This window comes from Acomys russatus, chromosome 9 (genome assembly GCF_903995435.1).
Source record: "Acomys russatus chromosome 9, mAcoRus1.1, whole genome shotgun sequence".
Classification (NCBI taxonomy): Eukaryota; Metazoa; Chordata; class Mammalia; order Rodentia; family Muridae; genus Acomys; species Acomys russatus.
Window position 1 is genome coordinate 53909776 of NC_067145.1, and position 288358 is coordinate 54198133.

At 43.8% G+C, this 288358-nt stretch overlaps 1 protein-coding gene and 1 non-coding gene across 3 annotated transcripts; one reads left to right on the forward strand and one right to left on the reverse strand.

The window, feature by feature from the left end:
- The first annotated feature begins 107087 nt into the window (after positions 1-107087).
- Positions 107088-233190, forward strand: Usp6nl (USP6 N-terminal like). 2 transcript variants are annotated; one of them, XM_051151356.1, is made up of 15 exons: positions 107088-107308; positions 121549-121640; positions 180623-180690; positions 184452-184534; positions 190298-190337; positions 198724-198804; positions 203286-203393; positions 209408-209517; positions 211924-211972; positions 212719-212839; positions 215963-216057; positions 216620-216685; positions 216781-216880; positions 219844-219996; positions 231597-233190. In XM_051151356.1, the coding sequence occupies exons 2-15, from the start codon at positions 121637-121639 to the stop codon at positions 232943-232945; spliced, it is 2427 nt and encodes an 808-aa protein (XP_051007313.1). In that variant the 5' UTR covers positions 107088-107308; positions 121549-121636; the 3' UTR covers positions 232946-233190. The 2 variants fall into 2 exon arrangements, with proteins under 2 accessions (XP_051007313.1, XP_051007314.1); XM_051151357.1 differs by lacking the exons at positions 107088-107308; positions 121549-121640 and adding an exon at positions 138514-138586.
- On the reverse strand, positions 148999-149103 carry LOC127194078 (U6 spliceosomal RNA). The gene has a single exon (XR_007831217.1). It is a non-coding gene; the product is annotated as a U6 spliceosomal RNA (small nuclear RNA).
- Positions 233191-288358: the final 55168 nt, after the last annotated feature.

A 288358-nucleotide genomic window follows, 5' to 3' on the forward strand; every position in this document is an offset into this window, starting at 1 on the left:
TCCCATTTTTCTGAGAAAGCACCAGATAGCTTTCCAAAGTGGGTGTACTAGTTTGCATTCCCACCAGCAATTAAGGAGTGTTCCTCTCTCTCCACATGAGCATGGTAAAACATCTTAAGCAAGCATTCTACCACTGAGCTATGGCCCCAGCTTTGGATGGTTCTTGTGCTGTAGCGGAGGCTGGCCTTGAACTCTGTGTCACTCCATTGCTTCTGCATCCTGACTGCTGGCATTACCAGTGTGTACTGCCACACCTCCCCCTTTACCTTTTCAGTCTTTTCTAGCTCCCATAGATGCAGGCTTTGGTAACACACGGCCAGCTCTTCTTTCTCTGATCCTGTGTTTTTCTTCCTTGATGACATTGGTTCCTGGGTGAGGGAACAAACCGGCGCTGTACCACGTCCACTCTTTAAAGCAGGTATTAAATGTCACATCCTGAAGCTGTTCAGATGTCCTCAGCTGAAATTCACCCTCTGTTCTTCTAGCCTTCTCATCATTTTTATTTGCAGCAATTAAAAGCATCTCCCCACTTTTCTCTTCTGGCTGAGTCTAGCCTTGAACTTACTAAATAGTCAAAGATGACTTTGAACTCCTGATCCTCCTTTGTGTGCCATCGCGCCTGGCTCTATCATTTTTTGCAGTTTCTTCCTCCATATATGCTCTTTCCCGTGACAAGGACATACAAAGGCAAGCTCTGCACACTAACCATTCCTGTATCTGCTACCCAGATGCTTTAGGGGTCGCAAGTGTTCAGACAGAAAAAGAGCATCAACAATTGACTCAAAGGGCTTCTGGGTTTCCAACTGAAATGACAGTTCCTTCCAGAGACACATGGTGGCGATCTAACCAAGCAGAGTTGCACAGATCATACCAGACACACTTAGTTTCTTGGCAATTTTAAAGATAATGGTGACTTTTTTTTGAATGTTGTCTCACTGGTCATATCAAGCAGCTATGGGTGGTGGGAGAAGAAATATGAAAGCCAACTTGATGAGAAAAACAAGACAAGAAAAATCAGATGCAGAAACGCTATCTGTGGAGAGACAAGCACTTGCTCTTTCTGAACAGGGCCCCTAGCTAAGACTGTGTGGGCCTCCGGTGAAGCAAGGCGGTGGCCCATGTGCCAGGGAGAAGCTGCCTTTCAATTTTTCCCTCTTTCACCGGGAAATTATTGTTTGTTTATATGACAGTTCTCAAGTACCCAGGCTGGCCCAGGCCTCCCTATGTAGTTGAGGACAACCTTGATGGTCTGATGCTTCAGCGCCTCCACCAGGAAGTGCTGAGATGCCATGTACCACCACAGCCAGGGAGCAAAGCCAGAGTCTCATGAATGTTAGGCACATGCTCTACCATGGAGCTCCACCCTACCTGGGAGTCCCTTCCTTTGTTAACGGTGGGGCATTGTGCAGAAAAGGAGCTATAATGGCTTTGTTGCCTAGGCTAGCTAAATTGAGTATTTTTCCTTATTTTTCTAAATGTGCACAGCATGACATATAATAGACACAAGAGTGTGTGTCCTGAAGTTGCCACCTGTCCCCTGCAAGCCTTATTATGTCCCATCCTGGCTTCCTTGAATTTTACATTTTTTTCCCCATGATGCTACTTCAAGACTTTTTGTTTGTTTGTTTGTTCTTAAATGGGGTCTCAGGTATTCCAGACTTGCTTTGAACTTGGGGTGTTGCAGAGTTGGCCTTGAATGTCTCATCCTTCTATCTGTACTTCCTAGGTGCTGGGTTTATAGCCCTGATCTATATAGAGTTGCGGGGATTAGAACCCAGGGCTTTGTGAATGCTAAGTGAGTACTCTACCAATTGAGCCACAATCCCTGGCTCCACTATTAGACTTTTATAGTTTGCCTTTTTATTTGGATAAACTAGGTCACATATTGAATAAACTGAAATGTAAGAGGCTGAAGAAGAACCCGGCAGATTTTAAAGCTGTGTCAGAAACTAGAAGTTAAAGTGTGATTAAAGTGGCTTTCAAGTGTAAGCCATCCTTGGCAGCAGGTGAGACACTGTCTCCAGATTATTGAGTGAATAAAACAATCAACATGTCAACTCCTGCTTGCCTTTCTCTATCCCTCCACCACCCAAATGCTTTGTTAGTGTACATGTCTCTTGGTCTTCCCTCCTGCTCTTCTCTGTGTGCCTGCTTATATAGATGTATAAAGTTGAGTGCTGGGCTCTTGTTTGTTTGTTTGTTTGTGTTTTGTTTGGTTGGCTTTAGTTTTTTGTTTTTGGGGACATTGTTTCTCTGGGTAGCCTTGACTGTCCTGGACTTGCTTTGTAGACCAGGCTGATCTTGAACTCACAAAGATCCACCTGCTTCTGCCTCCCCATGTGCTAGGATTACAGGTGTGGGCCATGGTACCCAGCTGAGTGGTGGGCTCTTAGGACTCGACAGCATTGGCGTGGAGTGGTAGCCGGGTGACTGCGGTGAAGTCAGAGAAGAGGTTGCAGAAAAGCCTCACTCTGAGGACAGCCTCAGAGAGGATGACGGGGCGAGAACCCTCGAAAATGAGATGACTAATGTAGAAAAGTCATCAAAACAGAAGGCCTTTGTCAACTCTTGCCTACCTGGATCAGGCAGCTGTGCCTGTCTTATTACAGGGACTTGCTGTGTTTGCAAAGGAAACAATCACCAAGTCCCACTGGGTTTCCAGCATCTTATCTTTTAAGAAACAAGGCATAGTTTGAAGATCAAAACTGATTCCCTGGGAAGAAAAGAAACCTTTGGTTGCTACTGGAGATTTACATGATTATGAGGCAGCTTTAATTGCCCCGACTCTGCTCCCCAGCTGGAAGACGATAGAGTTGTGGAGGAGAACATATCCCCCTTGTCTGATTGAATCACCATTCTTATTTAATGAGCTAGCGTCTATGCAATCTTTTTCCTCAGATTATCTCTTACTTTGCTTTTTAAAACTAGCTTCAAAATAAACTGTGAAAACAGCAAGAAATGTAAATAAACTGCAACCGAGGGGGCTGCTGAGATGACCTAGCAGGTGAAAGCACTTCCCTCTAAAGCCTGAGGCCCAGAGTTCAATTTCCAGGCTCCGCATGGTGGAAGAAGAAAATCAACTCTTGTATGGGGTGTGTGCATGCATGTGTGTGCGTGCATGTGTGCACGTGCACACGCGTGCAAAGCACTAAATAAATAAAAAGTAATTAAAAATAAAAAAGGAAAGCAGGGATGAGTTTCACATCTAGAGCAACCTGGTGCCTCCCTAGTCTCCGTCCCAGAAAGTCAGAGGCATCCTAGGAAAGCCTGTAGGCTGCCATAGTTCATGGAACTGGAGACCCAGTCAAAGTGATGATCAACTCAATTATAACTCAATTTTGAGAAATAGACCTTTTTTATATTCAAGTTACCTATGCTTTTTAAAAATGTACTTTTTGGATGGTGAGCTGACTGAGAGGGGAAGAGTTCCTGTTGTCAACTCCGGTTAACCGAGTTTCGTCCCTTGGAATCCCTTGGTGGAAAGGGGAAAGTATTCTGTCCTCGGTATATGTGCCGTGGTGTATGTATCTCCCCAATACATATATAGGTGTAATAAAAATATATTCTATACTATGTAACATAACCTTGGAATAACATAGCATGTTGTTTTATAGCCTTTTCTTTTCCCCTAATAAAACATAAATACTTCCATGATGTAAGTCTTTGCTTACAAGTGGACATAATGGCGCCATGCTATTTTATTATATAGCTTTACCATAGTTGGTTTAACCCATGTCTCTTGACAGATACTTAAGGTTTAAATCCTATAAATACTACCATACCAAAAAACCTCTTGCACAAATCTGCTTGCACACCTCTGACACTTCTCTGAGGTTAAGTTCCAAGGTCCCAGGCAATATCCTCCATGATTTCTGATATTTGTTGCCCAATTGTTTCCAGAAGCTTTGCACCTCCAGCACTTAAGAAATTTTAAAACTTGTGACCTTGAGTTTGGTCTTAGCAATGACCTCTTGGTGTAGATGACATTGCTCCACAGATGAGGAAATGCTTGCTGGATACTTGCTGGGGACATGAACACCCAGCCTTGTAGATTGATCCATTTCTCAGATATTTTGAAGACTTCCTCTCTATATTCAGTAACTGGAGAAAATGAACATTAATCAGAGTTCTCTAGAGAAATAGACTAATCAGAGGTGCATGCAGTAAAATGTATTAAAATAGACAAGGAGATTTATTATGAACACTGGCTCGTGTAACTAGCAGGCTGAGAAGTCCCACAGTCTACAAGCTGGGATCCAGGGCACGATGTAATTTGCCCCAGTCTGAACAAAGTTCATGCAATGGAGTCTGAGGGTCTAAGAAGGTGAACAGAGATGTTCCAGGTCAAGCAAAGAGACAGGAAGAAAGAACAACGTTCTCTTCTGTTCTAACCAGGCCTTCAGTGGCTTGGATGATGCTCAACCGTTCTGAGAAGGGAAATCTTTACTGAGATCACAGATTCAAGTGCGAATGCCTTCCAGAAACACCCTCATAGACACACGCAGAGATGATATTTAACCTGGATACCCATCAGCCCAGTCAAGTGGACATGCATTAACCACCACCACAGTGGCAGACATAGACATGAGCGAAAGGGGGAAAACATTGATCTCCACAACTTTACCATATTGATTATCCATGCCAGGAACCACAAAGATTGATTAGCACAAACTCTATAGATAGACCCACACTTTGGAATGCTGTGGTTAGACCGCCAGCGAGTTAAGAAATGACATTTTACAGAATGCCCATGTTAGTATTAGGCTATCTCATTTTTAACATGAGAGATGCGGTGGTCTTATCCTAAGAATGCATGTAGAACAGTCTCCTCTTGGCTACTCCTTCCCAGCTCATGGAACAGTTCTCTTCCATGTTTCTCTCCCCTCTTGTTTTCATCATCATACTTTATTGGATTATTTCCTGTGTGTGCATATTTGCCTGCCCACATGTCTGTATATGATGTGCATGGCTGGTGCCCGAAGAGGCCAGAAGATGACACTGGATCCTTGGAACTATAGTTACAGATGGTTGTGAGCCACCATGGGGGTGCTGGGAATCGAACCCGGGTCCTCTGGAAGAACGTTCAGTGTTCTGTTAACCACTGAGCCATCTCTTCAGCCCCACTTTGCATTGTCTTTTACACGTGAACAAACTGTATTTAACTACCTCCTGTCAGGAATGCTTTGCTCTAGTTTGTAGCTGACCCATCCCTCACAGGCTCATTTTGAACTCTTGTCCTTAGTGGTTGCTGCTAGGAGTCTGTGGAAGTTTTACGAGTTTGGGGCTTAGCTAGTAGAAGTAATATAGCGGTGCAGGCCCTGGTTCCAAGCGCTTACTGCTTCCTGGTCTTCCATGGTATAAGAAACCTCCACCATGAGCCCCCTGCTATATACTCAACCATGAGTTGATGGACTGAGGTCCTCTGCAACCATAAGCCAAGATAAAGCTTTCTTTCCTAACATACTTTTTGTCAGTATTTTGTCACAATACTAAAAATAACCAATATGCACTTGATTCTTTTTTTCCCGAAACATGTTGCTTCTATCCACCTTCTATATTCTATCTGCTTGCTCCCTGCCTACTGCCTTGACTCTTCGCCTCCTTGTGCCATTATATCACTGTCTTAGTGACTGTTCTGTTGCTGAGATGAGACGCAATGAGCAAGGTAATGTGAAATCGTGCATTTGATTGGGGGCTGGCTTATAGCTTCACGGGGTCAGTCCATTAACATCCTGGTGGGGAACATGGTGGCATGCAGGCAGACATGGTGCTGGAGAGAGAGGAGAGAGAGAGAGAGAGAGAGAGAGAGAGAGAGAGAGAGAGAGAGAGAGAGAGAGAGAGAGAGAAGGAGAGAGAGAGGAAACTAAGCCTGGCATGGGCTTTTGAAGCCTCAAAACCCACTCCCAGTGATACATCTCCTACAACAAGGCCACACTTCCTCCAATAAGGCTACACCTTCTACCTTCCCAAACAGCTCCAACTGGGAGCCAAGCATTCAAACATATGAGCCTATGGAATCATTCTAATTAAAGCACCACAATTTCTGTCAATGATACTGAGGCCCAGGCAGCCCTGACCCAACCACACCGTACCCTGAACAGTTCGACTCTTATTTGTGTTATGGACTGAGTTCTAATAAAAAAATTAAACTAATCCTGTGGATTTGATACAAGCCAACTTTGAAGACTGTTAAGCTCAAAGATATGTGAGGGTTTCTCAACATCATGTACTTTATTATTTTGAGTCAGCCAAAAAAATACAAAGGAAGCCTAGCGTGGTGGTACATGCCTATAATCACAGCACTCTAGGAGGCAGAGGCAGGCAGATTTCTGTGAGTTCGAGGCCAGCCTGGTCTACAAAGTGAGTCCAGGACAGCCAAGGCTACAGAGAGGAACCCTGTCTCGAAAAACCAAAAGGGGGGAAAAAACACGGAGGGAGATAATTTTCTTCCTCATAGACACTCCAGGGAGGGCTTGGGTTTTTGGTTTTGGTTTTAGTTTGTAGACAGGGTCACACCATGTAGCCTAGGCTAACCTTGAACTAGCTTTGTAACTCAGGTTCTCTGTCTTTCTACCTTAATCTTTTGTGTGTTCTGGCATGCACTACCACACCCAGAGAGAGGCTTTCTGTCAATGGCATAAACTGACTATGATCTCTTCTTTTCCTTGGAAGCAGCTTCTTCTGCGATGTGCACACAAGCACCCCTGAAGCTCCTGTCCTAACGCACCTGCTCCACTTCTCAGCCGTTGTCCTGACTTGGCATTCTGGGGCGTTTGTTTTCTGTGGGAAGCCCTGCTTTGTGGAAGAGGAAACTGGGACAGAGAGGACGTGCCACACTGACCTCAAATGGCCCGTGCCATCTGTCAGGAGGACAGCTTCTTCAGGCAGGTCCTTTCCCCCTGGTGCTACCTTGCCTGAGAGAAACCTCATTCTCCTTTCTGATCTCTTGATGGCACGCAGCGAGCTTTTCTCACTTTATATTTTCTTCTTAGAGGAAGCCAGTCTGCCATTGTTTGGCTCCTGGGCCTTGCAAAGGAGAGGCCACAGAGTGAAAGGACGTATCTGCTCAGTCCAAGTGGCAAGGCCAGCCTTCCTGTGTGGCTGGAGAGCATGAGTGTCAGGCTCTGAGGCTTGCTCTTGTGGTTCCAACCCTGTCTCGTTAGCTCTATTGCCCTATGTTGCCTGGGGGATATGCATATGTCATGCAAAGAGCAGCCCAGAATAACCCAGATGGAACAAAGCAATTGGTTGTGTTTCAGCGGAACACAGGAATTTATAGCAGAGTCCATGGTTACAGAGGCCAGGCCCATTTCACTTAGGAGAACTGAGCTGTTTTGAAAGGGAAAGGATTTGAATGTTTCAGTAGCTTCACTTTGAAGGCTGAGAGGAAAGGCCAAAGAAATCAACCCACTTGCCTTCCTCACCTCTTCCTTTTAGTGGCCCACATAGGAAATGATGACACTCTATTCACAGAACATGCTAATTGGCTACTGATCCAGGAGGATCGTTGGCTCTAAGTCCTAATTGGCCACCTGAGGATTGTGGGGCCGGGTATCTTAATCCATTCATTCTTGTTGATGCCTAGCATGGAAGCTGCCAAATAAACAACAGAAACAGACGAACCAGTGACATGCTTTCAGGGAAGGTGACATAAAAGGAGCACAGAGTGGCACTTTGAAGTGGGAATCCTGAAAGGGCCATTTCTCTGGGCCAGATTTGGGACAGACAAAAAGTCAATTAAAATTAATTAAAAAAAAAAATTGGTGTGTCTATGCATCTCTGTGCTGGCATGTGCATATGCATGCAGGTGCCAGTGGAGACCAGAAGGGGGTGCCAGACCACCTGGAGCTCGTGTTACAGATGGCTGTGAACTGAAATGGGTGTTGGGAATTGAACTTGGCCTTCTGCAAGAGCCCTATGCATTATTAACGACTAAGCCAATCCCTCCAGTCCATGCTTAATTTTATTTTAATTGTGTGTATGCGTGTGTGACTGTAGGTGTCAAAGGCTGAAGGTGTCGGATCTCCCTGGAGCTGGAGTTTTAGGTGGCTGGGAGACACTGTGATGTGAGTGCCGGGAACTGAGCTCAGATCTTCTGCAAGATCAGTACATTTTCTTAAGTGCAGAGCCTTCCCTCCAGCACTTCCCCCTTTGAGTTTAGACAGAAGCTAAAAATAGCCCAGGTTGGCCTGGAACTTCCTGCATGGCTGACAGATGATTTTGAACTTCTAATGATCCCACCTCTACCCTCTAAGTCACTAAGATTACAAGTGCATACCCATAAGCCTGGTTCACACTCAGTGCTGGCAATCAGTTTCAGGACTTCTGTATGTCAAGCAAACACTTCATCAACTGAGCTATATCTCTTGTGCCCAGAAGTCAACTTTTTAAGATTCAAGAGTGAACCACAAAGAGAACACATTAGAATGATCACCATTAAAACAAGCAAGCAAGCCAGGTGTGGTAGCACACACCTTTAATCCCAGCACTTGGGAGGCAGAGGCAGATGGATCTCTGTGAGTTCGAGGCTAGCCTGGTCTACAAAATGAGTCCAGGACAGCCAGGGTTATTACACAGAGAAACCCTGTCTCAGAAAACCCACCAGTCAACCAACCAACCAAACAAACAAACAAAAACAAGCAAGCAAACAAATAAAAACCCCAAATATAGAAAATAAAAAATGGAACACTTGTCTACTCCTAGTGGGAATATGCAATGAGTGACTTGTTCTTGAAAAGTTAAGCATACAACTACCAGAAGACTCAACAATTCTGCTTCTGTATATATGGCCCCTCAAAATAGCAAGAACTCGAAGAGACGTCTGCACTCTAGATAGCAGCATGGCTTCCAGTAGCTCAGAGTAGAAGCAAGGGGGAAATGTGGTATAAATACTCAGTAGAATATTAGTCAGACTAAAGAAGGCACTCTTTCAGGGGCTGCAGCATAGAGGAAGCCTGGTATGGTGATTTGAATGGCCCTGCAGGCTCGCTTATTTGCATACTCAGTCCCCAGTTGAACTGTTTGGAAAGGACTAGGAGGTGTGGCCTTGTTGGGGGAGGTGTGTCACTGGGAGTGGGCCCAGTGTCTTTCTCTTTGCTGCCTGTGGATCGGGTTGTATAGCAGGCGCTCTCTCTCTGCCTCCCTCCCTCCCTCCCTCCCTCCCTCTCTCTCTCTCTCTCCCTTCCCCCCTCCCTTCCTCCCTCTCTCTCTCCCTCCCTCCCTCCCTTCACCCTCCCCCTTCCCCCATCTCTCTCCCGCCTGTATCAGGATGCTCTCAGCTACTGTTCCCACTCCATACCTATTTGCTTCCTGCCAGGATGATAATGGACTGATTGTCTGAAACTGTAAGCAAGTCAAAATTAAGAGGTGCCTTGGTCATGGTGTCTCCTCACAGCAATAGAACTAAGACGTCTGAGGACATTATGATCCTCAATATAAGCCAGACACAAGTGAGTAGAATACGGCTTCACTTACTGATCCCTCTTGTTGCCTTGCCCAGAACTGTCAGATGCAGAAAGAAAGAGAGAAAAGGCAGAATGTGGCTGCCAGGAGCTGTGGGAGGAGGAGCTGGGAAGTCAAGTTTAGTGGGGAGCACTTCTGGTTCGCTCATGGAGTTGATGGTGGCGATGGATGTGCCGCAGTGCAGGTGTGATCACGGGCCACTTAAATGTGCATTTACACACACACACACACACACACACACACACACACACACACACACACACGTAAAGAATCCAGGGCTGAGTTCAGCCTCTGTGGAACTTTCAGACCGTGTCCTCTGACACCCTTTCCTGCTTTCATGGGTTCCCTTTCTTGGCTAAGGGGTGAGCAGTTACCCCCTTTTCCGGTCCCCATGCCCCATTTTTGGCTCCAACCAATCCTCTTCAAGACCAGTTGCAAAGCCTCTCTCCTCCCATCTCCCCCACCTCTTGGGACACCCCGCTGTTTCCGGCGGTTCTGACAGGTCTGGGGCCCTCAGTGAACAGAGTAGTTACCACTATGGGTTTGGCGTCATCAAGAACCACAAGTCTCGCCCTTCTGGCTCCTGCTGGTCTCTGACTGTTGGTCAGTTTGTTGTGAGGCAGGGAGGGGAGTAGGGCACAGCAGCGAAGCCCAACATAGACACCTCCTCTGTTCCCCTAGCACTCTTGGATGCTTGGGGCTTGGCTCCTGGCCACAACCATTCCTCCTCCTTCCACCGTGCCAGCTGGCCCTTCGTCCCCTCCTGTCCTGTAGTGCCAACTCCGAGCATGAAAGGACGCATGAAAGGACGCATGAAAGGACACATGAAAGGACGGTTCTTCACTGAGGGCCAAGTGGAGCCTCCACTCCACCCATCCTCAGAGAACCTTCTTCGTCTAGGGCATGTCTGTAGTGCCAAGGGATTATCTCTGTGGCTTGGGGTGAATTTTAAAGTAAATCGACATGGGAGATGAGCAGGAGAGCCTGGCTTTCTCCTTGGCTTATGCTCTCTGCCTGAGAGCGTTTCCTTGAGCCCCGGGCTTAGTGCTGGGCTGAGACCTACCTTGCCAGGTCCTCTGTTTGGGATCCCTGAGAAGATTTCCTAGTTTTCCCAGGCTATCCTTGCCAGGGGAAAGATTTAGTAGCAGCCCGTTCAGATACTGGGACACAGAGACCCTGCCATATCAGGCTCTTTGTTTTCTAAACCCCACTGGACTGTACCCTACTGTTGGGTCTCAGTTTTGGGTGATGGTGGGTAGTGCTATAGCCAAGTTGATAGAGTTCTTGCCCGGTGTGCTTGAAGACCTACTTCAGTCTTCAGGACCATGTAAACTGGTAGCACATACCTGCAAGGTCAGCAATGGCGAGATACAGGCAGGTGGCTGGGAAACTCTAAGTTATTCTTGGCTCCATAGTGAGTGTGAGGCCACCTAGGGCCGTGTGAGAGCTTGAAAAGAAAGAGAAAGACCAAGTAGGGATTTTTCTAGAACTCAGACCTTAAACCCTTTCAAAGATCTGCAGGTCCTTTCACCTTTACAGCCAATAGCATCTCTCACCACATTCCGTGACTTTCTCAAAAGATCCTAACGAGTCTCAAAGAGGTTTAGGAAGTGAAGGAGAGGCCTTCGCCTGGGTGTGGCTGGAGTCAAGTAGATTCTTGGCAGCACATGTGTGGATGCTGGCATGCGAGCCTCCCCATACCTGGATTACAATGACTTCACACACAGACTCCTTTCAGCGGTATTTGTATGTTCATAGGGGTCAGAGTTCATTCCCACAATGCTCCTCATGCAAGTTTCCCATCTCCTTGCAAATTGTGGCTTGCAGATTCAAGCTACCACAACTGGCTTTAAAAAAGCATGTGGGTTCCAGGGATCAAGCTTGGGTTGCGTTGTTAGGCTTGCAAGGCAAAAGCTTTTATGCCCTGATGCATCTCACTGGCCTTTATTTTCTTTTGAGATGTGGTCTCAATCTGTAGGTCAAGCTGGCCTTGAACCCAGAATGCTCCCGTCTCAGCCTCCTGAGTGTTAAGATGACAGGAACTGGCCACGTTCCCAGCCCACGTTCTACTTATGTTCAGGATGATTTCACAGCACGGTGGCTTAGGGAATGTCAGGCACCTCGCCATAAAAGAGTTCTTGGGGGTTGGGGTGGGAGTATAATCTAGGGGAAGAATTTCTTTGGCCAGAAGCTTGAACATGCCCCAAGGAGCAGACGTTTCTCCAGGTCAGAATAGGATTTGAACAGAATTTGGGGGGACTTAAGGCACTTTTATGTGAGAAGCAAAACCAAATGTAAGTTGATGTTAATGGTGATTCAATGCCGGAGATGCCTCTGTGCAAAATGAAAACAAGCGATAAACAAAAGCAGAGAAGTAAACGTGTCTTGTGCATCCTTGGAGGGGATGTGGATGTGAAAGCCGGTCACTGAGGGAGGCCTGGGTGGTGCTGCAGTTGTCTGGCTGGAGATCTATGATATTCCTGCCGCTCTCTCTGGATATGGCTAGTGTATACCCTGGAGACCCACAGGCGGCCTCTGACTTCCTGAGATCTCAAAACCCTTCCTCCTGCTCCCTTCTCCCTGCCAAGATGGGCTGGTGGGCCACAGAACTTCAAAGGATTTCTGCTCAGGTGTCCCACGGCTCTGTCACACTTCCTACCTAATGCCACATCATCAACAACTTTTGTTGTTCTAGACAGAGTTGTGTGACCAAGTCCTACCCGCAGGTCACGTCAGCCTTCTTTACTGTCTTCTGCTCCCCAGGCAAGGTCCCTACCTATTGATATGGCCCCAGCATGTCACCTTTTCACTTCAGAATAACCAGGATGATGGTAAAGCTGACTCACTGTATTAGTGAACACACACTGAACACTTGTGATGTACCAGACACTGTTCTGCGTCTGGGGCTATGGCAGGCACAAAGCCTGCTATATGCAGAACATTTTGTTGTTTCCAAAGTACCTTCAGATCAATTGCTAGAACTTAGATTCTTTCTCCATTTTCTATTATGCTAAAAAGTAAATATGGGGGTTGGGAACATGGCTCAGAGGGTAAGAGCACAGATTGCTCTCACAGAAGACAGGAGCTCAGTTCCCAGGGTTCACCTCTGGTGGCTCACAACCTCCAGTAGCTCCGGCTCCAGGAGTCCGATGCCCTCCACAGCGACCTCACAAGTTGGCTTTGAGTCACAGTTTCCAGGTAGAAAACTGAGACTCACAAGCATAAAACAATTGCCCAAGACTATGTAATGGGTTGAACTGTGGGCCCTCAGATATACAGCTTGAGTGTCCATCATCCCCCATCTCCCTGTGCCCCGTTATCTATAAATATGACCTTTATTCGGCCACGCGGGTCTTTGTGGATCAAATTAAGTTATGGACATGGGCATGAGGTCAGCCTATGTTTGAAGTTCTACATGCAGTGACTGGTGTCTCTTCCTTTGGCATCTGGGTTAGGATAGCAGAACTCACAAGAACCAAGTAGCTCTATACTTATTTTCCTAGAGGGCGTTGAGGTTCCCCCACAGTATCGCAGCAACATGAACTTGCCCTGAGCACCTTTGGCTTCTATATTTGACTCTTTCTCTGACAGACTCAGACTGAGAGGTCAGCATCGATCATGTTTCCCCTTCCCTCACTGTGCCTCCAAGCATTGCTCCTGTCTGCCTCCACACTCCGCGGCGGCATAGCCAATGACCTCCAGAGGTCAAGCAGCATCTTTATTTGCTGAAATGAAGGGCTGTTTTCTTCCCGTTCCCTGGATCTTCCCGGACCCCTGCCTTTGTGGGCTTCTTTGGATCTGTTGTTCATTTGGTTTCAGAGTCACGTCTGCCTTGTCTCCGGCTGCTACTCCTGGTACAGGCAAAGTCACGTGTGGTTGGCAGAGACGGCACAGCCCCACACTGCTGCCCGCAGCAGCCTGACAAGTTTCCTTAATCTTTTAGGGCCCTCAACTCAGATAAAACTAGATTCTTGGCCTTGACACAGAAAACTATTTTAGAGTGAGCCAATAATAAGCAGAGTTGGCTTATTAAAAATAGACTGGAGAGGTGCCTGGGGAAAGAACAAGGCATACCTGAGGCCGTGGGTGTGGCCTTCTCAAGTGAGAGCTGCTTCTAAGTGTCCTTCTGGTGTCTGTATATAGGATTTTGGAAGCTTCTGGAACTTCACTTGTGTAACAGGTTTTTGTTTTTGTTTGGTTGGTTTTTGTTTGTTTGTTTCTGGTTTTTCGAGAGAGGGTTTCTCTGTGTAGCCTTTGACTGTCCTGGACTCACTGTATAGCTGAGGCTGGCCTTGAACTCGCAGTGATCCACCTGCCTCTGCCTCCATGTGCTGGGATTAAAGGTGTGCACCACCACACCTGGCTATATAACAGGTTTCTAAGGGACCCTCTCCTCCTCTATCTCTAGTCACCTCTCTCCTACTTGAGATCACAGGGTGGCCCTGGAGATGCCCTGGGTGGCATTACAGTGACAAGGTGAAGCCAGGAGTCACTGGGGTTGCACAAGGGGTTTCTGGGGTGGTTCCTAGAGAGTCGCAGATGCACAGCTGGGAAGGAAGAACAGCCTTAGGCAGGTGCTCCTTGTTGATTCTCCAATTCTTGGTTCTCATCTAGAAAGAGACTTCACCTGCTACTTCTCCGTCTCATGTCCAGAATATTCTTTCTATTCTGCCTTCACAGTGACAAGCTACATGCAGGCCAGGACGCAGCTGGTGTGCCCTTGGCAAACCCACAGCCCTTTAGCTGCCCCTAATCTCCCAGGAGGAACCTGGGAACCTTTTTTTTTTTTACCCTACCTGGTCCCTGCCTTGTTCCTCTTGGGTGCAGGCTGGCCCAGCACTGGCCTTACTGCTCCACTCCACTCAGCTCCTGTGCGTGAAGGACTCCCCTCTGGCGATGACTAGTGTCCTTTACGCTGTCTCTTCACGGTCCCTTTTATTTCCTCAAGGGGCTGCTGTCATTTGAAATGTCTGCCCTTCTCCCCTGTGTTGATTGGAGGTCAGGCTCTCCATTGGCCTTGAACAATTCAGGGTCAAAGCTAATTTCACTTGATGGAGAAAAAAAAAAAAAAAAAAAAACCCAAACCAAACCAAACTAAAAGCCCTGCCCTCCTTGGACGAGTGGTGGAGAGAGAGGCACTTGCAGCCCCTCTCTTCTTGGCCCTAAGAACCCAGTGATGACACTTCTGACTTTGAGCCCAAGATTCCGCAGATCTGAGGGAAGAAGAGGATGTCAGTGGCTGTGAGCTTTATTTTCTTGCATGGCTGCAGGAACAGCGCTGGTTTCTAACTAATTCAGAGCTGGTGTCTGAGACAGGGAACAGGAAGCATACTTAGTGTTGTTTTTCAGACTGCTTTATTTGGGGTTTAGCAGCATGTGACCAGGCCATGCAGCAGTTCTCAAAGTGTGACCTTAGGGTATGGGCCAACCTTAGGTTGTTACTGTTTCTCAATAAAAGTGTTTCTAGAGTTGAGAAGTCTGAGAAGTGTTTCAGGGCTGCTGAGGTGGCTCAGTGGGTGGAGGTACCATCAAGTTTGAGGACCTGAGTGTGATTCCCTGGGGCCCACATGGTGGAAGGAGAAAGCCTTCTCTTGCAGTTTGTTCTCTGTCATCCACAAACATGTACACAACACACACACGCATGTATATGCACAGAAGATGAATAACTGAATTCAAATTTTAAAATTAAAAAACAAAACAGTATCCAGCCCTGTGCGGTGGTGTTTCTAATAATTGGGAGGTGGAGGCAGAGATGGTTCAAGATCATCCTCAACCACATAGGGAGTTCAAGACCAGCCTGGGCTACATGAGACCCTGCCGCAAAAGAAAACATCAAACCCAAACTCCAAGACAAAATCAACCAACCAACGAACCAAGTCAAAACAGCATTGATGAGGTTCTTTGTTGCAGAGCGTTCTGGATAGTGGATTCATCAAATTAGCATATGTTAACTCTAGGTATGTGTCACATGAGGTGCTGGGAACAGAAGCCTTATCTACAAGTGTTTTACTAGTCTCTAGCAGACAGGTTTACACAGGGGCTGCCACTAATTATACCTGCCCAGTGCCACAAGGAGAGAGGTGGGGTCCAGGGATGGTGGGTTTGCTGCAATGGCTTTCTGGGCAACTGATGTCCATATTTAGACTTGGAGGAGTTGCTTTCCAGAGCATGGAAGCCCCCAGAGGGAAAGTGCTCCAGCCCCCTTCCTACACTCCTCCCTGACTCTGGCTGGTGGTGTAGGAACTAGTGTTGGTTTTAGTGCAGAGAGAGCTCCTCAGCAGAGATTCTAGAGACCAGGGCTGTGGTGGCAACACCATTGTTAATCGTCTATCGTCTGAGGACCAGACTCATTCTGTTCAGCCTTATTTTTGTTGTCAGTAAAATCCAGAATAAAGACCATGATCATGTAGATTCTTTCCAGCTATACTTATTTTATTCTGCTTTATCAACAAGAGCTCATGTGTCCCAGGCTGGCCTCAAACTCATTATATAGCCAAGGATGACCTTGAGCTGTTCCTCTTGCCTCAACCTCTGAGAGCTAGGATTGCAGACTCTACCATACATGCACACATGCATATATATGTCTATGCATGTATGTTATAATTTGCATATATGTATGTATACATATGTATATATGTTATAATTTGGGTAGCTTTTCTATTTCTTTCTTTTTGTTTTTTTTGTTTTTTGTTTTTTTTTGTTTTTGTTTTTTTGAGACATGGTTTCTCTGTCTGGGACTTTCATTGTAGACCAGGTTGGCCTCGAATTCACAGAGATCTGCCTGCCTCTGTCTTCCAAGTGCTGGGATTAAAGGTGTGTGCCATCACATGGGGCTGCTTTTCTATTTCTTAACATACACAAAGGAGGGAAGCAGCGATAACCATCAGTGAGAACATTTCTAAGCATGAAGGGAAATTAATAAAATAAAAATAGAATGCAACAAATATATTATTAATTATAAGTAAACAATAAGGTGCTAACTCAGCTCTGTGGAGGGTGGTGTGGAAAGGCACAGTATAATTGCCCCCACAAAGCTTCAGGAGACTGATATGGCTTGGATATGGCTTGAGTGTGTTCTACAAAGCCACGTGTGTTGAATTTAATCCCTGTTGTAGGGTATTAGGGTGAAATTTAATTCCAGTGTAGTGTTCAGATCAGAGTTGGAGTCCATGGATGATGATCAATCAGAGTGGTGCTCACGGGGTTAATGACAGTGGCTTCATAAGGAGACAGACCAGAAGGGATGGACACACATGTACATGCATGTCTTTATCTAATGCCCTTGCCCATCCTGGGACACTGTCATCAAGGCTGTCTTAGTCACTGTTCTATTGCTGTGAGGAGACATTCTGATCCACAGCTGGGGGTGGGGGGAGAGGGCAGGGGGAGAAAGAGACAGAGATGGGCAGAGAGAGGGAGAGGGAGGAAGAGAGAGAGAAAGATAGAGACAGAGAAGGGGTGAGAAGGGGGAAGAGAGAGAAAGGCAGAGACAGAGGAGGGAGAGAGCAGGAGAGAGAGACAGAGAGGGGAAGAAAGAGGGAAAGGGAGGAAGAGAGAGGGAGAGAGAGAGAGAAACAGAGAGGGGGAGAGAGAAGGGGGGAAGAGAGACAGAGACAGAGAGGGGGAGAGAGAGAGAGAGAGAGAGAGAGAGAGAGAGAGAGAGAGAGAGAGAGAGAGAGGATTTTGAAACCTCAAAGCCACCCCCTACCCCCGCACTCCAACACATCCCCACCCCTGTGACACACTTCCTCCCACAAGGCCACACCGGCTACTCCTTTTCAAATAGCACCACTCTCTAATGACTAAGAATTCAAGTATATGAGCCTGTGGGGGCCATTCTCTTTCAGACATCCCAAAGGCCAATCAGATCCAGTTTCAGCCCTGAAGCAGAATCATTAACTGAAATAAACAACTTAGAAAGAAAGAAAGACAGAAAGAAAGAAAGAAAGAAAGAAAGAAAGAAAGAAAGAAAGAAAGAAAGTCAACCAGACTTGTCTATGCCTTCAATCTCAGCAGGAGGCAGAGACAGGGGGATCTCTGTGAGTTTCAGGCCAGCCTGGTCCACATAACAGCTTTCAGGGCAGCTAAGGTTATAAAGCTAGATCCTACCCCAAACAAACAAACAAACAGTTACCTCCCCTCAGATATTTTGCTACAGCAACCAGAAAATAAAACTAAACTATCGTAGTGACCTAGGTAAGAGACATGAACTCCCTGGGGCTTCATGTCAGTCCACATTTATTGGTAGCTTTATCAAGGGCTTAGTAAAGAAGCCGCTGAAATGACTGCTCCAGGATTAGGAGGGGAAGTTTTTATTGTGCATAAGAAAGGGAGGACCTCCAGAGGCACCCTGAAGAGTCTGGAATAGGGAGAAAATGAAGCAGACTGGACATGGCCACCACTAGGGAAGTGGGGCATAAAAAAATCTTGGGGGGCGGGTGAGTAGCTGGGCGAAGGGAAGCCTGTGCACTGGGGAAGGAGGGGAGAACATAAGTAGAGTCAGGATGCTGGAGTGGGGGCTTTGAAATGTATAACAGATACTTGTGACCAGGGACTGTAGGAGCCTGGAGGCCAATAAGGGTTTTGATATACAACCAGGTATAGAGGGATGTTAATTTAGAACATGGCTGCTCTGGCAAAAGATCACATCCAAAGACCTTCTAGGTCTGTGTGATCCAACTGGAATACAAACACGCCTTTAGTCCAGGAGACAGAGGCAAGCAGATCAGAGTTCAAGGCCAGTCTGGTATAGAACAAGTTTCAGGTAAAGAAAGACTTAGGTCTTTGTGGTGGTGCACACCTCTAATCCCAAACAATGAAGGTAAAGTTAGTTTGTAAGCACCCATGTTTGAAAGTAATGTCTAATGGGTGGCAGGAAAAGTGACGAATCTGAGAAAGATTTGACAGAATAGAAAACACCCAGTTCTCTAGAGAAGAGAGAGGGAAAGGAAGCTACTTAAGGGGCAATGGAGAGAGAGAGAGAGAGAGAGAGAGAGAGAGAGAGAGAGAGAGAGAGAGAGAGAGAGAGAAAAGAAGAAGAAGAAGGAGGAGGAGGAAGAAGAGGAGGAAGAGGAGGAGGAGGAGGAGGAGGAGGAGGAGGAGGAATAGGCAGTGCTTTGTTTTGTTTTGTTTTTGTTTTTGTTTGAGACAGGGTTTCTCTGTGTAACCTTGGCTGTCCTGGACTCACTTTGTAGATGAGACTGGCCTTGAACTCAAACTCACAGAGATCTGTCTGGCTCTGTCTCCTGAGTGCTGGGATTAAAAGCGTGTGCCACCACATCAGGCTGGTTGCAGAGAGAGAGAGAGAGAACTCAAGTGAAGACAGAATGACTCAGAGAACGAGAAGGAGCCAGGAGATTAGAGCAGATTGCTGATTTAGTTTGAGGCCAAACAGAGCAACTCAGGGGCTGAGAGAGAAGCCAGAGTGAGTAAGTCAGCTGGGAGAGAAGTTTGAGCCAGAACAGCTGAGTTGAATCAGCAGCTCAGAGCTCAGTAAAAACAAGAAAGGGTGAGCTTATTCAGCAGTAAGTCTCAGAGGCTGAAAACATTCTAGGCTAAGGTTAGATTGTACGGAGGCTAGAAGCTTTCAGGACTAGACCTAGGTTAGCAGACAGAGGCATTAAACCTCTGAGACAACAACTGAAACAGGCGAATAAAAGTTGCTTTTAAAACCAGGGGTGTATGTCAACGGTGAGCTATTGTCTCTCTGCCAGAGGCAAGGGAAATGATTTCTTTTGGAGGAACCTGTTCCACAAGTTCCTGAGAAATGCTGGCTTTTATCTCCCTGCCAGAAATCCCTCTATAGTCCATCTTGAACTAAGCCAAGGCTGTAGTTTCTGGACATATGCACTTCCTGAGACCTAACAACAGCCATTATTTGTTAAGACGTATGGGGGAAACAGACCTCTAAATACAGTACCCCACATTTCCGTCCTCTTCTTCCTGTCTGCCTGCCTTCCCTCTTCCTTCCTCTTCTCATTTTTTTCTTTCTTTCTTCCTTTCTCTCTCTCTCTTCCTTCCTTCCTTTCTGTCTTTCTTTCTTTCTGAGAGGGTTTGACTGTGTGACAGGCACAGTCCTAGGAGCTCATTGTGTAGACCAGGCTGGCTTTAATTTCACAGACACTTGCCTCTGCCTCCCAACTGCTGGGATTAAAGATAGGTGTGTGTCACTGGTCTTTTCTTCAGGGCAGTGGCAAAGATGAGGGTTCTCACAGTCACTGTGGAGGCTAGAGAGCTATGAGGAGTCAATTGCCACTGCTTCTCATCCTACCCGTTTCCTGGTGAGATGGGAAACTGACAGCAGTGGTGTGGAGCAGCCTTGCGTCTCGGGAATCCAGCAGACCCTCACTGAAACACAGGAACATTTATTGTATAAGGCAACACAGTTTTTCACTGTGCCAACAAAGAGGCCTGGATTTTAATCTTCTGTCATAGAGAAAAGATGCTCTGTGGTATCAGCTGATAAATTAGGACGAATGACAAGTGACACTGTTGTGTCCTAGGATCCTGGTTTTCCTTTTTTTCTCATTTTCTTCTTCCTTTTTTGAGACTTAAATCCCACTTTTTCAAGCCCTTGGGCCAGATCCTTTTTCCCATTCCTCCTTCTCTGTGATAGAAAACAGACACTGTGTCACCTTTGCTAGGTTTTCACTGTTATTCTTCTCAGATATGTCACCTGAGGAATTTAGCATTTGAAAAGCAGAGGCAAGAAAATTGCCACAAGTTCAAAGCCAGCCTGATGTACATGGTAAGTTGTAACACAGCCCTAGTAAGACTATGTCATACGCAAACAAATAAAGAAGCAAACCATAACAATAAAAAAGAACTCAGCAGGAGTCACTGAGTGCCCACGTGCCCTGGTCCTGCCGTGGATGCATACACGGTGAACATGTTCTCACCTAGGCCGCTGTGTCAGTCAATACAATGCTGCTGCAAAGCACCACCAATGAAGCTGCTTACACAGTGGGAATTCATCACCGCCAGTCTAGAGACCTAAAGGCCAAGCTGAAGATTGTCAGCACTGACTGAGGGGAAGACTCTATTCCAAGCCTTCCTCCCTGGCTTGTACATCTTGTCCTTATGTCCCCTCCCCCATCTTTCCTCCATACCTGTTTCTGTGTCTCAATCCCCACTACTTCCCCCTCCTTTTATTTTTTTAAATTTTTGTTTTGTTTTGTTTTTTGTTTTGGTTTTTAGAGACAGATTTTCTCTGTGTAGCCCTGACTGTCCTGGACTTGCTTTGTAGACCAGGCTGGCCACAAACTCACAAAAATCTGCCTGCCTCTGCCTCCTGAGTGTTGGGATTAAAGTCATGCACCATTATGCCCTGCTCAACTCCCCCTTTTTATAAGGGCGTCCTCAAATGACTTCATATTGCTTTCATTTGTCCTCTGCAAACATGGGCACATTCTGAGACACTGGGATAGGATTTTGGCGTGTAGATTTGTGGAAAGGCACAGCTCAAGCTGTCACAGTATAATGTGAGCTTGATAAGAAATGAAGGTATGGGCTGGAGAGATGGGTGGCTCAGCAGGTAGGAGCACTGATTGTTATTCCAGAGGTCCTGAGTTCAACTCCCAGCAACCACATGGTGGCTCACAACCATCTATAATGTGGCCTAATGCACACTGTATACTAAATAAATAAAAAATAAATTAATTAAAAAAAAAAAAGAAATGGAGATATTTAGTCTACCTGAGTGTTTCTGGGTGGACACAGGACTCTTTTTTTTTTTTTCTTTAGGACTTGGTATTCAACCCAGAGCCTTACATGTGCTAAGCCAATGATCTATGCCCCAAATCCTTTGTTCTTACTTTTGTATATATATGTACATGTTCATAGTATGTATATGTGACAAGGCAAGATAGTGCAGAGGTTTCTCCATTTTGTATTCTTGCTGAGGCCATTTTAAGTTTAACTAGAATTTTATATTTTTGGTGAGAAATCCTGTGGAAAATTACCCAACTCTATTCTAGGAAGCCAAGGTCAAAATGCCCCAGCTACCATATCTTAGCTTCTGTTAAACTACTTGCTTATGCGAACCTCCATCTCCAGCTAACTGCTTCTCTCAGCTTCTGTTAAACTGCTTGCTTACAAAAAAATCTCCCCTTGCAACTGCCAAGCAAGGTACTAGAATGTAGTTTTTGCTTTTAACAACCCCTTACCCTAAATACTCAGTACTACTCTTACGTCCTGAGTCTCTGAATGTAATCTCAGAAGGCTAGAATAAAGGCTTTCAATTGGCTATAGACTGTGAGTGGTCTTCTGGGATCTCTGATGGGATCCCTGTAACATTTTGGAGGCTCTACTGATATTCCCGGAGACTGGAAACTCCTGACCCTGAAAAGCAAGGCGGAGTGCATGGCTGGAAAGGACTCTTAGGGGGAACACAATTGGAGGCATTTCAGGATTCTAGAAAAATTCTCTTTGATCAAATGCTCCAGGGGCACCCCAACTCCACAACCCTGCCCCAACAAAAGGTAAATTAAAAGACATCTGGTCTGAACACCTCTGGAAGTCAGTGGAAGTTTGGTCTGTAGGAGGGGCCATCTGGTTAGGAGACAAGAGGAGAGGTTGGAGTGACCATAGATTCTATGTTTGGGACATTACAAGACTCCCCTGGTCTATTCAGATGTATGAATGTGGTGGCCACCCCTGTTTGTCTTAACTATGTGTCTCTCTGTATGACTGCATCGCACGATTTGTCTCTCTGTGTTTCTGTCAGTTCTGTTGGTTGTACAAACACATCTAAAATAGAAGTGAGAAGTGATTCCTCCAGTTTGTGCTATGCTTGGGCCCCAAATACCTGAGTATAGTCCCAGCTGGATGGAATAAAGATTTTTCAGTTGGCTATAAACCATGTCTGAGTGGTCATCTCTCGTGGGCTTCCCATAATATGGATGAGTTGGAGAGAGTACATGTATGTGGATGTGCATGCACATGTGTATGTGGAGGCCAGAGGTCAAGATTGGATGTTTTATTCAATCTCTTCATACCTTGGTGTTTTCTGGTTTTTTTTTTTTTTTTTTTTTTTTTTTTTTTTTTTTTTTGAGGCAGGGTCTCTTGCTTTACCTGGGTCTTGTCATTTTGGTTGAACTAGCTGGCCAGAGAGCAAGAGGGATTCCTCCTGTCCCTGCCTCCCCAGTGCTGGGATTATAAATACCACCACACATGGGCTTGTTTGTTTGTTTGTGTGTTTTGTTTTAAATGTGAGTTATTGGGATTGGGTTTAGACTACAGACTGACAAGCACTTTATCAACGGAGCTGTCTTTCTAGCCCCTGTATTTTTTATTTTGGTATAGGTTGTCAAGTTCAAGGGTGCTTTTGTAGCCTAAGCTATATAAACCTCAAATGTGTACTCTTCTTGCCCTAGCCTCTTGAGTTGTGTGGGATTGTGTCATAAGGCCCAGCTAAGACTCTGTGCCTTTAAATCACCCTGGGGTGAGGGTGAAGTGGCAATTCCAGTACCATGAATCCTCCTTGGGAGTTGATCCTGTGGCCTACCTCTTATTTGTGGAACGCAATGTTGCTGTAAGTCTGTGCTGCAGAGAGAGCAAGTTTTTCTGTGTCTAACTTTCTCTTAGGACTGCTTCATACAGAGGCCATGTGCACACCTCCAGGAAATTAGCCTTCCTAGTTTACCCTGCTTCCCTGCCTCTGTCTCCCTGACTGACATGTGATGATGCGATAGGTTGGAGGGCCGGCTCTGTCACGTCATGGCTGGTCTCTCTCTGAGACTGAGTTTTGTCATCCTTGGAAGGAGAGGCTTTCTTGTCCAGTCAGAGAGCCCTTTAAGGCCAGAATGAGCCAGGGTTGGTACTTGGTACATAGATAGGGCACAGTAGCTAGTAGTTCCTATGGTGATCACCCTACCCCACCATCCCAAGGCAAACCCAGGTTTCATTAATTTATGTTACCTAAATAGCTTTTTTCTTTTTCCTAAAGATAAAAAAAGGATGGGGAGAAAGCTCAATGGTCCTTATCTATCAATCATGAAAAACCGAGTTTGGATTCCCAGCAGCCATGTAAATCCTGGGTAGTGACGGTGATCTGCCTATGATCCCGGACTCACAGGGCTGGGGACAGAGTATCCTGAGAACAATCTGGCAAACTAGACCAGTTGAACTGAGTGGCAACGGGTTCAGGGCTGAGACCCTGCCTCAGTATACAAGGTGGAGAGTGATTGAGGAAAACACGTGACATCAACCTTTGGCCTCTACATTCACACACACACACACACACACACACACACACACACACACACACACACACACAACTGTACACATATAGTTATACACAACTGAACACATACATGTGTGCATACACACGTACACACATATAAAAATAGGAGATTCTGTTTTTAAAGCTTCCAGGAGCTGTCTGTCCTAAAACTGAAGGGAATAGGCTTTGCCTTTGAACTCAGTGTCTTGGCGCTGCTTAGGGAGATCTGCCAGGCCTGTTGTAAAGGCCTGGGTCAGAGTCCCTTTAGTGACTTCCTGCTTCAAAGAAACCAGTGCGCTGTGCTTGCAAACTAGGAAAAGGGTGTGTTGCCCATGAATTCATTCCTACCTAGGCTGTTATGGCCTCAGGCATACAGTCTGGAGCCAGAGTGCCTGGCCCCACTCTGGGAACATACGACATGATGTCCCACACCAGGAACACCCACCATGACCTCCCACTGTGCTATTTTGGGGGGAGTTGTTTAGCTGTACTGTGCCTCTGTTTCTTTCTCCTCCTCCTCTTCTTAGAAAAGAGGGATATACCATAGTTCATACTGCATAGAATTAAATGACTTTACAAAAGCACCTCAGAGCAGTGCCCAACATGGAGCCTCCTGCCTCCACGTGTTAGTTACCCGTTGCCATAGCTGTCAGGTCACCCTGTTTCAACTTTATTGTCTTTCTCCTTTATTTGTTCTCTTCTTCTCTGCACTGACTATTCTTGCACTCCTAGCCCATGCTCATCCATTTTCAGACATATGTGTGTGCAGATGGTGCCCGACTAACACTGGCCCAACTTCTTTTAATTTTTCAACCTTATGGGATGGGAAAGCCCCCTCATGCAAACATTTGGGTTGCATTTTCAATATAGTAATAAGTATGTTGCTTGGGATAGCCAGGCGTGGTGGCACACACCTTTAGTCCCAGCACTAGGGAAGCAGAGGAGGGTGGATTTCTGTGAGTTCAAGGTTAGATTGGTCTATATAGTGAGACTCTATCTAAAAGAAGAAAAAAAAAAAAAAAAGAAGAAGAAGAAAAAAAGGGGAGAGGGGGAGGGAGGGAGAAAGGGGGGAAGAGGGAGAGAGAGAGAGAGGGAGAGTTGGAGGAGATAATCAACACTTTAGTGTGAAATAGGCTTATGAGCAGTGATTTTGCCATGCTGGGAGCCAGCATAAGAGTTCTGAGTGCAGTTAATGTGTGTGAGGCTTAGGCTATGATGTTCTGTAGACAGCTGCACGTCACATGATTTTTACTTAAAATATTTTCAGTCTGCAACTTGTTTTTGCTGTTTTGCTGTGTGTGTGTGTGTGCGCATGGGAGGGGTTAGAGTTAATGTCTTCTTAGGCAGAAGAGCATCTGTATATTGCTTCCATTGTTTTGTGTTTGCTGAAATTTTACAAAATTACACTGTTACATGTCTTGTATCTATGTTTGTTACCATTGGCTTTTGTCACTAAGCCTCTGTGTTTAGTTTAGTCCATTCTACTGTGTGTCAATGCCACACTTTAATGATCTAGTCCCCTGTTGATGGGTGCTCAGGTGACTCTGAATTATTTGGTACCCAACACTGAACTACAGCAAGTATCCTTTACCGGCCCTCTGATACAGGCATGAAGTTTTTCTGGAGATAGGACTCTTTTTGTCATCTTGGTGTTCAGCAGTCAGCTATTTACCTCTCCCTTTGTCCTGAAACACTCGGTGACTAAGTCAGTGCTGTCACAGCAGCTAGCTGTGGAGGTAAAATCTAAAGCCAGAGCTCGATGATTCCATAAAGCATCACCTTATTACATGCCTGCTGCTTCAGCTAATGGAATGGGAGTAGCTCTGTGGAATACGTGGTTAGCCCTTAATCCACTAACTCCCACATGGGTGCAGGGATCAGGGACATGTGTGTTAAGAAGAGCCTTCTGGATCCACCCCAGCGGCATCAATTGCACTTCAGCAGTCAACCCTGCAAGCATGTCATCATTCAACACAAGCAAACATTGTGTAATGGCCATAAAATAAAGACATGGAGCAGATGCTCTGCGCCTCCTGGTAGAGAAGGCTGTGTGGTGCCTTATGTGGCAAGGGGGAGTTTAGGTCACTATGGTGGCTTCAGAAGACCTCCTGTGGTCCAGAGGAATTCAAGTCTCGAAGGAGCCAGCTGACACCAAACCCAGAAGTGCCAACTAGTGTGCTGTTTACTGATAGCTTAGGAAGGGGTAGGGGGTCAGACGGTCTGGAGTTTAAGAAAACCCTGATTTAAATGTAGAGCTGTGAGAGCCATTGCTCAGATCAAACAGAGCTTCATTATTCCTGTAATTGGAAAAGAAACCGAAGGCAAGAGGACGGGCTCACATTGGCTATAGACTTTTTGAACTACAAAGAGGACCGAGACAGTTTACACACGAGCCAAGTCTAGGGTAGAGACCAGCAGGCTGAAGGGGGATGAGAGTGATGGTGGAGCCTGTGCAAAGGCTTGGTTTTGGCTGAATCATTGTGCAACTCACCAGGGTTGGGGTGGGGCAGTGCCATCCATTCAGAATCCGTAATACCACCCAGGGACCTGGGTCACGCATGAAGCCTGTCCCCAGTGAGCTAAGAACTGAGGACAATGAGCCTGCAGAGCTCTTGCTTGTGGCATTAGCTCTGGGGTGTGTGAAATTTAAAGCATTAGGCTGTGTCTGCAGTTGATGAAAAATGAGACAGAAGTCTAGGATCTAGGACCACAGTCTTTAGGAGAAGACATGTCAAAAGCCAGCTTCAACAAGTCAGGCTGAACTGAGGTGGGGCGTAGAGTCAATGATTGGTCACTCAGCATACTATTCTTTGAGGGAACAAAGATTGATTCACTGGAGCATATGAAACATTCCCTGGCCAGTGAGAAACTCTTTAGGGACCGGAAAGAAAAGGGCAGAAAGAATCACACACACACACACACACACACACACACACACACACACACACACACCATACACACACAATACACATACACAATACACATACACACACACATTCATACACCTTGGGTGGATGGAGCAAAGTTTCAACAACTTCATTTTCTCTCCCACATCTTATATATCCCAGCAAAATCTTTCATGCAGTACAAAAGTCACAATGTGGTTTCATTCTATTTTTTTAAGTGAATGATTACAATGAGTATATGTAGAAAAATGCTTCCCAATACCCTCATATGATCAAATGCTTTATATATTATGGATGAAAAACAAATATTCTCAAGAACCCACATGCATTCATAACTAAACTTGTTATGGATTAACAAAGTCCAAGCAAGCAAGGTAATTTTCTTGGCCATTTTCTCTTACTGGCAGGCTGAAATTTGTGGATACAAAGAAAGGATCAATTATTTTATTATTTAATCTTTAAAAATGACCTCATAAAAATCTTAAAAGAATCACAAATCTAAACTTCTATATAAAAAACAATCAGTCATTTCTACTTTAAATTCTCAGGGTACATATCTACTCATCAGCAAATTTTTAATTAAATCAGATGAAGAAGCTGAGGGCAAAAATGGGTACAAGAAACAGAGTAGTGGTGATGCATATCCTTAATGCCAGCACTCGGGTGGCAGAGGCAGGCAGATCTCTGAGTTCAAGGCCAGCCTGGTCTACAAAGTGAGTTCCAGGACAGCCAAGGCTACACAGAGGAACCCTGTTTCAAAAAAAAAAAATGAATATAAGAAAGTAGTCATCACCGCGATCACCAGCTCAGCTTTGGCAAGAGAGAGGCATGTCAGTTAGCACCAGTCAGGCTCCTGTTATTCTTGTTTTCTGACCTCAGAAAATCCCTAGTTCAGCTATTCAAGAGTGTGCCTTTCTGAGCTTCAAATTGTTCCCTAAGAATTTGTACATCAAAGCCATTAGTAAAAATATTTTAACCTAACTTTACTAGCAATCTACATCTGGAGATTCTTTCTATGGGTGGTGGACATTGCTAAGGATCTACATCTCTAAATTCTTTCAAAAATATCAATTACTATTATTGTAGGTGCCAGTGACACTGCCCAGTGAGGGACTGGAAGGCTCCTTAGAGTTTTCATGCAAACCATAGATTGGGAGGGATGTGACGGCAACACACAAAGCAAAACTCCACAGCAGAGTGAGGTCCTAAGGACACATAGACCTCGGGGCTCTGCCTCACCAAGTCACACAGATCATGGATGTGCTAACTGAAATGTGGGTTGCATTTCAGGAGTGCTAAAGCTGTCCTGCCGTTCCTCTGGCAAGGCCCCCAACAAAGCCACCAGCCTTTCATTTCCTGTTTGATGCCAGAAAGCAACCTCCAGGAAGTAGTACTAAGGGTCAGTCTGGAACTTCCTGTTTCCTCCAACCCCCCCACCCCCCGGCCGTGCCTCATTCCAGCCTGGGCTTTTCACATGGATGGGCCTGTTGTCTATGGGCTAGAAATGAGCTCAGGCTCTGGCAGCTTGTGATCAGATACCTGACAAGAAGCAGGTGGCTCACACTTGTAAGAGAGAACAGACTCCATCACGGTAGGAAAGGCCTGGTGACAAGAACAGAAGGCAGTTGGTCACATCACCAACTGACCGGTGAACACTGGTACTTAGCTTGCCCAGGACCCCAGCTCACGGGGTGATGTCACCCACATTTAGGCTAGGTTTTCCCGTCTCAATCAACTCCTCCAGAAAGTCTTTGACAGACACGCCCAGAGGATTGTCTCCTAGGTGACTGGTTACAGATCCTGTCAAGCTGACAGTCAACACTAACCATCATAGTCGCCATAATAAATACCAGAAACAGTTGTCTTCGACAACAGAAACACTTCTCAAGGTTCTGGAGCCAGGAAGTCCCAGTGCTAATCATCAGCAGGCCTGATCTCTGAGGCTCTGTCCTCAGTTTGCAGGTGACCTCCTTCTCACTGTGCCCTCACACAGTCTTTCCTATGTGGGCATCCCCTACTCATAAAAACACCATTCCCATTTTATCTTTTTTATTTTCTTAATTTTTAATTGTATGTGCGTTGGTGTTTTGCCTGCATGTATATCTGTGTGAGAGTATCAGATCTTGGAGTTACAGACAGCTGTGAGCTGCCATATGGGTGCTGGGAATTGAACTCAGGTCCTTTGGAAGAGCAGTCAGTGCTCTTAACTACTGAGCCCTCCCTCCAGTCCCCCTCCCTGCGCCCCCACCATTTTATCATTTTTAAATATACAGTTTTAATATTTTAAATATGCTGGAAACTTTACGTTAACTTCAGGGAGACCCAATTCTGGCCATAGTAGTGTTTGCTCTCTTTAGCCCTCCTCCTCCGCTCCTACTTTGCATTTATGTGGCTTCTGGCCATTTCAGACTGAACTCCTTCTTGCAGCTTAGACTTGAGGCTGAAGCCCCATCTGCTGCTTTGGCTCCATGTCTTCTGGGACACAGCTGGCACTTCTCCACAAGCAAGGGTATCCAGGAGGTGAGGGATGAAGCCACATGGTTCATCCTGCATACAGCCCCTCCCCTGGCGGTGTTTATGGCAACCAGCTTGGCTCCTGGTCACCCAATCCCCTATCAACTGCTTGTCAGAGTTCTGAGGGTCAAGGACATGTGTGATTAAAATGTAACAAGTCCTGCAGGTCAATAGTCAGCGTCAGCAGTCTGGCCCCCAGCTCACTTGTGACCTTACTGAGTTCACCTCTCTGAGCTTGTCCCTCATCATCAAGTTGGGACAATTTATCTATTTTGGTGAGTTGTTTTAAGGATTAAGTTAAATATTGTATGAAATGAACCGGTATGAATAGTGACGCACACGCGTCCCCTGGGAGCTGCCGGCTACCCAGGAAGCTGAGGCAAAAAGATTGTGAGTCTGAGCCTGCTGGCAGGTCCTTCTCAAAACAGACAAGACCTCACTATGTAGCTCTAGCTGTCCTAGAACTCACGATGTAGACCAAGCTGGCCTCGAACTAATAGAGATCTGCCTGCCTCTGCCTCCCAAATGCTGAGACTAAAGGCATATGCCAATAAACCTGGCTTCAAAAGGAAAAAATGTGAAGGGCTGGAAAAAGCCAGACACTGGGACTCATATCTACAGATGTTCAGAAGTTCAAGGTCATTCTTGTCTATATAGTAAATTCTAGGCCAGTCTGGGCTATGTGAGAGTCAATCTGAAAACAACAATAACAACAATGATTGAAGATGTAACTTAGAAGTGAAGTGCTTGCATAGCATAAGACCCTCCCACAAAAATATATCCATACATACACCACACATAGAGATACACACAGGCACACAAACATGGACAGATAGACAAAGACAGACAGACAGACACACACACACACACACACACACACACACCACGAGAACCATTTCTTTGCTCAATTCCCTTTCTGGACAGAGGCCTGGATGGAAGATGACCATTGGCCACCACATCAATCTGACTCACACAGACAAATATTTTTTAAGATTTCAGAAGAATACCCAAGTCTGGCTAAATTCAGTACAGTTATTTTTATGGGACAGAAGAATCTTGGTTGAGATAGGAGTTTGGAGGAATGAGCAACATCCCCTGCTCCCAGCAAGATGTAATGTAAACTCCAACTCCATCAGGAGAGGCCATATTGGAAATTCTGGGATTGACTAGAAAAAAGGTAACCCTTGCTCCTTGTGTAACTATTTCTGAAGATTAGTAGTTGTCTTTGGGGAATGTGTTTGTGTCAACTACTGGGCACTGTGCACTGGGAAAACCTAAGAGGTTGAAAAGAAAAGAAGGAGAAGGAGGAGGAGGGGGAGGAGAAGAAGGAGAAGAAGAAGAAGATGATGAAGAAGAAGAAGAAGAAGAAGAAGAAGAAGAAGAAGAAGAAGAAGAAGAAGAAGAAAAGATTGTGTCCATGGGATAGTCTTTCTTTCTGTTTTGGAGGGAGATCTGGAAATCAAGTTTCAGAATACCCTGGGTAATTGCATCTCATTCCTAGGGTGGTACTGTCCAGTTTGTGGCTCATGCCAACCATTTCTCATGCAGTTAATAAGACATCCAGCAAACACTTACTAAGTGCCTGCTTCATGTTAGGCACAGGTAGTTCTCGGCTTTTAAATTAGAGCAGAGAATGTAGCAGATAAAGTCCCTGTCTTTATGGAGCCTCCACTAAAGTACACTGTGAGAAACTCAATAAACAAAAATACCCAGTACACTATATACCCTGTTATGTGCTTTCCAAATGATGAGTGCTCAGGAAGAGGTAAATGGGAGCAGTTGTGGCGTCGGGTGGAGGTGTGGCCTTAGGAGTTTACAGAGAGGAGTCAGGAGAAACTTTATTACTAGGACACTTGAGCAGACTTTAGGAGGTGAGGGCCAAACGTCATAGTTATCTGGACGAATAGTGCTTCAGGGAGAGGAAATAGCCAGTGCAAAGGCCCTGAGGTGACCATACGTGTCACATGTTTGAGCATGACAAGGAGAGTACTGTAGATAAAGGAACATGAGCTGGGAAAGTGGTGGAAGGTGAAGCCAATCAGAGCTGTAAGAGGGCTGATTGCATAAGGCCTCATAGGCAAAGACTAAATTTTATATTTATACCGAGTTGAGAATCCATGGGAGGGTATGAGACGTGAGAAGATTCAATCTACATTTTCAGTAGGTTATTTTTTTTGTTGAGTGTGGGAGTATGAGGCCAGAGGCCAAGAGACTGGTCAAATCATCTTGCACATTGCGTCAAGTGACAAAAGCCAGACACAAAAGGACATAGGATACTGGACAGTTCCACCCATACAAATGTCCCCAGGTCAGGTAAATTCATAGGGACGGAATGTAGAAGGGGAGTTAACTGGGTGCTAGGAGAGGGGAGGATGGGAGGTAATGTTCAATGAACATGTTTGGGAAGATGGGAGAGGCTCTGGGAATCACTGTGTGCAACACTGTGAATGCTCCTAAAGCGAATGGTTAAAGTAGAGCCAGCAAGATGGCTCCAGGGCCTGAGCTCAGATCATCAGAACCCACATAAAGCCAGATGTGGTAGCAACCCTAGTGCTTCTATTGTGAGATAGAAGGCAGAGATGTGAGAAAAAGCTCATGGTCCAACATGAGGTTATCTATTTTCTAACCTCCACAGGTACACTGTGGCTTGTACATACCTGCACTCACAAACAAAGACTTTTTAAAAATAGAATGGTAAATTCTATTATTTACATTTTCCACAACTAAAAAAATTTAAATAAACAAGAGGCCATTACAATGCTCCGGGTAAGGGATAATGAAGGCTTGGACCATGATGTTGACCAGAAGCTGCTGGCGGTAGAGGTGGTAGACATGGTCAGGTGACATCTAATGGAACAGAAAGAATTTGCCAGAGTTGGAGGTAGAGTTTGAAAGCAAAGAACCATCAAGTCTGGCCCTGATGTGTTGGTTCTGAAAAAGTAGAAGGATGAAGGATCCTTCTCTGAGAAAAGTAAGATTGAGAGGAGAACAGGTTTTATGGCAAGAGGTAAGGGTACTAAGCTTTTGACATCTGTTAGACACCAGAATGGACAGGTCAAGTTCAGGTTAGATGACTGAAGCTAACGTGGAGACTGAGTGGAGATGTTGGAAAATACCCATGACACAGCCCTTGTTGTCAGCATGAGAGGAACTCAAGCCAAGACCCCAGGAACCTCAGAGGAAGGCATCAGCAAGGGCAGAAGGATTAGCTGAGCTAGGAAGGGAGACCCAGAGAGCATGGAGAATGGAAGTCAGGCTTCAAAAGAGCTTCTGGAGCCAGAAGCAACACACATGATATGTCTCCACTATGGAGAAATGCAAACAGAGTGTTCAGTGGGTGGAGTTACGTGTTGATTTTGAGAAGAGTAAGACTGGAATGCTTTACTTCTCTTCACCATCCAAGGCCACTGTTCCCCATAGCCATCCTCCCAACAGGAGCAGGGACATTTTTAAAGAAGAAAGATGTGGCCGGGTGCAGTGGTACACGCCCATCATCCCAGCAGTTGGGGAGGCAGAGGCAGGAATATCTCTGTGAGTTTGAGGCTGGCCTGGTCTACAGAGTGAGTCCAGGACAGCCAAGGCTACAGAGAGAAACCCTGTCTTGAGGGGGGGGGGAGGAGAGGAGAGAGGGAGGGAGAAAATAAGTGTTTTTGGTAGACCAGAAGGTTGGAAAATGATGACCACTGCTTAGCAGGCAGCGGGTGGTTGTAAGAATGACTGAGGAACAGCCTCAAAGCATAGTAGGTTAGTGTGCTCAAATCTGTTCTGGGCAGCTTTTTTGACCTTGGAGTAGGGGATGACTCAGCAGAGAATAAATATGCGTCTTTTCTGAAAATGACTGTACTTTAAACCTATCTTCAACCATTAGTTTTTACATAAAAAATATTTTCCTTCTAGTAGAATTTGAACTCAGCAAAACTTTCAAAAGTTTTTTATCCATAATATATGTGCACGTGTGTCAGTGTGAGTATATGGCAAGTGTGTGTAGGTGCCCATAGAACTAAAAGAGAGTATCAGATCCCCTGGAGCTGGAGTTTGAGTGGTTGTGAGCCAACCCGACGTGGCCACTAAGACCTGAGCTTGGGTCCTCCTGAAGAGCAGGAAGTGATCTTCACTGCTGAGTCATCTAGTCGTCTCTCTAGCTCAACCCCCGCCCCCCCCTTGTGTTTCTTCCTACTTTGTTATTGTTGTTTATTTGAGATATGGTCTCACTGCAGAGCCCAGGCTGGCCTGGAAGTCTCCATCCTCCTCCTTCAACCTTCCAGAGTCTGAGCTACAGGTGTCTGTCTGCGTCGTCATCGTTGCACTAAGAGTAGTGACCCTCCAATGCTGTTTGTGGGGGTACTACAGAAGCTGACTGTCTAGGGAGACAGGGCCTTTAAAGGGGGTGTTTAGTGAAAACAAAGAGATGGTACAATAATGCTTTGGACTTCCTCCTGGCCACATGCTGTGGGACGTGCGGGTTGGTGTCATCTGGGGAACTGCCTTTGAGAGCGGAGATCCTGTGCATCCTTGCTGTGATCAGCCCCCATACAAAACCCGCAGTGCTCAAAGGTAAAAGTCATTACTATTTAAAGCAGAGCTGAGGTGATGGGGTGAGTGGCATGTGGCATGCGTCTCTCTCTCCCCCCATTAGGATGTGGGGGATCCAGGCTGAATTCCCTCTCTGCAGTGCCAGGCACCCATCCTCTCCTCTTCTCCTTCCCACTGTTACCCAAGGAGAGCAGATGACTCCCAGCTGCTGAAAGGTGGAGACGTCACCGCTTGTTATAGCAGCATCAGCAACTGTGAATCAGGTGAGGGATTCTTCCCATGGTAGACACAGCAGGAGTGTGTGTGTGTGTGTGTGTGAGTGTGTGTGTGTGTGTGTGTTGTGCCAAAGTTCTACCCTTCCATACTCCCACCAGTTTCCTGTTCCAGATGACAAAGCTCTCGGCTGTGTTGCAGATTTTTCCTCGACTTTTCATGTTCGCCCTAGTAAGGGGTGTGGGAGCCTGTGCCCTAGTGTGCTTTGAATCATTCAAAGGCATCTAGTGTAGCAGGGGCCATCTCTAGAAAGTGTGAAACTCACATCAAAGCAGGCTCTGCTGAAGGACCCAAGGTCTCACAGATAACAATTTTTTTTTTTAAGATAGTGTAAAACTGACAAGCAGGGGACCTTGTACAGCCTCCCTTCCTCCCAGAGGATGTTAGCAATCACCAGGGGACGGTGGAGAGACTTTTTTCAGTCATTTAGTCATTTGTAAGTTGCTCACACTTTGACAAATAACCCCTGACCCATTCTCATGGAAGTAACCACAATTAAACTCACTAGTTTACCAAGCTAGACTTGGGTAGAAGAATTATTTATTTATTTGTCTGTCGTCGGTGCCCTCTCTGAAGTCAATAGGCATTTGTTCACCTTTCTCTGGGAAAAGTATATGACACCATGCTAGACATGTGTGTCCATAGACTCTGGGGATAATTTTCAGACTTTTAGTCCTAAATGTCCTAGTAGCTACTATGCTGAGAAAACATGTTTTTCAGGGAACAAGTGCAAAAGGGAGTGGTCACCATCCATCATGAAGAGAAGTCAGGAGGGACACATGGAGGCAGAAGCCATGGAGGAATGCTGCTTACTGGCTTGCTTTTTCACACACCACCTGTGTAGGGGTGACACCACCCACAGTGGGCAGGCTTTTCCCACACCAATCATTAAACAAGAAAATGCCCCAACAGGCTTGCCTACAGGCCAAGCCTGATGGAGGCATTTTTTAAATTGAGGCTCTCTCTTCCCAAATTACCCTAGTTTGTCAACAGAAGACTAACCAGTAAAGCCTGCCACCTGAGCCCGAATCTAGCCAGGCTATGAGTGGAGGCAGTGGGCAGGTGAAACTGGTTCTTCAGGCAAGCGTGGAAATGGCATCATCAACAAGACATTCCTCATGGGTCTTAATACGACGAAGACTTGCAAGATGGCGAGGAACAAAGATATACATGGTCCATTCTGACTCCTGCAGAGGAATTTTCTGTCTACGTGTTTCTCTCAGACCTGTATTTAGATCTTCTGTGGGGCAAAAACTCTCTACTGGGCATTAGGGTCCCCTGTTACCCAATCTAGGGCATTATCAAGGTTATGTTACAGGAACTAGCTATCCCTGGGTTAAAGCCGAGCCAAAGAGGCTGAAAAGAAGGCTTGCAACTGCAACAGTGGGCAGTGATTTACCTTGAACAACTGGTCTACCCCAAAGCACATGATTTAGCCCAGGTTGCTGACAACCCCTCTCTAGTTGGAGCCCATTCCTTTTACCGAAGGCTTCGCCACAGCACAGGGACACAGGAACACTCAGAGAGGAGCCAACACACCCAGCCACGATCAATTCCTGTCTCAGCCCATGGTGACCATATGCTCCCTTAGGTCAAAGCTTTAGGAGCTTGCAGGCTAGGCTGGGGCCGGTGGAGGAGGAACAGGGTGAACTAGAACCCAGGGAAAGGACATCAGAGAAACTGAATTATTGGGCATGTCCAATATTGACCAGGCATGGAAAAGAAGGTGACCAAACAAGAACTCATGACGATTCTATGTGCTGATACTGGACCTATGCCAAACTCAAACTCTGTCTTAAATGGAAGATTGCAAAAAGGGTCTTATTGGCATGTGGAATCACAGACGCTCAAATCTACAGAACTAAAGAGTGGAATGGTGGTCACAGAGGCTTTGGGGAGGTCATGGATAAATGGCGTAAAGTTTCTGCTGTGTAACAAAAATAGCCTCTAGAGATTTACCTCACAGTCCAGTGCTTGGAGCTAACCATGTACTGGTCTCCTCATGTCTGCAAGACATACCTTCCAAGGCCCCCCAGTGGATATGTGAAACCCCACTTAGTCTCAGAGCCTATGAAAGCTCTCTCATATACACACAAACCTCTGAAAAAGTTTTGTTTATAAACTAGCCACAGTAAGATTCTATAACAGCACAATAGATCAATTGTGACAGTATACTATAAAATGGTGATTTAAAGTTTATGAATTATTTCTTTCTAGAATTTTCCATTTAATATTCTCAGACTATAGTTTGCTACAGGCAACTAAAACCTGGGAAAGAAACCAAAACTGTAGGTGGAGCAAAGAACTGTGTGCTCTGTTGTATTTTTACATTTTTCTAAAGTGGAGCTGTTAAGTACTCTTACACACACACACACACACACACACACACACACACCTGTAAGTACACATCTGTAAATCATAATAAAGGGTTGGGAGAAAACTTTAGCAGGTGTCAGATATATTTATGGACTTGGTGGTGATGCAGTCATGGGTGCACACTTATCTCTACGTGTGTTGTGCAATAGTGATCAAAGCATCGAATATGTAGGTTTTAAAAAAGGATATGTTTACTTTTCATTTTCTGTGTATATGTGAGTGCTCACATTTATGTGCACACCACAGTGCATGCCTGGTACCTGCAGAGGTCAGAAGATGGTGTCTGCCCCTGAAACTGGAGTTACAGTTCCTTGTGAGCCACCCAGTGTAGGTGCTGGGAACTGAACCCAGGTCCTCTGCAGGAGTGGCAAGTGCTCTCCAGCCCCAAATATGCAGTTTTTAAAAATGACAACCATTCCTCAATAATGTGCCTTAAAATCTAAGATGGGAAGTCATGGTGACCCCCCCCCCAACTTCTTCTTTTCAACTTGTTTTATGACCAAAGAAGAGGGAGCCAGGAACAACCCCCCACCCCCCAACACTGGCTTTGTGCTCTGTAGAAGATGCTTGGTGACCAAAATGTGGAGTCAGGCTTGTTATCACGTTGTCTCCTGGACTGTATTGTTTATTATTTTTTTAAACCATGTTTGAAGTCCTTTACTGAGTAGCTGTTTATATTTCAAGCCAAATGAGCACTTACTATTATCTTCAGCTATGAAAGCATTTGGTGTTTTCTGTGCTTAGGCAGCTAGTTTCAGAATCCAATAATAGCCTGTTTTACACCAGACAAGAAACGAAAAAGTTGTATTTAAATCAGGTTTCTGACAACTTAGTCCTATTTCAAAAATCACTGGAGGAGAGAGCAAACGGAAAGAAATTTCTGGTGAGTTTTCTTTTTTGTTGTTTTTGTTTTTTGTTTTTGTGTGTGTGTGTGTGTGTGTGTGTGTGTGTGTGTGTGTGTAATGAAACCATTCATGTACCACAATGAATAGAATTGCCTCCCTTTTAAACCACTCACATTTTATAAATTGAGATTTTGTGTTGCCATCTTTTTAGAGTCGAGGTGTTTAAATGCTTGCCTGCCTGGCATCCTTCCACGGCCTTTTCCGTCTCTTCCTTTCATTCTTTCCCTTGGCCACTTTTAATTGGACCGTGACTCACACCAGCCTCATCAAGCGCTTTAGAAGCAGCCCAAGATGTTCAGGGTCGGTCCCAAGAAACTTAGGCCTGGCAGCCATCCCGGCTCGAGGGCGGGGGGGGGGGGGGGTATGGGGGAGGAAGCCACACGTTTCTTCAACCATCTCAACTGGCAGAGATAATTACAGTCACAGGTGCTTGTTCAGTGCCAAAGGTGGGAGCAGTGAGAACAGGTCCAGCTGCACTTTTGTTTCCAGCCCAGAACACGTGTAATGACTTCTGTTCACAGCCCGCCCTATAGAGCGCTCACAAACCACTTCCCTAGAGGTCTTTAAAAATAGCGCTGGTAAACACATACCCACTGCCCTGGAGGTTTCTGAATGGGTTGTGTCCAGATGAAGAAGTACAGAAGAAACAGACTTCCTCCACTCCTGGAGCCTCCCAGAGAGATTCTATGAGGGTTCCAGGCAACCAGGGGCCTCGAGGTCCGTTCTGGACTTCACTTGGCAGGGAAGGAGCAGTGAGGATTGGGTAGCGTTTTGAGGAGTGAGGCGCTGTCGGAGCTTGGGTTTGACAGGAGCCTCTGGTACCCAGAAGAACAAAGGGATGTTGGCCTACATGTTTACCTCGAGGCTCCTTGTGTAAGGCTGGGGGCGTGAGGCGGGAGCGGGAGCGCTCCTTGAGGTCTCCCAGCCTAGCTTTCTTATGGACAGAGTTGATCAACAGGAGAGTGGTTGGCAGCCCTGCTATCTAAATGGTAAATTATTTTCCATTTGGTATGGGGGTTGGGGTGGGGTGTCCTTTAGAAGGAAGGTTCTTCATCTGGGTTCCTCCAGATGAAGAAGTTTCTAGATTTTTACAGAAAAAGGGTAACGTGCAGGAGGACTTGACAGGAAACACTCTTGTATTCTAGAACAGAGGACGATCAGATTCTGGACATCTTGCACTGCCTATCTGCAGCTCCCTATCCCCTACCCCCATACCCCAACACTCCGTTTTAGGCATTGTCTCCTTACTTTCCAAGTTCTTGCCTCCATGTTTCCAGGGCCCAGTGAGAAAGGCAGGGACCCATCAGGCAGCAGAAAATTCACAGTTGGAGGACCGAGGCTCATATTCCCTTCTGGAGGCGGATGCCATTTCTGCTTTCCTGTACATTGCCATCTGCTTATTCATTTACCAAACAGACACCTACTAAAATGACAGCTATGCACAACACAGACTGTGCCTGGGAGGGGTGACAGCCACATCCTTGCGTGTGTGTGCGTGTGTGTGTGTGTGTGTGTGTGTGTGTGTGTGCGTGTGTGCAAGAGGAAGAGGGAGAGAATAAGCATATCATTTTAGAGGCAGGGTTCCGTGGCATGATCTCAGATAATCATACCAACACACACACACACACACACACCCATACACCCTCTATTGGACAGTTAGGTAAAGTGGTAGGTCATCACTAATATCAAGTTCTCATTCAAAGGTGGTAGATGCTAAAGGACACTAGGTAATTAGAGCGCTAGGTGGAGCATGGTGGGCCAATGGTGGCTCTTTGAGGATTTATTTTCAAATATACTATCATACATCCATTTTTGCACCTAGGCCCTGCACTTGGAGGTGCTTTGGGATTTCTCAGTAGCAGAGACTGGGGACACTTCCCAGATCATTCTCAGTGGGGAGCAGCTCAGAGCCTGGCAGTGGTTGGCTCTGTCCTGGGAATGACACTGGTTTCATTTGAGCTGTGTGACTCACATATTAATAACACTGTTTCCTGCTGTCCTCAATCGGGGTAGGTTAGACATCCCCTGCGGGCTGCCTGCCCTACATGAAAGTGCTTCCTTCCTCTTTCTCTGCAGCATTTTAAGCTTAAATATCACCCTTTGTGACGAAGGAAGAAGGTAGGGTGAGACTCTACACAGCTAGACAGTGGACCATAGGTAACGGCCACATTATACCCTGAGAAAAGCCTGTGCAAGGATTTGTGTCACATGTGTACCATGTGGGGTTTGCTTTACTCTCTTTGGAAGAGCCACCCTTTAAGTGAAGCTGTGAGGCTTTTAAAAACAAGATCCAACTTACTGTCCAAATATTCTTTCTGTCACCAAGGTGCCATGAAGTAAACCATTTCACCCAGAAGTCATGGAGAGTCTTTAAAATGTTAAAAAGCAGAAAAGCCACCCTCATCTGGGTGACTTTCCTGTGAGGACAGTTTTGTGAGGATGGGGAAAGGCAGAACTCTCTGGGACTGGGTCTCCTGTTGTGTGGCGTCTCCGTTCAGGTCCTCTGCTTTGGTTTTCATGGTGTTGAACTCCCACTGTAGCTACTGACTCATGTCCAACACATGCCGTCCTCAGCCAGTAGAATGTGGTCACAAAACGTCTCAAAGTTCTACACCATGGTTGTTCTCATTGGCTAATGTGCCGTCCTCAGCCAGTGGGATGTGGTCACAAAAGCATCTCAAAGTCATACATGGTGATTTTCCCATGATGCCTCACCTCTCCACATTTTACTCTCCCTACTGTCTATCTTTAGGGAAAGAAGACTTGTAAGGATGACAGACCTATAAATAGGTAACTATAGAACAGCAGAGATAGAGAACACAGGGCGACTGAGGACCTACAAGAAGGGACTGAGGACCCTTCGCATGGGCTGTCGCCTCAACACATCAATGCCTGTGGCTGGGCATGAGTGTCTTTGAGTCTAGGCTTAATATTCAGAAGATGCTTGTTTTCAGTAAATATGTCAGATGTAGGCTGATATTAATTTTGTCAATTATAGAGGTGAGACCTCATTAGTCTTCTCTGGACTTAGAACTATGGTAGAGAAGGAGGGTGCTATTTGGAATCCATGCTGGACTCCAATGTGGACAGGTCACTTACCCCTCAACCTGAGAGTGAAGCGATGGTGGGCTTGTGCTATGTATTGGAAATGATGGGCTGTGAAGCTGGGGTGGGACAGGTGAACTTCACTGGCACAGGGAACTGAAAATGTAGAGGGTAGAAGTGGGAAGGGATAAGAACGTTTGAAGACTATGTTAGTGCAGTTTCTATTGCTGCAGTGAAACACCATGACCAAAAAGCAAGGTAGGGAGAAATATTTATTTGGCTTACACTTCCGTATCACTGATCATCACTGGAGGAAGCCAGGACAGGAACTGAAACAGGGCAGGAATCTGGAAGCAGGAGCTGATGCAGAGCCATGGAGGACTGCTGCTTGCTGACTTGCTCCCTGTGTCTTGCTCAGCCTACTTTCTTATAGAACCCAGGACCAGCAGCACAGAGATAAAACCACTCCCAATGAGCTGGGCCTTTCTGTAGACCAGGCTGGCTTTGAATTCACAGAGATCCCCTTGCCTCTACCTCCGGAGTCCTGGGATTAAAGGTGTATGCCACCACTGTCTGGTAGGCTGGACCTTTCTCTATCAATCACTATTTTAGAAAATGCCCTACAAGTGGATTTTTAAAAATAATGTATTTAATTTTATTTTATGTGCATTGGTGTGAGGGTATAAGATCTCTTGGAACTGGAATTACAAACAGGTGTAAACTGCCATGTGGGTGCTGGGAATTGAGTGCGGGGTCCTTTGGAAGAGCAGACAATTCTCTTAACCACTGTGCCATCTCTCCAGTCCTCACTTTTAAAAAAGATTTGTTTATTATGTATACAGTGTTCTGCCTGCTTAACCACTGTGCCATCTCTCCAGTCCCCACTTTTAAAAAAGATTTGTTTATTATGTATACAGTGTTCTGCCTGCATGTGTATCTGCCCACCAGAAGAGGGCACCAGATTTCACTATAGATGGTTGTGACCCACCAAGTAGTTGCTGGAAACTGAACTCAGGACCTTTGGAAGAGCAGCCAGGGCTCTTAACCTCTAAGCCATTTATCCAGCCCTACAGTGGAATCTTACAGGGGCATTTTCTCAAATAAAGTTTGGTCCTTTCAGGTAACTCTATCTAGCACAAAGACTATTAACATAGATGCTTCTAGAACACTGACTAAGGAAACCTGTACTTAGAAGAGGCTAGAGAAATGACCGGATTAGTTGATGCAGGGTTTGTATGTTGTGGCAAAGAGCTTGACACTGATGCTAAAGGCTGTGGGAGGTCGGGAGGCTCTTAAGTAGAGCAATAGTGAACTTACCCTCCTAGGAGGCATTTCTGTTCACACAACAGAGATGACTCTAGAGGTAGATCAGAAGAGCAGAAGAAGGGAAGTCACATAAGAGACATTTCCTTAGTCCAGACGGGAGATCAGGGTCCCTTGGCCTGGCATATAACAATGACCATACAAAGAAATAGCATGATAGGACGTATCAGTGGGAGATCCAATCCTCAAAATTTACTGGTAAATTGGATATAAGAGCTGGGAGAAAGGGCAGAGCTACAGAGGGATCCCAAGCTCTGGCTTGATGAGTAGATGCTCAGAGTACTATTTGCAGAAATGTCAGAGTGGGAACAAGGAGTAAGGGAAATTGAGGTGTCGTGTGACTTCATTACAGCAGTGTCAGCTAAGGAGCTATATAAGGGATCTGGGACTCGGAGGGTGTTGAACAACCCACGTGACCAAACCCACTTGCCCATCTCATCCACCTGGACAAGTTATTTAGCTAGTGTTTCAGTTATTTTTGGGTTGCCATGATGAGACTACCTAATGTAAACAGGGAAGGAAAACCTTATTTTGGCTCATGGTTTCAGAGAGATTTCAGTTGACGATAGAAGAAGAAGCATTGGGATGTGACAGAAATTCATGAGGCTGTGGCAGACCAGGAGGCACTGCAGACATAGTAAAGCCAGAGGCAGATCCCCTTCAAAGACCTTAATCTAGTGACCTCCTTCTGCCAGGTATGCCTCTTGTCCCCAGAGTTCCACAGTGTCCTCACCCGGCACCACCTGCTGGAGACCAGGTGTTCAACCACACTTGCAGGGGACATTTCAGCCTCAAACTATGAAACTAGAGACCATTAGTGAGGCTTCCTTATTACTGCTATTCTTTTTGTTGCTGGTGTTTTTCAGAGTCTGATATTAAATGATACAGTTTATACCCTGCGGAAAGCTCTGCACACATGGGTTAGAGGGATGGCCCGGTGGCAAAGAACACTTGCTGCTCTTTGCAGCAGACCTGAGTACAGTTCCTAGCCACCATGTTAAGTGGCTCACAATGCCCTGTAACTTCAACCCGAGGCACTCTAACTCCCTCTTCTGGCCTCAATGGGCACCTGTACTCATGTTCACAGACACACACACAGACACACAAGCATACCTATAATTTAAACCACAATAATTTTAAAAATTCTGCCTAGAAACAAATCATAAAGTATTATTGCATGACCTTATTTTGAGGAAATTGTCAGCATTTCCAGGGTGATTTTCCCTCTCTGTACAGTGGCTGGCTGTCAATCATTTTCTCGTTGGGGCATAGAATGCGAAAGACTTTTTTTTATTCGCTTCAATGAATGTCTTTTGGAAAATAAAAGACTCTTTAATTAATGTGTTTATGGGGCACAATAGCTTTTTTCTTAAAGACACCAGTCCCTTCCTAACACACACAGCTGTGTTTCAGAGCTTGATTCTTCACCCAGCCAAAAGGCCTCCCAGGGATCCACTATTCATCCAAGCTCGGCCTCTCAGACTCTGCACAATGGAGCTGCTTCCCTGCAATGCTCCTGCCTGCAGAATCTCATTCATGCGCCTGAAAGGGGCCAAGATATTTAAAGCTCATTTCAGGAATGTTTTATAATAAGAACTGGGGGAAAGAACATAATCTCATTTTAAAAGATTTCCTTCCTCTGCTCTGCTGATAGAATCAAACAATCGGGTAACCCATCTGTCTGCAACCCTGGCCAGATTGTGTGATATGGTTTTGAAGTTATTTGAGTTCCTTTGTTCCAAGGCACCTCTGGGGGGATGCTGTCCCCTCTATGGTATCCACACATTCAGCCATTTGATCATTGGGTTTGCAAATCCAGGAGCAAAATAATGAGGCGGCACGATGGGGAATGTCACTCGTCTTCAGTGATCAGGACCCAGGAGTACAGAGTGAAGGTGACTGCTAAATGGAAAAATGGATTTAAAGAGATATTTTCAAGAGCTGGCAAGATGGCTCAGTCAGTAAAGTGTTTGCCATGCAAGCAAGAGGACCCCTGAGTTCAATCCCCAGAACTCACATAAAAAGTGAGGAGTGGTGGCATGTGCTTGTATCCCTAATGATGGGCAGGATGAGACAGGAAGATCCTGCTTGAGGTGATGCACACCTTTAATCTCAGCACTCAGGAGGCAGAAGCAGGAAGATCTCTGTGAGTTTGAGGCCAACCTCATCTTCATAGCGAATTCCAGGTCAGCCAGGGCTACATAGTTTGACTTTGTCTCAAGAAAACATCATCATCATCATCAACAACAACAACAATAAAAGACAGGCAAACACACACAAACAAAACAAAATCAAGGCAGAGAACACCTAAAGAAGACATCCATGTTGATCTTTAGTCTCTGCATACATACATATTCACATATACTTGGACATACATACACCCTTCTCTCTCTCTCTCTCTCTCTCTCTCTCTCTCTCTCTCTCTCTCTCTCTCTCTTTCTCTCTTTCTCTCTCTCTCTCCCTCCCCCCTCAAGTTAATAGGAAAACACACAATTAAAAAAAAAATTAACAGCACTACTAAATGCTAAATAGAGATGGCTCTCTGTGCAATGTGCTGACATACCCTTATTTGCCAGCTTCCGAGTTGTCCCCTCTGGGCCTCTGAATAGCATATGCCAGTCTGCTTGCAAGACTGCTTCCCTGGTGCTATGTCAGTTGCAGATGGAGGGGACAGCAGGCCTCTCCCAGATCACCCTGGCTGGCCTTTTCCTGCTTTCTATTGTGCCCAGCACTTCTCTCTACTCTGCAGTTTAAGGATCAGCAAAATGTTTAGAAATGGCCAAAGAGTCAATATTTTAGGTTTTAGAACTGGGGTGGAGCTCAGTGATAGAGCCTTGCCTTCTGTGAGTATGTAGTGCCCAAGTCGTGAAACTTCCAAAGACCACCAGGAATCAATTGGATGCAAATCACACAGGGTCTCTTTTATTAGTCAAACTCAGAGCCTGGGCCATCAGGCCACTCATGAGGAGGGAAGATGGCAGTCCCTAGTGCTAGGGAAACAGGGTTTTTAAATGAAAAAACTGTAGGTGGAGTGTTGGTGGAGTGTTGTTGTTGTTGGTAGTGATGGTGTTTCCAAGCCTTGTTGATAGGTCAGTGGATTATAGGAATGTGGTCCTTTAAGCTGATTGGCTGGGGGACCAGTGCTAAGTGAGGGGACCAGGGCCAGACTGCAGGGGGGAATTTTTCATTTGTTCTGGTCACTGTGACCTGTAGCTCTGATTGTTTGGCCCTGGATGTAAGCTCCTAGGAATTGTTGCTAGCTTTATGTTTGTGGCTCTCCCTGGAAACTCCCGGGGTGGGGGGTGGGGGCACAGGAGTCAAGTTCTCAGGCCCCGAACACAAAATGGCATTAGTTTGGCCTCTACAAATAAAACACCAGTTTGAACTTCAGCACCTCAAAAAATAAAGTAAATATAATATGCTTAATTGTGAGCCTATGGCACCTAATGAAATTAAGATCAAGATAGACAGACTATGATAATGGGTAAGAAGCCTGGCCCGCTAGAGTGGACCCCAGCTCACTGGCATGGAACTGGGCATGGAATGAAAGTACCTAAGTGTCTAGTTTATGTGTGGGCTCATAAAGATCTAATTGTACCTTGATAAACAGAAAGGAGGAATACGATTAGTTAAAAGACACTGGATTGTAAACTGAGCAGTGGTGGCACATGCCTTAATCCCAGCACTCAGGAGGCAGAGGCAGGCAGATCTCTGTGAATTTGAAGCCATCCTGGTCTACAAAATGAATTTAGGACAGCCAGTGTTACACAAAGAAACCCTGTCTGGGGGTGGGGTAGGGACTGGGGAGTGACGGACACAGTAGATTGTAGAAAAACCTACTGAATTAGATCAACTTGTACACTTTAAAGATGTTTTAACATCAGAATGGAACTCAGGGAGTATGTTATATTGGGGAAGAGTGTTTGCCTATATTTCCATAGGTGATGAAAGACTGTTGGTTGCATCAAAATTAATAAAGAAGCTTCCAAACAAAAGGCACAGCTCAAGGAAGAGATGCAGAAAGAAAATATAGATGGCACCAAAAGCAGATCGCCCTGCATGCAGACAGCTCAACAAACCAGCTGAAGAGGGACAGATAGGTCCTCAGACTGGCAGACTGGAAAACCTTGATGCTGAAATGGACTGTTGCTGAAGGACAGATGATCAGGACTGCAGTTATGGAGGATCATCGATCACATCAGTGGCTGAGTGGATCTTCATTAAGTTTGTGGGATTGATAATGGCTTCTATAGTAAAATGTAAACTGGGTACAACTCTTAGATTAAACAGAAAGGGGGAAGTTGTAGAGGAATTTTAATTCATAACATGGCTGCTCTGGCAAGAGATCACATCCGAAGACCTTTTAGGCCTGTGAGATCCAGCTGGAATACAAACACACTTTTAATTCAGGAGACAGAGGCAGGCAGATTTTAATTCAAGGCCAGCCTGGTGTAGAATAAGTTTCACGTAAAGAAAAGCTTAGGTCCAGGCATAGTGGTACACACCTTTAATTCCAAACAAGGAAGGTAAGGTTAATTTGTAGAAGGAAGTACTCATGTTCGAAAATGTTGTCTAATTGGGTGCCAGAAAAAGTGATGCATCAGAGAAAGATTTGACAGAGGGATACGCCTAACTCTCAGAAGAGAGAGAAAAAAGTAGCTGCTTAAAGGGCAATGCAGGGGGTGGAGAGAGAGAGAGAGAGAGAGAGAGAGAGAGAGAGAGAGAGAGAGAGAGAGAGAGAGATGGGGGAGGGAGGAGAGAGGGAGAGAAAGAGAGTGGGAGTGAGAGAGGGAGTGAGGGAGGGGAAAGAGGGAGGGAGAGGAGAGGAGAGGAGAGGAGAGGAGAGGAGAGGAGAGAGGCAGTTTTACCAGGACAGTAATCGAGAGACAGGTTGCAGAGAGAGAAGATCAAATGATCCAGAGAATGAGAAGAAACCAGAAGATTAGAGCAGTTTGCTGGAGTTAGTTTGAGGCCAAGCAGAGCAATTCAGGGCCTGAGAGAAAAGCAAGATTGAATAAGTCAGCTGGGAGAGGAGTTTGAGCCAGAGCAATTGAGTTGAACCAGCCAGCCCAGAGCTCAGTAAGAACAAGAAAGGGGCTCGGCATGCTGGTGCACACCTTTAACCCCAGCACTTAGAAGGCAGAGGCATGCAAATCACTATGAGTTCAAGGCCAGCCTGGTCCACAACGTGAGTCTAGGGTAGCTAAGGTCTCGAAAAACAAAACAAATCAGGACCAAGAAAAGGTGAGCTTATTAAGCGGTAAGCCTCAGAGGATGAAAACTTTCTCGGCCTAGGTTAGATTGTATGGAGGCTAGAAGCTTCCAGGAATAGGCCTAGGTTAGCAGACAGAGGCAGTGAGCCTCCCAGGCAACAATCGAAACATGTGAATAAAAGATCCTTTAATATATGTGTTGTTGTTTTTTAATTTAGATTTTTTTTCTTCCTTTGGGTTCTGGGATTAAACCCAGAGTTTTGAGCATGCTAGGTAACTGCTAGGATTTGTTGCCAACAGCCCTAGAATTTGTTGACCACACAGACTTATATTAACAACTAGATTCTGCCATATAGTATAAAAGCTTCCAACAACAACATGTAAGCAAGTGGAATGACTATGGCCCAGCCAAAGTGTTTATGGACATTGAAATTTGAATTGCAAAAAACAAAACAAAACAACAACAACAAAAAAAAACCTCACCAATTTCTTACTTTTAGAAAGTCATTGGAAAAAAAAGTATTCTTCTCACATGTGTTACATATGACAACTTGCAGGTCAGGTGTTTGCAATCCTCTTCTAGTTCCTGGGGTTTGTATGAATCTTGCCCCTGGTGACTAGGGTCATGTATGTGGCTTCCTCTCTGTTGTGTTGGTCAAAATCCCTCGTCAATCATCCTTGCCACCATCACTGACAAAGCATACAAGAGAAGGCCACAAGTGGATGGGTTTCTGTGCTTGTGGCTTGTCATACTCAAGTATGTCCTACAGAAGATGACAACACATTTTCAGGACGAAACACAGAAATAAGTCACATGCCTGTCAAGAAAGCCAAATCCTGAAGAAAAAGCTGAGGTTCCCTATATCAGTTATCAGAACCACAATTTCATCTCACATGGTTAAGATAAGGTTTGATCAAATCAAAGCGGCAAGGTGACTCTGGTTGGGTAAACTTGCCTGCCGGGGTCTTTGCAGGCCTATACACAGCTGGATGGTGGCAGCTGACTAAAAACTAGGGCAGACAAAACCGTAATGTGTCATCTTGCTTTTATCCATCTTCCACTTTCTGAACATCTTCCATATGAAGAGAGACAAGACATTCAGCTTTATTTGTAAGTTAGAGTGCAGTAATGCTAGCCCTTTGGTGCACCTGGCATCTTTCCCTCTGCAGACTTCACGTAAAGGTTGACTTTGAACACTGAGCCTTCCTGAGCCCTCAGCAAAATGAAGCAGGATTCACTGGAGTCCCAGAGGCACCTCCTGGTGCTAAGTCTGTAGGCTTCTCAGCAGCCCCCCCCCCCTTTTCTCCCCTGGCTACCTGTCTTCCCCACACTCATTAGACTTAGCCAGTTTCTTAGACTGAATGGATATTTCTTGCCTTTCTGTGTGTAGTATACTCAGTTCTGTTTATAAGAATCTTGTGACATAGTTAGCCACCGCTGCCAACTTGGTGTATCTGGAGTCACCTAGGACACACCTTTGGCTGTGTCTGTGAGAGAAGTCATCTGAAGACACACTGCATGTGGGTGACACCTTCCCAACAGCCAAGGTTGAGACTGCGTAAAAGACGGAGAAAGCCAATTGAGCACCAGCACCCATCTCTCTCTGCTTCCTGGTCTTTGACAAAATGTGACAACACGCTCCTGCCATCAGTGCCTTTCTACTGGGTTGGATTGCATCCTTGGAACCATGAGCCAGAAGAAATCTTTCTTTATTGAGGTTGAAGCGTCTCAGGTATCTGGACACAACAACAGATACTGATATCCTATTAAACCAACTGGGGAAAATGGTTCCAAAATGGAACCGAAGACTTTGATCACAAAGATCATCAATAACTTAACAAATGTCTCGTTTTCTCTCCAGCACAGGGGATAGAATCCAGGGTCTTGTATGTGATTACCATTTGCTTTACTACTGAGCTGAATATTCAACCTTGAAAGAGGTGTCGAAGAGTCTCCAGGGAGATGGCTGTAGAGCAGATGTTAGAGATCTGCATGTTGTTTTGTTTTTCCTCCTGGCTTCCTGTCATTTTCACTTCAGGGTACCGTGTAGTAAATGGAAAGTCAGAACTGCCAATAAGAGGCGCATCAGGAAGAGAGGAAGGAAGAAAATCACTTGGAAGCCTTGATGGCCTCTGCTGAGGCATGAGAGGAATGAAGGGTCCACAATGAGATTGCAGAAGAGAACAGGACAGACCGGGCTCATCTTCACGTAAGTTCTCTCTCCACAGCTACCTGGAATGCTGCTCCCCCACATACCAAGGCCACCTCCCTCACCCCCAGCCACCACCTCTGCAGTGAAACCTCCATGACTGGGTTCTTTAAAATTGCAGTCGCCTCCCACCCCCACCTCCCAGCACTTCCGGCTTCGCTCCTTTGAACTCTTTCCATTCCTCCTTTTTCTTTTGCAAATAGATTTTCCATCGTCCAGTAAATACTTATTTTGTATAAATACAATAAATAAATAAATGTTTACTTACTTTACATATGCATTGTTTGCTATCTCTGGCAAAGCACTAGAATGGAAATTCTGAGATGGCTTATGTCTTTATTCACTGAAAGACAGGAGATGCTCGCTAGGAGCATGTCCTGTGAATGTGTGACTTGCTCAGGTATTTCTGGTGAATTTACCATCATTGTTCACTATTAAGCTTGAATGTGAAATGTCTCTCACAGGTCTAAGTATTTAAGCACTTGGTCCCAGGCTTATGACGATGCTGTCTGGGGAGGTTTTGGAACCTTGGGAACATGGTGTTAGTTGTCAGATGTAGACCAGTAGAGATAAGCCTCTGTGGATTCTAGCACAGGCCTGCTTTCACTCCTGTTCTCTGCTTCCTGATCTGCCAAGATAGGGAAGCCTCCAGCCATGGTCTGCCACTGTGAACGCTGCCCTGATATCAAGGACTAAAATCCCCAGAAACCATGAACTACCAAGGTTTTTGGACCCAAAAGTGGAGGGTGGGGGTGTGCCTTATGGTCCAATTGCTGTTTTTACCGTTTAACTTGTTTTACTGCTCTAAAAACTGAGTGTCTCTTGTGGTTGGGTGCGTCTTATAGTCTGAAAAATACAGTAACACCCCTCCTCTCTTTGAGGCTTCTATCAGGCATTGGTCACAGCAGTGAAAAAAGTAACCAGTACAAGTACAGTCAGAAGCGTCATCCCACCCAAAGAGAGTCTCTACCAGTTTAACACAGGCAGGTTTTTTTGTTCCTGGTTCTTAAGTAGTTGACCTCAATCATTGAGGGGGTTCTTTGTCATTTCCCCCGCTTCTCCCCCCAGACATTCCACTGCATGTGAGATCAGGAGTTTGGGTGGATGTGTTTCTGACTTCAGGTGCTGAAGTCGGAATGAATGGATCAAAGCAAGATTTGGGATGGGACTTGAGTTGGTCAAGTTAGAGAAGTGAAAATGACAAGGAGTGTCCTTCCTAGGATGCTCCATAGGTAGAGGAATTAAGGAGGAAACAAAATGCTGGAGACAAGGCCAGCCCATGTGTCGGGCAGAGCAAAGGTGGAACAGGCAGGAGGGGCTAGATCCTGCAAACCAGGAAAGCCAGACAGAGGAGTCTTGGTTTCTGTGGTAAGGCATGGCAGGGGAGAGGCTCGGTCAAAGCTTTGTTGTGAGAGAGTTTCCCATTGCTCCGAACAGACCTCACTGCACAGTGGATCCTGAATATCTCAAAGAATATCTTGAAAGAATCAATGGAAGTTTCCCCAAATTTTCATTAGGAAAAACTGCAAGCAGAGAGAAATATGTAACAGTATACTGTTATCTCTGTGTGTGACCTGGAATCATCAACAGAAACAACAGAATTTTACTTTGGGGTTGTTTTGCTTCCAAGAACTTCAGTGATTGATCATAATAGATAAAACACAGACACACAGACACACACACACACGTGCACATACACACTCACACACACACTCACACATACACAGACACACACATACTCACACATATACAGACACACACACACTTACACATACATACACACACACACACACACACTTCTGATTGCTACAATGGGATTAAGTATTTGATCACATTTTTTATAGTTTCAGAAAGCCAGGTCTGTATTGTCATGTGACGTTTCTGTGGAAATCATCATCCATTAAATTAATGACGAAAGGAACGTACTGCCTGCCTCAGAGCATCTGTGACCATAACCATGGCCTGCAAATTATTTTAAACATTCATGTTAGTTGGGTTGAGGTGGGAAAAAAGGTCGTTTTATCTCTCTCCAAAGAAAATAAAAGCTTAGCACGTGGTTAATATTTGATGCCGGACACGCTCTGTGGAACAAGGGCCTGTCTAGGCTTTCCCCCTGTTAACCTCTCAGCTAGAAAAACAAAAAGGGCAGAAGATGCAGCAGGAAGAAAAATCCGACAGTCGCCTGACATCTAGTCCTTTCAGGTTTCCAACATTTCTTCCTGTTTCCAGACATCAGCTTTGGTTTTGTTTATTTGTTTTTTCCATCTGACCTGGTGTTACTTTCTATGTCTGTCACTTCTCAGGTCCAGGGTGATGATAGATTCTCACTGTCCTTGTCACTCACAGAGTCTCTCACAGGGGACTTGTTAAAATTCCAGTTTAGAAATTCAAACCATCCCAGTTGCCGGGGACTCACGGAAGGGAAGCTGTGTAGAAATGAAGTGCCTTGTACTTGCACCTCCACACTGGACAGAGGCCAAGACAGACCTGACATTGAGTCACTGCTGTAGTGGAGCTGATCATATGCCAGCGAGATTCCACTCACTCAGAGAAATGTGTCATTTTCCAAATGTACTTACATAAAAGACACACCACCTCCAGAATGTGTTCCTGTGCTGTTCACTCAGAGGCTGTGGCTGGAAGGGGTGAGATGTCACACAGATTTGGAGCAGATCTAAGCCTCCCAGTTAGCAGAGATGGGACCCAAGCGCTTTCATCCAGTTCCTTGGCAAAGAACTTTTATCTTCCCCAACATGCAATTCTTCAGTCAGTCCCATCTGTAGTATTTATCTGGCTTATGAAGACAGATGTCATGTTCCTATTTTCTCCATTCTCTTCAGATCCAGTTTTAATTGCACAAGAAAAACACGAATGTGTTCTCATCGTGAAAGTAAGTCTATGGATGAAGAAAAAAAAAAACCACATTAATTCTAGCTATAGTATTTAGAAATGGGCCTCTAGGAGGTTCAGCCATGACAGCAGGTTCCTGGTGGGTTGGTTTAGGGACCTTATAAAAGGGCATGAGGCCTCATTTCTCGTTTCTATTTCCTTTTCTTCCACTGTGTGAAGACCTGGGCTTTATCCCTTTGGAAACACAGAGTGGAAAGTGCCGTCTTTGAAAGCGTAGACTGAAGTTCTTACTAGACATCATCGCTGGCATTTTCAGCTTGAACTTCCCAGTCTTAAGAGAAATGTCTTCTGAGAAATACAGCTCCACTGTTTATGAATTCTTAGCCTATGAGGTTCTGCAGATGGATGGGAGTAAGATGATTCTGCAATTACTAAACTGTTACCCTCCCCACCGGGTAACCCTGTGACTGCGCGGCAGCAGCTCCGAATCTGCACAGGTTTTCTCAGAAGCATCTGCGATCGTTGTTGAGCAGTTAAATCAACAGCAATGCTTTTCCAGGCGTTCTGCAGGTTGCAGCTTCCAATTAACTGTCTTTGCAACCCCCCCCATAAAAACATTTGAGAGGTCTTTCCCACACAAATCTTTACATTCCTCCCCCCAGCCCCTTTGTTACATTCTTTTTCAGATATTCCAGGATTTTTATCATTACTCTTTTTTTAAAAAAATGTAAAGGTGTACTTATTTTTATTTTACGTATATTGGTGTTTTGCCTGCGTGTATGTCTGTCTACTACACACATGCCTGGTGCCAACAGAAGCCACAGAAGGGTTCAGGTCCCCTGAGACTGGAGTCACTGAGGATTGTTAGTGACTATGGAGTGCTGGGAATCAAAAGCACTGTCTTCAAAAGCAGTGAGTGCTCTTAACGGCTGAGCCGTCTCGCCACTCCTCCTCCTCTCTGTTAAATTTTTAAAAATTTTATTTTAATTTATTTTGTTGTTTTTTCAAGACAGGGTTTCTTGTGTAGACTAGGCTGTCCTGGAACTCACAGAGATCCACCTGCTTCTGCCTTCTGAGTGCTGGGATTAAAGGCGTGGGGCACCACACCTGGCTTATTTTTAATTTATATATTCACTTTACATCTTGATCGTAGCCCCTCCCTCCTCTCCTCCACTGAAAGAGGGTGCACACATGTGTGTGTGTGTGTGTGTGTGTGTGTGTGTGTGTGTGTGTACATGTACAAGTGTGGACACATGATCTTTTAGTATGCCCTCTAATTTTTGGTTAAAAGATGGACATGCTAGGCCTTTAACAATGTGGCAGTGAGAGATGTGTGGGTAGGGGAAACACTTTATAGCTCTGTGATTGCATCATTCGTTGCCTTTTAGGGAGACTCTGTCCCCAGATTGTGACCTTTATAAGTATTTTTCAGCTTGGGCACCTTGAGAAGCTCAGGAACAGCAAAAGAGGATTGAAGTGAGGGTATTTGTTGTCCCTCGGCCTCTGAGAAAACTCAGGCAGGTTAGACAGTGGTCAAATAGTTTTTCCTCAGGAAGCTGAGGTAGGAACATTACTCCAAGTTGAAGACTAGCCTGAACCACATGAGGAGACCCTGTCTTCAAAAACAAAACAAAACCCTCTCCTCAGGATGGACCTTGTTAGGAAACAGAATGTTCTAGTATATTTGTAAATGGGTCCTTCCCCTTCTTGCCAAAAGCAGCACAGATATTTCTCTCATGCTCACTGTGAGGTCCTGATGGCCAGGCTCCAGAAAATAACTCACAAAAGTGCGGACCCCGTGTGACTTGGTCCTCTGGAGATTTTAACTGGTCCGCCTCCAGTTGAGTGCCACTCAGCTACTCCTGGCTCCTGGGTGTCTGGAAGTCTCTGTAACTCTCCAATTTGTGGTAGTGATTTTTCTCTGTGCTTCGTCTTCTCTTCCATTATGGAAGAGGGTTGTCACCTTTGTGATCCTGTGTAATGACAGGTTGTTCTCTGCCTCGAAGGCTGGATGACACTGGGTTAGGTTTAATGACTCATTAATCCCTTATGAGGTGTGATTCTAAACACAAGCCATCAGAGAGCAAGGACTCCAGAGCCCCTGGGTACATCGCTTCTTGGGTGTTTTTATTCATCAGCAAAAAGATACCACTGGCCCTACCAAGGCCTCCATCACCAATGTAGATCTAAGTGTATGTTAGTTCCCATGATGCTCTCTGCTCTCCCCCACCAAGCACACATTTCTTCTTGTGTGTGTGCCACATGTGCACACACAGGGCCTAGAAGACCTCTATCACTCTTGGCATTATTTCTTTGAGATAAAATCTGTCTAGACTGGCTAGCCAGCAACTTCTTAGGATGTGCTTGTTTCTACCCCCTAGGCCACGGTTACAGGCCTGTATGACCACTTTTTAAAACACGGGTACTTGAGACTTTTAACTCAGCTTGCACTGCACGTGCTCGTACCTACCCACTGAGCAACAACCCCTGAGCGCGTTTCTTTAATCTTTCTCCAGATCTTTTGCTCCCCTGCTCTCTCCAACCCGAGCCTTGTAGGTCAGCTAGGACTCTGAGCACTGTAGAAGGCTACAGAAATCCCTTGAGCCTGGAGGCAGAGATGGGGGTGGTTGTGTATGTGGTAACCGTAGCTGCTCTCTGTCCTGTTCCCCTTGTCTGTCTCCTTCCAGAAAAGCCACCTCTGTTTCACTGTTCTCAGTGGGACACACCCTAGCCATTTCTCCACTGCCTCCCACTCCAACCTCCCTGTTAATCCCCACACATCCTCACCTCTGCCTGTCTGCTTAGTCACGCACACGAGCTCTAACTGCCAGAAGACTGGGCCGATATCTTCTAAGAGGCTTGTGGTGGTGGTAGGGGTATCTCTGCAATCCAGCCTGAGCATCGCTAGGGAAGCCAATGGCCACAACGCCAGCTGTGACCTCTTCTGGCTCCTACCACTAGGATGTCCTGACTCAGTCTGGACGTTCCACTGTCGAGTCATTAGGATGTTTATGTTCCCATAACTGGCTTTCCTTCTGAACCTGTTTGGCCAGGTGATTGCTACCTACCTTACAGGGTAAGGTCTGTGATGCCAGAGAGAAAGGGGGCATGGGCACCCCAGCTCTATGGAGCTCTCATTGTGCAGTGATTTCCTATGACCATAAGCAATGCGATACCTAATAGATGTACAGACAGTGAAATGCTATAGGAAATTATTCTAATTTCGCATTTCTTGGACTTTCTTGGATTTGGTGGAAAGTGAGTAGGACCAGGGTGGAACTGGTTCTTTGCATTTCCTCCAGTGATCTGATTTCTTATGTTCACCCACCCAGTTCCTTAGAGGGCCTGATCTGAAGTTCAGTTCTGAAACTGAGACTCATAGTTATAATAGCAAGTGAATCCCCATGCTCACAGCTGAGCGAATGGGAGTGAGGTCGCCTCATACCTGGCTCTGAGACATCACAGGACTACTTGGGAGCTTTGTCATCCTACACCAGGAAGAACATTAAGGGTAGGGACTTATTCTCCAGCCTGGGCACTCCCAGGCCCTTGAAATATAATGAAGGCACATTGCTTTCTGCCAGGCCCTCCCTCCTGCCCACTCACCTGCCCTCTTACCTTCCCTACCTTTCCTCTCTTTCTCTCATTCTTTTAATCCTTCTTTTTATTCTCTCTTGGCCTTCTCTTCCCTCCCTCTCTCCTTCCTTCCTTCCTTTCTTTGTCCCTTCCTTCCTCCCTTTCTTTCTTTCACGTGTGTGGTTTTGTATATATGTATGTTATATGTACACATGTGTGTGCATCGATGCACATCTGTGCAGAAACCACAGAGGAGGAGAAGGTATCTTCTTCTAGTGTGTTCCACCTTACTTCTGAGGCAAACTCTTCCACTGAGCCTGAAGCTGGCCATGTGGGCTAGGGTGTCCTGTCTCCACCCCACAATGTTGGGGTACAGGCATTCGCAGCCAGGCCTGGCTTTTACGTAGATGCTGGGGACTTGAACTTGACTCCTTTTTTTTTTTTTTTTTTTTCCCACAGCAAATACCTTTACCACTAAGCCATGTCTCTAGCCCAGGCTTTTCTTTTAGACAGTTATATAGTTTAGAGTCCCCCCCCCTTTTTTTTAAATTTCTTTTCTTTTTAAATGTTCAAGTAGAAAAATAAGCTATTTGTAGCCTTGTGCTCTTCTTCATAGCCATTAAAAGACATTATCAGAAAGAGTCACCCTAATAATTACCTTGGTTATTTGAAAAGAATTGAGTTAGAGACAGAAGCATAGGCTGGAATTCTGGCCTGGCCCAGGGCCTCATTGTGTGACTCTCAGACAGTGGAAAAGGTCAAACTCTGTGGTTTCCTTGTTTAAGATTAAGAATTCTGAGATAGGAATCACAAGGATAGCGGTGACCCTCAGCAACCCGGAAGAAAAACTGTGCAGAATGGGGAAGTGAGTTTAAAGGGTTTGCCCCGGGCCACATAGCTCAGCTTAGGAGGACTCCCTGCCTCATTGGCGGAGGCCCAGACAGGGAGGAAGTTGAAGGAGCCAGCTCCCACCAAGTGTTCCTGCAAGCTGCCCAGCAGTCTCCCATAAGGAGCTTTTTCCTTGTGCTTGGCGAATTCAATTTCTTCCTGATTCTGTCCAGGAATAAGGCTTTATTTAGTATGAGCGTCTGTCAGGGCCACCGACGGTCCAGCTGCTCAGAGGCTGGGTGTTGATGGACGCCTGCCCAGCTGGCCTCCTGTGTGTGTGTTCCTGTGGCTGTGACCATCAAAGCAAGAAGGAAGAACACCTTAGTGGACAGAAGATCCTGTTTGAACTTACGGGAACAAAACCGGAACAGAAACTGTGGCATTTGGGGAGGACAGGACAGGGAGGTAGAGACATGAGGGGATGCATGTGTGTATGCTAAGGAAATGAGACCAGGGACAAGTGGGTGCTTTGTCCCATTTAACCTTCATTTTCCTGTGGCTTTGTCAGCCCCCACCCTTACCCCACCCCACCCCATGTCTTCCGCTCTGTTTCCTAGTGTTCCAACTCTTGTGTTTGGTGCATCTGAGTTCCCGGATGGCTTTGCCTTTTGTCTGTTTTCCATCTTACCAGCTTTTTCCCCCTCCCCACAGCTGGTTCCTGCAGACTCTAGAACATGCTTTAGCCAAGGTACACTTCTTAGGACTTGAGTAAAAAGCTTTGTTTTTACAAGAACATTCCTTCCACTTTCTCTCAAATGAAACTTCTTCTCTGATTTTATTGATCCTTTTTGCTTGGTGCTCATTTCTTTCTGCTATGCCCACCTACACAGTTGGTCTGTGTGTAAGTGACAGTTTTATTGAGATATAAACTCAGACACTGTGCAACTCGCCCATTTAAAGTGTACAAGTCAGTAGGGTTTTGCTATCTTCCCTGGGTTGTGCAACTGTCACACAAAGTTAGGACATCTTCACGTCCTCCTAGAGCATTCCTGTACCCAGTAGCAACCATCTCCATCCCTTCCCAACCCTGGCAAGTGCCTAACGCATTTTCTCTGTGTGGACCAGGTCTATGGATATATTTTGAACAAATGAAGTCAGATAAGGTAGTCTTTGCTTCTGGCTTCTTTCGCTCAGTCTAATGTGTTGTTTGTTTGTTTGTTTTTTCCTGTTCCTTGGTGTGATAGCAACCTTTGATGAAAAGAATGTTAAAATCACATTGATTTTTCTCTTGGAAGAGACGAGATAAACACATGCATTCAGGAGGAGTCCAGCCTAGAAATTCCCACCCCCCAAAATCTCAGTGCTCCCAGCACCCTCCCTCTCCCTATTTCTTTCCCCATGTAGTCTTTCTGTGGAAAGAGCAGACTGGCCCTGCTTGGACACTATGCTCATTAGGTTGTTTCTATGCTTGAATATTTCAGTTCTTATTCGTGACGGAGAAAGGAAGACAGGGGGAAATGATTTCGTTATTGCAATTTGAATGAGTTCAAATGAAAAAATCAAGAGGCAAGAGCTAGACTGAATTGGCTTTTTCAAGTAGAAAAGATGTTATCAAGTCAGAAGATGAAAAAGGCCCAAGACATTGATAGGAGAAAGTTTGAAGCTAATTGACATTGAAGCCGGATGCCCTAACAAGATTAAAGAAGAGCCTGCACGCACAGAAGCTGGGAGTCAATTTTGGTAGCGTTTGCATGGTGAACGAATCAAAGGAATTTTGGATTGCCTTTATTATCTAGACAGCAGTCAAAAACCTCTGGAATACCTATGATACGGTGCTCTACTGCAAGCCTGATTATGATGTAGCAACAGAAACAGCTTTCCAGGTTGAAAGTCAAGGATTATGTGCCCCCTGGCAATAATAGGAAGCTGGAGCCAAGAAACGAATATATGAGCAGAGTGGGAAAATTTGTCCATTGCAAAATTAGCTCTAGAAGTACATTAATAGTTACAAAATTGACTAAAATTAAATATGAGTTATGTGATTAATGTATGTCATTAACATAGAGCCAAAGAGAAAGGCCACCTCAAAGCTCTGGCGTAGCTGACATTGGGGCGGGGGGGGGGGAAGGGGGCAGAGCAGGTAGATCTCTCTGTGAGTTCGAGGTCAGCCTGGTCTACAAAGAGAGTCCAGGACAACCAAGGCTATACAGAGAAACCCTGTCTCAACCCCCCCCCCCAAAAAAAAAAGAAAGAAAGAAAAGAAAAAAAGGTTGTATAGACAGGCTGGCTGTTGCTGTGAATTCTGAGCTCTCCAGATATAAAAGCTCACACCAGACAGCTCTCAACTGCACGAGCCTCTGTGTGTTGAGAGGTGGTATTAGTTGTGCCCTGGAGGTTTTATTGGAGTCTTGCCAACTGCCGTTTCTTTACCATCTTTGTAACTGCTAAGATCTGAACCTCCTTTCTACGTGGCTGTCTAGAACCAGGTGGAGCAGTCAACCAGAGTGTTTCACTTAAGAATCTATTTACTTAAATACTGAGTGCGCCAGAGGGACTGAGCTGGGTCAAAGTGACGACTATAACTGTCATGGTCCTGCTCTTGGGAACAGGCATGGTGTATATTTATTTATAATCGAGGAAGTATCTGTGACACCTTCAAAGGTGTTTAGGAGTCTTCATTTCTTTTCTCATTGCTGTGAGGAAAAAAAAAAAGACACAGCAGCTTAAGGAAGAGTTTATTTTTGGCCTGTGATTTCAGAGGCTCATAGTTCAGCATTGGGGTGGGGGCACAAGGCAAAGCAGAGTAGCTCTGTCCCATGGCTGGGAGCACGAGGCAGCAGCTTACCTAGGTGGCCACAGACTGGAAGTAGAGAAAACAGATTGGACCCAGGCGCAGGTGTAACCTTTCAAGGCCTGCTTCTAGCAACTTATATCTGACAGCCAAGGCCCACCTCCTAAAGACTCCAGGGCCTTTAAAATAGTGCTGCAAGCTGAGGACCACATGTTGAAGACCCAAGTTGAGTCTGTATGGGCTATTTCGAACCCTAACACCCTGCAGGGATTGGCAATTTGTGAATGAAACTGTTCTTGATTTTTTTTTTTTTTTGTAATTTTTAAAAATGAATCTTCAGCCTTCTTTATTACAAAGTGCTTTCAGCCACTTACTTCATCATTTTTCTGGACCTGACCAGAAGGTCTCATAGGATATAGCCACAGTCTGTATTCAGACTGAGAATGTGTGACAACTATCTGAAAGGGTTTTTTTTTCTCTTGTTTTTATTCTGGCAAAATAGACATAATGTGAATTTACTATTGCAATCACTTTTAAGTTTACAGTTTGGTGTCAACAAGAATATTTATGCTATTGGGCGAGCATCAGCACCATCTAGCTCCAGAGCACTCTCCTTCCCTCAGACTGAACTGTGGGCCCATCACACTAGACCCCATGTTTCCTGCCCCTCCCCGAGCCCCCTTCATCCCTGACAACTATATTCTTCTGTCTGTACTGATGGCTTCATTCTGAGTATTTCATGTAAGTGGGATTTGCTAAAGTAACTTTTATTCTCCTGAGGTAAATGTTTCAGAGGCTTACTGCCTCCATCTGCCAACCTAGGCCCAGTCCTGGAAGATTCCAGCCTCCATACAATGGCATCTAGACCTAGGGTGTTTTCATCCTCTGAGACCTACTGCAGAATCAGCTCACCCTTTCTAGTTATTTCTGAACTCTGGTTGGCTGGTTCAACTCAGCTGTTCTGGCTCAAATTCCTCTCCAAGGCTGACTGATTCAATCTGGCCTATCTCAGTTTCTCACTGAATTGCTCTGCTTTGGCCTCAAACCAATGCTAACAGTCTGTTCTAATCTTCTGGCTCCTTCTCATTCTCTGGCTCCTTCTGTCTTCACCTGTATCTAGACTGTTCTCTCTTTAATCTCTCTGTGTAAAAGTCTCCTGGTAAAACCTGCCTCATAAACTGAACTGCCTCAAACTCAAGTCCATCACACTGCCTCTCAACTCACTGACTCAACTGAACCAATTAGAACTCAGAGATCTTCATGTCTCTGTCTCCTGAGTGCTGGGATTAAAGGTTTGTACCACCATGCCTGGACCTAAGCTTTTCTTAACCTGAAACTTGCTCTATACTAGGCTGGCCTTGAACTCAGAGATCTGCTTGCCTCTGCTTCCTGGGATTAAAGGTCTCTCTGTACTCCAACCAGATCACACAGACTAGGAGGTGTTTGGATGTAATCTCTTGCTAGAGCAGCCATGTTCTGAATTAAAATTCTACACTATTTGTCTGTTGTGATTGGTGTATTGGACTTAACATAATTCTTTTTTTATTTTTGTTTTTGTTATTGTTTTTTAGAGATAGGGTTTCTTTGTGTAGTCTTGGTTGTCCTGGACTCACTTTGTAGATCAGGCTGACCTTGAACTCACAGAGATCTGCCTGCCTCTGCCTCCCAGAGTGCTGGGATTACAGGTGTGCACCACCACCCTGACCAAAGTATATCTTGGTCACATTTATCTCCCACTCCTTGCTACAACAGCGACTGGGCCTCCCAAAACATCTTCTTCCCAATGTTACTTTTTTTTTCTGTTTTATGATTTCTTTGTTTTTTAAATTGTTACATGTATTCACATGGGTGTGGGGCTATCTACTGTGGCATAGGCAACCTACCAGTAGCCACGCCCCCTAACATGATTTTCTTTCCCCCAGGCAGGGGTAGAGCCTTGGGATCCTCCCCCCACTTTTTTCTTCTTCCTTTTTAACAGATTTATTTATTACTATGTGTACAGTGCTCTGGCTGCACATACACCTGCAGGCCAGAAGAGGGCATCAGATCCCAGTATAGATGGTTGTGAGCCACCATGTAGTTGCTGGGACTAGAACAGTCAGTGCTCTTAATCACTGAGCCATCTCTCCTCCTCCTTCTCCTCTTTCTCTTCCTGATGGCATTCTAAATAGCTTTATGTGTGCAGGCCTTACACAGGTTAGTCACAGTGCTGAGTTCTGGTGTGCAACTGTCACGCCATGTCCACAGACATCAGTTCACCCATCCTCTAGCTCATACATTCTTTCCACTTCTCTTCCACGGTTTCCTGAGCTTTTTGGGGGGAACAGGGACTAATATAGATGTCCTATCTATGGATGAGCATTCAGAGTCACTATTTTCAGCCCTTTGAACAGCTATGAGTTTCTCTGTTAACCACTGCCCACTGCAAAAGGAAGCGTCTCTGACCACGACTGACTGACAGCAAAACAAAATCTGGTGTTTGAGGTCTTGAGGGTTGGGCCCTGGAGTGAGGTTTTCATGGCTGTGTGTGGACTCTGTTTTTTGTTTTGTTTTTAATTTAAGTACTCCCACTGTCCTTACTCTGTTGTCATGGTCCCTTGCAGAAAAATGCATGGTACACTCAACACTTAGGTTGGGCATAACTTAGTGAAGAGACCATTTGCAAAGATATGGACAAAGAAGGGAGGAAGGAAGAAGAACTAGAGAGGAGAAGTGAGTGGGTTGTAGCATCATTGGCCAGTCTTTGGTTGAAATATATGTGGTGAACCACAAGTAGGACTTAGGCTGGAATCTGGTCTTCATGTTAGATGATGTCATCATGTCAATGTTGAGTTTCTCAGGTACCATGCTGGTATTCGTTATGGTTTGGGCTGTGAATGGAGGAAATCTTTTTCTTTTCTTTAAGATTTTATTTATTTATTATTAAGAATACAGTGCTCTGCCTGCACGTATACCTGCATGCCAGAAGAGAGCATCAGATCACATTACAGATGGTTGTGAGCCACCATGTAGTTGCTGGGAATTGAACTCAGGACCTCTGAAAAAGCAGACAGTGCTCTTAACCTCTGAACCATCTCTCCAGCCTGGAAATCTTTTTCTTAGACAGTCCTGCATGCACACTTGAGAGTAAAATATCCTGTTTGAAACCTCATGAATGGAGGCAGGAAAAGGAGGCAGGGTGGGAGACCCCCTGTTGAGGTAGAGCAGCTCAAGTGGTGGACCATGAGCCATGATGGCAGGGCCGCTCCATTCTGTAGCTTTTTTAGTGGAACTTTCCTGTTTTAGTGAAAAGCTAGAGGAAAAAAAGTGTTCTGAGGTACTGTCTTTTTACATCAAAGAGGAATACCAGGCTCCCTGAAGCTGCAGGAGTGCCACCTGGCACCCCAGGATCCTTAGCGGTGTGGCCCTGTCGCTGACAGAACAGAACATATGTTGCTAGATCAAAGCCTGTTCCTGATGGGGTTTAACAAGATCTGTGACTATGGTTTATGACTCCACTAGCCCTGATAGGCAGGTCAAGCCTGGATGACGCCAAGGTCTCCTTTGAAAAAAAAATGGAGACAACACAACCATTTCTATGATACAATGGGCAAGAGTCAAGGCATTGTTTTAGCGCTGCCTCTAATTATTTTATAGGCTATCTCTCTATAGTCTGTTTTATAGGTCAATCTGAAAATACGTTCTTTTTTTTTTTTTTTTTTTTTTCCCCTCACATGAGGGCTGTTACAAATGTACCTGGTGTTTGCAGTTCTGTTACAGGGTGTGATGTGAACCCAGAGGCTCCTGTTTTGCACACTACGGGAAAGATGGGAGGAAACTTTGGGAGTTTGTTTGCTTTCATAACAATTTATCTCTTGGCTAGAAGAAGAATGAAGGGAGGAAGGAGGAAAGAGTCAGAGGAAGGGAGGGAAGGGGAGACAGTCTCCGCTGTGCTGAGTCCTGATAGGAGGAGGCTGTAACGGATTGCATATCTCAAAGTTGTTGCAATTGTATCTTTTAGGTTTGAGTGCAGGAGGTCTCATTGTCATCATAGTGTGCTTTGGGGCACAGCACATTGATGGCATACAGTGAAAAGATACCAGCCTGATACAAGAGCATTCCTAGAAGCCATTCTTAATTCAGGACAGCTAGCAGCGGGCACACACAGGAAGGAGGGAAAGCCGCAATGTGCAGCCCGCTCAGGCCGTGAGGAGGCATCTCTAACTCAATTCTCTCTTTGTCAAAACCTGGTGTGCCACAGCCATTGCGGTGGTTCATATGCACAGCCAAGTGGGATGGGGACAAAACTGGAGCAGAAAGGGAGTCAACTTTAGTGGAAATATCTAATTCCAAAAAGTGCGAGAGTAGGTAGCGGAGGCTCAGGCTGGGATCTCTGCCTGGGGAAGCAGCGATGGAAGTACTTCTATAAATCTGAGGCTATCCTGATTTACACAGCAGGATGCACGCCAGCCAGAGCAACATAGTGAGAAAACCTTGCTGGAAAAAAAGGGGTGGGGGGGGAAAGGGGAGGGAGGGAGGCGAGAGTTGGGGAAAAGGCAGATGACCACCCTCAGGGCTTTGTTTCCAGGCAGCTCAGGTAGGGGAGAAGCAGGCTTGGACTCTTCATGCTCCAGGGAACTGTGGCCCTTGGGTATGTAAGGCAAGGATGACCATTGGGTAGTTGGAAACATGGTCATCAAGAGATGGTCATGTGCCGGGCGCAGTGGCTCATGCCTTTAATTCCAGCACTCGGGAGGCAGAGGCAGAGGCAGGCGGATAGCTGTGAGTTTGGGAGCAGCCTGGTCTACAAAGTGAGTCCAGGACAGCCAAGGCTACACAGAGAAACCCTCTCTTGAGCCTCCCCACTCCCCCACCAAAGAGAGAGCCAGTCATGTACAGGTGAGTGGGGGAGCATTTAAATACAGGGCCTTTGAAGTTGCCTTTGCGTAAACACACTGACTCCTCTCTTAGCTCACAGGTAAGTCCAAGTAGGTTGGAAGCATAGCATCCTGTGTTTATATCTGTCCATTTCCTTTAGTTTGCCTGGAGGCACAGAGATAGGGGATTGCCCTAAACCAGGAGACACCTTGGAATTCAGAACAGTAATGCCTTTCTGGAGAGCCTCTTCAGCCCGATGAGGAAGGTTATCATTCAGGTGAGACTATGGGGGTGGAACAGACGCAGCTCTCCTGTAGGGATCTAGATCTTTCCCCCTAAGCACCTCTCAGGTCAGCTTGCAGAAACAGGACCAGGTGGAGGAGAAGGGCCACACTTTGGCCAGGGTTTCTTAATTATGCAGCCCGCGTGCCCCTTTTTCTATTTAAACCTAAAGCTCATATTGGTATCCTGAAATCGGCTCAGGGTCACTAGATCCCTTCCCTTATTCCTTCTCTACATGTGGCCACATTGAATAACTCTCATCTCTCTACTTTTCGCCATCACTTATCTCTTAATTGGTGTGTTGGGGATGGGCAGCTGAGCCTCGCTTTTAGGGACTGCCAAAGGTCCAGTGTCAAACAAAACAAAACAAAACAAAACAAAACAAAACAAAAACCTCAGTTACTATTTCATAGTAACCACATCTGGGTAGATAGATGAATTCTCCCTAAGTGAAAGTGTCCAAAGGAAGACGAAGGAAAAGGACTGACTGAGGTCAGAACACTGGGCAGTGTGGGTATTTAATTGTGAGGTGTAGAAGAAGAGATGTGTTCCAAGCGTTGACACAAGAAATTGATTAGAGCTAGGGAGTGAGGCCTGTGAGGTGAAAATAAGTATGGATTGCTATGGGCTCTTGCCATTTAAAACAAAGATTTCTATTTACTTTTGTGTATGTCGGAGAGCATCTGTGAGTACATGTCACGGTGCCCTTGTAGAGGTCAGAGGACAACCTTGCCTATTTCTCCTCCTCTTCCCCTTATTTTCAGCAGGCATCTTTATTGTCAGGCGCTGAACACACCAGGCTAGCTGGCCTGTGAAATCACTAGATTCTTCCTGTCTTTGCCTCCCATTTTGCTAAGAGTATTGGGACAGGCCAGGGAGTGGTGGTGTACATCCTTGATTCCAGCGTTCAGGAGGCAAAGGCAGACAGATATCTGTAAGTTTAGTGTCAGCCTGGTTCATAGAATGAGTTCCAGGACAGCCAGAGCTATACAGAGAAACTCTGTCACGAAAAATCAACAACAACAACAAAAAAAAAAGAGTGCTGGGACTACAGACACACTTGACTGACAGGGTCCCCTGAGGTGCCATACAGGGAAGAGAACCCTGCAAAGAGATAAGAAGGAAAATCCCGTGTTGATTGACCTGTCAACCTGGATCAGACTTTGGGGAGTCTAATCACAGGTTTGTTGGTTTGTTCCCAAGGTATTTAAGCCCAGCATAATTTGGAAAAAGTGTTTTCTGGTGTGATACAATCCCTGTTGTACAAGGAAGCATAATTACATTGAAACTCAACTCAGGGTAGTGTCATTTCTTCCCAGAAGATGGGTTCTACAGATAGGCTACCTGTATAGGTTAAGAGCCTAAGGCTCTGGCCTGGTCTTGTTCATACAGATGAGGTAATTTGGGCTAATAGACACCTCTGGTCCAGGTTGAGGGAGCTTGATAGGGCCTCGCCCAACAGATAACACAGGTCACCAGATTGTCAGAAACATCCAATTCCCAGCTTCCTGGATGGAAGAACAGGTTTTTCATCTTTCCCATTGGAAAGACAATCCTGTGAGCTTAACAGTCCTGGTTTCTATGGAGACCTGTGCAACAGGGATCTTTGTGCTGTGCTCCCAACACTTGACTATGCCCAGTTTTATGTGGCCGTTTCCCCACCGAGCCATCTACGCAGCCCTCAACAGGGAGATTCTGATAATGCATGTATTTAAATATTTAAAACCAGACACAAAGTTATTGCCACTTTATACAATTATAAAATGAAAACATCTCATCTTCAGTACTAGCAGAAACCTCAACACTCATAAAATTAAAATTAGCATTCAGTGCAACAGATGGTATTGTTTTGCTGAGATGAAATCATTACTGTGGGAGTTAACGGTAGAAAAACCCATTTATACGCTTAGCTCTCACATCTTGGTTTGGTTATGTTGATTTCACGCATAATGTCCATCTTAATCTCTGTTGATATATAATGTATATTTTTGGCAGAGTTGATTTTATCGTTCCCGTCTGTCATTTAGCAAGAAGGAATCTAATGTGCATCCCAAATATGTTGGCAAGACATTTGGAAATATCCTTTAAGAAAGTTCATTTACCATGGTTTGCTGTGCCACCGTTAACAACTTGTGGGAAGCCGGTGTGTGTCCACACCACAGGAATCTTGTACTACATTTACTTGCTTTATAAATACAAAACCGAATACTAAGACATACTCTTTTGAGATCCCTGTGTTGTAGCACCTGGTGTATTTGCATGTCTCATTTCTCTCACCATTGTTTCCAAAGCTTTGCAAGACCTGCATTTTCATGTAAAGTTTCAAATCCTCTATAAATTCTCCATCCTCCCCCCCCCCCATCTGGTTTTTTGAGACAGGGTTTCTCTGTGTAGCCTTGGCTATCCTGGACTCTCTCTGTGGACCAGGCTGGCCTCAAACTCACAAAGATCCATTTGCCTCTGCCTCCCTGAGTGCTGGGATTAAAGGCATGGGTCATGGGGCCAGGCTGGACCATAAATTCTTAAGAACATTTAAGGCTAGATAGCGGAGGAAGGATAGCAGGCTACCAAGAAGAGACTTGATACCCTATGAACATATACAGCGAGAGGAGGTCCCCCTCAGTCACAGACATAGGGGAGGGGAGTAGGGGGAAAGCGGGAGGGAGGGAGGGAGGAATGGGAGGATACAAGGGATAGGCTAACTATTGAAACGTAATATGAATAAATTAATAAATATTTTTTAAAATTACTGAAATACAAAATGAATAAAATTGTGTGCCAGAGGGCAGAGGAGATAAAGGTGAGATAGACTCTCTCACTTTTGTTCAAAACAAGGTGTCAGAGCTCTGTAAAGAATGTGCTTTCCCTACTGGGAAGATGGATGGGTGAATAAGAGTGCAAGCAGGAGGACCTGAGATCAAATATCCAGCACTTGAGTAAAAAGGCAGGTGTGGTCGGTCCTGCACTGTTCTAACCCCAGCCGTGGAGGAAACAGATCACTGGGGCCTAACTAGTTCCAGCCTCATTCTTGTACCAGGTTCAGTGAAAGACCCTGAGTCTAGGGGATAAGGTAGCGGTTTATAGAAGACACTTAATGTCTTCATCTGGCCCCCACATGCAGGCACGAGCACATATCTACACACATTCATACACTGCACACACACACACATCTACTTTTCTAACTATTCACTTCAAACTCCTTATCTGAGGAAGGGTGGGTGATAAGGAAGAGAGAGCACTGGTTTGGAGTCAACCCAACTCTGAGTTTGATGCTTTTATCAGCCTCGACACTGGAATTTTGCTTTATCAGTTAGTTTTCTCGTCTGTCTCACACAGACAGATGTGTGACAGTGATGAAATGAGGCCACGTAGCAAAAATGCCCATGCCTGCTCCTGGTAAGAGAGTTGGTGACAGTAAGAGCAGCTGAGTTCAGTTGTAGAAGGTCGGCAGCACTGCAGCTAAAGCCCCTGGAGTGGTTCTCAGAGACTTGAAGTGGGTAGGAGTGGGCTGAACCGGACCCACACAACAGAGGGTGGGAATTCCCTGTCACAGCATGTCACTTACTGTTGACTAAATAGTTGGCATACAGTTTGACCCTAAACAGTATGTGTGTTAAGTTCACTTGCCTGTCCTCAACTGGCCAAACAAAACATCCTCCGCAGTTGTTACTCATAAACACATCTCTTTCTGTGAGTTTACGATCAGTTTGGAGGGGCTTTGGTCCAGTCAGTGGAGGCTAAACAAAGTCGATATTCCCTCCCCTTCCTCCTTTTCCTGAAGACTCTGGACATTTTGGTCTTATTTTAACAGTTTTAATTTCAGCCGGGCATGGTGGTGCACACCTGTAATCCCAGCACTAGGAGAGGCAGAGGCAGGGGGACTACAGTGAGTTCGAGGTCAGCCTGATCTTACGAAGTAAGTTCAGGACAGCCAGGGCTACACAGAGAAACCCTGTCTCAAAAACCCAAAACCCACCCACCCCTCCAAAAAAAAGAAAAGAAAAAAATTTAATTTCTTCATTTAGTAAAAGAATTGATCATCACTCTTTTGCATTTGCTTGTTGTTAGCTGCAGAATTCAGGCCTAACCACGTAGGACTTGATTGTCTAAGCATATACAAGCAAGTATAGATAATTAATTAAATGATTTTAAACTTTGGAGAATAGGAATAGTAGTAGCACCGGGCTGAGTCCTAACCACATTGGAAAAAAAAAACTTTTATTGAGGCATTTTTAAGCTTCAAGCTTGTCTTATTCAGCATGAGCAAATGCTAACATTCTTTGGTATGTGCCAAAAATAAACAAACAAACAAACAAACAAACAAGCAATGTGTGTTAACTGAAATAGGCGGTTGTTATACCGTTTGCTTCTTCCTGAGGAGCCCAGACAAAGGCTGTTCTCTGAAGATCATCTATGAATGCATTCGCTGAGGTGAGATGGCAAAGGCATGCGCCTGTTAAGGGGGCTTCTGACCAAACCCCCTCCTCATTTGGTATGGCTTGATTCTTCTTGCTCAAAGAGGAGAGCAGTAGCTAACTGTATGTGTGGGATATTGTTGCTGTCATGGTGTTTGTGGGGGCCCTGGTAGCTGCTTCCAAGATGGCCATCAATGAGAGTTGCCTGGCAGTGTTTCATCTCAAGCAACCCCTCCCATGGTATACCAAGGTTGGCCCATGTGACCAGTAGGAAACAACAGAAGCCAAAGCATGCCATCCTGAGATAAGATTCCAAACGGCAGTGCAGCGTCTATCCCTCTCCGTCAGCCTACTTCTTTGTGAAAAGCCTTATCAGGAGGAGATATGAGGCTTGAGTGGTGAAAACTGTAGCTTCCAGCACCTCACAGGTCACAGTCAGCAAACGAGCTTGGAAGAACCTCCTTCCAACCCAGCTGGTACCCTGGGTGCAGGCTCTTGAGAGCCCCTGAGCCTGATCCACCAGCTACGCCATGTCCAGATTTCTGAACAACAGACACTGAAGCTTAAAAAAAAAAAATTCTTGTTTTATGATGCTTAATCTGTAGTGATGGTTTGTTTTTCTATAGCAATAGAAAACCAGTACAGAGTACACATGGGTTTTCAATGCAGAGTCAAAGATGCCGTGTACTACAGAGTGAAGACAGCTCAGCTCAGCAAGGACTGGGGTCCTTCTTTAAGGCCAAAGGCCTCTTCTAGCACTTCCGTAAACTCTCCCAGTTTGAAACACCTTTTTACTTTCTTGGGTTAAAAGCAAAAGAGGCTGGGCAGAGGGATGCATGCCTTTACTCCCAGCACTCAGGAGGCAGGAGCAGCCAAATCTCTGAGTTCCAGGTCAGCTCAGGCTATACAGAAAGATTGTCTCTTGGGTAGGTGGGGATCAAAACTGTAGGGAGATAGCTCAGAGGATAAAGTACTTGTATGGGGACCAGAGTTGGATCCCTAGCAGTTCCCCAATAAAATCTTGGTGGCTGTGTTAGCCACCCACTACTCGAGTGGCCAGCTGGCTAGCCAGACTAACTTTGGCTTCAGTAAGAGACCCTGAGTCAGTAAAACAAAGCAGGGAGCACAGGCGGGATATACCTCATGTCAACCTTCATTTTCTACATGCATGTGCACATACAGAACATGTACTTTTTACACACATGAAACACATATTGTCTTAGTTACTTTTGTATTGCTGTGAAGAGACACTATGACCAAGGTGCATTACAGAGGGAAGAGATTATTGGGGATTACAGTTCAGGGGGTGAGCCCATGACCACCACAGTGGGGAGCATGGCAGCGGGTAGGTGGGCATGGTGGTGGAGCAGCAGTTGGGAGCTTACATGTCTGATCCACAAGCATGCAGCACAGAGAGAGTTCACCGGGAATGGCTTAGGCATTTGACCCACTTCCAGGACACACCTCCTACAACAAGGCCACACCTCCTAATCCCTCCCAGTTCCCCAAATGGGAATCAGAATTCAAATGTATGAGCCAGTGCAGACTCTCCTTATTCAAACCACCACAAGCACGGCACATGATAATATACCACAAATATGTACAAGTATAAAAAAAAAGCTAAGAGTGGTGACCCATGCCTTTAATCCCAGCACTTAGGAGGTGGATCTCTATGAGTTCCACCCAATGGTGAGTTCTTGCCAGGCAAGGCTACATAGTGAGTCCTTGTCTCAAAAATCTAACAAACAAAAAACAAAGTCAGAAATAAAAACAAGGCAAAGAGCTCAAAAAGCAGAGGTACTCAGCGCTGTGTGAGTCCTCGCTGATTTAAGGGCAGGTATTTAATGACCAGTGATTCTTCCTTGAATGTTTCCTGAAGAAATTCCAACAGATATGCAGAAACATAAATACAATGAGGCCTGTCTCTTGTTTGTTTGAATTGTCAACATACTGTTAAATGACCCAAATATGGAAATTAAGTATGGTATATTTGGAAATGATGACGCTCCTAAAAATGGAGTTAGTATCTATTTAGTGAACAAAATGAACTCTAAAGGATCCTACCTAAATCACGGAATAGTGTAATTGGTAGCCCCCAAATTAGGGCTTTGAAATCAGCATAGATTTGCAGTGTAGGGAGGTATATGTTTATAAATGCATAGAGATATTATAAAACGATACACCTCTAGCCTTTTTGTTTGTTTGTTTGTTGTTTTTTGATACAGGGTTTCTCTGTGTAGCTTTGGCTGTCCTGGAGTCACTTTGTAGACCAGGCTGGCCTGGAACTCACAAAATTCACTTGCCTCTACTTCCTGAGTTCTGGGATTAAAGGCGTACGCCCCACCCTGGCTCCTCTAACTATTTTTTGTTTGTTTATTTCTTCTGTTTTATTGAGGGTCTCACTACAAAGTCTTGGCTGGCCTAGAACTTACCATGTAAACCAGGCTTGGCGTCCAGCTCAGAGGAATCCACCTGCCTCTGTCTCCTGAGTGCTGGGATTAAAGACTTGTGTCATCATGCCCGGATTATCTCTAATTCTTTTTTTTAAAGATTTATTTATTTTATTTATTGCATATGAGTGCTTTACAGAAGAGGGTAGCAGATCTCATTATAGATGGTTGTGAGCCACCATGTGGTTGCTGGGAATTGAACTCAGGACATCTTGAAGAGCAGGTGGTGCTCTTAACCTCTGAGCCATCTCTCAAGCCCCTATGTCTAATTCTTAACAATGGATTCCTTTTTTCCCCCCATAAATTTGAGAGAGAGCGTGTGCATGTGTATGTGTCCATGTGTAAGTGAAGGCTCATTAGTGCCAAAGTGATAATGTGGAGGTGAGAGGACAACTTTTGGGAGTTAGTTTTCTCCTTTCACTGTGTTTTGTGTCAGGGTCTGTCTTGTTTCCACTACACTGTGTTCTCTATGGCAGCTGGCATGTGGGCTTCTAGGCAGTTCTGCTATATCTGCACCTCGCTGGGCTGCAGGAGAACTGAAAGTACAGATGGCCAACTCTGCATCTGGAGTCTATTAATTAATTAATTAATCTATTAATTAATTAATTAATTTCAGTATGAGTTCTAGGGCTTGGACTCAGGCCATCAAACTTATGCCACACGTGTTTTTACCCTCCGACCTATCTCACCACCGCAACAGTGGATGCTTATGGGGCAGTAGCTACGTTAACTGAAACTTAGCTTCTCTTTCTCCATACCACTGTATTGCTTGAATTTTTATCCAATAAGTATTGCTTACAGTATTATAAATTATTACATTCAGCAATATTGATAATACCTATGTCCTTTTGGTACCACTGAAGGTGCCCTGGTCTTACCTAACATCAAAGGCATAAGGGACACTTGGCTTCTGTTGCTGGTTTGAGTAAAATATGGTTAAAAAGTGAAGCCAGGACACTGTGATCAGGTGACAATGTGACAGAAATGGAGTGGGCATGGAAGCCCTTGGCTTCTTCATTAAAATTGAACTTGGGCTTCAACCTGTTGACAACCACCATTCTTGGTGTAAAAGCTGGAGTCAAATTTCAAGGATGAAACACATTTTCTAATCAGTTCTCTTAGAACACACCCATGCCCTCACTCAAAGCCTGTGGCTCCTCAGTCATTGGTTGCACTTTTACGTGTGTACACTTCGTCAGATAAGATGTGTGGCAGCATAGTTGTTACTGGCCAACAAAGCCTGGAACCATGATTTCCCACTTCTGAGAGTATCCAAGCAACAGAACTGGAATAGAGAGTAATAAACACAGTAAAGGCATCGGAAGGCTTTGCTTTCTGTGTGGAGTAAAACAAGATAAACAGTGCAGACACCTCAGCAAAGCGATAAGTCAGATCCAAAGACTCGATGTCGGAGGGGGCGTGTTAAAAGACTTGCTTCATCACCGTCTTGTGCTCTATGGAAAATAATAAATAAAGTTGTGTATTTGGGTTTGCACTGGACCTCAACATTTACCAACATGCCTTTTGCTTTGAGTTTGTTACAAACAACACTTATTTAAGCTTGGTAGAGGCCAAGAGCCTGGTATCCCACCATACCCCACAGGCGTCTCACTTAGGGCAGGAAATGGACATTCTGTGGACGGCTGTAAAGCCACAATCCAACCAAGGACGCGGGAACCTTCCTGCTCTTTTCTTTTGTGTGGAATTAAATGGCTGGAAAGAAGCCGAGGAAACTACGTGCCTAACCTCCCATTTCTGGATGAATAATCCTTACATCATTGATAGCCATTAATCAAATTGTTTTGGATCTGAGATACCATGGATTGATTTATTTATTCCTCAGGCAACTAATTTTAATGCCTTTACATTTCCATTAGGAGTGGGATATGGTGCCTTTCCACGAATTACAAATGTGTTATACTTTTTATTATAATTATTGAGGAAATACCCTTTGTGTTATTTAGCTGACAGTCACTTTGGCTTGTGTGATATAAATACTTCTGTTAATCTTTATCTTATTTTAACACTTATCATTTTATGGTGCTGGAGATCAAATCCAAGAGCTCCTTATGAATGCTAGGCAAGTTTTGTACCACCTAGCTATATTATGCCTGGCCCTTTCTGTTCATACTTTATTAAGAAATTTGTGTTCAAGCAAACAAGGCCCAGAATCCATCTTTCATTTTCCTCATGTTTTGAGGGGGATATAGTTGAACTTTCATTTACTTCACTGAGTCTTAGTTCTCATCTGAAGGATAAAAGAATTTATCAAAAGTGTTGTATATTTAAAGTATACACTTACAAGCTCAGCATGGTGGCACACGCCTGTAATCCCAGCTCTCAGGAGGCAGAGGCAGGCGGATCTCTGTGAGTTCGAAGCCAGCCTGGTCTACGAAGTGAGTCTAGAAGACAGATGATGACGATGACTTGGGTTGAACCCAAACTAATCCTAGTGCAGAGGCCTTTAAAGTAGGGGAAGTGACCTAGTGGGACTTCAGATTCTCCAAGGGATTTTAGCAAACCCATATCTAGGTCCTCAGCTTCCATTTCCTTCCTTCCTTCCTTCTGTCCTTTCTTCCTTTGGTTATTCAAGACAGGGTTTCTCTGTGCATAGCCTGGAACTCGCTCTGTAGACTAGGCTGGCCTTAAATTTAGAGATCTACCTGCTTGTGCTGAGATTAAAGGTCTGTCCCACTATGCTGGGCCTTATTTTTGTCATTTTCCTTTTCTTTCTTTCTTTCTTTCTTTCTCTCTTTCCTCTACCTCTGCTTCCCACAGTGCTGGGATTATAGGCATATGCCACCGCACTTGGTGTTATTTTTTTTTCTTTCTTTCTTTCTTTCTTTTTTTTTTTTTTTTTTTTTTTTTTTTGAGACAGGGTTTCTCTATGTAACAGACCTGGCTGTCCTGGACTCACTTTGTAGACCAGGCTGGTGTCGAACTCACAGCCATCCACCTGCCTCTGCCTCCTAGGTGCTGGGATTAAAGGTATGTACCATGACACCCGGCTATTTTTGTTTTATTCCAAGACAGGGTTTCTCTGTGTAGCTCTGGCTGTCCTGGAACATCTCTGGTCACCACCACCTGGCTTTTCCTTCCTTCTTTAAAAAATTTAGTTGTTTTTTTTTTTTTTCCAGTCAAGGTCTTAAGTAGCTAAGGCTAGCCTTGAACTCACTATATAGTAGCAAGAATGACCTTGAACCTCTGATTCACTTACATTCCTTCCACATGCTAGGATGATTGGTGCGAGTCACCACGCACTATTTTTGCAGTACTAGGGGTAGAAGCCATGGCTCTTGTTTCTAGGCAAGCATGCTACCAATGGAGCTACACCCTCCGCCCCGGCTTCCATTTCTTATTCCGTGCCAGTTGCCTTTCTCTCCGAAAGAAAGCTACACCTTGCAGTGCTGAATCACATTATTCTGAAGGGGGGAAACCCTTCCAGGCTTCCAAGAGGCAATTGGTAATATACAGATTCATCGTAAGAAGTTGCCCCTTCCCAGGACCAAATAGCAGACCCTTGGCTAGCCAATCAGTTTCCACCTTTGCATGCCCAACAAAACCAAAGTGGGCCTTCCCAGATTGTCAGCTGCTAAGTCTTTCAAACAGTGTATATGACTCTAACTCACCATGTGAGTTTTAACACGACTCACAAAGAAGTTTTAAAAAATTAGAGTCATTTCCATAAAAGAAACAAACAACCCCCCTTTGTTTTCCCATCCATTTATCTATATGAATAAAGTTTCTCAGAATTCACAGATATGCACATAAAAAATAGGACCGAAACTGGTGGTGACTCCTTTTTCATTCTAGCAACAAGCATGTGTTTATCAGCAAGTAACTAAACCACAGGAGGGAGAATGTGAATGAATGTACACAGACATACACACAGACAGACATACACACAGACATACACACAGACATACACACAGACATACACACAGACATATACACAGACATACACACAGACATATACATGTCCATCTATCTGTGTTAATATAGCTCTGTCAATTGGAGGTACATCTCCCACAGAATTTTTGTTTTAAACTCTTTAAACTTTTTATTTTATCATATTATGTGTATGTGTGTATCTCTGTGTTTGCATGTTTGCATGTTGGCATGTTTGCCGGTACCTATGGAGACCAGAAGAGGTTGTCACATTCCTTGGAGCTGTCTGATGTGGAACCCAACCTGGGTCCTCTACAAGAGCAATACTCTTAACCTGTGTGCCATTTTTCTAGCCTCCAAATTTTATTCTTAATGACAAAGATATAGTGATAGAAAACACATTTCTGACCAGGCTTAGGAATTTCCTGCAGAGATAAGGACATTGATCTTGTTTGTGGTTCTGGTTCCATAATTAAGTGTAATTACCCAAATTTACTAACATGCACAATTAAAATGAATCATTTTCTTGAATATGAATTATACTATATAAAGCTGAAGGGAAGTTCTGTTGTTATGTTTAATATTTATGCAACAGATTTATAATATTTGCACACCAGACATTCAGTCCATTGTATATTAATAATTATTTCAATATAACACAATCCAGAAAAAAATTCTTGAATACTTAGAAGATTTAGATACAAGAACAAATTTTGTTTCGTTTTGGTTTGGTTTTCTGAGACAGGGTTTCTCTGTGTAATAGCCCGGGCTGTCCTGGAACTCTCTTTGTAGACCAGGCTGACCTCAAACTCACAGAGATCCACCTGCCTTTGCCTCCTGAGTGCTGGGATTAAAGACATGCACCATCACGCCTGGCTGAAAACAATTTTTATGTATGTTCATGTGTATCTGTGTGTGTGCTCAACTGTGTGTACAGCCATATGTGTGTGCATGGGACACATCTGTATACACGTGAGGCCAAAGGACAACTTCAGGTGTTGTCCTTCAAGCACCATCCATTTTTCCCCCTTTGAGGTAAGGTATCTCTTTGGTCTGATGGTGGCCAAGTAGGCTAGGCAGGCTGGCCAGCCATCCTGAGGGACTCCACCTGTCTTAGCCTCCCTGGTGACGTATAATGCTGGTTTTATAAGCAAACATCCCTGTACCCAGGTATTTTGTATGGCTCTGTAGAGTAAACTCAAGTCCTCCTGCTTACAGGGCAAGGACTTTACTAACTGAGCTATTTCTCCAGCTCTGGCAAGAGAAAAATTTAATGAATACTTTACCCCTCCCCAGAGAAGCTAATGATCAATAAAAGACTGTAAAGTATAATATAGGTAACACAGGTACATTCTATCTGGAAGGAAATACAATATGAAAGTGGCAAGAAGCCATTTGCAACTCCAGGTGTCAAACAAGAGCTGTTGAAATTTTTGTTGTTGTTATTGTTGAAATATTTTTAAACACAGGAGTGGGCTATGACAGATCACTATTTTAAAAGAATTGTATTATAATGGCTGTACTTAAAGATATTGATACTTCCAGCCTGGTCTACTAAGTGAGTCCAGGGCAGCAGCCAAGGCTACACAGAGAAACCCTGTCTTGAAAAACCAATACCAAAAAAAAAAAAAAAAAAAGATATTGATACTTGTTATAGGCTAAAAAGTTCCTTCTTTGAAACTGTTTAGTCTTAGGAGAAAGGTTTTAAGGTTTCACTTAAATGTGTCCAAAATGTATCAAAAATTCCTTTAGAAACAAAAAAGATGGCTGGCGAGAGAGCCCTGTTGGAAAATTGCTTGCTCCCTATGAGTTCAAACCCCTGAAGCCCATGGAAAATAGTTGACTGGCAGCACCTGTAACTCTAGCCTTGGAATGGTGAAGAAGAGGATCTCCAGACCTCAGTGGTCAGCCAGTCTACTCAATCAATGAACCCTAGGTTTAGTTAGAGGTTGCGATGGCACACACCTTTAATCCTAGCACTTGGGGAGGCAGAGGCAGGCAGGATCTCTTAGTTCAAGGCCAACCTGGTCTACAAAGAGAGTCGAGTCCAGGACAGCTAAGGCTACACAGAGAAACTGTCTTAGGGGTGAAAAAGACGTAGAGTGGTTGAGGGAAACACTGAGCATTGACCTCTGACCTCCACATGCACACATACATGCATGTACACATATTCACACACATGGGGAGAGAGTGGGAGGAGAAAAGAAAAGAAAGGCAGTTAAGGGTTATGAAGACCATAGAGTATGGAGAAAGGGTGATTAGCAGCTTGTAAGCAAACTAACTGAAACTCAGAGGAGAGTCTTGCAAGGAGGGGAATCTGTAGCGCACAGAGCGTTCCCGAAAGAGAAAGTACTGCCCAGGCTTATACTCAGGAGTGGAATGCCTTGGAGGGAGAAGTTAGCGTATTTCCCCAGGCCTGGCACAGAATTCTTGTTCTTAAAGTCTAGAGAACAAGAATTTCCTTGCCTCTCAGGCTAAAAAAAGAGAAAAAAAAGAAAAGAAAAAAAAAAAAAAAGACCTAGTTGTTTGTGAGCAGAGAAGGACCCTCCCCCCGAAATGAGCTTGTAAAATTGGGTGTGCAATAGTTAGGAAGAAGCGAGTGGACAGGACACGTGAACCGAGGCTGATGGCAGGTGAGCATCTATTCAGGGAAGCGATGTGTTTTCTGGTCCAGGAAGTGCCAGGCTTACTGCAAGGCTGGGAACCTACCTGCTTCCAAGGGAAGACCTTGGCTTGACCAGAGGCACACGTCATTCCAGGCCTCATGAGCCTGAGCCCATACATACAGTATTTGTGAAGTCTAAAATCATCTTGACCTCTGTGAAGGGGACTCTCCTCCGCTTTCCCAACGGCTGAGATTGGATTCTTCTCTATTCAGCAGGGTCTGGGTCCCCAGGAAGGTATTCAACACCAGATGATTTTTTTCCAGGAAAAATAAAAATGTAGGATTTCTTAAGATCTCTATGTCACTGCTGGATAAAAGACGCTTTGTGGGAGGAAGAGTATTGGGTTGAGCATGCCAGGTCAGGAGTCGTTGGTGGTTTCAGCAGGGTGCGGAGCGTGATGCGGATCATAGGGAATGAGGAACCAGTGGGAGACGAGGAAGTGGGGGAAAGAGATGTAGGTTGCTGCTCCAAGAAGCCAGGCTATAAATAGCACAAGGTGTGTAAAGCGGAGCCTTCAGCATGTGTCATTGATGGCTGTTAGCCTGGCTTCTCTGAGCATCTTTTTTAATATTGCTTCTGTATGTACGTGTGCATGTATGTATACATGTATTGCTTGTGTGCATCTATATGCATCTTTGTGTATGTGTGCTTACAGGTGTGTAGAGGCCAGAGGGCATCTGTGGGTATCATTCCTCAGGCGCTATACACCTTGTTTTCGGAGGCAGCATGTCTCATTGGCCCAGGGCTCAGTGACTAGGCTAGCTGACTGACAAGCTCCAGAGATCCTCCAGTATCCCCCAAGCACTGAGCTCACCAGCAATGGACTCTGGGGATCAACTCAGGTCCTCACGTCTGCATATCTGCATAGTATGTAATCTAGGGACTGAACTATGGTCCCTGAGACCCCTGTCTTCATATTTATAAAAGTAATCAGTCATGAGGTAGAAAAAGCTGCTGCCACAAAGCCCCAAATCTCTCACTTAACATGAGAAAGCTTTACTTTTTTCATGATGTAAAGTCTAGGTGGGTTAATAGCCACCTATAGCCATGTCCTTAAGTTCTTCTATACTGAACTTCCAACATTGCTCCAGACAGGCAAAGAAAGAACACATAGAACTTTCTGTGGGGAGTTTGCCCAGGTTGAGACTGGATACAGTAACCATCTCTCCTCTTCCCAGTGTGAGCAGAATTCATTTCTGCTCTATGTGTAACTGCGAGAGGCCCGATGAGTGGCTCAGATGTGTGTCCAAGGTGGGCAGGGGATGGGTATGACAAGTGTGTAACTAGGCTGTGCCACGTCATTCTACCTGTTTGTCCCCGTGACTCGGTTACCGTATACCCGTTACTCCTAGGACCACACCATTGATTCGGACTGGACGGTGTTTCTGCTCAACTTCCTGCTCTAATCTCCTTCCTTCCTGAAATGTTCACATCTCAGCTTCCTGTCGACACAGCAGGGAATTGTTCCTGTTTGTACAACAAGCACACCGCCGTCCTGCTACCTGACCCCACCCCACACCCCATATCCCCTGTTTGGAAAATATCAGAGAGGAGAGCTGAAGGATTGGTGGCGTTCCAGACAGCAGGGTTAGTCTCCTATGAGACAACTTCCTTTTTGACTCTCCCTTTGGGTTCTCCGCTGTGATGACCGATGACCGTTGTTACCACCCTGGCCTGTGGGATTTTCCCCATTGGTAATCCACAGCAAGTGTAAACAAAACACCTTTTCACACAGCAAGATAAAAGGTAGTCTTTATTAGATTCAAAGGGAGAGCAAATGGAAATTAACAGTGGTTTTATGTCAAAGCCAGAGGCCACAGGATGTTGGGTTTGGCCCGGCTTAAGAAGCTTCTCAACTCTGAGATCTGACTCTTGGTTCCAGTGTCAGATCAGCTGAGCTTGCTCTTGAATCGTCACACTGGCTTTGGTGCCCTAAGTTCTAGAGTGTGCATACTGCTCCAGGCCGTGGAGTGCCCCTCCAGGTGTATGTGTGCCTACATCTGTTTGGTTGGTTTAGTATTCGAGATAGGGTTTCCTGTAGCCCAGGCTAGCCTTGAACTTGCTATGTAGTTAAAGAGGACTCTGAACTTCGAATCCTCCTGCCTCTGCCTCCAGGCTTGCATCACCATATCTAGTTTATGCAGTGCTAGGAATTGAACCCGGTGCCTTATGAATGCTAGACAAGTACCGGGAAGTCAGGCAGTAGTACAGGAACACACGTGATCTCTCAATGTTGGTCCAGGGAAGGACCCAGAGAGAGGATGCTACCTACTAGACTAGAGTTCAAAGATGAAAGCACACGGAAGGGGGTGGAAACTTTGAGAGAGGGCTGTTAGTTGTGCAATTCTGAATGACGCAGCAGGCCGGAAGATAGGTTGTACATGTACTGGTATATGCATGTGCACACACGCACATTTTTACATACATGTGCTTTTTAAAAATAAGGCAATAAAAATGTTATTATAGAAGCCAATCTCTCTCTCTCTCTCTCTCTCTCTCTCTCCCTCCCTCTCTCCTCTCTCTCTCTTTCTTTCTTTGTGTGTGTATGTGTGTGTGTGTGTCTGTCTGTCTGTCTCTCTCTCTCTGTCTGTGTGTCTGTCTGTCTGTCTGTCTCTCTGTCTCTGTCCTCCCTCCCTCCCTCTCTCCCTCCCTCCCTCCCTCCCTCCCTCCCTCTCTCTCTCTCTCTCTCTCTCTCTCTCTCTCTCTCTCTCTCTCTCTCTCTCTCTCTTCTCAGCATTACTAAAGCCTAAACAGAATTCTGGAGTCTCATTGAGAGAGTTGATTTTAGTTAAAGCGAGACAACAATACTACCAGTAACTTGAATTAGAAAATGATCAAGATGTGAGGTTTTCCTGAAAGAAACAAACTAAAAAAACCTTTTAATTACATACCTAATCTAAACATAAACAGGCCTTAATCTGTGAATATATGTAAAAAACATTTCCACGAAAGAGTCCCCAACCAATATGGAAGGATCAAGGAAGTACTATGTGAACTTTAGACGTGTGTGTGTGTGTGTGTGTGTGTGTGTGTGTGTAAGAGTTGACAATGGAAACAAACTCTCTAAGCCATCCCTCCCATCCATGCATTTGCTCTTGGCAGGGTAGAGGGAGTCAGCCGTCTTATATATTTCTTCCTTTCTGTTTGTTTTTGATTTCCCTCATGAATAACTCTGATTAGGCTCTGAGCTCTGGACACCATGCATCGGCTGCTTTACATATTAGCTAAGTGTTCTCCCTCCCTCTTCTAACACAGTTACAGAAACTCTTCAGTCTTCTCTTCATTGCCCTCTCCCACTGAAAAAAGAAAACCGCTGAAGTCTCCATTTATAGAGGCGTAGAGAGACTCCTAGGTTGTTCCTGCTGGACGGACATGCCGCCCTTCGTTCTTTTATCTTTATTACCCATTTCCCTTTCTTCGAGCCTCTCTCCACTGCATTCTTCTGTTTCCGTTAGGAGTGTTCGTGTTTACATTCCGTTTAAATTCACAAGAGTTATATTGTTTATACTTTACCTATACGTTGATCAAAACAGATGAAAAATCATTATGAATCTTCCTCCCCTCCCTTTCCTCCTCCCCCCCCCTCCATCTGCTGCCCCCCCCCCCCCGGCCCCCTTCCCCCGCCGCCTTTCTGTGGCGTTATCCACCTGGTTGTTCTTGAGGGAAGCTGAGCTGGTGCACTGTGACAGAAAGTGGATTCCATGATGTTGAGTAAGCGTTTAACCTGGGTGGTGCCAACCTCATCATGATGCTTTAAATTGGGTACAACTAATGAAAGAATCAGGTCATTATTTCACTATGTACTTTTCCTTTTATTAAATTTTTAACATCACTCACAAAACAGAAAATCCACTCTTTTAAACAAACAGCTCAGTGGTTGTTAGTGTATTCACAAATGTGCAACCATTGTCATTGTTAATGCCTCACTATTTCCTTACTTTGAAAAGAAACCTCATATAACTAGGACACATTCTCCTTTCCCCTTTCCCTCATGCCTTTTATTCATTTTTACTTGATAGCCCTATGATTTGTGTACTCTGGATATTTCATACAAAGCCATACAATTGAGGCCTTTGGGTTTGGCTGTTTTAGTAGCATAGCATTTTAGGTTCATCCACGTCATAGCAAGAATCGTAACTCCATTCCCTGTTGTTATAAAGAAAGAAAATCTCAGTCATTCAATTTTACCAATGAAGATCCAGGAGCTTGCTAGCTCAGAGAGGCAGAGAAAGCACCCGGCTGACCTTCCTACTCAGCTCTCTTCCCAGAAGGAAAAGGCTCTTCCTCCTTCTCCACGCTGACTTAACTCCTCAATTGTCCCTCTTTTCTGTTCACTCCCTGTCAACTAGTTTCTTGCTCTGCCTCTTGACCCAGGGTTAATTTTATTTAATCCTGTTTACAAAACTTTATCGGGTTAAAGGTGTGTGCTAGAGCTGAGCGACACCATCACTACTTATTTACAGTACATAGATAGCTCTAGGATCAAAGACTGAACCATACCACAATTAGAAACAGGTGTTTACAATTCACAATCCTGGGGTTCATAAAGGGATCAAATATCCTACAACCACTCCCCTCTATGGCTGAACAATATTCCACTGTATGGACATGCCAGCTTTTGTTACTGGTCCATTATTCAGGTTGCTTCCAGCTTTGGGACATAGAGGACACTGCTGCAATAATATTAATTATGTGAAAATGTCTTTCATTTCTCTTGCGTGTATATCCAAGGTCTAGAACAGCTGGGTCAGAAGACAGCTCTGTGCTGAACTTTCTGAGAATATGCCAGGCTGTTTTCCAACGCAATGGTGCTATTTTACTCCCCCCACCAATAATGCACGAAGGGCTCATTTCTTCTATATCCTTGCTAACACTGATTATTTTCTTTGTTTTTTTTTTTTTTTTAATGTTTTATTATTTCGGGTTTTGTGAAATAGATCAGTAGGTAAAGGCACTTCCTGCCAAGCCTAATGGCCTAAGTCCAATCCTGAGGCATAGGATGGAAGAAGAAAGCTGACTCCTCTCACAGCCTGATTCCTGATCTCTACATGTGTACTATGGTGTGTGTTTGTGGGTGTGTGGGTATGCATAACAAACACATTTTAAAAATTTGGGGGTTTGATTGTAGTTTTTTTTTTCATTTGCAGTTTCATTGTATTTATTGGCCATTTTCCATATTCTTGGAGAAATCTCCATTTTAGTCCTTGGATCATTTTTAGTGGTATTCGAATTTTATAGTAATGAATTGCAAGAATTTTTTTTTTTTTTTTTTTGAGATACAGTCTTTTGTGTAGCTCAGATGGTCCTCAAGTTCACTATGTGGCCGAGGATGAACTTGAACTCTCGATCCTCCTGCTGCATTTGTTTATAATGTTGGTCTGTTTTTACTTGCTGATTTTCTGTCTATTGAAAATAGAGTAGTGATGTCACCAACTACTGTTGAATCAGTCTGTTTCTCCTCTCATGTTCTTTGGGGTCTGTTTTTAGGTGCAAATTACATTTATAGTTGCTGTATTTTATTAAAATGTAAAAATTATGAAAATTTTCTTATTATCGTCACAAAATGTTTTCCTTTGTTTCTTCTAATGATTTTGTATGAAAGTCCATTTTTTTTTCTCTTTTTAAAGATTTATTTATTTATTATGTGTACAGCATTCTGCCCGCATGTGTCCCTGGACACCAAAGAGGGCACAGGATCTCATGATAGATGGTCGTGAGCCACCATGCGGTTGCTGGGAACTGAACTCAGTACCTTTGGAAGAACAGCCAGTGCTCTTAACCTCTGAGCCATCTCTCCAGCCCTGAAAGTCCATTTTGTAACATATTAAGTATAGTTACTCAAGGTTTCACTTTATTTTTTTTTTTTCTTCCTTTCTCTGTCAACCTAGTCGTTTTTGTTTTTCGAGTCAGAGTTTCTCTGTAGCCTTGGCTGTCCTGGGATTTGCTCTGTAGACCAGGCTGGCCTCAAACTCACAGAAATCTACCTGCTTCTGCCTTCCAACTTCTAGGATTAAAGATGTGTGCACCACTGCCTGACTTGTTTGAGGGTTTTTATTTGTCTATTTGATCCGTCTTGAACCTGGGCAGGCCCTGTTCGTGCTGCCACAGTCTCCGTGAGTGCACATGTGCATCAGTGCCATTGTGTTTGGAGGACACTGCTTCCTTGGTGTCTTCCATCCCTCTTGCTCCTATGCTCTTTCCACTTCCTCTTCCACATCCTCCCTTGGTCCGTGAGGGGAAGAGTTTGATGGAGACACCCCATTTAGGACTGACTGTTCCAAGGTCTCTGGCTGTCGTCTGTACATTTGTTTCCATCTACTTCAAGAAGCAGTTTTTTAGATGGTGGCTGAGTGAGACACTGATCCGTGAGCATAGCAGAATGCTGAATGTCATCGTGAGCCATTCTACTGCTGTGTTCCTTTAGCAAAACAATAGTGTTTGTTTGTCCTCTAGGTCCCTGGCCTGTCCAGTCTTAGTTCCTGGCCATCTGGGCAGAGGCAGGCATGGTTCCATCTCATGGGGTGGCCTAGCATTGTCTCTGTCTTCTGTTGTGTTAAGTCACTGTTCTCTAGTGTATAATTTTATTTTCCCTGTTACTGCTTAGCTAACATTTTTAGTTAGTTCCTTACTACTTTCTTTGTAGAGTAAAATTGCATTTTAATCTATAACAATGTAGTTAATATTAACAACAAATTAAAATTTAATAGTATACAAACCCTTCTCTTTTTTGTATGTATACACTTTTCCCCTTCCTTTGTGCTATTATAATCAGATAAAGTACATTTTTTATGCATTACATCCATGTATCAACACAGACTCAAATTGTTGTTTATGCAGTTGAATTTAAAACTAGAGAGAGAGAGAGAGAGAGAGAGAGAATTAGAAACAAAAGTACATTTGTGCCATCTGTATATTTACCTACCTAATGCTTTTGAGTTAGCTTTACTTCTTCATGGGGGTTTAAATTACTATCTAGAATCCTTTCATTTCAGCTTTTTTCTTTTTTGTTGGCGTGTGTGTGATATGCATGTGTGTATTGCACATTCATGTGTGTGTACATGTATGCACATGAAAGTGGAGGCAGGATCGATGCAGGTGTGGCCCTCAACCGTTACTCACTCTATTTACCAAGTTTTTCACTGAACCTAGAGCTTGCAGGTGTAATTAACCTAACTCGCTAATTTGCCCAGGAATCTCTGTCTCCACCTAAGGCTGCCATGTCTGTCAGGTTTTTATATGGGTGCTGGAGGCCTAAACGTCAGGCCTCATGTTTGGGTGGCAAGCATTTTAGCCACTGAACCATCTCCTCAGCCCTACTTCAGGCTTTATTCAGTGTTGCTTTCAGCTCAGGTCAATTTTAGACAAATTCATCTTTTATCTAGCCATCTTTTGATTTCAGTTAGATTTTGAAGTGTTGGTTTCTGGGTATAGCCCTCTGACCTCATGGTTCTGGATGAGAAGCTGTTTAATGGTCTGTTGAGGTAGACTCTTTTCGAACTCACAGAGATCCACCTGCCTCTGCCTCCCAGAGTGCCAGGATGACAGACGTGAGCCAGCATGCCCGGCTTTAGGTGTGGAACTCAGAACTCATCCTAGCCAGGGTTCTGGGTGACTAATGTCAATGTGTAGACAAGTGTTTTTCATTCCATTTGGGGATTTGGGGGCCATTATGTCTTTAAAAAATTTGTGTTTTCCAAGTTCTGTGTTTTATTGAGGTTTTCAAATCTTTTCCCCCCTTGTGTCTTGCGTGGTCCAAGGCTGGGCATGACTGCCCGGAGCAGCTGAGTTCCAGGTGGGCATAGCTCTGGGGAATAAGGTTTTCAAATCTTATGCATTGCTTGGTAGAGTGGCACCCAGCAAACGGTAATACTGTCTAAGAGGAGGTCAGCAACATGGCCAATTCCTGCCTCTGAGCAGTTTGAGATGCTCCTTTAGGTGAAGACCTTTGGTTTTTTGATTGGCGGAAGGAACCCATTTGGCGATAATTATATTGCTATTCTTCCTAGGTTTTCTGAGTGAAGGGATGTGGCTGATTTCTTCAGTGCACAAAGAAATGTCCTGGAAACCGGTCAGGCAAACCCGCAGTGTATTTTCTTGATTGATGGTTGATAAGGGCAGGCTAGCTCACTGTGGGCAGTACCACCCCTGAACTGGTGGTCCTGGGTGCTGTAAGAAACCAGCTGAGAAAGCCACAAGGAGCAAGCTAGTGAGTAGCGTTCCTCTGTGGCCTCTGCATCAGCTCTTGCCTCTGGGTTCTTGTCCTGTTTGAGTTCTTGACCTGACTTCCCACAGCTATAGACTAATGCAGAACTGCAAACTGAGATAAACCTTTTTCTCCCCAAGTTGCTTTTGGTCACAATGTTTTATCACAGCAATAGAAACCCTAAGACAGCAAGCAAAGTGAAAGTAAATGTTTACAGATAAAGAAAGATATTTATTGAAAAATAATTATTTGATATACATACAGTTTTAGTATTTATTGAAAAACAAACACAGTATTACACACTAGTGACCGGATGGGTTTGTTTATGTTTATATAAGGAATTAAGTCTTTTGGGGCATGGGAGAACATGTCTCTAACTAGAATAGTTCAAGGTAGAGGCAGGTGGATCTCTCTGAGTTTGAGGCCAGCCTGGTTTACATGGTGAGTTCCAGGGCAGCAGAGACCTACAGAAGAGGAAGGGAGGGAGGGAGGGAGGGAGAAAGGAAGGTAGGCAAGTAAGAAGGAAAGAAGGAAGGGAGGAAGAGAGGAAGGAAAAAGCAAGCATCAGATCTTGAGTATATATTTGTACTGCAGGTCTGCTGGATAGTTTTAATGTCAACTTAACACAAGTAAAGTCATTTGAAAGGAGGAAACCTCAATTAAGAAAATGCTTCCTGTTCTTCATTAGTGATTGATGGAGGAATTGTGGGTAGTGCTATCCCTGGGCTCATAGTCCTTGTTTCTATAAGAGCAGTCTGAGCAAGCCATGATGAGCAAGTCAGTAACTCCATGGCCTCTTCATCAACTCCTGCCTCCAGGTTCCTGCTCTGTTTGAGTTCCTGTCTTGACTTCCTTTGATGATGATATGGAAGTGTAAACCGAATAAATCTTTCCTCCATAACTTGCTTTTTGGTCACGGCGTCTCATCACAGCAATAAGTGACCTTCACAGGGCCTGGAGAGATGGCTCAGCAGTTAAGAGCACTGCCTGCTCTTCCAGAGGTCCTGAGTTCAATTCCCAGCAACCACATGGTGGCTCACAACCATCTATAACGTGATCTGATGCATACTGTATACGTAATAAATACATCTTTAAAAAAAAAAAAAAATAAGTGACCTTCACGAAGGCAGCAGGGTCATAGAGCATCTTCAACTTTTTCAGAGTTGATTGACATTGCTGTCTTTATAAGCATCAATCCTGAGAATGCTGCTTTACATAAATATTGCAACTGTTGGAAATTCTATGCTAATTCCATGTCAAAGTTCATTGAATTATTTTCTTTAAGTGAAAGCTAAGCCAGCAACTGAAACAGTTTAAAAAGCAAAGCTTTTCACAATACAACCCTAAGATATATTATTTGATACTTAATAGACTTTGTATGGTAAAAATCAGTGTAATTCATAACTACATTCATAACTGAATTGGGGCTGAGGTATTTCAGAAAGCATTGTTAATGGGGTGTTGGGTGAGGGGGTACAGCACAAAGTGTGCCTATGATGTGTTCAGAGAACAACGAAGTCACAGGACACAGTGATGACACACAGTGCCACAAACATCTCACAATCATTTTGTGTTCGACTGTTAATTAAATCTTGGTTATTGAGCATCCAAAAACCTACCTCTTACTGCTGCCAATTTTTGGCAACCTGCACATTCAGGTACAGTGTGCCAGGTGGGTCACAATCCACAGTATGTGAAGCTGGGACCTAAAGGACTGTAAAGGGTTCCGGAGTCCTTGGTTCCTAAATCAGCCATTCTTGGGACCTAGGACAAGCCTGAAGAGCATAGTGTTTAACGTGCGGGGCAGGAGATTAAAACCCACCATGGAAATGGAGAAGAGAGAGAAGAGAGAGAGAGAGAGAGAGAGAGAGAGAGAGAGAGAGAGAGAGAGAGAGAGAAGAAGAAGAAGAAGAAGAAGGAGGAGGAGGAGGAGGAGGAGGAGGAGGAGGAGGAGGAGGAGAAGCAGGAGAATGAGCATCTTTGCCCCAGGACATTGATTCAAAAAAAATCTAAGGTCTACCTTGCTCCTTTGTAAGCAGATAGCTCAGCAGTGATAAATGTAATCATATTGTCATGTTAGCAATCTTTAGAGCTTTTTCACTAAGCCAAAACCACACCTCTAGTCCCCAGGACTCATCTACTTTCTGTTTCTACTAATTTGATAACTCTGGGCACCTCACCTAACAGGATTTTGGAGTATTTGTCCTTGACCGGCTTCTTTCACTGAGCTTGTATACTGAAAAGATTAACCCTGATGTAGCATGCCCAACATATTGCTTTCACAATCAGTACAAGCAACAAATACTTTTAGGAATGAAAAGTATGGGATTTTTTGTTTGGTTGGTTGGTTGGTTTGGCTTTTGGCTTTCCAAGACAAGGCTTCTCTGTGTGGCCTTGGCTGTCCTAGAAACTAGCTCTGTAGATCAGGCTGGCCTCGAACTCACAGAACAGCACCTGCTCTGCCTCTCAAATGCTGGGATTAAAGGCATGTGGCACCGCCACCTGACTTGCTTTGTGTTTTAATGTAGAACTGGGAGTATTGCTTGATGGTGAAATTTTTGCCTAGCAAAGCACTGCAAAAGTAAGTAAATAAATAAAAATATATCTATGAAAAAGTTAGAGTCACTAAGAAACTTGGTGATTCATTAATAAAACATAAAATCAAGCACAAGGTCTTATTGTAACATCTTTGATTGCTTTAGTTTTCCTACATGTTTGTTGAGTTTCAAAAAAAAAAAAACAACCCAAAAACCAAAACAAAATGAAACAAAAAGCCCCCCCTCCACACACAATGTCCCTCATGTTCCCATAAACATTCAGATTTATGAGAAAGACACATCCAAGTTATATAATCAACTATTCTATCAGTCAAGATTTGGCTAAAAACCCCAACCAACATTCATTTAACACAAGATAAAATGGTATTTTTTCAGGGGGTTACAGAAATGAAAGGTAAGCCATCTGGTACCATGGGGTGCCACACTGTTGTAACGTCCCACCTTCCTGTGTCTCTGCTTTCAATATACTGAGGGCTCCTGCAGAGGCAGGGTGCTTGCTGACTTGGCGCCTTAGAGGGTCTGCATTTCTGGTTCAACGAGAGAGAAAGGTCAGAGCAAAGAAGAAGCTGGTGTCAGTGTTTCCTTGTATGCCGTTGGCCATTTCTCTGTGAGGAAGGCTGGGAACTGCTTTATTTTACCTGGACGTGATGCTGATGTCACCGTAACATCCCAGGAAGGAGGAAGAGAATGAACAATGAAGGCGATTCACAGTCTTTGACTCAGACCACTGAGTTCTCAACTAATAGCCAATGAAAACTGCGTTTGCTTTTACTGAAGAACCAGACTGTCTCTACCTTAAGCTTAAAAGCCATTTTATTGTAAGGACAAACCGGGCTCATTCCTGTTTATGATTAAGCCTCCGTTTCTCAGGAAATGGGCTGTGCCTCACCTGTAACCTTCAGTACAAACGGTTCTGTACTGTGTGTTCCAGGACTGGCAATCATGACTTTGTTTCAGAAAGTTGTTCATAGCCATCTCCCAGCTGTACCTTTGCTTCAGAAGGTTATATGGCCACCTCTATGGCTGCCTTGGATGACTGTCTGTTGCTATGACACCTTGTTCCGCCCACCCATGTCATGCACCCATGTCATTGTCTCAGGAGGGACCGACTTGTGAGGCTCCTATTCTGTTGCAGTAACCCCGTCTATTTTGCCCAAATCTCCCACTTGGGAACCCCCTACCTCAACTAGAGAAGCCTTGTCATCCTTACTTTCTTTTTTTTCTTTTCTTTTCTTTCTCTCTCTCTCTCTTTTTTTTTTTTTTTTTTTTGGTTTTTCAAGACAGGGCTTCTCTGCGTAGCCTTGGTTGTCCTAGACTCGCTTTGTAGACCAGGCTGGCCTCGAACTCACAGAGATACCCCTGCCTCTGCCTCCCGAGTGCTGGGATTAAAGTCGTGCGCCACCATGCCCAGCATCATCCTTACTTTCAAAGCTGACCTAGCGAACCCCGCCTTAGAGGGAGGCAGCTGGTGTACATGAGTAAAAACTAAAAGCTTGCTTTAATAAACTGCTGGCTTTAATTGATTTGGCCATAAGGCTTTGGGTCAGTGGTCTCTCTCCTCCCATCTTTGGGAATAACGTTACCTGTGGACGTATTTTACCTATGGATAGCTCTCTAATTGATGTGAAAAGAGTGAACTTTATTTATCACTGACCATAGACATAACACCCCGACATTTTGAACTTTCTGCTTTTGCCCCCAAAGAAAGTGGTTATGTTTAATTTTTTTCTGCTTTTTAAAAACAATTCATTATATTCACACAATAAAAATATAATAGTATTTACCTTCTGTTTTCCTCCCCAACTCACTAGCATGTCTCTCCCAGCTTCACATCTACCCATGAAGTCCAGTTAGCGTTGCCTGTATGTGCACAGGTGTGGGGCCATCCACTGGAACATGGAAACCTCCAAGTGGCCACACCCTCAGTAGAATGATTCCCCCCCCCCCCAGAATCGGCTGCTCTCAATCGTAAGGAGCGGCCTCCATCCATGCTGGCATGTTGGCTGCCTGGTTTTGTGCAGGCCTCATGGCGGCCCCTACAGCTGCTGTGTGTGTGTGATGGCAGTAGCCACGTCAGGCTAGAAGACAGCGGTTCACAGCACTCCTCTCCATCCTTTGGCTCTGCCATTTTCCCCCTGCCTCCCCCTGTGCGGTATTCCCTGAGTCCCAGTGTGGATGGGGTTATGTTGTGTTTAGGGCTGAACATTCTGCGTCTTATTCTTAGCATCTTGACTGGCTGTGCATTGCTCCATTGACTGCTGTCCACAGCAGAGAGAGACTGTTGAGAGCAGCCAGGTCTTCTTTTGGATAGTGGAAAACTCTGATTAGTATTTCACTAAGGATCTTTCTTTGTCTTCTGGGAATTAGAAGTTGTCTCTGGTCTCTGTCACTGAATGGGTCATGCCACTGTGATTGTGCAGTCATGTGGTGAGAGTGATGAGCAGTCCAGGAGGAAGACTCACCATGTGTGACAACTTCTGGCTCTCCCCCTGAAATAGGAAACTGTCTTCCAGTCCTTTAAGAATTAAGAGCTGGCCTTCAGGCCAGGCGTGGTGGCACACGCCTTTAATCCCAGTACTCAGGAAGCAGAGGCAGGCAGACCTCTGTGAGTCCTAGGTCAGCCTTGGCTACAGGAGAAAGTCCAGGACAGCCAAGGCTACACAGAGGAAACCCCCCCATCTCGAAAAAACAAAAACAAGAACAAATGAAAAGAGAGCTGTCTTTCAGGAAGCCGGAAGAGTGGGATTTGTTGACTCTGTTTCTTAGCAATTAAACTTTATTATACAACCCAACTAGCTTATACAAGAAGGAAAAAGGTTAAAGGGACAAAAGAGTGAACCTTTCGGTAGCCGTTCCACGGGACGGATCCTTAGGTGTCTCTCTAGCCGGCGTGCTGATCCAGCTTGTCTGCTGCTCCTGCAGGCTCTCTCTGCCCCCTACTTTGTTATTCTCTCTTCCCCAACTCCTTCAGTCACGTGGGAAGGACCGGCTCCTTCTCCCGGTGAGGGTCCATTAGAAAGACAATAGTCCAGGTGGGGTTCCCAGGTCTGCTTCCTGAATTCCAGACCCAGGATGGCTCCACTCAGTCTGTCACAAGGTATTCATGGGGTGCCCCAAGGGTAAAGCCCGCCAAGACTGCTCCCACCTGTGACAAAGCTTACTCCTTCCCACAGGGATTTCTTTCTCAGTTTTCTCACATGAGTATGAATTGTCTAGGGACAAGCTCCTGGGTAATAGAGAAAAATAGACATGGCCTTTTGTGTGGCTCTCAGGGTGAATGTGAGAAGGAAGGAGCTTGGATGCTGCCAGGAATCCCTCAGCATGAGACTTTTGACATAGAAGTGAGAGGATGGAGGGGGCTGTGAGTTCTGAGAGCAGCTTCTTATCATAATGATCACAGCAGTGTGCTTAGAAAACCACGACTGATAGCAATCTGTTCCTGAGTTCTTTATCACATGAATCTGACAACGATGAATCATCAAACAAATCTAAACTGACAGGCTTTTCTAAAATGCAATAAGCTCGCCTTCTCCAAGAATCAATGCCATAGGAGAAAGGCTAAGGAACCATTCCAGGCTGAAGAAACATAACCACTAAATACATTGCGCTGTTCTGTGTTGACTCCTGGAGGGAGAGTGTGTTTAACAAGGCTCGATAAAAGCCAAGCACAGTGATGCATGCTTGCAATCCTAGCTGCTGGGAAGCTGAGGCAGGATGACTGTGAGATGGAGGCCAATCTGGGCTTCATAGCAAGACCCTGTCTCAAAACAGAGCAATACACTTACTGGGACAAGTGACGAGATTTGAATATGAGCTGTTTACTGAATTGCATATTAAGCCTCTTGATTTTGATATTGTCTTGTGGCTATGTTCAAGCACGTGCAAATATTCGTGTGCAGTTCGTTCAATGCCCCTGTAAGGTTAACCTTTGACCAGTGAGAGGGTCTGGATCTGATAGATACAAGCTTTCTCCTTTTACCTTCCACCTGCCGGTGTCTGGGGGAGGATGCTGAAAGTTCTCGCAGTGTTGGCTTTCCCATCATCCCTACTCATCTCCTCTGCCTTGCCTCTTGTGAGTCCCAGCAATGTTCTCACACAGGATAGATTCTTCCTTCTGGACAAATCTAAGCCGAGAGAGTGGCCAGTCCTGAGATCATTGGGATCTTCGAGTAGAAATTCATCTGGTGGGTTAGTTCAGTTATTACCACCTTGTTTGTTGTTGTTGAAGAAACACGGTTCCTGAAGAGATGATGGACCTTGTCCAAGGTGGTCATCACTAAAATAACGCTTTTGGCCTTGCTCTAGTTTATTCTCTGCATCTTTAGATTCCCTACCTGTTCTTGCCTATTGCATCTATTGATACTATTTTTAATATATATATTTATTTGTTTGTTCATTTATTTACTATGTGTATGGACATAGGACAGTGTCTGTACGTGTCAAGATTGGAGGACAACTTGTGGAAGTTGGTTCTCGTCCTTCACCACATGGGTTTCTGAGGTTACTCAGGATGCCAGGCTTGGCCTTTACTCACTGAGCCATCTTGTTGGCCTCACTGTCATTTTGAGACAAGATTTTTGCTCTATAGCTTAGGCTGGCCTCAAACCCACAATCCTCTTCCTCTCTCTGAATGCTTGGATTATAGGTAGGCACCACCATGCTAGGCTATTAATGTCATTACATTTTCTCGGGTTATTTTATTTTATGTGCATAAAGGTCTTGCCTGCCTGTATGTCTGTGTACCATGTGTATGCCTGGTGCCCATAGAGGTCAGAAGAAGGTGTCAGATCCCCTGGAATTGGAGTTGTGGAGAGGTGTGAGCTACCATGTGTATGCTGGAAACCCAACCCAGGTCCTCTGTAAGAGCACTGTTGCCAGGAAGAAGGTAGATACTCACAGTCAGGGTATCAAAAGTCATAGTGGATTATGCTGCAGAACATCACACAACGTTCACACTAAATCTCTAACTGTAATCGTAAGCCTATCTCCCCAAGGCTGCTCACCTGTGAGAAACAGCTTAGCTGATGGTCAGGCCCAGTCTCTAACAGAAATCTCAGGATCCTGGGGGAGACTGTGCAGCCACAGGACAGGTCAAGGTGGCGACTCTCCAGGTGTGCAGAACAGAGCATCGCTCTTGCCCTCTGCTTATATGCTGTCCAGTGGGCATCATGGGGTTCTAGGAGTGTGTCTGGTTATCTTAAGTGAGTGATATCACTGGGTTCTAATCATCAGATGCAGCCGTGGGTGTAGTGGGGCTCCTGACCAAACTATCTTAACATGTCTAAAAGGCATTTTTAACATGCTCATTACAAGAATCGAGTGCTTTTAGCTCTTCAGCCTCCTAAATGTCATTTTTAAAGTATCAGTGACTATCAAGTATGTCAACAGAACTTTAGAATATTTATTTTTGTCAACTTTGAGACATCAGCTTAGGGAAAATTAATAATTACGATCATGATTTTATAAAAACGCTGTTGTGTCAGTCAGGAGAGGCTAAGTTCTGCTGCACTAACAATCACCAAATTTTAGTGGCAAGAAAGGGTTAGGCTTCTTTGTTATACTTTAGAATAGTCATTGCAGGACAACTGGAGTTTTCCACTCTGCACTTGTTTTGTAATTGATGCTGGGGAGCTGCCACCACAGGGAGCATGACTGGCTATTGTGAAAGAGAGAAACAACAACAAAACAACAACAACAACAACAAATTCACTGTGGATAGTCTCACACTGCCGCCGCTCAATGTTCTTTCATAAGAAGTCACATATGTCATGTTCTGTTCACAGCAGAGCAGACAGGGTAACATCCCAACCCGAGGTGGCTAGCAAGCAGTCCCACCGCCTGTGAACAAGGCAGAAAGAAGTATTCGCAGGGCAGTACTGACAACCACAGAAAACCCCCACGGGGAAGTGAAACTCAGATGATGGAAGTGAGTTCTCCATGCCCAGCACCTTGTCCTCCACCAGTGCCTTCTCTTAGACACGAGGAGAACAGGAACCCTCAGGTTTGAATTTAATTTGAATCTTCTGCTTATTTAAAAGCAAATGCAGTTCAGCTGGTTGGTCACCATATAAACCAGGCAGGGAACACATGCCTGGAATCCCAAGCACTTGGGAGGTGGATGCAGGTGGATGCAGAAATTAAAGGTAATCCTTGGCTACATGGTGAGTTTAAGGCCAGACTGGAATATACAAAAGGCCATCTATATCTATATCTATATATGCACTATAATATACGTAATATATATGGTTAATATTGTGTATTATATTACAGCACAAAAATTTTTCTGAAGATGATTTCAGAAATATAATTCTTCAGATTATATCATTTTAAAAGGAAAGCTATCAATAATGCCAAAATAAAAACACAGGATTCAACACTGTTGGAATAAATGTTATTTTTAACCCTCAACATAGTTAGGTTTCTTTTTTATAAATCCTCTTTAACACAGAGTTCATGCATTATCTATATTATGTACGTGAAGGGTTACCACTAGTCTTAGCTGTACCAGTAGGCGTTTTAAGTTGTCCAAGCAGGCAGATTTTGTTACATTTCACAATCTTGATGCAATAGAAGCAAAAAGAGAGGTTTTATGCTCCTTGGTTCCTTTGCTCTAGATTGTGCAGCATTTGAAAAGCTGATCTTGAACCTTCTTCAGCAAGGGTATTTATGCTATTCCTCGGGAAGTGGCTTGACACAGGGGTCACACGTGTATCTGACATCAGCCACTCTTCGCCTGGATGGCATCTTCTCAGCTTATTGGCAGTAATGTCATATTGGAATCTATTGACGAGAGTTGATGACAGCTATTTCTCCTTCCTTGCCAGCAGAAAATTAAATTGCTCTTGCACAGCACGCTCAGATCTGCATCACTGCCCCTCAGCACTTCTTCTTTTCTCCTCTGGATATTTAGAAATGAATTATCTCAAAGATTATCTTGGTATTTCCCAGGTAGCAAAGTTAAACAGATGATATATAATTACCCCGCTGTCTTCTATTTTTCTACCTTGAAAATGTTCCTTCCTCGTCTTGGGCACTGTCGGTCCCCATAAATTCCACAGACTAAGACTAGTGACACATCACACACACCAGTGGTTCTCCTGGGGTGTCTTCTTGACAGATGGCAAAAATATGAACTTGTAATGTGTCACAAAACCTGGAAAGGACACACGGAGCGAAAGACACTTGTTCTGAGTGTTAGACTAGCTTATTGTAATAAAGGATGATCATCCAAAGTTCTTCAAGACTCGCTCTGAATTTAATTGTTGCTTACTCAGCCCACCAGGCACTTTTTGACAGCTTTCCGTGGGCTTTATTTTGAACCTCCAAGTGGGCAGGTAAAAGACATGATCAGATGTAAACATTAGGAAATACCTTGTTGACAGGCAGAAATGCAGCTTTAAACTTTATGTACTGGTGATTTTCTTGTGGTTAGAATCTTTAACATTAAATATGTCCTCAGTATGTTTTGCTTATTTCTGTTGCTGTCTTTTTGTTTGTTTTGGGATAGGGTTTCACTATGTAGCCCAGGCTAGCCTTGAATTTGAGCATCTTTTGCTTCAAGCCTCCCAAGCGCTGGGATCCTGAGCTCTGGCTAGAAGATATGCTACGTCCTGTTTGCTGTGTACACGATAGGGTCTGGTTGAAGGTCGAAAAGGAAGGGAGGGAGGGAACGATTTTAAATTACATTTATGTAGTGTGTGTGTGTGTGTGTGTGTGTGTGTGTGTGTGTGTGTGTGTGAAAGGACAATTTGCAGGAGTCCCTTCTTTCCAACTATCATGTGTCTGGAAGATCAAACTCAAGTCTTTAGGCTTAGCAGCCTGAACAGGCACACGGGCGTCTGACTAGCCCAGCTCCTCCACCCTGCCCCTCTCCACCCCTGCCCCCCCACCCGTGTGTGTGTGTGTGTGTGTGTGTGTGTGTGTGTGTGTGTGTGTGTGTGTGTAGGAAATTAGGCATGAACAATTCAGGCCGTAGGATTGCCAGGATGTCCCTTTATGGGCAAAGCCATTTCACCAGCTGCTGCTTTACCTTTTTTTTTTTTAATATGAAAATATTTATGTCTAGCATTGAGATAAGGGCCATCTATTTTTAAATGGCTGTGCTGAGACTGAGGTCAAGAAGACCTGTAGCTTTGTCTCCCTGTGTCAGCCAGGCAAGGCTAAAGAGCAACTTCTCCTGCAGCGCTTGGTCTCTGAGCTGGCAGAGGTGAGGGCTGTGGGCTGTGGTTTTTACAGCACTTCCCACTGACAAGCTCAAGGCAGAACTTAATGCCTTCCAAAGCAGATAAGACATCAGACTCTGTATGTCACAGTTCTCCATCTTTCTACAAGATCCTCAAGAGTGACAGCTTTACTGCTTTATTCTCCACTGAATGACCAGCTACTGCCAATATAGTACCATACAGATGTGTGCTCAGTCAGTATTCAGTAAATGTTTGTTGATTGAATAAGTGATGCAAATAGCTTATTATTAAATATCAAGACCTAGCATTTAGTGAACTAAAAATAATACCTCACCAGCTTTAGAGCAATTATTTTTCCCCGAGGGTAAGTCATATTCTTTTTCTATCTCTTGCCTGGTGAACTAAATGTAAACTCCTTACTCAGGCACTCGAAGTGTTCCATGATGTGTGCTCAAGTTACCCTCCTAGGATACTAATTTTCACCTGACACCAGTGGTCTGGCTAAAATGGGTGATCAATCTCTATTTTTATAAAAATGGGTCTTAATACTCTTCTGCTAAGTGACCAGACAATCCCATCTCTTCTGTTAAGACCTTTTCAGTGACCTTGGGGGAACATTATGCTGGATCCTTTTCTTTCTTTCTCTCTTTCTTTTTTTTTTTTTTTTTTTTTTTTTTTTTTGATCCTTGCCCAGTTTACCATTTGAGAAACATACAGTTCCCATGAGGAAGAAGTCCACCTCGAACTGGCAGTGTGTGAAGAGGAGAGCAGTTAACACAAATGTACATTGTGCCCGTTGATATTCCTACAGGGATGGAGTCTACATCATCCCAGCGTACAGAAGCAGGGAAGCCTTTGCTGGGGGTTGCTTGCCTTCTCTGAACGGGGCCAAGGAAGCCTGGGACTCTGCACATAGTTAGCAGCCACTAGCAATGGCGGAGAAAGAAACAGGTACACTGTCAGAATCCATGAAGCTCACTGGTGTTGGGCACCCATCATCTTTGTTACTTGATGAGATTGAGGTGTTGAGTTATTGTTCATGATTCAACTGCCTTTCATCTCATAAACTGATGGTTTGGTGTCTGGCCTCAGTGCTTTCTCACAGCTCTTTCAGTATTCTTCCTGCTTGTACACAGGAATAATATATATGATGTGAATAAATATAACTATGGATTGCTGTTGAATCTACTATAGTGATTTGTTCATATTTTTGGCTAACCAAACTTAACAGTGTCAAAAGTGGGTAAAGTCCTGTGGCTACAAAATTAATCTGGGTCAATAGATTTAGCTTATTTCAATGGAAATTATATAGCTTTAAAATCTTATATTAATATAACCTAAAATGTTATAAATGTATTACTTTGGATTTAGCACTAGACAGATAAAAGTGATGCTAAAAATACAAGATAAAAATGAGATAAATTGAATGTCAGAAAAAAATGTTCATCAAAGGACATTATCAATAAGATGAAATAGTAAACCGTTGAATGGGAGAAATTATTTGCAAATCATATATGTGATGAGAGGATCTATAAAGAATGTTTATAACTCAATAAAACATTTAAACAACCAAATTAAAAAATGATCAAGTGACCCGAATAGAGAATTTTCCAAGGAAGTTACATAGAGCAGTAATATGCACATGAAAGATACTCAACACTATTTGTTATTAGGGAAATGCAAATCAAGCCACAAGATACCACTTTGTGCTCACTGGGATGGCTGTAATTGTGAAAACAGAAAATAACAAGTGTTTATGGAGGATGTGGAGAAATTAGAACCCTTGTGCACAGTTGGTGGAATTATAAGCCATTGTAACAACAGTTTGGTGCCTCCTTTAAAAGTATCTCCTTAAACATAGAATTATACTAGGACACAGCAACTCCACTGCTAAGCACATTCCTTAATAATGAAAAAATAATTACTCAAGCAAATACATATATGCTTATGATAGCCCAAAGGTGGGAAAGCCCAAATGGTCAGCCATATGCGTATTAATCAATTGTGATATGTATAATTCTCCATGTAAAGGAAATATCAATACATGCTACAATGTGCATGATCCCCAAGGACATGTTAGTGAAAGAAACAGTAGACACCAGTTCCCATACCACACGGCTCCATTTATATAGAATACCCTGAGTCAGTCTAAAGACATACAGTAGACTAATGATTGCCAGGGCCTATGTCTGAGTAGAAAATGAGAGTACAGGTTTAGTGTGCACAGAGTACAGGGCTTCTTTTGGCGGTAATGAAAGCATTTGGGAATTAGAGGAAATAACCACATAATAACACGAGTGCACTAAACGCCACTGAAAAGTTCACTTGAAATGATTTTATGCTCCATGAATTTTAGCTCAACTACAGTAGCAATGTTGTTCATGACTGAATTAGCACAAGGGGAGCATATTGACATAACTCAACGCTCAGCTTCCAAGTAGTTTCCGAAATTTGCATCACTAAGTATCCTGACCTTCAGCTAAACTAATAAACCAGAAGTGGCAGAAAGTGTGTTACCTGAAACTTAGGGTATGGTCTACTGCGGTAGGGAAGGCTTCAAGCGCCGGTACCTCTCATAGTGACAAGTTGGTTTGTCATGATCATGGTTTCATTTCAGTCCTGAGGTACGTATGTATCAGTTGGTGAGTCTTGATTGGCGATAGGATATTTTCTGTTTGGTACAACTGTGGTGATTTGAATAAAGATGGCCCCCATAGATCCATAGAAAGTGACACTATTAGAAGGTGTGGCCTTGGAGTAGGTGTGGCCTTGTTGGAGGAAGTGCGTCACTGGGGGTGGGCTTTGAGGTTTCAGAAGCTCAGGTCAGGCCTAGTGGCTCACTGATTGTTCCTGCTGCATGCTCTCAGCTACCTCTCCCCAGAGCCATATCGGCCTGCACACCGTCAGGCTGTGAGCCGGCCTCAATTAAATGCTTTCTGTAATAAGTGTTGCTGTGGTCATGGTGTCTCTTCACAGCAATAGAACACCTAACTAAGACAACAACCAGCCTCTCTAAGACACAGTAGTCTCCCTCTTCAATAATGAAAGTAGGCACAGGACTCAGAGCTCTGACTAACTAGTTTTAATGTTTTATTTTCAGTGTGTTCATTTTTATCTTTATCTTCTGTTTATGTGACATGACACTTGTGTTCTACTGTTGTGATTTGGATTTTACCTTGGATATTTATTCAAAAATTTTCTCTTATAAATGTATTTACACAGGGATGAATCAACTTAAAGGAGAGCAATGAGGAAGTGATAACATAAATAGAATGAGGATTTGGGGATGTTAAATGGAATATTTAATAGCAAAACATTTTTTTTTTCACTTGACACATGAACTCACTGGATGGCAACTGAACTTCCCTTTAGCCGTCCACTCTAGGTGTGGGACACAGAGCCTCGAGTCTCTGGCCACCCATGCAACAGTACACACATCAGGAAGCCCCTCACCCCCAGAGCTTTTGTGGAAAGTTCTATGGCAGGGCTGAGGATTGGAGACGGGCTTGCCTCACACATGTGAGGGCCCAGGTGTGAACCTCAGCACTAGAAGAAAGAAACAAGCCACCACAATAAATTGTTTGACTGATGTATGCTGGTGTTGGGTGTATCAGAAAGACAGGGCCCCCAGGAGCTGTGATTTCCCCCTGTTCCTTGGCAGTACAGTTCTGATAAGGTATATCCCCCCACCCCATGTGATCTGGAAGGCACATGGACACACCGTTGCTTTTGAAGCAGCTGGCATGAGGGGTTTGGCAATGTACATTTTTGAACTGAAGCTAGGTAGGCCTCAGCACACAAACATATATCCCTGACAGTGACCAGCTGCTAAGTTGCAGCGTAGACATGGCATGGGTGGTGATGCTCTGGCGCTTACTGTGACTTGTGATCGGGTGCAGCAGCTTCCTAGCATAGGGTCCACTGGTGACGTGGAATTACTGGACGTTTTTGGCTTTTCTTACCCTTCACCCTTTCACATATTCCAGAGACTTCAAACACTTCCTCTGATTTCTTAGGATAAATGCCATTCTGCTGTTAATAACCTTGATTCATTTTTTTTTCTAACTAAATTCTTGTTGAAATAGTATTTCCCTTGAAGTTAGAAAGAAAACCCCCAAACAACTTGTATTTGAATAGTCTTAGGACACTTGAAGATGTTTGTTGAGTCTTTACTACCATCCACTGGGCTAAGCAGTATGCTTGTATGATCTTACTCAGTCCTGTAAAGAGCCTATGAGGCAACTGGCTTCTACCACTCACTTGTCTTGCAGAGGTGTGAGATGAGGCCCAGGACCACACAGCCACACCAATGCTCAGAGCTGGCAAGCAGGAGAGATTCAGGCCTTGTTTCCGGGGTTCTGATTCCAACAATTGGCTGAGTACTTTAGAAAGTACTCTCATCTCCACAGTGACATTGATGTAAGTCTATTACACAGTCCTGTTATGTCTGAGCCCAGGGCTGGCTCAGAATTCAAAAGCTCTCATTTTTAGAAGGATGACATGGGATATGAACTGCTTCCGGAGTGCCGTACATTGGACGCAGGATAATATCTTGTGATTAAACTCACAAAAACTTTGAAGTGTGACTAGCCAGGCATGGTGGTGCATGGTTGCAATCCCAGCACTGAGGAGGCTGAGGCAGAAGAATAGCTTGGAGTGTGAGGTCAAGCTGGGCTACAGAAGGAGTTCAAGGCCAGCCTGGCTTCTGACTTGAAGAAACCAAAACCAAAGTTCCAACCAATACCATCCTCCACTCCACCACCACCCCAGCACAACCCCCTCCTCCACAAAAAACCATAATAAACAGTCTAAGGAAAGTTCAGTTTCCAAACATATATAAAAAGATGTTTTGATTTAAAGAGCTTTGTGGATTTTAAAATTACAGATTAAGAATTATGAACCTGTAATTTTTAGTGTGTATTATTCAATAGAAAGAACAAGCTAGGCAGATTAAAACATCTTTGTTTTTTTTTGTTTTTGTTTTTGTTTTTTTCATCTCTAGCCTCATTTTCAAGAGTCTTGAGTCTGGCTGATTGAGACCCTTACATCTTTTCCTTTTCCCTCAGAGTGGCTTGTCAAGGACTTATTTCATGTTTGAGTCAAATGTAATCAAAAGTACTATGTATTTACTCTGATCAAGGTCATCCTGTTGCTTCAGAGTCCAATCATGTATCATCCTTCCTCAAAGACAGTCCCAGACAGAATTAGAAGCTTCTCAGGAAAAGAAGGTGCCCTTGGCTTCTCTAGAATCTGCTACTATTTATCCAGTTTTCATAGTGTGACCTACGTCCATGGCACTTCTGCTAATTTTGAAGATACCAATTTTGTTTTTAACACTCTTTAGGTGAAATATAGCTAAATATAGCTTTAGAACTTTACTCGTGTGTGTGTGTGTGTGTGTGTGTGTGTGTGTGTGTGTGTGTGTGTGTGTGTATGTGTGTATGTGTGTGTATGTGTGTGTATGTGTGTATGTGTGTGTGTGTATGTGTGTGTGTATATGTGTATGTGTGTCTGTGTATGTGTGTGTATGTGTGTGTTCACATACGCTTGTAGGTACATGTGTGTACGGGCACTCATGTACCATATGTGAGTGTGTGTATAAGTGTGTGTGTGCTTGTTGGTGCATGTGTGTGTGGGGGGGACTCATGCACAGTGTGTGAGTGTGTGGAGGCCAGAGGTTAATCTTGGATGTCACTTAGCAGCTGTTCCCCTTGTTTTGTTGAAGACAGGGTTTCAGATTGTCCAGGAGTCCCTGAGTGGGATAGGCTGGCTCACCAGAAAGCCCCAGGCATCTGCCCATCTCCACCTCCCAGTACTGGGATTTTAAGTGTTTAATACCCTGCCTGGATTTTCTTTTCTTTTTTTTCCTTTTTTTGGTTTTTCGAGACAAGGTCTGTCTGTGTTAGCCTTGGCTGTCCTAGAGTCACTTTGTAGACCAGGCTGGCCTCAAACTCACAGTGATCCGCCTGCCTCTGCCTCCCGAGTGCTGGGATTACAGGTGTGCGCCACCACACCCGGCTACCTTCTCAAATCGCTTCTAGGACTTGAACCTGGGTTTTCACACTTGTGTGGCAAGCACTTAGCTGAGTAAGCATCTCCCCAGCCCAGAACTTCATTCTTAATAAATGTATTACTTTTCCTACAGATTTATGACAAAAGACACTAAACTCCATTGCTAAAGACAACCCTTTATTACTGTTCTATGGCTTCCTGGGCTGCCGGGGCTCAGCTCAGAGGCCACCACTTTGGGCTTCTCTGGGTGTTGTTCCCTTGGGACTCCAGGCATGTGATGGCCAGTTGCCTTGCCCATATGGCCAGCAGTTGCGGTTGACTGCTGCTGTAATGGGCTCAGGTGAGGTTGGCCATCTGGCCTCTGCGAGCTGCCTGGGTTTCTTCTGTAACAGTATGTGAATACTAAGAGAAAGTGTACAAGAATTTCAGAGACTGGGGCAGAAACTTTGAGACTTCTTCCATTCTCACCTTAGGAATCACTCTGCCTCATTTCTGCCCTATTCTTTTGGGGGATGGAAGTGAGTCACAGCACCATCATAGATATAACAGGAGGATGACTAATAGTATGTGAATATTGGTAGGCATGGGTCACGGGGAGATTTCCTGGGAAAACTATCATACAACATACATAGAGTTTAAAAGCTAATTTAAAAAAATCATGTACTTGAAGGCCAATGTTTCATCCCTCTAAAATGGAGACAAAGTGCCATTAGATCCTGTTTTAATTTTTCAATATATTGTATACATGTGCATCTTTAGTATTTAAATTTTTATCTGCTTGATGAAACAAACAAAACAAAAACAAAAAAACCGTGGGGGCCACTGAGATGGCTTCAGAGGTTAAGGCGCTTGCTGTCAATCCTTGGGACCTCCATGTAGAGGGAAACAACCGACCCCTGAAAGCTGTCCTCTGAGTGCCACACTTGTGCGTCAATAACACGTGCTCAACCCCCATCCCAGGATGGATGAATACGCATAACAAAAGTAATGGCACGGCATCTGAGGGGTGACCAGAGGGAAGCTGAAGTATGGCAGAGGAAAGCTTGTCAGACAGGAAGTTCTCTGGAGCTAGGAAGACAAAATGACCCATCTGAACAATGACCTGGCCTCATTATAGATTTCTGGCAGACCGTGATAACTGTTTTACTATGTAATCAGGAACAAGCTGTGAGCAAAGGGCAGAGGAGATAGTGAGATGCAACTTCTGTAATTGGAAACGGTCATTCCTAAACCTTCTTCTTGAGTCACAGATGTGTTTGAGCATGTCAAAAATTAGAGACTTCCCCCTCCCTCTGTGTGTGTGTGTGTGTGTGTGTGTGTGTATGTGTGTGTGTATGTGTATGTGTGTGTGTATGTGTGTGTGTATGTGTGTATGTGTGTGTATGTGTGTGTATGTGTGTGTGTATGTGTGTGTGTATGTGTGTGTGTATGTGTGTGTGTATGTGTGTGTGTATGTGTGTGTATGTGTGTGTGTATGTGTGTGTGTGTATGGGGTATGATACACCTTGTGGCCTTTGCTCCTAACTGTCTTTCCCTACTCTCTCTTCTTCTTTCATTCTTTCTATATGGATTCAGAGGGAGCTGCCTCTGGCCAGACGGAAGACAGACAAGTTCCCCAATCTCACGGCGTGTATGCTCTTAAGATAGGGAGATGTCTCAAGTCCCCTAGAACAACAATACGCAAGACCACCCCAGATCTTTGTAACGAGCTGTATGCAATATCTTATGTGCAATTTTATTATTCACAATCCATGCATGGAATTTTACTTCTGGCTCTGTCACCAAGACTTTTTTTTTTTTTTTTTAGGAAAAAAAAAAAAGAGCCACGTGAGCTCAAAATATGAGCTTTTTCATTGACATGGTGGGTGACATGGACATATCACACTGGATGCTGACTGATCTTTTTATTTTTTTCCACCATGATGAATTACATACAGTAGTATTGGAACTGACTTTTCTAGTCAATAGAACATTCCTAGGGCGAATCCTGTGAGGCTTTCCAGAGCCTTCACCCCAGCTCCTGCCTAATGAGCTGTTTACTTATCTCCCTGCACCTAAGTGCACCACACAGCTGTGGATCACAGTCTCAGGTTACAGGAGACACGAAGAACAGCCCCCTTCATCCATAGTTTTGAAGATGAAATTGAAGGATGGATAATTTACTCTTGACATTTTCCCCATGTTCTATATTTTCATGTTCTCACCACAAATTGTATTCTTGACCCTAGTTATTATGGTATCTTTGTGGGAAACATGTACTTTTACCTCTGGCAATATTGTACAAGTATTGTCACTAGTATTATATAAGTTGTAAAAATGAAATGCAATCTTTTCTGTTATGTGATAGGAGACAGAGTTCTTAATGTTTGGCACTTGCGAAATAGTTTCATTGGCAAATACAAACTATGTTTTTTTACTTTCTGTGGTATTTTATTGTCAGTAAACTTTTATCCTTTTCCCCCTAGTTGAAAGGCATCTTGGTGCCTAGCATGTCATGTTAGAACATAATCATGGAGTGAATATAACCTAAAATGCATCCTTTTTAGGATGGGTTGGTAAACTACTATTCCAAGAGTCAAGTGCTCCTATTTATAAAAGTTTTCAGTGAAATTCAGCCACCTCATCCTTGAATATATTTTTGAATATTCATAATAGTATGGAGTGTGAAGTCTGAAGTTGGACCAATAGTGCCGACAATTAGATCCAGAAGGCAGTATTATTAGGCTGTGTCCAGGGTTGTCCCTCCAACTCATTGCAGTTTTTGTATTCGCAGTGATATATCTGAATGAATTATCTTGAGCCTCTTGGGGCTCCCAAGGTATCTTAAAGAGATGGTAGCTCAGGCATTGCAAGTTAATTCAGTAAGCATCATTTGGAGGACTTCTGCAATCTTCAGATTACAGTGTCATGTACACGCACGCGTGCACATGCTGTCTGCAAAGACATGGAAGCAGTGGGTCTTCTCACAGACCCACTTGTTAATTTAGGAGTTCTACACCTTTTGGAGAAATATTTGGGTGTTGAAAAAAAATTTCCCATGTGCTTCTTACTTTTGACCTAATTTTAATCAAATCAGTTGTGCCATTTTGAACACACAAAACCGTAAAAACAAACAAACAAACAAACAACAAATCCAAAAGTAGTGTTTCAAAACCAGGTTTAAAAGAACCGAATGAAAGAATACATTTTTATTATCTTATTGCCTTTTAACTGTGGATGATGCTCAATGGAAGTGTGTGTGTGTGTGTGTGTGTGTGTGTATGTGTGTGTGTGTGTGTATGTGTATGTGTGTGTATGTGTGTATGTGTGTGTGTGTATGTGTATGTGTGTGTATGTGTGTATGTGTGTGTGTATGTGTGTATGTGTGTATGTGTGTGTATGTGTGTATGTGTGTGTATGTGTGTGTGTATGTGTGTGTATGTGTGTGTGTATGTGTGTGTGTATGTGTGTGTATGTGTGTGTGTGTGTATGTGTGCGAACACTGGGTTCCATTGGAAGCCCCCACCTCACTAACACTGTAAAGTGGTTAATATGACAGCATTTGAGAAATAGAAGTGGCCTTAGAGGCCATCTAAGACCCAGCCCTTCACAGGTGTTAAAGCCTGCTTGCTGAGGGACTGGACTCCGCCTCCCCTTTGCGCGTCAGGTTTCACCAGTTTAGGAGAGAGAGTACTAACAGCACAGTTGCCAGCTTTAGTAATTCTAGTTCCTGGAAACAAGGAAAGAAGCCTTTTAGTTATTCGCACACCCAAACTTTTGCAGCTTCTGTTGAATAAATCATTTAACTGTCAGCAAATTATAGTGTCGGGAAGTTTACATCATCCCTTTTTACAGCAGCTTTTAATGGAAGGCTGTGGAGATTAAAACTCTTTTGACAATCTCCCCGACACACACACAAAGAACGCTAACCTAGGCAAAGATGGGGCAGAGATGACACTGAACACGTTTCAGGGGGCAAAAGGCCCCACTTAAAAGTCGTGCTGATCTGAACACTTGGCATAATGCCTGAAGACTGACTGTGTGACCTTGTGTCAGTAAGAGCGCCTCTCTATTGACAGATCATCACTGGGTACACACTACCAAGCATTCGCTTGTGCAGGGAACAACTCCGTGAAGCAGGCACGGTCACGATCCCACTTCACGGATGAAGACACCGAGCCGAAGAGAAAACCAAGTGCAGTGGGCAAGGGTTGAAGGCTGGCAAGCATTTGGGCTCGAGATGCAAAATGCGCCCCTTGCTTCGTTGCCCGCCCCTAGGTGTCAGACACCGCCTCGGTCCTTGCCCATCTGTAGTTCTAGAGCAATCCCGGGGCGCTGCGGGATCCGCGGACCCGAATCCCCGCAGGGGGGTCGGGGGGCTCGGCCTCTGCCTGCAGCCCGGCGGGAGCGCGCCCGGCGGGAGCGCGGGAGCAGCGCACGTGCCGCCGGGAAGGCAGGGGCTGCCCGCCCGCGCCAAGATGGCGGCGGCCGCGGCCGCAGCGGCGACTGTTGGCGGCCGGTGAGGCGGGCGGGGCCGGCGGCGCGGAGGCGGGGTCCCGGGCGAGCCGCCCTGGGGAAGGCGGGGGCCGTTTCCATAGCGGCGGCGGCAGGAGGTGTCGCGCCGGGGAACTTCCTGGTTCCCGGGCTCGGCTTTGCCGGGAGCCTCCTGGAAGGGAAACAATGGGGCGGAGGGCACTGCGGTAGCCGCCGCCGCCGCCGCCACTGCCGCCACCGCCGCACCGGACCCGCTCGGCCTCCCGCGACTGGCCGCCGCCGGGACTGCCTTGAGGTAACTTCTTTTTCTCCTCAGCCGCTGCTAGCGGGGTTGGCGGGGTCTAAGGCGAGGGGGTTCCGGACGCAATTGGCCCCGGGCAGCCGGACGCCGCCATTCCCGGCCCGGGGCAGAAGGCACGCGGCGGCGGCGGCGCGGCCTGAACGGAGCCAGCTCACGGGGAGCCCCCGCGCCGTGTCGCGCGCGTTGCGGGGGGGGGGGGTCCGCGGTGTGATTGGCAGGCGGGTGGGCGCGGGCGGGGGACCGTGAAGGGCCCTGCGCGGCGTGCAGACCCCCGGGGAGGAGGAACCCTTTGGCCACCTTCCTCCCCCCTCCACCCCCTGTGCAAGTTTCGGTCCCCGGGGAGACGTGTCTCCCTCGCAAGTTTCAGTTGCGTCCTGCCGGAGCGCCGAGTGGGCAGGACCCAGGCAAACTTCGTCTGCTGCAAAGATTGCCTGGATGCCCGCAAGAACTTTGTTTGGAGCAGCCTCGGGGAGGATGGGCGTGAGGGAGGGATCTGGGAAGCCTGGAAATCCGTGCACCCTTGCAAAAAAAAAAAAAAAAAAAAAAAAAAAAAAAGTTTTGCCGGATAGTTTGGGGCTCCGGGGCGCGGCGTTTGCGGAGGGGTGGTGGTGGTGGTAGTGAGCACAGCAGCTCGCAGGTGTTTTAATGCCAAGCAAATGAGAGAAGTCTGACTCCATGGTGGGACGTTCATATAAGATGAGCATTGGACTTCCTAGCCACCCTCTGTTTAATCAGCAGATACTTTTTATTTTATTTTTTAAAAGTAGCACCTCATGACATAGTTTTTTTAAAAGCCTATTTCTTTCTAAAATTAGGATATTTGAGGGCGAGGAAAGAGTGTGTACATAGTACGGAGCACACAAGTTGTTACCTAACATCAGGGAATTTTCGAATAAAGACCGCGTTAAGTAGAGTCTTCTTTCACTCATCTGCCTTACCCCAGGCGCGTTTTTGGAAAACTTTAATATGCGTTGTGCCTTATGGATCAGAAAGGCTTGGTGAATAGGGGACATACTCACCCTTTAGGAATAATGAGGCACGGATGAAAAGATAGGGACACTGTCCTAAGTATTCTTGTTAGAATAATTTAGTCGAGGACCCGTTTTCTCTCTCTCTCTCTCTCTCTCTCTCTCTCTTTCTTTCTTTCTATCATATCTATCTATCTATCATCTCTCTAATTATATCTACGAGACAATTAATGTTTCATAGCTCAGAAAAGTTTCGCAGTACGGTTGAGATCACCCCTGGCCAGTTCCCTCCCATACTGAGTCTCTGGAAAGTTTCGCCCGGGGTGGTGGTGGTGGTCGTGGTCGTGGAGGAAACTAGGGCTTTTCCTTTCTTTAAGTCATCTTAGTAATCAGCAAACTGGCATAGGACAGTGTCTCATTGCTTTTCTCAGTAAGACTCCACAATTAATAGTCGTAATTTTATAGGAGAAAATTTAAGCGTGGTGTCGTTCACTCCTTAAGGTATAGACTGACTGATCCTAGTTTGTACTCTCCATAGGCCATAAGTCAAAATGGAAAAGGAAATTATACTAATAACTGTAAATTAACCTCTAAAGAAAATACACAGCCCTGATCACAAGGACAGGGGTCCTGAGTTAAAGAATCAGCAAGTTCTCACAAAGGTACTTAAGAAGCATCCTTTGTCAACTTTCAGAGTTTGGGTCCTGAGCCTTAGTGCTGGTTGCTGAGTACTTTTTAAGTAGACTGTACAGCTCTGGGTTGTGCTTGGTTCTGGTGTGTATAATCTATTAGCACCCCTTCCCCTTGAAAATATTTTTAAAGATTTATTATTTGCCGTATATGAGTATTTTGCCTGCATTTATGTTTGAGCACTATGAGTGTGCCTGCTGCCCTCGCAGGTCAGAAGAAGATTTCAGCTCCCCTGGGACTGGAGTTATGGATAGTTGTGAGTCATCTTGTGGGTGCTGGGAGTCAAACCTGGATCCTCTGGAAGAGTATCTAACCACTGAACCATCTCTCCAGCCCTCCATTACTCCCTGTAACAGTGTTTTGCTACGCAGGTAACTCTCAGTGAGGACAGCTGATCTGGTCAAACAAGTCAGTGAGGAGAAGTGTCAGACTTGGTGTTGGGTGTAAACTGACTGATCATCCTCAAGCATTGTACAGGAACCAGCAGCTCCAGTGTGGGTCTCTAGCGCCAGGCAGTTTACACCCACCCATCTCTACTCTCATGTCAAATTACTTCGACACTTTGTAGCCAGGAAAGATGGATTTAAACAGCCAATGAGTTCAACCTTGTAGCAAACTGAGAACAAAATATTGTTGGTGAAAGACTGAGAAAGTTGTGGAAGTTCGGAAGTCAGCTAAAGAACTTAAAGTACTAAAACTTCAGGAATTGCTACTTTAGGTAGAGAGAAGGGGACATTTTCTGGATGTGAGTTTAATTCTTTTACCATCCTTGTTTTGTAACTCGTGTAATTCAGACTAATTACTGAAGCCTTACAGTTTGTCCTTTCAGTGCAATTTGTGAGAAGTGTTTTCTATTTACAGATGGGATCTAAGTATATACTAGAGAATCATTTCCCCTCTAAAAGGTTTCTACCATTTTTACAGTTAACATAAGACTCACAGTTTGAAGAGAGTCTTTCATATCGCATACAGGGATTAGAGGGTGTGGGAACTGGAGCCACAGAGACAGTTCCCGGCTGGCTAGTGTCATCTGCAGGCTCTCCCACCTCATGACATAGTTTTTTTAAAAAAGTTTATTTTTTTTGTAAAATTAAGATATTTGAGGGTGAGGAAAGAGTGTGTACATAGTACAAGTCAGGGAGACTGATGTGGAGGTCACATGATGTTTGCTGCCTATTGGCTAGTTCCCTTCATCGCCTATTGGCTAGTTCCCTTCATCGCCTGTGTCCGGTCGTTGGCTCAGAGAGAAGCTCCTGAACTCCTGTCATCTGTTTCATAGTCACCGCAGAAAGTGAGTCAGTTTGCTTCATCTCATGGCCACACAGGACCTGGGAAAGACTGTCCACTGCAGTGCCTGCTTTCAGAGCGCTTGGGTTACATGGTAGTTTCCATAGAGGAAAAACTTGAATTAAATTCTATATAAATTATTCATCGATTCCTCCCAGAACGGTGTTGTAAGGATTTGTTGATTTCATTGTGAGGCTCCTCTCACCAGCTTAGACTGCCTTATTTAAACACACCTACTCTTTACAGAACTTCCGGAGCAGTCGACCCTAAGGTAAACTGGTAAGGATTCAGGTTGTTTCATATGCTTGCAGCAAGATCAAGTTGACTCTGGAATTCTGTGTCTACTTGAAGTGGTTTTGGTTCTAGAGAGACGATTTAGTTATCTAGTGGCAGAGGTACACATTGCACCCGTGTCTTCCTCATGTAAGTGTAGCAGAAGTTACATGCTCCCCACTCCCCACCCCTGGAATTTTCCTTCCACTGCATCAGCAAGTGAATAAAAAAAAAATGCTAGAGTGCTATGGTAGACTGCCATTTAAAAGCAGCTCTGTATATTAATTTTACATTTAGCCACATTATCAGGGGTTGCAAATTCATGGTCCATTATGACACAAATGCAGTGGTCATACATCCATTTGCTCTTGAGGCTCTTTACTCTGGTTTTATTTTGTTTGGTTTTAGGGCAATTTAACTTATTACTATACATGTAGTAAGATAAGACAGGGTGAAATAAAAATCACAAAAGAAAAAAGTTGAATAGATGTGGAAGATAGTTTTAGAAGTCTGTCTTGGGCTGGAGAGATGGCTCAGCCATTAAAGGCTAGGCTCACAACCAAAATAGAAATCTGTCTTACCTGGGCAACATATTTTAAAAATTATTTCTAGGTTTGCTTTGCTTTTTAAAAAAAAAATGACATTTCTGTTGTGTGTGTGTGTGTGTGTGTGTGTGTGTGTGTGTGTGTGGTGGGGGGGGTCGGGTTCAGTTTGGAGTTGTAAATTTTACTGCTCTCTGTTTACCTAAATTTTGTTATTATTGTTTTGTATGTGGTTGTGCACGCACGTGCAGGAGGTATGGCACATGATCAAATGTGGCGCATGTGCATGCCAGAGGTCAGCCTTCCGCATTGTTCCTTGGAAGCACCTAACTTGTTTTTTGACAGTGACCCGCACCTTAGTGAGCATCAGTACCCTTCTGTCTCCCCGCCCCCCAGTGAGCATCAGCACCCTCCTGTCTCTCCGCCCTGGTGAGCATCAGCACCCTCCTGTCTCCCCGCCCCTGGTGAGCATCAGCACCCTCCTGTCTCTCTGCCCATGGTGAGCATCAGCACCCTCCTGTCTCTCCGCCCCTGGTGAGCATCAGTACCCTCCTGTCTCCCTGCCCCTGGTGAGCATCAGCACCCTCCTGTCTCTCTGCCCCTGGTGAGCATCAGCACCCTCCTGTCTCCCCGCCCCTGGTGAGCATCAGCACCCTCCTGTCTCTCTGCCCATGGTGAGCATCAGCACCCTCCTGTCTCTCCGCCCTGGTGAGCATCAGCACCCTCCTGTCTCTCCGCCTCTGGTGAGCATCAGTACCCTCCTGTCTCTCCGCCCCTGGTGAGCATCAGCACCCTCCTGTCTCCCCGCCCCTGGTGAGCATCAGCACCCTCCTGTCTCCCCGCCCCGGTTAGCATCAGCACCCTCCTGTCTCTCTGCCCCTGGTTAGCACCAGCACCCTCCTCTCTCCTCACCCCTGGTGAGCGTCAGTACCCTCCTGTCTCTCTGCCCCTGGTGAGCATCAGCACCCTCCTGTCTCTCTGCCCCTGGTGAACATCAGCACCCTCCTCTCTCCCCGTCCCTAGTTTATACTTGGGTCTAGTTTACTTCCAAGTTGTCCTTTCTTTTGGGATATATTTTTTGAGGCCTTGTTGACACGAAGGGGATGATTCATTTGGTATTTCTGACGCTATGACACTTTGTGTTCAGAGCTGCCTCAGTACAGTGTTTTGACCAGCCATTGGTTTTCTGGGCTAAAGAATCCCTGGGGTACTATGTTCTCCATTTTGGATTCTTAATCTCTTTTGGACTGTGATTGCTCATTCCTGAGTGTTTTGTGAGTTCTTGGATATACCCTTTACAAAAGTTATATAGTTTATGCACAACAGTGTGTACTAGTCTTAGATGTATATGGGGAAGACTTTTGATAATGTAATTACTTTGTATTAACTCAGTTCAATTACTTTGTATTAACTCAGTATCTCCTGTGCCCCAGAGGTTTATTACGGTTGTTTTCAATCAATGCCCTCTTCCTGTCTTGAATTTAGCCAGGACTTAATTTTCTATCACCTTAGGTTAATTAGTTTTCATAGAAATAATGCCACGCATCATATACTGTTTTGTGTTTAGTTTCTTTCATTCAACATTGTATTGTACAAATGAATTTCATTTATGTTGTATGTATCTGTTTCTTTTTATTGCTCAGTACTTGTTTTTGTTACTCCGGCTGCCTAAAAAACTGTTCCAGAATGTAGCTTAAAACAATGGCAATATTTGCTTTTTTCACAGATCCTCAGTTTGGGTGACGCTTTTGTCAGTTTCAGGTTGGGTTGCTTTATGAGGGCTTGGTGCTGTGTCTGAGGACGCTTAGACGGCAGCCCTGCAGTATGGCTGGAGGTTGCTCACACTAGCTATGTGGCTGGATTCGAGGGGAAAAGACAGAAGAATAGAGAGGTTGGGAGGGTGGTGAGAAACATAGAAGCTGTATTGTCCTTGCCACTTAGACTTGGCACTCCTGTGGCGTTAATGCCCATTGTATTTTAATTACTACTTGAAGCAGTTGTAAAATGCCCGCCCTATAAGAAATAGCCCTGTTTCTTGACTGGGAGATTCTAAAAAATCATGCTGGATCATACTCCAGTAACTTTTATTGCCACAATGGTGGCCTGGTCCATGACTAGTTCTCAGTTTGCGCATTCTACGTTTAATGTGCCTTTTTGGGTTGTTCTTAGTCACTGGCTGCTGTACTACTGCTGCTGTGGACATTCTTACTTGTGTGTTTTGTTGAACATATGAATGCCTTCCTTTTGAATAGCCATAGGGATGGAAATGGTCACCAATAGGTAGACATGCAGATAGCTTTAGTAGTTACTTAGCAAACATTTGTTCAGAGTGTTGTTACCACTTTTATTTTTTATATCTGTCTGTCTGTCTGTCTATCTGTCTTCAAGACAAGGTTTCTCTGTGTAGCCTTGGCTGTCCTGGATTCACTTTATAGACTAGGCTGGCCACCAACTCACAGGGATCCACCTGCCTCTGCCTCCCTGAGTGTGGTACCCCTTTATACCTTTGGTATTTTTAATATCTTAAAACTATACATGGTGTATATTGTTTGGCCAGTTACTTGTCTTAGGGGGACAGGCGGTCTGGATCTACTTTTGTGGAAATGCAGGTGTTTGTGTGTATGGTGTGCATGTGTATTCTGATATGGGCACACATGTGTCAAGGCCCAAGGCAGTATCAGGAAAGAGTCTTATATCACTCTCTACCTTATTCATTGAGATGGTGTCTCAGTTGCCTCAGAGTTTGCTATTTCTGCAGGTTTCAAGCTGGCCAGTGTGCCTCAGGGATCCCTTGCCATTACAGCTAGCATTTATATAGGTTCTGAGAATCCCAACTTCAGTCCTCTTGCTTGACCGACAGGCACAGTTTTTAACCCCTTGAGCAGTCTCCTCAGCCCGTAAAGCTTTCATGTGTTGCACCCAGCTAGTGAAAAATAGAGATGATGTGGAAGGGCATGATTGTGAAGTACTAGGGCAGTTTTCAAAACAGCCCTAGTATTCATGTATGTATTCAAAGATTATATACATTAATTACTGAAGAGAGCTTTTCGGATTTTTCTTTTTTAGGAATTTCTTTTTAAAGACTTTGAACACTGCCCCTTAACAGTGTATATTATTTTTTTTGTTGATGACCAGCACTTTAGTATCCCTTTGAATTCTAAGCTCATTCTGAAGACTTGCTTGGGCTTCATTTTCCTGACTAGTAACAAGAAAGCCTTCTGTCCAGGTTGAATAACTTGTCATCATTGAGGACTGCCAGAAGAATGTTGCCTAGACTCTCACACTCAGGGCTGCATTTGACCACACCACCATTAACGCCACTCTGACTTTTTCCCTCAGGGGTCAGTTCAGTCTTCCCCCATGCCCAGAGTGGACCGGTTTAGACTGGTTTGTTTTCGCTCATACTTCATTTACTCTGATAATTGATTTGTTGGTCCTGCTTATGCTAAGGAAACTAGAATCTTTCTCCGCCTCTCGTTTAATTAGAGTTAGTTTTAAAGTCATAAATAACACAAGTTAGAACTTCAGTATTGTGTTTCAACTTCCTTATTTTATGAGCCCAAAAATGTATCAGGACTATTAGTGTGCACAACAACTTTATATTTAGTTTGCCAGGGCATCTTTTACACAGGATCCCGTGATTCTCCTGGGCGCTGGGCAGCCTGACTTTGCGCTTACAGGCCCAGGGAGGCCACATGGGCCTTGTTGTTGCAGCATTTTCTGTGTGAGGCCTTACAGGTGACCACCATCTTGGTGACTTGTAATTTCATCCACAGTGCCCTGCAGATCTCTGTATCTGCATCCTTTGGCTTGTAGGTTTACCCACTCTCACTTAACACAGTGCCTAGAGCATGGACGCCCTGACCGCCACTTTTGCCAGCTGGTTTCTGTTGGCTTCAGGGTGGCTGCGATCAAGTTGGTCTTGTGTCCTAAGCTAGTTGGGAAGTTTTTGTATGTTGTAGAGTTGAATTAATATTTACTGAAGGAGCAGATAAGTGTATTCTGTTGTTTAGATTTTAGTTGATCACAAATTCCTTGGATATAGGTCTTAGATACCTCTAAGACATAATTGTCTCCTTTTAAATCTCTCCCATCATGGTGTCTGCTTTGGTGCTCATTATAGATGGCAGCCTGGAATTTATCTTGAAAAGAAAGGATACTGTGTTCTTCATTTTAGGTTTTATCTGTGCAGCTTAGCCACTTTGCACTGATAAGATAGAAATATCAAAATGTGTATGGCAAATGTAATATTATAAGCCACCCTTGCTCCTCTGGACCTGACAGAATAAGGAAGATTTGGAAGTGACACTTGCTTTCCGTACGCCTGGTGACCAGTGTGAACAGCCACTAGAATTTGATAAGGCCGCCTGGAAACCTCCCTTAAATTCTACCCAGGAAAGGAAATTTAACCTTACTCTTATCTCATGCATCATTAACATACACATGTAACCAAACTGCAGAAAACTCCGGTTTACTATTAGGCCTATCTCATTCTTTGATCTCATTAGCAGGAAGTATTTTGTTGACTTAGCAAAATAAACAAACCTCTTTTCACATCAGTGACAGATTCACTGTACTTTTCTTGTGCTGGGAAAAGATTCCAGGCTGTGGGAATTTAGCATTGTGTTTTATGGGTATGTGATGCTCTAGAGTATTGTTTATAGAAAGCCCAAGAATTATGTACCCACAGGGATAAGATATGTCTCAATGAATAAAGTCGGTAATAGTAACGAGTTATTTCTTTAACTAGAGCAAGAAGACATTACCTGGGAATCCGCGCTGGCATATGTAGTAGGACTAATGAGCTGTAACTGAATTAAGGAAGGAAGGTGCAAGAGCTATTATAATGTATACTTTGTTCATGGCCTTGTTGGCTATGCCTAGGTAACTGTCTGGCTTCTGGGAGTTGCTCAGGAGGGCTCATTGCATGCCTAGTAACTTTATATGTTGTGTTTTTTAAAATTAAAAAATTGTATTATTATTAAAAAAATTATTTTGAGACAGTGTCTTAGTAACCTTGGCTGGCTTGAAACTTGATCTGTAGACCAGGCTGGCCTCAAATTAAGAGATCTTCCTGCCTCTGCCTCTTGAGAGCTGGCTTAAAGGCATGTGCCACCATGCCTGCTTATGTTCTGAAGTCACAAGTCTGGGCTTGTGAGCCTTTGAGGAGATAAATGTGTGAGCTGGAGGAAACTTAAGTTTTGATACTGCTTTCTTGATGATTCTGTGATAAAGGTGTGTAAAGGCCATTGCAGGGTTCATTCACTTCTTTAAATTATCATAAATTATAAGGCAGTTTTAATGGACACGAGAGACTACTAATAATGAACAATCCTATCAGTTATTATTGGATATTTAAATTTTAAAATTTGATGTTATAATTAATGCTGTGATGAGGGAAATTTCCGTAAGCATTTTATGGGAGGGGAAAGACAAGAGACTTTTCAGCAAATAATAATTTAGAAAAACTAGCTATTGGGAAAGGGTTATACAGGATGCCACAGCTGTGAAGGTGAGATGGGGAGCTCCAGTGGTGGACAGCACAACTGATACAGGTCTCTGGGTAGCCAGATGTTCTGTACGTGGGCGGTGTCTAATCAGAGCCTTCTACATAAACAATGCATCACAGAAGACTACCTCACAGTTTGTAGTAGAGCTGCCCATCACTTGTGTTTGTCTTTTACTCCTAAGGATGAGTGTGACTCTGCTTCTCTTAATTACTGTTTAGAGATTGTAACTGCAATTGACACCTTTACACACGAAGCTACATTTGTTTATATTACTTGTATTTAAACTTTCTATACTTTTGGGAAATTTCGCTTTTGTTTTTAAATTAGAATACTGTAGCATAGAAGATTCATACAAGACACTACGTATTGCATAAAGACTAACATAGTGACATCCATTCAGTTTCCTCCCTCACCTTAAGTGATAGAACGTTACCAGTCTCCTCCTGAATGACTGTCCTGCCCCAGCCCACTGCTGGCTCGAGGAACCATCAGCCTCAAAAGCCTTCACTCTCTTTATAGTATATTCGATATGTGAATATCTCTAAATAATGCGTTGTTAACTTTGTGTATTAAGTAACATTGTACAAATGAGCTCATGTATCCTTGGTGTCATTGTGTATGTACTTTTATAATATAGTGGACATGAGTACATATCAGTAGTTCTTCTGAGATTTTTTTTTTTTAGTTGATAGATGTACTTTTGGTTCATTTTACTGCTTCATACTGCTTAGTGATGTAGTTAATTCTTCTGTAGAAGTTTTGTGTTTTGTTTCTTTTGCTATGACAAACAGCATTGTTACAAGTTCCTCTTCTCCTTCTTTTTCTTACAGACAAAATTGCTAGGCATTTCTCTTTTTTCCTTTTATGGTATGACCCTGGGAATTGAACCCTGGCCTTGTATATGCCAGGCAGTGTTCTACTGCTGAGCTTTGCCCCCAGCTCCACAGTCATTTCTGGTTACATCCAAGCACAAACACGACATAGATTCTATAGCTGTCAGTATTCTGCTTTAGTCTGCCTACCTGTGATGTCACTGCTTACCTGCCACGGGGTGGGGTGGGGTGGCAGGGGTGTGGCCCTGCCCATATAAAAGACAGACCGCCCACGTGGCTCGCTCTCTCACCTCTCCTCTCCCGCTCTCTCACTCCACTCTTTCCCTCTATCTCCCTCTTTACTTTCTCTGTCTCTCTCTTCTCTCTTTCTCTGGGGTACCCCTTCCCTCTTGCCTTCTCCCCCCATGCTCACTTAATAAACTCCATATAACATAATATCTGCTGCCTGGTACCTTGTATTCTATCATTATTTAATTTTTAAATTTTATATATAACAATACCCACATCTACGTTTTTGCCAACTCTATGTTTTTGGTGCCTTAATTTCAAACTTCTGTGTGCTTTACTTGTTTAGTAGACTTGCTTCCTATAATTAGTATGTGCCTAGATTTTTGAATGCAGTCTTTTTAACTTGATTTTTTTTTTTTTTTTTTTTTTGAGACGGGGTTTCTCTGTGTAGCCTTGGCTGTCCTGGACTCACTTTGTAGACTAGGCTGGCCTCGAATTCACAGAGATCCACCTGCCTCTGCCTCTCAAGTGGTAGGATTAACAGTGTGCTCTACCACTGCCTGACTTTTAACTTGAAATTTTATTAGTTATTTATTCTTATTTTTCAAGACAGTGTTTCTCTGTGCAGCTCTGACTGTCCTGGAACTCTGTAGACAAGGCTGGCCTTGAACTCAGAGATTTGCCTGCCATTGCCTCTGCCTCTTGAGTGCTGGGATTAAAGGCATGAGTCACCTTTGCTGGTCCCACAGAGGCCAGAGGTGTTGGATCCTCTTGGATCTGGAGTTACAGGAGGTTGTGAACCACCTGACATGAGTTCTGGGATTCAAACCTCTACCTTCTGCAAAAGCAAAGGCAGTACATGCTCTTAACTGCTGAGCTGTCCCTGCTGCCCCTAAAGTCAGTGTCTTTATCCTCCGGCTTAGTCATCTTTGCCTGGAATAATGTAATTACCACAAAATTTCTATGGCTGACAGCAGACATTTCTAGCCCATAGATGTGCATCCTTGGCTGAGTTAGACTGAGTTGGTCGTAAGCCATGGGCTACCTTCAGTTATATGTCGTTTTGGCACCAGCAGCCTCCTTGGGTGTACATTTCTAGTGCCTCTATGCAGCCCAAGACAATGCAGGCACATTTGGTCCTCTTACAGCCCCGAGTTAGGTGTGGTCAGTTCTGCCTCATTCCTGGAATGAGTATTGCCACACGCAATATATGAAAAGTAAGATAGGTGCTGAACTTTGCAGAAATTCTACAAAATACCCAGTATGTGAAATTGAGTATTTAAGAGATTACTCTTTTCTAGGGACGGGTAACTAGGTGAGGAGAAAAGGAGCCTTAATATTTTATCTTGCGTGCTAGCGCTACTAAGCCACTTAGTTGCTGAAAAAATTTGATAGACTTACTATTTTGAAAGTAAATGGGAGCCACCCTTCATCCCAGCACTCAGCAGGCAGGGGCAGGCAGATCTATGTGAATTCGAGGCCAGCCTGGTCTACAGAGTGAGTCCAGGACAGCCAAGGCTACACAGAAAGCCTCAGAAAACAAACCAACCCAATCCCCCCCCCCCCCAATGGAGGCAAGGCTGGGGAGCAGACTCTGTTTTGAAGCTGTGTATGAAGAACCTTGACCAGAGACTTCACTGGTCATTCATAAGGACGTTTTTAAGAGTTGCTCCATGGGCTGGCCACTGGGAGTCTGACCATGCTGCAGTGAGTGTACACACAATTCAAAACACACTTGATCTTTCTCCCCCTGCCCTCCTTTCTTCTTCTTCTTCCCCCCGCCCCCATGAAGTCACAAGAGTGGGAGGTGGACCTGGGGGGACTAGGAAATGAGTGTGATCAGGTTTCATTATGTGAAATTCCCAAATAATCAATAAAAATAACAAGTTGGAAAAAGAGTTGCTCCATGGGTCCGTACATTAAATTCCCATGCATGCTTTGCGTGTTTGTAAACTATAAGACTTGTGTGCATTTGTTGCCTTATATAGTAAGTCTGTATATCCATAGTTTGTATGTTTTGTTATCCTGACTTATATTTTAATTATGTGTAAATGTATTTGTTTGCATGTGGGTATGTGCAACGTGTGTGTAGGTGGCCGAGGAGGCCTGACAGAGCAATCACGTATCCCTTAGAGCTGGAGTTAGGACAACTGTGAGCCACCTGACATGGACCATGGGAATGAACTTGGTTCCTCTGGAAGAACAGCAGTTTCCCTTAACCGCTGAGCCATCCTTCCAGCCCTGTCCTAGTGTTTTTGAACATAGTATTTTTAGTGCTGAGAAAATTCTTTATGTCTTAAATAGTAGCGATTTGTTTGGCTTTTTGTGGTGTGGCAGGAAGGAGGCATTACTCCTATAAGGTACTTTGATATCATTTAGAAAATTTAACATTAAAAATGTATATAAACATAAGCCCCTGGGCAAAGGGTAGTTGCTCTAAGTATAAATGGGTGTGGACTTTTGGGGGCCTTTATAGAAGTTTTATCTGCGTTGTGTTTTTGTGACCTTTGCCTGCCTTGCCCAGTTGTCAATTTAGCATGTTCCTGCTCTTAGTTTCCAAGAGGGAACATCGAACCCACTAACCCTAATGCAACACCATCAAGAAGTGTACTTACTGTGAGAAGCTTTCAATGTGTATCTGAATGTGGGATTATGTCCGGTCGTAGATTTGCCACACTACTTTTTTCTGTGGGATAATTGGGTTATCTGGAAATGGTAATCACTGGCTAATGCACGTATGAAGAAGAAAGCCTGTGGGCTGGGGTCAGGTGACGGATGGCAGAGCTGTAATTATACACCACTGCTAACTGCAGTGTCGGCAGCATGTGGTACCTGTGCATGCTGATGCAGTGCTTACATTGTGCAAATGTGTGCTGCTCATGTGTCTTATGTAATCTGAATACAGTGTATGAGACAGTAAGCTGAATCCTTAAAAGCGGTACCCCAACTTTGATTCATAGCTGAGGGCCTTACTTTACTGCTTGGCTGTTTCCTTGGGTTATTTAGCAAGTAAAATGTTACTTTCCATGATTGTAGGGCATAGCTTACTGGTTTATGAAGAAAGTTATGAAAGTGTGCATTTTGTGTTGAATTGCAGAGCTGTACAATCATGAATTAGAGCCGAGAAGGCGTTTATGCATCCACAGTAAACACTAGTACTTCTGTCTCGTCTAAATATGTGCTACTCAAAAGAGGATTTATCATGCAAATCTTAGTCCAAGTTCAAGTGTGTTTTAGTACTGATACTCGAACTAATACAAAACAATGCTTATGTTACACTTGAGAGAAAAAAGCTACATCTAAAATTTCAACTTATTTACCAAATGTACTTTTAAAATTCTTAGAAAGAATGCATGCCAGGATATGTGCTGCATATAACGATGCATATGAACATGTGTTTATAATGAGGACATGGTATCATTAGAGGACGTTCTTAGCAATAACTTTTGTTTGAAACTTATTTGTATTTGTATTTGAAACTTACACAAATAATCGTATGCAATCAACATAGATTTAGTAGGAATGAGTTGCTTTATTTATCCAGGGCAGAGCACTTTTCTTTTTCTTGACTTTACTAGTTGGGAATGGGGAAGGAATAAGTTTAGTACTAAAGCCTTAAGTTAACAAGCTTTATATGACAGTTCCCTTTCTACAGAGTAAACATCTGGCAGTTGTCTCCTACATACTAAAGTCCTGTATGGCAGTTGCTTTGTGTGTGTGTGTGTGTGTGTGTGTGTGTGTTGTGTGAATCAGATGGTGATTAGTAGTGATCCTTTATATGATGGCTAGGGCCTCTAGAGGTAATAGAAAAAAAAAACTGAATTAAAGTTATTTTCATTTCCTTTTAGGAAACTCTAAATATTGGCCTTTAGAAAATCTGATTTCTTTCTCTTCTTTTTCCAGAACAGGATATGTATTCCTCTGAGAAACCCTGGATAGTAGATTTCGGCTTAATACTGGATTGGGACCACACACAGAGACTTCTCCAGTCATGAGTAAGTGTCCTACTTGGTTTAATTTCTGCTGCCTCGTAAAGAAGAAACATGTTACTGTTATGGCACTTCCTGAATGAGTAATTGGATTCTCCTAGTGCCACTCTCGTGTCTCTCTTAAGGCAAGGAGAGGTGCCTTTTGGTGCCTGCTTTATGCTAAGAAGGTAGACGTGGTAAGAGAACGCAGTGCCGGCTTATGAGCTGACTGAGTGCATCAGTTAAGAGCTTCTGTTGACTTGTGTTTTCTACTGGGAAAGGATTCTAAAAGTACGAGAGGGAATATTGTAGCTGACTGTAATTAAGAGGTTTTATTGTGTAAATTTTCATCACTGGGCAACATGGGCTAGTATATTTATGTAAAACCACACAGTCCTATCAGTGCTCTTAACAGAGCAGGAAAATGAGGCTGTTTTGGACTTAGCAATTTTGATAAAGGTTTTATCTTCTCGGTTTTAATTTTCTGTTCATTTTTGTCCATGAGAGAAACTGTATTTTACTGTCATGTCAACTATTTGCTTTGAGAGTAGAAACAAAGAATTGGGGTCCTAATTGGCTGTTGGAAGTACAGACTGTCTGAATATGTAAGTCTGGGATAGTGTGAACATTCCCATATTACAATGTTAGTTTACACTTTTTTGTATATTGTTGTGTTTACCTTAATATGAATTAAGGCAGCCTTTTCATGCTCTTTAGTTAGTTTTTATAGTGAAATGTTTGAGTCTTTCTACCAAAGTCACTTTTGATTTTTAAAATATCTACTGTCTTTTGTTTTCTTTCTTTTTTTGGTTGGTGTACTTTGAATAAACACAGTCAGTTGCTAGAGGCATTCAGACCCAGATTTGGAAGAGGCTGAGTGTTCTGTTTCAGTTCCATTCACGAACTTTTGTACGAGGTTACTTCATAGAAACCCTAACTCCAGCTAGGATGGTCATGAGTTCACAAAATTAAGATGGAAGTTGAAAAGTTTCTTGAACCTACAACCCTTGTGAAAGTTCAGTGGAGCTGTGTCTGGGGTTCCCGGGTTCTTTGAGCATCGCTGCTGCGTGAGTTCCCGAGGTCACGCAGCTTCTGTTCTTACTGTCTTGTTCCTGCAGGAACCAGGTCTTTGTGAGATTGAGGTGGACATGGGATGGGACCTGTCAGGCGGCAGTGTGACGTGTCGTGTTTTAACACTTCCATGGCTAATGTTTTATTTGGCATATTTAAAGTTGGTTCTTTTTTAAATGTCCACTAGCTTTTCTCATTTTTGCTTTATTCTACAGTTTTCCCCTCTAACGTCTCTGAATTTGAACTCTTTTTTTTTTTTTTTTTAATTAAGATCATTCAATACTTTTTCAAGTTTGTCTACAGTGAGTTTGTGATTGTTGATGTTGCTGATGTGGCCGACGCTCTCTGTAACTTAGCAGGCATAACTCTAATGGACTTTATGTTTCCCTTGATGTCCCTGCTGTCTAGCACATACGCCACTGTCTCTGCCTTGCTTTAGAATTCACAGATCAAAATTGACCTGTGTCAGTGGACCAGAGCAGCCCCACGGACATGAGAGACATCACGGATTTAGTCTCAAGTCAGCTAGCATTAGGTGAGCGTCATCTTCTCTGCTGTGGCTTCCACACAGTTGGCCAAGTTTTTTCAGTGTTGTACAGTGAGGAAGAGCGCCGCACTGTTCCAGGTCCGGCATGAAGAGCCTGGATGCTGCCCCTGTTGTGTTTGCAGTTGCCCTAAGATACAGCTTCTTGTTCCTTTCCTGCCCTGGAGCAGAGCAGCTTCATGTGTCTCGTGTGATTTTGGATCCATAGAAATGTGTTAACATGCTTTGGGGCACAGCTGTGTCATTTTAGTTGCTTCGTCATATTTCATTTGCTGAAATATTTGTTCCTGTGTGTCTCTTTGAGAAGCAGAGCCTCAAAGATGGAGGATGGCACTGAGGCTTTGCTGTTAGTGTAGGAAAGTCAGACTCCACATTTCACATTTGAGGTTATTTTAAAAGTCAGCCTTTGCTTATTATCCTAGTTCCAAGTGTCCCTCCCTGTCATTCCCTGTCCCCTTCACTTGCCAGGCAAGCCGGTTGCTCTTGTAGCGTGATCAGTGCACTGTAAGGTCTGTTGCCTGTTGGCCTCTCTCTGATCTATATGTGCTTTGAGAGCAAGCACTATTTTTGGCACGTAGATCTTCTCTCTGTGTATTAATATTTTTAGATTTTTTGTTTGTTTGTTCTTTTTTTGAGATAGGCTTTCTCTGTGTAGCATTGTCTGTCCTGGACTCACTTTGTAGACCAGGCTGGCCTCGAACTCATAGCGGTCCATCTGCCTCTGCCTCCCAAGTGCTGGGATTAAAGGCGTGCGCCACCATGTCTGGCTTTAGATGAATCTTGAGGTGCTCTTCTGAGAAGATTGTGTAGAGAATTGCAGAGGAGAATGCTCCTGTAGGTGGAACGGTGTGAGAGGGAAGGCGGACTCCACGGGGGCTCACTGAGTACTTGAGTGTCCTAGCATGGAGGCAGGAAGGGCATTGTGAGAGGCAAGTCTGGAGGATGGGAGGTCAGGCTCCTGGTCCTTCACAGTAGGGCTCACAGTGTTAAAGGTTCAGTTATGGGAATGACTTTAAGATTTCATTCTGGAGAAACGGCTCAGAAAAACACATGCCTTTCCTGCAAAGTTAAAAGTTGGTTACCTAGGCAGTGTTTGCGTTTGCTAACTTGCCCTTAGGCTTTGGTTCTTCTCAATCTTTCTTTGAATAAGACTGGGTTACATTTCCTTTTCTTGACAGCTTGATGATAGAATGTAGAAAAAGAGGTTGTTCTGGAATAGACCATCATAATAAAGGTAGTCCAAGGAGTGCTGTAGTGGTCATCATGGGCTGTGTTTTTAGGGACTTCTTAATCTCAGAAAGTGGGGATTGAGTGTAACAGAATTCTTGTTTTGAAAAAAGAATCCACATGGAAGTGTAGCTAAGGTTAAAAGGTACTTCCTTAAAGATACTGAGATGAAAAGATATTGAAATCTAGATGAGATTTCTAACCTAGATGGTGTTATTGGTTATTAATGGTTATTTTCTTTAGTATTTATGTAGGTATCAGAGGAAAGATCGGATATTCAGATATGTGAGTAGATTTACCCTGGCAGGTTCCCCAGCCCTTTCCATATATTGAAAAACATAGAACCCAGCATGTTTTGGACAGCAATGCGATAAATGGATGAAGGTGGAGGCAGCCCATCTTGATACTGGCTTGGCCATCATGGTTTCTCTGCAAGGGCTGGTTTCTTCCACCTCCCCTGGCAGTCCTGAAATAGTAGTTGGGATGGCCCAGCCCTCAGGACTTGAGAATTTGTTGAATGCTTTGTTTTTCAGCTCTCCGTTTTGCCAGTATGTATTCTAGCAAATTCTGAGCTGAATACTTGTGATGCCATTATGACAGTTGTGAATGTCATGGTGAACTGTTGAGTACAGCCAACAAAAGGCTTTGATTTCTAGCACTTACATTGTTATTGCGTTTTTGTATTTGCATAGTTTGCATTTGTTCAGTTTGTTTATTTGATCATGTAAAGCCAAAGATGAAATAAAGGATGTGGGTATCTTAGATTATTAATAGACATAGCAAGAAAAGTTCTAGTACATGGCAGTAACAGTGTTTATTGATTATTATGGTAGGTATGTTTAAAGTAAAAAAAGCACAAAAATAAAAGCAATTAAATTATACTTATTTTTCCTTTTCAAAGCTTCATGTTGAAACTGTTTTCCCTATTTTAAAATTTTACTTTCTACTGTATCTTACTTCACTTTCATGAGAAAAGTTTTACTTTGAAATTAATGACATGTTTTGTAAGTTGTTTGGATGTCAGGTCTCTTCTGACTGGGTTGCATGTTGCACGTTGGTGTGTTTAATTCTGCCCTTTGGCCCAGATAAGGGGATGAGGGTTTTTGTTTTTGGGTCACTTTTGCATAGGAAACCTCTCTCATTCAGCTGAGGAAAAGAAATGGGCCTGATATCTGGTGTAGTGTTTTAATGGTTTTCTGTTGGAGTGGGAACAGTTGGCTTTGACGTATGTTCTAGCGGATACTGTTCTAAGTTGAGTAGATGACTGAGCCCCTCCGTGACGGCTTGGGGCTTCTGCTAGTGTGGGTCATGGAAAAATTGGCAGTAATAGAGACTTTCTCCAAATATTGGTTAGCAATTCTGCCTAGAACAATAGTCTACCTAGAAATAGAATAACTGCATCCTTCAGAAGTAGGCTGGAAGTGAAAAGTTAAGTAGAATAGCATTTTAAATACTGGTGTATCTGTTCTACCACTGAGCCAATACCTTCATGTTGCTGCAGTGATTCTAATGTAAGAGATGAATTTGTAGATGGCAGTTAACAGGGGGCGCCTCCAGGCCTTTTGTGGGCAGGCTAGGCCTCACAGCAGCTCCTCTTGAGAACGCTGCTCTCCTATTCAGATGGACTGTAGGAAGCCAAGGTGGGGAGCTGAGGAGTGCCAGCAAGCCCTGCTGCTCAGCAAGTGTGCTGCTAGCGGCTTCCTAACTGCACTTCATTGTTTGATTTCTACCATTGAAGGTGATGATTCCTTTTTTGTTTTGTTTTGTTAGAGCTCATTTATTTTCTTGCAGTAGGAAAGGGAATAACTTTTAATTTGATATTGTCACGGACTAAATAGAGCCAAATGCAGTTTTATGCAGTAATTCAGCTATGATTTTTTTTAAAAAAATTAAAATTTAGGAGATAGCTTAATTTTTTGTTTCTGCTTTTGATACTTTTACCAAACTTAAAAAAGTAAATTCCCACAGACATCTGATTCAGATTTACTAGGTGCTTATATTCCTCCCTCTCCCTCTTTTCCTCTTCTCTCCTTCATACACTTCTATATGAAAGACATTATTTATAATTAAAACATTTTGGTGAATTCTGGTTTCCTTTGATTAAAAGTCATTTAGAGTTTTAGCATAAACAATTTACTAAAGTAGTAGTAGTGTTTCCAGCTTCTAAACTTACTTTTATTAGTTAAAATTGCAAATCATTAGCATATTTCTTCTCCAAAGCTAAATTATTTACCAGCTTTCGTAGGGCAGTCATTTAAAAATTTTTAGACATACAATATATTGCAAAATATATACAAATTTGATATATGAATCACCTTCAGTAAATTTTTTTTGTAGTAACAGAGATTAGTGACTTCTTTATAATAATTTTAAGATGCTCCATTCTTTCTTATTGTTTCTTTATTGAGATTTGTATACATTGATCAGGTCACTCTGATCCTTCCTCCGGCTCCTCCCTACATCCCTCCCTACCACTTTTTACTCTCAGCTTCATCTTCTCTCTGTTTTCTTAAACTCGCAGAGTCCACCTAGTGCTGCCTGTGTGCACAGAGGTGTAGGACCACCTCCTGGAGCGTGGGTAGCCTCTCGGGCTGCATCAGTGACGAGAACTGCACCCCCACCCCGCCCCTCACCCCCCAGCCAGCTGTCGCTTGCCAGTAACTCCTCAAATACAGATGGGGCTTCGTGAGCCCCTCTTTGACCCATGCTGGGATACCAGGCTGGCTGATCTCGTGCAGGCCTTGTGCGTGTAGTCACTCTCCATGTGTTCATGTGTACAGTGGCCCTGCAGAAGACAGTTCATTCTTAAGGAGAATCTTAACATCTATTGAGAGAACAGTTTCACAAAGGCAGTCTTTTTCAAGTTCCCAAAAGCCCAGAGGCCTGGGATAGAACACTTTGCTGCTGACTAGCCTTGTTGGGTGGAGCAAATGGCTTGCTGGCTTTAATTGCCAGTCCACTGCGACCTACTAACCCATCCACCAGCCTGCAGCTTTAGTTATTTGTAACTGTTGATTGGACTGCGTCATTTGGAAGCCTTGTATCATGGATGTTTATGACTAGGCTGGTGAGGTTTTTATTCCATCATGTCTTAGAGGAGCATGCCTGGATAGACTTTGCTGTATTATGTAAGGAAACACAGTGTCAGGGCTTCAGGGCCAGCGTGTGTTGCTCCACACGTGTCCTGGCCACTTCAGACGTCCCATTGTTCTAGATGCAGCTGCATCTTCCCTGGTCTGTTTTATTGGTCCTCTTGCAGTCAGATTTCAGAGGCATGGATATTTCAAATTAATACTCTTTATTTTATCTTTTATGATTTCATAAAAGTTTGATTTTTATGAAATCATAATGGAAAGGACATTCTCCACAGTTGAGTGGAGAGTGGGGTATGACTTTCACACGAACTGGTGCCTCATATTTGACCATGTCCCCTGGAGGGGGAGGCCTGGTGGCACTCAGAGGAAGGATAGCAGGTTACCAAGAAGAGACTTGATACCCTTTGAGCATATACAAGGGGAGGTGATCCCTCTCAGGAACAGTCATAGGGGAGGGGAGTAAGGGGAAAATGGGAGGGAGGGAAGAATGGGAGGATACAAGGGATGGGATAACCATTGAGCTGTAACAAGAATAAATTAATAAAAAATTTTAAAAAAAGTTTGATTTTTGTGGCTCTTTTCTTGAGTCTGTGATTAGAAATGATGTAACATATAGAACAGTCCACATCTTTTTAAATTAGCTTTTCTAAAACTGGATTTCTATCTGAAAACATTATTTATTTATCAAAAGACAATGGGTAGCATAGCTGAGGAAGTGGCATCTGTTATATGGTCTGTAATGAGCAAATCTATATTGAGGTCCAGTTTTCCCTTTTTTTTTTTTTTTACACAGCAGCTGGATAGCTGTGCTTTCACTTGCTTCATTTTATATAAGTAGACATTTCTTGTTAAGGGGTCCCCCACCTACCATTAGTATGTATGAAGTAGAGCTGTGAAGTTGATTTCCTAGCCTGTGTCCGTCTTCTCCAAACTGATGTAAAATGGCATTCTGGTATTAACTTTTTTTTTTTTTTTTTCCTTTTTGGAGAGTCAAGGGGTGAATACATTTCCTGGGAGGGAAATTCTTTGTGGCCTGTGTGTAAGCTGGAGGTCAAAACAGGTCAGAAGTAGACTGAGCGGATCTTTTCGTTCTTGTTCCACAGTTGTACTCCCACTCGGGCACTGAGCTGCAAGTTAGTGTTTTTTGTTTTTTTTGAGTGTATGTCATCTGCCTGCCTGTCTTTCTGTCTGTCTGCTGTGTGTGTGTGTGTGTGTGCATGCCGTATCAAGTGTGTCAAAGTCAGAGGACAACTTGCAGGAGTCTGCTCTCTTCTTCTTTCACGTCAGTCCTGGGGGTTGAACTCCGAGCTTCAGGCTTGCCAGTAGCTTTAACCCACTGAGCCATATTGCTGGTCTACGTTTGCTTGCATATTTGTTTTTGTTTTTTAATGTTTACTTTTATGAGTGCTCTGTCTGTATGTACACCTGCCATCCAGAAAAGGGCATCAGATCACATTATAGATGGTTGTGAGCCACCATGTGATTGCTGGGAATTGAACTTAGAACCTCTGGAAGAACAGATACTGCTCTTAACCATTGAGCCATCTCTCCAGCCCCTGGATATTTGTTTTTAAATGGAAACATGATGTCCTTGTATTATCACTATGGCCCAGAAACTAGGAAGTCAAGTGAAGACAAAACCTCTAATGCAGTGGTTTTCAACCTGTGGGCTGCAACCTCTTTTTTGGGGGGCGGGGTCGAACAACCCTTTCTCAGGGGTTGCTTATCAAATAGCCTACCTATCATAACATAATATTACAATTACGAAGTAGTAATGAAAATAATTTTACAGTTGGGGCTCACACAACATATTAAAGGGCTACAGCATTAATGTTAAGAACCACTGCTCTAATGAGTTACCTTTTGTTCATGAAGTCTGCAGTTGTACTGGGTTATTTCCTTTTCATAGGAAGAAAACATTTAGACATTATATGTTAAGAAAATGTAAAAGGCCGGGCATGGTGGCGCACACCTTTAATCCCAGCACTTGGGAGGCAGAGGCAGGCAGATCTCTGTGAATTTGAGGCCAGCCTGGTCTGAAAGGCAAGTCCAGATCAGCTAGGGCTATTAATTACACAGAGAAACCTGTCTAGAAAAACAAAAAAAAAAAAAAAAAAAAAAAAAAAAAAAAAAAAAAGGAAAAAAGGAAAAAAGAAAAAAGTCAGATACTTAATACTTGGTAAGATTTACATCAAATTATGGGACAGTTGGAGTCATGGTGTCTTTAAAAATATTCATGCTTCAGAGTATGAAAGAATGGAATGGAAGTGGAACTGATGTTAATGTAATGTTGCTACCGTACCCTCTGCCTTGTTTGAGGTCTTCCCTGGTTATGGTATAGTTAACACAAGATGAGGGGATACTTGCTTGTGTATGGCTGGTAAAAGTCAAGTACATGTGTACTGATGAAGTTTCTATGTAAACTCACAGTAGTAGATCCTGTATATTATCCTTAGTGATAGCTTTACGTTGTCTCTCTGTGATGTGTGACGTCGTCTTCTGGATTTGGTTTAGACATTTCTCTAATTCCCCTGTCTTGGGGCATCTGTCAGGAAGCAGAGGCAGGGGCTGCTTGGTGGTCTCTAGATTGCCTCCTCACCTAGCTCTTCAACAGTAACGTCTGTCATTTCTTCTTTAACTGATTAAATAGGATTCACATTTCTTGTATAAGGAAATAATTTATTCTGCTTTACTAAGTGTCTATTTTGTATTTATTACAAAGTTAGGAAAACTGTAACGAAATATTCCTAGGACATGAGGTGACCTTGTAAATAACCTCAGATTAAAAAAAATCTTTATAGAAGGACTCTCAGAAGAACCTGAACTTTCTGGTACCATTCAGCTAGAGTTTATTCCTTAGGCTAGACTGTACTGAAAGCTTTCAGCAGTGCTTTTTGCCTTCTGAAAAAAATCTTTCCTTTTGAAGTGACTATTGAAAAATCGTGGATTTAAACCTTGGACATTACCTTTTGCACTTCTAAGATTGATTATGAATCATACTTTTATTTATAGAGATTTTATTTTATTTTTGGTTTTTCAAGACAGAGTTTTTCTGTGTAGTCATGGCAGTCCTGCACTCTAGACCAAGTTGGCTTCGAACTCATAAAGATCCATCTGCCTTTGCCTCCCTGAGTGCTGGGATTACAGGTGTGTGCCACTGCATCCAACTCAAGAGTGCATGTTTTTATGGGCCATGGGCCATCTCGCTGTGATCAGAGAAGTAATGTATACTGCAAAGAAAAGGCAGAGGTGACACAGGTCTCAGAAGGGAGGAGGACTGGAGAATACACAGTAGCCTCTGGCTGATGTGTCGTCTGTGCAGGATGCCATGGGTTGTCTCCGTCCTCTGTTGTCTTAGTGTGCGAGAGTGAGTAGATTTCACATTAGGAAAGTGACAGAGATGCCTTTGACTGTTAGAGATAGTCTGCGCCATGTATATTCACACACTCATAGTTTTATTAAAGCAGTGGTTACGTGTGTGAATATTTGATTTGAACTGTGATGTTACGTTGAATTATTTACTCTAAGGCTATAAACATGCACCTAAATGCTTTTTGAAAAATATATTTTTCTGTGGAAATGAACTACAAAGAAATGCTATGTTAATTTGATAGCTTTGATTGACTCTATAATAGTGTCATATTGCCTGAATGAGATTTTGAGTTGTTGGTTTTGAAAATGGATTTGTATTTAAATTTTCTTACTATGGCTAGAAAATGTCTTTTTCTTCTATATTTGAGTGGTGATTATTTGAATTTAGTTTAGAAAACTCAAAAGAAAAGCTCATTTCTATGCAAGGGAGACCTTCAGAAACTCAAAGCATAATAATCTGGAAATTAGATTTTGTCCAGCTATAATGCACTATGTATGCCCTAATGTGGCTCACAGCGCTTTTCCACAGGGGTAGTACAGTCTCCTGCTGTCCTCTGCTTGCCCGGGTCATCTTCATGGTAGTTCAGCAAACACTTTCACAGGTAGGCATTTCATGCCAGTTTGTGCTGGCCAAATAGGACGAGGCTGAGCATTCCTGTGACAGTGCATGCTCACTTACATGTCAGGGTACACACCGTGTACAAACAAGTTCAGTGTCTCCTTCAACATTAGCTGGTTCTGTGTAGTCAGTGTTGCAAAGATAAGTTGGGAAATATTTGTATTTCCTGTTTGTGAAGTTGCATGTATTTATGACCATTTCCACTGAGCCACAGATTTGATAAGTTTTTTGCTTTTTATAAGCAAAATTATTTTTTCTCTCCATTCCCTGTTTTTTGTTTTTGTTTTTATTTATGTATTTATTTGAGACAAAGACAAACTAATTCAAACTGGCCCTGAACCTCTGTGTTCAGCACGTCAGGCTCCTGCATTACAGATGTGTCCTGCCATGTCTGGCCATGCATGGCCTTTTGATAAAATATTTTTAAAAACTGGTTTAAGCTTCTAACTAAACCAACTTTATAAACAGTTGGTATTGCCTGCTCTGCGCTTATGTGAGAAGAAGATATTATTGTCATCTTTAAACATGTATTTTGTGGCTCCTTTCATATCCAACAATTTCAACATTTTTTTTTTTTAACTTTGGTTTTCTCTCATGAATGAAATCCTCTAAAGATTGTTGGCAAACTTTTTCTGTGGCTTGTTTGTTTGTTTTTTGTACTTCTGAGATTAAGCTAGGCTCTGTTTAACACTAAGCAAGCGTGCTACCACTGAGCACCAATGTCCTCAGGTTGAGCACGTGCGTGTGTGTGTGTGTGTGTGTGTGTGTGTGTGTGTGTGTGTGTATGAAGACATGGGGTCCCCTGGAGATAGGGTTACAGGTGCCTGTGAGTCACATGGTATGTCCACCAAGAACAGAACTCTGGTCCTCTGCAAGACTAGTGTACACACTTAACCACTGAGCCATCATGTCAGTTCCCAGTGTTCATTTTTAAGTAAATTAAAACACTATTTGGAGCATATAGTGTTACAGATTTTAGGTGCAAAAAGGATGTAGAGAAAACAGTCCACAAATTTTATTATTTTTTATAACTACCATGTTTACTTCATATGTCAAGCTTCTAGAGATTGATTTTTGAAATTCTAGGACAGAATGACATGTTTTTCCTCTAAAAATTCAATGGAATGATAAAGTATACAAACTAATTTGTTAACTCAAAAGAATGTATTACTTAGAAATAGGTTTATAATTTGATTTTCTGTAGTCTTTTTTTTATTTGTGGGCCATTTGTCATCTTGAGTACTTACAGATTATTTTTGTCACAAGAAATGTGGCCTCTCACATTTTTTTCCCTGGGAGAAAAATGACACTAGCTTAATTTTAACATGCATTTCCAGGAAAGTAAAAATATTATCTTGAAAATGGGTTAAAAGAAAACAACTGTCTGAACTGTCGCCAAGACTGAAAGATGCTGGGTTGTGATTCATAAGATTAAAAGAGTTTAATGTGGAGCACAGTGCCAGCATCTGTGTCCATGATTATTACCTAGAGACAAGGTTGATGAAAAGTTTACAAGGAGTACGTGTGCACTGCCACAGTTTACAAGGAGTACGTGTGCACTGCCCCAGTTTATAAGGAGTACGTGTGCACTGCCACAGTTTACAAGGAGCACGTGTGCACTGCCACAGTTTACAAGGAGTACGTGTGCACTGCCACAGTTTACAAGGAGTACGTGTGCACTGCCACAGTTTATAAGGAGTACGTGTACACTGTCACAGTTTATAAGGAGTATGTGTGCACTGCCACAGTTTACAAGGAGTACGTGTACACTGCCACAGTTTACAAGGAGTACGTGTGCACTGCCACAGTTTACAAGGAGTACGTGTGCACTGCCACAGTTTATAAGGAGTACGTGTGCACTGCCACAGTTTATAAGGAGTACGTGTGCACTGCCACAGTTTACAAGGAGTACGTGTGCACTGCCACAGTTTATAAGGAGTACGTGTGCACTGCCACAGTTTATAAGGAGTACGTGTGCACTGCCACAGTTTACAAGGAGTACGTGTGCACTGCCACAGTTTGTAAGGAGTATATGTACACTGTCACAGTTTATAAGGAGTACGTGTGCACTGTCACAGTTTACAAGGAGTACGTGTGCACTGTCACAGTTTACAAGGAGTACGTGTGCACTGCCACAGTTTACAAGGAGTACGTGTGCACTGCCACAGTTTATAAGGAGTACGTGTGCACTGCCACAGTTTATAAGGAGTACGTGTGCACTGCCACAGTTTATAAGGAGTACGTGTGCACTGCCACAGTTTTGGAAGATCAATAGCAAGGAGTACCTGGGTCAATTGTTAAATAATGCTAATTCTATATGGCAGGCATGAGGGGTTGTTTTTTGATTTTGTTTTTATTTTTATTTTTCTGCACTGGATTATGGCATTATTTTTATTAATAGATAAAATCTCTTAAAGGTACATATCGATAAAAAGAAGAGTAGAAGGATCTATAAAGTTAGTTTATAATTCCTTAAGATTCTGTGCTGTTGGTTTGACTTTTTTACAATACTGTTTGCTGGGCATACAGAATTATTGTTTCTCCTTAGACGTACACTGAATTTCTTTACTTCTTCATGCTTAGGGTCAAACTAGATGTCCCAGTCCAAACTTGTAAATGACTTTACTAAATAAATGAGAAGAAAAATGCAGAAGAGACGAGAACCAGTCTTGTCCTTTCTCTGGCTTGATTTTCTCTTGATGCATGAAAAGTGTTAGGAAAATATTTCTTTCCTTTGTATAGCTATTTTTCTACCATTAACTATTAATCACTTTCTGATATCTGTCCTTTCACTTGAAATGTTTTTGCCCAGTATTTTCATCTAGAAAAAGTAGACGGATGAAGTCGGGCAGAGTAGATAGTGATTTTGTTTCCAGTCACTGCACCTCTCTCTTGCTGTCTCATTATTGATGTTTGGATAATGATGGGGAGAAGTAAGCTAATACTTTGGGGGTTACCAAAAGTTATTGGTTTGGGAGATGAGAATACATAACCAAACTGCAAACGTAGGAAGCAGGATCAGAGTATCTGGGTAGCAGGTAAGAGTTTCTCTGCAGAAGCCAGCAGCTCACAGCTTCTGCATGTAGCCTATTGCAAAGGCAACTATAATATGTTTTCTGTTTTCAAGCTCCAGATTTTTAACATAGAGAGAGAATTATACTACCCATCCCTCCCAGCTCCTACCATGTCTCCACCCCCAACATATTTCTTCTCGACTTCATCATCATCTTTTTTTTGTTTTTGTTTTTGTTTTGTTTTGCTTTTTTCGAGACAGGGTTTCTCTGTGGGTCCTGGACTCACTTTGTAGACCAGGCTGGTCTTGAACTCACAGCGATCCACCGGCCTCTGCTTCCCAAGTGCTGGGATTAAAGGCGTGCACTACCATGCCTGGCTCATCTTCTTTTTTAATCATGTAGTCCAGTTAGTGCTTCTTTCCTTATGTGTGTGGGTGTGAAGTCATGCACAGAAACATCCTCCAAAAAGAATGCTCCCCCTTCCCCAGCAGCTATTAACTGCCATTAATTAGCTTTCAGTGAGGCATGATGTCCAGAGACCATCTATCCATCTGTACTGGGATTTTGGCAGACTTGCCCTTGTACAGGTCTTCCACAGATAAACCATAGCTACTGTGAGTTCATGAGTGTGATAGCCATGTCATGCCCAGAAGACAGCATTTTAGAGCACTCCTCCCTGTCCCCCACCTTTTCAGTTCTTTCTTCTTCCTCTTCTATGATGTTACCTGACCCTTGAGTTGGGGAGCATAACATAAATGCTCCATTTAGGGGTAAGCACTCATTCGCTTATTCTCAGCACTTTGATCAGTTACCTGTCTCTCCACTGACAGCTGCCCACAACAGAAAGAAGCTTCTCTACCAAGGTTCAGTGCAGCCCACATCTATGGGTATAGACAAGTATTTAGGAGGCAATTTGACAGCTTGACCATTCAACAAACTTAACAACAGCAAGTTTTATCTTGGGGTCTATGGCCACTCAATCATGTCACCAGGGTTACAGTACCAGGCATGAAATTTATTCCTGTGTAACAGGCCCCAACTCCAAAACAAACAAGTAAACAAACAAAGAAGCAAATGGCACTGTTAGTTACCGTGTGACAGTAATGTCGATATTGTGGCAGTGGGAGGGGAGTATTACAGCGTGCAGAGTCTAGTGCTGGGTGAGACTGTGCGTATATATTTCTTAAAACAAAGATGAAAATTTAAAAACCAAAGGTATTTCTCTCTTTTAAAAAATAACAGTGAAAAAGTTGATTATATTTATTGTAAAATATAGCAAAAAGAATAATGTAAGTATTTTTTTATAATGCTACCCTTCACAGCTCTGGTTCTCTACCTTTCTAATGCTGTGACCCTTTAATACAGTTCCTTATTGTCTTAGTTTGGGTCTTGTTGCTGTGAAGATACACTGACCATGGCAACTCTTATAAAGGATAAAATTTAATGGGGGCTGGCTTACTCATTCAGAGGTTCAGTCCGTTATCGTGGCGAGAAGCATGGTGGGATGCAGGGAGACATGGCGCTAGAACGGTAGCGGACAGTTCTACATCTGAGCATCTGCGGACAGCAGGAAGGGACCATGAGCCACTAGGCCTGTCTTGAGCTTCTGAAACCCCAAAGCCCTCCTCCTCTTTCCTCCAACAAGGCCACACCTCCTAATAGTGCCACTACCTGTGAGCCTGTGGGGGCCCGCCCATAAAATTAATTTTGTTGCTACTTTATAACTGTAATTTTGCTTCTTTTATGAATCACAGTGTAAATATGTGTTTCCTGATGGTCTTAGGCAAGCCATGTGAAAAAGTTGTTTGACTCCCAAAGGGTCTAGACCTGCAAGTTGAGACCCACTGATTTAGTAGAGAAAACGTTATTGGTACCATTTTGATATTTTTCCTTTTTGGCCGTGTGTGTGTGTGTGTGTGTGTGTGTGTGTGTTGGAATCCTTGTGTTTTGTACCTTCTGTGCTTACTTATCCTTAAACTGACAGCGTTTCCCATGGCATTCCTATAGAGCAGGCCCTTCGTCTTTACCACGTGTTAGGATCATTTGACGGAGAGTTTTCAAATGCTCTGCAAGTGTGTTGTGGTGGTGATTGTCATTTTGAGTCACACTAATGCAGTGGGGCGGGATAATGCAACTGAACTTTATGGAGAAATGAATTCTCTTTTCTTTTCATCAAACATACGTTTATTGAGAGGATGGTGTGAATATTGGAAGAGAGCAAGTGTTTCAGGGCTGGGCATGTTGCTCAGGAGGTAAGTTTCTGCTTAATAAAATCTTGGCCCTGGGTTTGATCTCCAAGAGGGAGAAAGATAGTTGGTTACTGTTCAACTTCATTTCCAGAAGAGAGGTGCTTGGTACTTAATACCTATTATTACCTATTTAAAACTGCCCCAGGAGATGGAGAAAGGCAGAGAAGGGATGAAGTTTGGTTGTTTCTATCCAGTTTTCAAAGAGATTTACTAAAAAGGCCACAGTTTTGGTTTGAGGTGCTTTGACCTCTCTGAATGTGTCAGCTCCCGCTCACTCCCACTTCCTTAGCTAGGCAACAGCCTCCCACGGGGTGTGTCTGCAGCCCTTGGACTTGAACGTGCTCATATGAACTTGTGCACTGAAGCTGGCAAGTAGTTGCCTTGTTCAGTCCTTTGTTACAGTCTTTCCTGCTGTCATAGGTTTGCACTGCTGTTCTCCCAAAGTTAACGCCAGATGGTGACGGTGGTTTGAATGGATATGTATGCACACGCTGGGGCTTTTTCTCAGAGGAGCTGAAAACTTTGCCCTAAATCCTAAAGCTGTACGTTTTTACCGAGGAGCCATGGTGGCAGAGAATGCAAGGCTTTATTTTATTTTTTAGTTTGTGGATTCATCATGTACCTCAGGTGAAAACTGGGAAGACAAATAAGTCATTAGCTGTCTTTCTGAAAGCAAAGGTGCTGCCTCTGGTTCTCTCTGGGGTCCATTATTTCATGATGTTTAAAATAACATAATAAATATGAAAGAAGGAGAAATAGCAAAGTCGGTGATACAGCAAAAGGGAATGGATTGCTGGTGGGGGAATCCTTTTAATCACTGTAACAGTTAGCAGTGTTAACCCGACGCCTCCTTCTCTTCTCAGTTACTGTAGGTTCACTTTGAGAAGGGCCGCTGTGTGGTGAATGGAATATGAAGCACAGGTGTTAAATATTCATTGGGCAGTTTTGCTGTTGAAGCCATTATGTGGCAGAAGCAGTGATTTTGCTTGTTTTGAATTCTCTGGTCCATGTCTCTGTGGTTGAGACCAGTGAATTTGTAGACTCCTTGGGGGGAATTTCTGTATGCTATGTGAACTTAGACTTATATTCATGTACTGAGAATTCAGAGGTGTGTGAGGAGGAGGGGGAGAGGAGGGAGGGAGAGGAATTTATAGGATATTTTTGAGGCACTGTGTCTTTTATGCAAATCTGGGAGGTTGGAGTTAGCAAGATAGCTTTTTATTTTTATCTGCATTTTCTGATTCAAGTATCAGATTTTTGAGAAATTGGAAGAAAGTATTAAAGCTTTGACAGTACAGGGTATTTTGGTTTTACTTAAAAATTTGCACATAGCATCTGTGATACCATTTGAGAATTTATAACATAGACTTGGTTTTTCTTATCGTGGTTTTTGTGCGAGAGTGTTCTTTGCTGTGCTTAGTTATTTACAGATTACTCAGTTTGGTGTGAAGGAGGTGTGCTTTGCTCAGGAATACAGTTTGGGCTCCCAGGATGGCCTTCTCACCTGTTGTGAAATTCCTCTCAGGAAGATAGATCTCGTTCTTTCGTTCTTTTCTGTTAACCGCTCCCGAGCTTCACTGTAGCTGGGCAAAGCAGTCGTGGCTCTGAAGTTGGGTTGTTCAGACAGCAGAAATGCATTAAGCTCCTGATGATGAAACCTGTTGGAGCTCTAGTGGAAGCAGCTGGCGCCTGTGGCTTGTTACCTAGCCATGATTCAAGTCTTGCAGCTTGTAAAGGAGCTGGTGACACCGTCAAGGCAAAAGGCAGCTACAGCCAAGGAAGGTAGGAGCATCCGCAGAGAGAACAGCCGGAGCACTTTAAGGCACTTAGAGGCTTTGCTAAGTATTGATCTGAAGAACAGCTATAAGCATTCTGTTTTCACGTGTGCGTTTACCTTCCTGCATTGTGACAGTGCCTGAAAAGGACCAGGTAGTATGGCATAATTGTTAATATGCTCATTATTCTGTTTTAAGCATAAACTTAGAAGCATCTTATTTTATTAAAAGGCACAGAGACCAAGAGGAAGTTATTATGCTCTGCTATGACCGTGTTTTCACATTGCAGAGATCCTCTTTATTAGGGATTTTGGTAGTAGACAAATAATTACTATAATCCTCTTAATCTTAAAATGTAAGCATGACAGAATTAGAAGGGCCAAGCTGGAAGTCTGCTTGTAATAGGGCAGAAGTAGGTGGCTCTTATTTCTGTGAATAGCTGATAAGCTAAAAGCAATAAGTAAGAACTTGACCAGTGCATGGTGAGTTAGTCTTTCCTAGTGAACAGTCACTTTGTCACTTTGTCTGTTTAAGATGACGTGCTTCTTCAGCACTGTTTATGTTTAAACCAGTCATGTACTTAGAGCATATGCTTGAGATATATTGGGGTACCAAAAACATACTTTGTTGTACTTAGAAGAGGCACATGCCTGTTTTTGCTTTTTGAATGTTTGAAGTCGTACCCCTCTAAAATGATAACTAGGGGTGGATTTTCGAGTCTGCAGGCCATCAGCCAAGGTGACAACTGGCACACACATTTAATCTGTGGGTAAAAGGTGGCAGTTGATAAGAATGCACGTGCCAGCTGACTCTCATGTGAGCCTGCTGTGCTTCATGAGTGTGTTCTGTATCAGAGCATGCTAGTTTATAGACTTGGGTATTGGGTAATGAAGGTATATCGCAGATGATGCTAAATGCAGACTTGAAAAATATTTGGTTTTAACATGGTATAAATAGCATTTGAAAATAAAGGCTATGCGATTCCAAATAGCCTGAGTAAACCGATTTGAATCAGTGGTATAAAGTGATACTATGATAGGCAGTTCTGTCATGCACAAAACAGTAGACCTGGAAAAAAAAAAACCATGCATGGACATTGTCTTACTAGCTATTTTACTGTAGAACATGATATCTAAGTGATCAAACAAGATCACATCTCAGAAAGCAGAGGAGCAGTCCCTGTTTGCCTTTGGAATGTGGTGGTGTACTTATTTAGAGTACTTTGTAATTATTTACTTCCCATTTTCTGTTTTTTTCCCCTCTTCCCTTCTGAAGTAGACCATTTTCCTCTCTAAATGGTAGGATTTTAGTAATTAACCACTAAAAAATTCTTACTACGTTTACTGTTTCAGGAGAATATAATTAATGTACTCTCAATCTGTTTGAAAATGTCAGATTCATAATTTGACCTTTACAGTCAGAATTTTTTTTATTGGAATGCTTCTTCTAGTTTTTAATTATAGCTACTTGGGATGTACCTAGGGCAGAAGATAATACTGTTTATTTATTTATTTATTTTTTTACATTTTATAAAGATTTATTTTATTATTTTGGTATATAAGTATGTGCCTGCATGTATCTCTCTGTGTACCACATGTCTACCTGGTGCCTGAAGAGGTGGTGATCCCCAGTGTGGGCGCTGGAAATCAAGTGCAGGTCCTTGCAAGAACAAATGCTTTTAACCACTGGGTCAACTCTCTGCCCCGATAACTGTTTTTCTTGACTTTGAAAGTATGTCTGTGTGTCTCCTAAGTGCCAGGAAATACCATAAGAATATAAAAAGAATATTGCAAGAATATATGTCATATTAACGTGACAGTGTGGCTTTTGCTCTCAGATTTTAAATTTGGATGAGGTAGAATTTCCTCTCACTGGGAAATGAAAGACGTTTACAAAGAGATTTTTTCCGAAAAGCTTTTTGAAACATTTTCTAATTGTGTTGGTTGTATCATTAACGTTTATTACTTTTATTCCTTTGCTTTTGTTTTCTCATTTTAAAGACTTACTTTGATTCTTTTTAAACTATGTGTCTATGTGTGTCTTTGTGTGGGTAGGTGCACATGAATAAGTGCAGATGCTTTTGGAGTCAAGAAGAGGGCATCGCATTACCTAGAACTGGAGTTTCAGCATTGTGAGCTGCCAGACATGCGTGCTGGGATCTGAACTTGGGTCCTCTACAAGAGCAGGATGCTGCCACTAGGCAGCTCTCTAGCCAACCATTTTTTAAACAATGGCACCCCTTTAAGAAAAGCAGCATCGCGTATGTAGCTCAGTGGTTCTCACCCTTCCTAATTCTATGACCTTTAATACGGTTCATCATGTTGTGCTACTTTTAGGCATCATAATGTAAATATCTGAATAGCAGGATCTCTGATATGTGACCCCTGAGAAAGGGTCACTTGATCCCCAAAGGGGCCTTGACCCAAGGTTGGGAACCACTGATACAGATAAGTATAACTCTGGCAGTAAGAGTTCAAAGTACTGTGGAGAGATGCGTACACCACACAACTAAAAATAATAAAATAAGTATTTTAAGAAAGTTTAAAATGACACTTAAAAATGTAACATGGATGTGGTGATATAGAACAAATGCAGTATTTTAAAATACTGTGTTCACATTAGCAGTAAATAGGGTGTGCAAGTGGGTATATGAAGACATTGTACTAGATTATCAAAGTTGAGAATGAAGTAATTGTGATAAATGATTGGGGAAGTTTGGTACAGGGATATAAACGGACTTGTAGGATCCCTGGGAGTGGCTTAGAGTGTCTTGGGCAAGAAGAAGAGTTTTGCAGTTCAGTGACTAGTGAGCTAACAGCCCTTAGGAGCCTTGACTGACAGGTCTTTCTAGTCGGAATGACCTAATGGGCCTTCAGGGACGGAGTAGAACAGTATAGAGCCTTGTGAAACATGGAGTGGAAGGGATAAGTGATACTTATGGAAGGGACAAGTGATACTTTGTTCAACGGCAAATAAACCATCCCAGTTTCTGAGTGCTGCCTTAGCCCGCATCTGTCTGGGACTGCCCAGCAAAGCTAGTAGTGAGCCTGCGCAGCCTGAGCAGTCAAACCTGCGTGCTCTTCACGTGGACATTAAAGATTGAGTGTTGGGGCTGTGGTGTCCAGGGGGCTGCTTTCCCTTTAAAAATCTCCTGTTTATTTGATTAAACTCTTTGAGAATAGTACATCTTTCTCTAGCTTGTCAAACAGAGAGATGCTAAATGTGGTTGAGTCTGAATAATGCAGACTTGTCATTCCTCCTCCCCCAGAACACGTTTGTTAAAAATTTTTTTTTAAAAAGATTTATTTGTTTATTACATATACAGTGTTTGCCTGCATCCCAGAAGAGGGCACCAGATCACATTATGGTTGGTTGTGAGCCACCATGTTGGTACTTGGAATTGAACTCAGGACCTCTGGAAGAACAGACAGTGTTCTTAACCTCTGAGCCATCTCTCCAGCCCGTTTGTAAAATTTTAACATAAAAATTTATAAACATTTTATAAAGAAGTCAGGCAGTAAATAGCGTTTTTCCATGATCTCTGCTTCAGTTTCTACCTTGAGTTCCTGCACTTAATGATGGACCATTAAGCCAAATAAACCCTTTCCTAACTGAGCTGCATTTGGTTATTGTTTTAGTCCAGCAATGGAAAGCAAAGTAGGACACAGGTTATATATCTATTTCTGCAAACATCAGTTCTTTGTGATGAAAACTTTTGTTGACGCAAAAACCCCTCAGCTTCTGGGCCCAGGGGTCCTGCTCAAACTATGGCACCAGCCAAGGACAATACATGCAGTAAACTTTGAACCCCTACCCAGATCTACCCAATGGACAGGACATTCTCCACAGTTGTGTGGTGAGTGGGGTCTGACTTTCACACGAACTCTGGTCCTCATTTTTGACCACATCCCCTGGATGGGGAGGCCTAGTGGCACTCAGAGGAAGGATAGCAGGTTACCAAGAAGAGACTTGATACCCTATGAGCATATACAGGGGGAGGTAATCCCCCTCAGGAACAGTCATAGGGGAGGGGAAGAATGGGAAAATGGGGGGGAGGGAAGAATGGGAGGATACAAGGGATGGGATAACTATTGAGATGTAACAAGAATAAATTAATAAAAAAATTTTTTTAAAAAAGTCATAAATCAAGGCAAGTTTAAAATCCTTGGTGGATATATCAAAGAGGGGAGAAGTATTTCTGTAAGTCTCAGATGCTATCTGATGATAGTCTTAGCTTCTGTAAGCCAGTCTCAGCTAGAGATTTCTGGGAGAGTCTGCCTTTTGAGATGTTTTGCACTGCTTTGTCATAGCCTTCTTGTACCTGGAGTGCGAGTGCAATTCTTGCTGTTGCAGCAGTCATAGTGTGACCCATGAGGGTGAGAGCAATGCAACAGACGGGAAATACAGAGAGAGCCTGGGCTTCTGTGGCACCAGGGACACCAAGACATTTATTGTCAAATAATTCTAAAAGTGATAAAGATTAAGACAATAAGTAAAAGTGTCACTTAAATATTTTAAGTCTTTTAATTATACAGCCTTGTTTTGTGTTGAAACTGACATTTTTAAAAGGATAAACACAAATGGGACCATTGCAATGTGGTGGTGGGGATATTGATGACCTCTGATCATGTTTTGCCGTCGTGTGACTTCATGCAAGTCCATGAATATTTGTTTTCCAAGATCTCACACAGCTCTTAACAGAGTTCACACAGCTTTCACTCTGCTTTGCTTCTTGTGTGTTTTGGCAGTAACCTTTTAAGCAACATTAGCAATTCCTAATGCTTATTTGACTCTTTACTTTTTGCATACACACAGATGCAGAACAGTGAACAAGTATTTCTTAGTAGTCTCAGAAAATTAGGTATTTGGTGTAAATATGAATCACATCTAACAGTTTGCTGTTGAGTTGATGCACAGTTATGTGGTTGCAAAACAGGAAAGGGAGTATAGGAGGGTGTTTAAGAGCACAAACTCCACAAACAGATGGATGAGGCCTCTCAGTCTAGATTTTGTGTGCACCAAATTCTGAGCAGTAGGGTTTGCACTGGTGACTACTTGACAAGAATGTCATGATCCCCAAATGGGATATGATACTGGAAGGACTGGTTGGGGTCAGGCTTGAGACCCTGTGAGGATGGTGACATGTGACCTGCTGCTAGCGTTGTGTTGAGCTTGTTACTATTGCTTCACTGATGTGTATGATGTGCCCGGTCTCTTAGGTAGCTGATTGTTTATGATGTGGACAGTAGGTAGGGCCTTGTAGTCAGCAGTTAGATGAATTTCTGTCACAGTGCCTTTGGGAATTTGATTAAGAGTGGCCTCCATAGACTCATGTGAATGCTTATGGAGTGGCATTAGGGAACATGGCCTTGTTGAGTAGGTGTGGTCTTATTGGGGGGACTATGTCTCTGGGGGTGCTCTTTGGGATTTCAAATGCCCAAGCTAGGCTCAGTCTCCGCCACCCCCCGCCCCTTTCCATGCTTTCTGCCAATCAGGCTGTAGAACTCCCATGCTTCCCACTATGATGACAATGGACTCAACCTGTGAACCTGTAAGGCAGCCCCAATTAAATGTTTTTCTTTGTAAGTGTTGCCCTGGGCATGGTGTCTCTTCAAGCATAGAAACCCTAAACCAGCACCCATTTACTTGTATTTTGAAAACCCAAGGCAAAGGGGGTTGTCTTTAAATGTAACATTTAAGTCAGAATTCTGTGTGTATTTTTAGGTAAAGTTAATTGATAAAAAGGGTTTTTGTTTTTTCCCCCTCCAGATTGCTGGAATTAAAGGCATGCGCCACCACTGCCCAGCTAATAAAAAGTTTTGTCAAGGCCATATTCAGGAAATATGTTTAGTGCAGATCATATGGCCTTTTATTTTTCTAGGAAAATATTATCTCAGGGTAAGTGAGCCCGTTTATTAGCTCACTGGCTCATGTGTCATTGTGTTGACTGTGGTAGAGAGCTTTTGAAGGAGGGCAGTGCTTGAAATAAGGCAGTAGGTATTCAGCCAGGCATAGCTTGAAATGCGTAACTTTTTGAAAGGTTACCTTCGAATTGATTCCATGCCTAAAATTGAGTGTGATGGACTACCTGAAAGGCTTCCTCTCTAGAGATCAGTTAGGCACTGCTGGATAGTGATGAGAATTCTTCATGTGGCAGCTACTAGCCACATGTGGTTATTTGAATAATTAAAATTAAATTAGACAAAAATCTGTCAACTCCTCAGTTACGGCTGCATGCTGGACGCATCAGTAGCCACAGTGTAGTCAGATGGCAGTGCATAGACCTGTTTTCAACTCCCTGTCTGGGTTTGCCTTTTGAGTTTTTCCTGATTGTACTCAAACACTTATCCCACAGATGTACGCAGGAAACATAGACAGCAATAAAATGAAAGAATGGCACTTAACGTAGCAAGAAGGTCTGATTTAGGGTTATGGAATCCATGTGGAAAAATGCACAAAACTAACCTGGGGGCTGATGTTTGCCTGTGGCGTGTACTACAGCACATCCGTTTACTAGCACAGCAGTACATGACAGCTCGTATGAGCAGGTACACGGTGTATGTGCTGCCCTACATTCTGTTGGCGAAGAATGGATTACTACAACACGGCAAATACATATCAGGTGTGTGGTTTAGCTCATGGAGTCCGTGGACCTCAGACCTCGGAGACCTGAGATGCTGATGGTCGCTGTACTTTCTTGGGTTTTGTAAGGGTGGATGGAGCAGGAAGTAACTGGGCATGGAGGTAACAGGTTCCATTTGAAATGATTTAGAGTAGCTTTTTGAGCATGTGCCCACACACTACCTTATAGTATGTAAATCCATCCATCCATCTATCTTTTGTTTTTGTTTTTCGAGACAGGATTTGTTTCTTTCTGTAGCCCTGGCTGTCCTGGACTCCCTTTGTAGAGGCCCCAGGCTGGCCTCAAACTCACAGAGATCTGTCTCCTCCCCAGTGCTAGGATTACAGGTGTGCACCACCACTCCCTGCTGTTTTTTAAAAAAAAAGTACTGTTTTGTTTTGTTTTTTAAGCCACGGCCTTGAGTTTTAGAGAAAGTTAATTTGAAAAATGCAGTGCTCCATACAGAGCTTGCCTGGTGTTCCCGTTACTGTAGCTTACACCAGGGATAAATACACACACAAATAGCCGATCACTGGTAAGTGTAATCAGTTGCCTCAGCGCTGAGAGCCGTCAGTTCTTAGCATTGCGTTAGTACCGAAGCAGAATGGCCACTAGACATTATGAACATTCTCCAGAGAGTAATTTGGGTTGCAGTGAGTTATTTTATTTAGATTGGTGCTTGGAACTAAATGTTTGTTTATACCACTATCATAATATAATTTAAATGCCATTTAAATGTGCTGAAGCATCTTCATTCAAGTAACTTGTTACCCTTTGAAAATAGGCTGCCTAAGTATTGCTTCTCTCCCACTTGGCAGACACCAGATGCAGTGATTAATAAAGGTCATTATGCTGCTTAGCCATGGAGAGCTTTTAGTGACAGTACCTGACCGTCTGCTGCTTTCCTCACTGCAGTTCCCAGGAACACTGCAAATTGTAGATGCTGGGTCTTAAAGACCTGGCTTAGACTAGTGTAAAGTATTTCTCAAGAATGTTTGACTATTCCTTCAAGTTTTAAATAATTTTGGGAAGGCCTTTATTTTTCTGTAAAGTGGATAATCAAAATGTCAATGCAGCAGTGTTTTGGAGTAGTGGCTCTCACAGCCCCACTTCCTGTTGCTGCTTTCTCTCTCAGGGGTTGGTCTGTCTGTGAACACACCTGGTGGGCAGCATTGTTCTCGTGGATGTTGGTTACCATGAGAAACCTGAATTTGTAAATAGGAAGTTTGGAGTACAACTGACAGAAAGGAGAGGCAGATTGTAGCCAATCGTGTGCACTGCAGAGCTCTCTTTACAGACTGAGACAACCAAGTACAAATTGGACAGAGAAGCAGACGGGCTGAAGCAGTGCACATGCTGTTAACACCTGAGAAAATGCTTAGTGCTCTAAGTATGAGAATGCTGTGTAGTGTTAGAATTGCATGTGGATGCAGGAAACCTAAAATCTTGGTGAATAGCTCAAACTGTACAGGTCGTTGGCCTCAGTAGGACAATTACAGTGGCTTTGAGTACCCAACTCTTTTCACATGCAGTCCTTGCCTACTTTGCCCACTGGGTGTGGGTGCTACTTGTATAAGGAAAGCAAGTGCTTTCTTTTAAACCACCAACCCCCACCACGTGCAGAGGTGCTGTTAGGGTAACTGCCTTTTTTTTTTTTTTTTTTAAAACCTTGGAGCATTTTTGTTAAAAAGTTTACACACTAATGAAATGTCATTTGCCTACACCAGCCACAGTTTAAAAAATGATATTCTGTGTTACTGTGTGTTATGGGTAAGTGAATAGATTAATAAACTTTAATTTTTTAATTTAAGCGTATTTATTGTGTGTGTCTCAGTGTCTATGTGCGAGTGCAGGTGTGCATCTGCCGTAGTGAGTGTGTGAAGATTGGAGAATATTTTTTCAGGAGTTGGCTGTTTCTTTCCATCTTGCTCAGTCAGGACCCTCTTGTATTTGTAGTCACGCTGGGAACTCTAGGCTAGCTGGTCTTTGAGTTTCTGGCCAGTTGTCCAGCCTCTGCCTCCATTTCTCCATAGGACTGCTGGACTGACAGATGCGTGCCACTGCATCTGGCTTTGCATATGGGCTCTAGGGGTCAAACTCACAGGTCACTGGGCTTGTGAGGCAAGCACCTTTGCCTACTGAGCCACCTCATTGGCTCCTGGTGAGTTTTGTTTGTTTTTGCATTTATTTATTTCATCTGGATTATGAATTCCAGTCCGTGATTGTAAAGAAGTAATATTCCTTTTTGCGTGCATACAGCACACACTAAGACCCTCACTGTAACGCTGTGTTACTCACCGCACTCTGCCAGAGACTGCCAGCAGAAGAGATACGTATGCTCTATAGTGTACCCCGCAGGGAGTAAAGTGCAGTGCAGAGGAGCAGACCTGAAGGAGTGAATGTGGATTGCCATGAGAAACTGAAAAGTTGCAAAATAATATGGACACTATGACTCTTGTCATGCCTTCTTAAGTGTGTGTCTCTGTGTCATTGAGGTGTGGTTATGAATGGTAATATATCTGTTTGGAATGGACAGAGGGGAAAGAAGTTTTGAAAATAGCATTAATATTGGGGAGTAGAATTGAGAAGGGGAGAAAAGGAGAAGAGAGAAAATTAAAATTTTATTTTAAAAAATTTTGAGATTATAATCTGATTACAACATTTCTCCCTCTTTCTTTTTTTTTTTTTTTTTTTTTTTTTTCTCTCTCCTTTTTCTTTGGTCCAAGTCCTTCCCTATACCTCTCCTCCGTGCTGTCCTTCAAATATATGGCTTCTTTTAAAAAAAAAACCCTGTTATTACATAGCTGTATGCATGTAATAATATAGCTATGTGAATATATATATTCCCCCCAAATATAACTTGTTCAGTTTATATAATGCTACCGGTATGCATGTTTTCAGGGTTAGCCATTGGCATGCTCTTCCCTGGGAAGGACCACCTCTCCTGTTCCCAGCTTTCCTCAGTTGCCTAGAGTTCTTTGTTTATGGTTGAGGCCTCATGGGCTTTTCTCCGTCCGGTCATCAATGTCATTTTTTGCTCAGCTCACAGTCATGTTGGTAAGGCTTTATGGATGTAGCTTTTGACATTACTATGAGACACAGTCTCCCAGCAACTCCCTGACCTTCTGGCTCTTACAGTCATTTTACCCACACCCCAACTGCCCCCCCCCCTTTGCAATGTTCCTTGAGTCTTAGAAAAGGGGGTGTTTTGTAGCTGTATCTATTGGGCCTGAACTCTGCAACTCTGCATATTGAGTGGCTGTGGTTTTCTGTAGTGGTCTCCCATCTCTTGGAAAGAGAAGTTTCTTTGATGGGCAGGGGTGGCAAAGACTGCACTTAGCTGTGGGTATAAGGACAAATGTTTGCCTTTTGTTGTTGAGGTAAACTAGTGGTTGTAGTTTCTCCTTCAGTAACAAGACGTCACTAGCAGTGAGTAGTTAGCTAGTACCAGACGTGGGCTCCCTCTGGTTGAGCCAGTTTTAAGTCTAATTAGAGCGCTGTTGGTTACCACCAAGGCATGCTGCCACCTCTGCTTCCTCAGGGCTATCAGAAATTGCACTTTTCTTGATAAATCTCTGTATGACTTGACTATCTTATAAGCATGTATTAGCTGTTGGATTAGAAAACTAAGTGTTCTGCAGTGTGCATTTTAGAAACATTTACTCCTTGTATAAGGAGGTCAGACAGCAACTTGCCCAAGTATTCTGGAGATTAAACTCAGGTCTTAGGCTTGGTGACATTTACTTGATGGGCCGTTTCTCCGGCTCCAATGTGGGTTTGTTTGTTTGTCTGCTTGTTTTAATATCCAAGTTTTCATGAACTTTCATGTCATCCTTAGGCAGGGGCCATGCTAATCTCTGTGTTGTTCCAATTTTTAGTATGTGTGCTTTCAAAATGACCACCACTGTGACTTTAAAAATATTTTTATCATTTTTAATTATGTATGGGTATGTGTCATCAAGTAGGTCTGTGCCTGTGAGTTGAGTGCACATGCCTGAAGAGGCCAGAGGCGTCAGACACCTGGAGTGGAATGATAGCCAGTTGTGAGCTGCACGCTGTGGTGCTGGGGCCCAGACTTGGTCCTTGGGAAGATCAGCATGTGCTCTTAACTGCTAGACCATCTCGCCGACCTTGTGGGCTTTTTTTTTTTTTTTTTTAAATACACGAAGTGCAATCATTCTTCTTTAAGAAGTATTTTTATCTTATGTGTATGAGAGTTTTGTCTGTATGTCTTTCTGTTCACCACGTGCATACTTAGTGCCTGAAGAGCTCAGAAGAGGGTTCTAGATCCCAGGACCAGTTAAGAATGGTTGTGAGCTCCTGTGCAGAGGCTGGGACTTGAACTTGGGTTTTCTGGAAGAACAGCCAGTGTTCTTCTTACCCACTGAGCCATCTCTCCAGCCTCTATTTTAAGAATTCTTGACAAAATTGCTGGAAATTTTATTTTAGCATCTTACCACATAGAGTATAATATTTTTTCCTAGTAACTCAATCAAGAATTTTAAGAATTCTTGATGAAATTACTGGAAAATTTATTTTAGCATCTTACCACATAGAGTATAATATTTTTCCTAGTTACTCCATGCTCAGAAAATATCCAGGCTCCTACACTATGATCAAAGTAGATCAACTGCCTTTTATTTCTTTTTATAGTTAAATTTTTCTGACTTAGAAAAAAAGATTTCTTCTTTCGCTTTTAATGCTGTGTTTGCATGTATGTCTCTGTGTGGGTATGTACACTTAGTGCATGTATGCAAGGAGGCCAAAGCTATCAGATCCCTGGAGAGCTGGAGTTGCTCGTGAGCATGAGCTGCCCATGGTAGTGTGATTGCTGGGAACAGAACTCTGCCCCTGGAAGAACAGCAAGGCTGAGCCATCTCTCTAGTCCCTTGTTTTTGACTTGTTTAGGCAGACAGTTTTTTTTCTATCCTTTTTTTTTTTGGTGTATTTTCCCCATGTCTAATTTTTTTGTCTAGTCTTTAACTTAGAATGAAAGAAACTATCAACTTGCTTTTATTTATAAACGTCGTTCTGAATGAAATGGGTAAGTTAGGTTTGAGTGACTTGATTTTGGAAAACGAACTTTGTTATAATTTGAAAATCTACTTTTTACTTTTTAGAAGTCCTTCTGCTATGGGGAAGGAGCAGGTGTTTTAGGGCCATGTTATACATGAAGAAAGCCCCTATACATTACGTATCTATTTCTTTTCTCTTTTCCTTAATGGTAAGACGATTCTTGCTTTTGCTGAGAAGGTGTTAACACATTTTGCGTTATGTTCTACCTGGAATATACAAGGCCGACTAGCTTTGAATGAAAGTTTCTGTTACTGAATTTAAAATGCCCTTAGGCTATATATACTTATTTGAAGTGTTTTTGAAATTTGAATTCCTTTTTGTTTTGCCCTGTTTGTTTAGAGACAGGGTCTTGCTCTGTAGACCAGGCTGGCCGTGCATGAAGAAGAGATCTGCCTACTCCTGCCTCGTGAGCACTGGCTCAGGGGTTCAGGCTGAGGCTGACTCTTTTACTTCAGAGTGAGAAGCAGAAATTATTTGGATCACTAAGTAAGGCCTTTAACTTAAATACTCTGAAGCATTAACATTGTTAATCTGTAATTTCTAGAAACTCCTGTAACCCAGTTTGTGTGGTACAGTGTGTGTATTGTAAAAATAGTGCAGCTATATAGGCATAAGTATGCGCACATGAGATTTTAAAATAAGTGTAAGTATGATACTGTCAGTTTGGCCATCATTACATAACAGGATTTATTTGTAACAAGTTAGCTGAAGTAAAATCGTGCGACAATCCATAGGAGCGTGGGGCTACTGGAGTAAGAAGCACGGTGGAGCCTGATTGTGAGACCCAGGCTGGGAGAGGGGCGGCCAGGCAGCACAGGCCTGTTGGAGATTGCTTTTGCCACGTGAGAGTTGTATTACAAGTGTCCAGATACAAATACTCCGAAAACTACAAGGAATGAGCTCAATTTTTAGGGTGTGCCCTTCCATTTCTTTTTATCTGTGTGTTTCCCTTCAATTTTGAGGAATTTTCTCAAAATTAATTGAAATTTTAAGTTGCTGGTAATTTTCAGTATTTTAAGGCTGTTGTTTCACTGTCTTTTTTCACAGTTTTGTTTAGGAATTTTATTCCCACGTATCAAAAGCTCATCTGGCCTTTTCTCTGGCTGTGTTTACGATTTCTTCTTTGCCCTTCAACTTTTGCAAGTTTCCTCTCCTACGTGTCTGGAGGTTTTGTGTTTGTTTGTTTGTTTGTTTTGTTTTTTTCTCGACACAAGGTTTCTCTGTGTAACAGTCCTGGCTGTCTTGGAACTCTCTTTGTAGACCAGGCTGGCCTTGATCTGCCTGCCTCTGACTCCCAAGTGCTGGGATTAAAGGCATGAGCCACCATGCCCGGCTGTGTCTGGAGTTCTTATTACTGGCATAGTTGATATTTGTTTTGCCCTTTGAGGTTTTTTTTGTTACTTCTTCAGAAACTCTGTCTCTATTTGTCGCAACAACTCTGGGGCTCTAATAATAAGCATGCTGTACTATTTCCTTGAGTTTTAAATGTTACCTTTGCTCTTCCATCCTTTTCCTTTTTACAACCTATGTTTTCTGTTTGTCTAAAGCTTCTTTTCAGTTGTATCTAATTTGATGTCAAATTGAGTTTTTAATTTCAGTGATTGTATTGAGTCTGATACTTGGAAAAAAAAAATCTCCTAGCTGGTACTAGTCTTTCTCATCCCAGACTTCCTTCCCCCTCTTCTTTCCTTCCCCTCCTCCTTTCTTGATTGACAGTCACAGCTCAATCTAATACTGGTTAGTAGACTTGAGTAATGAGTGGATGTAGGTGTAGTCTCATAATATTGTTTTTCTGAGTGAGTTATCTGTTATTTCTGATATTCTTGTCCAAATCACAATCCTTTTAGTTGCACACAGGGAAACATGGAGATTCACATTAGTGAGAGAAATGTCACTCTGAAGTCTTGGGTTCACCTGTTGGTTATTATTGGCAAGTTATGCACAACACACCTACCACATGACCTCAGAAGATTGTACTTGGCAATTGTTGTCCCTTTGTCTTGAAAAACAAAGTCTTTGAATTTAACAAATGTTTGAATTCCATGGCCAGAATATGGTTATGGGTTTATTTAATAGTGAGACAAATAAAAATGCAAGCAATGATTGAAAAGAATATAAAGAAATTAGTGGGAAATTATGTGTACAGGTGTGAAGGGGAACATTGTTAAAATGACACTAAGCTTATACGTTTAAAGCTTAGCATCTTAATGCTGTTTGTGGAATAGGTAAATGAGGAGTGTTTGGCATTTATGACTTTTATGCTTACTGTAAATTGTGTTACCCCAATGTAAGAGTTTTCTCAATCTTATTCTCACCCAAGAAAATATTAGTGACCTTCAGCAAGCTTGTGATTGCAGCTGGTTCTAGGGATGTAATATTCCACAGCCCCATCCCTACCCATTGGCAGTATTGTAAGGTTGGCCTCTGAACCACATAGTTGTTATACATGGCAGAACTTTATGACCATGCTAAGGACAGGAATTGAGCACACAGCAGCAGCAGCAGCACACAGCAGCACACAGCAGCAGCAGCAGGAGCACACAGCAGCACACAGCAGCAGCAGCAGCACACAGCAGCAGCACACAGCAGCAGCAGCAGGAGCACACAGCAGCACACAGCAGCAGCAGCAGCACACAGCAGCAGCAGCAGCACACAGCAGCACACAGCAGCAGCAGCAGCACACAGTAGCAGCACACAGCAGCAGCACACAGTAGCAGTACACAGCAGCAGCACACAGTAGCAGCACACAGCAGCAGCACACAGCAGCAGCACACAGCAGCACACAGCAGCACACAGCAGCACACAGCAGCACACAGCAGCAGCAGCAGCACACAGCAGCAGCAGCAGCACACAGTAGCAGCACACAGTAGCAGCACACAGCAGCAGCACACAGCAGCAGCAGCACACAGCAGCACACAGCAGCAGCACACAGCAGCAGCACACAGCAGCAGCAGCACACAGCAGCACACAGCAGCAGCACACAGCAGCAGCACACAGCAGCAGCAGCAGCACACAGCAGCAGCACACAGCAGCAGCACACAGTAGCAGCAGCAGCACACAACAGCACACAGCAGCAGCACACAGCAGCAGCACACAGTAGCAGCACACAGCAGCAGCAGCAGCAGCACACAGCAGCAGCAGCACACAGTAGCAGCACACAGCAGCAGCAGCAGCAGCAGCACACAGCAACAGCACAGTAGCAGCACACAGCAGCAGCAGCAGCACACAGCAGCAGCAGCAGCAGCAGCACACAGTAGCAGCACACAGCAGCAGCAGCACACAACAACAGCACAGTAGCAGCACACAGCAGCAGCAGCAGCACACAGCAGCAGCAGCAGCAGCAGCAGCAGCTCCTTCACAGGATTTATGGTCGTGTCTTGGCAGTTTTGAGCCATCCACTTAAGGATGACTCATCCTGTCTCACTTGTTTAAATTCACTGTCATTCAAAAACCCTTTCATTCTGTTCTCTTTTTTTTTCCAGGTTTTATTCTCCCCAATGAATAGATTCACTATAGAAGGCCTCATATTGCTGAACATAGTCTTTGTTTCTTTTAATTGGTATATATGCCATGCTTCTAAGTACATTAAAAGCCTTTACACATAATGTCTTGCAGTTTGCTTTCGTCATGACAGGAAACGTAGTCTAGTGAGAGGCAGTAGTGTGTGAGAATAGTGAGACAACGGACTCCTGTTAGGCTCAGTTGAGACAAGAGACTCCTGCTAAGCGAATGAGCATGTAAGCCTGCATTATTTACTTTAGTGAAAGTGCATATCCCTTACACAAGGACTTTACTGAACTTACTTGCAACCAATTAGTGTCTATTCTAGGAAGTACAGTCAGGCCGAGTCTAGTCTATCTCAGTTTAGTAAATAATCATGCTGGCACAGCTATTTCAAAGAACATTTGATTAAATACAATTCCAGAAAGGAATGTGAACATTTCTCAGACCTGAGTTAAGATCCTGGGTACGTAACATGACACAGCATGTGGTAGGTTCTCAATAGCTCTTGCAAGGCTGCTTGTGGTCGTTTAACACATAGTTAATTGGCTGACTTGCCCTTAGAGGGGCCAGAATTTGATCCCTTAGGAGCTATGTAATATTGGGTCAGTAACCTCTCAAGCTTGTTTTCTCATGCTTGTTGTGTTTCCTGTGTCACTAGGTTGCAATTCTGTAACTTTATTGAGCATCACTGAGGTGTCAGGGTCCTGTTCCAGGCCCCGGTTGGACTAGCAAGTAAAATGCTGCACACTGAGTGGTGAGCCTAGAAGAGGAGGTTGAAACAGACAAGTACACTGGCAAAGTGATGGTGAATTCAGAATTTTCTGTAAAAAGAGACTGAAGAAGTGGCTGTTAGATTGAAATTGGAGAAGTGGTTGGAGTCAGCCATAAGTGAATTTCACAAGGAACCAAAGGTGGGTGGCTGGCTCCTGGCGTGAAGGTGAAATCACCTTATGGATTATCACTTAAATAAAACCTCAAGGAAGCAAATGGTCTTCACAGTTAGTGCAGTGAAAGCAGGGGCTGTTTGGGAGGCTTGGGGCTGTGTGCAGAGCTGGCCCATGCTTTCCTTTTGTACTGCTCATCTTTATTAAGTTCTTTGGCAGAGTAGAAGATAAATTCTTGAAAATATGAAGTGTGGGTATAATAAAGCAAAATTTAAAATGCTTAATGATTGTCAGAAGGTTCTTTTTAGGTTTATTGCTATAAAATTTATATAAAATAAGATTCATCTATTTGAAATACAGCATGATGAATTTTGGTAATTCTATATAGTCACATAATCACTATTCCTTCCCAATGCAGAAAAATTCATCAAGAGTTCTGAGCATTCCTGTTTTCTCTGTGTGCTCTGTCAGCCTCAGGCACTCACTGCTGCCCCTTCTGACATTCTGATTCTGCGGTCTCTAGAATTTCATATAAATGGCTCCACACACTATGAGGTTCTGGGTTGAAGTTGGTGACACTCTATGCTGTCAGCAGCTCACCTGTTCACCAGCTGACATTTAGATTGTTTGTATTTTTGGACTGTATGAACACTCAGTCTTTATAAATAAGTGTTTTTATTTCTCTGGGATAAATACTTGTCAGTGAGATGCTGGAGAGTGTTCAAAGTTTGCCTTTAACACCTGTGATTCCTCTTTTTAACGTAGCTGAATCATTTTGTATTTTGACCACTATTGTCTGAGAGGTCTAGATGCTCCTTGCTCTTGTCATCACCCGGTTTCGTCACTCCTTTTGACTTTGTTTGTGGTATTTATTTATCTCAATGTAGTTTTGGGTTTGCTTTCCTCTGATGATGAGTGATACTATCTTTGTATATTTCTTGGCTGTTCATATATCCTTTTTTTTTTTTTTTTTTTTTTTTTTTTTTTTTTTGTGATGTGCTGTTCAAATACAGTTTTTCCCATTAAAAAACTCCAACCTGGAGCTGGAGTTACAGACAGTTGGTTGTAAGCAGCCATGTAGCTCCTAGGAACCATACCCAGGTCCTTTAAAGAGCAGCAAATGCTCCTAACCACAGAGCTATCTCTCTAGTCTCAAGATTTTAATTTCAGTGTTATCTATTTTTTGTATTTTTTTTTATTACAGTTTGTGCTTATTTATTTTTAAAAGAAAATTTGCCTAAGCTAGTGCCTTAAAGAAAGAAGTTTGGTAATTTTGGTTCTTATGTATAGTTTATTGCAAGTTAATTTTTGTGTACTATGTAAAGCAATGGCCAAGTTACTTTTCCCTAATAGAGATAATCTGTCTCTTCTAGAACCAATTATTTAAATGATTGTCATTTCCCTGTTGAGTTCCTTTTGACACCTTTGAGTTTATGAAATCTTGTTGTCATTTATAGCCATCTTTTTTTTCCAGGAAGAATTTGACCCTTACAGAAGAGCTTAATTATACATGTATAAATCTGTTTTGTATTCCCACTATAAGTATATGTGTTAGGAGGCTATGAGGACAATTGCAGCCACCCAGTTATTTGTTAGTAAGGTAAAATTATGGCAATGGCACCTTCTTATAGTTATTTTTACAAGGAGAGAAGAGTGCCAGTAGAGGTATATGATTATGTTTAGGAAAGTGCATTAGAGTTATGTTAGAGTAAATGTGGGCTGGATTACACTATTGGCTAGAAGAATCAGAAGAGAATCCATAGTCAGTACTCATTTTTTGAGAAGGAAAAGATGAAGGAATATATACAAAATAAAGTGGTTTTGGGAGCTGAGTTTGCATTTTAAAGGGTGCTATTGAAAGGTGGAAGGGACCATTTATGACTAGTAAGAAGTACTAGGTTGACAGCTCAGGGCTGGAGTTTAACCCCCAGAACCCACATAAAAAAGTCCTGTGTGATGACACTCATGATCCCAGCCCTGGGGAGGTGGAGAGAAGCTCATCTCTCAGGCGTGCTAGATTTGTGAGCCCAAGACCTAGTGAGAGGCCTTGTCTCAAAACACAAGGCTGGGAGGCTGCAGTCACTCAGTGCCCTAAAGGTGTGCTAAGCCCAACAACCCAGGTTTGCATAGTAGAAGGAGAGAGCCAGTTGTCTCTGACCTCTAGACACAGACTGTAGCATAAGCGAACCTAGCCCAGACTCACATACCCATATCAGCCTTCTTACAAATTAAAAAAAGTGTTTTTAGAAAGCTTTATTATTTATTTACTAAAAAAAAATATTTATTAGGAGATTTTCAGGCATAATCAACTAAAATAAGCCTTTTTGTTGTTGTTTTTGCTTTTGGAGGCAGTTTCTCTGCGCAGCCTTGGCTGTCCTAGACTTGCTTTGTAGAGCAGGCTGGCTTTGTACCGTATCAAGTTATGCAGTGTGATGGAGAAAGTTGCTGAGAGAACTGAAAGGTTTTAATTAAGTCAGTGCTAATGCATACATAAGATCACTGTGCCAACCAAGAACGTGAGGGCAAGGAGATGCTTGTGATGCAGGAAATCCTAGTGCTCGTCGCACGTAAGCTGCCTCTTGGGTTTGGAGAGCAAAGGGGACGTCGGTAAATGTCATGTGTTGAACAGAGTGAGACCATGTCAGTGCTTTGTATTTATAGGATTGCCATGTGAAAGGGCCTAATTTTGTTTTGGACAAAAAGGAAGACATTTCTAATAATAGCAGGAACATTTCAAGCTGGAATGGGCTGACCTGGGAGCTTGTGAGATTTTCATCTCTGGAAACACTGGAGGAGAAGCTGAGTGACCTCCTAGTAGGAGAGTTTTCAGGGCCATCATTCATGTGAAGTTGAGCTTTAAAGTCCAGTCCTTCAAACTAAAAAAAAAAAAAAAAAAAAAAAAGGTTTTTGCATACTTAGCTAACTCCATAGTCAATGTTATCAGTTAATCATGCCCTTAAAACTTTAGTAATAAGTGCCTTATATTTACAGGGCACTTAAAAACTTTCAGATCTCCCACGAGCCTGACTAAATGTGAGCTTCACAGGAATTTTATGAGCTGGGCAAGATTATTATTTTATAATTAATAGGTAGCTGTAGCTTAATGAGTGGATTCTGGATTCCAACTGTCTGTTCAGATCCTGCTCTGCTCTGTGAGACACATGGAAACTTGAGAGTGTGTTCTTTCCTTATGTGTAACTTAATAAAGATTGTAACTACAGGTAGGGTTGTTTGAGTGAACATGTGATAGGTAGAATGCTTGAAAATACGTTTAGAGTGTTATAACATGCTTCCAACAGAACCTGGCACACACTCGGGTAAATGTTCACTTGTCTGACTTTTTTTTTTTTTTTCTTACATTGAAGAGACTCAAGCCCTGGCGAGCTGTGACTTGCTCGGGCTACCTCAGAGTGCAGCTGAGACGTTATTGAGAGTTTTGTTGAACTGCACAAAGCAAAATAAAAACTGGAGTAAAATTTTTGGTAGCTGTAGTTTTCTGGAACAGAAATGGCTTGTAAATGAACTGGTCAGACTGTTGTGAAACTCTTGACTTTAGACTTCGGGCGACCTGAAGTTTGCAAGTGTTGACTGATATCCATGCATTCCACACATAACTCCACAGGAAAGCCTTTTCTACAGCATGCTATAATAGCAGATAACCACACTTTCCAGAAGATTTGTAGTGCTTGATAGCGTTTAAAGGAAATAGCTTCAGTTTCTGTTGGCATTCTTGTGCACTTGCTGTGTGCAAACAGTTTGAGCTTCTGATTTCTGGAGCAAATGGGCCAGACTTCATGCATGGCCTGTTAGAAAAGCCAATGATTCTTGTTCTTAATTTTTAAATAACATAGTGTTCACACTGAAATTTTGCTCTAACTTTAGTTAAACTAAGGAGCTTCAAATTAAGTTACCAACTGTTTAATAGTTTTCTCTAAGTAAGAAACAGTTGGTATTATGCAGTAACTTGATGGTTGCCCATAGACTGTATTGTGTGTTTTGACAGTCTTACAGTAAGTGCTTTGGGGAAGGGCACAGTCAATGGTTGTAAGCATCTTGAGGCCAGGTATCTTGCCTTTCACATAAGGGTGTTTGTGAATTTGTCAGCTGTGGATCATTAATTTGTGAACTGAAGGACTGAACAGTCACTTAGAGGCTAGGGAGATGGCTCAGTTGGTATAACACTTGCTGTGTGATCATGAGGACTTGAGTTCAGCTCTCCAGCACCCACAAATCAGGAAGGCAGATAGCAAGACACTAATTTGACAGCCAGTCTAGTCAAATCAATGGGCTCCAGGTTCAGTAGACAAGTCACTGAGGAAGACATCTGGCCTGCACAGATATATGAATACATGCTTACATGTGCACACACACTCAAATACACACAATTAAAAGTAGTAAAAATAATGTACTATTAACAAGGATAGTAGTATTTGTTTGTAATCAAGTTTATTAAAGCCTTTTGTATATATTAATTCTTTACCTTGAAAAGCAGTGTTTTTTTTGGTGGTGGTGGTGGCAAAACTGTGGTTGGTTGGCAAGATCAGTTCCATGGGCAAAGTAGTTTAAAGGACATATTTTCCTAATGCTTGAAAGGCACTTACTAAAACATAATAAGTAAAATTCCTGAAGACATCTACTTCAAACAACTCCAACTTGTTTCAGTTAAGTCAGTTGACCAGGAACATTGCAGTGTGGTCTGCTACTTAGCTTTCACTAGGTTTGAAGTATTGGAACCAGCTCTTGATAGCATAGTCTATGGTCCTGTCAGCATTTATGTGACCTTTCTATTTTGTTCTTCACTGGGGTGATGGAGTTTGTTTCTCTGGCCTTCTCTTCTGTTCACATATTGAGAAGATGTGATGTAGGCAATCTCATGTTTTTCTTTTTCCTTTCTGTTCATTCCATCCATACTCCTTCCTGAATGGCCTGGTGGAAGAACCAGGTTTTCTTTTGGTCACAGGAGAAGAGTGGTAGCATGGCCTTTGTCATTGTGTCTATGCCTTTTTTTTTTTTTTTTTTTTTTTTTTTTTTTTTTAAAGAGCAACAAAGACAGTGAGCAGGAAGGAGGAGGCATGCCTGGTCAGAAAGCTGAGCCAGCCTTGTGCCAAGTCTCCTACCCACAGCCCACGGCCCAGTTTTTATGCTGTTAAATCTTTAGCATTTTTTCAAGAAGTTTCTCTCTCTCCCTTCCCCTCTCTCTCTCCTTCCCTCCCTCTCTCCCTCCTCCTCTCCCTTTTCTCCTCAACCCTCCCACCCCCCCCCCCCCCCCGCCACCCCACACACACCTCATGCCAGGGTTAAGGCAGGGTATGCTCTCTACCACTGAGCCTCCCCCGCAGCTCAGGAAACAGTCTTTTGGTCTAAGCCTGCTCTTTCCTTAAACTCAGAGATTTGCCTGCCCCTGTAGAATTCTGGTACTAAAGGTGTGTGCCGCCACTGCTCAGCTTTTTGTTTCATTTTTTTTAAAGACAAGGTCTCATTCTGTAGACCAGGCTGCCCTCAAACTCTTAGAATACTTGCCTTTACTTTCTGAGTGTTTTCATTAAGGGCATGTGCCATCACACCTAGCTGGTACATATAATTTTGCCTCAAGATTTAAAAATATTTTTATTCCTTCCATCCATCCATCCATCCATCCATCCATCCATCCATCCATCCATCATCCATCCGTGTGTGTGTGTGTGTGTGTGTATGTGTGTAAATGTGTTTGTATATAAATGCATGTACCGTGGATAACTTAATAAATTCTTTCTACCATGAGTCCCAGGGATCAAACTCAAGCCAACAGGCTTGATAGTAGGCACTCCAAGTCAGTGAGTGGACCTCCAGCCCCTGCTTTATGGTTTTTAATAGCTGGGTTGGTAGATATCTATATCATTTCTAGTCTGTCTTGTTGCATTGTCAAGTTATTTATATTTACTGAAAATAATTTAGATTGCTGCTATAAATGGGTTGTTACTTTGGACAGTATCCTCAATGAAGAGACATTATCCTCCCCGCCCCCCATCCTCACTTCTCTTTATCTGTGACACTGGTGACTAAATCCAGGGCTTCATGCAGGCTTGACAAGCGCTCTACTGTGGAGCTGCATGTCCTCAGTCCTGTAAATCTTTATTTTGAGATAGGGTCTCATCACTTTGTTCATTTCAGCTCACAGTCTCAAGTCCATCATCCAGGTAGGTTAGGGCAGGTGCTATAGGTTGTGACTAGTGTAGAGACCATGAGGGAATGCTGTTTACTGACTTCTTCCTTGTTTCTTGTTCAGCCTACTTTCTTATAATGCCCAGGGCCACCAGCCCAGAGATGGCATTACCCATAGTCAGCTGGGGCCTCTCTCATCAACCATCAGTCCAGAAAATGCACCAGTTTTGTCCACAGGCCGGGCTGGTAGAGGCATTTTATTTTCTCATTGAGATTCCCTATTCCCAGATAACTCTAGCTTGTGTCAAGTAGACATAAAACTAGCCAGCCCAGAGTGACACTATACTTTGTTTTATAGGGTGCTGGCATGTGTGGAAGCCAGAGGTCAATGTCAAACACTGTACTTAATTGCTGTCTACCTTTTTATTTCTATTTTTATTTATTTATTTATTTATTTATTTATTTATTTATTTATTTATTTATTTTTGTGCCAAGGCCTTTTGTGATCCTAGAGCTCACCGGCATAGAGCAGCTGGCCCACAAGCTCCAAAGAGATTTATATTCCCCTTCCTTGCATGGTGGCTACACACATTCTTCCTGAATCGCCACAGGGATTTCTTTCTTTTCTTACTTTTTCCTTGTTTCTTTTTTTTTCTTTTTGATTTTGACTACCCAGGGCCTGGCAAATGCTAGGCCAGCACTTTACCTTTAAGTTTGATCCCCATTCCTCTTATTTTCTTGTATATACTTAAGTTCTGTTCCAAAGGATGATTATGCAGTTTGACGGCAGAATGCTGTGATGAAAGAGGGTGACGGAGCATGGTCAGAGTGTGAGTACTTGTCTTTCCAGCCAGCACTGAGGTGGCCATAGATACAGCAATAAATGGTGCTCATAATTTTTGAATTAATAAATGATGTGTTGGAAAGTTTAATCCTTCTCATTTTTCCAAGAGAAAGCTCATCTTTGTTACCTTCATCTGCTTTTCATTCATTTATGTGAGAGGTTACTAGTTATTATCAGTGGAAATTTTAGGTATCCATAGTGATAGGACAGGATTATTTTGATTACTATAGCAAACTTAATTTTTTTCTTTAAAGTTGTTGTATAGCTTTCTGGTAAAGCCTCATAAGAAAGTTGAGGAAGTTTAGCTTTCTATCTCATATAATTGTTTAAAAAATTAAAATGTGTTTGTAAAAGTTTTAACAAATATAAGTTACAATGTCAATGTGATATTTTTATATCTCATCTTTAGGTGCATGATATACATGGGTGGTGTATACTTGTGTGCATGTATGTATGTAGGTGCACACTGTGTGTGTGTGTGTGTGTGTGTGTGTGTGTGTAGGCCAGATGGTAATGTCAGGTATTGTCCATTACTCTTCAGCATTTTTGTTTATATTTGTTTTTCCTTTTCTTTTTTCTCTTTCTTTGTCTTTTTTTTTTCTTTCTTTCTTTCTTTTTTTTTTTTTTTTTTTTTTTTGCGATAGTGAGGCAAGTCCCTCACTGAATTTGGGGACTGCTGATTTGGCTAGAATGGCTGACCAACAAGCTCCAGGTATTATCCTGCCTCTTCTCCTAGTCCCAAGCACTGGGGTTATGGATGTAATATGCTGTTTCCAACTTTTACATGCATAGCAAGCCAACTCCTGAGCCCTAAGTTTCTAGATTCTTTGTATTTTGTAATACATGCCTGTTAGAAATGATAGGAAAGTGCTGTGAAAACTAGAATTGCACACATTTGCTTTTCTCAGAAGTATTATTCATTCACATTAGCATTTCTGTATATCTTGTTACAGTCAGTGCTGTTTGTTGTCATCTTATTTTGTTTTGCACAATATGTTGATGATTTATTGTTAGGTGCTGGAGAAATTAGATATCATATAAAAATGTGAAACAAAATCCTGGGCATTTATGACTTCTGTAGATCAAATCTTGAGAGGTTGTACTGTGTTGCCTCAGTGAATCCCTCAGTCAGAATCACTTAAGTGGGGCTGGGGGACAGCTCAGAGCATTTGTTCTCTCTGTGGACTGGAGTTTGACTTCTAGCACCCACACAGCGGCTTACAACTGTCTCTAACTTGAGTTCCCAGGGAATCTGATGTCCTCCTCTGAACTCTGAGTACCAGGTGTGCATGTGGAACACAGACATAAGTGCAGGCAAAACATGCACATAAAAGAAATATTTCTAAATTAAAAAAAATTGCTGATGCTATTGGCATTTTTTGTTTCCTTGTTAATCCCCACCCCACTTCCCTAGCTTCTGTGCTGTGGCTGAGTAGAGAAAAACAAAGCTACCTTGACAGGAGCTAGCTGGGCAGCGAGGCCGACTCACTGAGGGTTACATTTGGTTTTATATTCACTATGTCTCAGGGAAATACCTATTGTTAATACTGCCTTTAGGAGTTGCTACACAGTTGGAATTGGTAAAGTGTAAAATCTTCAAATACCAAGAATGTGATGAGTGCCAAAGACTCATATCTGAAGACTTAGCCGAAGAAAAAGAATGAACAGACTTGAGAAAAATCCAGCAAGGAGGATTAAAGACTGAAGGGAAGGCTGTACAACTGAGGAATAAGTGTTCGGGCTAGAGAAACTGTCACACAGAGTTAAGATGCCAGCTAACAGATTGTCCCCTCTTAGGCCCGCCCACCTCCCCAGCTGGAGCCAGTTCTTCCTCTTGCCTCCTGTCAAGGGTCTAGAGCTTTGTCCTTCCCTGCTGGTGTGGTCTGTCTCCTCTAGCTGTTCTGGGCAGGCTTCCTCCCACAGCATGGCCGAAGCACACAGGTGGCATACATGCCTTGAATAAGCATGCAACTAAATATATTGTAGCTATTTTAATGATTATTTTTCAAAAGTTGTCTTAGGATAAAGCACTGACAGCTTTATTTCCTATCCTGCTGGTAACCAACAAAAATGCAAAGAATAGGGCCTGTGAGATGGCTCAGTGGGGAGAGGCGCTTGCTGCCAAGCCTGACGGTCTGAGTTCAATCCCCAGGACCTGCATGGTAGAAGGAGAGAACTGGCTCCCACAAGTTATCCTCCCATGTTCATACTCCCACTGTGATAAGCGGCACGCTTAAATAAATAAATGTGATTAAGTTTTTTTAAATGCCAAAATGAGGATTTGTTATTTACTAAAGATATAGTAGTATTGTGTATACTGTACAATAGTATAGGTTTCTTATCAGACAGTTGGAAAATAGCTATATTTTAGTAGTCATGTAACAAGAGTTTTTCTATGCCAACTCTGGTTGTGTGTGTGTTGCACAAGTATAAGGGTGTGCGTGTGTGGTTGGAAGCTACAGCCTTGAATGTATTCTTCAGAAGCCATCCACCTTGTTTTTTGAGACAGTCCCTCACTGGGACCTAGGATTTAGTGATTTAGCTAGGCTGACTTCCCAGCAGACCCAGGATCAGCCTGTCACCGTCTCTCCAGTGCTGGGGTGATTTCAAGCACACACCAACACACCCAGCATTGTGTATATGGGTGCTGGGGATCAAACTCGGGCTTCATGGTTGGGCAGGGCAAGTACTTTACTAACTGAGCTGCCCCCAGGCTCCTGCCCTACCTTTAAATTATTCATACTGACATTCAGAGTTGAGTTTGTATAGCAGTTTAGTCAATGGTGCTGCCTGAAGCAGCTGTGCCTGCACTGAAGCAGGGAGACAGCACAGTCATGCCCTGTGCCTTATGCCTTGTTTTATGGAGAAATACTAAATACTAAAGTCTTTGGACATTACTTATATACCCTAGGTTGCCAGTGGTAGGTATGTTAAAAATACAACCTTTAAAGTTTGATCTTCAGAATTAATAAATCTTTACTCCAAAGAATGTATGTGCTATCTAAATACAAAAGAGATATTGAAAAGAGTTTGAACAAAATAAGTGTAGGATTGAATTCTATTAACTGGAATATAAAGACAGAATATAGGGTACAAAGGCCCTTTGTGGGAGCTTTCTATTCCGCCCAGAAACTTGCAATTGGTAACTAGTAAAATATTTTTTAAAATAAAGCTTTATTGTATGTGGTATTATAATACCAAGCTGCTTCAGTTTAACTGTGGAAAAAACTTGCATACTTGCTTATAACAAGCAGATTCTACAGAAGTCCATTTTGTAACCTTAAAACTCTTCAGCGTGTCGTGATACCAGTGAAACAAAACCTCAGAAACGTGTCCCTCAGGGTCTAGTGGACCCAGTGGTGGGGAGGAGTCCGCACAGCTTTTCCTCTAGTAGAGGAGGATAGTTGCGTGTAGGAACACAACCAGAGCATGTTGATTTGAGACAAGGGAATCAACCAGCTCACTGCCTGGTTACTGTGTACTATTTTTTTGGTTGCATATCATTTATTAATTGGGAAGTAGGCAGACATGTTCTCATTTCTCTTTAAATGTTGTGGCGTTGTTCCTTGACACCTTGTAGATGCCAGTTAAACTTGAGGCTCCTGCTAACACAGTTTAAGACACACTTTACCTCCAAGTTTCACTTTTCTCATTTGAAATGTACAAATTGACAATTTCTGTAAAGTGTAACTGCAGTGGGGCTGTTTGACTATTGAGCAAGGTGGAGCTGGTTACTGACCAGCCCCGAAGCTCAGCTAATGTGTGAGCTAATCCTAACAGCCACTCTTCCCATGGGGCCTTGTCTTTCTGTGCAGTGTTATTTTGTTTCCTCTCCTCTGCCTCATCCGCTCAAGGGCATTTCCTTACCTTTTGCCCTTACTTAATGTTACTTAGAGCTTATGCTGATAAGTTTTCTTGCTAAACCTTCGTTTGTTTGCTTGTCATTTAGTTTATTCGTAGACCATGTGACAGGTTTAGAAAACCTTGAAGCTTTATTGCTTTGATCTGAATGTCACTCCAGAACTTAAAAGCTGTGTGATCTTGGAAGGTTAATTAACCTAATACTGTTCCTGTCTGTTTAATGACCAATAATGATACCTACTTCATGGTTCTTATGTAAGGATTTTAAATGAGATAACACATGTAGGGTTTAGACTATGCAGAATGCCTGGTAGCTGATATCTGTGAGCCAGGCCTTTCATTGCTAACTTAATTTATCTGATCTCCTGATGAGTGACCAGCACATTTGTATATCACTTTTGGTACCTGTTATGTAAACTACATCTTACTTGTGTACAAGCCACCAAACACAGCAACGTTATTAACATAATAGTAGTGATAAACTGAGATACTATTTCACAGTAAACACATAAACATATTGAGACGCTTATGTATAAGGTTGCTTAGAATTATTAAGTGAGTTGTGCTTAAAACGGCTATGTCTTATTAGAATTTGTAGATACCATGCTTAAGTTTAGGGAACTTTAAAGTTTATTTTTTATTTTATGTGTCTGATTTTTTGATTGCATGTATGTAAGTGCAGACCTGTATGCCATACCCTGAAGGCTAGAAAAGGGCATTGGACTCCCTGGAGGTTGTAGTCACATAGAGTTGTGAGCCACTATGTGGGTACTGGGAACAGAACCTGGTCCTCTGTCTGAGCAGACAGTGCTCTTGACAGTTGCACCCTCTCTCTAGTCCCTAGGACACTTAAAAATAAAGTAATTTGGTGACTTTTTTTGGTGATAAGAATACTTTGCTTCATTCTCTGCCACTCATTGTTATCAGACTGCTGATTTTTGGCGGCATTATGCTCTGGTTTGAACCAGGGACCAATGCGTACACACTTCAAAGTCTGCAGTGCACTTAGTTCTCCCTTCACGGTTGGGTGTGCTAGGCAGTTTGTGTAAGTGTCCTTAACCTGGCTTTGGCATACCATTTTTAAAAGAATAGAAAATAGAATATTTGGTTGAAATTGTTTTCTAAGCTGTCTGAGATTAGTTACTATTGGGATACGCAGTCTGTAAATTACCTTGCATTCCTTTTGACTTATGTCTGTATCTTGAGTGCTGGCACATGCCTTTAGTCCTAGTACAGAGAGGCTAAGGTAGGAAGGTCATGAGTCCAAGGGCAGCCTGGGGTACAGTCATGACTTAGGCCAGCTAGGCTATGTTGTGAGGCTTGTCTCAACACCAACAACACCTTGTAAACAAAATCTGTTCCAATTGCTTTTTAAAAATATATATAAATAATTACAGGGTCAAATTCAATACAAGCTTTTATTGTATTGACTATAACTGCACATGCTTATTTTCTTATAGTCCTGGGAAGGGAATAAATGAAGTAGATTCAACAGCATCTTCCTGTAATTGTGAAAATTAATTGTGAAGGTAGTTGATTTAGTATCAATCAAAATCATAGTGTATAAAGAATATTTACTAGTATATTAGGTGATTATTTGTCCAAGTTTTGCAACTTTTTGTTATTTTCTGTGTCTATCCTAAAACCCATAACTTAAAACTTAATAGAAAGGCGTGGCTGCTGCAGTAAAGAATGACATGAGTATGTTGTTCTTGCATTCCTCAAAAAATCCTTGGTCTCCATTTTGTATAAACGACGTACAATTTGGTGAGATTAGGCTATTGGAATCCAGAATACAACTGTAAACATTGATAGAAGAAAAGGCTGGGCACGGTAGGACAGGCCTATGATTCTAGTGTTCAGGAGACGGAGGCAAGGGGATTGGGAGTTTCAGATTTGTGTCTAAGGAAAGTATTGTAAGGACCAGGGAGAACAGGAGGCGGTGTGGTAAGATTGCCATGGCATACATGAGCAAACGTGCAAGGTGGTTACAAGCATGGCTTTGAAGCAGACAGCCTAGATTTCAGTTCTGCTCTGTGGCTTAATTCTTGCATGACCTAAATTGTTTAATTTCTCCCCTCCAGTCTCCTCATATGAAAACTAGACTTAGTCATAAACCTAACAAAGCAGGTGGTTATGGGGAGTGAGGTTATGTGTGTTGGTGCCTAGCACAGTATCTGTCACGTGACAGTATCTCAGTAAACAGCTTCTAGAACACCCACAAATAAGGAGTTGTTGCAGACTACTCTTGTGCCATCTATTAAGACAATCATCTTGCTGGGAAAGCAGTTAGGGTATAATCTTGAGTTTGTCAGCAGCAGTAGGCAAGGCAAGGTGAGTGAAGTGACTCATATCTTGTCTTGCTTCTAAGTATCATAAACATCTTCTGTTGCAATGTGTCATTCAACCCTGCCCCCAAAGGTGGGAATTACATTCACATTCAACAGTTAGTAATTATGTTTCTCATCAGTAGTAATGGTGTTTAAATATTATTGCATCATTTTGTTTCCTTTTTCTCTGTGAGTCATTGTATGGTGTGGAGGAGTTACTAGTCTAATTTTGAGGCTTCTGGGAGTCAGTTGTGATTCAGTTTTGTCTTAAGAAGTAAAGCACAGAGTACTCTCTGTTGGCTGATTGAAGACATGGCATTGGGGTTGCAGCAGGCACCTTCATTCTGCTTCACTTGGTGACTCAACAGCCAGGCACCCCCAAGCCTTCCTGTGGGGCAGGCACCTTTCTGAGCAGGGAGGGGAGCAGAGCTGAGGCTGGCCCGGGGCAGAGGTTAAGAGGCCAGCCTTGCTCTACTGCTTCTTTTAGACCCTTGACTTCCAACATCCTTTTGTTCCCTGGAAGGTGGAGAGAAGGGGGTGTTGGGAAAGATCCCAGGTGTTGGCCTGGCTGAAGGCTTTCCCCTGGACCTGAGGGATGATGGAAGCCCTGTAGAGCATAGAGCCTTTCGGTGGAGACAGTGAGCTTGAGAAGTCCTGTGTGGAAGCGAGACAAAGGAGAGGGGACATGCCAGGAAGTAGGTGGAGCATAAATACAACAGACAAGGGGCAGTTACCATCTTTCCCAGGTGCTCCACTTTGTGAAGGGCTTTTAAATAATCACAAGTGCTACTTTAAAGAAAGATGTGACTGCTTGTCTAAACCTTAGAGTCCATAGAATGTAAACACCAGCTACAGACAGAATCTTGAAATGGAGTATATACGTAAGAGAAAGCAGAAACATATGAGACACTGATAGATTTCAGAGAGACCAACATGGAGGTCATACTGTCTTTTGTTCATGGAGATAATAGTTACTAGAAGAGATGTGTGAACAAGTGTCATTTAACATTCTGTAGTCACCAGATATGGAAATCCGAAGATCAAAAGCACTAGCCAGCTATCTTTAGGACAACAGGCAGTGTAATGCAGAGTAGCCTACTGTTGAAGTTTTGATTTAGTTTGATCAGGGGAAATATTTTCATTTAAAGTGAGTCCTTGTCAGCAATTTTTTTAATAACAACTTTAAGAAATTATTTTGTTTCTTTCTAGATGTTGGCAAGCAAGTTATAGAAGCAGTTTCAGGGATTGTTAAAGCTGTAACTCATTTTTATGGCAATATTGGTGGGGACTGGGTTAAGGCTATCTGAGGTGGCCGCTGAAGCTGCAGCCTGTTTGCTGCCCTGAGAGCCCTGGCCGTGCTGCTGAGACCGCTGCTGGGGAAGGGAGAAAACAGTGCTCCCCTTGTCGTCGCCATCTGCTTGCCCTTAGCATTTGAACTCCTAGTTGAAATTTGTTTGAAGATATATATTCTATAAAATTAATGAAAAATATTTAAAACAATTTAAAGCATGGTATAATGGTCGATGATAATATTGATAGTAATCTAAATATTTTTAATGTAGTGGTAAACATTCACTGATAGTTAAAACATAATATTAAAGCATTTAGGCATATTTGGTATGCTTTTATTACATGAGCTAATGCATATTAACCTAGAGGAATGTGAAATATATATCCTCCCAAAGAGCTACATGTTTCCATATATATATATTTGGAAACATGTAGCTCTTTGGGAGGATACCCGGTTGTTTCTGGGGACTTTAGGATTTATTTTTTTATTTTATTAAAATTTTTTACATATACATTATATTATTACACATATATATAATAAACTACCTATAGCAATAAGAACCATGACACAATCAAGGATTATATAAATGTTACAGTCTTAGTGTCTTGGCTATTAGCATTTGACAGCCTTGAAGAAAATATCTTTCCTATCTTGGTGCATCGAGAATTCTGAATGTAAATCAGTATCTATCATATCTCGTCATTATCAACTTAAAACATCTATCTAGACCTAAAAACATCTTAACCCCTAAACAACTAAGCTTAATTGTAAAACTAAACTATCTGATCTTCAACTCCATCAGAGACTTGAGAAGGAATAAAATTGATTACCTGAGTATACAGGGAGTGCAGGTTAGTAGCTTTCTAAATGAGAAGATGACAGAGACAGTTTGCTACCTGAATAGTCACCCAAAACTCACTATAATGTTGGACCATCATCTTCAGCCTTCTGGCCCAGTATTCTGACAGACATATTTGTGAGGCAGAAACTATTGAAGACTTGTTTACCCTGTCTTGGCAGAGTTTGGTCGTCAACTCTGCCTGCATCCAAGCTTGTCCTTTTTAGGCAGAATTCGGTCTGTGGTAGAAATGAGGACATTTTCCCCAGTGGCTGTTTGCCACATTTGAAGCCATCTCCATAAGGAGGTTCTTTGATGCTCATCATCCTCTTTGAGGTAGGATGGGTGATGCCAGGAGTTAACCTGTCTCATTGCCAGTGAATCTTTAAAATAATAAAAACATTTTAAAATACCATAGTCTGCACGTCTCTGAGATTTTTGAAGACCTTATCTAACTGTTTTACAATATCTTTATATAAAATCATATCTGTCTGTTGCGCCTAAGATCTATATTATTGTGATAAAATAGAGTAGTAATTTGATATGACCATGATTTAATCAACTAACAATTGACTTGTATAACTTATTTATCCTAAACAGCCTGCAATAGCACTTTCAAAGTATTGGAAGTAAACCTTGTATTATAATTGAGTTATATGGGTACAGTACCACGCATTAGAGTAGAAATAGATATGATGTGAAGAATAATGTTACATTTGAATTCTATCCCACTGTATCTAAAATTAAACTTATTTCGCATCTATATACAAAATTCTATACCAGTGAATTAAAAATAACCTTGTGAGTGACAATTGAGGCATTAAGTTGAGGAGTGGATTCATTAATCTACTTTTTGTTCTATCTTCCCCATATATTTCTATATTCCCCCTTCTTTTCTTTTCAACCCCCATCTCCAAACCTAAGAATGAAAGATAAAGGAAAAGAGAGACATCCCTGAGTCCAACCCTGTTTTCTCTCTAAGACCAATAATAGCTTGTAACCAACTTTGAAAATAAGCCTCTATAGCCCAAGAAAGCAACCAGAAACCCACCCGACCTCCCTTAAGGGAAACGCGGCATCGTTCTCTTACGGTCCCTTCTGACTGATGAATAATGCCTTTGTAGAGGGGGAAAAAGAAAAAATATTGGGGAAATGGTTAAACAAGCTAGGAATAACATTTGTGGTCCAGTTTCTAAATGTTGAGAAATTCCAGGCTTGACTAGAGTCCTGTGTGGGACAGTCTGAAATGCAGGACCAACTGGGATTGGAAGATTTCTTCAAAGACATCCTGGGAGCTGTCCTGTTCTGATGAGGAACAGCAACTGAAGCGCTTGGTGCTGGAACATGAAGGATGCAGGATGTCAGTGTCCAGCATGCTGAGAGGAATGAATCCTGTCAGGTCTGATCAGTGTCAGTGTCCGGCTTGTTTGTTCTGGGAAGCAGCAGCACTGGTGTTTTGTAGCTCTCAGATTGGTCTTCAGGTCGCTGTGCCAGCCTGGTTGTCCTGCTGATCGGAAGCGGTGTGCGATCGGTGCTGCCACTTTGGAACTCCGACTGTAGGGTTTTTGACACTGTCTTTTCGTATGTCCAGCATTCTCTGGCATTCTTACCCCTCCATGATTACTTGTGCTATTTTTATAATTGTAACTTTGATTACAATCTTTTGTTGTTGTTCCAAAGTGAACATGAGCGAGACAGGGTCAAAAGTCAAGTGATTTTTTTTTTTTTTTAAAGATTAACATGTGAGTTGAGAAAGAAAGAGGTAAGAGTTTCTTCCTAAGGTTGCACAGTTTTGGAGACATTTGTGTAGTGTGCAGCTAGGAGTTTAGCGGTATAGGAGTGGGGCTGCATCGATGTGCGTGACATGGCAGTGAAGGGGCGTGACAGCAGGACACATTGGGCCAGTGACGGCTTCTTAGAGGACCGCCTGCTTGCTGGTGCCCTGGTGGAGGGAGACCTGGATGCTGTTTCAGATAAGCCATCTGGGTGGTATGTATGTGTAGGTACCCATATTCATTTCATTTTGCACTGAGCCACCAATCAAAGTTGGTCACCATCAGGGTCTTTTGTCTTGGTTTGTTTTCAGCTGCACTGTGATTGTAACCTATTTAGTTTTACTTGAGCAGTCGGCTTTGGATTTAGAGCCCAGGAACGTGAATGCTGCCATCTTAAACACAGGGTGACCACATTAAGATCTCAGCATTTAAACATTTAAAAATAGCTTTTAAGATTTATTCATTTTTGTTTTATGAGTATTATTGTATTATGTATGTGTGTGTGTGTTCCTCATGTGTGTGCCTGCAGAGACCAGTAGAGGGCGTTTAATCCCCTGGAACTGCAGTTATGTTAGGTTGTAATCTACTGTGTTCATGGCTGGGAACTGAAGCCAAGTCCACTGCAAGGGCAGCAAGTGTTCTTAACTGTTGAGCCATTTCTCCTGCCCCGCCCTCCATCTATTTTTGATGTAGCTTGGTTCATGATCCAATCAGAAAGCAATCATAAGTAACTAAAACCATTATGTACAGGCATCGCTGATTTTGGTAGAAAGATAAGATGGACTCAAGGAGGTCTCAGGATAAGCAAAACAGGTTATTTGCATTGTTTGGGGGGGCATTATATTGAATTGAAAAATCAAAGTTCTCAGGAACTGAAACACATAGCAACTGCAGGCCAGGCCGTACTCTTCCCCTTAGGCTGTGAGGTCTCTGATGGTGATTCTACTCTGCTTTGGATTTTGGAAGATGCCCCCACCCCGACCCCCACCCACCTCCGCAGCCACTCCGCTCTGCTTACTAGTAGCTTCCACCTTGCCTTTCGTCATCACCCATTGATTCATTCTTGAGTTCTCCCAGTTCACATTCCCAAAGGAGGACTGGTTGACTAAATTATATGAATCCATTAAAATTCTTAACAGCTGTGAAAAGGTTAGACAGTTTCACCAGTGTACTGGAGCCAGCCTGCACTCTGCCTTCAGTGGTACCACGTTGGTAGCTTGGCCACCATAGAGGCACAGTTTGCAACATGGAAATTAGCATCTGCGTGAGCCAAAGTGCTTCTTCCTCTTCCCTTTTGTTGGTTGCCAAGCCCATAGGAACCCAACCTGGTGGGCTCATAGGTTGTAGATCTGTACCACCACCAAGGTGTATTGGTAGGTAAAAAAGAGTCAAGTGTCACATTTCTTAAGGATGCTTCTGATTTATTTTAACAGAAAAGAGAACATAAAATGTCCGGCACTGGCAGAGGGGATGGGGGTGGTAATGACCCTGCAGTGAAGATCTCTTGCTGCTCTTCCAGAACATCCATGTTGGGCAGGTCACAACCATAGCTCCAGCTCCAGGGCATCGGACACTGTCTTTGGCCCCTGTGGACATGTGTTCACTCATACAAACACGCATACATAAGTAATAATACAATATGTATGTGTATAAAACATGCATATTGTATACTATAGGGAAAGTTTTGATATTGTTAGTTGCTTGTAGGAAGAGGGCTTCAGTTTTGAGTGGGTTGTGTATGTGTGCACATCAAAGTTTACTTTGGATGCCTACAATGTGTTCTGAATATTATTAGGCTACACAATTTTGTATAATTACAATAATGGCATCTTCTCAGATAATGTGGTGAAGTATGTAGAGGAAATATCCTAATCCTGCAGGTGTCAAGGTCATATGAGTTGACCTCATGCCATTAGGGTCAATGCTATCTCTCTTTGTATTTTTCGTCATATATTGACCGTACCCTTTTGTAGTATTTGCCTGTTTGGAGGGCTCTCGTAGTCTCTCACTTTCTTCACAACATCGCACTGATGGTACGCAAGATAACTTGGGTGTGATGCACCATGGAAGTGTCTTGTAGTCCCCATTCTTACGTAGACAGGTTGCTCTGTGGCATAGGGAAATGTCTGTTATCTCTTGTGATTTCTTGGATCCTGGGTTTCCTTCTGTTTTTCTTTCTGTAGAAAGAGACTTAATCTATACTTGTTTTAAAAGGTAAGGAATATTTTGTTTAGGATTTTAAAAACCAATGTCAAGGTTATCACCATGGGAAGAGAATCTAGATTTAGCTCAATTCCAAATACAGTAAGAATTTATTTATATTAACTAATATGTGATGGGGATGGGGCAGTGTCAGTGGCTAGAAAATGACTAAGAGACAAATACAACAGGATTCTTCCTGAAGGCAGGCCAGGATGGTCAGCTATCTAGGTGAAGGATTTGCACCAAACTGAGTTTGCAGGATTCTTGCTACAGTTGGGCTAGAGGGCCTGAAACCGGATGAAGACTAGGACCAAGGTTCAAAGGTTCATGGAACAAGAAGTTCAAAGTCTTGACTACAGTTTGACAGAGACAGTGCTTTTGTTATTTTGTTTTGTATTGTTTTTCTGTAGTGTACCTTCAAATTGCTTTTCAAAGAAGCATTATAGAGGTCGCAAACTTTGAAGATTTGTATATTTATGTGGCTGAAACAAACAAATTGTCACATGGCTTAAACAATGCAGATTTATTCTCTCATAGTTCTAGAAATCAGAAACCCAAAATCCATTTTCTGGGTCAGTAAGCTTGATTCCTTCTGGAGTTGCAGGGGAGATAGGTAGGTGTCCTTTCGTCCCCTTTGGGGGATGGCTGCTCTCCAGCTTCTTGTGCAGCTGTGGTTAGACTCCTCAGCATCCCTAAGTTAATCACATGTGCAGACCCACAGATCAGGAATTAGGCTGTGAACATCAGTTGTTTGGTGGGAAAACATTCTTCAACTTATCTCATCTTATAATTTTGTAATGTCTAAAAACATATTTATTTTTCTCATTTGTGGCTTAAACTTCCAAGTTCATGGTATTCTTTCTCAGGACTTTGAAAATTGTGCCTGATTATCTTCTAGCTGATGCCAGTCTAATTCACTTTTCTTAGGGTGTGACTTGACTTTTTCCTTTTTCCCCCCTCTGTGTTTCTCAGGTCCTTTGTTGTTGGTTATTATCCCTGCCCTAAGTGGAGCTTTAACTTAATTCATGACTATCTAGTTTCAGGGCACTTACTGTTCCTAGGCACACACAAAAAGTATCAGGACTGTTAACTTATGCAGAATGTTTTCCAAATTATAGATCCCTGTGCATTTAAATGATCAATAATAAGGGAAAATGGATGAAAGAGAATAAAATTTTCATAACAAGTATGGGGTTTATTAAAAATGTTTAAGACCCGGCCTAGCAAGATGGCTCAGTAGGTAAAGAGGATTGCCCGCATCCAGGTCCAGCTGATGACCTAAGTTCAGTCCCTGGAACTCACATGATGGAAGAAGAGAACCAACTCCTACAAGTTGTCCTCTGGCCTCCACACTTGTGCTGCTGCTGCAGTATATGTTTCCCTTCCCCCCAAAAGTATAATGAACTTTAATTTCTGTTTCAAAGTTCGCAGGAGTACTACCTTAGTATGTATTTATAGTATGAATCAGGGCCTTGCCTTCTCACATTAAAAATTATGCTAAGATATAAAATGTGTGCGTGCGCGTGTTCCATGACAGCTTCTGTTGAAAGTACTAAGAATGCAGCTAATTTGAAGTGTAACAGTGGTATGTGAGTTCACTTGTGTAGAGCCCCTGTTTGCCTTGAGATGGAATGTTGGGTGTAGGCTGTTGTGGCTCCTAGTTGGGATTCGGCCTGAAAGACGTGTTTTTCCTCTCAACAAATATCATCTTTGTTTGAGTGTCCAGAGTCCATGTAACCACAGCAAGGCCTTCTCCCATTCCGAAAAGGAAAGAATGCACCTCAAGCTTCTTGTGCTTGTTTCACAGTGTAAGAGCCACACCCGTCTTTTGTTTCTGTTGCTGCAGAGTGTATGAGGTACCACCTGACACTCTTCACATAGTAATGAGACCTTGGAGTAGATGAGTGTTCTGTGAAGACTGAAACAGCGGTCAGCCTCCAAGGCCAGCCTGGTTGTCTAAGGAAGGGAAAAGTGCTTTTAAAGCTGATGTTGTTACATGCTCCTAAGTATTCACACTGACAGCAGACTGAGATTGAGCTGGCGATTCAGAAGTGTTATAATGTGTGTTTTTAAAGAACGTAGTTCAAGGGGATACTTATTCTTAAAAGATTAGGGGGATTTAAATGATTCAGACATCATAGTGTCAAATTTTTAAAGTGCTTCTGGAAAAACTACAGTTATCATTTTCTTCCATAATTTTGTACCTAGAGATAGTTTCCCATATACTTGAATATTAAACTAATATATTAGAAAGGTAAGGGGGCTGTTTAAAATAGTCATTTCTCATATTTCTCCACATGGTTTTATTTTTAAGGATAGGGAGTTTTTCTTTACGTATATTCTTAAAAAGCCACATTGAATTGTACTTAATCATACCATAAAGTCATAGTGTAAATAATATGATAACACCATGTTTGAGTTGTTTTTTACTGCTGTCATGTGGCATGAAGCAGTCGCACAGGTGTCACTGTAGCTGCCCAAACGTCTGCATCCTTGTACAGACACTCGGTGCCTAGTGTTGTTTTTTGTGATCAAAGTTCTGAGGTAGATTATTCTCACAATGAAAACTTCAAGCAATCTAGTATATACCATAAGTTTATCTACCAATGCAGGAGAACAGAAAGCACAATTTAAGTATATTGTCTATGCTGTAGGTCCATGCAGTGTGAATTTGCAAATGTCAGCAAATTCGGCAGTAGAGAAACCAGTTTTTCCTCCAGTCTCTTAAGAGAAGCATATTTGGCTATAATGTATAAAGTTAGTTGAGACTTTAATCTACTTTCTTTCTAGAATACATTTATTAATGTTAATAAATTTTTCCCCAGAGAGACACACAAGGGTAGGGCATTTATAGGGGAATTCTTAAAACTTACTTATTTGTCTACTTATTACTTATTTAAAACTTACTATTTATTTGCTGCTTTGATCATGTTAAATAAAGTACAAGATTATTCTCTCAAGATTCAGTTTCATTTAATTCCAGAATGATCACCATTAGACACTTGAGTTTTCCTTGTTGAGTTCTTTAGCCTGACAGTGATCTGAGTAAAGGTTCCTAAAGAGTGGCTTGTCCACGTTTTCTTGTATTATTGATTTCAGTCCCCACCCACAGTGCTTCCCGTTCTTTCTTTTACATTTAAAACTTTTCCTTCTCGTGTCAGAACTGTGTTTGCACTCCTAGGACTGGTAGTGCAATAAAGGTGTGCTGTAAAAGATGCCTGAGGAAAGTGTTCATCTCTCGATGTGGAAGGAAGAGTTTAGCAGCACTGATAGCATCCTGGAGCTTAGTAGGTCATCGGCTTTCCTAGCTTGAGTTTAATTTCTGTGCACTCACTTTCTTCCTCCTCCGTGGAGCTATGACTATAGTGTTTCAAGGCTGGACGTCAGAGGGGAAACAGGATGATGGATGGTGCGTGGATGCTTATCTCAGACTTCTGTTTGTATGAGTTTAATATAGACTTCTGACAAAGAACTAGTATGCTTACTTACTGTGGACACGGCACTGAAAGAGTGCTTGTTAACATATGTACTCTGAGAAATGTGAACGAAACATTTGTTTTCCTGATGAAAAGGACTTTAACCAAATCTACCAGTACCTAGTTCCTATTTTGCTCTGTGTGTGTGTGTGTGTGTGTGTGTGTGTGTGTGTGTGTTACTATTATGACTAACTTGTACTTTTTTACTGATTTAAATCCTTAGAGGTAGAATGTTGGGTAAAAGGCTGTGTTTCTCTCTTTGTAAGATTTCCAACACATACTATCCAGTTACTTTCCAGAAAGCTGTTGTACATTTGTATATTTAGTTTTTATGCCCTGAACTGCAAATGACCTCAGGCTTTTGTCAGTATGATCAGTACTTGTTTTGTTGTTGAGTCTAAGTGAATGCAAAGTGATTATCGTTTTACGACCTTTTCTAAAAAAAAAATTTATATATGTAATTTTTGAGCTGATTCCCCCCCGCCATCCCCCACTCCCGTTCTAGTTTTTTGTTGTAAGCTTAGATTTAGATTTTCATTTATGTGTCTGAGTGTTTTGTCTGCGTGCATGTAAGTGCATTATGACGTCCTGATGCCTGAGGAGGCCGAAGGAAGAGGGTTGGATCCCTAGGAACTGAAGTTATAGATGGTTTTGAGCAAGCATGTTCATGCTGGGAACTGAGCCCATCATGGGTTCAGTTGTTGCAGAGCCACAAGTGCTCCTAAGCTCTGGGCCATCACTCTAACCTCATGGACTTAGATTTTCTTTTCCTTAGAGCTGTGCATCAGTGTCATGATGCATCAGCGTGTAATACTTGCTTTGGAAGCAGTTGGCTTGCACGCTGCATCTTCAGTTGGAATAACCACTCTGAATTGCCTTGACTGATTTTGTTCTGTTTACTTCCGTGTGCTAGGGTAACACGCCATACATACATAATACTGCTTCCTACTTCCTCAGTTTTAAAGCATTGTTTTTCTACTCTGGTGAGTGAGGGTTTGGTTCACTGCCCTGCCCTCGCCTCTGCCACACCCAGCCCTGTGGATCCTCTAACTCCCCTCCTACCTCTATCAATGTGAGAAGGTTCCCCTGATAAACAACTTCAAAGGAGCATTTATTTTGGCTTGGTGTTTTGCATCTCAGTCTCTGGTTGGCTGGCTCCACTGTCATGGCCTTGCGACAAGGTAGAGCATCATGATTGAAGTATATGTTGAAGCAGAGAAAGAGCAAGTAAAAGGGTCCTGGGACAAGATAGGCCCTTCAAGAGCATGCCTAGTGACCTGTTTCCTTCAAGTAGGCCGCACCTCCTAAAATCCCATTCAGCTGTGAACTCATCAGTGCAGTAATCCTTGGGAGAGGTTAATGCCCTCATGATCCACTCACATCTCAGTGTGTGCTCAGCTAGGAACCAAGCTCTCACACTTCTCTGAAGGACAATTCCTAACCAAGCTAATGCTAGGCCTTTAAGGGAGAAGTTTCAAGAGTCCCTAAATTGTCATAGCAATAGGATTGTAGGGAAAAGTGGATATGTGTATTCTTTCTGTCATCTTTTTTTGTGTGTGTTTTGAATCATTTTTATGAAGTCGTGGTTAAAGTTGTCAGCTGTACAGTCAGGACTGTCTGGTTTTGATTTTGAGCTTTGCCTTTTACTAGCTTTGTGTCATTGAGCCATCTGTTTGATATTGCTAGGCCTCATGTGTGATTGGTTATGACTGGTGCAGGGCTAATGATGGGACTTGTCCGACAGTGCTGTGAGAATTTGTGGCAAGGCCTGTTAAAGAGCTCAGTGCAGTGTGTGCACGCTATAGCTGGTGTGGTGCTGTGATTTCTCGTCCCTGATATTTGCCTGTCCTTTTTATTTGAATAGTGTTGTCTTTTTCTCCTTGATTGGTAATGCCTTTTACACAATCTCCAATTTGTCCTTTATTTTTATTATGGTCCTTGGAATGTCTGTCTGTCTGTCACCTATCTATCTATCTATCTATCTATCTATCTATCTATCTATCTCAGTTTGAGGCACTGTTTCTTAGTTCAGATTTACTTTGTTTGTTTGTGTTTGTTTTTGTTTTTCAAGACAAGGCTTCTCTCTGTAACCCTGACTGCCCTGGAACTCACTCTGTAGACCATGCTGGCCTCAAACTCAGAGATCCACCTGCCTCTGCCTCCTGAGTGCTGGGATTAAAGTCATGCACTGCTGCCACCACCTGGCTGAGATTTCCTGTCGTTTGTGTTAGGTAGACAGACAAGGAAACAAACACCTAGCCAGCATACTCCTCAAGTTGTTCTGGGTCAGAATGTTTTATCACAGCAACAGAAAGCAAACTAGGACAACTTATACATATTTTATTTTTAAATATAAAATAATGTTTTAAAATACATTTTAATATTTAAAATATTAAAATAATATTTTGTTTCCTTTGGCTTTCAGCATCCTTAATGCTATTCATCCTTTCTCCCTCCCTCTGCCGGTGTATTGCCTTGCCTCTCACTTCCCGGTTCATCTTCCCTTTTCCTTTTGATCTGAAAACTTAAGAACATTCCATTTCAGTTTCCAGGTCCTATGTCTATGAAATTTTAAATTCTAAGTTGATTCTTGAGTGCTATATTAGTTTCTTTCCTTGTCACGGAGGCCAAACACTTGACTTAACAGAAACAGCACGAGGGGAAGCATGTTTATTTTGGCTTATGGTTTCAGGGGAATGGCCCGGAAGGCAGCGTGGTACGATCATGTTGCAGAGCCCTCTCAAATGGTACTAATCCAGAAAGCAGAGAGAAGGGCCAGGCTGAGCTCTGATCAAGGCCTGTCCCTGTGTCCCCGCCCCCACCTGCCAGTCAAGCCTCTGTCCCCAAAGAGCACAACCAGCTCAAGACCAGACAGTCAAACATGAGCATGGGAGGTGTGTGTGTGTGTGTGTGTGTGTTGTGTGTGTGTATGTATGTTCTCCCTGAAACTAAGATCACAACAGGGGCATAGGTTTGTGGTGCAATGAAGTGTTTGCTGTACTAATAAGTTTACACTCTTTGAATTTGTACATAGTAATGAAGTGATAGGTCAGTTGGTGTTCTAAAGCTGCACCTAACTCATCATTTCCATCTTATTACTTTTTCAGGGTAGGCCGTATTGCTTTTATGTTTTATTAGTTTTATGACTAACTTTGTTGTCCTCAGGCTAACAGCCCATCTCAATCTGGTCTCTCCACAGATTCCGACCAGGATGGAGCGCTCAGACTTGCTCAGGAACGAGCTGAAATAGTTGCTAAATATGACAGAGTAAGTATCTATATTTACTCATTGAGTAGGTTTATTTTTTTTTAAATCCATATAAATAGAAAAGGGCTTGCTTTTTTGGAGAGCTGAAATAACAAAGTGTTTGTTCTCTTTGTGAGAACATTGAGTCCAACTCATGTTTCCTTTGATTTCTCTGACTATTCTCCCTTTCCTCCCCCCTCCCGTTCCTCTCCCCTGCTGCCCCCTCCCCACCTTGCTGCTTTCCCACACGTGGCCTTGCTCCCACCTCTGTACCTTTGCACTGGCTGTTTCTTCTTGGAAATCTTGAGGCTTGGATTTTAGAAGAGCACATTGCTCACCTCTCTCACGTCTTCCCTCAGATTGTCCTTTCTCATGTCATCTGCAACTGCTCTGCTCGTCATGTGACCTGCTAGTGCTCTTTATTGTCGCTCAATACCGATTACTCCAGTGTTTTATGTAATTTGTGTGTTATTTGCTATTTCTTCTAGAATATAAACTCTTGGTGGTCTGGAATTTATTTTGTTTGACTTAGTCCTGTAAACTAAATACCTGTAACAATTTTTGACTCATAGCAGCTACTTAATAACTACTTGAGTAAGTGAATATAAAGAAGTATGAATAGTTTCTCTGTGCTCTGTAAATTTACTGTAAATCTCAGATTCTTCTTCTTCTTCTTCTTCTTCTTCTCCTTCTCCTCCTTCTCCTTCTCCTTCTCCTTCTCCTCCTTCTCCTTCTCCTTCTCCTTCTCCTTCTCCTTCTCCTTCTCCTTCTCCTTCTCCTTCTTCTTCTTCTTCTTCTTCTTCTTCTTCTTCTTCTTCTTCTTCTTCTCCTTCTCCTTCTTTGGTTTTTTGAGACAGGGTTTCTCTGTGTAGCCTTGGCTGTCCTGGACTCGCTTTGTAGACCAGGCTGGCCTTGAACTCACAGTGATCCACCTGCCTCTGCCTCTCTGAGTACTGGGATTACAAGTGTGCACCATTGAGCCTGGCTAAATATTATATTTTTGTATTTATGTTTCATATAAATTTAATTTTAGCTAGTATTTTACTCATATGTCATAATAATATTTCACTTTCTAATATATTTTTGATAATTCTTTGAGAATTTCATACATGTATACAATTTTTTGATTATATCCATTCCTATTTCTCCTCCTAACTCCTCCCAGATTCACTCTGCACCTCTTATTCCTGCTCCCAACTAACTTTGTTTGCTTTCCCACCAAGTCCAGTTTGTGCTGCCCATATGCACACGGACGTGCAGCCACAGTAGAACATGCCCACCTTACCAGGGATCTCACTGCTAAAGGAAACTGGCTCCTCCTCTCCCAGCCACCATCATCTGTCAGTCGCTCCCTCCTCCATGCTGGAGTGCTGACTGGCTGGGTAGCATGCAAGCAGCCACAGCTGCCATGAGCTCCTGAGCACATTGGTTCTGGTTACACCCAGAAGACACTGTTTTACCCTGTTCCTCCTTGACCTCTGGCTCTCACAGCCTTTTGGTCCCAACTTCCACAGTGTTCATGAGCCTTGGAGGAGAAGAGGTTTAATATAGACAGCCCATTCATGGTAGAGCACGCCTCACTTTTCCCTTGCATTTGAATGACCAATAGTGAGTTTCTGTGTTAATAGCTGTCTAATACACAAAGAAGCCTCTCTGATGAGAACTGAAAGCTGCACTCATCTGCGGGCATAGAGATGTACATTTACAAGGCAGTTTGATACTGTGTCCATTTACTAAAGTAGTAGTAGGTTCACCCCTGGGGCGTGTGAGCCCCCAGCTGTGGATGCTCAGTTAGATTCACTTAACCAGGCATGCACGTCCTCTGTGAAGTGGGCCTGAAATCCAATGAGAAAGTAATTGATTACCCTTGATTTGGTTAGCTTTAGTGGTCACCTTGACACAGTCCAGAGTTAACTGAGAGGAGCCTTAGTTGAGGAATTGTATAGCATGGTCTGTGAGCATGTCTCTGAGGGACTGCTTGAGTGTTAATTGATGTAGGAGGGTCCATCCTGCTGTGGGTGTACCGTTCCTCAGGTGGTAGTCCTAGGCTATATACGCCACAAAGCCAGTCAGCAAGCAGCTTTCGTGATTCCCACCTTGAGCTCCTGCCCTCTCAAACTCAATGATGGATTGTGTCCTGGAGATGTAAGCCAGGACTTCCCCCCAATGCCCGTGCCACTAGTGCACTCATGGGCATATCCGCTAGTTGGTCATTACAGTAACTTACAGGATCACAGCCGGGTCAGCCTGCTGGTGACTCTTCTTCCCCAGTAGCCTGCATAGCACCTCCCAAGTCTAAGAAAGCTAGCCAGCAGGGAGGGGTTTATAAAACAGCAGCTTTCTTTATGGCCCTTACAAACATCCTGAGTACTGGTTGTTCCCTCCTCTCTGTTTTAACCCCTTTTCCCCTTTCCCACCTAAACTTCCCTCCCCATTTCCCGCTTTCTCCCTTTGTATCACCTTAGCACGGGAAATTTCTTGGTTTTGATGTGAAAGATTGTCAATACTTTGTAATCAACAGTTTGTCTTCTTATTTATTTCTTCTTTAATGGTCATAGCATTTATTGGCTGGTACCGTGTTCTACAGCTGCATGACTTGAATATAGTTATGCACCTCTTTTTTTAAAAAAATTTTTGTGAGAATAATAGGAACATAAGACTAGAAAGAGACACCTGGCCTATGCCCTTCCATAGGGAAGCACACAGGCTGTATTCAAGCAGTCACGTTCCCAGAGTTCCCATGAAAAGCCAGATAGCTTCGTTAGCTGCATCGCTAAGGTAAAATGAGCAAGTAGCACCATCTGCGCACACCTGCAGTCCCCCCTCGCCGACAACCCAGCCGTTCACCCATATGTAGTTAGCCTAAGTTAGGACCTGGGAAAAAATTTTAAAAGTAACACAGAAATGGTTTCTGACAGTCTTGCCCATAAGATGTTCATAGTCTACTCGAAGGAAAATGTAGGAGCAGACATGATAAAATACACGCAGATGGAAGTGTCCACAAATCTAAAATTGGAAGTGTTGTTGACACACTGCATTTAGGTGTCCTAAACTCATCAGTGTTAGCCCATTGGTGGTACCCTGAGTGCTGAGGAGAGAATTGTGGGCACACTAACAGCTAAGGTAACCTATGAAATAGCCAAAATAAAAAGAGTCTGAGGGAGGGCATGAAGAGAGCTGCGAGGGATCAGCAGGAGACCATGCTATGTAAGTGGGGAAGGCAGAGACCATGAGAGCCAGTGCCAAGTAGTCCTCGCATGTTCAGTACTACAGACTGGAGACTGCTCTCAGGCCTGACAACCCTGTGTAGATCAGGCTGGCCTTGAACTCAGAGAGATCTGCTTGCCTGTGCCTCTCAAGTGCTAGAATTAAATGCATATGCTACCACGCCCAGTTAGAAGTTGGGTTTTTTGGTTTTTTGTTTTTGTTTTTTGCTTTAGCAATGAGAGTAAGTTCATGGCTGGTGTAGTCGGGAAACAGCAATGGAGAGACAAACCATGCATTGTCTTCTCTGAGAAGTTGGCATGAAAGGTCTGTTCTAGATAGTTAGTTTACTTTAAAACTTAAGGTTTGTCATTTTCTCCTGCATTAGCTTTCTTCCCTTGTTGACCTCCCTTAGGACATCTTTTGATGGAGAAGTAGCTCTTGCTGACCCAGTATCTTCTATGGCTAATCCTAGTTGAGGTGGAAGTACCCATGTGTTTGCTGTGTCTCACTGAGAGAACATTACATGGCACTGTGCATTCCTAGTAAGACCCCTCCTGTCGTCGGCTTTGTTTCAGGGACGAGAAGGTGCAGAGATTGAGCCATGGGAGGATGCTGATTATCTTGTTTACAAAGTCACCGACAGATTCGGCTTTTTACAGTAAGTTGGTTTTCAGTTATAAGTTTACCATGGTTGTCTGTTATTAAACTTACTAGATTTTTTTTTCTGAGATTCTAGGAGTGATCTATTATACTTTTTGGTTCCTAGCATTTTTAACTACTACAATTAAAATTGAGTTATGGTTAAGAATATAACCTTTACTGCCTTTTGTGTTTTTTAAAGAGCATAGTAACTGCATAAATTAGTTGTATTAATAATTTAACAGAGTTAAATGAACATACATAACAGTTTATATTTTTAAAACAATTATAAAACATTTAATTTTATGTGGATGAATTTTTAAAGTAACTAGCAATTAGAAAACGAATGTTGCACAACCTAAAAATGAGCAGTGAAAAAAAAAAAAAACCAAATGGATCTTCCTTTATAGTTGGAAATGTAGTCATGATGCTGCATCTCAAAATTAACTCTATTTATTCTGTGTACTATAAAGACTTGAGAGAGGGCTAGACTTCTATAAAGTGATTCAATTAAAGGATTTTGACTTTTAAAAATATCCTGCAAACTGCTATCAGTCTGCTTGTCTAGGTCCTAGTGTCATCTAAATTGTGTGTGTCTTTTAACCTACCAGCATGTTTCTGGTCAGTGAATGATTTTATACTTCATCTAAAGAAAAGAACCAAAATTACCTTATACATGTATGTTGAGGCTTTGAAGAGATCAAATGTGGTACTATATCATAAAGCTCTTTATGCTTAGACACGGTGCCTATCTGAAACTTCCTCCTGGATAGTTGTACTCCAAAGACTTTGAAGGTCACCAGAGGACAGAGCAGAGGTCATGGATTAAATCTCTGTTCTCTACTCCTTGCCTTTGTTATTTTCATTTCTTCATCCTTTTTTCCCTTCCACCTTCCTTCCTTCCTTCCTCCTTTCCTTCCTTCCTTCCACTCCTCTGCTTCTCGCTCCTCTTCGTCATCATCAAACAACTGTGAGGGGAAGCCATTGTACATTTGTGCTAGTCAAGTGCGGAACTGGGCTGTGAGTTGAATTTTGAAGGACACTTTGAGCATCAAGATGCATAAGCTCAGGAGGTTGCAGATTTGCGCATTAGAATCAGTTGGAAAAAAGATTTCTGGATTCTGTACTAGATTTTGATTCAGAAGATGGCATGTGTCCCACCCGTGTAATAATGCAGTTTTAAGAATTAGAGTGTAGGCCAAATAGCATGAAGTGCACACCAAAACCTGCACCTTCCAAAGGGTGTATTAGTTAGTCAGTTCCTTCTTGTCCCTTGAAACAGACGTAAGCCTTACCATCAAGTTATTGCCCAAGATCCTAACTTGTGTTTGTCAGTTAAAAAGTTGTAGTTTTTTTTAAAAAAAGTTTGGGCTGAGGTCCAGTTGCCTGTAGTGAGGGGAAAAGTCAGTTGATAACTTACCTTGCTATTAGTTAATGCTCATTGAGCACTTCCTATATGCCAAGCAGTGCTCCAAGCATTTGCTCCTTCAAAACATCTTTGGTGTAGATGCTTTTTGGTTTTTAGATGGTGAACATGTAGTTCCGAGAGCTCAAGTAAGTTTGTTGACTGTGTGTCAGCTCGGATGGGGGTCTAGGGTAGGCCTTACTTGAGAGCCACATTCTGAATTGCTATTACTGCTTTTTTTTTTTTTTTTTTTTTTTTTTTTTTTTTTTTTTTTACTGCCGTCTTTGTTTTAATGAGAGAATTATCCAGACTGAAATGGCTTTTCTGTCAATGTACATGCTAATATAGCACAGGTGACCATGTCTTTGAAAAATGAAACTGATTGGTACTAGTTCTCATGATGTCACACTCAGTTTTTAAAATCTGCTTTCTGTTGGAGTCCCAAAACAGAAGCACTAATGAAAATGCGACAGAGAAGTGGGTTCCAGTGTGCTGCTCGGCTTTATTAGCTGAGCTTTGTTACAGTGCCTACTCTTAGTAAAGCTCTTTCCACAGTTTACTGCTGGGAGCTTTTGTTGCTTGCCATGGTAGATGGGACTTTATCATACTGTTGGATGAAGTTTTTGGTGTAAGTATCTAGAGATAGAGATGACTTTCTGTCCCACCCTGACCAAAAGAGCACCTCTCCTATCTTGGCTATGTGTAGGTTTCGATTGCTGCTGCAGTTGAAATTAGATTTTAAATCCATGGTCAATAATACACAACACAGTGCAGTGCAATGCCATACCGTACCATCCCATCCTATCCCATACCACACCATACAATTCTGAAGAACCTTCCAGCCTTCTGGATATTTCTGAGTTCTTATGTAGATGCAGTATTGGATGTAAGCTCTTTGCTGTGATGTATAAAGAAGTAACCATAATGAACACAGTGGAGGATTGACTTGGTTTGATAACAGAATTCATATTAGGTATAAAAGCTGTTGCCAGACTAGCCTGTGATGGAGTTACAGCTGCAGGCTGAAAAGTTGAGCTTGCCTAAAAGGTTGGAGAATCAACACTAGCTACTACAGCTCTTCTGGACAAAAGATTGCCTGGTATTTTGATAAATAACACTTTTAGTTCACATGTTTTAAATAGGAGAATTAAAAGGAAACTGTACCAGAAATAGAGGGAACCAAATTAAATCTAAACATCACATGTTCAACTACTTATCCAAATTCGTATATCTGTAAAATGTAGTTGAGTTAGTCTATGGCTTCCCTTTCTAAGTCTGTAAGATTCAGGCGCTCTTGCTTTCAAGATTGTCCATTTTGGTTGAAAGATTTGAGAACTCTTACCAATCTTATAGGCAAATTTTAACTAGGTTGAATTTGAACTTAGATAAAATTTTCTCCAAAACAAAAATGAACCCTATATTCAACTTAACTGATTTTAGCTATTTTAACAAAGTAGGCTTCCAAGTACATGCTTGTTTGACATTTAAAGAAGCACTCGGTGAGTTGCTGGGAGATGACAGACACATACTTAGCAGGACATTAGAGCCTGGCTCAGATGACAACCACGCCAGCTGAGGTCTTTCTTCTGACCACTGCAATTGGAGGGGCTGCTCGTCAGCTGAGTGTTGTCTCTGGCAGTCCACACAGGCCTGCACATCCTGTGCTCTAAAGCAGCAGATTGATAGTAGTTGTTTCTTACCAAGAGCAGATACAAAGTGTTTTTGCATTTGTGGTCCGTGTGTCTTTGTTACAATGACTCAGCTCTGCTGGTAATAGTGAGACAACAACCCAGACCCCAGATGATATCTAAGTGAGTAAGAAGGACAGTGTTCCATTAAATTTTTATTTACAGAAATAGACAGCAAACAAGATTTGACCCATGGGCCATGGTTTGCTGACGTGAAGGAGTACATCTGTGTATTGCTGGCTGTTTTTTCCTCTTTTCTGCTCTAAGGAGATTTACTTAACAAGATACAGATTACTGGAGCCAGTGTGGTGGTGCAAGTTTTTCATGCAAGCGCTTGGGAGGCAAAGGCAGGCAGAGTTCTGGTCTACAGAGTGAGTTCCAGGACAGCCAAGGATACACAGAGAAACTTTCTTGGGGGAAAAAAGAAGGAAAAGGAGAGGGGGCGGAGAGAGAGGAGGAGGAAGAGGAGGAGGAGGAAGGAGGAAGGTGGTACAGATTATTGGCGTAAGCAAACATGCCTTTGGCCGTATTCACTGAATACCTTGACTGTCCCTGTGATGTTCTGGACAACATGTGGAACTCCTGGTGAGGTGGCATTCTCTCTTGTCAGATGCTATGAGCCTCAGCGGATGCCTGCACAGAGCCTTGAGGAGGGCAAGGCCTGTGCACACAACAGGCTCTGTTGGATAGGAGAGAACCCAGGCTTGCTCTGTCATCCATCTATGAGGTCCAGAGACTGTGCTCAATCCCTAGAATTTCTGTTTTTCCTGAGAACTCTTTTCTCAGCCTTCGCACACTCTGTACCCTTCGTGCACTCTAGCAGTAGCTGAAGACCATTTAAATGCACTCGCTTATGTTGTAGCGAACATTTTTGTGTTAGGCGAAGGGACTAAATGAAAATGTTTATTTTCTTATCTATGAAAAGAGGGATTTGGGGTTTCTCTCTAAATTCTCTTTTGGCTTTTATATCACTTTTGTCAGTTCCATTGCTATAGCTAAATGGTTCATCTAAGGACTCTTAAAGAAGCAAAGAATGACATAAAATACTAGGCTCTTGAATAATAGTCTGTCATGTTCTTAGAAGTGGTGTCACTTGATCTCAAGAGAAAACAGAAGCAAAAATATGCACATATTGTTGCCAAATCATCCATACTATTGAGAAAACTGCTGAAATCATTTTTGTTTATATGCAATACTTTATTTATTACTGACAGTTAATATAAGTGTCTCAGGATATTTTAATGTGAGAAGTGATAGCACACATGAACCAGATAAATGATTTTGTTCTTTTTTAATAAAAAAAAATACTGTTGAAGTTTTGACAACAAAGTTTTATTTTACAGATTAAAAGTGGTAGTTTTCTTTTAATTCACAAGTCCATTGAAAGCCAATATTTCTTTTCTCTTTTCTGATATTGGGAATTAAGCCCAGGGACCCACTGATGCCAGGCATATACCGTACCCTACCAATGAATTGCTTCCCTCCATGATTGAGGGGTGGGGGAAGGGCTGGTGCTCACATGCACACATATACATGCTCAGGCACATGTATGGGTTCATGTGTATATATGTTCACATGTGTGTATGTATGTATGAGGAAGCCAGAGGTCAACCCTGGATGTTTCTCAGAAGCCATCAGGCTTGATATTTTCCCCTTTGGTATAGGTTTCTCATTGGACCTTGGGACTTGCCAGTGACACTAGGCTGGCTGGCCAGTGAGTCGCAGAGATCTGTCTCTGCCTTTTTAGTGAATACCACCGTGTGTGTGTGTGTGTGTGTGTGTGTGTGTGTGTGTGTGTGTGTGTGTACACATGTGCAGTTGTTAAGGATTGAACTTAGGTCCTCATGTTGCACTTTACAAACGGAGTCAGCACTCCTGGTCTCCCAACCCTCATTTTACATTTTAGACAGGGTCTCACCAAGTTCCCCCGGGCCGACTTTGAACTCACTGATACCCAGGCACTTGTTGAGTTTCATAATTTTCTTCTACTTAGCCTCTTGATTAGCTGAGGTTTCAGGCCTATTCTACCAGGCTTGGCTCCAGTTTTTTTCTGTGCTAATTTTAAATAGTAATTTTATTTTAGGCAGTAGTTGGGACCAAGAATGAAGGCGATGGTCAGGGCACAGGGCGCACGCTGAGCAAAGTGTCCAGGCCAAATCTCACTCACCACTTGGTCTAGTAGAAGTTGTATGGAGCTGAATTTACCTGTCGTTTGTGAGCACTGTCACACTACCCCACTAGAGTCCAAGTAGCTGTGAGAGAGTGTGTGATTCACAAAGCCTAAAACATTACTGCTTACTGGGACAGGGGTTGCTGAACTTAGTCTAGGGCAGTATTCTCCAACAGAACTTTCTGCCATAATTGAAATGTTCAATACGGCAGCCTCTGGCTACATAATTTTTGTGTAGTCAGATTGCCACTAGTGAGACTTAACTTTGAATTGCTCCCTAGGACAGTGACTACTGTGTTTGAAGTTGAGAGCTGTTGTGACTACAGACCAGATATTATTTTCGGTTGAATTTGGTGCAGTGGAAACATGAAACACACATCTCTTGTGGTGACAGATACATATTACACATGATACATGCCTGCAGAATATATTACACATGATACATGCCTGCAGGATATGGTTCATAAAATCTGCTTTGATTTCAACCATTTCATTTGTGTATCTTGTTATTCTCTGCAGTGAGGAGGAGCTCCCGTATCATAATGCAGCTGCGGACCGGGTAAGTGTGGTCTGTGTTTGTAGTACTTGATGAATTGCCTTGATAGGAATAGAATCTGCCTTTGTGATTTTTGAGTGTTGTGTTGTGTGGAGCTGGCATTGTTAGAATAGGATCATAATTGTATCCCTTTTAAGAAAGTCATTAAAATAAGTGTGAAATGGGTTTAGGAGGATTTATGAGATTCTTATCTTTGTTTAAAAATAAAGAAAAGGTCAGGGCTCTAAAATGCTCTGCCCCTGCTCAGTTCAGGCTCTACCTGTATGAAACAGCCTCTCTGTGGCACGACTTTTCTCCATCCACCCACCCACCCATACCATGTACTTTTGTGTGTCATGAGTGTTTTGGGTTTGGTTATTTTCTCTGTCATTTTTTGTTACTTGGATGAAGTCCACACAGTGTAGTTGAATCACTTCTTCCTCCCGCCCTCCTTCGCTACCCACTCAGCTTTTTGTCCTTTTGTTTTTAAACCCTTCAAGGACAGTTTTTGCTGCTCTTGGGTGCTGTTGTGTGTGTGGCCTTTCCTGGAGGGTGGTCAGCCCTTAAAGGAAACTGTCTTTCTCTCCCAGTAGCTATCAGCTGCCAGCAACTGGGCGTGGCTTCTAGCTCACCTCCCCCTTCACGCTGGGGGTTTGTCTGTCTTGACCTGTGCAGATCTTATGCATGCTGTCACAACTTCTGTGAGCACATATGTACAAATGCCCTGCTGAGTTAGAACACAGTTTCCTTGTGATATCCTCCGGCTCTGACTCTTACACTCTCCTAGTATAATATCTGAGCCTCGGAGGAGAGGATGTGGCTTTGTCCCATTTAGGGCACCATCTCCCATTCTCTACACCTCGAACACTTGTGAGTCTCCATGGTAATTACCTTCCTCTGTAAAAAGAAGCTTCTCTGATGAGGCTTGACAGCTACACTAACCTAAGGGTACAACAAAGAATTTGTTCCTGCCTCTGACAGACACTTCTTGTGCAATACCAATCATCTGACCTCCTGGTACCACACAGGAGGTCAGACCCTCCTGTCTGTATCCCCCCCCCCCTTCCCTCTCACTCAATGTAGCCATTACAGATGGTCTGTAACTTAGAGTAGTTTCTCTTCAGATTTTAAATTTTGATCTTTTCCTTGGCCCTGTAGACAAATGTCCCCATCACAGTCCTCCTGACTTTAGTCCACATTTTCTGAGTTGTCCCAGACTCCTTTCAGACCCCCACCTCATCTCAGCCAGTGCTTGAGCTCTGCCTTCCAGGGATCCAGAGTTTGTTGTGCTACCCTGGAAGCTTCCTGTCTTCCTGCCTGTTTGCTGAAAGTCCTTGTCATTTTCTCCTAGTTTTACCTGTTCAGCAGTTAGAATGCTCCTGTTAAAGCGAGTTAAGGTCATGTCACTTTCTGAGCAGAACCTCCCTGCATCTTCCCCACCCATCCACAGGAAGCACGAGGCCTAAGAATGTCCTCAGAGCAGTGTGCGGCCCCTCTGCGCCCTTGTGCCAGCACTGCTTCCCTGGTGTCCCCGAGTGGAGGCACGCCTGAGTCCCTCTTCAGGGCTTGCCTACTGGCATCTCCCTCTCATGAGGTGCTTTGCTGTTCTCATAGTAGCTGCAAGGCTTGGCCATTTTAGTTGTGTCATTTTGTTTTGTTTTGCTTTGTAGCCTTGGCTGTCCTGGACTCGCTTCGTAGACCAGGCTGGCCTTGAACTCACAGTGATCCGCTTGCCTCTGCCTCCCGAGTGCTGGGATTAAAGGCGTGTGCCTCCACCGCCTGGCTCCATTTTAGTTCTTCCAAGAATTTACCCAAGTCTCACTTACAGAATATGACTATCCTTGGTCATCTAACTTAAAATTGGGAACTTCTCACCCGTGATGTTAATTATCTTCTTCTTTTTCTGTATTGTACAGGACACCATTTGTGAGTTAGGTAGTGTGAGGATTTCTTATTTTGTCTGTTTCTCCCACTAGGTTGTAATCTATATGAGTCACATTCTTCCTTCTATATAACATTAAATATATTGACTAAAAGCTGCTGCAGAGTTTGTGTTGCAGTGTTCTGAATGTGAAAGGTTAGAGAGAAAAGAATTGAAATTGTTTTTTCTAAACAAAGGCTAGGCTGATTTGGCAAAATGTGTTAATCTAGTATTGATTTTGCGCTCCAGCTTCTTCACTGTTTTTATTTTGTGGTTATTGTTTTTGTTTTGTTTTGTTTTTGTTTTGCTTGAGAAAGCCTTAGAGTCTTCAAGCCAGTTATTAGATAAATCAAGAAATGTGCCAGTAAAGAAAAAATGTAAGACAAATTAGCAGAAAGTGTATGCTTGAAAATCAAGTTTGCTAATTTCTTTATAAGACTGAGATGTATAAGATTCTTACCCAGTGCAAGTATGCATATAATAATTAATGAATTAATTAATTTCCTGTTTAAAGTATTAATATAAAAGAAATCACTAAAACATAGTATGCACATGCCTTAATGATTTATTTAAAATGCCAAGCATGGTAATACATGCCTTTAATCTCAGCACTGGAGAGGCATAGGTAGGTAGAGCTCTGTAGTTGAAACCAAGCTGATGAGACCAGCCTGATCTTCATAGAGAGTCACAGACTACTAGGGCTACACTGTGAGATCCTACCTAGCTTTAAAACAAAACAAAAAACCCCTAACTATTAAAATGAGAACCATTTTTGTCTATTTACTTGTCAGCCCTTTCCCGGGGTAAGAGAGGTTCTGAGGTAGTTTCTTGAGGTAGCTCTATCCTTGGAGCCCTTTGACACATTGTACTTATTACTTTAAGGCCTTCTTTAACATTTTTCTGCATTTATTTGTTGTTAGTACACCTGTGCGTGTGTATATGCTTGCATGTGCATGTGTGTATATCTCATGTATCATATATGTACGTATGTACACACACACATACACACACACACACACAAACCTAGACTCATGCAAAGTCTAGCATTCTATAGTATCTGCCTATACATAGTGGCCAAGCACTACCATTGCTAGATAGGGAATAAAAATGTATTCATATTTTTTCATTCAGTCAGATCAAGAGAATGACGTCGTTGCTGAAGGTTTACGTTCTGCAAAGCATGCTGCTGAGGCCGCGCTTCTTGGTGCTTATTTAGGAAGACTGGTGCTCTGATGCCTGTCTTGTCAAGTAATCCTGCCTTCAGTTCTAGCTCTGCTCCTTTATGGGAGGCCATTCTACACATGAAATAGGGACAGTAATCTTCCCTCATGAAAGGATTAATGTGGTGTTTGCAAAATGATTTGGGTTCCCCCAAACAGGCACTTAAACAAACAAACACACTCGTATTTACCCCGTAGAGAACAATATTAATAATGGATTATATTATTTTCTTGAGCTTATTGATGTTTTTAATAAGGAGGAAAGGTTATATAAAACCATGAATTTTCATAAAGCTATGAAATGCCTTGCAATATTTTGCATAATATATAAATTACGAGGGCCTTTTGTTTTTAATTTATTTTGTTTATTTGTGTGCGAGCACACATATGCATGTATGCACATGTGTCGCTGTGGGCATGTATAGGTCAGAGGACAGCTGACGGTGGTTGGTTCTCTCTCTGCTTCTACCGTGTGAGTCCTGAAGATCCAGCTTCTGTTGTCAGGCTTGGCGGTGGCCAGTGTTTTACTCCTGAGCCATCGTCACAGCCCCTTTTTAGTTCTAAAAACGACACCTTCGTTTTACATGGCATTGAGTCCTGATATGTAACCACACACTCCAATGTCAAGGTTTCCGCACTTCTTATCCTCTCCTGACCTCTGCTGGTGAGATCTAGGCATGGGTGACTCCCCTAACTACTCACATGTCCTTACTAGATGACATGAGAAAAGACCAAACCTAGTGCTACTCTCATAGTTTACACAGTTACATCGTGTAGAGCCCCTCAGATGTTTGACTTGCTCCACATAAGCAAGCAGATCCCGCAGTGGACAGTTGTTACAGATCTGCAGCTCAGTTCTCCGCAGACTGCTCCCCTGTTAATGCACATTGATTTGACCCTGTGGCGTACGAAGAAGCGGAGGTTCACATGATGTGGTGCTGCGGTTTGCTAGAGCAGCTCACAGACTTTAGTGCTGTGCTTACTAGCCCTGCTTACTAAAACTATCCTTTCCAGGAGCAGCCAAAAGGGGTATGTATGCATGGGCTGAGGAAAGGAGGTGCAGAGCTTCCATGTCTCTTTGAGTATGAGAACCCCCGGTGATCAACAACCAGGAAGTGGTTGAAATTCCATAGCTGAGGGATCTTGACGGAGGCTTTATGACATAGCTGTAGTCAGTGCGTGAGGCCTGAGTTCAGTCTCCAGCATCATCACAAATGCGCTCTCTCTCTCTCTCTCTCTCTCTCTCTCTCCCCCCTTCCCCCTCCTTCCCTCCCTCTCCCATTTGAGAGGCTAATTAATAATTTAGTGTATATAAGATGATAATGATTGAATTTGAAATTTTTTGGATATAAGAATGGTTTAATGATTGGGATGTTTTTGTTCTTAAAGGGCTGCATTCTTGGAAATATTTAGATACGATGTATTCAAGTCTGATTTTTCTAGTGGATTAGCCAGAAACCCCCCCAAAAAGAAATAAATGAAATCTGGCAAAATATTAATACTTGTTAGATATTGATGAAGTACATACTAACATATGATGTAGTTTTGTTTTAGTTTTCATGTAGGTTTGAAATATTTTTAAATGAAAATTAAGTAATGTATTTAAAATAAAAAGGAAGCTAACAGAATCCATACTGTATGGGCTTCTCACACCAGTAGTTGCGCCTTTTGTCATGCTTTGGAAGCGAGCCTCCAGCCCAATGGGATGGCACTCCCTCTACCACTGTGCTGCATAGGGCTATTGTTATCGCTTCTTCTGGTTGTTTCCGTAATTCCGCTCTGAAGTTCCTACCTAAGCAGCACCTCATACTCATCTCCTTTCCCACTCTACTCAGTAGCCGCAAGATGCTACTAAATGTTTCGCATTGCTGCCTAGTTGTCCTGCCTTTATGTAAACGGTTTAATATACAACTGTTGTTTTAGGTAATGAAATTAAAAGGTAAACATGTGCTGTGGTCAGGGAGGTAATACTTTAATAATAATTAATGATTTGAGCACGAAGGCGGCTGGAGTACATGTGTTGAGTGCAACAATAATTTTAGTAGTTCTCGTTCTGTAGCATGGAGAACTGAGGTAAAGAAGAGTCAAGTGATTTGCCCCAAGGGAAGTTGAAAGGAGTCAACTCGGACTAAGCTGGTCAGTGCCCTGTCAATGCCGCTGAATGCTGAGGGAATAGTTGAGTTAGCTTGACCACGGAGGCGCTTGGGAGAGGCTCCAGGGCTTGGACATTTAAACTAGATCTTGAGAAGCTACGTAAGTCTCTGAGGGGCGTTGAAGACCAGATAGTTTAGTTTTACAATCAAGTTTAGTTGGTTAGGGGGTAAGATCTTTTTAGCTCAAGATAGATGATTTAAGTTAATAGAGATAAGATATGATAGATACTGATTTTTATTCAGAAATTTAGACCCAACAAGATAGGAAAGTTTGACAAATAAAAAAAGTCAAATCACTATGAATGTAGCATTTATATAACTCATGATGGTCTCATGGTTCTTCCTGCTGTGTGTAGTTTATCTTATTCATGTGTAAAATATAAATGTATATGTTAAAAAAGAAACATAATAAAATAATAAAAAAAGATACTGTCAGATGCCTGATGTATCAGTTACTTTCCTTGTTGCTTTGACAAATGCAGCTAAGGAAAGGCTTGTTTCAGCAGTTTGAGGGTAGAGTCCACCAAGGCAGGGAGTCATCATGGCAGAGGAGTCAAACATCTGCTCACATGGCATCCACAGGAAGCAGAGATGAGTCCTTGGTGCATAGCACTTTCTCCCTTTTTATTCAGATTCAGACCCCAACCGACTTCAGTTAACTCATTCTGGAAACTTCCTCCCAGTTATACTTGGAGCTTCACCTCTATGTGATCGGATATCTTGTCAAGTTGACAGCGTCGGCCATCATACATGGCAAGGAGAAACACTGCAGGCAGACAAATGGCAAGCCTTGGTCAGAGAGTCATGGCAACAGATAACCTCAGGATGACAGATTCACGCTGAACATGTCAAAATCTTGGGTAGAAATCATGCTATCCTGTTGAATTCCCCTTTGATTTTGGTGTGAATGAATCCATGGCTGACTGATGTTCTGTAGCCTGTTTTCCTGGGGCACTTAGGTTCACAGTTGTCATTCGTGGTTTCCGCTATTGCCTCAGAGTACTTGTTAGAACAGTCAGCTTTAGCATATTTGGTAAGAAAGTGGGTTTTAACTGGGATTACTGACTGGTATGGAGAGGGTTCCTTTGATGTGCATTCAGTCTGGTATAGCTGCAGTGATAATGCTGTAGAGTCAGCACTCAAGCCCCGCTAATATAGACGGTTAAAGTCCCACACTAGGAGATTATCTAGGGTATAATTTCTTACATGTATAGAAGAAAGAAAAGCTTGCTTAATGGTTCTTAACATGGCAGGTATATGTCTTATTCTTTCAGGATGCATACATTTAAACTAATCTAGTTTATTAATATACAAAATGTATCTTTTAAAAAGATGACTACTTCCTGGTTTATTGCTAGTTCATAGTGGTAAAAGTAAAAGCTAGCAAGAAACCTCTGGGTCCCGCAGGCTGCCCCGCCTACGTGCACGTGTGATGCTCTGGCACTGGCTTTGATCATCTGGGTATTGTCTTGTTGATAGAGGAGCATTGCGCTTCCAGGAGTCAAAGGAGGGACTTGGAATAACGGAAACGCAGGCAGTGGCAGCTTAGAGCAGTCTCTAGTTTTTCACACTTTGGTCTTCTCTAAACTCACATTTAGCAAAACATTAATCAGATTTCAGTGCCCCACTGAGTTTTAAAATTAAACGTATCTCTGGAACCATCTGCATCACCTTATCACTAATAATATAATAAAGACTGTGTTTAGCCTTTTGAAAAGTGGGATTTAATGTTCTTTTTCTCATAAGCGATCATCTTTTATTATAAAAACTCATAAAAAAGTTTTAAAGAGTTAGAAAGTAATTATAGAGTTTTATGAACCTACCTAAAGGTAAATTCTATAAAAACATTCTCATTGGTGAGGATCTTTTCCTAAACTCAGGATTTTCCTTGGGGATTTATGCTTTCAGATCTAAAATTATTGGTGGTGGGTGGGTGCCATCTGCCAGTGTACTGCCTGCCTGTTTGAGGCTGGATTGAGGCCAGTCAGTAAAGAGCCATATTTTTCGTCCAGGAAATATGATTGCCTGTGTTAGAAAGAAGATGGAGAGAGAGGAGGCTGGCTGCAGAGCACGAGCGGAGCCGTCGCCTGCTCCGAGTGCCTCTGTCCTCGCTAGACTCCCCTTGAGCTCTTTGCTTCTGCTTCCTCACGTGCAGACCTGCCTCAAAGGCTAAAGGGAACGTATGCTCTAGAGTGTAAGGTGAACCTGCAGAAACGATGTCTTTCCTGGGACGTTTTCTCTTCCTGTTGCTTTTTATCACATAATTACTACATTCCCAGGCCCAAATACTTAGGGAAAAATCATTTCTCCTTCTGGAAATCCAAAAAAGAGAGGAACAAAGCATTTTCAGTGGTAACTTGCCTCAGTTCTTAGCTCTGCCACAGATGTCAGTCTTGACATACAAGACTCTTAACTCATCATGGCAGCCTTGTTCCTTCCTTCCTGAAACTCTTTGGAACTTCTGTCAGCTCCCTAGGGTGCTGAATGGTATCAGAAACACACGTATCCCCCTGCCCCAGATGGGCTCCTCATGTTGGCTCTTTGACTGCTTCCTCATGTGACTTTGACACCAGCCTTACTTCATGTCGGAGCCCCTGCCACAGCACTGTGTCTCCCTGTGGCAGCACATGAGGACCCTCAGGGTGACAACTGTGACTTACTTTTGTATATTGTTTTTCTACCGTGGAGTTAGTTATAGATTAATCACATAGTAACTAAATTGAATTCTTAAAAAACAAACAACTTAGTTATCAAAAATATCAATATGCTAGAATTTAGTAAAAGTAGATTAAAAAGAATTGAAGTTTGAAGGTCTTTTTTGTTGTTGTTGCTTTGCAAAATACTTTAAGTTTTCTTTAAAAAAATTTTTTTTGTAATATACATAGGGTTTTCTGTGGTTGCCTTAAAGTATTAGAAACTACAAACACGCCATCTCTCTATCTTCTCACCTTGCACCTTGATGCTGGTTTCAGATTATACAACTTAGAAGCAAGCTAGCCAGGGCCTTTCTCTCTGGTGTACTGTCTTCAAAAAACATTTTCTTTGGTTTTTCTAGGCTGTGATTTGATAAGTAAAAGGACTTCAACCAATAACATTAGATTTGAATTTTATTTTAGCAAAAGCAGCTGGAAATTGAGAGAACTACCAAATGGCTGAAAATGCTGAAAGGATGGGAAAAATACAAGAACACTGAGAAGGTAAATTAAAATAATGTTATTTTCATATAAAGTTATTTAAACTCATTGTGGATTTTCACAGTAAGACTTTTCCTTCAATTATCCCAATGTTTACGTTTATATTTTTGAGATTTTGGTTTGATGAAGCATAGTGGGGCAGACAGAGCTGTGCTGGTCCAGAGGTGGAGTGTAATTGAGTTCAGCTGCCCCATTAGGTCTCCTGTGTCCCGAGTTCTTCTGCCTTTACCCTGGCCTCCTTTTGGGGCCAGGATCATTGCCATACTTCAGGCTTCACATCTGGCTTTTTTTTTGAGACAGGGTCTCTCTGTGTAGCCTTGGCTGTCCTAGACTCACCTTGTAGACCAGGCTGTCCTCGAACTCACAGCGTTCCACCTGCCTCTGCCTCCCGAGTGTTGGCATTAAAGGCATGCGCCACCACCAGGCTTCACATCTGTGACACGCTGCTCAGAACGAGAAGGAGCTGTCCTCTGCGCACTTTTCCTGGAAGTGGGAACATTCTTCTTTGCAAGCGCTCCCAGAAACCCGCATTCTGCTCTGCATTGAGTCCATGCTGACTTCTAAGCCACGTAGAGGGAACCCACAAAAAGTAAAGCTCTGACCACTCCCAGCCCTTGGCTGCTGAGGTGGCTCAGCAGGTAAAGGTACTTGTGCAAGCCCAAAACCCACATAAATAAAGTTGTCCTCGATGGCCATACAGGTGCCGAGCATGCTTTTCAAAGTTTAATGTTTGCTTGAAAGGCCATATGTTATCAGTAGCAGCAACCACAGTGCCAACAGTTTTCCTTCAGGTCAGAGCCTCATGTATGTATTGTGAGGAAATGCCTGCCAACTATGGCCCCAAATCTGAGCAGCCACAGAACTGCCGGCAGTTAGTTGTTCTTTCCAGTATAATGGTGCTCTGTGAGACCAAGCAGTTGATACAGCTTGCCATACAAACATGTACAGAAGTGCTTTTTCTGAGGTAGCCATCATCTTTGAGTGGTACAAGCTCCAGGAGGCCTTCTGGTTTCATCAGTCAGCATGTCGCTACAACTGTGCCCAAGAGCTTAGAGTCACTTCTGTTAGTGCTTTCTGTGCTATGTCACGAACATTCCTACTCAAAAGTGGCCTAAGAAACTGAGTAAAAGGAACAGTACTCTCTAATAGTTCAGGTTGTGCTTTCCCTTGGTTTGTGCCCAGTGGTAGTAGCTTTGTTCCCATCACTTTCTCCTGTCAGTGCAGAGGTCATAGTGAAAATGGAAAGTGACATCATGTTTATGCTTTGAAAATGGCTTTGGTCTTATGCTTGCAAACCACTGACATTTCACTTTCATGTGAGTAAACTTTACAAACTTAGGACATGTAGCCTGCAATAGGTCCTCCATATGTGGACAGTGGGATAGTGCTCACTTAGAGGGATGGACGTCGGGGGGTCCGACAGGAATCACAGGGAAACTAGCACCAGCCTGGCCTACAGACGTCACCTAGTAAATGCTAGGTGCCCAGGCAAAAAAATCCTATTGTAAAACTAAGCTAACTTTACATTTCTTTCCCCTATTTTCTTATTCTTTAAATTTTAAAAATTATATTTATTTGGTGTGTGTATGTGTATGGGCACATGTATGTTACATGTGCATTTGGAGGTCAGAGGACAACTTTCAAGAGTTAGTTCTCTTCTGTCATCCGTAGGTGCTGGGTTTTGAACTTAGGTTATCTGGCTTGGCTGCAGCACCTTTACCTGAAGAACCATCCCACTGGCCTATATTTCTTTATAATTTCCCCATATACACGCTTACATAAGTAAATTATCATACGTCAACACAATAAGAATTCTGTACAGCATCAGTCCCTTGGGTTTTAATAGATCTGACATAGAAGCAGCCTGGAGGCTGAAGCTTGACGTGCCGGGCCCCAGCCCGCGGGAAAAGCCGAGTCAGAACTCACCTGAAGGAGGGAGTGGGGATTGAAAGCAGGATACAGAGACGCGAGAAATCACGAATCAAGTCAGGAAATTTCTGATCAAGATTCACTTTATTGCCGACTAGCAGGAACATATATAGAGCAAGGTCAATAGGATTTATTCTAATCTCACTCACCCTAGCCCCCGGGCAAGAATACAATAGCCTAAATCGCTCCCCGTAGAACTTCCTAGATCCAAGTTGAGACTTCTCTACTTCTTTCAAAGGTACATTAGTCCAAGGCCTCGTGAGGTAAAGGTCAGTAACTCAAAGGTCACAGCATACAGCCTAAGCACAGGATTTCTGACATGGCAGAATTTGGCATGGCTTCTTCCCACATTGATGGAATATTCTAGTTTTAAACTCGAGCCTGCCACTTAATAACTGTAACACGGGACAGCAGTAGCACCTACTTTCTAGAGTTGTTGTGGGGATTAATTAAGCCGCCTCAGTATGACACAGGAAGTGTTACTTATTAGCCCAGGAAGGGCTGCTTCATGGTGCTGGGAAAACCAGAGCTAAGCAAAGGCAGGGAAGGTTTTGGTATTGTAGGACTCTTCAGCCTTTAATGAGGATCATGTCCTGCCATTAGAGGCAACTCACTCACTGTGGAGATCGCTCAATTATTGGGCATCTCACAGAGACAATGTCATTGTTTTTTCTTTGTGAGTATCTCAGATATCCTTGTTTAAAGTCAGACTCTTTTATTTTACACCAAAGGAAGTTCATTTTGTGTTGTTGAGTCTTTGTTTTAGCATTGGGTTTAGAACTCAAAAGATATTTTTAAAAGAAATCACTTGAAAGTGGGAAATTAGATGCGGCTTCTATGCCCGTGTTTAATAGCACACCGCCCTCAGATCGGCTTACGGCTGACAGCTTCTTTTCCTTTGTGGAAAGATTGCTCAAGCAATGATGACAGGATACATTTCTGAGCATTGCACCTACACTTTAGTTTCACATTCAGTCTAATAAGGGATCTGTAGAATTATATGGCTTTATGTTATTCTCCAGTGCATATGTATCTGTTAAAGAAAGCCAGTCTCTGTAAAGATGAGCACTTCTTTCAGCCAGGCTATTACTCTGACAGCAACTCTAGCTAATGCAGTTCCCATTAAGAGGGATTTTAGCAGAACTATTTCTTTGATGTATAATTTTAAAGCACTCTCCCTTAACTATAGTGGTGGAATCATTTGATGATATATATGGTCCAATTTGGTGTGAAAAAGAATACACCTTCTAAAAGAATTACGACCTTCAAGCCCTATTGTTTTAAATTGCACTGATGTAAAAAGGTAACATTTTATTTTTGTTCTTCCAAAGGGAGGGAGAAATGTTTTCAGAGTCCCTGCTTACATAGTAACAACGCAGAGAGATGGAAAAATGTCTTAATACAAACATGGTTCTGGTGAAGAGTTTTCGGAGTTTTAGAGCTGAAGCTTCCATGAGGGTCATGTTGCCTGTTTTCTCATGGTGATGGCTTGCCTCCAGTGATGGGGCCTTTGTCTACTTCCATGTTTCCTTGTAGGTGTGAGATGCATGTTTACATCACAGCCATCACAGGGGGGCCATAGAAAAAAGTTAACAGTGCTTTGGTGATTGAAAGAGCAAGGGATGAAAAAATGTACTGCTGTTCGTCAAGAAACTATACTTTGATGTAGTGCCTAGTGTTTTACAACATTTCTAAAACATGAATGATAATTGACAAGATGAAAGGAAAAATGTGTAGTCATAGCAAGCCAACTGTGTAAGTGGTCAGACATGGTCACCCCTCAGCATCTGAGCAGTCTGGCTTTAGAACACTGTGGAAGCCAAGTCCACAGATACACTAGTCCTTCCTATCCTGTGCTGTAGTGCTCGGCATCTGTCATCACCAGGCCAAAGTGTGCACGAGTGTTATATAGACAGTGATGACAAGAAAGAAGACTGAGGCATTTGTTAAACAGTTTTTCCTCAATAATTTTGACCTGTGATTAAGTCTAAAGATACAGAACCCTGACTCTGGAGGGCCATTTAAGAGAAGGGATAAAGGGTAAGGTAGGCAGCTGAGGTTACTGAGGTCTGAGATTGGGCTCCCGGGAGGTGGTGGCAGCGAAGAGGCTAGACAGCGCTCTCTGAACTCCAGGAGGATGCTCTTCGCACCAGGCCACTTTCTGCTGTTTGACTCACCTTCTAGCTGTATAGGGCCGGGTAGTGTATAAAAAGGAAATGTGTCAGTAAAGATGGTTACAGTTTACCAAAGGGTACCGGCTCTGCTCTTGTGACTCCAAAGGACAATTGTGTAATAGTCAAGCATTCCGACTTACCAAGTGTTCTGGACATTGGTGTGTGTTTGTTTGTTTTCCTGTTTTCTTTTGGTAGTTCTTTTCCTTCAGTGATTATGTTACCCTTTTAGGATCTAAAAAAACAGAAGTGACGGGATCTAATTGTATTGACTAGTTAAAATTTACAAATTAGTGGTCATGAGTGCCTGAAAAAAACCTGACAAATATCCAGTGGGTTAATGTTACTTTGTAACCTTTTCCAGTTTCCTTTTCTTTTAACCAGTTTCATAGACGAATTTACAAAGGAATTCCACTCCAGCTCCGAGGTGAAGTATGGGCTCTTCTTCTTGAGATCCCCAAAATGAAAGAGGAAACAAGAGACCTTTATAGTGTGAGTATTTAAGCTATCACTTTGAAATTAAAGTGCAAAAAAAATTAATTCGTCATTTCTAAGGTGATATGATGTTCTCCCATGACATGATACTATAGTGCGGCCGGGTTCCACTGAGATTTTGATGCTTACTGTTTTGTTAGTGTCAGTCTACGCAGATCTTAAATGAAAGTGTCATCCGCATCGGCCAGAATCGTCAGACCCTGGTAGTGATCCATTAGTGCCGAGGTGTGGCTATAAGGAAGACTGACTTACACTCGATTGTTCTAATAGTAAGGAGACTTGGATCATGTTAGAGTTTATGCGGCATGTAAAAGCAGAACTTCCTTCTCTGTTTCCTAGCACCGCCTACAGATGGTCGCTCAGTGGGGCTGAGTAAAGAAAAGGCTGTTCCCAAGACTGCTTGGTCTCTCCATCTTATTATTTATGAATTAATAGGTTAAACCTCTGGCTGAATGATGAATGCTTTCTTTAAATTGCATAATTATTAAATATACCTCCTTATCATTTCAGCCATACTCTGCCTCAGCCTCAGTTTATGTTAACTTTCAAAAAGAATAAGAACTTTACATTATAAATTCTTAGATCCATAGGTCTTAAAGTATGTTCCTTAGAAAATGTATTTAAGTAGAATGAATTAAAACAGAACATATGGGGGGAAAGAAAAATCAGTTTAAGCCCAGCCAGTTGTAGAAGCACTTTAGTGTCTTCAGATATTTTTCTTTTCCATGTATGAACTCAGATGAAAGCTTGCCAAATGAAAGACACTAACCAGAAGTTTAAAAGTTACTAATTTTATGAGAATACAGGTTTTCACACAGGCAGTGAGTTTGTGTTTCCGAGTATTAGAGTTTGAAATTAGTTTAGACTACAAATGAGATATTTGTTATTGGTACCAAAGTTTTAGAGCCCTTGTACACCAAGTACACCTGAGCGAGCACACACACACAGCTTAACTCCAGTGTGCCTGGCACACAGTAGGTGCTCAGGATCTGTTTAATGAATTAACATAGAAAATAGCAAGAGTACAAAGTACTTTTATCTGTTAACTATCTTAATTTCCAGGGCTGCTAGAGCCAAGAGGTGTAAACGGGGTGACTAAAACCCACAGCAGTCTATGCTGTCACAGTTCTAGAGGTAGAGTTCAGAAGTTAGTGTTGCTACAGGATGGGGCTGCTTGTCAGGGCTGCAGGGAAGGCAGGCTCCTTCTCGGCCTTCTGCCAGCTTCTGGTGGATGCCCAGAATGTGTTTCTTGGCTTGTAGGTCTGTGGCTTCTTCTCTGCCTCTTTAGTCAGGTGTCACACGTGTCTGTGTGTCTCTTACCTGAGAAGGATGCCCGCCATTGGACTTAAGTTTTATTGGAATGTACTGTGGTCTTTCCTGAATTTAATGGTGTCTTCAAAGTCTGTTTCCAAATAAGGCCACATGCACGGGTTTTGGGTAGACATAAGCTTTGGGGATACTCTTCCAACCTAATAATACATTATATTTTGTGAGTTTTTTCCCTATATAAAGCTATCCTGTGACCAGTTAATGTAAAATAGTGGTTTAATAAACCCAGTAACAACAAAACACAAATGAGCGGTACAGCTCCCAGGCTTCTTATTCAGCTCAATACCTTCAGACATTACAGTTACTATTTAATTCCCCTCATGCCATCATTTAATCACGTCTTCTTTTCCTGGCCCTCTACAAGAGTGCCTTATGCTTCTGTCTGCAGACCTCTATGAACTGGTTCTTCCTCCTTTAATCTACCAGTGTGTTGTCACACGGAGTCTGTATGCTATGTGCATACAGCCCTTTAGGGTCGCCTGAGGACATGTGTTTCCGTTTCTGGAGCAGAGCTCTGTTTGGTGTTAGGCACCACAGAGTTCAATGTCCAGAACTGTTGCTCTCTGTGAGGAGATGAGACTGAATGGAGGGCTTTGCATTCTGGGTAGTGCCTGACATATAGACAGCAAAACAGAAATCTTGACTGACTTGAAAAGAAAAATAACAAAAGGAAATAGCTTCCATTGTTCACGGAGTCTTGGTGGACCAGAAGGGGGGAGGGAGAAAAGGGCAGCCCTTTCAAGGCTCTTTGGAGCCCTTCCTGACCCCCTCTCCACCTGGGATCTGGTTGGTTTTAATCTGAAGCATCGTATTACTGTACTTTAAAAACATCTTCCTCTTTCACCTTGAGGAGAGTTGACCCTGCTTGAGTATGTTATGGACGCTGTCAGAGTGCTCTACAGGAATTACCTTACTTCATTCCTGCTGTTATGCACAGGCAGCTTTTACTACTGCTTTCCGTCTTCCCTTCCGTACAACTATCCTTTCCATGTTACAGATGAGGAGCCTGAGTTAGTGCTCACCCAGGGTAAGCACAGAAGAAACAGGATTTAAAATCTAGTCAGCTCTGGCTCTGTGCCAGGGTTTCCCCTCTCCGTTTAATTATATCACGTTCGTATCTGTCTGTGCTGTATTTAGCAGCATGTCTTAAAATGGCAGAAGGTCTATCCACCATAGTTAGAAAATCTCCATGGCATGAGCCTGGCTGAGGGTTCTGGGAGGAACCCACAGAGACACTGCTGGTATTTGACCTCACTGCCTTCGGCTCTATCACTTCCTTGGCTCATAGACTCATTAGGTCTCTTTCTTTAGTGAAAACATTCATTAATGAACCACTGTGACTATAGACCACAGTCTCTGGTGACATGGGTGTGCTCACTTCCTTTCCTTGTGTGTGTAGGGGGCACGGGCAGGGGAGGGCTGCATTTGTTTCACTGCATCTTGGACATTAGCTTGTAAACATTGAAGACATGAATAATATTTCTGCCCTATAAATTTTCACCTGCTTACCTAGGCTTTGCTTCTTGTATGGTTTTCATGTCTTTGAGAAAGCCAGTATTATAGATATGTTTGGGTCTTCTTTTTCTCTGGCTAGATTATATCTTAAGACATTTTTTGTCATGTCTTAAACAATTTTCTTACTTTGTTTGGCATCTCACTTTTTACCAGGAGGCCTTTAGAATAAGAGAGGACTCTGAACTGGACCGTTTCCTTAACAATAAAACCAAATATATACAGATTCCTATTTATCCATCTTTAGAACTCCCAAACATACTGTGGCTATTCATGTTTTCATTGGAGTATTTTGTAGTGCTGAGGTTAAAACTTGGGGCCTTATATTTTTTCTCGTGTGTGTGTGTGTGTGTGTGTGTGTGTGTATGTATATATATATATATATATATATATATATATTACTCTAATATATAATATTCTCTTATATGTATTAAAGAACTGTTATTCCACTGGACCATTCTCTCCAACCCATTTTTGTTTTCCTTAAAAAAGCTGCAGAAGGTCTCACTTGAAAACACACTAATACCACTTAACATGTATATGCATATGTGGCAGCTCCATGTATATTCTAGACATATCCACATGACCTTTATTCCCCTTTTTTCCTTCTCAACTTAGGGGTTAAAGTTAATGTTTTATATGTATTTATTGGAGTTGATTTTCGTGAAAATATTTATCACTAGTATCTGATGAATGAGACCATATGACTGTGTGTCTAGATGGTTATTTATACTTAAACCTAGGTAAGGACGAGTTGTAAAGTTTAGTCATCTTCTAGGTTAAACTTGGGCAATGAAAACAGTCACAATTTAGCTTCCTTTGCCCTGAAAGGAGAATGCCACCAGACTGTCAGAAGAGGTTTTAAAAAGATGAACCTATAAGGAATAAGAAAATGGAAGAAATAACATGTGTCAGAATTTGCATCGTAGAGTGCAGACAGGCATGTAGTAAGCACAGTACATCTGAGGGACCCGAGTCCTGTGCTGGCAGCAGGAAACTGGAGAACCCACAGCATGTGTATCTCAAGTGTCTACAAAAGTTTGTAACTGTCACTTGCAGGGACCCCTGAAAGTAAAGATGAAGCTAAACACTGAAGTGGTTGAGAGTCTGTGGGAGAAGTAGTCAGAGCCCCATGTCTCCCCTCTGCCCGGGCCTAGTGCTGTGGGTCTCTCCTAGGAGAAGCAGTCAGAGTCCCAGACCCAGGGCTATGGATCTTTCTCACTGGGAGAAGGAGAAACAGCAGCTGTCCTGGCTGTGCGGGAGTGTAATGCCCCAGGCTTCAAAAAGTTTGCTTTTACCCAAGAATACTAGCAGTCAAATGCCCATGGTCCCAGAAGAGCTGGGAAGAGATTCTCAGGGGTATGTGTCCAGTACAAGAAAATAAACCCAAAGACCGAGAGTTCCAGTGGCCACACTCAGTCACTGGAGACTGGGTGAGTGTGAGTAACAGCTCCCCTGTCACTCTACAGTGACATCACTGTTGTGAAGCCCCATCCAGGCGCACATAATTTTGTTTAATGTTTTACTTTCAAGTAAAAGCAGATAACAAATTATTAGTAGTCATTTGCAGAAAGAGACTTAAATTGGAGACAAGTAAAAACAAGTAGAATAATAAACTTGTAAGGAACAGATTATAGAATAAGAAGAAAACTTAAAAGATTATTGTTAATATCTTCAGAGAGATGAAATCAATATATTACATCCATAAAACAAGTATAGGAAGTTATAAAATGGAGCATTCTGTAACAGCAACGATCTTAAGACTATAAAAAAATATAATAGAAATGAAAAACTTAATTGAAAATAACAATTGAAGAAATTTTTCAGAAAATAAAATTTAAAGGCATAGATATGAACACTAATAGAGAAAAATCAAGGAAATGAGCTGATTGCTTAGAGGATCCCACACTGTAATAACCAAGCTCCAGAAAGAAAATGGAATCAGGGCAGGGAGGAGGAGGGAACTGACAGAATTAGGAATTATTAAGGACAGTTTTGCAGAGAGGAGAAATGAGTTTATAAGATTGAAAGTGCCTGAGACTGTGGATGAAAACAGACCCAATCAAGTAAAGAAACAGGCAACTTCCAAATGTGGAGAGTGCTCTCACCAACTCGAAGAGAGGAGAAGATTCACATAAAGAGGAAGAATTCCAGTGGCAGCACAGGAGGCCAAAAACAAACCAAACAAACAGAAACCGGTAAACCAGTGCCTCTTAGCAAAAGTAATTTCAATCTAGAATTCTAAAACAGCTTCCACAATCATCTGAAAGAGTAAGTCGCCAGATAGACAAGGCTCCCACACCTTTACCTTGCGCATGCCCGTTCTCAGTAACTGTTGGAGGATGTGGTCCTCCACGGCCAGGCCATACATATATCAAGAAAGGGGAGACAGCAAACCCAGGAGTCAGGGACCCACTCTCAGGGCAAAGCTAAGGAAACCGCAGCAGATGGTGAAGGAAGCCCTAGGACCAGAGGCAGTAGCCCTGCAGACAAGCCCCCCAAGCAGAAGCACGTCTGGCAGCCTGTGGGAGACAGTGGCAGGCAGGTCTCTGTGAGTTCAAGACCAGCCTTGTCTGTGTAGTGAGTTCCAGGACTGCCGAGGCTACATAGTGAGACCCTCCCTCACAAAACCAAAAGACGAGAAGAAAAGAAATTGGTCGATGTTTTCTAGGCTATCCCGAGAAGTCTGCAGCATCCTTCAGACTTGGTTCCCTACAAGAATGTAGAAAGTGAAGCAAATGCAGCCTCACTAACTCCAAGGAAAGAAAACACTCAGCCAGAGAGAAAAAGGATGCCTCACAGAGTGTGTGGTTTAGCCGTCCTAGTCCTGCAAAACCCTGGGAGTTCTCTGCCCTAAATCTCAATGTTGATACCATGAAAGAGAAAGGAAGAGAGAGAGAGAGAAAGAGAGAAGGGGGGAGGGGGGGAGGGAGGGAGGGAGGGAGGGATGGATGGGGTGGGGCTTTGAGCAGAGTAGATGGGGCGAGAAGGAAAAGAAAGTTTCCTTTGAAATCTTTTTATATTGTCTAGGTCTTTCTTAGCCCTGCCCTCTGCCAATAAATAAATTAAGAAAGTTTTTAAATGAAGATTATTTTATTATCAATCATAGACCTTCCAGCAAGTAGTTTTCATGAAAATATGTTTTCTTTCCCTCTTTTTTTTTTCTTCAGAAACTAAAACACAGAGCACGGGGTTGTTCACCTGATATCAGACAAATAGACCTTGATGTGAACCGCACATTTAGGAACCATATTATGTTTAGAGACAGATACGGTGTGAAGTAAGTAAAGCTGAGTATTATTAACTGTGAATAGCATGTATAAATGGCCTTTATTAGAGTCTTTATGGTACACTGTGCTGTTAGAATGTCTTGGCTGGGCTGTAATCTTCCTTTATATCCTAAAGATTTTGCAGATCATTTGAGACCACGTTGACTGAAACTGGAGTCTAGTTTAATTTAACATTTTAAAACATTGACATAGTAATGCTGTAAAACTGGTAAGGAATCATTTTATGGTCTTAAAAGTGAAAAATCTTTTGTGGACATTAGGGAGGCAGAGGCAGGAGGATTGCCAGTTTGAGGCAATTTATAGAAGTGAGAGCTTGCATATGTTTGAAAACTATTAATGAGTTTACCTCTTTTTAACTGTGACCTCCTGAATTAGTGGAACTTGAAAAAATGAATTAATGATAAATTAATGTATGGAGTACAGCAGAGCGTTTGTGTTTACTACAGGTGGGCCTGCCATCCTTGTGTCGATGGATGGATGCAAAGGTCATTTTGCTGGCTTCTGTATCTTCCAGTGTTTAGCCAGCAAAGCAGAAACTGTAGGGGATATATCCTAAGGTCTCCTTGACCAGGAAGGCAGGTTAGAAGCACGCAGTTCAGTCCGCTTGGCTTGCCTCAGATAATCTCCCCACCTCAGATCCAACAGACGTGGATTTAATCACATGTAAAACACTTCATGGCAACACGTAGGTCAGTGCTTGAATAGAGAAGGAATTGTAGCCTCACTGCTGATGGTGATAGCTGGCCATTGCAGCCTGTCCTCATCGACCCGGTGCTCACGCGCATCTTGTTAAAGCATTCTTGTTTCTGTGTGAGGCTGTAAGCAGTTTATCCATCTGTCTAGCATGATGCAACTGTTTTGCTTACAGCTGAGAACACATTAACTGTCCGTGGCCACAGTGGATTCCAAGCCCTTTGTTGATAGTTATGCTTAAATAGTATAGAGTTACCTGTTAATACTTCCAATGTATGATAGTAAGGGAAAGAAGATAATAATAAATTGACATTTACACCACAATGTACGGGAGAAATGCTAGTAATTTCTACAGTTAGCCCTATGACTGGCCATGTACCATGGTATTTGTAAATATTTTATTTCATTGCCAATCCCTCAGCAAGTACCTCAGCTGTGTGGCAGGACTCGGGCCTTCATTCCTGAAAAATCTGGACCATTAGCAGTCTCCTTAAATGATATGTAACTAGTTTTCCATAGCTTTCATTACATGCATACTCTTTGTATGTGCTTAGTACATACTAAGAAATATCCTAAATATTCTACTTCCTTCCAGATGTGATTTCTTTGTGTCCTTAGGTAGTAGCATCAACTTCCCTCACAGTACTCAGGATCATGTCATCCTAACCAGTGTAGACACTGTTGAGCCCAAAGGTGACATAAGGAACCCAAAGCAGCTGGTTGGTGCTTTCACTTCCAGCTTGATGGAATCCTTGCTGTGTCTCCCAATGGGCTTATTCCTCTTTTTTCTTTTGTTCTGTTTTGGTTTGTTTGTTTGTTTTGTTTTTAGATAGGGTCTCACTGTGTAGCCCAAGATGACTTAGAACTTGTAATCCTGCCCGGGCTCCTGAGTGTTGGGAGTACAGATGTACACCACCAGACCAGCTCCACTAGAAGTAGGATCTCTGAGTCAGCAAAGATGGAAGTGGCAAAACCTGTAGCAGTGAGTTGTTAGGAGTAAAAGGCGTGCAGCCCTCCTGCTCTCCTTGGTCGGATGGCATTCGTCTTCTGACGAGGCTGTTCAGCTTCCTGGGAAATGTCTCCTGAGGCTGCCCCTTCCTGTACCTAGCTACTACTGTAAGAGTCTTCAAGAGGCATCCACATTCCCTTTTCACCAGAGGCTTCAGAGTAAGGAGCTGAAGGAAGGAAGCCATAACCTAAGGAGCTCAGCGATGCCTTGGTGCTTCCCATAGGATAATTTAGTCTCAAATTTAAACTGTTGAGAAATCGGGTTCAAAAATTTGAACTTAGGATGCTTTAAGAAAAATACAATAGTAATTTTATCTGGATTGTTTATTTGTTTTTAGTCAACCCATTTTTGTTGTTGTTGTTTTGGTTTTTGATTTTTGAGACAGGTCTTTCTGTGTAGCCTTGGCTGTCCTGAAACTCCCTCTGTAGACCAGGCTGGCTTCAGAGTCACAGAGATCCACCTGCCCCTGGCAGCCCCTACCCCCCAATCCCAGCCCCCCACCTACACACACACACACACACACACACACACACACACACACACACACCTGCCGCCGAGTACTGGGATTAAAGGCATGTACCACCAGCAGCCAGCTAGTCAACCTGCTTTTTAAGTTTGTAATTGTAAAAGTTTTAACTAAATTGAGCAAGAAAACTAAGTAAATTATGCTTAATGTAAATTTCTATTTGTCTAGGCAACAATCCTTATTCCATGTTCTTGCTGCATATTCTATCTATAACACGGTAAGTTGGAGCGTGCATGCCTAGTTCTTTGACTTGCAGTCTAAGTAACTAACGATTCTTTTTTACACTCTACCTAACAAGGCGCTGGTAGACTCATCTCTTGATGTCCAGTGGCCTACACACTGTTAGCTCTGGTGTATTTATAGCTCCCATGTCAACCTCAGAACCCTAGAGCTGATTTGGAAGTAGAAAAACCTAGATGTAGATGCCAGCATACAGATTGTTTTGTTTTGTTACATTGTTTTGGTCTTTGGTTTTCTTTTTAAGCATGTAAGACTAGGCATGGCTGGGTAAGAGAAGGAGGGAGCGGTGGCCTGGTGGCCTGGTGGCCTGGTGGCCTGGTGGCCTGGTGGCTAGTTACTCCTGGTAGGTAGTGTTCTAGCATCCTGGTTTATCATCTGTGGCAGCTCTATGGAGACTAGACTAAAATTAAGCCTTACAGCTCCAGAAACATTGAGGTGAAAAGGCATGAAACTGAGAATTTGGGAAGAATTTGCCAGCATCTGAGAACTGAATGTTGTTACTGCTCTCTACAGACTGTATTACAGCATCAAACACACAGCTTGTTGAGGTCCCCCACACCTGTTGACTCCTGCACACAGCCTTACTGTTGTATAGTGTGCGCCCCATGCTGTAGAGATTGCAGCAGGTACCTCTGGAGTTGGCATTTCATGGATTAACCTTTCTCACGTGCCTGTTCATGGAGTTCAGCCTTACCGTCCCCGTCTGCTCTCACTGTTCCTTAGGAAGTCGGCTACTGTCAGGGGATGAGCCAGATCACAGCCCTGCTCCTTATGTACATGAACGAGGAAGACGCCTTCTGGGCCCTGGTTAAGCTCTTCTCGGGCCCCAAACATGCCATGCATGGTAAGAAAGCCTTATATGAACGTAAATGAGCAAGGGGAAAGCAAGCCAAAGCCAAGTCAAAGGTGCCTGGTGAGCTAGGTACAGCAGATGCCGATCCCTTACTTAACCAGTCAGTAGTTACTACTATTTCTTGGGGGGTTTTAAAAATTAGCAAACTTTTCTATTTACATTGAGTTTTCTTTGTCTTTCTCCAAAATATATTTCTGGCATTTTAAAATTCTTTTCTTGTTTGCCCTCAGTCAAAAGAAATTAATTTAGGTTTGGAAGAACTTAGGAAAAATCTATATTAAGAAAAATAAAAGGTAGCCTTTTTGGCCAAAACACTTATTGTTTTAATGAAATGGTGTTTTTCACTGGATGTTTTGATACATGGCTTTGTCTTAGAAGATTAATCAGATACTTAGGTATTTAAAGAAAAAATGTGTAGTAACTTAACTAGTTTTATATTTCAGGTGTGACTTTTAGTTCTTTGAGCCATGCAATTCATTCCATTTTAAGGAAAAGGCTAATAACGTGATTCGAGCTCTTGACTATTTAGTATTTCACAAGACACATTTTTGTTTGTTTATTTGTTTGTTTTCAAATTGGAAGATTGAGTAATGGTGTTTTCCTTACATTTGCCAAGAAAATGCACACAAAAAGAGTTTTCACTTTGCAGCTTGTCTTAGGAGTGAAAGTGATATTTGTTCATATAATGCAGAATTAGGTGCTGTTTTGTTTCTGGTGCCATCTATATGGTACTAGCAGATTTAAGACAGCTTGAATAGCTGAGGAGGTCTCTCAGTGGTAGGACTCTGATGTCACACCCAGCCCAGGTAAACAAGCAGCATTGGCTACTCTAAGAAAGGCCTACTTACGTTCACTTGGTGAGTATTTATGCTTAGTACAGTGGGGAGCCTATCAGGGAGAATGTACATTTAAATATTTCAAAGTTAGGACCTCCATAGATTACATAGGAAATCTGACAGCTAACTGTTCGAAGGGTATGTCTACGCGCGTGCTTTTGTCTTGCTTCCCGTGTTCCTCACTTTACAAAATGTCTGCTTGATAACTTATGCTGGGCACCTTGAGTGCCTTGAATGGACCTGGAAGTGAGGCACACTGTTGGATCAAGTTGTTGTTAAAAGACATCTTAGCCAGGTGTGGTGGCGTACACCTGTAATCCCAGCACTCAGGAAAGCAGAGGCAGACACATCTCCATGAGTTCAAGGCCAGCCTGGTCTACAAAGTGAGTCCAGGACAGCTGGAGCTAAACAGAGAAACCCTGTCTTGAAAAGAAAAATGGGGGAGGGGGAGACATCTTGACAAAAAGAGCTCATCTCTATCGGGGGTCTTTTGTGGTCTCTGGTGTGGGGGTGCTGCCGAGCCATCCTGGAATAGTGTGGGTGTTTCCAGCTTCTGTGCTAGGTTAATTGGCTGGTGATATTTTCATTTTTTTTTTAAATGGTGTTTTCTATTAAACCTTTGCTGCCTTGGCTTCACCAGCCACTGTTACCAGCCTAATCTTTAAACAGTGTTAATTGTACAATCCTACCATTTGTTCTTATAGTGTATGTAGTTTAGGCCATTTTTATGGGTGACTTTATATTTGAGACCTGTGCAGTTTGTGACTAGAGCCACCTCTGTTCTTTGTCTTTTCTATGTGAAAGTGTATCCCTTGTAAGTGTATGGTGTCAGTAGAACTGGGCGGAGACAGATCCAAAGTACTGAGCCCAGGATGTCACTGCACAGTGAAGAAATGCTAGTAATTGTGGCGTGGTTAAGCCGGTTCATACTGAAGTACATTGACTTTTCAAAAAATCAGATTTTTCTTGAAAATTTTCTCCCATTTCTATCAAATTGACCATGAAAGTGGCTCCAATAGAGAGAAAAAGATTTTTAAATAAAATCATTTTACTGTAAAAACTATTATTAAGTGGAGGTCAGAATCTTTGGAAACTTAACACACGTCTTCAAAACTGAAAGCAAATTGTAAATGCAGTGTCTGGAAGGTGTGTTCCCTGGGTTCTTGAAGTGCACTGGTTTTGTTTTGGCTTTACTTCCATTAAAATCACAAGGGAATTTTGTGTAGTGTTATTAACCAGTATCATGCTAGATTTACAAAACTGCATGTGCATTTTGTTAAGGGTTTTTTGTTAGAAAATTTACTAATTCAATGTATTAGGACCTTTCGTTATACTCTCTGGTTTGTTTAGAAAACCATTGGCTTTTAAATCACATGTTATGTGGAGGAATTAGTGGCCTCTCAGATCAAATGAATATGTGGGACTAAATTAAAGCAAAATAGGTTTCATTAAATCTAAAAGACAGCTTAATTTTTATAAGCTATTGTCAATAATGGATATCCAAGGAGAATCTGTGTGACATACCTTTCCCTGAATTTTTAGAAAACCAAAAAATGTCTATTAAAATTTTCCAGATGTGCTTAGAAACCAGGTTCAAAAATACTAATTGCAGAAATAAAGTCCATTGAGCATATGTTCTTGAAATGGATTGTATAAAAGGAACTTATTAATAAAAATAGTTGTAAGTTCACTGAGCTAAATATGCAAATTAGTACCAATTTACCACTTACAATTAGTTATTTCCTAGAAATCCCACGGACCACAAAGTATTATGTATAAGTTTTGGTATAACTTAAAAGTACCTGCATGTTTTAGCTGATGTTAAATATAGCTTATAAAAAGAATTTAAAGTGTTGTTTGTTTGTTTGTTTGTTTTAATTTAGAAACACGGTTGTGAAATTGTTAGTGTAAACTTAAAAACTGAGGTAAGGTGCAAATGACTCCAGCAGTAGAGCTGAGTACGGAGCCAGCGCTGAACTGGAGGCTGCTGGACGAGTGGACTCCATTTCTGTTGTCTTTTCAGTGCCAGTTTTTCTCCTAATTTAGAAATACGTTTTCCTGTACCAGTTTTACACAGTGAATGGTAGTTAGCAAACAAATGCTAACTAAAAGTTTTGCTACCCAACGTCCATATGAAGTTATTTCCGTGGTGGAAACACCCTGGTCACTAGGGCTACTCTTTTTATTTTGGCAGCTAAAACCGCAATGTGTTAGGTTTTTCAGTCGGGGGGGTTGTTGGTCCTGTCTCTGAAGTGCTGTTCTTATGTTTGTGTTCTAGGCTTTTTTGTCCAAGGTTTCCCTAAACTTTTGAGATTTCAAGAACATCATGAAAAAATTCTGAATAAATTTCTTTCCAAACTGAAGCAGCACTTGGTAGGTAGATATGGCAGAGAGTGAAGATGCAGTGATTGATTAAACTCAGCCTGGTTCCCGTTCGCGCTTAGCTCTGTGTACTCATAAGCCTCAATTGTGTGAAGAACGTTAGATTTATAAAATTTAGAATTAATATACCACCCCAGACCTAATTCATAGATTCTGATTCCTTCTATGAAGCTGGTAAATACTACTAATAAAATTTTTACAAGTGTGTGATTTCCCAATTATTTTGGAGGTTTTAAGTTTATACAAAAACCATTATAAGGAGTATAAAAACTAATTCCTTGTGAAGCACACACATACTTCACTATAAAATATAGTAGTGCAATGAAACAGTTCACTGTAAAATAATACTAATTGTGTTACAATTCTATTATGGTGACACAATTTTTGTGATGAGTCTTATAAGTTAAATTTGGGGATTAAAAATACGAATAGAAAAACAGAGAAAGTATGAAAATGTTTGTAGTGAGATATTTTGTGTTTACCCTCCAGCAACCTTCCCCTGTTGTTATTTTGTTTGTTACAACTCAGAAATTATGAGGTCTTTGTTTTTTAGGATTCTCAAGAAATCTACACAAGTTTTTACACAATGAAATGGTTCTTTCAGTGTTTCCTTGATCGAGTAAGTATTTTTTTATAAACCTCAATTATAAAAGTACAAACCCAAGGCAAGGGGACCTACTGACAGTGTCTCACCTGCTTTGTTCTTTTTCACAGACTCCCTTTACGCTGAACCTTAGGATATGGGACATCTATATTTTTGAAGGAGAGCGCATTCTTACTGCTATGTCTTACACAATCTTGAAATTACACAAAAGTAAGGAAATATTTGACTTGCAAAGACTTTGTAAAAATCAAGGCTTATTTTAATTCTGACTATCTTGTGCTCCCTCTACCTCATGCTATTTTTTTTCAGCAGTTTTGTAAACCACTACTAGTCTTTAAATTTTTCTTGAAAATCAGCAGGGAAATTCTGATTCTCCCTTAGGATTAGACGTTTACTACATCAGAGAAGATCTTGCATTCCTTTCTCCTTGTGTCGGTTTCATTTTCACACTTAAACAGTAGAGTGCAAGTTTTTGGTGTCACTAATAATATTCTTCTCACATGTTTGTTTTCCACTGGGACCCTTATTCTTTTAATTGATCTGAGTCTCAGGTTCATAGTAAGGCAGAGAGCAAAGAAACCAGGTCCCCTAGGTAAGTGGGCCAGAAAAAATATCTGTCACCGTGTCTTTCTCTAAGAGAAAGAGCATCCGTTTCAAGCTCTGGATAAGAATTGACTGTCATAGCAAATGCATTAAGTGTCTGTTACTGCATAAATGCAGCAAAGTTTTCAAAACAAAAATTAAAGGCCTTTTCTTCTTCAGTTGTAGTAGTTCAGGGGCTGTGGGTCTGATGTGTTGGGCCTTAAAAGTCAGGAAATGAGGGCTTTCCTGTTACTTCAATTTCAGTCTTAAGCCTTGTGACTGCTCTTGTAGCTCATAGAGATGTGGGCCATTGGCCGTCTAGCGCTTCATGTTGTGTGCCTGCGCAGTTATTGTGTACTCTCCATGTTGTGTGCCTGCACAGTTACTGTGTACTCTTCATGTTGTGTGCCTGTGCAGTTACTGTGTACTCTTCATGTTGTGTGCCTGCACAGTTATTGTGTACTCTTCATGTTGTGTGCCTGCGTAGTTACTGTGTGCTCTTCATGTTGTGTGCCTGCGCAGTTACTGTGTGCTCTTCATGTTGTGTGCCTGCGCAGTTACTGTGTGCTCTTCATGTTGTGTGCCTGTGCAGTTACTGTGTGCTCTTCATGTTGTGTGCCTGCGCAGTTACTGTGTGCTCTTCATGTTGTGTGCCTGCGCAGTTACTGTGTGCTCTTCATGTTGTGTGCCTGCGCAGTTACTGTGTGCTCTTCATGTTGTGTGCCTGCGCAGTTACTGTGTGCTCTTCATGTTGTGTGCCTGCGCAGTTACTGTGTGCTCTTCATGTTGTGTGCCTGCGCAGTTATTGTGTACTCTTCATGTTGTGTGCCTGTGCAGTTACTGTGTGCTCTTCATGTTGTGTGCCTGTGCAGTTACTGTGTGCTCTCCGTTCCTACATCATTCTGAGTTGGTGTCGTGGGTGAAGTTTATGGTTTGGTTTCCTGCTGTTCCTGGCCACACTCAGTGCTCTCATTGAGATTTGCTTGGTCACTGACTTGAACACAGTGAACATATGAGTGACACATTAGCCACACTTGACCGTGGATGAGACCTCAGTGTATAAAGCCATCAGAAATGTTGCTGGCAACACATTTCCTTCCTGGGATTGGGTTATGTCAGCAGTTCTGGGTGAAGGCCCTTTCTCTTTTTTCTCTCCTTCTCCCTCCTTTCTTTTTGGCACTACTCTTGTTGCAGGCTATTAATAGATCAACATATACTTAAGAAAAATATCTTAATTAAATAATAGTCTAAAGGTCCCTAAACAGCAAAAAAGTAGAAGTGTAGTGTTACGTTTCTTTATAGCTCTCATCTCCCTCTGAAATTATTTTACCCAATGTGACTCTTTGCCCTTTGAACTTTGAGCATAGCAATTACTTCACTTCAGTATATTACTGAACTGTATACTCTGTGAAAGAATCCTGCCCACTGCTCTGTCTTTCTCTTGTTAGGAAGCAAAGCTCTTACATCTTCAGTCAGTTTTCTATACCACGTGAAGAAATAAGTGTTGAGGATCAGGGGACACAGATGTTGCTCTTGGGTTACAAAGTTTCACGAGACGGCAGAATACAGTTTGGAGAGGTTCTGTGTGGATTCTCGAGCACAGTTGGTACTTACATAGATTTTAAATGATTTCCTCACAAAATAAGTATGCTTGGTGGTAGACCGGACAGTCACGTTGATGTACTCATTGGACAGTGATGAACACTGTGTGCTATGCCATAAGATTTTACAGTATGTCCCTTGCTAGTTAAGAAAAAAATGTGTCTGGGTACCTAAACACCTGAACCTAACCAGAGACTTCTTTCTCTCTTTATTTCTTCCTGATTGCTTTAAAACTAGTATTACTGGAGATTCACCACACAGTGATTTTAAATGGAAAAAAATCAGAAACAAATGTAAATGCACATGATTGGACTAAATGAACAGTAATGCATCTGCTCAGCTATATCGCTGTTCATAATAGTCACATGCTTTTGAATAAAGTAGGGAGGACCAGCCCAGGCAGTGCAACTTGTATGAATTGATGCCCATGCACATCCCTGAACACAGCGCATCTTCTTGTAAGGGATGAGTAGTGGCATCTTAGTGGGTGTCTACTTTCTACTCTCCATCTGTAATTTGGCGTTTTTTTCTAATTAAACTAATTTCCTCATTAGAAATAGTACAAATAAAGTTAATAATCTACTTTTGAGGGGAATTGTCTAACACTAAGTGTGGAGTTAAAGAAGACTTGTCAGTCTGAGTTAGAGTTCAGCCAATAAATGAGATAAATAAATGTTTATTGACCCATAGGGCTCTTGCTGTAGATTAGTCCTGATGCCCAGACATGGTTACTCTTAAATCAATAGAAAGTACTTGCCCATGTGCACCTTGTCTTTCCTCCTAATAAGATCAGCCTGCTTTTTCTAATGTCAAAATACTATCCTACTGAGTTTTGATGATGTTCACAGTGCCGAATGTAAGTTGTGTGTATACCCTTTTTACTGCCCTTTGAAAAAGCACACTCCACTCAAATAGAGTGTGAGTGTGTCTTCTTTTCAATGTGAATAGAACTGTTGACTGGCATTTGCATTTCTCTCATCCTTTCTTAGAACATCTAATGAGATTGTCTATGGAAGAACTTGTAGAATTTCTTCAGGAGACTCTCGCCAAGGACTTTTTCTTCGAGGATGATTTTGTAATAGAACAACTTCAGGTTTCTATGGCAGAGCTAAAGCGGGCAAAATTAGATCTCCCAGAACCTGGTAAGAAGTGCCCTGGCACCACACATCAAATTCTAGCCTCAGAGGACATGACATAGCTAACCCTGACTGTTGTTGTTGTTGTTAAGATGCAAGCATTATACTTGGTGACAACATAATATCAATTAGTGTATCACCATATGCTCATGGATTTTCTGTTTTTTAAATATTGAAAGTTTCATACATTTTTATACAATCCATATTCTCCTTTACCTCCTTTCCATTCCCTCAAGTGCTCCCTACTCTTACCTTCCCAACTTCATGTCTTTTAAGAAGGTTGTTATTAATAACCTCCTGGTTCCAGTTAGTATTACCTAGTGTTACAGATGTGTAGGGTCATCCTTGTGTGGGGGGCAGAGGACAACGTACCAGCAACCATGTTCTGCAGAGATGAGTGATCCTCACTCCTTCAGCGGCCATCAGCTGCCAGTAACTCCTCTGCCACGGGTGGGATCTTGGGGGTCCTTCCTACATCTACGAATTTTGGCTACAGAAGTATCTTCTTTGACCAAAGTTAAGAACAACGCACATTTGTGGTATAAAATTTGAAATGTGATTTGACAACATGATTGTTTAACAAAACTATAAATTTGCCCTTAGGGCCTATAATCTTGATTGTCGTGGGTTTTTAACCTTTTGGTGGTGGTGGGGGGAGGGGTTTCAAGACAGAGTTTCTCGGTGTAGCCTTGGCTGTCCTGGACTAGCTTTGTGGACCAGGCTGGCCTCAAACTCAAAACAATCTGCTTGCCTCTGCCTCTTGAGTGCTGGGATTAAAGGTGTGCGCCACCATGCCCGACTTTTTACCAAATTTATAGGACCAGGAATGAAATCCCTCGTGTGGAATAGGCCTCATACCCAGTCAGAAAGCGGGTGGTTACTCCCGTATCTGTCGTGCCGTTATTGTCACAGCAGTGCATTTTGCCAGGCAGGCTAGTGTTGCAACATGCAGGGTCCAGTGCTGGGTGAGGCCGTGTTTGTCTTTTCTCCCCCAATAACGTGCATAGCACCTTCTGGTACTACATAAGCCATCTGAAAGAAAGATAAGTTCCCAGTTAATCAAGGTTGTTTTCTCTGTGTCCTAGTACTGAAGTATCTTTAACAATAGGGTTTTACCAGCTAGTTATGGTGGTCAATCAAGAGGAACAAGACAGCCTGTGTTGCTGTGGTGCTGCCAGGGCCTTGCTGGCTAGTAACTCATAGGGGGAGATATTTCCTGTCACTGAGATGTTCACTTAACCCATGTCTTCTTTTCTTTCTCACGTAAACATGTTGGTTATATGTACCTCTGTTCAAACTGAAATTTAGGAATTTGATTGACAAATTATAATTAATTCGAGGAGCCATAACAAGAAATGCCTTTGACACCACTCATGTTGTTTTGGGAAACGGGGTACAAGTAAAGCCCTTTTGTAAATGAGGAAACCGAAGCTTACATATGAAGCTCCAAAGCCACCAGATGTATCCCCAAAACCAAGTCCAGCCATTCCCAGCTCTGTGCTGGCCTCTGTGTGGAGAGCTGCCGTAGATAATGCATTTGTATACTTAACCTCAGACATTTTGTAGCATTTACTATTAGGTTCCCGGCTGGGAACTTTGCTGTAGATTGGAAAACTGAAAACAAAGATGTTTTTCTCATTTTGGGAGAACAGATAGGAGAAACAAGATGTACCTAAGTTGTAGTGAATGTGAAAGGGACAGAGGTAGATCCGAGATCCATGGGGACATGTAAAGGTAGTGAAAGGTGAGAGAGAAAATAAAAAAAACCTAGGACGGTTAGAATGAACTTTTTAAAAAAGTTCTGACTACATATTACTCGACAAGTTATAACTGAAAGTTATTTTTTGCTGCTTTCCCTTATCACTGTTGCTCTAAGAGAGAGTGTGGTAAATTCCCCCAGCAAAGTGGGAAATTAATATGATGGGTGAGAAGTGGAGTCAGGTACCGTACTAACTGGGCTTGGCATTTCCTATCACGTGCCGCATTAGATGTTCTTGCAAGAAAGGAAGCAGAACTCCATTCTGAAGGGTTGTTTCCCCTTCAGGAAAAGCAAACTGCTCTGCTTCCACTTAACCGAGGGAGGGGCTTAATCAGCACTTGAGTCCTGGGGTCATTAGAATTGACAACACCTCCTCACAGTGGTAATTGAGTTGAGCAAGGGCCTTGGGAAACTGTGGCCTTTGCTAAGTGAGGTCAGCCCTCCCTGTTCAGTATAATGATGCCCATTTTCTACTAATTCTTCCCTGTAGCAGGAAATGCAGTTAGAGCAGCAATTGCTATACTCTCCCTATTGTAACACCATTTTTTTAGTGTCTTGCTTTATTGAAGAAGAACTTAAGGCACTTTTCAATAAAAGATACATGGAAAGAAAAACACACATAGTGTGTAACTGTGAATCCTCACAAGTACATGGTTAAGCAAATTTTGAAACCTGTGTAATAGGTCATGATGATAACTGCTTAGCACCTAATTAACATGTGTCACGTATGTGCCATATGTGGTGCTTTCTCATTTACTCCCTGTAGTAATAACTAGAGTTGTGCTCCTAATTCCAGAGGAGTATCAGTAATAGTTTATAAAATATTTTCCCTAGAAAATTGAGGAGAAGGTGGCTGGGAGATGAAAGGAAAGGGCTGGGTAACTAGAATCAGCAACACCGGCTAGATCCAACTCCTGTTTCATTGGCAGTTAAGATAGGATGTGCTAAGTTTACCTTGCATCTCCTAGAACAGTGGTCCCTTCTCCTCAGCATTACTACTGTGGCAGTAGTTATTTTCAAAATATTTCTGCCCCATGACTTCCCATTGTTTTCCTAAGTTGAGGACTACATATGGAATAGATGGAATATGAAATAACCTTGTATCAAAATGCTTCCATGTCCTACCATCCTTTTTATGTGTGTGGGTGTTTTGCCTGCATGCTTATCTGGGTACTATTCTTGTGCCTGGAGCTTATAGGAGCCAGAGGAGGGTGTCGGATCCCCTGGAACTGAGTTAGAGACAGCTGTGAGCTGCCCTGTGCGTGCTGGGATCAACTGTTGGTTCTTTGCAGGAACGCTCAGGGCTGAGCTGCTGAGCCTTCTTTTCAGCACCATAGCCATCCTTTAAAAACATAATAAGGGACATTTGGGCTGTTCCCAGGTTCTGGCTATTATGAATAAGGCTGCTATGAACATGGTTGAGCATATATCCTTATTATGTGGTGGAGCATTTTCTGGGTATATTCCAAGGAGTGGCATAGCTAGGTCTTGAGGAAGCCTTAGTCCCAGTTTTCTGAGAAAGCACCAACTTGATTTCCAAAGTGGTTGTACAAATTTGCATTCCCACCAGCAATGAAGGAATGTTCCCCTTTCTCTACATCCTTGTCAGCATGTGGTGTCACTTGAGTTTTTGATCTTAGCTATTCTGATGGGTGTAAGACAGTGGGGACTGACTCTGACATGAACTCTGGTGCCCCATATTTGACCACCTCCCCTTGGTGGGGAGGCCTGGTGGCACTCAAAGAAAGAATAAGCAGGCTACCAAGATGAGACTTGATAGCCTATGACCATGAAGTGGGGGAGGAGGTCCCCCTCTGTCACAGACATAGGGGAGGGGAATAGGGTGAGGGAGGGAGGGAGGGAGGGAAGGAGGGAGCATACAAGTGGTGGGATAACAATTGAGTTGTAATCTGAATAAATTAGCTAAAAAGAAACATAATAAGGACGCTCTTTTTGGCTTCTTACATATTGTACAAAACTTTGTTTTCCAAACGTGTATAGCAGGATCCTCAAAATACATGATGTTGTGAAATTTTTAATATTTCTGGTGTTTGGGTAGAGGAGCTCATTCTTGTTTTAATGTATATTCCTTAAGTTTGAAGTTTAGTATCCTTGTATGTTTACAAATTCCACATACTTATTTCTTGTGTCTTATTTGTATTATCTCCCCTCCTTCCAATATTTCTCATAATTTTTGCAGGGGTCTTTTAATGCTTAAATCTTTTCAGCAGAAACATATTTGTCCGATTAGGCCACTACTGAGTGTGCATCTTACCTGCCTGTCCTCCCACTGCGCACTGTCACTGGGTCAGTTATCCCCACTCTGCCTACGCAGTTCTCCCTGTGTCTCTGTATTTCCAGTTGTGGTAAAGTGGCATCCACTAATACTTACTTAAAATCTCCTCCTCCGTGCAGCTCCCACTTCCTGGAACTCAGTCAGCCACAGGGCAGTTTATTAAGTTCTGTTTCGCACACTTCTCTGAGAGCAGCATCAGCTAACAGGGCCAGACTCCTGTGTTGCTCCTTATGAAGCTGACGGGTGATGAGCAGTGGCCAGGCCCTTCCCGGAAAGGCCAGTTCTTCAAGAGGAAACCCAAAGCCGTTAGTTGACACAGACTATTTCCTAGCTAGGTTGGTGCCCTTTTGATGATTTTTCAGGAACTCTAGATGTCTCAGCTTCTCACAGCATAGCACCCCACTCTCCTCCCCAGAGAAGACCACTCCTTACTAAGCTTTCTTTGCATTTTTCTGTTGTTTATTTCTGGCCTTTTGTTTTGAGGTCTTTCAAAATGATAGAACTTTTTGTTATTTTATTTATTACCTGGTAGAACTGTGAACAATTTCATTGTCATTATGCATTATTCTTGCTAATCTATAGATTACAGAAGGAGAAACCTTGGGTTCAAAGGTCAGTACTTTTCCTTGTAATCCAGCTGCAAAATGATGGGCATTTTCATCAGTTCCACAAGTGGTTCCAGAGCTGTGCTGTTTATTATTCAAATGCAGCTGCTACTGCTGCGATCAGAGATTTCCAGAGTAGAGAGGGAGGTGCTCTCTGACATTAATTTGCCTTTGTATACAAGCGTCTTCAACATTCACTTCTTGGACTTCATCCACTAATTGTCTCCAAATACATCTGACCTAAGCTGTTAATTTTCACACCGTGACTTAGGCATCATTGCCCTCTTAAAGCCTTCTTAGGATCCCAGAACCCTGGAATTTGATAGCCTGCATTTAGTGCCTGAGCCAAATGCTTCTGCATGCACCTGGCTTCTTGCTTTGGTGCTTGAGCACTCACTCTAGCAAGTGTCTTGGATGCAGCGACCACATCCTTGGTGCTGCTGGCATGCCTGGCAGGTAGCAGGCAGCCTTCTGAAGATCTAGTCCTTTTTGAGATAGTAGAATTTATGTACAAAAGGTTGGCTTAAAACAAACTTGAGGGTATTGAGCCATTCTGTATCATGTTTGTACATGTCAGCCAGTTTCATTGTGTGTTGAAAATGGTGTTGTTACGATCCAGAATTAGACGGAGGCTCACTGGGAGGGAGGAGCTCAGGAGCACTCTGGTTACATCCCTTAGTGGGTTCAAAGGCAGTTCACCTCCACCCTGTAGTTGAGTGTGGTGTCCACCAGGTGGTGACAAAGACCTGAGTAAGACCGGAAGTGGACAGGCCTGGGGAGACAGAAAAGGGACCTTTTTAGCGTCTTAGGGAGGTTAGACTACTCTGCATTTTGGAGCTTTTAAAGACAAAAATGCTAAACAAACAAAAGCAAAAAAATAAACCAATAAAATTTTTGGTTTTGTCCTAAATTGTATTGTTACATTTCTTATGGGTGGCAAGAGAAGATTGTTAGGGCTTGTGTGACATGTCACTAATGTGATGGCCTCACACAAAGCTCTCACGGGCCATGGTTGGAGCTCACCTTCTGTGTTTTCAGGAAGAAGGGAAAAGCAAATTCCTGGCACAAAGCATGGGCAATAAATACTGACAGTAACAATGGCCTGCACAGTGCATCTGTTGTTTTCATCAGTTGTGCTTGTGCCTTCTGATTGTAGTTGCTTGGGAGTAATGAGGAAGTAGGACATCAGTAAGCTAAGGAAACTGTGTGTGTGTGTGTGTGTGTGTGTGTGTGTGTGTGTGTGTTCACAGATTTACTTAAGTCTACTTTTGTGTTAGAGACTACTTATTAGCACATAAAAGCATAACTGCTAGTAACATTTATTACTCCTGTGGGGTCTATACAGTATGTCTTTGGCCCAGTAAAAGTCACATACCTAATATGCACTTTTTTAAAAATCAACTTTGTGTCGAAATTATGTAGGTTTTCCCTCTTAATTTCATCATAGTAGAGGTCGGGTTGCTTGACAAAGGAACTGTGGCCATTGGAGTGGAGAGGCCTCAGACGTCATGTAGAAGCTGCTTCTCTAAGGAGAGCCTTGTTCGCAGGTTCGAAAGTTCCCCGGGGCCACCTCCATCTCCGCCTTCACCCGCCTCTGCTTTCCCTCCTCTCTGGCCCTCTCTACTCTACCTGCCAACACTCCCTCCTTTCTTTTGCCTTGTCCTTTTTCTTCCTGCACCCTGCTCTCATATCTCTCTCTCTCTCTCTCTCTCTCTCTCTCTCTCTCTCTCTCTCTCTCTCTCTCTCTCTCTCTCTCCACTTTATTCCTCGTCTTCCACAGGCTCTTTTGCCCAGACCATCACTAAGACGTAAAGAGCGTGTGCACATTGATTGTGGTGGCACTGCTGAGATTCATGCAAGTAACATGATTGTAATGTCGCCCAACAGTCCGTCAGCAAGTGTTTCTGGAAGACGTGTGCTGATGCCACTGTCACGGGCTGTGGTCATCTGAATGAGAATGACCCCTGTAGGCTCATATATTTGGATGTGTGGTCCCCAGTTTGTGGAACTGTTTGGGAAGGATTAGGAGCGGCGGCCTTATTGGAGTAGATGTGGCCTTGTTGGAGGAAGTCTGCCATTTAGAGTGGGCTTTGAGGCTTCAAAAGCTCATGCCAGGCCTAGTCACTGTCTCTCTGTCTGCTGCCTGTGCCGTGCCAGTCTGGTTTCTACCATGATGATAATGGACTAACTCTCTGAAACCGTAAGCAGCCGCTAATGAAATGCTTTCCTTTGAAGAGTTGCTTTGATCGTGGTGTCTCTTAACAGCAATAGAATAGGAACTAAGGCACAGCCATGCCTTAAGTATCTCTTAGCCTGTTCCCCATGCACAGCAGATGTGGAAGTGAGTGGACACTGTTTGGAGCTAACATCATGAGGCCCCTCCCTCGCTGGGTTAGCTTGCTTCACTGCTTTTAACATTTAAAGGAATTGATTTTTAAGCACTTACATCTTAGGAGGCACTTTTCTTATATTCCTGTCTATGGCCTCCTTATTGAAAAGTTTTACAGGAGTAAAGAGACCATGTCCTCTAAAGGGTTTTGTGCATTTAGTGTGTTGGCCTTTTACATGCAGGCCCCTACTGAGGCTTGTCGTCTAAGAGCTAACTAGATGTTATATAGTTTTGTGTGTGGCTTTCCTCCCCAGACTCCGCTTTCTTAACTGTGTGAATTGGGGTGTCTTTAATCAGTGTCCCAGCCTGTCAGTACGGGCACTGGCCATTGCTCTGATTCACACTCTGAACTGCTGACAAAGGAGAAGCCGTAGGGTAGTGGAAGTGTACTCTGGGTTAGTGTGAGGAGCTTTTCTTGGATATCTTAGAACAGGCACGGACATTGTACCCCAGTGTGCATTCTGCTCTCTTATTAATTCAATAAATATGTTGTATTTTTCCTTTAATTCTTTTTTTAAAAAAGATTTTTTTTAGATTTTATTAATTTTTTATTTTATGTGTATAGTAGTTTTGTCTGCGTGTGTATCTGTGCACCACAAGCATGCAGTGTCCACAGAGGCCAGAGGAGGGCATTGGATTACCTTGAACTGCAGTTGCAAAGATTATAAACTGTCATATTGTTCTGGGAACCAAAGTCAGTCCTTTGGAAGAGCAGCCAGTGTTCTTAACTGCTGAGCCATCTCTTTAGCCCTGACCTTCAGTTCTTACATGAGGTGCAGGTGTATATATTGGGCAGGAAAGACAGCTCAGCTGTTAAAGGCTGGAGTCACAGCAGGTATCACATACATGTAATAGCAGTTGGTTTCCTGTGGACTCATCTCTCAACTTTCTTAAGTATAAATTGTGAGGTAAAACCTCCCTCATTCCTCACACTGGAGCTAAGCTTCCCTGAACCTGTGTAAAGTCCCCTGGAGTCTCCCTCTTACTTTAAAAAAAAAAAAAAAATCTCCTCTCCTGAGAAGTAGAGCTTTTACCAAATAACCCAATATTTTACAGTGCATCCTGGTTTTACTATTTGTACTTTATGCTAAGACTTTCAGAATAAACACCAATGGCTATTGCCAAATAAATGCAGATGCCTGTGGATAATGCATGTTTCCTGCTACATGTTTTCATCTTCCTCCTACTTTCCCTTGTGGGTTCTCAGAGTTCTTTGTCTTTGGGTCTCTCTTACACGCTCTTGTGCTCTCTTCACCTTTTCTTCCACATCTTACAATAGTTCCTGCAGCCAGGGATGCTGTTCTGAGTGGGAAGAGCCGAGGAGTCCAGGACACATAGTCTGATTGATGAGTAAGCATTGGTCCTTAGATATTGCTTCCATGTCTTCAGTAAATAAATAAAATAAAAAATTTGACATGAGAAAATTAATCAGTCAGCTTCTTGGATGGAGTAGACAGAGCAAGGGTTCTGGAACTCTGCATTTGATGAGGTAAAGTGTGGCTGTCAGTCACCTTTGTAAAATTCTGAAAGTCTGGGGATGAGAAAATTTCATTTCAACTTTCTGAAAGTAATAAAGCCAGATGACTTACATCCTGGACCAGTAAACATAGCATCTGTGTAAGGGAAGAAGCAGTGAGTGAGTGGGTCAGCTGGAAATGGATGCTGAGCATGTAGAAAGCCAGGGATATGATTGCTGAGAATGGCCCCACTGAGGACGCCTTCTGTGGTTAGTCTGATCTTGTTTTTCCTGAAGGTTGCTCATTTAGTGAGTCAGAACAATACTGTTAACCTAGTGTATAGAGTAAAGCATTTGACACGGTCTTTAGGACACTTAGTATTCTGCTGAAAATGCTGCCTACAAGTCTTATGCCAAAGTACGTGTCCTTATTGTCCAGTGGATTGGCCAGCGTTATTATGCAAGGACTCCATGTTCCTAGAAGATGTTTATGGCAGCTAAGGAGAAACAATAACTTCTGCTTGAGGGCACTTCTCTATGCTAGCCAGTGCTAGTGCTCATTCCTTACCATCATGCCTCAGATGCAGAGACTTAGACCTGTATAGACATTATAGTAAATGGGATATTCTCTGCATACTGTTGGTAACTCACTTCATTACTGATTCATGTTTTAAAAATATATACTAGCATGGCAGCAGACTTAGAAACTTATATCACATGCCTATTTCATTGTATTTCATTTCATAACGTTAGAAATCCTCTAATCAAGCTCTGTGTAATTTTTCTAACAGTGCAATAGTGAGCATTCTTGTAACAGCGGGTGCCATGGCTTTCCTTCTTTTCAACAGTTGGGTGAGCATCAGAGTCCCATTCAACCCCCCCTATAGAGAAGGTTCTAGTGATTGCTGGTGCATCCTCTGATAGGACATTAACCAGCACTGACCTGGCCTGCTCTTGTGGAGTTGCTGGAGCGGGGACTAGAGGGAGTTGTAGGCTGAGGCTTCGTGTTGTCTTGATAATCGGTGCGACTTCTCGGCACGGTTCCTAGTAGAGAAAATGACAGCCACATATTTTTCTGGCCTAACTGGTTTACTATTGTAGAACTGATTTCACCACTTTGTAGGTGCGCGAGGTGGATTTTGTTATCATTTGTTGGTCTTTTACCTAAGGAGCTGACTGCTTTGTCCTCATCCTGCATTTAGCCCAGTTCATGGTCACTTCCCATATTCAGAAGCAAGAGTGCTACCACTGGAAGTAACTTTGTAGCTGTGATGGAGTAGCTTGGGCATAGGGAAGCACGGGAACGCTGTTTCTGACACAGTGACTGAATGGGGATGCTCGGCTTCGAAGCAGCAGACACTCTTCCCTCTGCTGAGTGCCTCCTGGCTCACATCTCACCAGCTGAGCAAGCACATGGATTTCACATTAAAGTGTATCCAAAGCAACTGTCTCACTGTTTCAGTGCAGCAGAGTATAAAGTGAGAAGTGAAGATGCTGGAGTCAGCTTTGGGCTTGAACTCTGCATCTGCTATGTAACCATACTTTTTGGTTGCTGTATTTGGGTCCTTAGGCTTGGTAGCCTTTACCCCTGAGCCGTTCTCTGCACCCAGTGCAGTTCTGATGCTAGACGCTCATTTAAAGGATGGTGCTTACTCATTCTCCCCATCAAACAAAGCACTGAATGTTTCTTAAAATATCCTGTAGAAGTGTATCTATAACTGTTATGTACCAATTAAAACTTTCTATAAAGAAACATGTAGTGTGAGTATTCTAAGAGTAATGAGCATGGCATTCCACCACACCACCCCCTCAAAGAAATAGCAAGACTGTGGTGACTGGGGCCATGTGACAAATCACATCCCCGTGTTCACAGCAGCCCCATGGAGATCATAGTCAGTAAGCATCAGTTAGATGGATCATTAAGTACATATTAGAAGAAAGCAAAGCCTTATTTTCAAGTTACAAAATGCTGTTTTATAATAACGGGCAAAACATTTTTTCAGTTTTTGCAAATGAAGTTTAGGTAATCTGGTAATGTAATTGAACATTTAAAAATACTTTGTTATAACTGGCCATTTCATTTTACCTTTCTACAATTCCTCACAATTCTGTGCTGATTATCTAAAATATAAAATAGAATGGGCTGGAGAGCCAGCCCTGTGGTTAAGTACACTGGCTGCTTAAGATGACCCAGCATCAATTCCCAGTGTTCACTTTGCAGCTGACAACCGTCTGTAACTCCACTTCTAACAGATCCTGTATTCTCTTCAGGATTCCAGGCACCAGGCATGTATGTAGTGCACGTACATACATACATACATACATACATACAGGCAAAACACACACACTTTTTTTTTTTTTTTTTTTGAGACAGGGTTTCTCTATGTCACTTTGGCTGTCCATGACTTGCTTTGTAGACTAGGCTGGCCTTGAACTCACAGAGGTCTGCCTGCTTCTGCCTCCCTGGGTGCTGAGATTAAAGTCAAGTGCCACTGCACCTGGTTTACAGTTTTTTTTTTTTTTTAATTAAATAAAGTATCTAATGTGGATTTCTGTCTTTTTAGATTTTTTCCCCTGTCTTTACATTTTTAAGGATATTTACATATTTTTAGGATATTTACTCTCAGTTGGAGAGTATTTTTCTTTTAAACAATAAGTTATACTGTGGAAATAAAAATCTGGGGAGAACTTGGGACCACAGTAAGTTCAAATGACTTTCAACTTCGGCAGATGTGCATAAAGCTGAAAATGAAGACTTTACTGATTTTATTTGAGATGAGTTAAAATGAAAGTAACAGAAGTCTAAACCCCGGTAACCAGTTCTGTTCAGTGAGAGCATCAGCTCTGCACAGAAAGTGTGTCACTGTGTGTAAGAAAACACAAGGTTAGGGGCTAGGCAGGTGCACCCTTCCATGCCTGTGAGGCTGCAGGCTATCCTCACCTGCACAGTGCCTACTTAGTGTTAGTCACTAACATGTTCCAGTGTGAAAGTATGTTATTTCATACACAAGTCAATATGCAGTTGTTAAGAATGTGTCTCTTAAACCAGATACTCACCATTCATATATTTGTTTTACTTATGAGCTTATCTTTCATTTTAGGTAAGGAGGATGAATATCCAAAGAAACCCTTGGGGCAGCTTCTGCCTGAGTCTAATTCTGCTTGTATTAATCATTTGAGCAATGGACAAAGAAGTGTTGGCAGGCCTAGCCCCCAAATAAGCAGCCGAAGAGAAAGCGGGTCACCTCACAAGAAGCATGAGCATTCCCCTGCCCACCACAGCAGAACTGGCACACCAGAAAGAGTCGGGCAACCAAGACGGAAGTCGGTGGATGAGGAGAGTAAAAATACGAAGCATGAGGCAGATTTTCAGAGAAAACCTTTGTCGGGTACGCAGGACAGTTCCAGGCACCGTAACCATGCAGCTGCTAACCAAAATAGCAATGCAATTTCAAACACCAGGAAGGAATTTGCACCCAAATGGAAGAAACCATCAGATGCCTCAGCCATTGAAAGAACTGCTAAATATGCCATTGAAGGCAAAAGTCACTCAGTGCATCCCACTCTGAGTTCTGCTGAGACCCGCATGTCAAACTCAAGGCAAAAGATGAAGGTTTTGGATGGCAGTGATGGGAAACGGGGTTCTAATGCTTCACAGTATGACAATGTGCCTGGGAACGAAAACGAAAACGGAGCTTCTGTGGAAGAGGCACTAGAGCGGACTTACCCTCACAGCTCCAGTCCACCCAAAGTACCCAACAAGTTTACTTTTAAAGTGCAGCCTCCCAGCCATGTGCGATCCCCATCCCAGCCAGGAGAGGGTCTCAGAGCTGCGCATCCGCCCTCCTACAGCAACCCCCCTGTCTACCATGGGAATTCTCCAAAACACATTCCTATTGGCCACAGTGGCTTTGTGTCCACACAGATCAGCCCTGGGTCTCAAATTAATGCTTCCAGGAGACCTTATGGCTCTTCTCTTTCTGTTGATATTTCTCCAGAGAAATCTTACAGCCGCCCAAGCCCTGTCGTTCTGCCATCTAGTCGGATTGAAGTCCTTCCTATTGACGCTGGTGCCAGGGTATATGCAGGCAGTTCAGGGTCACCAACGCGTGGGAAGTTCATCCTTCCTCCAGTGGATTATTTACCAGACAACAGAAAGTGGTCAGAAGTTAGTTATACATACAGACCTGAGACGCATGGACAGTCATGGACTCGAGATGCTAACCGTAGCCACTTAGGCAATTTACCAAAATATGCAGCCTTTCAACACGTACCTTTTCAGGACCATGGCCTTCCAGAAGTATCTGTAGACAGTCCAGTGAGGTATAAACCCTCACCAGCTGTGGAAGATGTCAGTCCTCCTAGGTATCAGTACGCAGGGCCCTTGCCTTCAGCACATCACTACAGAAATCGAGAGGGGCTTTCTGTTCAAGAGTCAGTATTGCTGTGAGAGTTTGGCTGTATTCACTGATGACAAAGAGAATAGAAACCATATGATACCCACATTGCTATGTTTATAATTGCCAAAGCAGTGTTTTATACTATTTTAAACAACTTGCGCAGTTCCAGCATGTGTCCATAGTGAGGGTGTGTGGGATGCTTCATCCCATGGAGATGCTGCTGAAGATGAGGGCTGCAGTTGCACCTCCCTGAGCCTTCCGTAGGAGGCTATCCCGGAAACATAGCAGTGGCGTGTAGAGACGCACACGCAGCGAAGTTCTTTATGCTATTTTATCCCTAACTCCTTAGACCTGAGTGCTTTCACTCTGCTGGCCCATTGTGTTCTGACTGCTGTTAGAAAGCACTGAGACATCACGGCCGAGATGGTCTGCAGGTTGTCTCTGCCTTTAACAGACATGGCAGGCACCTGTGCATATAGAATTTGATCATAGAACTCAGAAAAAAATTTTAAACTGCCTCTGATCAAGGTTGATGAAGGAGCACTGGTTTCCCCCCCTTATCTTTCTGCCCAACCTGCCCCTGTCGTATTTTAACCAAGGTCCTAAACTGAAACTGACTCAAGAGTTTGTTCTGACTTTATGACCCAGCATCTCACAGAATGTCATTCTCCTTCAGTTACTGCCATTTTATCTCCCCTTACCACTGAAGACTATGGAGAAAGGCTGACACTCAGAGGTGCCTAAAATGTGGGTCAGTTAGCCTGGTGTGTGTCTGGGGCGCAGTGTTCACTTTGTCCCCTTCTCTCTGGAGGGCTCATGCTTCTGTCCTGGGCACAGTGTGGCCAGGCTCAGGGGAATGGCTGCAGAGTGGGTTGGCGGTCAGAGGTCAGATCTTGCAGCACTCTGGCCAGTGGAAGCTTGGTTTTCAAGGAAAATTGAAAGCTTCTCCTCAGTCTTGCTTCTGGGTCTCAGAGGCCCCAGGGGGCCCAGTCCCATGGTCTTTTTCTAGCACTCAGTCTTCACAGCATAGTGGATGGATACTGCTACACTCGCTGGGCCATTACATCATTCTAGTCAAAATTGTGAAAAATACTCAAATTATTAATAAGTCTCTAGAATCTTAATCTTTGTAAAAAAAAAAAGTAGTATGTTTCATAAATTTAGAAAATTTTTCAGGGAAAATAATTGAGGTTCATGGATTTTTTTAAAAAGGTGATTTCTTTTATGCTATCACACACTACTGTCACCAAGACTGACAAAGTGCTAGGTTCTCCAAGGGAGGCTAGCCGTGTCTATGTAGTCACTCGTCTCACACTTACCTTCTTGTATCTGAAAATCAGAAAGTAGACAGTCCAACGGTGATGGTCCCCCCGCCCCACGCTGGGGAGGTAAGCTTTTGAGGTACAAGGATATGTCTTAATGAGAGGAGCACTTGCTTAGCTAGCAAGCGTGACAGTGTTTTGTGTGTATAATGATCCTAATGTGATTTAATCAACATAACGATGTCACTAAGAGTGGGAGCAAATGCAGTCTATTAAAGGTGGACACCACACTGAAACTCCCAACTCCTGACAAAATAACCAGGCTCTTGATTTACATCATGTGGAAGGTGAGAAATAAATGTACATAGAAATGTAGTTGAAGATATTAATTAGAGTTCTTAAAGTATGACTCTGTGACTTGTAAGGAAATAAGCTGTACAGTTTAGTTTATGATGGTAGCGTCTATGCCTCTCCTGAAAGTATATATCGTAGTGGTAAATAATGTAGATTATATACATATATATATATATGCAATATATATGCACACACTATTTTCTTATGTCACTTATGGCATTTTTTATCCGTATACTTTTTTGACGTGATTGTTTTTAACATGCTAAAAGTAATCCGTGTATTTTGTTTTGTGTCTTCTGTGTGCAGTTTTCATGTGGCAAGTGCTGCATCCTGGTGCTTGCAGGGCCAGGCAGATGTCTCATGTGCTCACCAGCAGCATTTTACATGTGTTGCTGTAGCTCTCTGCTCTCATTTCTACTGAGGCCATGTGCAGAGCCTCATCAGCTTTCCTTGGCTGAAGTATTGCTAATGGCAGTGAAGTCTTCCCCACTATAAGATGGATCTCGGCTAGTTTTTAAGCAGGAGATTTTAATTTAAAGTTATTTTGCCACTATACAATTTTATTATTTTAAATTTATTTTTAAATAAAAGAAATGATAAGAGAAATAATATTGGCAAAGTGATTGAATATATCTTCATAGAAAACATTTACTGAGGACCTTCCAGGCAGAGCAGCCAATTTTGTTCCATAATTGCATGCCCACACTGTGTTTGCCATGGTTAAGCCTTCCTTCATTATGGTGTGGTATTGTCAGTTTCTAAAGACTGAGTCTTGCTGATCTTTCACCAGGCACTGGCACACGCCTGTAATCCCAGCACTTGGGGAGGCAGAGGCAGGTGGATCTCTGTGAGTTCGAGGCCAGCCTGGTCTACAAAGTGAGTCCAGGACAACCAGGGTTACACAGAGAAATCCTGTCTTCAAAATCCTATTGATCTTTAAACTTAACTAGTGAACTTAAGGGCTTGTAGGGGGTGGGTGTTTGGGTTGGTGTTTTTCTTCTCCAGTCTCACCCCAGATCATTTAAATCATATCTTGAGTAGAGCACAGGTGTCAAATAACCACATTTCTCTATTTCTCTTATGTCTTAATGCCCTCATCTTGAAACTCTTTTTAAGAAAAATGCCCACTAAATTGTCTTATGTTTCTTTTGTGGGATGCTTAGAAATGGTTTGTTGTTCTCATTTTTGTTTTTGAAGACAGTCTTGCTGTGTGTCCTTGCCTGCCTATGTACACCAGACTGACCTTGCAATTGAAGTGATCCTCCTGCCTCAGCCTCTACGGTGCTGAGATTCCAGGCATGCACCTCCTGTCTTGCTCAGCACGGGGTTTTTGTGGTGTGGATAAGTGGTGAGGATTGAACACATGGTCTCAAATGCAAACACTACTGATAAACAAAAGTTCTTTGTAGGTCAGAACTTTTGGAGTTTAAAAAGTGGTGTCGGGAAAATTAGGAAACCCTCCAGTGGCAACAACACAGCTGTCCAAACTTTATGGACTTGTGCTAGTCACCGCTGAGTAGCCAAACTTTATGGACTTGTGCTAGTCACCGCTGAGTAGCCAAACTTTATGGACTTGTGCTAGTCACCGCTGAGTAGCCAAACTTTATGGACTTGTGCTAGTCACCGCTGAGTAGCCAAACTTTATGGACTTGTGCTAGTCACCGCTGAGTAGCCAAACTTTATGGACTTGTGCTAGTCACCGCTGAGTAGCCAAACTTTATGGACTTGTGCTAGTCACCGCCGAGTAGCTTGGGGGGCGGGACTTGTGCTAGTCACCGCTGAGTAGCTTGGGGGGCGGGACTTGTGCTAGTCACCGCTGAGTAGCTTGGGGGGCGGGGCGCTGTCTCGGTCCCTGAGTGCTCACACCACTCCCGCATCTAGCGCCTAAGACCGCGCGACACTTCAGTGGTCTCCTTCTCAGAGCCAATGAGAAAACCCCCGCTCCAGCTTCGCCTCACCAGTCAGCGCCTTGAACAGCTAGAACGCACAGGGACCGCTCTCACACCTGAGAGAATGAAAGGATCGTTTTTTGTCCACAGGTAAATTCTGAGCAGTTGCCATCTTCACGGTCTTCTTGAGTCTTCTAATGTGTGAGCATAGAATGTCTGTTTGGAGCTGTAGCTTCAGTGTTTTTTGTTTTGTTTATTAGAACTCCTTCCCTAGAACTGTTGCTGTCTTATTCTTTGTCATCAGGGCTGTTTCACTAGACCCTGTGCCCTGAAACCTGCTCTACCACTGAAGGTCAGGGACGGTCAGGGTCGGCTTATGTTTCTAGGGTGTTGGGGGAATTGGAGAATTGGGGCCAACAAGAGTCCATGAGTTGGTTTCAGTTTGGTGGCAAAGCAACTTCTGTCGCGACAAGAAATTTAAGGATTAGAGGTTGACAGGTGTCCTCATCTGACACACATTCCGCTATTCTACAGAGCATTGGGACTTTGCCAACATAAGGGACCTGAAGTCACCAGAGTCCATGCCCCAGAGAAGACAGTCGAGCAAAGCAGTCAGGCACATAGCAGAGTTGCCCGTGAGGAGGGGCAGCAGTGTTCTTTGCACCTGTCAGTCAGGCTGTGTGGGCTGCAGGGTAGGCTGGGTGTGCTCACCAGTGGGTGTGTGACCTGGCCTCACTGCCCTCAGCTGTAAGATACGGCAATGGAGAGGTAGGGCCAGATGAGAGGACAGTCGCAACCTGATCGTTTGACTGACTGGAGCTGATAGTGATGGCGGTTTGAGCTAGTCTTAAGTCCTGATAGAGAATGCGACTTTGGAAACCCTTGTCCCCGTGGAGCTCCCGTTCTGACCCACTTCCTCATCTGTCAACTGAAAGTGGGGGTTTTTGAGGCTTTTTGCTTTTGTTTTTCCTCTGTCCTAGGATTGAGTCGATTGGTCTAAAGTACTTGCTGTGGTGTTGTGTGCTAATACGGCATTGTTACCTGTGCTTACATGCCATCACAGCACTAGGCTTTAGTGGCCAGGAGGTACTTGACCTTGCTTCCATGGGGTTGAGAGTCTAGTGAGCAGCCCGGGGTAAAGGCAGTCAGCTTGCACGTGGCACAAGACAAGAAGGACAGAGTTGATATGACTTGAGGTGGTGCCAGCCTCTTGCCCATGGTGGTGCTGTAAAATGCCACACACGTGCCCTTTGAGGTGAGGAGGAAAAGTCTGTTGGGATTTGACCAGGAGTGCTCACTAGCCTGCTCTTACTAGAGCCAAAGTCAGATCATAGCATTTGCAGTCACAGATAGGAGGCAGCGAGCCCTTAAGGGTTTGAACAGGACAAGATGGACAGTCACTGTAGTAACGGACAAGGTAAGCCAGGGGAGACAGGGAGGAGGAGTAGGACAATGCTAAAGAGAGATTGCTTTGCCTGCTGTCTTCTCAAGGATCTCTCTCTGCAGGTTGCCCCTTGCTTCTGGAATAGTTTCTTTTTGTCTGCAGAAGTATTAAACACCAATTATTAAACCTTCTGCAATGCAGACTTGACTTTATTTGGAGGAAATATCAGAATACAAAGCAGGCAGCACAGAGCAGATTACATGTGAACATCACCTTAGTAGAGCAGCTGTTTAAATGCTGCCACCATGAGTGGTACATAAGGAGGATGTGACGAGGAAAGGGCACATGTGTAGGGTGAGGGGAGGGCACACACTTCCACACGCTAAATGTAAGGTGGCAGCAAGTGATGACTTGCAGAAAGCTGTGGCGGTCTGGAGGGAGTTAAAGAGCTCTGCCACTGATCTGCGGCTGCAGCCTTGGCAGATGACTGAACCCTTCTGGGATGTGATTTTTCAGATGTGCACAGTGGCAAACAGTGGAGTCTGAGTATAGTTCTTTCAGTGCCATAGTCTGAGGGGAGGATGTCTCCACTCTAGGCTGCTTGCCTCTGCAGAGACCTTAAGTACCAATTGGTAGGAAAGCAATAGTGAGTGGGGAGACCCTGTTCAGGGAGCAGATAGTAGGGGGGACGACCAACAATCATTGTTTACCTATGTCTGTGGCAAGGACCAGGAAGGAGTGGTACCCAGATCCACGAGTGCCATAAAGTAATTACCTTGGCCCAGAGATGGCTCTCAAGAGAAAAGATGGGACTTGGAGTGGCTGTGTGTCGGATGTAGCCATGAGAACAGGCAGAGCAGAGGCTGATAGCCATGAGAGGCCAGGCAGCTGTGGGGTACTGATGCAGGTGCAAGCAGCTGATGCTGAGACCATAGCAACATGAATAATGGTGCCCGTGAATAGCACCGTTAGCATCCTCGTTCCTGAGAAGGCGTCTCCATGGTCCTCTGCCTTTGTCAGTTTGGTACAGTGACTTAGAGGCTGTAAAGTGCACAGTAGCTTGAATTTGGCCCTTAGCATGGCTCTGGGCAAATTACATCTCCTCTGGGCCTCACTTTCCTCTGCTGCCAGATGTGTGATAGAGCAACTCAGGGAAGACCATGAGTCTCAGCCTGGCCTGGAAACAGCGTTCTTGAGAGCTTCTGCAGTCCAAGCCCAGCCCAGCCCAACCCAACAAAGTCACCACCCAGGAACAGTGCAGGAACTTGATTGCTTTTGTCTTTAAGTTAGTCATCTAGCCCACAGAACCTGAGCTGCTCTTGTAATACAGTTGCATGAGAATATTCTGCAGGAACTGGAGCCTTGGACCCTAAATCCTTGTTGAGAAACCACGAGTGAAAGATGCCCCTCCCTTATCCACGTTCTTCCAGCTCCTTATCTTCTTGCCTCTGTTAGTACCAGGAAGCCGCCCTATAATCTTATTAGAGGGTTTTTATGTGCGAGTTTGCAGTGATGCTGCTGAGGAGAATGGAAGCTGGAGACCTAACTTAGGAGTTTCTGTTTTCTCACAGCTTTTGAGTAGAACAGGGAAGTGAGACAGACCCGTGTCACAGATGTCCCTGACAGCACCAGAGCATGGGTACTCAGTGAAAAGGGTGGATGTTCCACTAGAGAAGGGGCTAATGTCACTGACAGTTAAAGAATGTTTTTCCCATTTAGATGAGCAAAATGCCCTAAGGAAATGGGTCAGTAGTAGCAAAAGAAACTGGACATACAAGGAAAACCACTTTTATCAAGCTTGCTCCAAACCCCCACTCAGCAGAGCACTGAAATCTAAGCGACTGGCAACAGTGGCATTCCAAAAACATGGGCATTTCTAGCATCAGAATTTACATGTTGCATTATTAGGTCTAGCAATACATATTTTTAAATTTTATTTTAATTTCATGTGTATTGGAGTTTTGCCTACATGTATGTCTGTGTGAGGATGTTGGGTCCTCTGGAACTGGAGGTAGAGGCCGTAAAACATAGCTTGTTCCATGTCTTAACTACCATCAGATTGTTGCACAGTTCTCTGCTGCATTTTATCAAATACATACTATAAAAAGCACAGATGCAGAAGCAAACAGTCCTTAAATTGAACAAGTAGAGTGGCCGAGCATGCGTGAAGCCCTGGGGTTGATCCTTTTTTTTTTTTCTTCTTTTGGAAATATATTTATTTATAATAACAGAAATTGTACCATCTACAGAGGTACAATAAAAGAAAGTCTCTTAGAAAAATGTAAACAAATTGTGACATCAAGATAGTATGGATTTTTAGATACAATTCCCAAGGGGCAAGAAACACAACAAAAAAGGAAAAATTGATCTTCATTGAATTAAAGAAAAGTTTTCCCCCCCACAGGGGCAATAGCAAACTAAAAAGAACACTCATATAATTTGAGAGAGTATGTATAAAACAGTTATCTTTTATAGTCTAAAGTCCAGAATAAACAAGGGAAGTGTAACAGTGACACATTTCTATGTTAATCAACATCTCTGTAATTGAACTCAAGACCCACCAAAAAGGAGGAAAATTATGTCTGATTCTAGAAGCTTAGCTTAATACCTGGAGTTAGTGAAATTATGGCTCTTGAGGAAAATGTACTAGTCTTACATTACTGGTCCATTAAAATATGTAAATGCATTCTAAAATGTATCTTTATACCAACACAAAAGCCTAACTCACATGTCATTTAAAGTAGCTTCTCTTTGCAACATACAGAAATTATTACAGAAAATAACCGGGCAAAGTTGAGCAATGAACTGATCATGAGATATTGAGCCTCAATGAATACATATACAACATAAATTCTGCACTCATGGCTCAGGGAACATCTCTAAAGACAGGGATGGAAGATTGTGAGAGTCAGAAGAGTTGCAAAAATACTATGAGATTGTATCTCATAGAAATGACAGGATACATTCTACTGATGACTCAATGATAATTCTGCCTAAATAAGTCCTGATCACTGAAATTAACCAATAGAAATTCTAATGTATAAAGAGGAAATATCATGGGACCCCATACTTAAATGAAGAAATATAGGCAATTAATGTCTGCTGAAAGAGGAAGAATTAATCTTCCTCAAGGAAGAATAAGCTAAGCATTTATACGAAACCAAATGGTCACCCTGGGGTTGATCTTTAGCGCTCCGTAAATGCCATGTGGTGATGCCTGTAACCAGTCCCAGCACTTTAAAGACGGAGGCAGGAGGATCAGAAGTTGAAGATGATCCTAGGCTACCTGAGTGTGTTCAACGCCAGAAACCAACAATAGCAAAAGCCATCTATGTTGATTCATTAACCTGCTTTACAAATCTGAAAAGAGCTGTGTGTGTAAGCGTCAGTCTCCACAGAGCACTTGGGAGTTCCTGAGTGTGTGTCTCCATACAGGACAATATGGTGGAAACATGGGAATAAGAAATTAAATCCTTTACAAACCAGATGCTAAAGCTTCTGCCCGGAATCAATGTCTGTCATGTGAAGCCCTGCAGCCTAATACATACCATTGCTACTAATTTATGGATAGGTTTTTGCAAGTGACTTCAGAAAAGGAATTCAGGCTGGAAGCCCCTTTAGAAGTGCCAGATGCATTGTGTGAGTTTAATCAGAGGCCTGGAAAGAGACGTGTAATGATCTACCATGATCTCTGAGTTACGTCTGAAATAAGCCAAGAGAAGTTCAGGCAATGAGAACACGATGAAAGCGGCCGGAAGAGATTTTGACCACAGCAAAGAAATCTGGAAATTCTTTTAGGATAAAGCTTGATGATGGACGGCAGGACAACATGCTTGCCCAGAGTTTAGTCCCCTGAATATTTCATGTGAGGACAAAGAAGCCATAAAGAGCCTGGCCTAACCCAGAAAATGTCCCATAGCTCAGAAACTGCCAGAGCTCCCTCACGACACTTCAAGTCACACCTAGTGCCACGAGGCTCATTTCTGTCTCAGTGGCCTCCAACTAAAGGTCCTTAAAAACATGATCAACACTGACTGCGTGCGCGCGTGTGTGTGTGTGTTCATGTGTGCCTCACACATTTGTGGGGGTGGGGGTTCAGGGATGCTTGTGAGGTCAGATGACAACTCTCCCTTCACTATGGAAGGCAGGCTAGTTGGCCCGTGTGCTCTGGAGATAGCCATGCCTCAGCCAGCCATCTCTGTAAGGGCCTGCTGGGTTTACAGATGCTTGAGCTAATGCATTCAGCTTGCACGTGGGTTCTGGGGATAGGGACACAGATTAGGTTTGTACAGCAAGTGCACTTTACCCACTTGGCTGTTTCCAGCCTAACTCCAGGATTGTCACGGGGTCACTGAAATCCCTGAACTAGGCAGGAGCTGGGTCTTGCCATCCTCAGCCATATCAGTTGCCTTTCTTTTCACTGAGTAAACACAAGCAACTTCTCAAGGAAGGATTTATTGGGGCTTACAGTTTGCGAGGGTGTGGCCATTGTGGTGGGAAAGGAATGGCAGAGTTCACTGAGTGGGAACATGCAGTTGGGACTCCTGACACCTTAGTGGACCAGGAAACAGGTCTCTGTGCTCGTGTGCCTGCCTTCCTGTGGTCCATTTCCTGAGGTTGCAGCCTGCCTCCTAAAGGTTCCACAACCTTCCATGACAGCACCACCAGCTGAGAACCAACTGTTCAAGCACACGAGCCTGTGGGGACATTTCACATTCACACCACAGTACCAACTCCTGCGTCATCTCTATGCAAATTTAAAACAGTGACTATATAGCATGCCTCCTGCCCCGAGCCTATGAGAGAGAGCAGAAGCCAGATACTGTAAAACTAGCCAACCAACACACCCAGTCAGGAATATTCTAGAAGTGGTATTTTGATCTAGTTATTAAGACTGAAAAGTGCTCAATAAAACTGAGGGCTTGCTAGCATGGCTGTAGATTGGCACTTGTGACCCAGCCATTTCCCAGGCTCGGGGCTTCCTGAAGAGGAAGCTTCTCTTCAGAAGGCAATTTAGAAAGTTCTTGAGGGAATAGGTAAATTGCTGCCTTTGGGGGATTCCTGGGGTGGCTAGAGGAAGATGGAGAGGTAGTATGTGTTGACATTTTCTCCTACCACCAGTCTTCCTTTCTAGCTCGCATGCAGATAACATTATTTAAGCCACAGTTCTGGGGCGGACAACATCCACTCTGTGTTTACTTCTCTGTGTATTTCCACAGGAAAGGGAGATAATGAAATTTTGCTTAACCAAGCTGTGGGTTGGAAGTTATAACCTACCTAATTCCTTAATTAAGCTATCAATTAAGCCTGTGTCTCTGCCACCTGCTATGCCTGGGCCTTGTGCCATATAGAAGTGCCAGCACTGACAAGCTTGTCCCCACAGAACCCAGGGCTCCAGTCAACCTTCAGTCTTTCTTCCTCCTGGCTTTCTCTTTAGGGATAGGTTAAAGTCCACTTTCAGACAGGTCACCCAATTCATTCATAATGCATGTGAGGTTACGGAATGTTCAACACATCAGCAGACTTGAAGGCTCCCAACTTCCCCAAAGGGAGCACTCTGTGTTGAGTGTACAGCGGCCAGCTTATTTTCTTTCTTTTTCTTTTCTTTTTTCCCCCCCAAATGTCCCAAGTTTCAGTTCCATAGAGCAGTATTAGGCCAAGAGCTTGAGAAAGAAACCGAGTCAAAGATGGGAGGGGGGGCATAGCAGATTGACTTCCGTAGCCTGGATGAGCGGCCAGTAGCATTTGCCAGTGAATGCATGAGTGAAAACAAACAAACAAAAGCTATTGTGGATTAAGCACAGGTGTCACTAAATGCTGTAGTTTTACAGGACTCATTTCAACATAGAGGAAGCCTGCCAACATATCTGCAGGGCTCCCTCCTAAGGTGGAGACAGAAACTCCTTTTGTGGGATCAGAGCTAGTCTCAGGCTGCAGATCTCATAGCTCTGGTTGGCTCCAGAGCCTGGGAGGAAGCCTCTAGCATGTGCATAGTTGGAAGCCGCACCCCTTCTAACCACCGGTGAATCCAGGACATGTGCTTACCCTTGTTCACTCCCCCAGGAGTGGTGGACATGAGTTAAGTAGATGCCTTGTCACTGGCTGAACCAAAAGGTTCCCTAAAGAGATGGCATTCTAGAAAGAAGACTTGGTCCCCAACTTTGCTCGACTCATCTTGGGCAGATGTTTTTATCTCAAGAGGGTGACTATATTTCACTTACCAGGGAGGGCAACGTCTAGGGTCATGGGAAGTATGGACTACAGGGTGTGGTGGCGCTGAGGAATACCATTACGTGAAAGATGAAGATGAAGCCAGTACGCTCCTGTCGTGCCAAGGTAGGACCAGTTTGACTGTTTCATTTAAAGGATCCATACATAATCAGCTGGGATGTTTTCCTAGGTAATTTGATGCAAAGAATCAGTGACCTGTGATTCTTCCTCCTCGCCACAGTGACCACATGTTGAATGGCAGTTTCCTTAAAAGTCCATTAGTGTAGAAATAGGTAAGAGCGCTCTCTCTCTCTCTCTCTCTCTCTCTCTCTCTCTCTCTCTCTCTCTCTCTCTCTCTCTCCTTCCCTCCCTCCCTCCCCCTCTCCCTCTCTCTCCTCTCTTCCCTCTCTCCTCTCTCCCCTCTCCTCTCTCCCCTCTCCTCTCTCCTCTTTCTCCTCTCTCTCTCCTCTCTCCTCTCTTCTGTCTCCTCTCCTCTCTCTCTCGGCACTTCTGTCCCAGGAAGCAAGCAAGCAAGGCTAATGTGTCAGACTCATGAGGACCAAAAACAGAAACAAAATGGATGATTGCTGCGACATAAGGTGGTGATGGAGAAGTTGGCTTTGGGAATGGATGGGAAGCAGTTGAGGAGCAGACATCTAGATGTTTGCAGAAGCACCTCTCCGAAGCAATGGCAGGGTCTCTCTTCTGAGGCAGGAGCCATTGAGTTCTGTTGCACCCGGGCATGTGTTGAGGAGACTACTACTGCAGGGAGCATGTGGCAGAAAGGAGGCAGACAAAAGAGAGCAGTGGGTAAGATACGTTTTCTCAAGGCATATGTACAATAGCCTATGTCCTCCAAGTCCTACCTTCCAACTATTTCCTAGTCTCCCAGTCACCATCAATTTAGGAATCCACCTGTGGATTAATCCATTCATGAATTACTGAGAATAAACCCTATGCTTCAGTCATTGTCCCAGGGCTCATTAGCTGGCAACCAAGCCGCCAACACAGAAGACACATTTCATAGTTAGACATTTCATAGCAAGGTCTAATGGATAGTGGAACAGCTTAAGGGAATGGAGACAAGGGGTGATGGGTAATCTTGGTTGTCAGCCAGACACACCTGAGGAGTTGCCTCCATCATCGACAGGTGTGCATGTCTACAGGGAATTTTCTTGATGGCTAATTTATGTGAAGGACTCATGAACGGTGCCATCCTTAGGCAGGTGCGCTTTGACTGTCTAAGAAAGGTAGCCAATCAAGCCCGCAAGCTGGGTTCCTCCGTGGTCTCTACTTCAATTCCTGCCTTGGCGTCCCTCCATTATGGCTTGTAACCTGTAAGCCAAATAAACCATTTCCTCCTCCAAGTTGATTTTGGTATTTTATCACCACAATAGAAAGCAAACTAGGACAAGAAGTTCAAGGTGGGGCCAGACTACTGGGCCACAAGGTCAGTAGGAGGACTTGGCCAAGGTGGGAGGACTTCAATAAAACATAGTGTGCTTTCTATCACAAATCTCCTGGCTACTAGTTAAGGAGATGCCACTGTAGCAGGTGACAGGATACAGGCAGGAGCAAATTTAAACAACAGAGTGGGTGGTAGTTAGGGAGAGATAGAACAGGGAGGGAGGGAGAAGAAGTCAAATCAGTATTTGAATACAGTTCTAAATACGGAACCAAAAAGTTTTGCCATGGGTTGGATGTAGAGTGACTCTAGATGGGGTCCAGGGTGCATTTGATTGCACAATTCTTAGGCTAACATGCCATTGCCTGGAATGGATCAGACAGGAAGTACAGAGGCTGTGACAGTGCTGGGCATGCTTTAGCAGGGAGCAAGAAGAGCCCGTGTAGGAAGATGTTCCTGGGCTGGTCCGGTGGGATAAACAACCCTGGCAGGCAGTGCTGATGCCTTCTCCATTTCAGAGATAAGCACATTGGCAGCCGCACTCATTTGTAACCTTAGCAGACCTTCTGTGACAACAAACATAGATCCTGCCTGTTTGATTTTTCTGTCCTAACCAGGCCATTTCCAGGTTGATATTAGGTCCTCACACTGTTAGTAGCTGTGAGTTTCCTCCTTTCTCATCTGGAGCAGTGGGAGACGATCGACTTAGCTCAATAGTCCGCTCTTGGAGCTTGCTGCTTCAGAAGCGCTTGGGGAGGTAGTGAACAATTGTAGGAGTCTGTGGCTACTCCCAGGACCCAGACCTCCACCTGTGGGAGAGTAGGAGCCAAGGAATTAGTGCCTGAGGCTGAGGGATGACCCATGAGCGCAGAGACTTAGCATCCACATGTCCCAAAGGTCTCTGTAAGGAAAGCGTCAGGAATAGGAAGACTGGAGTTGGTAACCAGGGTGTGGCCTGTGTAATGCCAGGCATGAGGCAGCAATGGGCTGCTCCAGGCTACACCAATACCCTGAGACCAGATTGGATCTTGTTCCATTCTAGGTAAACCTTGATGGCTTAGAAAGTATTGAGAGACCACTGTGCACTGAGAATAAGTAGAGAGGCACTCATGGACCACATCTTAAAAGTGTATTAATCAGTTAACTGCTGCTGCGTGACAAGTCACCTCAAAGCATGGTGCCTGCAGATAGGATCATCTCACCTGCAGCACCGCCTCAGTGTCTTCAGCACCTGAGCTGTGTGAGTCTGTTGTGGAGCCCTGTCCAGGCTTCCTTACAGTGTGCATCCGGCCTGGGCCCTGCTTGCTTCCCAAAACTGTGCTTGTGAGAATGTGTGTTCTGCTGTGCTCTTGCTAGTGTGGTGGTCTCCTTCGGGGGTCAAGGGAATCAGATGCCACCTTTCTTCTGGGAGTGTGCCCAAGACTGAAAGACTTGGCTGACACATTTTCTATGCCAAGACAGAGTCCAAGATCATCCTCTGTATGCCCCGTGTCTGCAGCAGGTCTCTTAAGGACCACTGTTGAGATGTGGAATGGTAGTATACACCATCATGCAAACAATGGTCCATCTGTTTAGTCACCTAGGAAACTCCCAGTTTTCAATGACATATATCAGAGTAGACTGTAAAGCAATAAACGCATAGATACAAAACCCCAAAAGAGCTGAGCAGTGAACAAGAAAGTGGTTTTGACCTTGGATTGGAATAATAGTCGCAGGGAATGTGTGTCTGTGAAAGGTGACAGCATTCTAGCCTGACTTGTCACCGTTTGCCTCTGTGAGGCTAAGATGGTGAGCAGAGCTCAGGGACATCCACACCAGCAGTTGCTGGTTCTAGCAACTTCAGTATGAACAGCTCATAGAGTTCCGTGTCAGCTACTGAACCATGTAAATATACCTATGCTTTTGGAGAGAATACTCAGTGAAGTCAGTTACACTTCAAAGCAGAATTCAAAGCCAGTAAGGAAACTGGCTGCATGTTAACATGGGTGACACCAGGGACTTAGGAAAACCCACTCTGGGGACTAGCTTAGAAGAGCTGGGGAAGGACAAATGGGCCTCGGGCCAATAGGTCAGAACTTCCTCTTGCAAGCTGGTATCACAGCATTGAGCTCACCCCAAGCAGGCTTTCACTGAGGCCCACGCTAGCCCAGGTGCTAGGCAACTTCCAGGATGCAAAGTACGAGCAATGGAAATGCCTAGGCATGAGGGGAAGTGAGCTGTGTGCTTCCTGGTCCACACACTGATCCTGGCACCAGCATCTCAGTACAGACCCAGGTAGGGGCATTTTTCACTTGGGTTCCAGTGTGGTGGGCGGAGTCCCGAGAGAGGCCAGGTTCTGGGCAGTTTCTTATTCTGATAGGCAGCATGCACTCTGGCAAATAGAGTAGAAGTGTGAAAGCCAGTGAGGACTGGGGATGTAGCTCACTTGTAGACCACTTGCCTCACAATTGTGAGCCCCAGAGTTTCATCTCCAGCACTGTAAAAACAAATTTTGTTTTGTTTTGTTTTTTCGAGACAGAGTTTCTCTGTGTAGCCTTGGCTGTCCTGGACTCACTTTGTAGATCAGGCTGGCCTCAAACTCACAATCTGCCTGCCCCTGCCTCTCCAAGTGCTGGGATTACAGGTGTGTGCCACCATGCCTGCCTCATAAAAAATTTTTTTTAAAAGAAAGAAAATAAAAGTAATAATGGAAAATTGATCTCAATAAAGGGTAAACAGGATGTTTTATTTTTCTTTTCATTTTTCTATTTTTTTTAAATCAGGATTTCTCATTATTTACTTTATATCACCATATAGTGCTCATTCTCCAACCCCAACATGTAGTGCTTTCCACACCGTATTTGATTGTCAAACCATTTCTGGTACTCCCCAGCCTGAGTCAGTACTGAGCAGGTGATGTTGGATCACACACGCGCGCGTGCACACACACACACACACACACACATGCTGATGCAGGATCAGTTGTGTAAGAACCACACAGGAAATGCAGCAACACATCTTGGGAGGCAAATATGAACATTATCACTTTGAGACATGCTGTCCTAACCCAGAGCTGCTGAAAACGTCGCCCTGTGAATAGACAATTCAGACATGAACTTGTTAATTATTGCTTACAAGGTGAGGCAGAAATTAGCAATAAAATTCTAGAAATACTTGTTGCAACTAGACAGCGTTGTTTCTGTGTCTTTCGAACCTAATAATACATAATAAGGTTTGCATTTGTTCTACTAATTTCATTGTCCTAGAACCTAACTTCAAGATGGCTTTTGGTTTTTGTTTTTAAATCTGTCCATAGGATCCTGAAATTTTAAAAAGTTGGGCTTTTACTTCATAAGAGTCTTAATTGTGTAATATCGAGATCGCCCAGATCACAAGACCCCAGAAATGACCAGCAGGACTCAGTACCGATGCAACGTACCCAGGGTCCTGTATACAGACTTGAGCTTTGGATCACAATCCTTCCTCATGCAGCAGGATAGGAGAATGACCCTGGGCTTCAAGGGCAATGGCCTTATAAGGGGAAAAACCGTAATTGGAGGTTGGGGTCACAGGGAAGTAAGGAAAAAACCATAAGCAGGGGTCTTGAGTCTCAGGAATGTCAACCGTCAGGCAGGTTGGGTCCAGGAGGCTGAATCTCCAGGGAAACTGTTTTATCTCAGAGCATCATTGGGAGTTAATTGTATCTAATCGCTCTGATGGGGTTTCTGGAGAGTGCTAGCGGGTCTAGTTCATGGCAGTGCGTGGTCATTTCCGGAACACAAAAAGAAGTGAAGTCATTTGGAGGACAAGTTATCATACAGAACATGGCATTAAATTTGCCCTTACAGTGTGGGCTGGAGAGGTGGCTGGCTCAGCAGTTAAGAGCACTTGCTGCTCCTGTAGAAGATCCAGGTTCCCTTCCCAGTATCTACACAGTGGCTCAGGGCATCTGAGGCCCTTTGCTGGCTCCTGCTGGCAGCAGGCACATGTGTGGTGCACATGCTGCCACCCTTCATGTGTGTGGCACTGGAAATTTAAACCCCAGGCTCTGGGCATGCCAGCAAATGCTTTTCCACTGAGCTATACCTTAGACCCTGTGAGTATAGCTTCTTATATGCATGCTCCTTGTAGAGGTCCTGTATTCCTTTCTCTCCTCAATCCCTGCTGAGCATCGAGAGCATGTATCCAAAGAGAGACTTTCATAAATAGGAGGTCATTTACCCACCTTGAGTTCATGGCCGACAGATCTTTGAAATTTTCAGAAATTATGACATCCCTTCAGGAACGGTGGTGGCCCTAAACCTAAATTAGTTCAGCAGGTGGGATTCCACAATGCTTGGCTTTTGTTCTGCTTAATTGTGTTGGTCATATGGCTTCTTCCCCCCACCCCCACCCCAAGTGTTCTCCAATAGAAGACTTCAGTCTTACAAACAGTAATTTCTATGACAATGGTAATTACTCTAATTGGCCTTCTTTAAAGGTAGATGCTTCCCGCCCACCACCTCTTGAGACTTGAATCAAGTTCTGATGGATTGCAGTCCTCTAAATCACTGAGGTATTATTTCTTCTTAAAGCTGTTAATGGGCAATGTAGGAGTAAGAAAATACTTCCTAATGTGGCTATTTTTTCCAGCTAGAATAATTGCAAGTAATTTGTCTTTGTTTCTGGGTAATAGTAGCTAATAAGTTTTATGTACAGAAAGAATGTAGGCTGTTCCAATTAAAGTCTCTCACACAGGATTAGAACTCACAAAGTCCCACAGAGCTCCATTTCATCATAAAAGCCTCTCCTGCCCTTTGGAAGAGGGGCACTCTGTTTGGCACTCACCATTCTAGGGGACGTGTGCTGTTATTATGGGACAGTAGTTGGCCCTATGTAAGCTCTTTTATCCCCCCCAAAGAGCCACATCTTTTAGGATATTATTTGCGCTCCTTGTCAAAATAAGGCAACTGGTCTAGCCACAGCAGAACCTCTTATTGGGTATGTCCTCCATTGTCCCATTCAGGACCCCAGCTGGCCTTCAGAGGCCACCCCTTCCCTCTGCATATGTCGCTGGCATGGGTCCGGCAGGCTTGTCTTAGGTCCATGATGTAGCCTTCCCAACCTGAGGCATCATCCCATTTCTTTTCCCAGAAGTACCCTCTTGGAGACCCTGATGTAGTACATGGGCGAAGCCGGGGCATGGGTACACCGGGTCAGCAGCGCCTCATACCGCCATTGCACGGCTCTTCCAGTCACCTGGCACTCAAGGCGGCGTTCCATTGCATTCCTCTAGAAGTCTTCACTGTAGGTGTACTGATGCAAAATGGAAAGGTCACGGAAGGTCTCTCAAGGTTTCAAGTTCATGGGCGGAGCCAAGATGTGAAAATAACTGTGCCACTGTTCCTGCCACACTGATGGTCAGGATGAAGGTGGCACCTTGGTGTTTGATGAGTGGATGAGCGACCATTCCGCATTAGCCCTTCCACGTTGCCAGGAGCGCTGGTAGACCACACGGGGATTCTGTCAGATGACAGCAAATGCATCTGCTGCCCTTTACGACCAACCGAGCCAGCTCTCCAGCCCTGTAATGCTGCTTTTTAAAGGGTTATGTTTTGCATGTTGACATTACCCCAGAGAGACTTTCAGCAGAGCGTGCTGAGGATGGCTGTATGGAGTGCCCGGGATGGCTGATGCTCTTCAATTTCCTTCCTCTGCTCCTGATTCATGTGTCTTCCTCACCCAGCACAGTCCTGGCATAGTCAGGAAACCTAGCATGACTCCTGCTTTCTGGTTCCGGGGTCAAACGAAGGCTTTGCGTGGATCAATCAAGTGCTTGACCCCCAAGCTACACCCCCTCCCTGTCTTACTAGGCTCATCCTCTACCCTGTTCTCTCTTTACTCTCTTTCTCACCTATCTCCTGCCACTGCCTGCTGCTGCAGTTGAGGCAGACTTCCCATTGGCCAGGCTCTGGCCCCTGTAAGCAGCTTCCATGGGTTCCTCTGTCTACTCCACCTCCTGACCCGCAACGTGCATCCATCCATCTTTTTCAAGCCAGGTAGACAGTTCTCGTTGTGCTATGCTGGTGATGGAATGGAAGCCTTGGCTTCTTCTTGCACGGATTGGGCAAGTGCATTGACACTGAGGGGGGGTCCCCAGCATAGCTCAGCTAGATTATATTGGGCACTTGGTTACAGAGAGGCGTACGTCCAAACGGAAGGAGGTTTAAACAAAGCAAATGGCCTTCCATGGTGATGCAAGCTCACTTCAGGGCCAGAAGTTAACCTTCTCTACTGTTCTTTGGGAGCTAGCTATCTGGTTTTGTTTTGCTTTGGTTTGGTTTGCTTTGTTAAGACAAGTCTCATGCATGCTGAGGTCTGGAGGTTCATTAATTCAGCTGCTATGACTGGCGAACTTGCGCTAGGGATCTTCCTGTCTCTATGTCCCCAGTGCTGGGATCACAAGTGCGTGCCATCATGCATGCTTTTTATGTGAGTGCTAGGGATCGAACTCAGGCCCTTACGGTTGTGTGAGGAGATGAGCCATCTCCCCAGCCCCTCAATTCTAATTCTTTGGCAAATTATCCTTGAAGCCTCCCAGGGCTTGCAGCCTGAACTTGAAGCCCTAGGAAAAATTGGGTGGAGACCAGCTGTGTTCCCATTAGCACACCTGGCAGGCAGCAGGGGAGTAAGGCATATCCATATTGCCTCCCACCAAGACTCTCACTTCAGTTCTTCACATAATCTCTCCCTGAAGTTCCACAGGGAAAAGATGTTGTTGTTTTTTTAAACTGAGGCTAGAACTTCACCCTGAGCAGACTGCATGACCTGTGGGCTCTTTGTAGGCATCTCTCAATAGAGAAGTCAGCCAAGGCTTTAGACACTTGCAGCGTGAAACATTGCTCACCAACACTACAGAACCCAGAGCCCCCTGGAGCGCTGCTCTCTGCACGAGCCAGTTTGTTCAGCCACTGAACATGGAGCGTGGGGAGTCCCAGAAACAGATGCACACTTTCAGCATCCTTAGAGGAGGGTCTGCACACCTGGGTGTCTTCAGCAAGGCTGCTCTTTACTGGGAAACAGCTTTGGCATCGACTTGCAGCCTTCCCATCTGTGTCCAGCAGGCCAGGGGCTGCTGACTCAGCTCAGGGCTTCTAGAAACCAATACCAGAGAAGCAGTCAGTTCCCCCCACCCCCGGGCTCCTGTGTAATGCTATTGGACCCAGTGGACTATTTCTTTCTTCTAAGAAGCTGTTGCTCTGTGTCCTTCAGGGCACAGTGATGTCTCGGCAGCAGCTTTTGGGTTTTATTTATTCATGTGTGTTCTCTGAGCTTGGTGTTGTTGCCAAAGGGTTTATGGCCTCTTAACGTTTCAGAGCCTCTGATTTTATGGCCACTGTTTGTGGAAGAGAAGTGCCGTTTGGGGAAATGGCAGCTTTTGTTCTGACGGGATGATGAATGAAGGATGAGGTTTTTCCATCTTCATTTAGAGCCTTCACACAACCTGGGCGTGTGCACCCCAGAGCTCCCTGCACTCCTGATGTGTGCATACACGTTTCTGCCCTCCATAGAGCCTTGCTCTGTTCTCCTAGTGCTGGCCTTACGCACGGGCCCCTGGAATTTACTGTGGCCAGTCCAGTGGTTGAAAGCTCCTCCGAGGACAGTGTGGCAGTGACACCATCAGGATGCAGACAAATATGGCCTGAATGTACAACACAAGCCCTTTCTGACCTACTCTTGTCAGGGGTCAGGCTGCCAACCAGTTAGAAGACCTATGGACGCCTCAGGTTAGGATTTCAATGTCTCAGTCAGTGTGAGCTGCTGTGACAAAGAGCTCTGACTGGTGGTTCACACATGCCATTTATTATTTCCCATGGTTCTTGAAGCTGGAAGTCTGAAATCAGAGGCCAGCGCAATAGGGCTCTAGGATAGTCTTTCTTACAGATGACTGTTTTCCCATTGTCTTCATTTGGTGGAAGGGAGTAGGGGTGGGAAATTGGGTTTTGGGGTTTTTGTTTTGTTTGTTTGTTTTTAGCCCATTCATGGGGCTTGCAAAAGGCCTCACCTTCCACTGCCACCATAGCCTTGAGGGCTAGGTTTCAACATGAAAATCTGGGTAGGACCATCAGCATCCAGTTCATGGTCAACAGAAGCACCGTTAGGTGAGGGGAGCTCAGGGATGTGTGCCCTGACTCTGGGTGTCTTGTCTGCCGAGCGCCCGGAGGACTAAAGCCACAGGAGCAAGAGTTAGCCAGGATGGAGTGTGACACCTCTATACAGGTCTGTGTCCTGAGGCAGGGTGAGCCTCTGCCCCTGCTACGGCCATGAATCTGAAAGCTGGGATCTCGGCATCCATCTTAGCAGTGCTCTATTAATGTGAAGAGACACTATGACCATGGCAAATCTGAGAAAGCAAAGCATTCAGTTGGGGGCTTGCCAACAGTTTAGAGGTTTAGTCCATTGTAAGCATGGCAGGGAGCATGGTGGCACACAGGCAGGCATGGTGCTAGAGAAGCTGAGAGTTCTACATCCGGATCCACTGAGTGATGTCTCGATGAGAAGAGCATACTGAGATGAAGGCAGCCATCTACACTGCACACCCACCACCCCACACCCCTCCCTCCTCCATAGATTTCTACTGGGAATCTGTTCACACGATGGTGGGGGCTAAGAGAGAGGGAGCCACTGGGCCCTGCTTGGGCCTTTGAAACCCCAAAGTCCTCTCTCAGTGACATACTCCTCCAGCAAGGCCACACCTCCTAATCCCTCAAGTAGTGTCACTTCCTGATGACCAAATATTCAAATATATGAACCTATGGGGACTGTCCTTATCCAAATCGCCATACCATCTGTGGTGACTAATAATGGTTTTCTGTTTGATTGGGTTCAGAATCAACTTTATTATTTAAAAAAAATTACTGCCATTACAATGGCATTTCTTGGAAAGATTGCTGGGGGAGGACCTTCCCTCAAAGTTGTTGGTGTCTGCTGACAGATCTAAGGAGGTCATTTGCTTGTGCCTGCTTGCCTTCACTCCGTCCTGGGAAGTGTATTTACTCCATTACTTCTGCCACGACCGTTGTTCAGTTCTATGAGAATCTTCCTTCTTCAGGCCACTGTGGACTGTGGCTTTCTAGAAACCTTTTAGGGCTTCACACCTAGGACCACTGAGACATCTGGCCTCAAGAACAAAGAAGCTAATGGGTTTGTTACTCTTTTCAGGGTGTTGATGGTCACTGTTGAACTGCCAACCTGCATCTGGGTAAGCCAATCGAATAAATCCCCCTTTGTAATTTACACGCATTCTGTTGGCCCTACCACACCTCCTTCTCAGCTGTTTCCCTCATGGATAACCCCATTATAGGGTAGCATCTAAGAACAGGACCCCATCATATAAGGTGACTGAGCCATTGACCCACCATTTACAAACTGTGGTCACTTGGGTCATTCATCATTTCTTTGTGTCATAGCCATTGTAGGTAATAGGATAATGGCTTGCATGTGTGTAACATACATAAAGTGCTTAGCACAGTATGGCAGCTAAGCATCCGACCTTCCTCTAAGACATCTGTTCCTAATCCCTGGAAGCTCAGAAGGTGTTATGCTTCACAGCAAGAAGAACTTAGAAAATATAATTAATATCATGCACCTTAACGTGGACTATTCTAAGTCCGTTATTATCATATGAACATTGTTATGCTGCCCCCAATTCATTGTTGAGGTCTCAGCCTCCAGTACTTCAGGGTGAAGCATATTTGAAGATAAGGCCTCCATGATAGTTAACATTCAAGGGTCTCTCCTAGGTGCATATTTCTGAGTATGTTTGTGGGGATACCTCCAAAGCGATCAGCTCGTAAGGGCTCTGACGCCATGAGTGGACTGACTCCTAGATGGATTCACACCATGACAGCATTACTGGAAGGTGAGACAGTAAGAGGCGGGACCTAGCTGGAGGAAGTAGGTCACTATGCTTTTAGGACTGTATCTTGCCCTGGCCTCTTCCTGTTTCCTTTCTCCGCTTCCTGGCTGCCATGGTTTGCACTGCTCTGGCTGCCGCGCCCTCCCCACCAGATGGACTGACACCTCTGAAATGGGAGCGAAGTAAGTCTTTCCCTTAAGTTGTGTCAGTTATTTTAGACTCCGTAATAAAAGTAACTAACATGTCTTTAAAGAGGAATTTTTTTAAGGGGACTTTAGGTGGGCTGTATTCCAACATGGCAGCTAACCTTCTAAGAAGAGAGAGTTAGAACACAAACATTCACAGGGTGAAGAGCATGCTGAGATGAGGGCATCCGTCTACACTGCACACCCACAACCCCACACCCCTCCCTCCTCCGTAGATTTCTATTAGGAATCTGTTCATACGGTGATGGAGGCTAAGAGGCATCATAACCTCTCTACATACCAGAGAGACACCAGCCAGTGTTGCTGTTTAGCTCAAACCTGATGTAAGTCTGAGTCTGAGAGCAGGGGAAATGAGATGAGATGTCCTGGCTTATGCAGAGAAATGGGAAGAAAAGGGGACAAATTCTTCCTTTCCCACCTCTTGTTCTACTCAGGCTTTGGTGGGTGAAGCGACAGTCACTCAGTTGCCCAAGTCTAAAGCTAATCGCACGCTAACACATCCTCACGGACACGCGGGAAGAATGCTTAGCCACATACTGGCCACTAAGCGGCCAGTCTAGTTGGCAAACAGAGTTAACCACCATGCCTGCCCCACTGTCAGCACACTCACCATCTTATGATGTCACACAGTTGAGACATGGGAGCGACTGGAGTGTTTAGGGTACCGTGTAAGGAGAGAAGAAAGGGGGCAGAGCTGCCCGGCTCCTGGGCACGCTGGGTGCATCTGGCCTCTGGAGCACTGTAGCAGACAAAGGAGTGTCACACTTCTAAAGCAGCAGTGCATCCCACTGGAATCTGGCCTGAACAGCATCTTTCGATATGCAGGTAGGCAGGGTCTGCTTGCTCCTGTATGAAAGGAAGCCCTAAGGAATCCCCTGGGGTAGAAGAGACCTGGGTACACACTGGGGCAACAGATGCCATTAGTCCTGATGAAAACTACATCACCTAGGTAGGCTTCACAATACCAGGTTACCCCACCTGAAGTGATCATAGAATCCCATGATACTGAGGTGTGATGGTACCATATAAATTCTAGGTCATATTTTCCAAGGTTTGAAGTTGGTGCTGAATAAACCACCAGGAACAGACAATACTATGCACACATAGTATGTTGGTGCCTCCCCCAAATTCATATGTCAAAACACCTCTAATTTGCTAGTGATAGGAAGCAGGACTTTTGAAAGGATGTTGGGTCATGGGATGCAGCCCTTATCAATGAGATTGGTGCGCTTCTGAAAAGGGCTACAGAGAGCTCCCTCTCCTCTCCCGCAGCTAAAATATAGCTGTCTATGAGCCGGAAGTAGGTCCTAGCCAGATACCAAGTCTGCCGACACCCTGATCTTCAAATTCCCCGTCCCTACAACTACAAGAAATAAATTCCTGTCATTTGTAGCCCACCAGTATGTGGTATTTACTTAGCATCCAAGTAGACTAAGGCTTGCCTAGGCTTCCTTTATCTCATGTTTCCAAAATAGCTGGCACAGCTCCATATAGTGTGTCTGTATTCTAGGCAGACAGGAAGCAGAGAGTACCAGGAACCAGTTCTATTATCCCTTTAATAAAAAAAAAGCAAAACTTTCACAGACACCTTCTTTAGGTCTCATTGGCTGGAAGTGAATCACACAGCCACCCCTGTTGTAATAATTCTTGGGAAAGTGAGAAGGGGGCTTGTCATGATGGTGCTGGGCATGAGAGCAGGGTGTAAAAAAAAAAAATGGAGTGCAAAACTGGAGGAGAAATGTCATGTAGGCGACAGGGAGGTGGCTTGTCTGGGATCGCCTCTCCATATGAAATTGTTGTGACTGAGACTTGTTTATGATGTCATCTTTGGAGTACACAGGAGTCTTTCGGTGGCTGTCATATGTAAACGGCTTCTACAACTGACATCATTAGCATCCCAGCTGAGCAGCCCTGCGGTCTGACCTTGCCTCACTACCTTGGAGGAGACCGCTGGGCGCTGCATGTTCTACCAGCTGTTCCGTTCCAAATGTACCTGGAAAGAAAAATGAAGCAGGTGGGCCCGAGATTTTTGGATAAAGTTGGAGGTCTGAGGAGGGGCATCCTCCCTTCCACAGAAAACATATTCTCAATAGCAGTGATGCTGTGTTCCCCAGAAGGGCTCCGAGAGAAAAGGGTCAACTGCTGGTTGCCCATGGTAACAAGGTGACCCTCATCCCTGGATGTTCTGCTCTAAGTAAGATCCTTTTTACTTTTTTTTTTTTTTTAATTACTCGAAAGAACTAAAAATGAGGGCTAATAGCCATGTATTTTTTTCCCCCCTGAACATTTTTACTTAAAAAGGCCTTTTCAGACTGGGCTAGTGAGGAGTAGGAACTAAATGGGGTGAAGCATTGTCTGGATGGTTCTGATCCTAAGCGGGGAGGGGGGGAAATCATTCTTCACCCCAAGGTAAGGCGAAATGATTTGTAAGGGCAGAGTGCTTAGTGGCGCGAGCCACGTGGTTCTGACGAGAAAGACATACAGTAGCTTGAAAACAAGGAACACGCTGTTAGGTATCTTCTCTGGCTGTGACCAGATCCCTGAGGAAGCATCTTAGCCAAGAAGAGGTTTGGTTCAGTTCACAAGTTTGTGATGGAGAAGGCATGGAGGCTGAGGCAGCTGGCTCCGTCATCGAGGCAGACACAGAACACTTCACAAGAACCCAGCTCAGCCTTGGGTCCTCGAGCCCTGCCATGGCCCCAAGTCAGCCAGCCAGACCCCCATGTCCCAAAGTTTCAACAGCCTCCCTGAACAGTACCACCAGCTGGAATCAAAGGCTCAGATACAGGAGCCTGTAGGAGACATTTCACAGCCAAATAGTAAGAAAGAAGGCATCTTTAGATTAAGCGGGAGATGAGGAAGAATTGCCTGGCTTGGGGTTTTTCCCTATCTCTCAGCATCTCTAGCTAGACAAGTGCCATCAGCTGGCCACTGCTCATAACAGTGCCCCAGGGCTTGAGTTTTCTTTCCTCTGGGGCATAGGTGGCAACCTTTTTGGAGTCAGAAAGGATGCACCAGCCTACTGGGGGCTCAGCCTGGCTCTCTCAATGGCAGTGCCTGTCTTTCTGGTTCTACCTCCTCTCTGGACACAGCCTTTGATTTTTTTCCGCCACACTTCGTGGGAAGAGCCTCTGCCTCACTTCCAGGCAGCTGAATGCATGCTGCATCTGTCAAGAGCTGGCCACCTGTAGCACCCTCAAGCACTACTCCTACTCCCACAAGAGCTCACGGGAAATGGAGCTGGAGAGGTAACACGAATTCCCCAGATGAGGAGTGGGGGCCTCTATCAGTGTTATCAGTGTGAAGGAGCCACTTTGAGCAGCCCGGGGTGACTGAGTCCTGTCCTCCTGACCGTTGGACACCCCTCCCTTTCCAGGGAAGGTCCAGGGCATAAACACTTTAGTTGCTGCAAAGGACCAAAACACAGTCCTTTAAAGGTTCTAGAATATGCTCTTTGCAACTCAGTTTAGGTCTGTTTCTCTTACATCAACTTTGCCTTATTATGGTCTATCTAGGAGACTAGGTAAACATAGTATGAAATACTGGGAATTGAATCCTGTTAGTTTCTTTCAAAAGAATCACCTCAAGTCAACAGAATTGCCCACATCTGCTTTCTCCATTGTTGGGTCTATTGTGGCTGCTGGCTTCATTTGACCCCTGTGTCTTCATGGGTTATGATATGTCCCACACATTCCCACCTCATTTCCTGTGACACAATCTGCCTCCCTGCCAGCACCAGCTGTAAGAGCACACTGTTCACACCTGCCGCTAGCACCACTGTCTCCTGTGGGATAGAGAGTCCACCTGGTCAAGGGATGTGGCCTGAACCCTTTCTTCCTAGACTCTATGCCAAATGGTTCCAAGCCCAGTCCTATGGCCCTTTCTCTTGAAGGGTCATGGCACCACAGGCGTGATCTATATACAAGTGCAAGGCTTCCTGTGATGAGAAAGGCGTGAGGATGGGAAGAAAGAGACACGCTGGTCTCAGGATGCCATAGTCCATTGTGGAACTCAAGAAACCAAGAAGTCAACATTGGAAATTGGTTTCAGTGTCAAAGTAAAGTGCAAATAGAAGGATGGGACGCATTCTATTTAAGAGTTTATTGTCTCAGTTACAGCCTTAATTGTTCATTGTCTGGTGGGGGGAGGTCATGGGGAGGCTGCACATTTTTGCATATGGAGACCAGAGGTCACCCTTGGGTGTCATTAGTTAGGGGACACCCTCCTTGTTCTTTTCAACTGGGTCTTACTATGTGCTTGGCCTGGATCTCACAGAGCTCCGCCTGCCTCTGCCTCTCAACTGGGACTAAAGGCGTGTGCCACCATTTCTGGCTTCCACTTTGTTTTTTGACACAGGGCCTCTCACTGGGACCTGGGGTTGGCAGATTGGGCGAGGCCTGCTGCTCATCCTCCTGTTTCTGAATCTCCAGTGTTGGAATTACAAGCACATGCCAGTGTGGCTGGATTTTTAGATGGGTGCTGAGTCCAAACATAGCCCCCATGCTTGCATGACAAGTGCTTTGCTATGAGATACTCTATTTAGAACTTTCAAATATACATAGAATTTAGGCCTCTGTCATCTTTCCATGACTTAACTTGTTTTGAGGTATGATAATGGATAATGGCTCTGCTGTGTTTTTAAAAAGAGTCTATCATTTAGAGTTACAGATGAAAACACAGAAGAAGTGAGGTAGGTATCAAAATGGGTGAGAAGTGAGAGAGGTGATTTAGACAAACAAGATTGTGTGTTAAAAATGATTTAAATCAGGCATGCATGTTTTTGTGGATTTAAATGTGTTTCAACTCTTCCGGTTTTCAGAAGGTGTACCTTTTAGGGACGGGGACATAGTTCAGTTGGTCATGTGCTGAGCCTAGATTCTCTTCATTGTAGAAAAGTCAGGTATGGCATTGTATGTTTGTAACCCTAGCTTGGGGTAGGGGTGGGAGTTGAGTTGGGCATGGGATGGGGGAGTAGAGATAGGTGGATTTTGTAGATGTTATGGGCCAGCTAAACTACCTGAATTACCAAGTTCCAGGTTTACTTAGAGAGCCTATCCCAGGAAAATAAAATAGAAAGCAATGGAGGAAACATGTGACATCACCTCTGTACCCCACATGCCACAAGTGCACACACACATCCATACGCACACCATGCACAGGACCACGTGAACATGTATATACACCACACCTCAATTTTTAATAACTTGAAAAATATTTTTGTTGTGGATGTGTGTGACATCCATGTATGAGAATATGCCATGTTTGTATGAATGTAGGCCTGTGCACCATGGCACACATATGGAGATGAGAGAGCAATTTGCCACAGTGCTCCCACCTTCTACCATGGGACCTGGGAGTCAGCTGTGGTTGAGTTCGTGTAGCAGGTGCCTTTCTCTGAAGCATCCCTGTGCTAGCCCATAAATAAAACATTCAAAAGGTCTACTCAAAAAAAAAAAAAAAAAAAATCATGGTAGTTTTGTCTCTGAGATCAAATACCTTAGAAAAGCAACTGTATCTGTTGCTTTCACTTTGTAGGTTGAAATGTCTGACAGGCAGGACTTAGGGGGGAAAGACCTGTTTGGGTTTATGGCTTCAGAGGGTCTTTACTCAGCCCACTGTGACAGGGCACACATGGAAGAGAAATGTGGTGGGATCGTGTGTGGTGGAGACTCTTCACTTCATGGTGAACAGGAAGCAGAGAGAGAAAAGATGGGACCCGGGACAAGATATTCCCAAGGATCTGTGCCCCACCCCCACCCCGCAGTGACTTACTCCCTCCAGCTAGGTCCACCTGAAGACATTTCCAGACCCTTCCAAAACAGTGCATACAAAATCAATAGGGCTCTCAGCATGCAAGCCCTTTGGTGGGCTAATTCATGTACAAGTCATAGTGACCCCTTTTAAAAAAGGAAAGTTTCTAGAATCATATTGGAAACTTTTAAGAAAAGTTTATGCAAAGCTGAGAGGAAAGCCCAGAGAATTCATCTCCATGTACCTCTGACCTCTGCATGCACCTCTGTCTCTGGTGTGAGCATTGCACCAGAGAGGTGTTCCTACCTTCCTTCTTCATAACAGGTTCCCTTCCTTACTTCAAAGTCAGAAATGTCTGAAAGCTATTGTTTGTGTTTAAAATTAGCATTAACAGCTTTAATCCCAGCACTTGGGAGGCAGAGGCAAGTGGATCTCTGTGAGTTCAAGGACAGCCTGGTCGGTCTACAGAGCAAGTTCCAGGACAGACAAACCTTGTCTTGAAAAACCCAAAAAAAACAAAAGCCAAAAACCAAAAAATAATATCAATATAGCAAATCCCATTAATTTATTTTTTTAACAATGTGTATTTTCATATTTAAATTGTTTTTTGTTTGTTGTTTGTTTTGCTTTTTTGGTTTTTGGAGACAGTGTTTCTCTGTGTAACAGCTCTAGCTGTGCTGGAATTTACTGTATAGAGCAGGATGGCCTTGAACTCACAAAGGTCTGCCCACCTATGTCTCCCAGGTGCTGGGATTAAAGGCATGTGCCACAACCCCGCCCCCGACTTCCCCTCCCCCCCCAGCTTTAAATTGGGTTTCTTTTAGACAATTTACAGCTGATCTTCTTTTTTTGACCCGTTCTGACACTCTTTGTTTACATGTTTTCTGTGTGGCCCTTTTGGTCTTGGCGCTCAGTTTTTCCTTTCCATTGCCCGTTTCTTATGATTTTAACTCCTCTGCTCTTCCCTTCCTGTCCCTTCCTTCCTGCCAGGATGCATCTTTACCCAAGAGCTGTACCGCTGAGCTCCAGCCTGTGCCCAACGCTGCCTGAACATTCTCTCCGATTCCCTTTTGTCTGCTTTTAACCTACTTTACCTTCGTACCCGTCTTGCTGTTCTTCTAAGTGCTCGCCCCAGACTTTGCACATTTATAACTAATCCACAGCTATAACACTTCGGTGCCTCGTGAGCTACTGTGGGTACAGTGAGTCATGGCTGGCATGACCGTCTTCCTCTTATATATTAAGTGTGTGTGTTGTACATAATTAAATATTTTGAACAAAATTTAAAAAATTTAATGTTAGATCAGTTCATTTAAAAATGAAGGCTATTATCCTCACCCTCTTTCTCCTGTGTTCTTCCTCCCTGTGTGGAGAGCTCACTTTCTGGTGTATGTACTTTTCTTTTCTCCAGGCAGCTTCTTCTTTTAGAGTTTCTTGCAAGGGCCTGTCTACAAATTCCTCTCCACCTCTGCTTATCTGAGGAAGCATTTCTCCTCAGGTTTGAAGACTAGTTTCACAGAGTCATTTCCAGAAGGTTCTCTTAGGCTTTCCCCTATCTGCTCAAGTGGCCTGTTGGTGCTTTGCGGCAGTCCACTCTACCCGCGAGAGCGCTTCACATCATGATCATAATTATTTTCACATTTCGTGCCTATAATTTCACCATTGATGTAATACCTGAGTTCTTTTTTTTTAAATTGTGTTCATGCCCCTGCGTGCATGTGTGTGTGTGTGTGCGCGCGCGCGTGCGTGTGTTTGGTTTTTGTGTTTTCCTGCTTTTCCTTATAGATGTATTATACTTGTGGTTATGTTATGGTAAGGAGTCGGGTTCATGGTGGGGGTGGGGGAGGCTCCACACTTTATACGGTGGGATGGGCTGGGACACGTGATTGGGCTGGCCCCGCCCCTGGGCCCAGGAGGCTCTGAAGTCCTGCAGGTGAGCATGGGCTCCCAGGTGTGCGTTTCCTACTCTGGGTCAGCAAGATGCGGGAGATCCGCAGGTGCAGGCAAGCTCTGACTCCCTGGCTCTCCTTGAACAGACCTTGCTCAGACTAGTTTCTTCCTCCTGGTGGAGACACGAGAACAAGAGATTGTTCTCTGACTCTCTGAGCACGCCTGGTTGAGCTCTGAAGGTAAGAAGTGTGGGGCTACCTTAAGCCTGTCTTCTCCTAAGGCCTTTCTTCCCCAGACTGGCCTACGGTGAGCCTTCAGCTGTGGGAGCCTGAGTTGAGTTCTGGTAGACACCGTGGTCACTGAGCAGTTTTCTGTGCCCTAAGTGTGATGTCTGCATCTACCACGCCTCAGGTGTTGGGGTGTTGTACAAGGGGCCTCACAGTGCGGAACCTAAGGTTCACTGAGGACCCACAATCTTCCCGGGACCCAGCAGGGCGGGGGAGGGAGGCTGGATCCAAAGCACCAACAGAGAATCTCGTGTGTGTGTGTGTGTGTGTGTGTGTGTGTGTGTGTGTGTGTGTGTGTGTTCGCGCGCGCGCGCACGCGCCTTGTGCCACCTCTAGGTGACCCTGTGACTTCCTAGGAAGCAATGACTTTATGAGGAGTAACTAGCACACCTTTATTCAGGCGTTCTGTAGTTCTCTGGCCTGTGGTGTTGGGCGGGGGGAGCGGAGGGGGACAGATGGAACAGTCCTCACAGCCCACCACATGCCTCAGCAGGCTTTCCCCTAAAATGAGCCTGAGTGATAGATAACAGGAAACTTGCCCACAGAGAGTTTTCTTGTTGTTTTGTTTGGCGTTGTTGTTTTCCCAGACCGTTTTTCATTGGCTCAAATTTTGGAACAAGTCACTTTAAGGCACAGAATTCTCAGAAATCTATCCGGTGATTGCTAAGTTAGTTTGCTGTCATAGAAGCTGTAGACTCTGCCCCACCTCCTCACCTTTCTCCCTGAGAGAGGCTCAAACTCGGAACCCTCAGACCTCAGCCTCTTGAGTGAGGGCATTACAAGCCCACGCTCACCACCTCACCTGCTTTAAACCTTGCCCTCTAAGCAGCTCTGAATTTTATGGCAAGCCTCGGGTTATCCGAGTCTCCCAAACACCAGTGAGTGCAGCAGTCACTGCTGCCCTCTTAAAGTAGAAAACAGGTCAAGGTGAGTTCAGGGCTCAGCCAGGCTTTACAGAGTTAGGGACAGAGACCAAGGTTCAGCGCTTGATTCTGGCAAATGCTGGTCCGCACTGCGCCCCCTAGTGGCAGGGTTTGCACACAGGCTCGGTTGCTCCTCGTGAGAGAGGTTGCAACACTGCGTTAACAATCTGCAGGTGGACAGGAGCACGGCGTCTTCTCTAGTGGCTCTGCTGTCCTCTAGGCTGTGACCACTGGTTAGCTAGAAACTGAACTGATCACTCATGCTGCCGTCCACAGGAAAGAAGAAAGGAGAGACAGGGCAAGCAACATCCATTGAAAATGTACGTCGTACATTAGGGTAGCAACATTGTCCCCTCTGCTGATACCCCTCAGGTCAGCGCTGGTTGTGCAAGGCATGCACAGGCAGAGAGCCTAGGATGAGCACAGGTGGAAGGCAGTTGAGAGGGAAACCTATTTAAAGGAGGAACAAATATCATGTGATGATGCAGCCTGTGGTCCAGTTGGCCCCAATGGTCACACAGGTGTCCCACCAGCCCCTTGTCACAGCCTGGCTCCTGCGTCATGGTTCCATCCAGTTTCTTCATCCAGACCAAACTCCAATGCTGCGTGATCTTCTCTGTCCAGCCCACATAGGCTCCTCTTGGTCTGGAATCCAAACACGGAGAGGCAAACTCTTCCTTTCTCGCCCAATTCTCAGGATAGTGCGGGCACGCAGAGGAATAATCCAAAGGAGGTTTAAGGAGAAGGTGTTCTGTCCTCACAGGGTCATCAGGGACCCCAGGTACCTGTACCGCCTCCCATCCCCAAGAGTGTCTTTTTCTGCCTGTGGTACTGAGTTTGAGTCCTTCTATGATGTCTGTATTCCAGTGTACATGAAGACAGAGTAAGCAGTAGTGTAGAGTGAGGGGCATTTCTTCTGGAAACAAATCACCTTTCACCATTTGTGGGCCAGAATCGAGCTGGCCTCATGTAGCTGCAGTGGGCTCTGGGCGTGCACTGTCTATTCCACAAGTCATGTACCCAGCTGTCCTTAATAAGGACTCTACTGACCAAAGGGAGAAGGGAAGACACAGTGAGGTACAGTTCACTGGCCGTGCGTGCCTCCTCTAGCATCTTCTGATAATGCTACCTCAGGTTACCTTCCCTGTACTCTTTACAGGCATTTTCTGTATCTTAGAATCCCAGCACCCAACTTGCACGATATGAGGGCTTTCCCTGGAATGCTATCCCTTCTAAACAGGTGTCCCAGCTGCCCTAGTCCAGAATTATTGTAGCTATAACAATAGACTGCCATTGCCTGTCTAGCTTCTGTGTTATGCTAGATGCTCCTTTAAGGGATTTCCGTTGGCTAAATCTTCACAAACCCCCACGGGGGCAGGCATTAAAACAGCTCTGCTCTATGTTAGGCGAGACCTCTAAAGGCGATAACTTAGGGACCTTTCTTGCCAATGTTGTAATTCCCCAGGTGCGCATCCAACACAGTCCCTTAAAAGAAGGTGAGCAGTTGGCCTTTTGTGAAGCGTTAAGGACACCCATGAGCATGTTAAGCAACTTAATTAACTCGGAGTTTGTCGTAGGATCAGTATGTCTTGGAAATTACAAGTCTCCAGACTTTTGCCTGTATTTACTTCCATCTCCTAACGAAACATTACTATTGGGCTTGTGCATTCTATCATTGGCACAGTAGTAAGTGTATTTAATTTAAGAACAATTATATGCATATAGAGTTACTTATTTGGCATTCTCACTTGCCACTTGCTTGCCACTGGGGCTGCCTGCCTTACCGCCACGCCCACGCCCATCACCGCAGAGAGGGAGTGCGATCACTCTGCAGCAGTAGCACTCTGCACGGGGCCAGGGTGTGTAATTCTGCAGCAGTTGGGAAGGTGCATTGGCTCGGTCCATCACAGGCAGCTGGAGTGTTCTGGCAGCCAATTACTAACCCACGAGGAGCTGTGAGAAGGTGCAAACACTTCTCCAGGCTCCCCCGGGATCTCTTTTCCAGTGTGCAAAATGTACCTCCCCAGGGCACTTTTTCTCTCTTCTCTCCTTCCCTCTCCCCGCTGCTGCCTCTGCTCTGGAGTCTTCTATGCCTTGTGAATAAACTGCCGAGTCCCCTTCCTTTAAATCCCAGTGATCCTCTTTTAATAAGAGTGCCAGCCAAGCCAGCAGCCCCCTTCCGTGCGACTCTAGGGCCTCCTCTGCTCTGGCTGCTGTACCAAGTGCTACAGTCTGAGGGGTTTATCCATCACACATTTATTTTTCATAGTTGTAGAGACTGGAGAATGGAGATTGAGGTGCTGACTGATCCAGTTCTGAGGGTCTCTCTCTTCTTACAAGGCCACCAGTCTATCTGATTAGTGGTCCTCCCACATGTCCCTGTTTACTGTGGAACCTAAAAGGCCTGTCTCCAAACACAATAACCTTAGGGCTGAGCGGGGGCCAGCAGCGTATGTGTCCCATAGCACCCTTATAACATTGTTTTCTGTGGTCAGTGACGACGGGGCTACTGCTGCCTCTCTATTTAATGTGTTGGCTTATGTACCCCAAACTCATTTTTTCAATAATTTATTTATTTTATTTGCATTGATGTTTTGCCTGAATGTATGTCTGTGAGAGGGTGTTGGATCCTCCAGAACCGGAGTTATAGACAGTTGTGAGCTGCCATGTTAGTGCCAGGCATCCAGCTCAGGACCTCTGGAAAAGCAGACAATGCTCTTAACTGCTGAGCCATCTCTCTAGCCCCAAAAGAGTTGAATACATCTCTCTCTTTTCTCTTCTTCCTTCCTTCCTTTCTCTCTCTCTCTCTCTCTCTCTCTCTCTCTCTCTCTCTCTCTCTCTCTCTCTCTCTTTCTCTCTTTTTCTTTCAAGACAGGGTTTCTCTGTGTAGCCTTGCTGTCCTGGACTTACTTTGTAGACCAGGCTGGCCTCAAACTCACAGAGCTACGCCTGACTCTGCCTCCCAAGTGCTGGGATTAAAGGTGTGCGCCATCATGGGGCTTACCTCAAACTCTTATGCTTGTGTCTTAAACATAGTACCTGGGCATATGACTTTTAGGAGAGAGACTTTTTTTTTTTCAGCTGTAATAAGTTAAAATGAAGCCAATAGCAGTGGAGGGAGGCTGTTATATAGTTGATGTCCTTTTAAAAAGAGGACTTTGGATGCTGTCACAGAGTGGGGAGCGTGTGAACATGAAGGAAGAGATGTGCGTGCCATGCAATTCCAGAGATAAGGGGAAAGTCACAAGACAGGTCCTTGCTCTTGTCATCAGAAAAACTAGGTCTGGACTGTACCCCACTTCCCCACTTCCCTCCCCACACACCCTGTTCTATGCTGGTCAGGGAACAATCACTTCTGTTATGTCCATGACTGGAGAACATTAGAAATCTCTAGCTTCTGCACAGGGCCTTGGAGACAGTGAAATGGCCTCAGATGATGGATCGGGTAGGCGGTGTCCTCTGGTCTCTGGCCCGTTACCATTCATTCTCCTGTGTAATTGCCAGCCTTTCTTTCTTTCTCTAGCTTTACACTCTAAACAAGAAGCCCCTGGTGGGAGGTCGCACGCAGTAAATGGAGGCCCCCTGCCCCGCCTGCCCAAGTCCAGACGCGACTTCGTTGTTCCTGATTTAGAAAGGTAAGACACAGAGTCACACAGAAGTGTGAGAGCTAGTCATGTTGGGTTCTTCGTGTTACAGCCAATATTGTGGAGTTGACTAATATAACGGATGTCTGTCCTTCACGAACATGGGCTGACCTGTCTATTTGCCTCTCTCCAGTGTTGTGAGAAGGGCCCTTTCTCTTAATAGAATCAACAAATGCGTCACAGAGAACATTCCAGATTTGATTTTCTGAGTTTGATTAACTGCTCATCGCAAGTTCCCTTTCTGAGTTCTGGGACCTTCATCTTCCGCTCTCTGAATCTCTGCTCTCCTCTCTTTGTTTCGGCGTGGGGTTTCAGCCATCTCCTGTGATGAGATGTCTCTGCCCCCATGCTTAGGGGGAACAGTGATATTTCTGTCCAACCCTAGTGAGGTGGCAGGGGACTTGCACAGCGCAGGTCTGACTTCCATCAAGAATGCTTGTCTACTGTCACCTTGTGCCCTCAGCTGCCCTCTTTCAACTCACTGTTCAGTCAGTCAGACAGGGACCACCGTGGTACCTGCCATGAGCTGCAAGTGCCGGGGGCTACATGATGCCTGAGCCCCTGGTTAGAGCTGCCTAGTACACAACTGCCATTTGAATAGGTACATGCTTCATCCTGGTGGTTCTTTTTTTTTTTTCCCTGTTCAATGTCAAATTCACTTTAAGGACAATGCTTGAAACACAGTTCTCACTGGAATGTTCATGTGTGTCCAATCAGGAGGCAGAAACCATAAAATGATTTGAACAAGAGAAAACGCATAGAGAGGGTTATTGACCAGCGAGAGAAGGTAACTGTAAGGGTGGAAAGAGGACCCTAGCAGGCACCCTAGGGTCAAGAGAGTGCGTAGGGAAGGGCGAACTTAGAGGGGAGGTGCGTTAAATAGATCTGCATCCATGCCACAAACTGCCAACATAAATAGTACAAGGGGAGAATTAGTTTCGCCATGGCTGTTGCCGTGTTAGTCCCCTGTGGTGGGGAGGGTGGTGAAACAACCCATGCTGCTGCCATGGAGGTCAGGAAAGCAGGGGAAAATGAGAACGTGACTGTGAGCCAGGTGTAACATTGCAAGCATGACCCAGGGCACCTACTTGCTCCAACTAGACCCCACCCCTAAGGTTTCCACCTTCTGTCAATGTAGCACCAAAGAGGAACAGCAAGCACTCAACAATGAATGTTCATGGAACTCACACTGTGCTCACATCACAAGGAGGGGGTCACTTCTCAACCAGGAAAGGAAGATGATGGGACACTAGATAACGCAAACCCTGCAGGGTGGCCCTGGCCAGAAGTGGCCCATGCCACTGGGTGGCAGCACCAGCCTTCAGGAGCAAGGTGCACAGAGAGGTCATGACGTTGCTACCAGCCTAAGGCTTGGAGCATCCTGGTATCTGTGTAGGAGGACCTACAGCAAGGTAGTCATTAGGGAGGCCCAAGGTCCTGAAGCCACCTGCGTGCTAGGGCAGAGTGCCACAAGATGTTTTCCACCGGACCCAGCCATGCATAGTTACTATCAACCAGCAGGGCAGCAGGAGCAGCACAGAACGCAGGCCTTACAGTAAAATGTGCAGTATCCCTCTCCTGCCCTCTACTGGTGGACCCGAGCATCGCGCTTATGGTAAAGGGGAGTGGTTCATGAGCAACCTTCCACAGAGCAGGTCTTGACTGGTGTATTTGGATCTGTTAGATGATAAAATGATAACAGAAACCCCAGGCTAAAAACTGTGGTATTTACCAATAAGGTAAAAAAAAAACCCAATGATATCATTAAGGATTATGTTTTAGAAAAACCATTTAATCAGCATTCCCTCAGGGTTTAGTGGTGCTGGACACTTGTCATTTGCATGTGTGTTACTCATGCGCCCTGTTAGTCAAGTCCTTCACTCACTTCTGAGTTGGATTATTTGGTTGTTTTATCAAATGTTTGTTGCCACTGTTTGCAGTCGTGTTGGAGTGTTTGTGTATTCCGGATAGTCACTCCTGACAGTCTATGTGGTCTGCAAATATTTTCTCACACTGTTGTCACTCCATGCTGTGTGGACCATTCGGTCTCACGTAGTCCCGCTGCCTTTTTTGGCCATGCTTAGGAATTGTTGCAAAGATGAAAAGCAATACGTTTCTCCCCTGTAATTTCTCTCAGGAAGTTTTATAGTTTAGGTATTTAATCCATTGTGTTTTTTGGGGGAAAGAATGGCATAACACTGGGGTTCAATTTCGCTATTCATTTGGCTGTCCAGTTTTCTCAAGAGCAGGAGAGAGAGAGAGAGAGAGAGAGAGAGAGAGAGAGAGAGAGAGAGAGAGAGAGAGAGAGAGAGAGAGAGAGAGAGAGACTGTTCTTTCCCCAGTGACTATTCTTGTATTCTTGTTACCCTGTCAGAGACCACTTAACTTGCCTTGTGGGTTTATTTTGTGGCTCACTATACTATTCCATTGTTTATTGTAAATGATTTTTTTGAAATTTGCATTTCTTTATTTGTATATTCACAGTGTACATGCATTTGTGTTTCTGTGCATATGTGGATGTCAGTGGGCAATGTGCAGGGGTCAGCTCTCTCCTCTCCCGTGTGCACTCAGGGATAAGGTTGGTGGTTTAGCCAGCTTGGTGGCAAGTGCCTTAACCACTGAGCCATCTCACTAGCTCCTGTATGTGTTTTTATTCCAGGTTCATACTGGCTGATGGTGGTTTGAACCAGAGCTTCACTATGTAGCCCAAGGTGGCCATCAGTTCAATCCTCCTGCCTTAGCTTTCTAGCTTAGATTCTGAGATCATTAACAGGTGCCACCCTACTGGCAACCAAAGCTGTTTTGTTTACTGTAGATTTTAATATATTTTGAAATCAAGAAGAGTGATGCCTCTAGCTTTGTTATTTTTTTCCCTCTAGATTTCCTTGGGTCTTTGGGGCCCCATATGAAATATAGAATTATTTATTCTGTTTCTGTGACCATTGGGTTTTTTGATGAAGGTTGTTGTGAGTCTGTAGATAGAGTTTGTAGATAAGAATTTAAAAATATTATCTTACATATTGTATTTTTTGATGCTGCTTACGCTGGGTTGTTTTTTGTCTTTTGTTTTTCATTTTCTTTTGGGATAGTTTGTTGGTGATGTATAAGGTACCATTTATTGTTGTATGTTGATAGTGTATTCTAAATTGTTTCTGAATGTATTTGTATTATTATTCATTGTAGCAATGTTTTCATGGAGTCTTTAGGATTTTCTGCATGTCAGACCACACTGTCTATTCACAGCTACTGCTTTACTTCTTCCGTTATAATGTGCGTGCATTTGATTTCTTTTTATTATGCAACTGCAGTATAATTCAAAATAGCTCAGAGATGAAACCAACCCACATGTCCACGAGCAACGTATAGGTAAAGGATGTGTAGAATACACATCCAATGGTGTGCTAGTTAGGAAGCCTGGCTGTTGTCAACTCGGAGGAACCTGGAAGTCATGATGCTAAGTGAAAGAAGCCAGCTACAAGGGGATGGATTCTTTGTGGGCGGAAGGGCAAGAGAGAATGGTGGTTGCATGGGGCTGAGGGCAGGAAGCAGGGTGACATCTCAGTTGGCATCAGATTCAGTTGTGTAGCTGAAGAGTAACTAGAGTTTTCTTGTGCAACAAAATGGTAATTAAGAGGAAGCTGGATATAGTGTCACATGGCTGTAACCTCAGGACTTCGGGGAGGCTAAGGCAAGAAGATTTGAACTTCCAGGTCAGCCTGAGCTATGTAGTGAGATCCCTTCTCAAGAGAAATAAAAATGAAGTGAGCAGATCTTACATTAAGAGTTGCTACCTCCATAAAAACAAAAATAACAATGGCAAACCAACAAAACTACAAACAAAACAGTAAACCCCAAAAGGATACCAGGAGAGCTTAGAGGTGACAGAAGTGTAGCGTCTGTTACCTTGGATTTGGTGGGAGTGTCACTGGCAAACACACGTGCCCACAGTCACCCAACTGTGTACATTAAACACTTGCTTTTGGAAAGCCACCAGTTAGCTGAAATTGGCTTTGTGTGGCTCTAACCCCAGCCCTGGGAATCCAAGACAGGTAAACATGCAGACCTTGCTTGGCCAGCTCGCCTTGCTGAGCTGCAGAGCCTCCCATCCAGGGAGACGCTGTGCTGACGTGAAAAGATACACGCTGCCGTGACCTGGCCTGCACCTGTGTGTGCATTTGTGATATGTGTGAAACATGTACATACGTGTGCATGTGCATTTATGGTGCATACACATGTATCACCTGCCGCAAATAAAGACCATGGCTCTACCTCAGTAAAGTTGTCTTTCTTCAGGAAAGCGGTCTGCTGAATGCCTTCAAGACGACCTTTGTGATCTATACTCCTATGCACCCAGCGTGTGAGGAGTCTCCTGGCACCGGGGATTCCTGAACTTGCCTTCCTGTGCGAGACAAATGTTTCTCCACTGACTCCCCTCCCAAGTCTTTCTTCAGGATGTAGTAATGGAAAGAGCAAACTACTCAGAGAGAGAGAGAGAGAGAGAGAGAGAGAGGGAACAGTGTAGTACTAATTTTATAAAATGAACAAACTCCCGTGTTTAAAACGAGTATGCCCGAGCGTATTTTCTTCTCCCCACTTCCTGTTACCCTCCCCCACCATCACCCTTTTCTTTATTTGACGGGAATGGAGGAATATAATGAAGAAACAAACTCCCTCAGCCACGCCCAAGAGGAGCGTGGGGAGAAAGTGTTTAATTGTCTAGAATCACAACCGACAAGCACTAACCTGCCCCCTTTCCTTTCCCTCTCCTGTCACAATCTCCCCGGTGACCTGGGATTAGCATCTCTCAGGCCCTGAGAGCAGGACAAGGCTAAGGAGAGGCCTCGAGGAGACCTGACTCCTTGAACCATACGGATCAGCGCCCATCGGTGTCACGCAAAGACACAATCCCTGTAGCCAGTGCTTTCTAGTCTGTGTTGCTGAACTCCATATTGTAAATCTCCGTGGGGTCTGCAGCATTTCTCAGCTTTTACAGCAAATTACACAGTCTGTTTTGTAGAACACGGGAAAATACGGCTGAAGATATGGAAACTGCCAGCACATCTTTAAACATGTGTAATCTCATAGCATCTCTGCTTATTCTGACAACTGACTTCTATTTTAAGTCAAAGTGTTTGCTCATCAAGACATCTTTGGAGACATGCACACATGCCTGAATATATCATACACACGTGCATAAGCATTGACACAGACCCGAGGGCTCTGCACCCTCACAGGAACAATTCTCATGGAGAAATTTATTTCATTCATGTGCTTGGCTGACGTTTGTAGTTTCCAGATTATTTGTTCCTTTTGTGTTAAGACAAAAGAAACTGAATTGCCTTTTATTATTTATTATAATTATTGCGGTATCTGCAAAGTACTGTTCAGCAGTAGGGTGGGCATATCACCAGCCTCTTTCCCTGTCAGAGGGGTGTCACCCATGTCAGATGTCCTGATGAGGCAGAAAGGACACAAATGCTAGCAGGGCAAGTGCCCTGACCTGCTAATGGACAGGCCCCGATTTCCTCTGAAGAGAGGCTCTTGGCTTTTCCCAGCTGGTGAAGCCCTGACCCTCTTCTGACAATGATTACCTTGTGTCAAAGGCTGCTGTGCTGTGCTGTGCTGTCCAAGTATGACAGCCAGAGATGGAGCAGCCGCCATCAAAATTTCAGACGATGAGGCTCCATTCAGGGGTTGACTGTTCTTGGCTTTTTTTTTTTTTTTTTTTTTTTGGTGGAAAGGTTTAGCAGCTAGATTCCTTCCTTCCTGTGTTTCCTCACAGCACTCCCAGTGGCTTGCAGTAGCTGCCAATGCCTCTGTGCTGCCACAGAGAGGGCATCTGGTACCAGGGCCATCTTGGGACCTGGCTTTTTGCCATGAACATGTGACAAGAAAGATAGGGAGCTGGGGGCTAGAGCATTGGCACAGTTAGAGAAGTGCCTCTCGGGGCGTGAGGATCCTAGTCTGATTCCCCAGAACTCCTGTGAAAAAGCTGGGTACAGAGGCCCGTGCTTGTAACCCCAGGGTTGGGAAAACAGGCAGGGGACTTACCTGTGCTCATTGCCTAGCCAAACCAGGTGACAAGCCCTGAGCCAGGGAACGACAGTCTCAAACAACAGAGGACAGCAACTCCTGAACTTGTCCTCTGGCCTCCACATGCAAGCACACACATGTGCAAAAATACACACACATACCACATACAGGAACATGAATACATACTTTCACATAGGCAAACAAAGAAGGAAGGGAGGGACGGGAGAAGAAGGGGTCGGGATTGAGAGAGCTGGCTACACACAAAATCTTAATCTTCTGTAACTTGTTCAAAGAGAAACCACAAGTGGGCCCTTGATCCTGAAGTGATGAATGGCCCATTTAAAGCCCTGGGCTCTCCGCGGGTGTCGAATAGGAATGGGAGTCAGGAGGGTCATGGGTCAGTGGCCCCTCCATTTTCTTCACTCCTGTTTATGCCACACTGGTGGATACCTCTGTGCTGCCTTTTGTCTTCTTAGTGATGACTTTTTAAAAATTCATTTATTTATTGTATATGAGTGCTTTATCTGCAGAAGAGGGCATCAAATCACACTATAGATGGTTGTGAGCCACCATGTGGTTACTGGGAATTGAACTCAGGACCTCTGGAAGAGCAGGCGGCACTCTTAACCACTGAGCCATCTCTCCAGCCCCTTAGTGGTGACTCTTGTTATGAGGAAAGCAGGAAATGCCCCAAGTAAGGCACAGGGTATCAAGACTAGCTAACAAGTCAGTTCCCACCACTGCTTGTCTCCAGAAAGTCACAGGTGGGGGGCCATCTGGCTCCTAGACATGGCTTCTCAGACAGCCTTCTGGTCAGCTAGGGGCAGAGCTTCTTACAGGTATAAGCTTGGAAGCAGGGGTGATGTTGAACCCTGGCTGGTGGTTATCTACTCAGTTCTGTATGTGTACATGAGGAAATGTGGCCCGTTTTCCTGGGACCCACAGTCTCATGGCCATGAGTGAATTTAGAATGAGGACAGCTAGTCATGGCTAGTATTTCTAAAAGGCTTTGTGTTGCCCGAAGGCGTGCATCAAGTAGATTGTTTCCATCTCTTTGGCATGAGGTGAGTGCCTCCTATGTGCCACCGTGGTTCTGGATGTTTCCATGCAGTGGTGGATAAGAGACAACCTCCTGTGATAAGCACAGAGTGATCTAGCCACACAACAGGCTGCTATTCAGCCTAGAAAAAAGCAAGAGACTCTAATACTTGGCGTGATGCAGATGAACCTTGAAGACATGATGTTAAGTGAAATAAACCCACTACAAAAAGACAGACACTGTGGGATTCCACTCACGGGCAGTCCCTGGAGTCTGTGGGGACAGAACATAGCAGAGTGGCAGCCAGAGTCTGGGGATGGAAGATATAGGAGGCCACTGGCTAATGGGCGGAGAGGTTTCCTTTGACTAGAGTCGCCTGGTGAGGGATGTTGATGATGGCTCTATAAATGCGTGAAAGTGTTTGCTGCCCTGTACCAAAAAGGTGGTGAGGATGGAACTGTGCGCGCGTGCGGGGGGGGGGGGTGTTTAGCATAATTTAAAAGAGAGACAGGGCCTGCCAGCATCCTGTCATGAAGGTGGGAGGGGCTCATGAAACCCCACCCCTTCCTGGGAATTTATAGGAAGTTAAATGTCCATGAGGAAGAAGGAGACACACGCTCCCACGCAGCCCTTACTTTAAGCCTTTATTTTGTTTTTGTAGTGCTAAGGACCCAAGATCTCAACCCTAAGTCATTTGTTTGTTTGTTTCTTTTGAAGATTTTATTCATTTTTTAACTTCATGTATGTTTGCCTGAATATGCAACTCTGCATCGTGTGTATATACAGTGCCCACAGAGGCCAGAACAGGGTGTCTGATCCCCTGGGACTAGAGTTACAGATGATTGTAAGCCACCGTGTGGGGGCTGGGAATTGAGCCTGGGTCTTCTAGAAGCAAGACCAGAGTGTTTAGCGGCTGAGCTACTTCTCCAGCCCTAAAATGATTTTTATTTTGTGTGTATAAAGCTTCTCAGGCAATGGGACAGCTGAGAGTGAGAACCACAGATTCTGAGCTTTGGTCACACCCTCCAACCAACTGGGCAGCTATAGACTATTACCATGTAGGTCATGTCCCTTGAGATTCTATGGCCAAAGTGGGGGCGTCACCTGGAGACAGCGTTCCTAAAAGCTGGAAGAACAGCCAGGGCTGAGCTCACGACAGCAGCTCTGAGACAGATTGTCAGCTCACTGAGGCCAGCCACTGTCTTCCAGGGCCACAGTCCAAAATGGGACAGCGCCATGACACTGCAAGAGCTCTTGGAACTGTTTTGATGTTCACTTCTTTTGAAATGAAAAACAGCAACAAAAGCCCTCAGAGCTTTGGCTTGAAGAGAGTGTGATGGTGTGTACTATGTGTTTGCCTTTGTACACACGAGTCATGCAATGTAACTGTATATATTTTGGGAGCAAGAAGGGTACATGGAGGTCTCTGGGTAGCCACTAGCTGGTTTACTGTCAGCTCTGCCTGGTTCCCGGTCCAGGCCTTTGCAGCCTGTCATCACAGAATGAATGCAAGCATGAGAGAAGCACTCACAGGTTTAAGTAGGTCACGGGAAAGTAAGAATCCTGAGCGCAGAGTGGAGGTGCTTGTGAGTAGAGGTGAGCTGGAGCCGTGAAGCGAGCTTGAGTGATTTTTGGAGAGGTCAGGCTGAGGAGGGAAAAGAAAAATGAGGTAGAGGGGAAACTGAATACTCTCCAGGGATTCGGCCAGCCTGTAAGCAGCTTCCTGTTTACCGTACAGTCTCTGTGCAGGCCTTCCTGCTCACTGTCATGTGCTAGTCTCTGTTCTCTTATGTTCTGTCTACTGACCCTCACCCTGGCCCCAGGCTTTCTTTTCTCCTTCCCCCACCTTCACAAGAGGGTGTGTGTGTGTGTGTGTGTCTGTCTGTCTGTCTATATTGTGCCATGTGTATGCAAGTGCCTGTGGAGGTCTCTTGCAATGGGAGTTTCAAGTGATTATTCGCTGTCCTGTGTGTGGTGAAAATGAACCCAGGTCCCCTGGAAGAGCAGCAAGTGCTCTTAACTGTAAGCCATCCTTCCATCCTTCCAGCCCTCCATAGAGCTGTTAGCATTATTAGCTTTCAGAATTTAGTGCGGATACGAAGGAAACTTCTAGAACTAACAAGTTATCCAACACAAGAAAGAATTAGTCCTGACAATAGCTAGATTTGAAGGAGCCAAGTGAGGGGTTAGAGTGTGGAACAAGAGGCCACACTGGCTGTATCTAGAGCAAGCAGCCGAGATGCCCCAGTGGCCTGGCCCGAATCACTGCCATGGCTCGGCAACTCTCTGTGGCTTTCCTTGTCCCGCGGTATTGGAGATGGCAGATGGCCATGTTTCTGGGATTTTCCCAGCCTTCCCTGGTATGGAAGCAGAGAACAATGTGCTAACTTGGTGATATCCCTTCTCGTGGACAGGGCACTTTTCCTGAGAAAGCAGAGAGGATCCTGGCCTTCGTCTCATCTAAAAATAGTCGAAACACAGAGCAAGCTGGCTATAGTCTCTGGGGATCCCAGAGGGTGTGACCTCCAACGGAAGGGGATGTGCTGAGATTCCATGGTCAGCGCTTTCCAGGAGGCCTGGCCCAGGTGGCACCTGCCTCTTTTCAGTGACCTAGTTAAGAAATGTATATAGGGTGATTTGTGGGGAGATGGCCTGTGTATGTAACTTGTCCCCTAAAGTGCAGAGGCATTCCTTTGCATGTCCAGAACATCTTCGTTTAAGGCATGGGGACCAGCTTGTATGATAGGCAATCCTGCTCCGAGGAGGGCTGGATAAGACCCTAACCACAGCTCACTGCAGGCTGGGTCGCTGTGAGTGGCAAGGCTGGCAGCTGGGAAGGCTGACACTATCACAGTCCTACATCTTCTTCCTGTGGCAAGCCTGTGGAGGAGCTGGGGGCTCATTTTCAAGCCACTGTTAGAGTGCAGCCCGGGGCTTTGTACTCAGTTATTAACAGCTGTTATGTGACCACATGGAGCACTCGGTGCTGGAAACCTCTTCTCAGCTCCAACCATCCTCTCTAAGTGGTTCAGGATTTGAGATCATGAAAGGCCACAGCACTTGTACCCTAGTGACACAGGTAAACACCCGTGGAAGCACTGTCCTCCCAGGCATGCCCACCAGCGCTCAACTCCCTTTGGGAACTGGGCAATACTATTCCGTTAACAAGGCATATAGCAACCCGAGACCCTGTTTGTCTCCACAGTAGGGTGTGTATCCATCCTGCTCCTAGAATAATCATGAGTGCCTTCAGTGCTATGTGTGTGACAAGGCATATTACAGCCTGTCTTCTGAGGCTCCTGGGTGTGGACCTGCCCGTGGTTCTAGGGCCTGGGATGTGGCACATTTACTTCCTCCATCCCCTGGAACTTGTAGCCCAGGCTACTCCCTGGTAGTGTACCAGAGGAAGGTCAGTCACTTAAAATCTGGCAGTTCTGTCCTGCTAAAGCCCCACTCTCTGGCCTTCAGCACCGTGTATCTTTCTGGGGTGCTATAAGCACCTTCATTTCCAAGATTTTCCTCCAAACCCATTAATCTTCTGTGGGGGAAATCAAGGTTTTGTTTCTACTTGAATTGCTGCCCCCACCTTTGGTATGTATGTGTGCAGTATCCATGCATGTGTGCATACATGTCTGCACATGTACAGGTGCACACACTGCTTTGCTTACAGTAGCAGTTCCCTCTCCCTCCTGCAAAGCAGCCATCAAGTCCTGGCTGTGGACTTGACCCTGAGAAAGCCCCTGGCTTTGGAAAAAGGCTGCAGGTGGCTGTCTAGCACAGTGGTTGCCATCCTGGGGTGGGGGTGTGTCTGTGACCCTGCAAGGGAGGTTTAAGTTTCTGAATAAGGCTGTCCTCTCTTGGGGACCAGCGGGCATTGCTTTGGGGTCCCGTTCTAGAGTCCTTCCCAGGAGCACATCTTTGTTTTCATATCTGCCACCATATTCAGATGGGGCATGGAGTAAGATTGGGGGGGGGTGGTCACATCAGAGAATTAAGGCCTCAGAGGATTATTACTGGATGTCTGTAAAGATCAAGATCTAATTCTCCCTCCTCTAGGTGAATCTCAGAGAGGGGCAGGCCTCGAGGCCTCCACGTGATTCTGAGTCAGAGGACATAGGCTTTGAGGCTGGCTTCCTGCAGGGAACTGGTCACTTATACGCATGCACATAGATACATGTGTGATAATATATGCGCAACGACACATGCATGTTCACACATATGGGAAAATATACGTATACCCCACCCATATGTACAGTGATAGCAGTGGACATGTTAATCTCTGGCGTCCACCTGCATGCATGTATACCTATGGGCACATACACACAAACATGCACACAGATACCTCACACTCAGAGTGGTATTTCTAAAATAATACGAGTGGAGATGGACTCTGCTTTGCTCTATGAAGCTCCTCATTTGGGAAGTGCTCCAGCAGCCAAATAAAGAATTAGAGAGTAAGGTCATCACCGGTTACAGCCTCTAATGAGCAAATGGATCTGAATAACCCTAGAGGGGTCTTCAAACATCATTCAAAGAGCCAGCCAGGCCTGGTGTTCAGGAATACAGTGAGGTAGTGAGCATGGCTCAGCGACACTGCACACTTCAGGGTCTGTGGTAGGGCCCAGCGTAGGAATCACAAATAACCCGAGCCTACTGATGGAAGAAACATCACTGTACTAGGTGTTTCTTCCCCCAGAGAGCCACACTGAAATCAGAACTTTTAACTGTACACCTCAATTTTCAGGAAATCCAAAGAGTGGGAACATATCTAAGTGACATCTTGGGGATCCAATCAGCAAGTCTAGACTGCAGGATCATTGACCGGGTGTATGAGAATATCTGGAAGTTGGTCATTATGGAAGGAACGATGCTGGTAGCAGGGATATAGTCTAAAAACCTTGTCTTTTGGTGACTATAATAGGACCCTTTATATATGAAATGATATGATGTTTGCAGCACAGGCTGGGGAAACAGGGAGGGGATATATATAAAATAAGAGTAGCCATGAGTTCAATATTGTGAAATTTAAGTAGCAGAGGTTTAATAATAATAATAATAATAATAATAATAATAATAATAATAATAATAACAACAACAACAACAACAACAACATAATATTGACATCAACATTTATCATTATTATCATCAATAGCTATTATTATTATTATTATTATTATTATTATTTATTTATTTTTTTGACTCTGGGTTTTGTTGCACATTCCAGGCTGGCCTCAAAATGGCACTCCTCCTCCCTCAACCTCCCATCCCCTAGGGGATGCTCTTAATGTATATTCAGTTGAGTCTGGTTAGTGCAGGCCTGTAATCTCAGCTACTCAGGAGCCTGAGGCAGGAGAATGGCAAGTTTATGGCTTGCCTGGGCTACAATGTGAATTCAAGGGCAGCCTAAGCAATGTAGTGAGACTGGGTATGTCCCTCGGGGAAGGTGTTTGCTGACATACATGAAGGCCTAGGTTCCATCTCCAGGAATGAAGAACCAAACCAAGCAAAAATCAGACGAAAAGCCAATGTATGCACCAAGTCCCCTGCAGTGGAGCTAGAGAGGCAGTGTGTGCAGGAGGCATTTTCAGAAGGCAAAGACTAATGAGTCAGAGCTTCAGCCAGGGCAGGAAGTGGAAGGAAGAAGACCGTTGAATCTGAGCTATTCACTCCTCCTCAGGGAGCTACCAAGCAAGTGGCCTGGCATGACCCATGTTCCCACAGAGTCAGGTCCTGACCGCAGGGGAACTGCCCTGGGGAGCTGAGAGATGTTCTCAGCCCATCTGGGAAGGTTGTCAGCCAGTTCTTAATGATCTGCTCAGTGTTCCAATGTCACCTACCCTGCGAATCTTTCTGGATCCCCCCAGGCAGAAGCAGTCACTTCTCCTCTCGGCTCTCCAGGGCCAGCACTGGCCTCCTTCCCTGAGTGGATTGGTATGCACGGGCTGTACTTTCCCCCACTGTCTCAGGTGTCCCTGGGGCAAGGTCCACATTGGAGCTCCACTCTCTCTCATGGCAGAGACTTAGTCATTGGTTAACTCATTTCCCAGACAAGCCTCAGCTGTAGGTAAAGCACAGTGTGGACGGATGGATGTGTTGTTGGATGGCCTTGGCCATCATGGGGTGTGATGCATGCTTCACCCATGACCAGCTAAGACCCCTTCAGAATAGAGACCAGTGCCCAATGGTCACCTGAGCTTCCGGGGAGCAGGAGGCCAGAAGGGCCATGTCCCTTTTGGAATCCCGCTCTGCTCAGGCTGGGGGAGGGGGACACTGCTTCCTGTGCCATCATGATATTACTGAGACCAAGTGGACACCCTGGGAGCGGCACTGCCTTGGACACATCCCAGCCTGTCCAATTACAACCCACTTGCTCAGCTCTCCCTGTGGCCTCACCTGCATATTGTCTTTATTGCATTTGCGTTGGAAATCAGCTTCTACTGGGACAGGTGCCGACAGCCTGCTGCTGGAGCTGGCTCCTGACAGAGAGACACACAGCCAGGATGGGTTTGGCAGACATGGCCTTCAGGAGGACCTGGTCACATCTGCTTTGCAGGGGACAGGGGCCATCAAAGACTGCTTTGGGCAGATGGGATAAGAAGATGCTGGGGGGCATCTCTGTGCATTTGTCCGCCTGCTTAGGGCAGAGCGACTAATGAAAGCATCGGAGCAAGAACGCTGTTCTGAGCCAGGGCCCATCTACCTTTGCTCTATCCAAAATAGAGTCCACTGCAGTCACTTCTAACTGTGGTGTGCATAGGGTGAGTATGTGTGTGTGAGGGTGTGTATGTGTACATGTGTACATGTGCCTATATGTGTGAGCATGTACTCTGTGTATACATGTATATGTGTATGTGAGTGTGTGCATGTGAGTGTGGTGTGTTTGTGTGTGTGTGTGTGTGTGTGTGTGTGTGTGTGAGAGAGAGAGAGAGAGAGAGAGAGAGAGAGAGAGAGAGAGAGAGAGAGAGAGAGAGAGACTGTGCATGCCTGTGCCTGTGGAGGCCAGAGGTTGAGACTGGGTGTCTTCTTTAATTACTCTCCACCTTAGTTTTTGATGCAAGTGTCTCAATGAACCACAAACGCACCTATTTGGCTAGGCTGGCTAGCCCATAAACCCCAGGACTCTCTTGTCTGTACCTCCCTAAGGGAGGGATTATGGGTCTATATCACTGTGCCCTTCATATGTGGGCACCCCCAATCTGAACTCAGGTTCTCATCGCTCTGCTTGGAATTTAACAAGGTGCTTTTTCTCATCTTGAGATTGTCTAGAGATCATGAACTCAATCTCTTACCTCTAGCCAGACACCGCCCAAACTACCTGGCTCCATGACAACCTAGTGGAAACAGGATTAGCTCAGAGGTGGTCAAACCAACCAGAGCTGCACACCTTCCTGGGACTCTGCACCAGGGAGAAAAGTGGAGTTGCTTGACAGAGCCCTGTCCTTTTCAACCTCACATGGCACTGAGTCACAGACCCTGTAAAGTATCACCTGTGGATATTTGGGAAACTTTGGGCACCTAGGATTCATCTTAGGGACTCCTAAGAGTACAGCTTGATTCCACTTAGCGCTATCCCCGTATATCTCCAAGACGGAGACAGATGTGCAAGGTCATGTAACTCATTGGGGAATAGTGCAGGACCACAGCTCAGATCTTGACTGCCTGTTCCAAGTTGTAAGCACTGTACAGCTGGCCTGTCTGTGTTCTCCAACAATTTGGAACTCCGGGGAGGGGACATTGAGAGACCTCCTATCTTCAATGCTTGGGGTCACAGGTGCCCATGTAGAGTTTCTGAGAAAACAGAAGCTGACTGTGGCTATGAAGTCATGGACACATGGGAGAGTGACCTGCTGGAGGCCCGGATAGTACGAGGAAATCAGGTGTCCCATCCATGTCATGAAGTTGCATGCCCACGGAGGACAAAATGGTATCTGAATCCAGGTACGTTGGTCAATAAAACAAGGAAACTGAATTATCCAGGCTTCTGAATGGGCCCAATCTGTAGGCAGCTGAGGACAGCGGCTGCTGCTGAGCTAGCTGAGGAAGTGGGCCTGTGCAGCTGTGGCTTTAGAAGGCCGCCTGATTCAGTTCATGGCCTGTATGTATGTGTGACTCTGGGTGTCTGCTTCTTTTCTCTTTAAAATCATAAAGGCAGGTGGTTCAAAGGGCTTTTTTTGTGTGTGTGTGAGGTACTCAAATGTGTCTGCAGGGAGTGGGGTGCCATATATAAAATCATTCTTGGTTAAGAAGTACCCACTCCTTAAAAAGTTATTACTTTGTGCGCATGGGTATTTTGTCTACATGTATGTCTGTGTATTACCTGAATGCAATGCCCATGCAGGCCAGAAGAGGGTATTGTGCCCTGCTCCAGAACTGGAATTACAGATGCTTGTGAGCTGCCATGTGGACACTGGGAACTGAACTCAGGTCCTCTGGAAGAGCAGTGCCCTTAACTGTCGAGCCATTGCTTTAACCCCAGCACCTACCTCTTAAGTGCTCAGTTTAACTCTCAAGTGCTCTTGCAGTTGTAATGAAAACAGAGTGTGAGAAGCGATGAGGTCAGGGTGCCTGTTTTCAATCCTGGCTCCACCCCAGACTGCCAGTGGTCTCCAGCAAGCCAGCGGTCTCCCCTGCTCCTCTCTTTCCTTTAAAGTGGGAGTCATAGCAGTGCTGAGGTCACTGGGCTTCCCTGTGTGGGATGAAGTCTTCCACAGAGGACGGCACAGTGCCTCACACAGAGGTGGTGGCCCGTCGTTGGAACCCTTTTCTATAGTCTTAAGTACTCTGTGTGAACAAGGGACTTCCCTCTAAAATGAGCATGGCCATACAGGCCCTTAGTGGTCAGGAGAGGTGGCAGCGGAGAGGGGCATGACAGATGGGGCACAGGAGTGGACAGCCGACGGGAGCCGGGGAATCGTGGTCACGTTTCTCCTTGGTGACCGTATTGCTTCCTTTCCTCATCACTGGCAATATATAAGAAAAGCAACTCAAGGGAGGGGATGCCAGTTTCAGGGATGTCATCCCTTCGTGGTGGAAAGGCGCAGTAGCTGGAGTGGTTGTGTCAAGAGCAATAAGGTAGCAGAGAGTCCAGGCTGGGTAGATGGCAACTTTAAGGGCCACATCCCTAGCAACCCACCCGTTAGCTGGACCACAATTATAAAGGCCCTGAAAACAGTACCATCTGTTGGAGGCCAAGTGTTCAGACATTTCACATTCGAACTGTAACAGCTACTAACTTTGTAGGCTCTACCTGGTAGAGCCTAGGACATCTTTAGGGGAGATACTCCAGGAGAGGTTTCTGAGTCCCAGGGCCTCTTGTGTCTCATTTGGTTGCCATAGTGATGGCTTCCTCCTGGTCCCCTATACACACAATATAACCCAAGACAACTAAGGCCATAGATTGTGAAGTGTTGTGTCTCCATTGTTACTCCCATGGCCTCAGCACCCTTTTTGGGCCTGTTTTCTGGATGTGTGCCATCTCTTTGCAGGTTCTGTGATGGGGGACATTCATAAAGGTCACTGTGTTGCTCATAGTACATGGCAGGTACCAGAGAGGTGTTCCCCACAAAGAACAGCAGAAGCAACCATGAGCAGTAGTTGGGGACTGGAGTGCAGTCTATCCTGAGTGGTGCACTGGCCCAGTCAGGAACAGTTTACCTCTGTGCCCTGGGTGTTTGGCACTCTCTCTGAGCTGTGACGATGCCCACTCTGCTACTAATATCCCTCCAGGAAAGGCTTTCTAGTCCATCCACACTTGGGAGCTCTTGCTTTCCTGATTATGCTTATAACCCTCAGATCTGGTCTCTTCCCTTGACTGGATCTCACCTTTTCAAGGTGATCAGAATTCTAAGCAAGTAAGCTTGGATGATGGGTAAGAAGGGACCTGCTTTCTAGCCTTGGAAGAAACATCGACTGAGTTCAATTTTCAAAAGGTTTCAGTACCCAGAAGTGTAGACATACTTTTAAAATCTCTTTTTATTTTGGTCTCTTATCTCTTTCTTCTTCTCCACCCCAACCTGTTCTAACACCCCAACACCAGGTAGGAGAGAAAGAAGGTTAGTGGGGAGAAGGGGTGTAGTGTTCTCTGGCTACTTGCTGCTGTTTAGGGTCAGCATCAGGTTCTTTGGGACAATACCAATCTCTGTTGTCAGGATATTCAGCAACAGCAAATGCGGCAGCAGTCTTCTCTTCCTCCTCCGACTGTCTTCTCCAAGTGTTCTTCTTGCAGCCCTCATCCCTCCCTCCTTCCCTCCCTCCTTCTCTCTCTCCTTCTCTCTCTCTCTGTCTCTCTGTCTCCCCCCTCCTCTCCCCCCATCCCATATTTTTTCCACCTGGCAAAGGCCACCACCGCCCCCATGAGGCAGTTCCTGGCTGACAAAAATCACGTGCCCCCTCCCATGAGGCTGTTATCAGCTGTGGACAAACTGGAGCAGCCCCCATATCCCATACCTGGTATTGAAACAAAACATGTTTATATAACATAACTGAGTTTTTAAAGAAACCGAAACTTCCACAGTACAGAACATTTTTTAGTTGCTAGCAGCTGCCAATGTGACCCTAGAACTGAATCCCAGAAGCATCTTCTTAAGCCTCTCCATTTCTGGCAAACCTTGCTATTTCTAGTGGTCTAGTCACTGTCAACTCACAACTCCTGGAGGGAGGACACTCAAGTCTTTTGACACCTGTGGTCTGTGTGGTCCAAGTCAACCCAAACATGGCTGCCTCAGGGCACTCCATTTTTCAAGGGCAAGCAGCCTCCACAGCCTTTGGAAGGTTCTCCTGACTCAAAAGATCTCATATGCTCTTGTCTATGGGTGGATTACCAGTGGGATCTTTTGGGGTGATAGATTTCAGAAGCCTGGATTTATGTCTCTGGGGTACACGGATGCGTATCTGTTGTGTTTATAAACACATCCTGGTGAGTCCATTTTTTATGCTCCAGATCTTCCCTAGTCAAAGGAAAGTTGTTCCCAAACACTAAAAACTTTGGTGGTTTCCTCAGTGACCTTCTCCTCCTGTCTCTCTGTAGTGGAGCCATAGAAGGGCATTTTCCTTCCTTCACTTGCTCACAGCCCATTAGTGGCGAGAGCTGTTCCATTATCTGAGCCCTGATGAGCTCACTAGCTGGAAAGAGAAAGGCCTGTGGGGGCGATTTAATTTCACATTCAATGGCCCAGTTATTCTAGTGGGCTTTAGTCTAGACCCCAGAGTCCACAGAGGTGGGCGTATGGCAGCCATCAGAGGCACCTGTGCTGGTGTGGAGGCAGCCAGAGGCAGGGAGGATGGAGAAGCCTCACTGCAAAGCAGAACTGGCGCTTCCACTCCGACCGACCCCAGCCCAGCCGCAGTTGCTGCGTGCTCTGTGGTCTGCAGCGTCACACTTAATTCACTCCTCCAGCTTTTAGACCTAATTCAAAGTGTTCTGCAGGGAAAGTTTGGTTTGCCCGTGGGTAGCGCAGTGGCCTACTTGCACATGGTAATAGGTGCTTCTGTCCGCCGCTGCAGGTACTGGATAGCCGAGAGGCATGGGTGACTGACTATCTTAGGACAACCTTTATACGAAACAACGGGCCTGCCAGTGTGCCTTGTCAAATGCATAGCTGATTACTCACTTGTCCATCTCTGTACTAATTTACCCCTCCAACCTATACACATGCCCCTTCCATAGGCTTCCATTATAGGCTCTGAATTTGTGACCGTGGAATTGACCCTTTCCTCTCCCAAGGTCAAAATCCTCGCTCACCTGAGGCGCTCGTTGCTGCTCTGCTCATTATTTCCCAGCTTCACCGAGGTGTTTTCAGCCATCTTCTGGTCACAGTCTGGCTGCAAGGCTCTGCTTGACCCGTCCTGCTCTCATCCTGTATCACTTTCCCCTTCAACCATGGTCTTTACCCACACTGACCTCCTCTGCTTCTCTGAGCATTCTTAACCCTTTCCTGCCTCAGGGCTTTTGCACTTGTTTCTTCTACTGGGGACAACATTTGGGTTTTTCTTGCCCCTTTCATAGCTGGTCTGGCATAAATTCCTCCATTTCAGAAAAGCCTGCTGTGTCAGTTAGGATCCACAGAGAACACAGTCAGTCAGGTACACATCTGTTTATAGCTATATTATCTGCCACCTATGATATGTACCTATGGTATGGTGACATCAGGTAAGGGGATAACGTGTGCTGGAGCATGTTCCTCCCAATGCGACCAGCCTCTTCTCACCCCTCCTCCCTCCTGGTGGCCCCTCTTATTCCCATAGACAATTTCTGCTTGATACTTCTGTGTACCTGTACACTCATAACCCTGTGTTTCAGTATAAAATTTAGGATATTTGTCTTTCTGAGACTGATTTAATTCACTTGTATGATGGCCTACAGTTGTACTCAATTCCCTGCAAATGACATATTTTTTTCCTTATAGCTAAACAATTCCAGTGTGTGTGTATACATTTAAAAAAAAAAAAAAAAACAACCTATTCCTCTGCTGTTGGACACGTACGCTGGTTCTGGGACTTAGCTGTTGGGAGCAGTGCTGCAGTAAACACTGATGTGCAAATATCGTCGTGGTGCACTGACTCAGAGGCTTATGGGTAAATACTGCAGGTTGATTTACATTTGTTCAGAATTGCCTGGTAAATAATGCGCTAGATGAAGGAGGAAGAATGAATGGAAAGTGTGGTAGGAATGGACCTGGGCTCCCCGCCCGCCACCACCCCTGCTATAGGTGTCTGGCGCCTTCCCAGGCTTCCATGTTACTGAAACTATCACCTTCCCCGAAGACACATCATCCATGGAGGTCATGCTCCTGAGGCCAATTTTTTTGCTTTCTCAGCTTAGTAATCATTTGTATTAATTTTAAAACCTCCCTTCTTTGTGGTGGTTATTGATGATCAATGTGACAGCATATCAACTCACTGAGGTGTAGACCCAACCCTGGGTATGTTTGGGGGATGTTCCTGTGTGTGTGTGTGTGTGTGTGTGTGTGTGTGTGTAGTGTCTTCCTCCATAACTTTCCACTTCACCATTTGAGCCAGTGTCTCTCACTGAACTTGAAGCAGTCTGTTGCCTGGACTGGCTGTCATTAGCCTCCAGTCTTCTCTGAAGCACTGGGTGACAACGCATGCTGCCGCGCTCAGGTGCTGGGGATTTGAACTCAGGTCCTCGTGCTTGCCTGCCAAGCACTTTACTGACTAAGCTTTCTCCCCAGGCCCGTGAGAGTATTTCCAGAGATTCATCAATGGGGAAAGACCCATCCTGAAGTGGGTGGCATTACCTCATGGGCTGGTAGTCCAGACACAATAATAAAAGAACGAAAGGAGAAGAAAG

What these genes read in the sequence shown, in the direction of transcription:
- Usp6nl (XM_051151357.1), top strand. Translation starts at nt 138,514, where the DNA reads ATGATTCAAGTCTTGCAGCTTGTAAAGGAGCTGGTGACACCGTCAAGG. An exon ending in AATACAAGAACACTGAGAAG is followed by an intron (nt 198,805 to 203,285) that starts GTAAATTAAAAT and finishes TCTTTTAACCAG; the next exon opens with TTTCATAGACGAATTTACAA. An exon ending in AAACAAGAGACCTTTATAGT is followed by an intron (nt 203,394 to 209,407) that starts GTGAGTATTTAA and finishes TTTTTTCTTCAG; the next exon opens with AAACTAAAACACAGAGCACG.